Genomic DNA, 269,155 nt, shown 5'->3' with positions numbered 1-269,155 from the left:
AGAAGGAACTCGAGAGCCACTACACTGGAGCCCCTGTCCCCTCCGCCGAACGTCGTGCAGACTGGAAACATTTTTAGAGCCCCGTTATGGCTCCTGGAATTTCTGGGCCAAACTGAGGAAAAGGCCGCAGTGTGAGTCGCCCCCCCCTCAGCCATCTGGCGTCTGACCGTAGCGCTTGGACCAAACCTCAGACTTTCAGGGCCAGACCTTTCAGCACATCTGCAGTCAGCTTGTCACTGTGCACAGTGTTTAGAGGGCATCTCTAGATCTCTGCCAGTTCTCATCTGAACACCCCAAGGTTCTCAACTCAACTTTAGTTATAGTCGGGACAGGTTACCTTTGGCTACCTTTGGGTGTCTTCCAGAACCCTCCTGGTGGATAGGTGTTAATGGGAACAGCATGATCCAAAACGGACAGCTCGCTCTCTACAGGATGTCCCAAACAACACACTTACCGCTTTTAGCAGTGATGTACAAGGGCGAAAGGCTAAAACAAAAAGCACAGAAACTCTAGCTTCTGGGGTGGCATAGTATAATAGTTATGGAACTAGGCTTGTAACTCAAAGGATGTAGGATTTATTCCCAGTAGGGGTGGTGTTGTTGTACTGTTGAAAGTTGCATAACTTGGTATACCTGTAAAAATATCTAGCTGTGTAAATGGATTGTATGTAAAAAGAATGTTGGTTGTGTAAGGTGCTCTGGAAAAGTGTATTCCACTAATGCCAAAAAACCAGAATACAAACAGGAAAGAAACTTTTTCCGGAAAGAAAATCTAATCACAATCAACCAAATCATGGAAACAAAGCAATTTGTGATACATAATATTAGTCCTCATATCTATTACAGTATAGGATGCCATGTAATGTATGTGTATACCATGCCTTCACATTCTGGATCATGTTTTACTGTTTCATGTGGAGAAAAGCTAACAGACAGATGAACTTCGTATTCAGTAGATTGTATCCCTGCTTGAAGCCCACACACAGGAGCTGCTGGGTCAAAGGTCAGAGCTAGGACCCTGGCAGCCCTGCGCACAGAACACAGCGCTCGTCTCAAACTCAACATGGGCCTGGACTTCAAAGGAGTCTAAAGAAAATACACAAATCCAAAAACCATTAGCCAGCTTGTTTTCTTTAGTTAGCATTTCAAACACACTGCAGAGAGAAGGGTCATGCTCCTCTCTCCCGTGCCTGTTTTTTTTTATTTTTTTTTTAAAGGTGACAGGGCTCACTGGGAAGGTGCCAGTAAGTCAGTAACAACACCATTCAACCCCCCCCCCCCCCCCACAAAAAAAAAAAAAAAAGCCTATGCAAAGGTAGGAACACATACGTCACCTGCTAGACTGGTCAGCTGTCCGATGGCTCATGCCTATGAACTTAAACGAGCCCCCCCAGAAAAGGCACATGTAATCTGTGACTTGCTATGGCTTATTTCCTCTTCCCTGAGTCCAGCTGGGAGGGGGTGGTGACGGTGGTCCCATCGAAGCCAGGTCAAGTCGAGCGGTTGATTTGAAACCAGAGAGAGCGTGCAAAAAGATTGAAAGAAATGGTGCCTTGCAGCGATGTGTTTCCACGCCTTTGTTAGCGTGAGTGTTTAAATCCTGGCTTTAAGGCCTCCTTTACTACCATTATAAAAAAGTTTGTAAACTTAGTGCCGGCCGAGTGAACTTCAGATATAGGTCGATCCCTCCGTGTAGACAGATTACCACTTCATTAAACAAACCAAAACTTTGACAATAACAAACCTTTTAAAATCACATTTTGCTGGGAACATTACCAGGAACCTCTTGCCCACTTAAAAAGGCTGTGGACAGTCCCTTTAAAATTTATGACAATTCCAAACATTCATTGGCAGGAAATGCTTTTTTGAAAAAAAACAGAAAAACCCCTAATACTTTATATACGAGTTTAGAAATGTTTTTCAAGTTCTTATTCTGTTCTGAACAAGAACAGAAAAACATAAGAATGCATTCTGTGACTATTTGACTACTTCATTTTTAAAAATGGGCGCATCCACACAAAAAGAATTCCTAGAATTACCCTTTAAAAGGAAAAATGCATCCTTTCTGGAGTCCAAATCTGGGGCCCATTATAAAGGCACAGAAAGTTGTTAATGTGGGTGACCGCAGCTTTGAGGTTGACCAGAAGTGGTCATTGAAAACAAAATGAACTTCTGGCTTTTTGTGACATTCAAATGTGTGCGACAAGCACCGGAGAAACGAAATGCTCTGCAATTATGCTATCCCTCCAAAAAGATCAATTAAGTTAAATAAATGCATAGAAATAAAAATATATGAAAAAAAAATTTTTTCCTGAGAATTATAGCCTGGCGGGCAGCCAGAGACATGGGGCAGATGGCGGGTTTCAAATCACAAATTTTAGGGGCCGGGACAGAGCTCCTCTCCGCCAACAACAAGGCACAAGGGCCAAATCGTTCCTTTGAAAATGGGCCAAAGAAGTGTTTTACTGTCTGTTTATTGCCTCCGAAAAACAGAAGCTCCTCTGAAACTGTTCATCTTAGACCAGCAATTCCCATCTCTCAGAGAGCAGCATTCTTGGCTTCACCACTGGCGGATAACATGCTCCAGAAATCCAAGAATTATTCAAATGTACTATGCATTACATGCACATAACATAGACCTCTGAAAAATACTTAGCTAGGAAAAAACATTAATCCAGGTTTGCCTGGGTTTTCTCAGACGATTCCAAAACACACCAGTGAGGTGCATTAGCAGCCAAAAATTTCTATGAGTTTAACTTTTAAAAATTAATACCGCTGACAAATACCACAGTTTCTTTTTAAAGCAATGATGCTGTGTTTGTTTCAGAAAAGACACACAGGCAGATTAAATGAAAATTGTTCACCGACGTAGTCTCAGCGAGATGGTGAACGATGCTCAATAACTGAAACTACTGTACATTACATTATAGGCATTTAGCAGACACTCTTATCCAGAGCGACTTACACAACTTTTTACAGATACATAGCATTTACATTGCATCCATTTATACAGCTGGATATATACTGAAGCAATGCAGGTTGAGTTACCTTGCTCAAGGGTACAACGGTAGTGTCCTACCCAGGAACCGAACCTAGGACTTTTCAGTTACAAGCCCAGTTCCTTACCCACTATGCTACACTGCCGCCCACTAGGGCCCAGAAAAAGAGCTTTGCCGCTTTGCTAATTGGGGTAATTACAGAGTGGACACGAAAAAAGCTACTTTGTTGACAGCATGAGTACACGGTCCCTGCAAATGGTTTACTGCACTTCGGAAACATAAAAAAAACATCATAATGAAAAAGACGCTTGAAAGGCTCAGAAATTTTTGTCTACTGTGGTCACATTCCACCACTCTCCCATCCCCAGCAAACCACCAGGAAAAAAATACAAAGTCGTTCACAAAACGAAAAAAAAAGTTTATTTTGAAGGGTGCCTTGTTAAAAAAGAAAAGTCATTACACCAGCTGGCAGGAAAGGAGGTGTTTTGTAACGTGCTCCTCCGGCTCAGACGGTACCAGCACAAGGGCTTCTAATTAAAGAATGACAAACTGCAATTCTTAGGAAGAAAATCATAGAGGATGAGCTTTAAATAGCTGCAGTTCTCTGAGAGATGAGAGGTGAGTCCTTTCTGGACGGGGTAGCTGGGGGATAACGGCGATCAGCCTTTTGACACGTCATCCATTCGGGCTCCCCCAAACAAATGCGAATCCCCCGCTGGCCACATGGTGAAAGCTTGACGGGTGTGGGCAATCAGCTTATCTCCGTATGGTTAATATCTTCCCTTTTTCATGAGCACACACAATGTCACAAGTCTGTGCAAGTCGCATACCCTGACAAAGTTCTGTCCACGAGACATCCGCTGACATACGTCTGTGAGAAATGTTCGCTGGTGTTGTTTCCTTGTTGCTTTTTCAGTAATGAGTGACGTTGACAGGTCCCTCTGCCTCATGTATTCTTCTTTGAGAGATGTTTGTGGCCTTCACTGAAGGCCACAAACATCGCAGGCAGGACGGGGGTCCCGGGGCACAGCCGCAGGGAAAGAGGATAGGTCACGGCTCACTCTGGAGATGTGCCATTGGCTTATCCATACCGTTGGCTGTCACCTGAAAGAAGTCTTGGGGTGGGTCCATTGAAATTCCATGGCAACTAAATGCAGTGTCCATATTGCGCACCAGAGGATCCTGGTCGACAAGGGTAAAGGAGGGGTAAGACAAGAGGCAATGAAGGCCTTTGAGAGCAGGTGAGAGGTGTGATGGGTGAAGTGACCCTGGGACAGTCACAATGGGCAGTTTGAGAAAAATTCAAGTTGAGAAAGTGATGGGGTGGGAGAGAGAGTAGAGGTGAGACTAGGACAGGTAAGACATTAGGTAGGTAAGACACAGGTGAGTAAAGTTCATTGGAAGCGAATGCTGCAATCTTAGAGGACAGGACCCTGAGAGTAGATGTTAACAATTCACTGATGGGGCCACTGTGCCATGCTTTCTTTCATGGGGTTGTGTAAAATCCACAGATGAGTTAGTGCTCTCCTTCAGGTCATTACTGGTACAGCACCACAGAAGCAAAAGGCACAGCAGATGCCTTGGCAACTGTAACATATTTACAAAGAAAGGCAGAAAAATATTGTCACGTTAAAGATAAACAAAACTGAATTTCTTGATTCCAATTGAGGTATAAATTATGAGGTGGTGGTTTAGGGCATTGTTGTTGACTGGCTTGCTGAATGCTGTCAAACGTTTTGTCACTCAAAAAAAATTTGGGAGCAGGGGGCTGTCGCATCGCATTCAATCACATTTTTCATACGAATGACACAAGGCCCTGCTTCTTCTGGCCCTGCTCTCTGAAAGTAAATGCAGCTGGTAAACTGGAGTAATGAGTTCGGCTCAGAGATGTTCAGAGCTATTAAACGGTCCCTCCTGTTGAAAGCGCCCCTATCTCTGTACTGAGAGAAGCCGTACAGATTGATGTCTGAAGGGGGTGGGGAAGGGGGGAGGATGTAGGACAGCATCAATGGGGGCAAGCCTTCAAAACGATTTAAACATAAGACAACTTTGATGACAGACGTGTCCCAGATGCTGTTTGAGTCTTCCTCAAAGCAGGCAGCCATTGCCAGTTCTGCAATTTAATAAACCCCACTCCTTTGGGGGGGGGGGGGGGGGGGTTGGGTGAGTAAGTAAGTTGGCACTATCCGAGGCTGCTCTGAGCATGGCTATCTGCCCTGGAGGACTACACAGGAGTATGTAGAAATGTCTGCAGGGCATGCTTCCCATTGACTTCGCTGTCCACCAGCTGGGCTGAGTCATCATGTTGGATAGGTTGTGTGTTTGTGCGTAGCTGGCGCAGGCAGACTGCAAACCTATCATATGACCAGAGGAGGGCGCTGGCGTGTGCCGTGCCGAGGAGTAAAACCCCACTGATCGAAATCTTCCCTTCCAACATGACAACGTTTATGCGCCGTTACGCTCTCAGAGTTGGCATGGACGCAGTCTGGATTCGGTGCTGGACTGTATCTTGTTGACACTGGAACCGTGCCCCAACAGGATGAGCCCCCTAGCAGTCTACCACCTTATCCTAACTGTCAGATGTTTCCAAATACAGACACTTGTGCTCTTTCCTCAAATTCCCACAGCTCACTTGTTATTTTCTATCATTTGTGATTGCAGGCTCTCACTTTCTTTCCTCTCTCCCTCCCTCTCTCTCTCTCAATGCTGGAATGTCATCTTCCTGCTGTGTCTTACACTCACTCTAATCCCCTGTCTCTCTTTCCATCTAACTCCACATGACTCAAACTTGTGTCACTCATCAAACATATCATTTACCTCAGGGCATACCACCCCTGTGACTTCATATCAGTCATCTACAGGCACATCATCCATGTTACTTCATATCATTGCTATTCTTTGCTATTCTGAGGGCACGTTGCCCTGGTTAACTTTCACATATCACATATCTTTCGCATCCTCTTTCGCTCCTGCATTCTCTCCTGTTGTTTTTCTTTTTTTCTTTTTCGTCAGTCAGTGAGGCCATTGTTGGTGATTGTTATCCGGAACCGTAGCTGTATCGCAACCAGCAAAAGTGAAGTATTTTTGCAATCAGCACTAAAATAAGCACAAAGTTACTGCACTGCCACTGGTACCATCGAGCATTATTAGTTGCCAGGTCAGGCAGCAGCCACCAAGTTAAAATCTGAGTGTCCATTTGGTGATGGAATGGTATAAAATAACTGGTCATGGCTACTGATACTACTGACCACCACTAGCCTTTAGGTAATTCAACTGATAAGTGATCCAGTCCCAAGAATCCAGTCCATCATTGATGAAAATGGGGAGTAGATTTTTTTTTTCTTATTTTCTCTGCTGGACATCCCCTCCTTCCTGGTTGGTACCCACTGGGTGCTGAGGGACGAAGAAGTGAAAAACACAAAAGCGTTCTGCGAAAGAGAAGCGGCAGAGCTGCAAATTACAAGGTTTTGTTGTGCCATTTTGGGCTTTAAAGTGATGTTGACGTGCCAGCGTAGGAGATGCGGACCTATATTTCACTCTCACCCCAATCCCCCGATGCAGCCCGTTGAAAGTAGAGGGAGAAACGACTGTAATTACAGCTGTGGACGAAAGAAGTGTCTTACTGAGGATCTCTCATCTATGCCTGTCTCTCACAGAAGGGCATGCTTTCATGTGGCACAGCTGCCCTCATTCTGCTCACAATGGCCATTCGCATTTGAATTTTCATTTTCCCTCGTATTTGCAGTAGCAGACCCTTTGGGCAGAGCAGAACAACGTGATCATGGATGCCCTGGGATGTCCACGCGTGGTAAACACTGTTTGCAAAGCTTTCTTGTGGTGCCTTAGAAGATACCCATGACGTTTGGTTCACATGCATAGAGCAGGTCTGAATTCTTGCCAACAATAAAATGTGTGCCCACACCTGGGATCTGCTCTTGTGTGCACTGTATGAATGTCCTGCTGAACCACAAAATGATATCGCCCACACAAAGGTATGCCTGTAAATTAATTAGTCTTTTCATAGAAATGTACAGTTCATGTGGAATTTATGAGATGTACGAATGAGACAAATGAATCCTTATTTGTACTTCCTGCCAAATAATATTGCATGTTTGCTAGAATTGTGTGCATGTGTATATTTTCCTGCGTTTGTAAAAGTGTATATGCACATATGATGGTGTGGGATGCTAACCTGCAGTCTCATGTAGATATCAAAGGGCTGCACTTATAGTTATCTCTGCTGCTCAGCCAATGGAAGCAATCACAGGACAGGAACAAAAGTGACTACTGGGGACTTCAAAGGGAGGAGACCTTCAGTCCTGTGCCCAAGTTGGGATAGCTGAGCACTGTAATCACAAGAGAGGGGAGCAGGCCGGAAAAAGAAGTGTGTGTGTGTGTGTGTACGTGTGCACTGTGGTGTGTGTGACTGTTCGGTATGTGCATATCTATGTGTGTGTATGTATATATGTGTGCGCTCGTGCCTGTGTGCGTGTGTGCATGTGAGAGAGAGAGTGCTGAGGGGTGGGGCAGGGTGGTTATGGACATTGAACAGCAGAGCGGGTACCTCTGAATAATTGGAGCTGCGGACATCAAAGGGCCGGTCTCGGTTTGGTCACCATAACCACCAAGAAGGAAGAACAGAGCAGAGCTGCTGTCGTTTAATTCTGCTGCGTCGTAGCTCTTCTGGACGGCGAAAACCAAAACCATGTCAAACATCGTGGAAAATATTTGAGGGCCTCTTTTATTAACCGAGTGCGGCTTTGATGTCGCCGGCTTTATTTACTTTTTAAAAGAAGAAAGAGAAAGATGGGGGGGGGGTTGATATAGCATGCAAAACCTTCCTCTCGACAAAAGCAGGACCCAAGAATAAAAAAAACACACAAAAGAGAGGACGATTACAAAACGAAAACCAGGCCGGAGTCCCCACATTCCGTATCATCAATTAAACGTCATTATCAGATTAAGAAAATCAGGGGATCAAAGAATTATGGGAAGTGATCAAAGTGGCGACTTTCCGGAGGGCAAATGTTTGTTTGGCCCACGGATCACAACTGAATCCCCCCCCCGCCCCTTCTGCCTCACCTCCCCCCTCCCCATCAAGCTTTATTGCGTATCCTGTCTTTGAAGCTCCCTGGCACTCCCGCTCATGTACGACACACAATGCCCCCCCCCCCCCCCCCAAAGCGTGCACGCCTCTGGATGGGACTGCATTTGTGTGTCGCTCTGTGATCATGGGCACCGCAGACACCGCGGAGGCCGCATAAAAAAATATAATTAAAAAAGGGGAACTTCACTTATGTTGCTGTGTCACGCGGTGGCAGAGGACCAAACTGAAGGATGTCTGTTGAGCTTCAGTCAGCAGCTTCGACCTAATGGCGTCTGACAGCTTCAGGAGAGGTAGTATTCAGAAGACATGACTTTTAGGTTCTGTACAGAACAGCTCAGCTCATTTAAACTCTTATATCGCAGCATGATAAAAACCCATCAGGCTCCATTGCAGTTGCTCTCCGCGGGGCGAAAATGTAGCGTCCTTTTAAGTCTTCAAAAAAAAAAAGAACTGACGTGCACACAAGTTGCCGGCCTAGGCGTCAGCAAAGAGACCGTCGTCCGTCCTCGTTTCCACATCAGTCGATAGATAGGAAGTCATGCGGCGGTCTGCATGTAAATGGAGATTATGTTATGGGCAGGACGTTTTGATGTTACGGGCAGGACGTTTTTCAAACGGCTTGTTATTTCTCCGACATTAAAGACACACCCCGTGTACAAACGGCACGGATGCTTTCTGGGAAAACAAAGTTACTCTTATTCTGTGTGGATGGAGGCAAACTGGAGGGGGGGGGGGGGGGGGACTGGAAAATGAATTGGCGAGGCCCTGGTGCCCTTTGACTGAGAGTTTTTGAGTCAAAGTCCCGAGGACATTCCAGATATCAAAGGCACAAACCACAGCCCTTTTCAAGCCCTCTGTTTTTGCAACTGGACACTTCAGATGCAGGGAGGGGGGATGAAAAGGACGCTCTTCAGCTTGCTGGCACTTTTCAAACACGGCTTTCACGCCCCACCCAAATCCCCCTCCCCCCCAAAATCTTGTTTGAGTATGTGTCTATGTGTATGTGTGTGTGTTGGGGGCCACTGGGTTTACCTGCAAGTCAACCTTTCAGGGTGGTCACCGATGAGTCACCACCCCCCTCCCCCCACATCTTCCCACTCAGTATCACGTTGGTGTTGGTGTTGAGTTTGGGCCTTTTGGGGTAGGACATAGCTGTAGCTTAGCCTCCGACTCCCTGTTCCCGGGTTCCTTTAGGAAATAGCGATGAGTGGCTGGATTTTTGCTCCATGTATTCCCTTTGCAAAAGTCCGGGCGTCCTGGCTTGCTTATTTTTTGGTTATGGCCTCTGTGCAGAGCAGGTCTGAAATGTGTCTCCAGGACAAACTTCTGTAGAAAGCTCATCTCACTGGCATTTTCTCTAGGTCCTCCTTATCAGGCTGTTAGCAGTTTCCCCGAAAGCAACTGAACCTGGACCTGAGTCCAAATTTTGCAATAATTGGACGTGGTTGGGGCTGAGGGTGGGCAAGCTGAACTTATGTCAGATGCCAAAGATATGGAATAACAACAGCTTTCATCAGCAGCCACGGATACCATGGATCTTCTGTGTGTGTGTCTGTGTGCGTGTAGGGTGGCTTAGTGGTTTGATGGGGTGGTGTCTGTGGTCTTAGGCTCTTCCTGATGGCTGTGGTACTGATGGGCAGCATGTTCTGCTTCCAACTGCATAACTTCTGTGTGCTTTAATTTGCCATTCATATTATATCCAAACTACTTAAATGCTAATGTACCAACTAAAAGTACAACTTAAAAGTCTGACATGGGATGCCTACAATTGGAATCAATATATTCAGTGCTAAAAGCATGTTACATTTACCTCACCTTGTGCCTTTCTTCCTCTCACACTAAAGTTTGATCTCTGGTGAGGTTGTAGGCATAGATGTAGGTTGGCTTTAGAACAGACAATTCACTGGAAAAATCTTCCTGATGCTTTCAAGGTCAGAACCTGAATTCACCCCTATGAAATGCCCACGTGCTGGGATCAAATTTAGGGAGCCTTGGATTCCATTTGACATTTACGCAATATAAGTATCCCTATATTTAGCTAGCTCCTTTCACGTCATAATTGTTTTGTGTTCTCCAAATTCAGGACCATTAAAGACTTATTAAAGAGGAGAAAAAAAAACAATTTTGCACACACAACAAAAATTTACGAAATTCACCATTAGTGCATAGTGTAGCATAGAGTGCAGTTGCACTTGTTATTTTATGTACACTGATGAACAACCTAAAAATGATAAAATGAAATAAGAAAAAGATTAACCGAATTGATGGGAGAGAGGGAGAGAGAGGAGGTGAAAGAGATGCAAGAAAAGAGAAGGCTGGAGTGAGGATTATAAACGGATGCCGCCTGGATTCTCCACTTAATCACCACAAGAGGCCTCAGGACGCTGTGCCACATTGCACGCACTAACCTTTACGCCGCACTCCAGGAAGTGGTGTTGACAGGCAGGGATCTAAGGTCACAAGGGGGACGGGTCAAAGGTCAAGCACTTCCTGCTGACATGAAAGTGCACCCCAGAACACCTTGCTCCGAGCCTCCGCCATGCGCGCCCCCACCATCTGTACCTGAGCGATCTGGGGCGTGGACTTCGGTGTGGCTGGCCCCCGGGCCCAAACAAAACCCATGTGTTAATGGTCTTTGAAGGTGGAATACCTTCAGGGTCATGGCTGACTTTCATCTAGCACCAGACTCAGAACAGCTTGTGCTTTTGACTTATTACCACTGTCCCCTCTTGTACCTGCTTTTATTTTTGCTTCTTTTTTTTCACCGTAAGTCGTAAGTAACCCTGTGGACCGTCAACTGAAAATTTCCAGTCCATTTCATGTAATTAAATGCGCACTATTAAGGGCTCCCTGGCTGACATCGTTATCCAGAGTGACCTGCACAGCTCTTTTTATTTCTAAATGCCTGCCATCCACGTATACAACTGGATGTTTTACTTAACCACGTTTCACTCGACCAGGCTAAGTACATTCCTAGGGGGTGTACTGGCAGTCTCCCATCTGGGATTTGAACCTGAAACTTTATGTTGCTGCACCACGTTTGCATCCGTGTTTCACATGTAAAAACCTGTTCACCTGTTGACATGTACCTTTGGAGTTATAACTGTAAAATGTCAATGGGTTTAGCAGAGAATAAGTGACTTCAATGGTTAAACGGCACAATTTTCTGCAATTTCATTACTTTCCTCGATGTTTTCACCTTCCTTCGACAAAACGTAGCTTCCTCACCATAAAGCTGCAGAGCTGCTGACCTTTAAAGGGAATTCATTCATCCATATTTTTCTAAGAAAATTATGAATCTTTCTTTTTTCTTTTAATCTTTCTATTCATGTGTTTTCAAGAAGAGAGACAAGGCCACAAAAACCTCTTGATCATCTTAGCCAAGCGAGGTGCCCTGGTGATGAGAAGAGAGGGAGTGCCAGACATGGGGTCAGCGGTGATGAAGGACAGGATGCCTACCCCCAAACCGCCCCCCCTCCCCCCCCATGCCGAGTTTGTCCTGATGCTCAAGAGGAAAAGCAGTATGTTAGTGTTCAAGGGGAGGGCAAGGGAGGGACCTAAAACATTTCCACCTCAAGCAGCAATTTCCTCCATAGGCAAACATTAAGATTGTGCCTCATAATTCATCACTGTCTTCCTCGTGAGAGGTATTTCAGAGCTGGGAAACTTTATGTTGCTTGTGACGTTTTAAGCATGCGTGTGTGTACCTTTCCCCTCCTCGTGAAAACAAGACCTGGCTTTCTATTTAGGATTAAGAGCTGAGCCAGTTTTCCTACCGTTAGAACCTTCTGGATGCTCAGATCAAAAACCCCTCCGTCCTTTGACCTCCTCCCATGGGCAATCCCACAGAAGGGGCTTCCAAGGGGTTTCTGAAGCAGCAAGCAAGCTCAGTGGTGGCTCCCCCCAAACAGCGGTGCTGTCACAAGAGAGAGGAGAGTAAAAGCCAAAAAGAGAGCGGAGGGAGAGGGGCAGACATAGAAAATAGGCAGGATATTTTATCTGAAGGAAGGGAACTTACTTCCAGTGGATGTGTTAAGAGGGAATCTAGCAGGGAGATTGTGATTGTCAATCAGGGTTCGAGGGGTGGAGACAGGGATTTTAGACAGGGTGAGGGGTGGACCCCAAGTATCCTGGATGCAACACATGAATTCTAATTTCTTAAATTCTTTAATTTTCCCTTTGTTTGGTGCTACCACAGATGGATGGCGCATCAGGCGACTGCCCTTGTCACTTATACCAAGAACCGGCCCTGCCTGCAGGTCTCTAACCCAGTGGTAATCAGCCCTGTTTCTGGAGATCTACCATCCTTCTCTAGCTGTTGAGTGAGAAGTGCTTTTTTAGGGTTGGAATGAAAACCTACAGGATGGTAGATCTCCAGGAACAGGGTTCGTTACCACCTCTATAACCCAATGCACATATTTCCTGTGAACCACCGCCAATTTTACTCTGATTGTATGTGACTAGGTGGTCTTCAGATGATTGCTGCTATTTTCACTTTTTTATTTATTTATTTATTTTTTGCTGCTAGCATTGGAATTTCATTGAAAGTCCTTGATCTGCACTGCTTTCTGTTGACCAAAGCTGAGTTATTGGAAAACCTTAAAACATGTGAATAAGGAAGCTTCCTGGCCATATCCCAAAGCATTGCTTTCTCAAGCTAGCTGTTAAATCCCACACACGGGCAAACCCACTCTAAATCTCCCAAGGCAGTCAGTGAAACAAGAGACACTTGATTTCTCCGTTTAGGCAGACCCACTATGGTTAATACTACTCAGAAAAAAATGTCAAAATAAACTATGTTTGTGTTTACGGAAGCAACTCTTTCCGTTTCCTTAAGCAAGACGTAGAAACCTTTTTTTTTTTTTTTGCAAGCTACAGCTTTTCCACAGCAGAGGACATGATTACATAGCTCCCTCTGTGGAGAGAGGGGAAGGGGTGGGAGGGAAAGAGGGCGGATCCCTTTCAGATAATGACAGGTGGTCCAGGCTGATTATTGTTGTTTTTCTGTCCCCACCCCCAGAGTGGACAGTGCAACACAGAGAATTTTATGAGTGTACAGGTTTGAGGGGGGGGGGGGGGGGGGTCAGAATCAGAAGCTGATGTCTCCAAGGTTATAGGGACAGAGAGATGCCCTATTATCGATTGAAACATGTTATTACTTGAAACCAAGTTGCTCTGGGGAAAAAGCATCTGTGAAAGGAATAAACTTACTAAAACCCTATAGCATCTCATAACCTACCCACCTCCTTAACTTCACCTTCTGTGGAAAAAGGCCACCACTCTCCCATCTCTGCACTGTTTCTATGAGATGGGATGTGGTCTGCTACCCTAAAGGTCTGGACCCATGAGCCGAGAGCCTGTTCAGCAGATGTCTACCACCTCTCCTCCTGGTCTCCAGTTGGAATTTAACATTCAAGGTGGTAATTCCTGACACAACCCAGACATCATGTTCCTCCCTGGTGCATTGTGGGTACTACAGGGAACATGTGGCAAGTGCTTGCAAGGGTGCCGCGAATGCACTAAAGCAAATCCATGTTTATGATCGTTTATGTTTATCTTACTTTTGTCTTTTATTTGTAAAAAATAAAAATAAAACTGTTTCTAATTACGGGTGAATTTAAGCCCATGTTTACATTCGGTTTTCAATATGGTGGATGAGAGGGAAGAAAATCTGTTATGGATAAACTTAGTTCAGTGAGAAACAACAAAAAAAACAGATTTATGAAGATGCAAAGCCTGGATTTAAACAGATTTTTACATTTTCAGGCAGGTACTACTAACCAGCATGTTCTGTTTTGTATCTGTGGATGCTGGTGTCAGTGTTGCACTGTTACCTCTGTCATGCAGACTCAGCTTATGACAGTTAGATTCTTACCATAAAACAGCTGTCATTAAATGTGATTATGTAAGCGTTGATGGATTTATGCCAAAAAAGTTACTCCATTTAGCAGACGGTGAACTTATCCAGTAGTACTATAGAAAAAGATAACAACATTCTTAGAATCAGAGATTGATTACTCAAATGGTTAAAACATTAAATATACCAGACATGTTCAACAAATCGAAATAGCTATGTATTTCAGCCATTCAGCAGTTTCATAATTTATTACTCATAACTAGTTAAACCCTTCAACAACTTCAAGTCATTAACTCCATTAAGCAAATTAAGTTGTCAAACACAATGGCAATCAGAAACATTATCTACCTTAGCATGTCTGCTAGTGAGTTACTCCAAAACGGCACAAACTGTCTTTGCCCCGCTGTTCGATTTTATTGCATTGTCAAAATGGCACCCATTCAAATCATTGATAACAAAAAATCTGTAGTGGCGATATTTGAACTGTCATACTACCATTATTTACCTGATTTCTCCTACTGAGATAAACGTGAAGGCAAAATGTGTATATTAAATATGTTGAGGTATTTTTTGGAAGTTGCAATATTGAAGGCTCTGAATGTTTCTTTAGTTATGGGCATTTTTAAAAATTTATTTTTTTTGTTCAGATTTTCTTTTGTAAAAATTCTTTTTACCAATATTTAACCGATAACTTAGTTTTCAATGTTTCAGAGAGTTAAGTTATATTATGCCATTATGTTTATGAACCAACAGCTGCTGCTATAGAATGACATCACACTACTTGTTTGAACTATGCTTATTTATGAACCCGAGCAGATTACAAACATTTGAATTAAGGTTCCGACAATAAAGAGAAAAGTTTCTTTGATGCCACTGAAAGCGGGAAGACATTGAACCAGAACATTTGAGGAAAACCGCCTGGTCTTGATTGCAAGAAGCATGACAGCTAAACCATCAGGCACTGTGTCAAACAAAATGTGACTGTTTATGCAGCAGTCCCAAGTTCTGCCATTTAAATCATTTTTACCATTCTCAGCATTTTAAGTATAAAGCATTAGAATGTTTTCTGAGCATCTCTGGAGAGTATGGTTTTTTTCACAATATATTTCATGTATCCCACAATAATACACAATAATAATTGAGAGATGTGTGAAAAATGTACTGACAGTGAAGCTCTTCCCTTCACTGAAAAAAAGTGTTTCATTGGATAAACCTAAAAGGTTTTCTTCAATTTCTTACACCTATATTTATTTGTCATTTGAATTACCCTAAACATTTTCAATTGAGAAAATAAAAAATATATTATGTAGTTGTAACAAATTGAAGTTACACTTTAGGTTTATCCAGTAAAGCATTTTTTCAGTGCACAAACTGACAGGCAGCATGAAAGGCAGCTAATCTAATTTTATTCATTAATTACCCCAACATTACTTCCAGTGTAGCATAGGTTACCTGGTTCACACATGGAAAAAGTAAAGCTGAAATTCCCTGTGTTTCTTGCACCAGATATCTGAAAGTGCAGGTTCAGCTGGCACCATGTGGTCTGCTGTGTACGAGAATAAAAATAGAAAGATGCCACTTAAAAAAGTTTTTTTTTTTTCTTTTTGCAACCATCCTGTGAAATATAGAGGTTTTATAGATGGTGATTTTCCCTTTGTTCTCAGAGCGAGGGCCTACACCTGTTTCTGATGATGTGATTCTGAGCCTGTCCTTTTCATGAAACCGATCCCTCCTGATCTCTTTGATGTAACCTGATCTAACAGTTCCAAGATAACAGGATTTGAAGATCATGCATGGGCTTAACACAAGCACGTACAATTGGGGGGGGGGGGGGGGGGGGGGGGGGCTCTGGATGGTAGAGGTTCTGTGTGTGTATGTGCATGTGTGTGTGTGTGTGTTAGTCTAGGCATGTATGTCAGTCTGTGTTCTTAAATGCACGTTTCTGTGTATTTTTGTCTGTGACAACATGGTGGGTAGATCGTTTAGAGGCAGAACACAAAGAAAAAATGGGAAAAGAAAGAGAGATGGAGAGAGAGAGAGAGAGAGCCTTTGAGTGACAGGCAAAACTCTTGCACGCCAGGTGGGTTGCTTTACGCATCCTCACCTTGCAGCCCCGAGACAAGCAGGAGACCTGTGAGTGCATGCGCATGCTGCTGGTAACACATGGAAGGCAAACCTGAACTTCACCAGGAGGCAGAGCAGGTTCTGGGGATGGAATGTGCTGCGGGGGGGGGGGGGGTGAGTGGGTGAGTGGGTGAGTGGGTGGTGGGGGGCATGTCTGTAGGCTAAGTGGCACAGAGACTCTGAGCAGCTTAGGACAACCGGAACAACACAACACAGCCTGATGCTGCACAGAAAAGGCCTGTGTAGCACAGCACAGCATAGCACAGCACAGCCTAGTTAAACAGGGCGGCGCAGCCTAGCTAAGCACAGCATAAGCTAGAACGGCACTGGCCGCAGCATTGCTCTGCACAGTACAGCTCAAATACAGTGAACACCGTGCGTGACATAACAGCACACATCAGTGGAACACATCAAAGTGCCCTTGAAATAACCCAGTCCCAAAACAACACAAAACGCAATAGAATATAGGGTTGCCCAACAGGCAACAGCACACCTTAGACAAACACCAATGCAAGACACAACAGAAAAACTGACAATATATTTGGCAAACCTTGCTTTAAGAGCAGTGTCCATCTGTGAGTGATTTAATGGTCAGTTTTTTTGGGGGATGAATTCTGATAAAAACGTAAGGTGTACGTTTAAGAGACCGGGCCCAATCAGCGAGTCCTTTCCCCTGCGGCTTGCACGCGTCTAAATCTATACAGAGATCTGTTTGAAGTTCCCGATGAAATCCATCAGCCCCCGCCGAGATGACCTCATATCACATTTACCTGCCTGCCCTGGAAAACTCAATCACTTCAGCTCATCAATATGGGCCCTTAATTCCCTCTTTCGTACACGTCTACTGTCTTTAAAAAAATTATCGCGTCCCGGCGGTCGCTCACCCATATATAAATCTGCGCCCGTGTTGCCTGTATGCACTTTACAAAATTCCAAGACCGTTACGTCGAAGTTCCATAGTTCTCCAGTGGCCGACGCCACAGTCTTGAGTCTTTTTGCATTGTAAAGTTTTCATAGCTCATGAGTAACCAATAAAAAGGCAAACTGTAATCTTTGTTTAGAGTTTGCCTGTTTATTCAGCCATGTAAGAGATATACGAATATTGGTTTTACTCAGATAATGTGTTTGAGTACGGAGTCGAAATACAAGGATTTTTCAAATATTAATAAACTAGTCGATATTTTTATTATGTCGTCAATTATTTTGTTATATTTACAAAAACTATTCCCTAGTGCAACAACGCTTGTCTCGCGCAATTGCATTAGCTATGTCAGAAATGCCAATAGATACCTATGCCATATTTTTTTCAAATTTGTAAATCGTTCAGTAAGCGATTATTCTGAATTATTATCTTAACTGTACGGCGGCTGTATTTCGATATTATGTGAGGTAGAGTTGTAGTTTATTTGTAGAAATAAAGCGTTGATCGTAGAAAATAAGGCATAGCCTACCTGTAAGATAATCTTTATGATTTGATCCCCCCTCCAGAGATTTGATCACACTTGACGCACGTGATAAAGAAAAAGAACGGGTGGAGAGCATCACATGTCGTCATAGTCGTAGAGGTGGATATGTGACTCTCATTGTATTAAATAAAGAAGCTCGCTTAATTTTAAACACCAGATAATATTTTCTCAGGATCCAAATGACGGACGCTCCCGTATTTTGTTTTCTCTTTTTAACAGTGCAACTGAACTGAAAAATCGTTCAATAGGCTAATTTGAGTTGATTTCACAAATTACCCCTTTACCCCTTAACTAATCCAGCCCCGTGTCCTGAATGAGAGAGCATGTAGTACCCCTTTCTGTAAAATTAAAAGTCCCAGTTGCATCGCCCCTTTACAACCACGTAACGTTAATCTCACCGCTCAGGTATGATGACCTCGTGCTCGAGGGCCCTTATACGTCACCAATTCGTGATACATTTTTATGTAATGTTTTTTTTGTGCAACCGTTGACGCAATAGCGGGCCCCTCTTTCAAAGTGGTGCAATAAGCATATATGACATGAGAAAAAGTACTTGACCTTGAACAGATATTCACAGATATTTAGGTTGAATATTTGAAACGGTTGTTTTTCTGAATGTGTCATCTTGAAAATTCAGTCCTCATTCGTCAGAGGCATACATGAGCTAGAGGTGTATTTGTTTCGGGACTCCTTCTTCCAAAATTAGCACATAAAATCAACAAAAAACCTAAATCGCCAGAAAGATTTAGCCTACTTAGGTGTTAAATAAGTAATACCCGGGTGTTTATTCCCGTAAATAGGCCTAATACATGTTATTATGTTTCAGCCATGCGTTACAATTGCTATTGCTTTCAAAATGAAAGTAATCATTTTATAGTCATAAACTGAACTGACGTGCCCCTCCAGAAAATATAACAGATATACAGTATATAAATACCTACTGTACTGAAAAAAAATCAGACCGTTCCATTTCCGTTGCCCATGGCTACCTTTATTTGCTTTATCATGGTAATTCTTTTTGGACTTCTGTGCTTACTTAAAACTGTTAAAAGTGACCGTGTGTTTATCCGCCATCCTGTGAGGTCAAAATTACAGGACTGCGGCTAGAAAGACAACTACAAATTAGATATATGTTAGTGTAACCTGCCTGTCAACTCCAAACGGTTATTCTATACACTGGCATGTTCCTCAGATTGAATTGCCTGGCTCGCGCGCTTCTGGTTCAGGGAAATCTCAACATCACGATCCAAGAAACCTCAACCACGAATGACGTTCCTAAGCAAAGGTGTGTGCTTCCCTTAAGGATGCGAAAAAATACAGTGTAGCCAACAAGTTTGGAGGGTGGTGGTCCGGTGGGTTAGGAGGGGTTGGGGAGGGTGCAAAACGACTGGCAGTTGCTTTGATCGTTACTATATTAAAAAGTGTCCCCTCCTGCAGTCCAGAAATACTGCCTGCTTTACGTTCTAGAGCGCGGTCTTCATTCGCCTTGATTCAAGGACGCACAGCACAACACAAGGTAATCGTGATGAGACTGTAAATGCATTTAAAAATTATAGGCTACTCTTAAAATCAGTGTGTTGTGATAACTTTTGGTTTGTAGAATTTTTTTTATTACATTTGAATTACTTTAGCTGAAGGTGATGCTTTTAAAATCATAATATAATTTTCAATTAAGACGGATTATTAATGTATTGTTTTAATATAATTAGTATTCATTGAATCAATATTAACGGCTGATATGATTAATGAACAAGTATAAAATGTTTGTTGCACAATAACACCTTAAATATCGTATAGTCCAATAATTTAAATTTTCACAACAGCAATGATTGTGGTCACGGACATCACAATTATCACAGTTATTTTTGCTGCTTCCAAAGTCAAGAGCAGAACAATCACAGCGTTGCCGTTTAATCATCAATTGCCCCTTTAAACAGAATCGTGAGGTTAGTGTAATCGAGTGTAATCCATTTATTGACGTTAAACAAAACAAAAATGCACGAAAACAGCTATGCCCTCAGAATGCCTTTTGCGCCATTCAGCGCTGTCTGTTAAATTTATCTGTTAAACTGCTGGGCTTTCGATTTGCAGTGAAAAGCACAAAAAGACACTCATGTGCACTAGTTCGCCGTTTTTTGAGAGCTCTCTGTAAGAAAGCAAATAATGTAGCCTCAGTAAAATTACCATTGTCCGACTAAACTAACTGTGTCTTTCTCACCCGCCTTGGCTGTCAATGAGGAATTGATCTTCAAAGAGTGACCTCAAGTGATTTATAGTCGCAGCACTTGTTTAAGCTTGAGGCAAGATTTCATTACTAAACTGTGTCCAAATAAATAGATTAGCCTACGGGCAGGAATGCCGCAACCGCTAATATTTATTTTAAAATTCTATATACACATGTGAACGTATTCTGTTTAAAAATATTAAATAGTTTCAAAATATTAATGGTAAAACCATTAATAATTGCGAAAATAACTACTACTACTACCACTACAAATAATAATAATGGAAAGAAGAATATATGTAAACATGTATGTATTCTAATTCTCAATAATAATAATAGTACTATTACTACTACTGCTAATAATAATGATAATAATAATGTGTCTGATATATGCTTATCTAATAGGCCTATATTCTTTTTCTTAAAAATAGTTTTTTCTAATTAATCTACTTGGGTTACGGTAGCTAATGGATAGCTTCTGTTTTTTTCTAATGGTAATTACATTGTTCTACTGTTAATTTCGTAAATCGATTTAGATCTTGACTCTGTGATTGTGTTGCTTTCCTTCCGCTGTCCCTCTAGCAAATATGCACACAAGGGACTAATTCGCACTCCATAAATTCATGGGGAGTGGGAAATAACCATGCAAGGCAAGAAAAAAGAACACCACATGAAATAATATATCGTAGATCAAAAGAGCAGACGCGTGGGCATCTTTCTTAAAACACTGAAACGGGGAGAAGCCTGTCTCTCTAGATCACGCCCCTTTGTCCGGCCCTCTATTGCGATTGGCTCACTTGAGAGACAAGGGAACGAAGTTTGAATAAAGTTCGAGAGCCCGTGGCAGAAGTAGTTCACCCGACAGGCTGGAACCAAAACAGTGGCAGTCTTGAGAAAATCCAAATCCTTTGCTCTTGGAAACACCGGGAATACACCGAGAGAGAGATTTTCATAAAATAGCGTTACAACTATAGTAGAATACTAAAACGTGCATGCAAATTTATTTTTAAAACTATTGCGAATGACACTGTTGTAGATAAATAATAAATACCAATTCTGTGCATTACAGGCATATGACACAGGCGTTTACCTGTAGTGTTACATTTTTTGTACTGTTATTTATTAATTTAATAATTCACTTGTATCTTATCTTGTTATTCGTTTAAATCATTACAGCCCTAAATCTCAAAAATCAAAGGGAGAGGAACTAATTATACAGAGGGCAGAAAATAAAGACCAAAAGCGGAAATGAAGTTCGAGTGCTTTTCGGGGAGAAGGAGGACCGTGAGGCTGTTCCATTCAGTATTTTTGCTTACCTTGCTGCACACCGGTGCCCTTGGTGGGAGAAAATCTCGAGGCGGGCGAAACCCACAACCACGACGGACACAGTCCTCTCCCACGTACCGGGACCGGGGCGAGGCCACGGAAAGCTTTCCCTTGGATTTCACCGCAGTTGAAGAAAACATGGACAATTTTATGACCCAAGTCAAGAACCTAGCGCAGTCTCTTTACCCGTGCTCCGCCCAAAAACTTGACTATGACATGAAATTGCATTTTCTGGAGAATACATCCGTCACGTGCAACGACGGAACCCCTGCAGGGTAAGTGTACATTTAAACAGCCAAATTAAGTTGCAGGCCTACTAATACGCATGCAAGATGCTGCCATACCATGTATAAGATTTCAAACAGAAAAAGCAGCGGACATGGCACGTGTTTCCTGAACCGTGACGACTGTACATCTACCCAAATGTCGCAATTTTATCCATAACAACCCGTTCCACACTGGACACAATTAGTCACACGACTAAGTACAATATTTGAGTGTCTTGATCTATTTACGCATTAGAATAAGAAATTTATTTTGATGCAAATTGAACATGTGACTTCGCTTAAAGGTCGCAGCACAGCGCGCAAGACTAAGTAAGAGGAAGTCCTACATCTGATCATCGTGATTAATATGCCACTATGCCTTCATATCAAATGTACGTATCATAGCAATTATAGAATGTGATTGAAATTTCGTTTCACAATTAGGTTCAAGTTACATGGTAATGACCATTCCTAGATATTTTAGGGTGTGTTTATTTGGTTCGACTCACAAATTGCTTGGGTTTAAAAGAGGAAGCTTATTATCGATTATGTACGCTCTGTAGGATGTAAGGTCTAACTTTGATTGAAACCGAACTGTTTGCTTATGTGTGTTTTTTAAATTGTATTTATTTGTTTCCGTAGCCCCTACGTATTGTTTCCATAAATGATTCCCGTGAAAATGCAATAAAAAGTATTGAAGCTAAGCCAAGTACCTATTAACGACATAAAATATTTCTCCGGTTTATTAAAGCTATTTGAAAACATGTCAAACAAAATATGACAAGAGGCTAAGATAAGCAATAGGCTATTTCTTGATATAAATAGCATATCTTGATAAATACTGGACCAATTACGCAAGCGCTCAATTACAAACTGACTGACAGTGAAATAGACCCTCTTACTAATAATGGAAGCACTCATTTGGACGAGGAGACGGTATGCATACTTTTCTGATTTTGATATTGTTCAGTCTCACTGCGATTTTAAACTTCAGTTCAGCATTGAAGGGTGGCATGCGATTAGCTCTTTTGTGTATTTCAATCGCAATAGTTATATAGTTATTTTAAATCAACCTGTCAATTGTTGGAAAGGCTGTGCTCTCGTGACATTATTCCATGGACTTGCCACACATTATAGCCTTCATTAGGTTTTACATTAGACTGTAATGCAGTAGGTGAAGCCTATAGGATTGTCCCTTGTCCATAAGGCTTGTCTCTTAAACTTAATTGTTTCAAGTACATATACCGACTAATTAGTTTAGATTTTATTCAGCATTGTTGTACAGACGTTTAGAACAAACTAAAACTAGCTGATGTCATTTGCATCAAGCGTCAAGAATACGCGCCTAAATGCACGCATGACACGATAGTTCTCGGTTTTCCTTGAGACCACTGCAAACAGCCAATTTCGGTCTCTCATATGCGATTAACACTGTTGTGTTTTGCATGGCACTGGCGACTTGCTGGCAGCGCACAGCATTAGGGACCGCTTGACAGCGTCCAGTTATTTTCGCGGAAATATATTAGGCGCGCGCCTTTGAACTGCCTGGCGAATTACTCCGCGAGGCTGTGATAGATCAAAGGGATTCCTCTCCAGAGAGAGACCACGGTTTATGTGAGGCGAAATGACTCGTGCAGTGCACCTGGCTGCCGTCCAAGAAAGAAAGAAAAGAAAAAACCAAACATCCGGAGCATCCCCTTCTTCTCCATACTGCGGACAGACGCGTTACAATCCAGTAATGTCCTATCCTATTTTGGAAACTAATAGATTTTGGACGGTTATGTGGGGTTGCTGTAAAATCTAGAAAACTCTTTTTCTTAACCTACATTTTTTTGGATTTAGTCGTTTTGCTTTGGACCTCGTCGAGCTCGTAGGGACATTATCATGCATTTTGTTTGCTTCATTTACGTTTGAGGATTGGTGATTTGAAAATTCTTTTATCCCCTCAGCGATACAAACTTTTTTATGTCGGTTGATCAGACTCAACGTATGTCCAGTTAAATTTGCCGACGGACTAGCCTACAAGTTGCGGACAGCCGCGTTCTCCTTTGACTTGTGATTCCCCACATCAGCATCAAGCGAGCACTACTGTGTAGCCAGGTGCTAGGGGTTTTCATTCCCAAATAATTTAATAAAATATGACTTATAGGACCTATATACACGACTACCCCCTTACCTTAAACTAATGCCTGCCGTGTATGTCAGACCTTTACTGTGAAAATACTCTCCTCCATTGACAGACATTTTACATACATTGGAAACTCAAATCTGACGACCTTGGTGTCATACGCTGGAACCCAACACACTCCGGGTGCATTGCGTCTCTAGCATTGATCCAGGATTTGCTAACCGATTACTGTCGTGCGCCAAGAAAGCTTCGTGCCAGTCGGCCTGCTTCAGTTTCCACCGTTTCCACTTAATGAATGAAATCCAGCCGTCTTGCCTTGCGGTTCCAACTTAAATTTCAGTGGCACATTTCTCTATGGACTGCTTTTCCACTTAAATGTCGCATTAATATGGTCATAGATTAATAAAAATGAGCATAAACTGAATTTACTTAATAATTTTTTTATCACAAATGAAATCCGTTATCCAGGAGACAAACGTAAATAATACACTCATATTATAGTTTGTTTGTTTCTTGAATACATTTTTATCATAATGTAGCAGAAAATAAAAACAGTGCCAAAGAACATCAAGTCTGTATTTTCGTAATTAGTGACTTCTCTCCAGGAGAACTGAAATGCTCATACTTCTGTTTGGTCTTCTGAAAAAGAAAGTATGTATGTTTGAAAAATAATTTGCCAGTTTGATTTACCACTCATCTGTCTCATTTCGTGAAGCAACTCCTGGCAAATTTTAACATTAAATGAAAAAAGCACTTCCTTAGCAGCACATTTAAGATGTACAGTCGGAAAGCAATCTGAGGATAAAGCCTGGATTAGCCAGTGGGTGGCTGGTGGTCAGTCCAGGTATCTTTGTGCCTATCACTGAACTCCCTTTGGCTCCATGATTCTTGATGTCACAATTCTGTGTTCGTTGTCCACGCGTTACGGGCGGCATTCCATTTACCTGAACAACAACCTGTCCGTAGATTCAGATAGAGCTGTGATTCATGCTGTTGAGCACAATGCCCTTTACTGCGAACTTTAGAGACTGTTTAAGATCGATGTTTCAATAGATAACCTAGGGGAAGCAAGTTGGGGTGCATGTTCCCAGCATCTCCTCCACCGCACACTGAGAGATCCCACCTTCCTGGTTTCCACATGGATAAGGCAATCACCGTTTTTTAATGACTATACATTACGTTGCGTTAAATTACGTTACAGGCATTTAGCAGATGCTATTACCCAGAGCGACTTACACAACATTTTACATAGCATTTACATTTCATCCATGTGGATAATGTATTGATAAATTGATTATTGATTACCTTTGATTGTGCAATTAAAGAGACAGCTAGATTGTCTTAAAGACACAATTAGATTGAGGTGATTTAGTCTCTGAGATTTTAAATATTATTTCAGGCTTAGTGTGTGTTTTTGGCCCAGACAGTTTGACATGTGAAAACGTATATTTTATATATCTAGAAGTTTCTGTAAATTTGCAGAACTGTTGCACACTGTTGATGAATAAATTCAGAAGGAATTGGAAGCTGAGATTAAGTGTAAATAGTAAGGAATAAACAAAAAAATGAAAACAATGCTTATTTGTTGCACACAATGAACCACATTAATGCATTTCCTGGCACGCTGACAAACGCATGCATTAAATAACCATACGACACAAACAGAAACAGGTACAGGTGGTTGGACGGGTTACGGATGCTGATAGTATTGCCTCCACACACCCTTCCTGGTCAGCTGATGAAGCTGAGATAGGCGAAGACATTCCAGTGATTGGAGGCTCCCACTGCTAATGTTCCACATGGTGGTGGTGCAGTGTTTTGACCGTACCTGAAAACTGCAATACTGCCTGCTTCTGATGAGCGAGGCAACGGGTCAGGTAGCACAGAGAACAGTGCCAGAGCCTATTTTAACCCCCCTTCCCCCCCCCCGTCACAACCCATCACTGCCTGTCTGACATCACCAAGCTGTGGTGGTGTTCATTCAGTTATGAATAAGAGTTCAGTGGCCTCTAGTGTATTTGCGATAAAATGTCTTGCACAATCGTACCTGTGACTCCATTAAAGCAGTACGGCGGTTGGCTGAACGTCATCCCTCACTGCAGTTCTCAACACTTGGTACAGTAAGTGGCAGTAATTGCTTGCAGTTTTCATTACCTTATCCCTGTCTTTGTTTGTTAAAAAGAGCACTCTAGCTGTAAAATGAAAGCCAAATGTTTCGACGTGCGATCAAACCCTTGGGTCTGCGCACATGTTTTGCGTCAAGGTCTAATATGAAACGTGCTGTGTGGATCAGTGTGCATCGCGATCTGCATCACAGGGAGGCAGAAAGGAGTCATATGAAGGGAGACTCCTAATCCGTCTCGCTACCACTTTCTTTGGAGCGAGAGCAGGGTGTTCCTTGAAGACTGTAGCCGAGGTGTGAACTATTTTGTTCAAGGGAAATAAACTCTGCATGAGACGAAAAGCACGTCTGTGTCTGTGCAAAAAGGGGTTGCAGTTCCATTAAGGTAATAGCTGAGGTGTAAACTGTGTTATTAAATGGGAATCAGCTCAGTGTGTTTGTGTGATGAAAGGGCTCACAAAAAAGATTCTGCTGGTGTGTCCCACGAATTGTTCCTGGCCAGGTAAAATTAATTTCTCTGATGCTCTCCACTACTGTATGTCACTCTGCGTGGATGAGCCTGCCAAGTGAAGTAATGTGACTGTAATGTAATGGAATTCCTGTTGGAAAGGAACCGACCGATTAGAGCATTGATTTAAGATACGTTTTTAAAATGGGCGGTTACCTATTTTTGTGGCTTCCCCTGCGACTCACCATATATCCTACACCCGAAAAACATGCGGTGAGCGAGGTGGGGGGGTTCACTCATTTGAGAGGAAGGCACTTCCACCTGTAGGTCGAATTCGAGACCACACCCTGAGGCTCGCCCATGCACTGGAACAGCACCTCAACAGGACGAGCACTTTAGCAGCCCCTCCTACAAGAAACAACTGTTGACACTTCTGTCCAGCGGTCGCTATGGGGATCGCTATGGGCATTCGTTTTTCGGGGAGATTCTGCGCAGAATCTGACAGGATGCCCTGACACAGCTCGACCCCCGTGTGTGAACGAGTCAGGTTTTTTCATTTGCTCGATCTGTTTGACCAGCTCCAGATTTGCGTCTTTCAAGGTGGGATGCTTTTTGGAATGGTCACCGAACTGGCCTCCTCGGCAGGCATTGTGGCCACAGCTGGCTGGGCCTCTGCGGTAACGGGTGCACTTTCACTTCACCCTTTAGTGCCTCTGGGACCAGAGAGAGCCTTACTCGCATTGCAGTCACTGCAAGAATGACTAAGTCTGAGTAATTTATATGGCTTTTTTTTTTTTTTTTTTTTTTTACTGTTCTGGTACTATTAAATTACCACATCTCCTTTGTGGTTCAGAAGCACTGGGAGTTGGGTTTGATTTTTGGTGGTTTAGTTTTAGGAATGAGCTCCTCCCTGTGATAGAGGGTGAGTGCAGGATGTGCCAATTTCCATATTAATATGTCCGCATGCTGTCCTGGTTTGGGTGATGCCCCTAATATCTCTGGGAGGTTTTGCTCTCCATGACTCTGCCAGTCTGCCAGCTGTCCGCTCCTGTGACGGACTACAAGAGATAAAACGGTGACTGAAAGACCCAACATTTAAATGGGGGGAACAAACAATGTGAAATAACTCTTTAACTGTATTTTTTGTTTTGTTTGCTATGTTTCTCCCCAATTTGAATGCCCAGTGGCACATTTGAGACATATTGCTGCAATATCGACTGTCAATAGGGATGGTGTACCCAAGCTGAACATAAGAAAGCTTTCACACAAAATATAAATATGTGCTTTTGATGGACTATTAATGTGTACGTGTTACATTTGTGTACGGAGTTGTTGCTTTAATTCCTTGAACTTTGATAAACTTTACCATTTACAATGATGCCATTTTTCAGACCTTTTTTTCAAAAGTGACTTACAACATGGCGAATGAATTTACCTTTATCACAAATATATTTGCATGAATTAGCTACGCCTATTAGCTCTGGTGGTTTATGCTTTACATTGGTTCCTCTATAGGTAATTTTTGTGACATTTGTATAATATTTGCATTAATATTTATGGTCTTCATTGTTCCAACACCCACCAGTGTTTGCTAGACTAGATCTATCAGTGTAGTTTAGCTTTTCAGATGATAAAATAATAAGTCACTGGAATGAAATCCTGCTCCTCTTTCCATGTTATGCACCATCTCTTCAGCTATTTTTGTTGTCACCACTTACATCAGTGTGCTGTCAGAGGCAGATTAATTTATGTTCTGGGTGCCTGGGATGACAAACCCTGGTCCTGGAGGTCCACAAGATCAACAGCTATATGCCATTAGAAAATAGATCTGGAGTATAATCTGGAAGATTGTCTTCAGCAATAGCAGCAGACCAGTCAGAATATAAATGAGTTGAATACGATCCCCAGGCATATGGTTTGGGGGTCGCTGGTTTATGTAACTCATTCAGCTGTCCACAGGCTGAACGGCCACTTTCTCTGGGGTAGCTGAGTTTCAATTCAGTTCACTTCAGTTTTATTCGTAGGGCACTTTTAACAAAGGACTTTTTTGCACACATTTTTGGCCAAGGCTCCATGAAACCCCCACCCCCCCCCCCCACCACCCCCCCAGGAGGAAACAGGAAGAAATCTTGGGTACATCCCGAGGGTGGCGGGCATCCAATCCTGCCAGGCCCTGGGCAGACTATTAAAGTGGTGGCAGATTATGGAGAAGTTTGGGTTAAGGGAACAGGCAGTGCGTTTGCAGGGAGGGTACAGAAGGCAATGACGAAGTGCCGAAGGGTCACTAGTCAGTTCGGTCCGGGGCAGTTACCCAGCGGTGAACACCAGGGTAAAATTCTGTGCGGACAGAGCGTGGACATTGGATCATCTTTGTGTCTCTATACTAAAACGCTACGTTACTACAACAAACTCAAGGACAAAGAAATGTGCAGTACACGAGAGAAACATGCAATAATAGACAGCTATCTGTGGTAATTAAGCGTAAGCAAACATTAACCGGTATTGCCAGCATTGACCAGTGTTTCTAGGTCTCACTTGCAAAAGAGGATTTAAATACATCCATATAAATCCCTAAGTGTCTTCTGCATTTCATGTCACATATTTGGAATTGGGATTTGGCAAATGACACAGTCCAAAATGAGGACGAATCAGGGGTGGGTTGCTGCCATGCACCTGCCCAAAGTCTGCAAACAGCAGTACCCCCAGAGTGGGTGCTCCCCAAACAGTCACTTTCTCTTGGTTGTGTGATAAGTCGAACGGGAGCTTTTGAACTACCTGCTGTGGTAGACTACTTAGCCCTTCAAGATGCTAAATGTGCAGCATACACCTTATTGTGATTAAGTCTGGCTCTCAAAGATTATTTTAACGTTATTTTAACGTTTAAATTACATTGCATAAATTACATTGCAACTCTTTATAATGTGTTAATTACAGGGAAAGCGCGACTCACTATTGTAAATGCTGCGCTATGGAAACTGACGGATGAAAGTCTAAAGTTTGTGCTGTCATTGTCCCTTGCCTGTCCTTGATCACGGATTTACGCAGTCAGATGAGATTTAAAGAGGTCGGCAGAGATGAAAGCCAGCGGTTTGTTCCCTAGCTCTGGGGAATCCTGACCGTGCCAGTGGAGCGCATGCCAAGACTCTCGTGAGAGAGTACCCCGCCGGAACAATAAGGGCGCCATAGCAACAGAGAGGCGTGTGGACGTAGTCATGGCGACGACTCTCCGCGTTTGATCTCTGTTTTTAATTCCCTCATCACAGAGGACAAGGGGTCGCGCCGATTTTATCCTGCGGCACATGAAAGACTTCTATGAGGCAACTGTTAAAGAATGATGACTGAAATATCGCGTCGGAGGGGGTATGGGATAATTCTGTTCCGGCCGAATCGGTCCCCTGCGCGTTGAAAACGCTGCAGTGCATCTCAATGTAGCTGCCCGCTGCGACTGTGTCACCCGCTTGCACAACGTGGAGCCCTGATGCGCTTACACGCTGTAACTATCGCTGATCGCGCGATCGCGTGTCTCCGGGTGCCTCGCGTGTCTCACGCCAAAAATGTCACTCAGCTGCGCGTCAGTTATGAACTCATCCAGACTCTCTGCAATAGGGGCTCGCTCGTGTTTTTTGTTCCCGCAAAGGGGGTTCTGTCTGTCAGAATGGGATGAAAAACAAAACAAAGCAGACAAACACGTAGTTTGTTTTCAGGTTTTCAGTTCTTGCGCAATAATTCAGTTAAACAGCGAGGAGCCTTACATTATTACGCTCTTTAGTTTAGTCTGTCCCCCCCCCCCCCCCCCCCCCCCCCCCCCCCCCCCCACCCTCCCCTAATAGCTTTCGTAAGTTGTAATAACTTTTGTACTGCTAGAGGGCATGAAGTGTTGCTGCACAGATGGGAGTAATTAGTAATTATTTAATTCTGGAGGATCTAAGTTTAAGTAAACATAAGCAATGTTCTGTCATGCATGAAATGACAAAAACAACCATGATGTTTATTAATTCTGAATATGATTATTATTAGTAGTAGTAGTAGTTGGCGTAGTAGTCATAGCAGTAGTAATATAGCTTATGAAAGATAATGTGCCTTTATAATTATAGCCTGCAGTTGATGGGCTTTGTGTATTGAGTTCTTCTGTGTGCTCTGTGTCCTGTAGGTATTACCTGAAGGAGTCTAAAGGAAGCAGACGGTGGTTGATATTCCTGGAAGGTGAGCCCTCTGCTGGTCTTACCGCCATTTTTCAGGTCCTGCAGAACCATCCAGATCAAATGGTGGCATGTGCGCTTTTTACGTTCTACATCCAGTCGACATAAATGCAGCAGCAGCACACTGACATGTCCCACAGCATGCCATTAAATTTGAACTCATAAGCAAAAGTGCAGTTTTTAGATACTTGCAAGCCATACAAAGAGTATGACAAACTGCACTGAATTTAAAATACTGCATAATAATAAAAAAATGTGATGTTTGCTTAATTTTGGTATATTAAAGTTGAGTCCAAAGTTCTATACTGATTTCAGTGAACACTTTCTACTGTGGAAAAACCCCGTTATGCATAGACGTGATACAGTAAGACTCAAACAGGATTGTGTCTGTATTAGGTGGGAGTTGTGGGGGGGGCAATTTGGGGATAGCTGTTTTTTCCACTGCTTAACTCCTGCTAAATATTCATTGAAGAGAATTCCATCTAAATTTCTTTCTTTTTTTTTTTTTGTTGTTGTTGTCTTATTGGGGAAACGTTTTGAGAAGCTTCGCTGTGAATTGAGGTGGGCTGTTTAAAGCTTAAGGGGCACGTTTATAGCCCTTTTCCTTCATTTCTGTCTGAAAAACGCAGGCGGCTGGTACTGCTTTAACAAAGAGAACTGCGACAGCCGATACGAGACCATGAGGCGGCTCATGAGCTCCTCCCAATGGCCGCTCACAAAGACAGGTGAGGGAGACGCCGTCCACGTGCGCCGCACCTGCTGTCCACAGACACCGAGCAAACGCAAATGGGTATCCAGTTCATTGCATTACATTGCATTACATTACATTACATTACATTACAGGCGTTTAGCAGACGCTCTTATCCAGAGCGACTTACGCAACTTTTCACATAACGCTCACTTACGCAGCTGGGTATATACCGAAGAAATGCAGGTTAAGTACCTTGTTCAGGGGTACAACGGCAGGGCCCTGCCCAGGAATCGAACCTGTGACCTTTAGGTTACAAGACCAGTTCTTTGCCCGTTATACTACACTGCCGCCCTACACTGCAGTTCATGGACTGCGTCCTTAACCAGGAGGTTGCGGGTTCGATTCCCTGTTGGGTTAATGCCGTCACCGCACCATCGATGAAAGCGCGGGGCTGCCTCAGTCATGGCCTGGCTGTATGTCACTTCAGAGGAACGTGGTGTGTAAGACGAGACGCGGTCCACTCTCAAACAGACGGAGTGCTTCCCCACTGTGCGTCAGAACTGTAGCCAGCGGAAAGCCCTCAGCTCCCGCAGCATTAGTAGGTACAGCCGCTAGAACACGGGCCTCCTGGCGCTCTGTGTTTGAAAGCCGGCTGAAGCCACGTTTGGCTGTGCCCTTGATCGGCATACCGGTACCAGGGTGGCCTCTTTCTACTGGAAAGTCACTCTCTGACGCCTGAACGTATTCCCCGAGCAACCTTTGAATGGACGGATGGTGTGAGAGAGAAATGCTGACAGCTTTGTTAGACTGACAGGTTGTTATTATTTTTTGAGACGGACAGCTGAAGCTGTGGGATGAACCTGTGATACTCCTCTGCTCTAACGTGTCGAAGAGGGGTACTGAACACATCGTTACACATTGTGGAAATGCCTGTCTCTCAAACTGGGATAAAGGCTGTTTTTAGTGCTCTGATTATAACATAGAGGGAATGGGAAATAACATGCTTGTGTGCTTGTGTGTGTGTGTGTGTGTGTGCATGAGCACAAAAGCACATTTGGGTGTGCAAATATGATCTCACATTCAAGGAGAAAGGTCCACACTCTTGACTTCATTGCCTACAGCTTATTAATCTATTAAATATTGAATTAATTAAAATTATTTACCACATCTTTTTATATCAGCTAGTGTCCATTTTAGCTTTTTCCCTTATAGATCAAGAACAGGCATGTGAGAAATAGGCATTCTGCAAATGGCATCGATGCCTGTTTAAAAGAATTGCAGGGCTGCTTCACTTGAAATCGTAGAGGTTTTATTTTATTATTGACTGCTCACCCAAGGGCATGCAGTCTGCCTGCAGAACCCCCCCCGACCCCCCCTTTCTGAAGTGCAGTCCTCCAGGCCAATGAAAGTAGAGTGGACAGAGGGGCTGTGGTCACTGTGTGCCGCAGAGGTCATACAGAGGTCGTACAGGCTTGCGTTCACTCTCCTGAATTTTCTGAGGGCATTTTGGTGCTGGGAAGAACCTGAAAATATGGCTGGGCATTCCAAAAGGGTATAAAAATAAAGGAAAGGAATAAGAATAAAAATATCCACTGATTAATGTAGACCAGCTAATATGTCAATCTCATCCTCTGTGATGCACACAAAAAATGAAATGTAAAATAGAAATCTTAAGTCTGCCTATCCATCTATTGAATGGACTGTTATTATTTAGCATGTGGTGGTTGTTCTGGGGAATGAATAATTGTGATAAATAATTATATCCTGAATCCTCCTCAGGCACAGGTATACTGTCACCCCAGCCTGAGGAGAACCCTCACTGGTGGAACGCCAACATGGTGTGAGTACCACCTCCTCTGTGTATTTGTCAGTGTGTGCATGTGTGTCATTTCCTGTGTAAGGTGAATGAGTGAATGTCATTTCCTCTGTTGGTGAATAAGCGATTGTTCTGTACTGATAAATGAGTGAATGATCTCTGTTGGTGGATGAGTGAATGCTTTATACTGATAAATGAGTGAATGCTCTCTGTTGGTGAAAGAGTGGATGCTCTATACTGATAAATGTGTGTATGCTCTCTGTTGGTGTATGAGTGGATGCTCTATACTGATAAATGAGTGAATGTTCTATACTGATAAACAAGTGAATGCTTTCTGTTGGAGAATGAGTGAATGCTCTATACTGATGAATGTGTGTATGCTCTCTGTTGGTGTATGAGTGAATACTGACAAAGTGACTGACGGTGTGAATGCTGTTATTCTAGGCTCGTCCCCTACTGTTCTAGTGATGTGTGGAGTGGAGCCTCAGCCAGGACAGAGCGAAGTGAGTGCAAATGTTTCTCTGTTTTCTTTCTTATTGTTGCATGGATTGCGTACTGTATATTTTGTGACATTTATGTATTTTTTTTTCATACTTATATTACATGTGATTGTGTGTGTATTTTATATATTTCATGTATAGTGTGTTGAGTATGTTGTGTGTTTTTTGTATATTTCATGTATAGTGTGTTGAGTATGTTGTGTATATTGTGTGTATTTTATATATTTCATGTATAGTGTGTGAGTATGTTGTGCATACTGTGTGTATTTTGTATATTTCCTGTATAGTGTGTTGAGTATGTTGTGCGTGCTGTGTTGTTTATTTGTGTACTTACTCTTGTTGTGTCCTGTAGGTCATTATGCCTTTATGGGGTCTCTGATCATTAAGGAGGTGGTCAAAGATCTGCTGGTCAAGGGCCTGGACAATGCCAAGGTGCTACTGCTGGCTGGGAGCAGGTGAGTGTTCACTGTGTGTGTGAGTGTGAGTGTGAGTGTGAGTGTGTGCGTGTGCGTGTGCGTGTGCGTGTGCGTGTGCGTGTGCGTGTGCGAGTGCGAGTGCGAGTGCGAGTGCGAGTGCGAGTGCGAGTGCGAGTGTGTGTGTGTGACTGTGTGTGAGTGTGACTGTGTGTATGTGTGTGTGTGAGTGAGTGTGACTGTGTGTGTGTATATGTGTGTGTGTGTGTGTGTGTGTGCGTGGAATGGAATAAAGTTATGACCTGTGTGTTTGTGTGTTTTTGGAACAGCGCTGGTGGGACAGGGGTGCTGCTGAATGTAGACCAGGTGGCTGAGCAGCTTGCAGAGCTGGGCCACACAGGGGTGCAGGTGAGGGGCCTGTCTGATTCGGGCTGGTTCCTGGACAACAAACAGTACCGCTGCACCGACTGCGTGGACACCATCAGCTGCGCCCCAACCGAGGCTATCAAGAGGGGCATCCAGTAAGAGAGAGAGTGTGTGTGTGTGTGTGTGTGTGTGCGTGTGTATGTGTGCGTGTGTGGTATGTATGGTATGTGTGCATGCTTGGGTGCGTGCGTGCATGTGTGTTTTTGGTATATATGATATGTGTGTGCGTGGGTGCGTCCGTGTGCATGTGTGTGTGTGGTATGTATGGTTTGTGTGTGTGTGCATGGGTGCGTGCGTGTGCATGTGTGTGTGTATGTGGTATGTATGGTGTGTGTGTGTGCGTGGGTGCGCGCGTGTGCATATGTGTGTGCGTGTGTGGTATGTATGGTGTACGTGTGCATGATATGTATGGTGTGTGTGTGTGTATGTGTGTGTGGTATTTGCATGTGTTGTGCAGAGGCCAGAGAGAGAACTCTTAAGCTCTGACCTCCTGTTTCAGGTACTGGGGTGGAGTGGTCCCAGAGCGCTGCAGACAGGCCCATGAAGGGGAGGAGTGGAACTGCTTCTTTGGGTACAGAGTCTACCCCACTCTAAAGAGTAAGAGCTGGGTCTGCATGGCGCTGACTGCCACTGTTACCTCTGCCTCCAGTTCCACTTTATATTCGGGGCCTATAATAGCAGTGTAATTACATAGTTATTACTGAAGTTGGCGTGGTGTTACCACTGTGTATGTGCTTGTTGTAACATAGCACTTGTAGGAGTTCCAATTTTAAGTGCTTGCCTGCTAATCCATTCTCCTTGTTTACCACAGTTGTGACACTGAGTTCATCAAGTAAATTAAATTTGTACAGTTATAAATACTGTGTAAAAATACGTGCATACGCAGTAGTTGGACTGTTTTGTCATATATATTGAGTAAGAACACAGGTGCTAGGGGCACCGAGTGTAAAGCAGGACCAGTTATGCATATGATGTAATGGTTTATACACTGATTATAGTCAGGACTGATGATATGTGTATGTCTGTTTGCATGTGTCTTTTATCAGCGAAAATTCCTGTGTGTTTACTATTAGGTAACTGTGTGTGTGTGTATTTGTATTTTTGTATAGCAGTGCTGTAAGTGACTGTGATGTGTGTGGTGACTGCACAGTTTGACTGTGTGTGTGTGTGTGTGTATTGTGCAATATGTGACTATGATGATGCGTAGCGACCACGGTGTATATGCGTGTTTGTCTGCTCCCCAGGCCCTGTATTTGTAGTCCAGTGGCTGTTTGACGAGGCCCAGCTCACAGTGGATAACATTCACCTCACAGGCCAGCCAGTGCAGGAGGGCCAATGGCGATACATCCAGAACCTGGGCAACGAGCTGAGGAACACACTCAAAGACGTTCCGTAAGCATTGGCTCCCCCTTTCAGTCAGAGCCGGTACTGCATGACCCTAATGTCCAAGCCTGAGTTCATGCTCTCGCAACTGAGCATCAAAGAAGCATTTCTTTGTTTTTTTTTGTGTATGTCTATTTTCCTTTCATGCTGTTTTTAACCCACAGGGCCATGTTTGCTCCAGCGTGCCTATCACATGAGGTGATCACCAGAAAGTGAGTGGAAAATGGCAGTTTTCATTTATACAACATACCAGGAGATCCCTCACAAAACGGACAGAAAAAAACTTTCCCTTTAAGAATGTTTTGCTCACATTTCCATGTTTCATGAATTACCCATCACAAATATAAGTCCCTTGTACAAAAAAAGTTACGTATGCCAGTTTATAGTGGGTGTTGGATAATGCTGCCAAAAATACTTTATTACAGTGGGTGTACCCAGCCTGATGGTGTTCACTGGAGAGAACCTTGAGAAAACTTTTTGGGAAAACCTTATCAGTATTGTCTGTCTCAATTCTCTGCACTTGTCAGATGAGAAAAGGTCTGGTCTGCTCACCCATAGCGCCCTCTTGTGTTGTGTCACAGTTACTGGATTGACATCCAGGTGAAAGGCACTTCCCTGCCCAGGGCTCTGCACTGCTGGGACCGCAGTCTCCACGACAACAGCAAGAACAACAAGGCCCCGCCCAGGGGATGTCCCGTGCACCTGATTGACAGCTGCCCCTGGCCGCACTGCAACCCCACCTGCCCCACCATCCGAGACCAGTACACCGGCCAGGAGATGAACGTGATCCAGTTCCTCATGCACATGGGCTTCGACGTGCAGAAGATGGCCCAGCAGCAGGGCATGGACCCCAGCCAGCTCCTGGGCATGCTCAGTAGCGGCAGCTAAAGGGACGAGGGAGCACCATCTCCTCGCCCCGCCCACTCTCATATTCTCACACCCAGTCGAATTCCCATCACTCACTCCGTCCATTCCCCTCCATCCCATGTCCCAGCTCCCGTCACCACATCACCAGTTTGTGTCTTTGTTTTGTCCCGGTCCAGTTCCCCTCTATACCCTAACCCCAGCCTCACTCTCAGCATAACTCCCACCCATGTGAAAAAATAGTATGCTGGAGTATACTTGAAGCATACTATTTTATACCTTAGAATACTTGAAGTATTAATTAAAGTTTTTTAAATTATGCTTTAAGTATTCATGTTTTTTTTCTTCACGGGCACTTCAACCTTGCCCTCAAATTCAAGCTCCGTCCTTACTTATATATGCCCTGACCGCACACTTCACCTTACTATTTCCCTGTCCTCACTCCAACCATAACCCCACCCCCAAACTCCAGCCACGCCCACATTGCCTCCTCAAGCTCCGCCCTCTCTCCCTCTACTTCCCTTATAACAGACCTCAAGACCGCAAGATGCATCCATTGCTACTCTATTTTCTTTTAACTGATCTTTTGGTTGTAAAAGAAAAAAAAATAATAATGAAGAATATAATCCCGTTTTAAGGATACAACTTTTTTTACCTTTATTTTTGACTGTAGGGTTTTTTAGGCTTTGTTTTTGTCATATTTCATATACAAGACAAAATACAACAGGGACTGTAGAGTGTAGTGTTTATGGTAACTAAAAAAACCTCTATATAACATATAATGTTTATGTGTATGAATATGGCATATGGGCCATGTATATAAAAGCTGGCCTGAGACCTACTTTTTTTTCTGAATTGGAAACCCGGAACACTGGACACTCCTCCTTAAAGGGAAGAGAGGACATGAGGATGGCCTTTCAGCAGCCAGGAAAGAGGAGGAGGAGGAAGAGGATGCACGAGGAAGAATGGAGAGATCTTAGAGCCACTGACTTGCCCCAGCCTCTCACCCCTGAGAAACCCCCCCCCCCCTTCCAAGGCAGGTAAAGTTGGGAAATGCAGCATCTTCTGGAAAGCAGTAGATTCTGGGAGACAGGAAAACTACAGAAGCTATTAACTTGCAGCACTGCTATTTTTCTAGACAACCTTCATGATTGCAATTCACTATGACACATAAAATGAGAAGTTCAGCATTGGACTGCATGTGTTTTACAGTCTAACTCTTTACGTTTCTGGTGATCTTTGACATGACAAGGACTCATAAAAATTACATACCATCTCCTCTTGTCAGTTAGCAATAATCTGCAAAGTGGCCATACTCTTGGTTTATTCTAAGTATCTCACCAACTTTCTACATGAGCTAGCCTAACTCTTTCTTACTCTAGACATAAGAGACATTTAGGTAAAGCTGTAAGGAGTCCTACATGCCTTACTTTTATGGCCTAATGAAGTCTTCATTCCCCAGCCCTTAGTCTTTTCATTTGAAATGTCTACCTCTAAAAACTGTGATTTTGCACCCTCTGCTGGCCATGAAGAGAACAACATCAGCGAATGGGAAGCCAGTATCAGTCAAGAGGTGGGGCTGTTTGAATTAGCAGAATGGTTGCTCATTTAGCCAAATAGTAGATCATTACACGGGTGATGTATCGTGTGTACCTTGGCAGAGTTACACATGTAAGGGGTGGAAGAAGAAGGCGTCTCCTTTGCTGCTCCTTTCGTGTCTGGCTTTAGCTCAGTGTGTGGCTATATTATACTTGGGGGTCTTAGTGCCAAATTTGGTCTTTCCCCTTTTGTCCTTCCTCCCATAACGACTCCCGAAAACACAGATTCCTCATCAAAGGTCAAAGGTCGCTCTAGAACAGGCTTTCGGACTCCTGGCCCTCGGGAAGCGCGTTGTGTCCCCTGGCTTTAGTTTCGAATAAGTTCTCGTGGGTCTGGTTGCTGTCAGACACTGATCTGTGTCCTATGATACCACTTGAAATATGTTTCTCCTTTGTAAAAGAAAAGGAATTGTGGTCAAGGTGTTTTGTAAACAGGAAGACACAAAAAAATTGATTTATTCAGCTTCACTCTGCTTGATGTCCCCCCTCAAAAAACAAGCAAATTAGTAACACAAACTGATATAATGCTTAATTGAATCACACCAATTTGGCAAGCAGTTATGCAAGCGAGCAACCTATGAAGCTTTAGCTTTAGAGACAGCTGTTCCAATGTTTTTGGGGAGATGTAAATCTTAACACATATAAATCAGCACATCACTTTTGCACAGGACGTATATCAGCTGTCACGAATTTAAACACTGCCCAACGTCCAATCAGAAGCTGAACAAAAACAGCCGGAAACCGAAATCAGCACGCGCAGCCGGGAAGCGTTTCAAACGACGCGGCTCGTTCTCCTGCTGTTGCGCGGAAGCTGACGACGGTGAGTCCTGTTCACGGAACAGCAGCTGCCTGTGGCATCAGGGTTCGGTACGGTGAATGTCACACATTTGACAGCGATCAAATCTTTCCAATATCACAGGGTTCTCTTGCTTACAGAACACAGTAGAATTTTCAAAGCTATGTCTTTTTTTTAGGTTATAAGTTATAGAGTCGCTGCTTATGTGTACGTTTTCTGAATATTAACTCGGATTGCACCATTGTGGTGACAGTCAGGGAGGAGAATCATGCCATCAGTTAGCAGAATGGTCAAATGTTATTTTACACGGTTTTCAATTTTTCTTTCTTTTTTGTGAGATAAAGATAGCGTAGGCTTGTCAGAATTCCATTTTCCTAGATTTGAATGTTACATGGTCGAGCTCCAAGGAATAATATCTGACTGTGTGCAGAAAGTAAAAGCATGACTTGTATGTTCACTTTGATTTGATCTGCCGGAAATGATGAAAAACATTATGAATTGCTATTACTGAGTCCATTTGTCTGTCCTGCCTGCTCCAAATTCACATATGAATTTGTAGCTACAAATTCTACAACATCAGTGTCTCTTAGGCACCTCCGTCCATTATGAATTTTATGTAAGGATATATCTGCTCACATTTCCTACATTGTGCAGCCACAAAAAAATGTTGAAGGGCTTTGGATTTGTGAGCAGAGGTACGTAAAAATGTCAAATATGCTCCCGTGATTTAACGGCCATATCCTCCTAATATCATACCACAGAACAACCCCTGTGGGTTGGCTTGGTAATTTTCCTGCAGGGAATTTCTGACCATTTTAGTGAACGTGATATCAAAAACCAATCTGATGTCAGCTAACTGTCAACTGTCATTGGTGGACCATTTTTGCTGGTCTTTTGTGAAGTCAATGTGTATGGGCATTTAAACATAAAAATTGAATCCTGGCAAGCCAACAAATTAACTGAAGATGCTGCACAGTTAAAGTATGTTGGATAGAATATCACTTATTTTAATATAATGACAGTTAATATCAAGTTTTATAAATGGTAATTAACTTCATCTATGTAACAAGTCAGATAAAAATGTTTATTACTAATTGTATTTTGTTCTGTAACATATTTTTTAACAAACAAAAGCTCAAGCTACTTTGGTAATTTTATGTATTTATTGTATTATGTAAATCATATTTATAAGTGTTATTTTGACTGAGAAGTGATTCTTTGTAAAATGTAAATATGTCTTCGGCTTTTGTTTTGATTGCATGTATTTCAACATACCGGAAGAAAGAACATGTTATGCCATTAAACAATCTGCTGTCCTTTTTATATTCCTCATAACACACCTGTTCCTTTCTTGGCTAAGGGAAATTAACACAGACAGGGTATCATCTTATCATGGTTACACATTTACACTGGGGGGTGGCATTAGCTCAGGAGGTAGTGTGGTTGTCTGGCAACTGGAGAGTTGTCAGTTTGATCCCTGACCCCTGGGTGTGTCAAAGTGCCCTTGAGCAAGGCCCCTAAATGATTCCCTCTGATAGGCTAGCATGCCCGCCTGCATAAAAGTGATACATTGTATAATACATTCTGCTATACATAATTGTTAAAATAAAGTGTTCTACGTTGCTTTAATAGCACATGTACTGATAAATTGAGTAATAATGATTGGTGCTGTGTCTATGCTTTGCTAACTGAGCATACTGTAGAGGACAGCTTCAATTTTGAGAACTGGAACTTATTTCTTGTTAGGAGGAGAACATAAATTTTTTTCAGAAAGAATAGAACAGAAAAAACATAAAGCATTAACCCCCCTCCCCAAATTAAGATGCATTCTGAAACATCTGTCATGTGATATATTCCAAAACAATGTGTCAGGTCTTATTTCTGACTGAAGACCACATCCTGGATAAACTCTGTCTAAAAGCCCAGGTCCTTACAGCTATATGTCCAAAAGTATGTGGATGCCTGACATCCGATATCTCATCCAGAATTATGGGCATTAATATGGAGTTGTTCCACCCTTTGCTGCTGTAACAGCCTCCACTCTTCTGGGAAGACTCTGTACTAGATGTTGGAGCATTGCTGCATGTATCTACTTACATTCAGCCAGAAGAGCATTAGTGAGGTCAGGCACTGATAGGGAAATTAGGCCTGGTTCGCAGTTGGCGTTCCAATTGATCCCAAAGGTCTTGGATGGGGTTGAGGTCAGGGCTCTGTGCAGGCCAGTCAAGATCTTCCAAACCGTTCTTGAGAAAAACATTTCTATATGGACCTCACTGTGTGCCCGGGGACTTTGTCATGCTGGAACAGGAAGGGGCCTTCCCCAAACTTTTGGGGAAGCACAGAATCGTCTGGAATGCCATTGTATGCTGTAGCATTAAGATTTGCCTTCACGGGAACTAAGGGGCCTAGCTCAAACCATGAAAAACAGCCCCAGATCAAGGGGTGTCCAGATACTTTTGGTCATGTAGTGTATCTGTGCTGTGTGCCCGATTAAAATAGAATGCTCGATTAGTTAGAATAGAAGCCTCTTTTACTAAAAAGAATATTCATGAAATCTTAAAATACAGGGTGTTTTCATGTGGTTTTCATGTGGGTGAAATGTAGGTTGGGCTGCAGGCAAAACATCGACAGTTAGTCTGGGCCGCATCATTATCTGACTGCGACTGGGAGTTTGAAACAGTGGAATATGTTAATATACCGTGCAGGATATGTGCTGTCTCACATTTAACACAGTTTTCATTGTCAAATGTCAGGGTTCAAAGCAGTTCAAACATTTTGGTGATGGGGAGTGAAAGCTGAAAATATAGGAGATACAAATACAATGAAAACTAGGTCATGCTAAGCCCCACCCCCACAACATTTACAAAGGGGAAAGGCAGCCTGTGTTAACCTGTGTTAACAGTTTGAGCCAGGAACTAAAACACTTGACTGAATCAATCAAGGTCATGACCAAATACTGGTTCATGAGTTGAACTTGATCGTAGTGCTGGGCTGGAACAACAACTTGCCCCCAACACCAGCCCTTCATGTGTGAGATTGGACACCCCTTTGGTAAGTAAATAAGAATAATTCTTATTAAGCTACAACTTGTTGATTGCTCAACACTTGCTCCAGAAAGGCTTGTGCTGCCCTCTTGTTGCAGGAGGACAGAAGGTCTTGCTAAAAAAAAGTAGTCAGGAGAACAATATAGCCCTGTTCATAACTATTCAGCAAATAATAACATGTCGAGCCTCAATTATGGCAGAGTGCTCAGTGAAAATATTCGACATTCTGTAAGCATGTAAATCTTTCAGCATTGTAAAAGCAGCCCCTAGGACAGGGTGGGAGCTGAGGGTTGAAACTCCAGCTGCATATATGTGCACACTTAATAATCAGATATGTAGCAATGTAGTATATAACTATAATATTTAGGGAACCGGGCTTGTAACCCAAAGGCTTAGGTTCCAGGTAGGACAGTGCCGTTGTACCATCAAGAAAGATACATAGCCTGGATTGCTGAAGTAAATATCCAGCCGTATAAATGGATACTATGTAGAAATGTGAAAAGTTCTGTAAGTTTCTTTGGATTTCTCTGGAAAGTTCTGTAAGTTTGTCTAAACATACTCTTGAAATCTGATATGGACATATCTGATCAAAGACTGATTTGGCCCATCTGGTCTTTCCACGGCACTTCTAGAATCAGGATCAAAGAATCCAAACATGCTCTGGTGAAGTTTTAGATGTCTGTCACAGACAGACAGGCTAAGTGAAAGTACCTGCAGCAGTGACAGTTTATGCTCCCATGTGTTTCAAATACATGCAATCAGCAAAGCTGGTCTCTTTATGAATAAATGAGTCACGGTCTATTGTACTTGTGGTATTTTGAGCAGAGATGGTGGTTGGATGCCAACCAAATTTTCATTAAGTGCTATTAAACATGTCCTAATTGCAAATTACAAATGCCCAGTAGATTGTTGTAAAAACTGTTCTCTCAAATTCAGAAATACCTGTCTACCATATGATTCCCCATATATATGAGTAGCTGGACAATTTCCCCAGTTTTGTCAGTTCTCAGTTGATCTACCTGTTTAAAAAATACTGGTAATTTATTATTTATTTGGGGGGGGGGGGGGGGGGGGGGGGGGGGAATGGAACAAATGTGATACACAGAGTACCTAAATCCTGATGTGAAACAGTGCTTCCTGAGGTTCCAAACAGGTATGAACTTCCCACTCCTACCTCACTTCACCCTTTCAATCACTGCAGTATAATTACCCACGAGAACAGCATGTCATTTTTGGCCAAATTTGGCACAATTTTTTCCCCGCCTTCCCCCCCCCCCCCATCCTTCCCTGTCATTACCGTTGTGGCTAAATACATCCCTGTGAGACATGCTTGCATTGAGTCAGAGTCCCAGCCATCCAACCCCCCCCCCCGCCCGCCCGCCCCCCCCCCCCCCCCCCCCCCCCCCCCCCCCCCCCCCCCCCCCCCCCCCCCCCCCCGTCCTCCCTGAAATGTGACTCCCTGGGCTACAGCGTGGTGCTGGCATGTGGTTTCCCACCCCATTCCACTGTGGAATATAGACCCTCTATTTATAGTGCTGGCGTGGTCCTTAGCCACTGCCTCTCCAGGCTTGGAAGAGCATAGCTGCTTTAAAAAATACCTCCCCAAAGAGGCTCCACTGCTCCACCGAGAGAGGGAGGGAGGGAGAGAGAAAGGGGGGGTGGGAGAGAGAGCGGGAGAGAGAGAGAGCAAGAGAGGGAGAGAGAGAGAGAGAGAAGGGGTGTTGGAGAGGAAGAGGAGAAAAGAAGAGGAGAGCATTTGCTGAAACACCGGCCTGAGAGAGGAGGACTAAATGGACTGCAGGACCCGTGGGGGAGGGAGACGAGATTAAGGGGGCCCAGGGGTTGTCTCCCCCGCTTCTCCTCAGGAAGGTCACAGGAGCGAGCCTGGGCTGGACGTGTGGCAGAGTTCTTTTTTTGGGGACAGTGTCCGAGCAAAGCCTGAAGCTGCAGCACGGACCTGACTCCATACCTTCTGGTGACACAGCGCGAAGCCGCGATCCACCCGCGGGCAGGCAGCGAAGCAGCGTGGGGTGACACATCAGGAGGTAACGTGAAACAAAACGGGACTTCTCCTCACGAAACACACAAGTACTGTGTTCTGGCTGCCACCGAAAGCTCTGCTGGATTGACGGCAGATGTGATTTCTGTAGATCGACTCCTGCAGTCAGCTCACACGAATGCAAACGAAAACATCTGAGGAAAAAGTAACTCCGCTTGTCTGCTTGGAAGCGTTCGGGACAAGAAGAAGAAACGCAGCGCTGACTCTACAGATCTGTAAAGGGTTCCTTTTTGAGCATTTAAAAGGGCACAAGCCCTCTGGAACACAGACATATTGTTCTATTTACCGTATGCCACTGAGTCAGAGGAACAGAAATATTCTGCAGCCATCTGTAATTTGAGCTCCAGTGCTACATGGTAATTACAAAGCCTTGGAGGGAAGCAGGGGCCGTGATTCGTAATTAAACAGGTCTATAAAACGAGGGAGAGGCTGAAGACTGAGGGAGAGGCCCTGGGAAAGCCTTGAAGAGGTGCAGCAACGCCCTTGATTGTGAGGGCGACGGTATTTTAGGAGCCAGTGCTTAGGGTTTTGGGGTGAAGGAAGGGGGGGGGGTGGGGGTAGAGGCAGAGCGGAGACATGGATCCCCAGGGGGGACACTACCTGAACAAGGCCGCGCTGCTGTCTCCTCTGGGAGCTGCGCGGATGTGCCAGCTGCTGCTGGGCTGCACCACCATGAGCCTGGTGGCCCACCAGGCCGGGTACAGCGCCACCTACGGGACGTTCTGCATGTTCGTGTGGTGCTTCTGCTTCGCCGTGACCCTGGTGGTGTTCACCCTGGACGTCACCCGCCTCCACGGGTGCATGCCCATATCCTGGGACAACTTCACCGTGGCCTACGCCATGCTGGCCACCCTGATGTACGTCACCGCCTCCGTGGTCTACCCCGTCTACTTCCTGCAGCCGCAGTGCCCGGCGGGCGGCTGCGAGGTGCGCGACTACCGCATCGCCGTCACCGTCTGCTCGTCCGTCTGCTGCTTCGCCTACGGCGCCGAGGTCTTCCTCACCCGGGCCAAGCCGGGGCACGTGGTGGGCTACATGGCCACCATGTCCGGGCTGCTCAAGGTGGTCCAGGCCTTCGTGGCCTGCATCATATTCGGCGCCCTGGCCAACGACAGCGAGTACAACAGGCACGTCCCCACCCAGTACTGCGTGGTGGTGTACAGCCTGTGCTTCGCCGTGACGGTGGTGGTGATCGCGCTCACCGTCTCCGGCAGGACGGCGGCCCTGCGCTTCCCCTTCGACCGCTTCGTGGTCATCTACACCTTCCTGGCCGTGCTGCTCTACATGAGCACCGCCGTGGTCTGGCCCGTGTTCAGCTTCGACAGGAAGTACGGCACGCCCGCCCGCCCCGAAGGCTGCCCGCGGGGGAAGTGTCCCTGGGACAGCAAGCTGGTGGTGGCCGTCTTCACCCACGTCAACCTGGCGCTGTACATCACCGACCTGGTCTACTCTCAGAGGATCCGCTTCGTATCCCAGCAACCCTGAGGCCCAGCACCGTCCCCCGTCCTCCACGGAAGCCCCATGCTTCTCCTGAGTTACTGGAACACCCCTGGCCCCTCCTAAACCCTTCCGTAGGGCTAGATTTGGAAGATGCGATGGAAAACCTTACATTGTGTCTTATAGGCAATTTGCCTTTGACCTCCCTATTTTCGGAGCACCCTTCCTACCCTACTCATGGGTCTTTTAAGGTTAGTTTATGCTCCTTTATTCTGGCATCTAGGGACCCGGGCGATGTCTTCCTCTCAGTTAGATGGAGGGAGCAGGGGGGCAGGAGTGATGTGTGTGTGGCCCTTGTTCTCTGGAACTGGCATCTACCTACCCCCCCACCTCCACCCCCACCCAGGCCACCACTGCCTTCCATTCCCTAGCAGAGGTGGGGTCCAGAACCAGGATATTGTCTCCAGCACATCCCCCTCAGCTCATCCATGAGGAAGAAGTGAAGAATCTCTCCGGCAGTACCTACGCTGTCCAATCCGCATCTTCCCCCCTCCCCCTGTGCTCCTCCCCAGACCCTATGCTACCTCTCCTGGGGGGACTGTCCCAAATGTGCCTCTCCTATCTCCCCTCAAAAGAAGGAAGATCATTCTGCATGCTTGACCACAACAGAGGAAGTAACACAATGAAAATATAAGTGTTTAGTGGTATCAGTAACAAAGTATTAACCATTTTTGATGTATTTATTGTATTTATTGAAATAATTTACTCATTTTCTTTTATAAAAATAACTGGATTGGTTAAATAGTCAAAACAAAATGCAGCCTCTACACTGATATGTGCCTTACGATAGTTTTCTTAGTTGATACCTTATTATTTGCCGAATATTTGTTGGAGGGAGAATTATCTGGAAACCATGCTGTGGGCTCTGCAAAGATTCAAAGATTCCAATTAAAAGATTGCAATTGTCTTTTAACAGCAAGGGTTAACTTGATCTTATTTAAGTAAAGAAGCACATGTACATTAGTGCTGGATCATTTGAGAGACTTGTTTCTGTTTCTATTAAAGGTTAAACATTTGATTTATTGGATTGTGTATTTGGTTCTTTTTTCCCTGCATGTCTCCCAGTCACAAAGATGCAGGCAACTAGTTTTTAGGGTCGTACTAATATACGCTGTTGATATTTTTAAAACAGAACAGCAAAGCTGCCATTTTAGTAAGTAAATAGTAGTTTAAAGACCTAACAAAGATGTTAGCAGTGGCTTTGCCAACCACCCTATGAAAAGTAAAAAAAAACAAATTGCAAACAGGCTACTAGCTCCACCTTAGCCAAGGGAGATGACATCAACCATCTGTATTCCAGTTCTAACTGGGCAGGATCTACTCCAGAAGTACACAAGTAGAGCCATATCTGTTTCTAGTTTTCCAACCTTAATTACTTAACACTTACATTTACAGTATCTGATATTTTAGCTTCATTTCTTTATCGGTGAACAGCCGAAGACTGTTCTTGTGTCCCTTCATGAAACGTTTTACGGCGATCTAATCTACGAGTGAACCAGTGCTGGTGAATACAGCCAATTAGCTCATTTAGCCAGGGTTATTGGTGGAAACAAAAACCTACATACACACCAGCCCTCCAGGACTGGACTTGCCTACCCCTGGTCCAGAGTTTCCTTGGCTTGTACTTTCTCCGTATAGCTTTTGGACTGCCGTTGCAGTTCCTATGGTCCCAGGAATGCCATGTTTTTTCAAAAATGGAGAAATGGCATGGTTCAGAAACACAGCTTCCTCAGTATAAGCCCCAAATTACTTAACAGCACATGCTCCAATGAAATTTAAATTGCATTACGCATTGTTGTTGAATGCATATTTAATATTCTTATTTTATTTTTTTTATAAATGTTCACTGCAAAACCTTTAAAGATAGGTTACCTGAGATTTTAACACATACCATGTGGGTTAAATCTTAATACAAATAGAGTAAGAGCCAGGAACTGAACACAAGTTAATCGTAGTGAATTACCTGTGAAATGCATAAACATATACTCGTAATGCTACTGTATACAGTAAAATATGCAGAGTTAATTCGACTCCAACAGAGTTTATGAGTCCAACGGTACTCCGTAAGAGTTAATTTAACACAGAACGTTTTACTGCACACTGGTGGAAATATGGCTGAGCTAGCCTCAGTCATGCAGATGCGTTCTGTGCGACCTAGCAGTGGACCCTAGGGCTCCTCACCGAGATAGATATAGTGAGTGGCGGAATGAGGGGGAAAAGGGAATGGAAGGCAGCATTTGGGCTGAAATCTCACAGTCACAATTATGTGTATAATTCCCATTAAAATTTCAGCAAGGTGGAAGTGTCAGTTTTTTTGCATTGTAGGAAAAGAGAGGCGTTGAAGATACTGTAAACTACTGTCGACTTCATGTCGTGTCATGGGTGTTAACCCGCAAATTTCTCCTGTTCTCCGATATAATTTGAATTTTGGCGCAGCTCTTGCTTGCTAAAAAAACGAAAATGAGTAAAACACTAGCTCATAACTTAGAAGACTATGATTTATATTTAGCCTTTTTTATCGCAAGTTTTATCGCATAGCAAGACCATAAAGTTAATCAACAATTTAGTGGATTTCAATTCAACCACACCAAGGCGTAAAGACGCAGTTAATGTAGGCGATCCATGGCATGTGTGGTTTTTCAACCTACCTGCATTTTACCTCCTCGTGCGCCCCTTACCTGTCTTGGATCTGACGCAACGGGCTGTAAATAGTCAAATCCAGGCAAGTGTCAGAAATCATTGGCTCATATACCTGTCTTTCCTGCCTCCGACGGCATTTGTAAGGAAATGTTTTGCGTATGGTGAACGCGGAAGTCACGTTGACACAACCTTTCTATTGCACTGTACAGGGAAACACATTTTAACAGGTAAGGCGGTGAAGTCTAGTCTTCACAATACTGTTTTAACTGTTCATTCTTCGGGGTAGAATTGATTTAATCAATGTAATGTGCCAAGTAGCCTACGCAACGTTGAACAAGCTAGAACGATTAATATCTATTTAACGATGTACATTAGAACTAACCTTGTATCCGAGCAGGGCTCGCGCAGCACGAATTTAAATAACTTAATATTATATGGTGCGTATTAGAAATAGCTCAACTGTAAGTAGTTTTTCTTGACAAAAGTAATTGAATTTGTGTTGCAGGACAGAAAATGAGCGTCGGTTTCATTGGAGCAGGCCAGCTGGCTCACGCACTGGCAAAAGGGTTCACGGCAGCCGGTATGCTAACGCAGTTTGTTTGAAAATACAGTCATTACAGTGAAGTAAAAAGTCAGTTGCGTAATTTTACAGTATGGCACGAATCAAAATGGCTACATTACTGTGGGCAGTAATTTAAAATGACTGTCCACAGTAGCCTACTACTGTTGTGAGTTTAAGTCTGTTTATAGTTTTACATATGGTCCATCTTTGCGCTGCACTTGTTGCATGGTTGTTTGCATGGTGCAGGTAGAGTACTTACAACCTTGACAGTCCGTCCATATGCAGGTTTATTCCAAAATGAACATTGTCTAATTATGTCTTAGTATTTTTTATTTTCTTCTGAAGCATTCTTATCTTGAAAAGTCGTATCGTGTGTCCGCGACGTCTTGTTTTCACATATGGATTATCATTCACAGCTTCATAAATAAGTGGTAAACACTGGAATGCCGAACAAACAAACGCCTTTGTTTGGTGTGATAAATGCACTTATAATAGGCATTTATTAACCACAATTAACCATTAAGTACTTCATTGTGTGCACATATATATATATATATATATATATATATATATATATATATATATTAGTAAATGATTACTAGAGAAATTGACAGTAGTTAATTACTGTTGCTGATTATTGTACCCTTATTGGATTGTATGCCTGTCGGTTCCCAGGTGTACTAGCTGCCCACAAGATCACGGCCAGCTGTCCAGATGTAGACCGCCTGAATGTGTCAGGGCTGAGGGTGAGTGGGGGGCTTGTTGAGTAAATATTCAGCCATGTATAGTTATGTGTATAAATGGGGTGTGGAAAACATGTCACAGAAGTTGCCCTGTTTAAGGGGTGTCTGGTGAGTGAATGTAAATTGTGTTTTCTGTATTATATTAAGCCGCGTTTCCACCGCAGGAACTATACCCCGGAACTAGGAACCTTTTGAGGAACTCAGAGCGTTTCCACCGCAGGAACTAGGGTCTAAATTTAGTTCTGGGGGCTTTGTTTTACCCCCCAAAACGTTCCTGCTCAGGGGGTAGTACTTTCCGAAAGTACAGGAACCTTTTGGGTGGAGCTTGCAGCGCTGAACATTTCTGATTGGTCGAGTACTCGCAGCATTTGTGTTGTATTTATTTTCCGCCATTACCCGCCATGTTTGAAAATATGAAGCGGCAAACCAATTTATTTTCATAATAACTTCAAATCAAACTTGTACGTTATGCGGCGCAGTAGCCTAGTTTTCGTTATAGCCTGCCGACGTCTTGGAATTATAACGTGTGCTCTTCTGTTCTTTTCTTGCTTTAGTATTCGTTTTATAAAATACTAAGCATTCGTGCTGGGACAGCATATTACGTAGGCTACCAAAACATTCAAACGGATTAATTCGGTTGCTGAATATTTTCTTCCGGATTTTCTTTGTTAGCCCGTTGTAATTGACTCAAAACGTTTGATACATTTATGTGAGGTATGCGGTAGTTCTGCATAATTAACATTGGTGATACAGTACAAGCAAACTGGAAATCACCATCCGCACTTTTTATCCGGGTAAAATAACAGGTTAATTCTAGTAATCTTCCCTTTAGCTTTTTCAGACTGCCGTAATTTTACTCAATTGTACTGCCATTTTTCAATTCCACGAAAAGACCAGGAAGACTATGGACTAATTTATGGTGCATGGTTCGCATCTGGAGGGCACACTTCGCTGCTCGGCTAGCAGTAACTTCGAAGGAAAGCAAACGGTGGCTGTACCACTACTAATTTACATTTTCACGCAAGTCCGAGTTTTCGTTCTATTCTTGTCATTTTGCCATTAGCCTATATGGAATTGACGACGAGAAAGTAATCAAACAGCAAATTGTTTACAACGTGTGCATGTTTTCTGCTGTTGTTGCCAGTTATACATATAAATGTGAATGCATTCTGTCGCTTCGGATGTCAAGACATGAAAGCGAATGTTCGCATAAAAACATAATGAATGTGTTTGAGAGGATATATGAAAATCAATAAATACAAAAGTAACCATATATAGTCATTGTTGGTAAACCGTTGTATAAGTGGAATAAACCCTTCCGGGCTGTCCCGGTTATTAGAAAATAATGTAGGCTACTTCGGTGGTAGTATGGGGTTACGGAAGAAATCATATGACAGACGGACCGACGACAACGTTGCTTTTTCATACGTCAGTGGGCTAATTTGCCTAATCTTCGCGGTACTTTAGACCCCGGTGGAAACGCAGACAACCATTGGCTGAAGGAACCTTTTAGTTCCTGGTAAAGTAGTTCCTGGGACTGAAAGTTCCGGGTAATTTTGGTGGAAACGCGGCTTTAGATGGTCTTGGGGGAGGGTCACTTTTTACTCAAAGTAAGGTCCTGGGTTTGAATCCTGGCCTGGGCCTTTCTGTGTGGAGTTTGCATGTTCTCCCTGTTTTCTCTGGATACTCCGGTTTCCTCCCACAGTCCAAAGACATGCAGGTTGACTAATTGGAGACTCTAAATTACCCATAGGTGTGAGTGCCCTGTGATAGATTGGCAGCATGTCCAAGGTGTAATCCTGCCTCCTGCCCAATGCACGTTGGGATAGGCTCCAGCACCCCCACGACCCTGTCCAGGATAAGCGGGTATAGTTAATGGATGGATGGAGGAATGGAAATATCCATACATGAAAATGCATGGAATGTGAAATTACACAAACTGCACAATAGTTTTTGCTAAACAAATGAATGGTATAATATAAGGTTTATTGGGTGAGAGGGGGTCATGCCAAAAAAGGTAGTGACAATTTGTTCTGCCCCCCCTCAGAAAATGGGGGTGAACCTGACTAATAGCAACAAGGAGACGGTGAGCAGGAGTGATGTACTGTTCCTGGCTGTAAAGCCCCAAATTATCCCCTTCGTACTGGATGACATTGGGCCTGGCATCGAGGACCGGCACCTCATTGTGTCCTGTGCTGCTGGGGTCACCATCAGCTCCATCGAGAAGGTCAGTCAGGGGCATGTCCCCCACCCCACAACCTATTTTGATTTCTGACATGACGGTCTTTATATGAGTTTTTTTCCATTATTATTTTGTATGAGAAATGTTACATTATCAAATTTTTCAATGCAAATCAATAGTATGGGAATTATACCTCTGTTGCTAACCTTTCATTACTTTTTATTGTCAATAACCCCCAGACACATGTCCCAAGCTATAGTTTGCCAGTGTCTGATGATGGCAATGGGTCGCAGATTTCAGGCAGTAATCAAAGATGTGCAACCAAGTGCTGAATATGAAAACTTTAAGATTGCTAATTTGTCCAATTACATTTGGTACCCTAAAATGGGGCATATGGATGTAAATACCCACAAATTACAGCTGACAGTCTGCGCTTTAACATCATATTCATCGTTCCGTTTCAAATCGGTGCGCTGGAGTACAGAACCAAAACAACAAAAATTGTGTCACTGTCCAAATACTTACGGACAGCACCGTATTTGCGTGAATAAACATCCCATCTGTCCTTGTCATTGGCTGTTGCTGTCCCCCCTTGCAGAAGCTGGGCACTCATCGGCTTGCCCCCAAAGTGATGCGGTGCATGACCAACACCCCCGTGGTGGTGCGGGAGGGGGCCACGGTGTACGCCACCGGCACGCACGCGCAGGTGGAGGACGGCCGGCTGCTGGAGCAGCTCATGAGCAGCGTGGGCTTCTGCACGGAGGTGGAGGAGGACCTGATCGACGCCGTCACGGGCCTCAGCGGCAGCGGCCCCGCCTACGTAGGTCTACCCCTGCAATGAGGCCCGTAATGAGGCCTGTAACAAACCCGTAATGAGCCCTGTGACGACACCTGTAATGACCCTGTAACAAGCCCCTAGCAGAACTGTAGTGGGAACTGTAACAAGGCCTGTAATAAGCTCTGTTGCGAGACCTGTAACACTGACCGTAATATGAGGATCATAACAAGCAGCAGCACAGCCGTTAAGAGTGTCCAGACCAGTCTTTTAGCATAGCCGGGTTGCAGAGCGGTGAAGGGCTTTTATTTTGCCTGTGTGTTTGCAGGCTTTCACGGCTCTCGATGCGCTGGCTGACGGTGGGGTGAAGATGGGTCTGCCGAGGAGACTGGCCGTCCGACTGGGAGCTCAGGCCCTCCTAGTGAGTTCATCCCCTTCCGGTTCCTCCTCATCATCCTCATCACAGGCGCCATATTCACCTACGCAGTCTGTCATCAATTGTAGATCAATATCAAAGCCACCTAATCTTTCTCTGGCTTCTCGGGTCCATTTGCATCAGAATTGGACAGTGTGTACGTCATAGTTCAGGAATCAATACATACACTGGCTCCTCTCCCCCTCCCGCAGGGTGCAGCTAAAATGCTGCTGGAGTCAGAGCAGCACCCGGGCCAGCTGAAGGACAACGTGTGCTCGCCAGGGGGCGCCACCATCCACGCCCTGCACGTCCTGGAGAGCGGGGGGTTCCGCAGCCTGCTCATAAACGCTGTGGAGGCGTCCTGCATCAGGACCAGGTACAGGGGTGCTCTGAAGGGAGGGAGCCGGGTGGGGTGGGGCAGGGCGGGGTCAGGGTGGGGCGGGGTGGGGCAGAGCAGGCCGGGCGAGGACAGGGCGGGGCGGGGCAGGGGTAGGGTCAGGGTGGAGCAGAGCTGGGCAGGGTGGGGCAGGGCGGCGAAGGCCAGAGCGGGGCGGGGCATTCGGCCCCCTGCTTCAGGACCCAGTTCAGGGTTGCGGACTGGGATTGATGTGGGCGGGTTTTTATGGCACTCAGTGCACTGAAAATTGACATTCAAAAGCAACGAGGCACTAGCTCTGTTAGGTATCACTGGTTGAACAGCAGAGGGCGCTATTGGTCAGTATTTATACCACAGTCCCCATTATAGTGTGACATATCGTATTGCATGAGGTTTATGGCTTTTCTCACTCTCTTAAATCGGCAAGATTAAGTCGACTGCTGAAGATTTTTTATGTTCTAATTGAGCATTTAGTAGGTTTCCCTTACCCAGGCAGATTCAGTACAGGACATAATTAATACTAACATTAATAATCATGTTTTGCAAACTCTTGCTGTAGGAGAAGAAACAGGGAATTTTACAGATAATAATAAAACACCAGAATAAAATGCATTAGACTACTAGTTAGCAGCTCAACAAGATCATAGCTGTAGAATGAAGTGTGCTTTGTTAGGGCTGGAGTCAAAACCTACAGGACGGGAGATCTCCTGGAACAGGGTTGTGCATCCTGGTGCTAAGAGGTGCAGCATGTTCTTAAAACCACATGGCTGCCTGTTTGAAACTCCAGTGCCTGTCTTTTAGCCAGGAATGACCTTAGTAAATACACAGCTGTATAAATGGGTCATAACAAAATCTGGCTACCCTGCCCTAGATAAGGGCTTCTGCTACCAAAGCTTGTTACATAATGCGTGTTTTTTTTAACCTGTGTGTTTAGATAAATAGGGCTAGCCAGGATGTATGGAGAATGCTATAAGGGATTTCTTCAGCAGGTGTGTTCGGAGGAGTCTCTCTCACCCTCGTTCTCCCGTGTCTCTAAAGGGAGCTGCAGTTCCTGGCTGACCAGGAGAAGATCTCGCCGACCGCCATCAAGAAGACGACGCTGGACAAGGTCCTGCAGCAGCCGGGCGTCAGCGGGACGAGCGTGGCGCCCCGGTCCGGGCTCAACCTCCTCAACAACAACCCCCGACACAAGAACTGAGCCCCAGCGGCGGAGCAGTTCACTTCACTAAGTGGGTGGAGCCTCTCATCAGGAACAAACCTATTTGGACCAATGACTTGTATTTTCGTATTTTTATTGGTTTTAATAAGTCTGGGATTGATGGCTCATTTTAGCCCCACCCATTACTTGGGTTGTAAAACCTCGCCTGTCAATGCCATATCCTCTGATTGGATCATCCAGATTTTAGAGTAAAGCTTTGTAACCCCTAAAGACCCCATCAAACAATATCAACGACTGACTGATTTGATCCAAACAATTTTGATTGGCTCATAAAAGTCCATGATTGGCAGCGTGTGGTAAAGTACTATCTATTATGGTTTTAATACGGGTTTACCATTAATTTTTTTTTGTTATTCTTCTGGTTAGACATTGTATGGTTAAGGGATAACTAGTGTGCTCAGATGAGAGGATATGCAACTGGAACAGAAATATTGATAGGTGACAGATCTATATGAGTATTATTTTGAAATATATATTTAAAGAGGATATCTAAGAGTGTTATTTTTCTCAGCCTCCTGTCTCTATTGGTTAAGTTGGTGCATTAAACCATGAAATTGTATGATTTCATTGTTTTTTTTTTGTTCTTCGTAATGTATACTTTTACACAAACCCAAAATTTCTATTTATGCTTCATGGTTATGGTTTCTTTTTTAGACTATTTCCGCATAAAATAATATTTTTTGCAATCTTGGCTGTATGTTTTGTTTTTCCTCCCCCCAACACATTTATTCCAATCTTAAGCGATATGCGAGTTTTACATATTGGGCAGCATGCTAGCCTGCGTTGTGAACACTTTACTGTTACAGTTCTAGTGAGGTCAGAGTGGAGCACGTCTCCTTGACAACCTAATGCAGACTGAAGTGCTGTGGTTCATGTATGTTGGTTAAAGGGTATTTATAGTGCAGGATTTATGGCTTTAGTGTGCTCATTCCAGGCACACTAAATATTTTGCACCAGGGCTTTGGAAAACCAGAGGGGAGTCACTCTTTGTTTTGCATTAATAGACCGTTCGTAAGTTATACCATAACCTTTCAATGTGAAGTGTATTTGACTTAGTGGTCAAGAGCTGGACCGAGCCAGTAAACTTCTGTTCTAGATATCTTTGCAGAAAAGGTGGTGACTTACTTCAATAAGCTGTGTACTGTAAGATGTTGCTGGAATTTGGGGCATAAGAACAGGGGGTATCACTTTATTTCTTGGCAACTGGTCAAGGAAAAATGTTGCTTATTGCTCTCATATTATTCAGTTGTTCTTAAATGCTTAAATGTCAAACACTACTTCTTCGGCACATCAGGCTCAAGTACATTTTCTTGGCTTCCTCATTTTTTTTTTTTTTACATATTCTCTGTGTTGTGCAAAGCCTTTGTATGTCCAAAAAAAGCTCATTCTCAGGAACAGGAAAAAAAAATGTATTGGTCAAATGGTTTTTCTCACACGGGAGGTTTGAAACGGGTTGGTCGTTTGCTGAGTTATGGTGTGCATACTGTACATGGAGCTGGATGAGACAAAAAAGTAGGGTAAAAAATGAATGAGTAAAATAAAATATGAATAAGCAGAATTGCAAAAGGGATTTTGCAAGGTTACGACACCGATGGTGAGCTTCTCCGTGTTCGCATAAGAGAAGTTAAAAAGCCCACGCAGGTTTCCGCTGAAGTCACAGCTGAGGGCCTCTGTGCACCCAACTGTGATGGCTAAGCTAGGCTTCATTGATCCCAAAATACATGTTCCTGCAAATCATATATATATTTGCCAAAACTGTATGGCTTTGCATATACATATACAGTTCTGGCAAATTGTGATGCAGACATTTAGTACCTTGTGGGTTGTAAGAGTGTTATACTTAGGAGTAAGATGAGACATCAGTTTCATTTTTCTCTTTGTATAGATAGTGTTCTTAGATTTAAGATGAGATAGCCTTTGACATTTGGCCAAAATATATACAAAATATGACTAAATTCTTTGTGCTGTGATCTGTGGAGCTCACACCCCTTAAATTTTCCATGAGTCACAAACTTGGCTTCACCCTTACAACACACCCCCCCCCCCCCAAATATTTCCTTGAATTGGAAGAACAGCACCTGTGGTCCGATCTCTCATAGCGAGGCACGTCCCATTGGCGGTTTAAAATTCTGACTAGAACAGAACAGAAAGGACAAAGGAGAAGAGGACACCCCTCCCCAAACGGATGGTTTATCACAGCCCTGCAGCTGGGGTGTGTAGGGGAAGAATCAGCTTGAGTCTAACCACTAGTGAAAAAAACCACCCCCCCCCCAAACTTCCGCTTCCCTCTCTGTGCATCCATAACGGCTCTGTGACACGTAAAACTACTCTCCGATGAACTCTCTGATAAATAGCTTCTTTTTTTAATTCAACAGGTTTGGCTCGGTCGCAACGAAAAGCAGAAAGATATGAGGGACAAAGAGTGATACACGTCTAAATTTAAAGCAGTGCTCACTCATTACCGCCAAGCTGGCTGAATGTAGGCTGTGGTTCTCTGTAGGATTAAGTAGGGCAGCTTCACAGTGAACCACATTTCATCAGAAACTCTGTTCCCACCGACTGAGAAGGAAAAAAAGGAAAATCCTGATTGTTTGAATTTAAATGTTACTGACTGAGATATTTCCACCAGCACACTTGGCCCAGCGTAGAATGCTTTCTACAGGGCTGGCGTAAGACCTTCAGCCTGGCATGTCAAAAGACCCCTGTCTCTGGTATACAGAGCCGGCCCTCGGATTTTGATGGCCCTAAACAATTCTGTGGGATGCGTTCGGGGGGGGGGGGGGGGGGGGGCTCTCTTGGTAAAAGGTAAAATCATTCTTACATTACATTGTTATGCAATGTTCTGTTGCTATTCCGTTTTAAATTTATACCGCTAATTCCGTGATAGGGGATGAATAACATAATTACGAAAATAACGTTATTTATCTTAGATAAACATTGGATCGTGTGGCCCCCCCTAGTGGTTGTGTATCCCTACACAACCGCATAGAATGTTTATGCCACGGGCCGGCCATGCTGGTATAAGAGATTCATCAGACATTTCACACTAAAACAAGTGCAATGCAAGGACCATCCATAGAGCCATGCTATATCAATTTACCTTGCTCAGCAGAAACCGGTGTCTGGGGTGACTGTCATAGCTGTTATTAATACTGTCTGTACATGCCATTTATGCTGCCTCTGACGGGACCTGACATGCTATGAGAATCGGCAGCTTTTCCCCACCTTGGATTAGACACGTCAAGGCCTGAGAGTTCCGGTCCCTTAAATGTCTGGCCACTTTCCTTCCCTTTTGTCTGTGACTTAGGATGCAGTTGTTCTGACAGCTTTATCACAACCCACTGCTGGGTGACATGCTTTCCCTGGAACGCTTCATCTGAAGGCTGCACACTCAAGTACGAACAATGGGTCACAACAACTGATGCTTCAACTAACCATTTTACAGGCTTTTATAACTGCCATTCAGCAGAAATATACTGTGTGAGTTAATAACTATTTTAAAGAAAATAGAATGTTTATCACATTTGTAGGTACTCCCCTCTTTCCTCAAAATATTAATATACTGTCTTCATATGACATTTCTGCACACAGAATTTTGTGGTATGTCACAAATAACTTTTTAGCTAATACTCATTAAGAATAGCAAATTACAGGTGCAAGCCTGCATTCATACCTGCAAAATATAGTATTAAGTCATTTAAAATATGTATTACATCTGCATTACCTCAGGGGTGTCCAGCACTAAGATACCTGTTTTCACTTATCAAGGCCTTGATTGAATACTATGTTAAGTTAAGTAATTGAATAAGGTGCCGCAGTGCTGGGCTAAAACAAAAGTCTGCACCCACACCGACCCTTTTCCGATAAGATTGGACCCCTGTATTATAATGATCTGGCTAATCTCGGTAGCAAGGCAGGCCAATTTGCTTGAGTGATATACTGCCAAGTGTAATTACACTCATTTAAGCATTAAATTAAAATGTTTTTAAAAATGCAAAGAATACGACATACGACCTGTTCATTTTCCTTTTTATGTGCAAGAATGTGCGACTATAAATATTTTAGCCTTGTCTCTTTAAATCTTTCTGTCAGTTGCGTAGATCCTTCATGAATGAAACCACGTGACCAAACATCATATGACGTCTGGCTCCAGTACAAGAGAAAGGGATCAACAAGGAGAAAGCGAGGGAGGGAGTTAATGTTTTACTATTAAGTCAGATATATATAGATATATATATGCGCATTGCATATACATATAATTATTAAATATTGGACCTCCGCGTGCGCGGAAGAGCGTCTTCTTTGAGTTTGGTGAGTACAACGGAGGGTTGACGTCAAAAAGTGAAGGGATATTTTAAGGGTGCTGTGTTATTTTGCTGAGTGTGCACGCCTTTGCCTTCTCCCGCTACTGCCCGTGGTATGTTGCTAGTGTGCAGTTAGCTACTGGCTAATGTCGATGTGAGCGTACGTTGTTAAAACGCTAACTAACTTAACGTGCTTTTTCGTCACGAAACACGAACGGTGTCATTAACTCATAAGCTAGAAAAAGATAGGGTCTGCACAATGACTTCATTTCATTATTTTTAAATAATATAGAACGCGAGTTTACGTGGATCGGGGATTCCCTTCTTAGACCGGGCGTGAGCCGCCGTGCATGGGCAGAGAGCTAGCTGGCTAGCTGTACAACGATTTAAAGCTGTGATACTCACATCGAGGAATGTGGATTGGTGACAGCAATCTATATAACTACCCAGTGTTATTTGCCAGCGGTCTTCTGAGCTAGATTGTATTGGGAACCGTGTCGTTGCTGAACTGCGAGCGAACACGTCGCTGTTTTGCAGGGTGGCTATGTTATTTTCTGAAGAGGTAAGGTCAGGTGGCGAACGTTATCATCTTTTATGCGTGTAGAGTCGCCAGCATGCTTAAACTGTAGAACGCTTGCTGTGATCCTGTAAATGAGTTGAGTGGGATTTGGCTAGCGCTAATGTTAGCTAGTTAGCTAGTATAAGTTAGAAGTTAACGTTGGGTTGTAAGCAAGCTTAGAATAGCGTTAGCTAGACTAACGTTGCTGTTCTCAAGCTCACTAGCAGGCGAATTGGGCTAGCAGAGTCACAGTCAGTAAGGCTTATGTCTAGATAATTGTGTTTAATTTACTTAATCGAAATGATTGTTGTATTGTTTCATTTGCTCATCTAATTAGCCAATCTATCTAGGTAACTAGCAAAACAAACACTGTGATGGTGGGAAACGAGTGTCTTGTTAGCTGTCATATAGGTGCTGATTCATCACAACGTCGTTACATTTTGTCGCTTTCTTCTAGTAGCTAACCCGCTAGATTGCTAGCTCGGTACCAGGAAGCCTTGGCATGGGTAACATGCATCAATGGACAAAGGTCTTTGTTGCTGGATAATGATCGATACTGTGAAGCAATCTGCTGTAGTGTTAACCAACGTTAGCTTGTTAACAGCTACAGTAGCTAACGGCAGCGAGGTACATTAGGAGATCGCCATCCACCTGGCTACCTAGTTGTTACTACTACTAGTGTGAGAAGTGGTAGTAGTGGTAGTGACTAGTCTAACATTCAGTTGAGATCGCTAACAATGACGGAACCACATGTGTAAGATATCCAAATACGATATTCTCGTAGTTAAATATACATCAGCGAAGGAACTTATGTTCTACCTCTTTGCGGACGCTCACTGTATTAAAAAAACAAACAAAACAAAAAAACACAACTGGCTTGCTATTACGTTACCTTAAAAGTACGTCAAGAGAAAACGAAAACTGAATTTCCCAATTAGTCACTTTGCAGAATTCCTTGCTCCATGATTTAATATGTAGCGGTAAGGTGAACAAATACACACATAAATAACGATAGGAATGCAGCTATCGGTGGTTCAAGCGTTCATTTTCAGAGTGAAGGACTGTCTGTATGCTCTACTATGTAGTTAACGGTAGAAGTTTATTGTGTGGCGTCAATGTGTGTTATAGTCGCTGAAATTTGAGTCGGGGTACATTTGAGATTAAGTTGGCCTAGTAATATTGATCAGTGATCGGAACTTGGCTTGCACCCAGAATGTTGAAGGATCGGACCTCGGGTTGAACATTTAAGGGACGTGCTTATCCAAATACATTTTTATAGATATATAATATTATAGAAATGTAGGTTCTGCAATCAGCTGTAATTTGTACATGTATGTTCTGAGATGGTTGCTGTTTCTTTACGAGACTTCTCTCTCTTTCTCTATCTCTCTCTTTCATGCGTGTACAGGCATTTCTTTTGGTAAGATTTGGGGTGTTGTTGTATACTGTACTAAGTACAGTATGCAGGCATTAGGTGATTGGGGGTTTGATCCCTGAATCTAGCAGATGTACATTTGAATAAAGGAGATGTTGTGGCTGTAGTCCTATTTTGATTTATAAAACATGTGCCAGTAAAACTCAGTGCCTCAGTGCAAGACTCACTTGATTTCAGAGTAAAGCGTCTGTTATGTAAAATGTTTGCCCTCATCAGGTGCCCTGGAAAAGGACATCTGCAAGCAAGAGTAGACCTAATCAATAATACATGGTGATGTTATCCGAGTTCACTGGGTTCAGTGTATTGGTATTGCTTTGACAGTGGACTTCAGGGACGGTAAAATAGGGAAAGGGACGACATGCTGTCACTTTCCGCATAGAAACCAGAGAGGAGCTCCACCAATCACGGAGTGCGTTGATTCACCTGTTTGACTCACTCATGCTGCTTCACTCATCTGCATGTGCGGCTCACTGTTGCTCAGTTATGGTGTTGGAATGTGTGTGTGTGTGTGAGAGAGATAGAGAGACTGAGAGACAGAAGGAGGGTGAGACGTGGGAGAGAGGGAAAGAGAGAGACAGAGAGAGAGGGAGAGAGGGAAAGGGAGAGGGGGAGAGAGGGAGACAGGGAGAGCTTTTATGCTTTAACCTTTTAACCAGTTATATCCATTTGGGTATTTATGCACTTTGAAAAACAAAAAAAACACTAATAGAATCATACGGTATATCTCAACTTGAAATAACATAAACAACAAACTGTGAATAAGTGTAAAGACTAAGCTGATAAGTCCAGTGACGCCTTGAAGTAAAGTCAGACTGGAGGGAGATGAAAAATCAGTGGCAGAGGTTGACAGGTAGCCAGACTGGCGGTGAGTGTCTGACAGTCCTCTGCAAAGTAGGTTAAGAGGACAGGGCTAGCATGTGGTGTTACACACCACATGGGGAGACAATGCTGAGCTCTGCTCCGACCTTCCTGTCTGACCTGAAATGGTCGAGGTTTTGAAGCGAACCTGTTCCGGTTGCCTTAGAATCCGACCTCTTCTGGGTATGTGTTAGTGGTGGTCGGAAGGGTGGGTGTTGGTGGCGGTAGGAGGGGATGGGGGGCGGGGGCGGGGGCGAGGAGGTTAGGTGGTTGCAGCGCTCTTGATAAAACGCCAGGACAGTGAACAGAGAACACAGCGGCCCCTTTGGCCCCTGCTCTGCATGGCTAGCCAAGCTGCGAACTAAACGGCAACACGGGGGTAATTATTACCCCGGTGCCTGCATTGTCTTAAAACACCTCTGAGGAGCGCAGAGTGCTGTTCAAGCTCCTGGGGGAGACTGGAAAGCCGCGGGTGGAGGTGGGGGTGGGGGTGGGGGTGGATGTGAGAGGAAGAGGAGGAGTAGGAAAGCGGTGGCAGCGGGGGGGGGGGGGGGGGGGGGAGGCTGTAGAAAGATCAGTGGGCTTTTTCCTGTGTGTGTGTGTGCGCGTGTGTGAAGGTTGATGATGAAACGCGTTGCAAGCGGAAGCCCTGCGCGCAGACGCTGCCGCTGGATCGGCCCACTCTTCCGCGGTAAGGCCTCTGAGCGCGCTCACAGGACAGGCCAAACCACGAGAGCGGAGAGCGAGGCATCCCAGCGCTCCTCGCCGACCTGCTGTTACTCTGCCGTTTAAGAGACATCGCACGGTACCACAGTGCCACAGGCAGCGGGCAGGCCGGGGCACAGGCAGCGGGCAGGCCGGGGCGCTGGGTTCCAGCGCCTTAACCTCAACTCCAGAGCGCCACGGCCGTAGCGTGCCCGCCCACCCGTTTATCACCGGAAGGGTTGTGGAACAGAACCCGTCCAGGGGCCTGAGTGAATGCGTGGAAGTCCCTGCAGAAGCACACACACACACACACACAAACATGCGTGTGTGTGTGTGTAGCCTCACTGCGTTTCAGTCAGGGCTGCTTTAGCTCCAGCATCACTTGGTAGACACAAAGGCTGCGCTCCGAGTGTCTAGACCTCTGTTCTTCATCGGCACGTCATGCGTTTGGTGAAGGTTTGGTGAAGGTGCCCACAGAAGGCATGGGTGGCGTTACATTCGCGCATCGCGGTGCGTCGTTGTTCAACGCTCCATCTGGGCCAATTTCGAGCCTGCGTGTTGGCGGGGAGGTTGGGGGGGTGGGGCGGCGTTTCAAATTCAGATTGTTCGGAGACACGCAGCGTATATGGGCAACCGCTTAAATGTTCCCTTTGATAAGAAAAGCGCTTAATGAGTTAAAACGTTCTGGATACATTTTGAGGAGGAAAACGGGGGGTAAGTGCTGTTTTGAGCGAGATTTAGGCTAATGGGAGGACTGAACGCTCAGTACAACATTCGGCTTTTACGTTTCCTGTTCAGTATTGGCATCTCTTGGTGATGTGTGGGCTGGTATTCAGTCTGAAGGCCCTTGAGCAAAGAACTTGACCTGAATTCCTTTAGTAAATATCCAATCCAACAGTATAAATGGGTAATGCATGTAAAAAAAAAATAAAAAAAAAAAAAAAAAAAGAAAAGAAAAAAGTAAGCTATTTTAGTCACCCTGGATGAGGCTAACTGCTCGGCACATAAAAATGTAACATTTAAAAAGAATCTACAGGAGAAAAAGAAGAAAAGCTGTAATGAAGACAACTGTGTTTCCCTTTCAGAAATTTGCCTTGCATTTGTAGTCTGTCAGCGTAATATAATTAAATCGTCTCCTATTATTATTTAATTTTTTTGTTATATTGATAAAGTATATTTTTATTGTTTTGATGGGCAAACATGGACTGCTGATAACTCATTCTTACCTGCTATAGTCTACTGTTTTCATGCTAGAACCTTCCTGGGAATGAATCCATCAGCAGAGATCCAGTGCGTTGGGAATTGCACAAATGGTGTAAACAAGGTTGGACTGAAACGCCTATCTGCAAGCTACGTTATCACAGCCGCCTGTTTCCTTTGCGTAGCTACAGCAGCATGACTGCTGGCTAGTTTCTTAAATTCCAGGTATACTTTTCCACTCCCCATTTTCATAGCGGTTCCACTGTCGCACTGCACTGACCTTTGAACTCGGTCACTGTGCATTGTTGCCGACGGGTAGGGTAGCACGGAACTGCAAAACCCGTTCGTGCAGCTTCGCTTGGCAGGCCCCTGACCCCATCGGCCGTACAAGCCTGGCCGGGTTGACACTGATGAGAGAGAAAAGCGTGCCACTGCCAGAGCAATTCTACAGATGTGCTTCGCAAACAAACGAACGGTCAGGGACACTCAGAAAAAGCCTTCCCCGCATTACTTCATAGGGACTAACAACTAGGCTAATAAGGAGAGCTGGAGCACTCAAAGCTCAGAAACGCGACACCTGTAAATGAAACGTTGATGTTTTGATGTCCGGGACGTCTTCCTCAGGGTAAACAGAAAATGAAAGTCGTTTGAATGGCTGTTGACTTCTGAGGAATCGTGATCTTGTATAGGTGGCACTCCGGTTGGAGGTGATGATTCAGGCTGACCAAAATTCTGACCTGTGACATAATTCCGGTTAATACCTGGCTGAGCCAATCAGGTTGCGGAAGCCTAATCTCACATCTGCCTTTCCAGATGTTCTTGAGTGCGTCTGGTGTCGAGACTGCTGCAGTCGTGATGCTCACCAGATTGTCGTGGAAATATTTACTTTGGTTTATTGGTTTAATGTTTTTTTTTTTTAATGCCCTTCTTGAATTAAGAGGTGTCAGATTTCTTCAACTGTATGGTGGGCAGCTGATCTGTGCAACACAATACCCTTGTACTAATTTGTTTGTTAGTTTGGCAGGAGTACTATTAACTACCTGGTCATTTGTCATATTTTGCCAACATAAGCCCCAGATAAACAGGTTATCATCACTCTGGAAGTTTGCATCTTAACTTGTCAGCTAACTTCCTTTCTGTAAAACCGTTGTGAGAGCTGAATGTTATTAGAAAGCTCCCGGAGGCTTTGCTAGCGAGCTGAGCGAACTGTAATTGGCAGTAATGCAGTTTTTTTTTTGCTCTATTTTTTTTTTCTAAGAATGCGCACTTGCTCTTGCTTGCTGTTCGTCTCACGGACTCGCGTAAAGATTCCGGCAGCTTCACTACCGGGAAAATGTAGTCTTTTCAAAGCTGGCAGTTCACGTAAACATCCAATTCTCCGAACTGGGTTTGTTGGCGTCCCCACTGACGCTGACGGCTTGCGGCTGCCAGTGTGACGTGGGCGTTCTCACTCAAGTCGTATTATTGATTATCTTAAGTTGTTTATTAGGTGGAGGAAATAGAGTGTAGGGGTTTTGTAGAGTAAAAGGGCTACTTACAGAGGATAGGGTTTTATTGAGCAGAGAGGGGTACATATAGAGGGGATGGGGGTGCATATAGAGTGTAGAGGTTTCATAGAGGAGAGGGATGCTTATACAGCTGAGAGGAATGGGGAAGCCTCCTGAGATCCTTGTCTCCCGATGACCGTGTGCTCTGCAGCTTTGAAATGATCCTCTTTGTGTTTGATGGGAGCACAATTGCGATCAAATAAAGGGGACCTGATCTCTGTTGGACCAACTGCCGCTTTTACGCAAACATTAACCTTTCCTGTTTTGTCCCCACGGGAGTGATTTAGAGGTGTGGGGTTATCAATCAACTGAAAAGGTTTAAATGCAGGATAGGTGTAGTAAGGCAGAATGAAGCCAAACCTTTGCAGTAAACTGCGGGGAGCTTTGGTCTATTTGTTCTTAGTCTTCCCTCTGGACGAAGGTGATTATTCTGCTTGTGTTGGCAATCTCTGTGTTTTTGTATCTTTTTTTTTCCCATTTTCTGCTGACCTCGGAAGGGTAAGGAAAAGAATAATCCCTAAATTACATCCCTTACCTCCTGTCCTCTGTGGAAAGGAGACCAAATTAACCTACAAGGTCTTCCTCTGGACAAACGTTGCAAAAAAGAAAAAGGGAAAAAAAAAAAAAAAAAACCCATAGCACTACAACTTCCTTACATTGCAGTTTTATTTTTTGCTTACGTTAGGAAATCACACCGTCCTGGTCCCCTAAATGGGAAAATGTGTAGACAGAATTTTTTTCTTTTTACCCCTCACATCTAATACCACAATATGATTTTTTTTCCCCTTCAGAAAAGTGCTGAACTTTTTTATTTTTCTCTTTTTGCCGCTCTTTTCCCGTGCTCTGAATACCTCTGTTGTAGTTAATGGCTTTCCCGCTCGGCACCTGCCGTTCTTCGGCAGGATGAATAAATTGATGTCGGCCTTGGTCTTCAGAGGCGTTGAGCTTTTAATTTGCGGCAGACGCACCTCGTTTGATTGTCGCCTCTGCTTAGCTTGAGGGAGGGGAGATTACATCTAAGAAAAAGACCCACTTTTGAAGAACATTAAAAGTCACATATGAGACACTAGCTGTTGACTTTGGGGCAAACTTGAATGTTGACACAGGGAAGATAAAGGGAAATTGTTTAGCAAATTGTTTAAAACTTAAAATGAGTTTTTTTTCTCATTACTTAGGCTCCACCAGTCAAAGAGGACATTAGTAGAGAGAAACTGAACAACACTGACTGTGATTGGTGGGTACTTTCTGGCTGTTTGTCCAGGTGCCGTTTTTTGATGACGGGGCTGTAGCCAGAAGGTATCTACCAATTATCTCTGGCTATATTCTATTTGTTGTTACCCACATGGTCCGTGATTGGCGGAGAGAGCTCCTCTCTGGTTTCAAAGAGAAAAGTGATGACGCCAGCGTCCTGTCCCAATTTTATTATCCCTAGTGTGGGGGGGTTGGGGTGGGGGGGGTGGGGGGGTGGTGGTGCCGAGGGGTTTCTGAGGGCATGCTGGGGGCTTGTGCGGTAATTACAGTTCCGTTGTTTTGCCATTTATTCCCTCTGTGTTGCACGGCCAGCACTTCAGTTCCGAGCTGGTTTCCAGACTGCTCCAACAAAAGGAACATAAACGGAAAATATAGCTGCAAGCAGAAATGAAGGGGTCCAGGCACTCAGTCACAAATACATGCAAAAAACATACATATGCATTTTCTTAAAAAGGAGGTTAGTCAGCCTAGTGAGGTTTATATGCTTACTGAAAATGTTTTCTTTTTGTGAATTTTTCAGTTTTTAAAATTTCTTGAGCTTCATAGCGCCACCTTGTGGTTTCATTGGGCAAATTCTTTACAGCTGCCCTCTGTCTTGCAGTTGGGTACAACTGCCTGTGATTTATTAGCTTCTTGATTAAATTCACTGTGGATTACTGTAGTCACATTTTTAAGTATAGCGTTAAATCGTCTTTGTTTATATACATGATATTCAAGAGTACAAGAAATATCTCAAATTTTGAAGTTATATCACTTTATTAGTTAGAATTTTTAAAACTTTAAAGCGGTTCAGTAGCGCCCCCATTTGGCCAGTTATCTTCATATTAAGAGTATACATCATTTGGGACCAGCCTGGGCTTGTATGCAAAGTTTGATGTATCTTACTAGCAAAAACGGCCCCAACCTCTAATGAAAGAAAGGTGTTCAAGCTTCATAGATCTGCTAGGTTTCGTGCTTGTTCTCCTGGTCTACTCGTGTGTCCGTGCGTGCGTTTCCTCGGGTTCTTGCCACTTCCGAGCCTGCCTCTGTCCCCCCCCCCCCCCCCCCCAAAAAAAGGCTGAGATCGATAGCGAAAACACGACAGCTGAAGTGGCCATCTCAGCGGACTTCAATGAGGAGGCTGCGCTATTCAACTGAAGTTTTAGCTGTTATCCGAATATCACGTGACCTGTGTTCCAATAGCTGCTTGTAGAGGTGGGCCAGTGGCACACCTCTTAAGTCCGTTCCCAGAAGGAAGCGCTCACTGACAGACGACAGGGGCTCAAGGCTGGAGCGATTCTGTAGGATCAGCGTTTATCGTGCGTTTATTCAATTAACCAGCCACCCTCCCCCCGCACAACGGGGGGTCAGGCTGATGGCGGTCTCACTGCCTCCGTTCAACTTTGGAGCGATTTAATTGGAGGCTTGGTCTGGGTCTGTGCTGAGATCAGGGTTTTTCTATTTCTTTTTTCTTTCTTTTTTTTTTCTCCCTCCCCCCACTTGCAACCCCCCCTGACTACCCCCCCCCCATTCTGTTCTCAAGCTGTTCTTAAGCTTCTACAAATGTGTTGAGGATGCAGTTTCAACGCGCGGTGTCTCTCTCTCCCTCTCTAGCCATGCTCAGCGTTTTCTCCTCTGTTGTGGGTGCGATATCTCTGCTGAAGTTAATCGGCTCAGAGGTGTCAGCGTTCTTGTTGGCGATTCATAAAAATTCAGCCTGCATTTGCAAAAGCCTGCCTGCGTGCTCGTACCGCGCTCACACACTCGCGCACGCGCACACACTCACACTCGCGCGCACACACACTCGCTCACACACTCGTGCACACGCACACACTCGCGCACACACTCACACACTCGCGCACACTCACACACTCGTGCACACGCACACACTCGTGCATGCGCACACACTCGCGCACACACACACACTCGCGCACACACACACACTCGCGCACGCGCACACACTCGTGCACGCGCACACACTCGCGCTCGCGCACACACTCGCGCTCGCGCACATGCACACACTCGCGCACACGCACACACTCGCACCCACGCACAAACTCGCGCTCGCGCACACACTCACACACTCGTGCACATGCACACACTCGCGCCCACGCACACACTCGTGCACACACTCACACTTGCACACACTCACACACTCGTGCACATGCACACACTCACACACTCGTGCACACGCACACACTCGCGCACACACTCGTGCACACGCACTCACTCGCGCTCACACTCGCACACACTTGCGCACACACACACACGCACACACTCGCGCACGCACACACACTCACACACACTCGCGCACACGCACACACTCGCGCACGCACACACACACACACACACGCACGCACACACACTCGCGCTCTGCCAGATTTCACGCTGCTCTGCGCCAGGCGCTGTTCTCGGAGGAGCAGCTCGTGTTGGGCTGGGGAGGGAGGTGTGCCCCTTGGGAGATATTTAAGAGCGGTGCTAAAGTGTTGTCATGGCAAACGAAGCAGAAAAAAAGTAATAAAAAAACAACACTAGGTTTCACCTCGTTTGCCTTCGATTCGGGGCCTAATACATTCACCGCGCTGCGTGACCCCGGACGGTCCTGCATGTCGGTGGTCGGGGATGTCTGGCGGAATCTTCCTGCTGGAGTGCAGAAATGTGCGTTTTTTGGCTGAATTTTTTGAATTCCCGATATAGCCAGACAGGAGAATGCGATCGTGAGTCTCTTTTTAAATCTAGGTGGAATATTCATGTTCATACACAACAATAGTAAAACAATATGTATGTTTATGTGTATGCGCTTGTGCGCGTGTATGCGCGCGTGCTTGTGTGTGTCCACTCAGGTGTATGTCTGTTCTTGCATGTGCGTGACCGTGCTTGTGTGCGGGTGCTTGTGTGTGTGTGCGCTCATATCTATGTGTGTTCTTGCATGTGCGTGACCGTGCTTGTGTGTGTGTACGCTCGTGTGTGTGTGTTCTTGCATGTGCGTGACCATGCTTGTGTGCGGGTGCTTGTGTGTGTCTGCGCTCATATCTATGTGTGTTCTTGCATGTGCGTGACCGTGCTTGTGTGTGTGTACGCTCGTGTGTGTGTGTTCTTGCATGTGCGTGACCGTGCTTGTGTGTGCGCGTGCTTGTGTGCGTGTACGCTCATGTGTATGTGTGTTCTTGCGTGTGCGTGACCTTGCTTGTGTGTGCGCGTGCCATCGCCACCTTTACTTGATCTACTGTAGGTCGCTTGCCATGTTCTCTATTCATAGGAGGAGAGTCGGCGCACTCCTCTTTCATCCCCCCATCGTGTTGCATATTCATGCCACTGGGCACGCTCAGTGACTGGGGTGGGCGGAGCTGTGCGGTGCAGCAGTGGTGTGCCATTGCTCAGATTTCCCCATGTGACACGGGCCTTGACGTGATAGCATGATCCATTTCAGTATATGCCCCCCAACCCCCCCCAACCCCACCCCTCCGTACTGCCCCGGGGGCATCTGATTCGAGGTCTCACCACACAAGAATGACAGCTGCTCTCTTCCAGTTCCACACACTGGAGAAGTGGGGGGGGGGGGGGGGGTGAACCATTGCTTATTTTCACACTTTTATGCCGTTCACGCTATCATTTCCTGTCATTGCGCACAAGACGGTGAGAAGGAACAGCGATAAGAAAGAGTATTGCTCAACCGCATGCAGATGACGTCTGTACAGAAAACACGAATGTGACATTTGCATGCGTGCGGCGTTTGCAGTGAAGCGCTCTAGAACTGGGCCTTCGTCTTAAATGCGTTTTATTTTAGCTTTGCTCCGTTTTGCTCAGTTTGGCTTTTGTCAGACAGGCAGGCAGAGAGACCAGAGCAGTGGTTTATTGAAGGTTGCCTGCCCCTGGGTGTGGTTGGCTCTCTGGTGCTTGGCAGCTGTGATTAGGAATCTGCTGAGTCATGGTGACGGGTGATATCCTCACAGTCCCAGGGCAGTTTAGGTGAAGCCCAGAAAAGAACGTCCGCCACAGAGGTTATTTTTGTTTTGTTGTGTTAATGTATCCCTCCCCCCCAATTAATACATTGTTGATTGATCCAGGCCTGTCGTGTGAAACATCTGAGCCAATCAGTTAACAGCTTGTTGCTAGTAATCCCTGTGTATTCCTCAACAGGAGTGGAGTAGGTGCTTTTTTCACATATTTGTGTGTGTGTGTGTGTGTGTGTTCCCATGAGCTGGTAGGACAGTGTACTGTCAGTAGCACTGTCTACTGTCATGGATCTCTTTGTTTAAGAAAACAATTCCGTAGAAAAAAAATGGTTGTGGTGTTTTATTAAAGGCTGTTTTATTTTATTTTATTTTATTTATCTTAACTCCCACTTGAAGTGACTGACTGGTCACAGTATGCATTTGATTATTGTGGGAAAAATCACTCTCTTCAGTATAAATGAGATGATAGACATCTTCCGTGGCATCTTCTGTGGATACCAGTGCAGTTAACTGCTGTTGGTCTCCATGGTGTACAACTGTGGAAACTAATAATAAATAATACCCTTTTTATTCTGACTACCAAAGTAGCTGTCATTATTAAGCGAAAGACAAAATGGCATAGTCCATTGTGGAAAATGAAATAAATAAAAAAGGCGGTATTTTAGTCTTGTGTAAGTTTCGGTCTGCACTCAGTGACTCCTGTGAGCCTTCGGACCTTCGGAGAGGCGCAGGTCTGCTTTCCGAGCTCATCTCCTTTGTCTCATTACCGAGCTCTCTAGTTTCTCTCTCTCTCTCTCTGAGTCTCTTAAAAGCCCAGCCAGGGTCTTCGTCTCACTTCACTCCGAACAGACCACACACAAATATACTCTGAGAGAGCTCACCGAGCTGGCCTGCTTTTGTTTATTTTTTATTTTTTGAACGTATTAATATTTTGTAGACGGTTATTATAGAACATCTCAAGCGTGAGCTGCCAGCAAGCCATCGATCCATAAAGTTTACGGGCACGTTTTACTAGACCGTTCAGTCGGGATGGAATTGCCTTGTATTAGCGGCTGAGATGTGGGGTGGGGGTGGGGGTGGGGGTGGTCATGGTCATTACGGGTTGCGGGGGGGGGGGGCAGATTCAGCCGACAGAACGTTGGCAAGGCAGCGTAGCATTTAGAGAGATGTTGGCGAGTCTGATTTCAGACTGTTGATGTTGCATCTTCAACACCGCGTTCGGCATCGTAAGCAGACGGGAGATGATCTAATAGGCTTGACTCATCACTTCCTTCAGTAGATTACACAGAGTGTGCCGTGCTCAGACGATCTCATTACTGCTGCGGGAAGGGCACCAGGCTGTTCATCTGCAGGAGCTTCGCTGTTATGGGGGGGGGGGGGGGGGGGTGGGCAGGTTGTGATGTGGCTTTCATCCCCCCCCCCCCTCCCGCTTATTCCACGTTGGACGCCATCCCTGGTCTCTGCGCCTGTACGGGTATAATCCCTCGGTGGCACCGTCCCGTACTGGACGTTTTAACGAATGCGTTCCTTCCTCATTTGGGTTCAGGTGACCCCCCCCCCCCACACGCATTGTGCCTTGCCGTTACCTTGACGATGCCCCCCGTCGCCAGCTCGGACGCATTTTGGCAGCCGCGTTCGTCTGGGGCGGCTGCTCAAAAAAAAACTCCGCTCTCACGCAGACACACACACACACACACACACACACACCTGTGCACAGACGCATGCTTTACGCTCACACATTAACAGTCGCGTTTATGCTCGGGTGCATCTCAGCATGAGGCTGGACGTAAACGCCGTGCTCCCCCCTCTGATGGAACCGGGACACTGAGGGGATTTGGCCACTGTACGCTACGCGCTATCTTTAGCCTGCTTCATCAATAGCCAAATGTCTGGGATATTTTAAGATGCCAGCTCTCTATGCCCTTGATTTGGCTCGGTTGGCTGACTTTGTCAGATGAATAACCCGATTCACAGATTAAATTCTCACACCTGCAATCAGCTGAGAGTGGGGATTCAGTCTTTCAGACTGTTCTGCTCTCCGAATTTGAGTCCTTTGAGGTGGCGTTTTTTCCCTCCTGTCTGAGGCATTTCTGTGCTGCACTCTGAAGTTACATGTCCATCTCAAAATCAGACATTCATGCAACTTAACCCTTTGTCACATCACTTAAAGGTATTTGCGCGTTTTTTTTTAAAAAGTAAACGTGCACCTCCAATTTATCTGTGTGGTCTATTTTTCAGTGTGGATTCAAAAAGATGAAAGGGCAAAAGTGGGTTGGTCTCCACAAATTAAGCGAACTTCTGTAATGCGTCTCGTTTGAAGTTGCCTCTTGGCCAGGACTCCCACAAAAAAAAGAGGTTTTTTTTATCCGTGAGACTTCATAAAGGATGGATAAATAAATAAATAAAAAGAGTGGTCTGCTGGAGAGGAGGAGGCCGTTTTGAGGAGTGTTTGCGCAGTGGTGGTGCCTCCTGCTCAGGTTCCTGGTGTTTAAACTGAGCCCTTATCTCCTCCAGATCTGCACAGCTGGACAGAGCTCCCGTGGCATGACGACCACTAACAAGGGCAACAAAGCCTTAAAGGTAAGAGGGGCCTGCCCGCCCCCCCCCCCCAAAAAAAAATATATACTCTTTTCGTTTTTCTCATTATTTGGTTTGCTGTCTGATTTAGGTGCTTTCCTGCATTGTGTGTGAAGGTTTTTTTGCATGCGAGTGCTTTTTGCTGATGATGTATTCATATTTATGCATTAGTCAAGTGCTCTCTTTGATGACAGGTTAATTATGTCGAGCATTGTTGGTGGCCTTTTTGATTTTAGGGATAAAAGTGCCCCCTAATGTTTTGATCATGCGCTGCGGAGTTTCAAAGTGGAGGTTTATAATTTATTTAATTTTATATATAATGATATATATCAATTAGCTGTGTTATTTATTGATGAATTTCCTGGTTTTCTCATTATTGAGTTGAGTTCAGCACGGTGGGATTTGTACCTTTACGTAGGAGATGTAATGGTGGAAGAAAATGCTTTTTTATGGTTCCTTCTAAAGATCATTGGCATTCATTAGATGGCCCCTGTGGGGTTGAAGATGCAGGGTTGCCCAGATTTCCTCCCATTACTTCTAAAGCTCACTTCCAAGTCACTCCCTCACTCTCTCTCTCTCTCTTCCTTTCTTTTATTCATACTCTCGCTCTCTTTCCGTCTGTTGCTGTCTCGCTGCCTCTCGCTGTCCCTCTTGCTTTCTTTTACTTGCTCTCTCACTGGCTTTCTCTCTCACTCTCTTGCTCTCTCTCACTTGCTCTCTCTCACTCGCTCTCTCTCTCACTTGCTCTTGTACTCTCTCTCTGTCTCTCTCCCTCCTCCTCTCTGCCTCACTCTCCCTCCTCCTCCTCCTCCTCTCTCTCTGTCTGTCTGTCTGTCTGTCTCTCTCTCTCTGTCTGTCTCTCTCTCTCTCTCTCTCTGCCGCCCCCCTGCAGGTGAAGCGGGAGCCGGGCGAGAATGGGACGAGCCTGACGGACGACGAGCTGGTGAGCATGTCGGTGCGGGAGCTGAACCAGCACCTGCGCGGGCTGTCCAAGGAGGAGATCCTGCAGCTGAAGCAGCGGCGGCGCACGCTGAAGAACCGCGGCTACGCCGCCAGCTGCCGCGTCAAGCGCGTGACGCAGAAGGAGGAGCTGGAGAAGCAGAAGGCCGAGCTGCAGCAGGAGGTGGAGAAGCTGGCCACGGAGAACGCCAGCATGAAGGTGGAGCTGGACGCGCTGCGCTCCAAGTACGAGGCGCTGCAGAGCTTCGCCCGGACTGTGGCGCGCGGCCCCGTGGGCCCCGCCCGGGGCCCCATCGCCTCCGTCATCGGGCCCCTCATCCCGGGCAAGGTGGCCGCCACCAGCGTCATCACCATCGTCAAGTCCAAAACGGATGCAAGGTCTTAGTATCTCGGCAGAGAGAGAGAGAGAGAGAGAGAGTGCGAGAAAGAGAGGGATGGAGGAATGGAGCGAGGGAGGGAGGGAGGGAGGTCAAGAGGGAGAGGTTGTCAGTGCATCATTATTGAGCACAGGAGTATATCAGTTTCATTCACCCTAAAACTGCATCTCTATCCCCACCACCACAACTGCCATCTACCCTTCATACAAAAAAAAAAAGCCTGCAAAATTGCAGGTCAGGTGTTAAAGGTTAAAGGTTGCGTGTCGTAAAACCATTTGATTGGCGGGGCTCAGCCAGAGTCACGTGGTTGTGTGCGTTTTTACTGCATGTTCTGGAACGCTGTTGTTCACATGGGTCCAAGTGTGTTGCCGTTTGATGCTGGGCACTGTCTGCTTATTTTCAGAGCCACTCTGAGATGGTGGTTTGTGTGGCGTTTCTCCGTCCCGAGCTGGCGTGGGGGACTCGGTGCGGAAACGCACGGGGTCGCCAGCTCTGCCTGCGCTCACACAGGCCTTGTGTGCACAGCTGCCTGTGCTGTCGCAGGCCTTGTGTGCACAGCTTCGACGCGCTGCTTTCCATGAGCACGTTTTATAATGGGTCAAGAGCGTTTTATTTTAACAGGGCTGTTAAGTGGTTCAATCGTTTTGGTATTTCACTGCATTCAAATCGTTTGGAGAGGAAGACGGAGGTGGATATATATATATATTATTTTTTTTTTTTTTGATGACTTCCTACATCAAACTCCAAAATAGGCATTCCCATTCAAACGTGGTTCATTTTTTCATACCTGTGCCTAATATTTATGCACTGACCAAATATGTTTTTGGGAAAAGGAAAATCTGCAGGTGTCATCACAGTACTGAGTCTTTAGTTCAAAGTAAGAATGGAGCTTTTGCTTGAATGGATCAGGCTTTGTGATTGGGTAGTCCTTATATCTAGACCAGTGGTAACCAACCCTTTTCCGGGGCGATCTACCATCCTGTAGATTTTCGGTCCAGCCCTAACAAAGCACATCTCATTCAACAGTTAATCGTATGCACTGAGCTGCAAATTAGTAGTCAGGTGTGCCAAATTAGGGTTGAAATGAAAGCCTACAGCATGGTAGATCTCCAGGTACAGGGTTGGGTACCACTGATCTAGATAGAACAAAAGTCCTGTTTTGCTGTTAAGCTCATATTTAATGTCTTTTGTTTGTTTTTTGTTTTGTTTTTTTCCGTATGCGGAATGGTTAGCTGGTGTTCTTTGCAGATGTTTACAGTTGTGTTCTGCAGAATACTGTATTAACCTGGCGAGGCAATAATACATTCGAGGAAGGGCAGTGTTGGGCGTCTTACTAACCCAAAAATATATCAATGATAAGGAAAGGAATTGTTCTGCCATTGGTGTTTCCATGACTACGAGGTATTCTCCTCACCAGTAACGAATCGTTGAGTGTTCCTAAAAATGTTTCAGATATGCTAATGCATAGTACTAAAGAAAAAAAAAATGGTTTAACGAAGAAATTTCAGTTTGTGTTTCAGCCATTGACGATCGCACTTATTTAGGTTTTTCTTTAAAAAACAAAAAAAAAAAGGCAAACACTTGTGAGGACTAGTCGATCATATAAATAGACAAACGTGTATTCACACAAGCTTTACTATAAAGTTGTCTGTCTACGTATTTTAAGGATTTTTGTCCAAGTTCAAATTTTGATTTTTATATAGAGTATCTTGCATTATTTATATAAACCTTTGAAAAATATAACAAAAAAGGAAAAAAATAAAAAAGGAAGAAGAAAAAAAAAAAACTTGTTTGATATCCTTTTTGCAGTTGTACCGAAAGTGGCTTACTATTGAAGTGGATAGCTTTTTCTAGTGGATAGGCGCGTCCTGTGGACTGTACCGCGTGCTGTGGCGTGATTCGTACGTGACCAGGTGACCAGTATTGTTCACTATATGGGTGTGATGCTGTAATTTCATTTAGAGCGACTGCTGGTGATGTAAGCTGTGTCCGTGGCCACGCCCCCTCCCCTTCCCCCCCCCCTCCTTTAGTCATGGCTCTGACTCACTCTGGTCGTTAAAGGTCCCGTGGCACTGGGTGGCGAAGGACCGAGGGTTCTCGGATGCTAAATTCTCGATCTGAATTGCTCCAATTTCTCTCTAATTCCATCTCTCTCCCCTCCCTGCCAGTTTGCTAGTTGGCTAAATTTAATCCCTCCGTCTTCTACACGGCTGATGCGTTTTGTATTCCACATCCTGGTGGTTACACATTTCTGGTGGCCCAGCCAGCACTAAATGTTCTGACAGTATTACTGGAATGTTTTGTCGATGTTATAACGTCGCCACTGCATTGCAGTAACATTGTGAGAATGTTGCGTTCGTTGGGCATATGTAATACCACCCCCTCTCCCCCACACAAAAGCATGGCATGAAAGGCACTATACAAGTACAATACACTGTTCTTCCGTAGGGGACCAAGCACCAAGGGTGTGTACTGCGTAGGACCCCTATTATTTTTGCTAGGATTATTATTCTTATTTTTCTTCTGCCTCGTGATACATTTGCACCCCTCCTCATGCTCAAAAGCTCACAAAATTTTTGCAGGCATGGTCAATGGACACGTGTCTACCTCCTCATTCTGAATAAATAATAACATAGAACTCATAGTATCCGCCATATTACATTTCCTGCCTTTTAAAATTTTTTGGAAAAAAAAACCTTCATACTTCTCCGAGAATACTTGTCTGATTCTCGCTAAATTTGTGATCTTCAACAAGATGTTAAAATTGCAAGGGAAAATTTGATATGTCAAAATAACTTTCCGATATAACTTAGTTCAAATACACAGACTGTATTTTATATGTTAGTCCCCCCCCCCCCCCCCCCCCCCCCCCACATTCATACTGACTGGAGCTGCAAGCAGGACATAGAACCCCCTACTCTCCCCACCCCCATACACACAACTGCTGTGTGCAGCATATTCATTCAACACTTCCATGTAAAGATGATCACTTTTCATTAAAGACGTTAAATGATTTGCCAGCAGCTAAGTCTATGCATGTTAACTGGGAAACAGTATAATTTAAATAGAAAGCAACTATGTGCTGTAACTGCACAACTTACTGCAAAAACTGTAAGATGACTTGCTGTCACTTTCTATGCAGGTCACCTTTTGTAAACATGAAAAGATACACAATCCATAAGGGCTACATGGCAAAAATGTCTCCAGTCAGCACAGCTTTATTGGGCAGTGGTTCATATTATGGTCCTGATTCAAAATGTGTCAAAGCTTTATTGAGTAAATTATACATAGCATCATTATCACAACTTCACTTCTCCATCTTAAACCAACCTAGGGAAGGGAAGTATTCTCAATCGTCATCACCGTAAGTTGGACTAAATGCAGGCTAGCTCTACGGTGGGGACACAAGGACTGTAATGGAGTCCGTACAGGATTCTGCACTAGTGACTGTCAACTGTGCACACACTAAGTGGTGCACGTTGCATAACCGACTTTGTTTGAACCCAGGGTACATATCAGATATAATCCGCAGCCTATAATTTTCATTTTGGGGTTGGGTGCCTTACTTGAATTTCACATTACAGGAGCACTTGTGGGTGAGAACAGGGCAAGCGGAAAGACAAGGATGTGCAGAAGACAAGGGGGGGTGGGGGGGGGCGCATGACCTGGTGCCCCACCAATGTGAGGACCATGTGTGTGCATGTAGTGCAACACAACTGTGATATGAAGGCGACTAAATTATTGCAAAACTTAGTTTATATTTTTGCCGACATTTTAGAGATACAAATTGCACTCAATGCTTTACGCTTCACCCTTGGTGCTTGGCCCCTGACTTTGCTGCTTGCAGCTATATTTATTATTGTAGTCCTTATTATTTGCATAACTTTGTCTGAATAGAAGTAAATAAAATGAGAGTGAAAAAATACATTGCAGAATAAAATATGCACACTGATACACTCACACACACACACAGATCGGAGAGGGCGATGGACTTCTACGCAGATGGCGTCCCATTGTGACCGCTCTGCACAAGGGAACCCTCAGCTCGCGCTGGCTTTTGCACGGTTGTCGTGGTTACCGAAGCCAGCCCGTCTCCGTGCCCCGTGCCGGCTTACGCCCTCCTGTTCGCGAGGGCCTGGCAGCAGTGCCACATTTCTGGGGATGTGGAGGACGCTGGCTTTGCATCACCTCTCTACTGAAGTTTATTTATTTTTTTTTCCCTTTTTTGTGATGTGAGATTTCTGTAAGATTTATTTGATGTATTTAATGCAACAAAAAAAAAAACTAAACAAAAAAAACTAATTTTTTTGTCATATAATTTGAGTTTTTTTTTTTTTGAATGCCAGGGATATTTGACATCATCTGCACTGTTTTTAAGCAAATGTAGGCTAATGTTATTGTGTTTATTTACCACTCCCGTCTCACAGGGGCCTATTTGTGAATTTGTCGTTAAAGGGAGTCGTTGCCGTTACAGCTGTGCAGTGGTTGCATTTGCTTCGCTTGTGACAAGTGTAAACGCAACGCACGCAGAATCTAATAGCTAACTGTAAACTAGTGATCAAAGGAAAATTTGCAATACCACGTGATGCCTGCGTTGGCCCAGCTTTGAGGACGGCAAAGTTATCCATGTTGAAGTTGGGGCACGCTTGCAAAGGATCTTTTCTGGTATATTCTGTGAAAACAAATACAAATCTTGTGCACATTGTGCAAAATGTACGTAAATGCATTGTAATTATGTAATGTAATTGCATTACATCAGAAGCTTGTGAAGCCTGACCACAACTCTGTAGTTGAAGGCAATGTTCACGTGGTTCTTTCTGGAGTGAAGCCGTATGAAATGTGCTCCTTCCATTTTGAGTCTGCACTAAATAAGTTCCACCTTGGGGTTTATTGACATTTTTGGTTTATTGGTTTATTTACGCACTCAAAATAACTGAGGTCTAAATGTTGAGAACAGTTGTCCTGAGCTCATCTTCTGCAAGCACTGTCTTACTCAGAACCTCCCACCCCCCCCCCCCCCCCCCCCCCCCCCAAAGAAAAAAAAGAAACTTGATTTTCACCTTGTAATCCCAACTCAGTCAATGGTATTTCTGAACACCAAGAACGATGATTGGCTGTATAGCACTCCCATTTTTAACCACGGAAGAAGCTGTGGAGGAGAAGGTGCTTCTAAACGCATACTTTTAATTTCCTTGAAAAGGAAAAAGGGGGGGAAGCAAAGATTAAGAACTCACCTGAATTTCAGTCTCTTCCCGTTCCCTAACCTTTCAACTTGCCAGTGTGGCACGGCCACTGATGCGCTGATGTGTTGGTGTCAGCCAGTGGAGATGAGCTCAGGAACGTGACCGAAGTAGGGGGCTTAAGTGCCATTTGGTTAGCTTAGTGAGGAACACCGGTGGCTCCCTACATCTTATAAAATGGAAGAGTAGCCTTCTGAAGGAGAGACGGTCAGAACGTGAGCGCGTGTGGCCGAGGTTAAGGTGCGCATCTCCACTTCCAGGTTACTGCTGATCATTAAGGGCTCTGGTTCACCAGTAAAAAAAAAAAAAAAAAATGGTAATAAACCAAAATCCCAGACTGGCCATGGGAAGGTCATCTTAAAAGGCTACTGCTACCAAAAGATCTGTCTGCCCCCCTCTGTCCTTTTTCACGTTTTACCTCTGTTGTCTGCCTTAATGCAGTAACGTATCGAACTATGAAGACTGTGTCCTTGTTGCTGCATAAGTGCTAGTTTTTGCATTAGGTGAGCTTCTGAAACTAACAAGGTAGAGTGAAGCATGTGTTGTCACTTTTCTTTGAAATGCATCGCAGAGGTTTGAAGCATTTATCTCCAAAACTCCTTAACACTGGAATGCAGACCTAAGGCATTTGGACTTTTTCATAATATACTTATATAGGCTTAATGATAGGTACATTTTAGTTGTGTTCCCTTCTTAAACGATAAAGGAATTGTCTCTTTGGTTATCTGTGAAAGTTTCCTAATGTAGTTTCTCTTTGCTCTAAGCGTCCCTCTATATCTATGTTGACGTGCTCTTTTATTGCAGTGCCAGTCCTGTGACGTGAACAATGTGTACGGGTTTTTAAACGTGCTGTGTACAGACTAGCATCGTAACCGCTGTGTCACGTCTCCGCCTGGCGGACGCGCGCCGCGACCCGAGCGCACGTCGCGGCGCCCGTTGTGGAAAAAGTTAACCTTTTTTTATATATGCAACTCAGTGGATCGCTGTGAGAGGTTAGGTCTCTGCGCGAGGTGTAGTGTTGTAAAAGACATCATTAAACGGAATAGTTTAACGCGAGTGCTTGTCTGTCTGTGAGTGCAGTCCCCTTTCCCCTCAGTTTATGCAGTAAAAAGTTTATCTTGCCTTGTGTCGTTCCACCACATCTAGGCTGTTAAATTGCTCTGGTGCTCGCCGTCTTAGTAATGTATTGACACGGACCCCGAGTGGGTCTTTGTTGCCGTATCTACCGTCTACAGCTGTTTATTGTTATTATTCATTAAGGTGTACGTGCTAATCGTTTTCCCCCTCCCGGAAACCGACTTACCATGGGAAATGGCCCGGTGTCGTTAAAAGCCTGCCAGTCTGAATTTAATTCCGATTGCGTTCGCGTTGCGTGATGTTTCACTGTGCCCCCCCCCCCCCCGGGAAGAGCAGGGAGAAAGGCACGGCGAGCGTATCGCGCGATCTGAGGCGAACGGAACGAGGCGAAGCGCACCGCCGTTGCGCGACGTTCCGTTGACGAGGCGACCTCGTAACGACGGGGGGAACCGGGCTTATGGGATACGTCCGTTAAATCGTAGAAGCTTCTGCCCGTGGTTGAAAAGACCGTTCCCGTGCGACGGGATTGGTCGACTCGCGCTCTTCGGTATGTCGATTTCTACAGCGCGCCAACTCCCTCAATTCTACACCGATGGCGTTGCCCACACCGTGACGGAATGTGACTCTCCCCGAACGTTCGGGCGGCTTCTTAGCTGTTTTTTCTTCAAAGCGGTGGGAAATTCGCTTGGACGTCTCTGTTCAACTGTGCAATGCCTTATCAGTCCTTTTCCTACATTAGCTTGCTAGGCTAGACAAAGACTAAAGCTTTCTATCACAGCAAAAATAAGCTTCCATAAAGGAAGGAAATGGGCTCAAATATTACGAATTTGCATAATTATTTATTTATTATTATTATGATTGTTATTATGGTCATAATCATCCCTGGCAGCCAGGAGGAAGGACACACCTGTCTTATTCAGGTATCCCAGCCTTGGTTGTTATCATCGGAGGTTTAAAGGATTAGCTTCCTCTATTGCTGCTAGACTGAAGGTCACTCTGCTGCATTATGGATTTTTTTCATTTTATTAATGCTAAATGAATTGATAATGATCCTGAATCAGATGATTAAAAATGAAGCCCTTTCATTGCAATTTGAGTCTTGTCTTCTCAGCACTTGTGGGTTTTCTCTGCAGGGTTTATTGTACTTGTTACACCCGTTTGGTTACAAGCAATGTGACCTACAGAGGAGAACTTAAAGCAGTTAACTTTGACAAAAAAAAAACAAAACAAAACTAAGCTTTAGACCTATTCAATTTTTTAAAATCAAACCACATTGGTGTCAAATGGTGAGCATTCAACTGTTCAAGTTTTTAGATCTTGCTCTTAAATAGTTTGTGTTTTCAAAAAGTGTAAAGTGAAAAATTTAAATGAAAAGTAGAGTTTGTGAATATGATAAACGATGGAAAAAATCTTTTTTTTCTGTATGGGGTGTAATAAATTATATCTCGGTACTTTGTATGACAAATTAATTTAAAAAATCAATTTAATTGTATTTATTATCTAAATTATTGTACTTTTTGCAATGTAGATAGGTAAGTAATATGATGTATTCATATATAACAACCGTGAAAATTTACTGTTTCCTTCTCAGAGGTGTCTAAGTTATTGATGTACATACTGTATGTTTGTTGATATACAGCTTACTTTATTTTCTATATGACCAATAAAACATGTTTTGGAAAAGACCACTGGTTCCGTTTTCACTTGTTTGTTGGATGTGGACTTTTTGTGTCTTTTGTTCACCCCCATGACTGGCTTTTTTTGACCCAATTTGATCCAGGATCCGAGGAACATGGGGTGGGGGGGGGTGCATGTGGGAAAGCAAAAATAAGCCCCCCCTTGAGGGAGAAGCGCTCTCTGTCCAGGGCTATTTGTGGAGCCCGGAGCCATTTTAAGGCTTGATTTTCTCTTCGTTTCTTTTCTGTGGAATCCAAAAAAAGGCCGTCGACTGACCCAGTTGGATGTACCTGGGTCTGAGTATTTCGGGCTCGACATTAGCAAAACACGCTAGGATCTTGAGGGATGGCTAGGTGCGTCTGTCCTTAATGAGGATGGCCGAACGGCTCAATATTTTTCGTCTGCGGGGTAGGAGGGGCCCCGCGACCGACCGACCACGGCGCGGCTTGGCTTCGGGCCCGCTCGTCTCTGTTCTGATCAGGTGGCGTCGTCGGCGCTAAGAGCCCTTTCGTGCGACGTGTGCATGCATGCGTCCGTGCCTGCGCTCGGTCTGAGGAAGCAGACCTACTGCGTACGTCTGCAGGTAGAAGCTGAGCCACCCATTTGACCCAATTTTTTATAAAAGGGAAAAAAAAAAAGAAGACATTTTCATCTCTCCACCTGCATGTCTCCTGGAAACGGGGGGGTGGGGGGTGTGGGGGACACTGACCCAAATTCAGACCTCATAGATGCCAGCTGTGGCTCTTTGTGACAGTGATGGTTTCTGAGTCCCTGTGTGTGATTTCCAGGAGCAGGAGCAATCGCGCAACAGACCTTTCAGATGGCAAGCATCAATCCGTGTCAAGAGCTCTAAAAATACAGATCGCATACAAACTGAAGCCCCCCTCCCCCCGGATTCAGGCACACGCACACTTGCCTGCGTGTGCATGCGGATGCGCACTCGTACGCACACACAGCGTCATCCTGCGCTGAAAGAAGCTCGCTTTCTTTGCTTTGTTTGAATTCCTGGACCGCCCGTATGCAGTAGCCTGGAGAGGAAACCCCTCCCCCTCCCCCCCAGTCCCTGTCCCCGTCCTCTCCCTGCTCTCCCGCTATGCGCTGGCCCAAAAAACCTGACGAATTAGTGCGGCCCCCTTTTTCAGCTGATTTACCGGGCCAGTCTGGGGTGTTTGTCATTTTTACCCACTTCTGCAGCAGGTGCGTGCCCCAGTTCCTTCAGCCCCGAATCTGCAGCACAATTTATGTGACCCGGGCCTCAGTCAGCCAACACACGTTAGCACCGTTTCTGCTGGTAAATGTTTGATTGCTCTTGGTTCCTCCTGTCTCCAATCAATCAATCAACCAATCAATCAATCAATCAATAAATCAATAAATATGTCAGTCATTTATATTTATGTCCATATCATGTGCACATGCATGCATGCAGACACATGCATGCCGTTCTGTGCAAAAGTCAGAGGAGCACCCTTTTGTTCATTCAATTTCCAGTCAAATTGGCTGTTGAGTTACTTAGATCGCGAGGAGCTGAGAATGCAGCTAACTCCAAAGATTGAACTTTTGAGGCGTTCACGTGAAGCATGGAAAAATATTCCTGCGGGTTTCTTGGAAAATCACAAAGCAAGTTTCCCATTAAGAATGGATCCTGTAATGAAGGCCAAGGGACACAGTAAATACTGAAAGATTTGGTCATGCACACAGTTGTGGAAGGTACGGGTGATTTTATCTTAAATATATGTCTACTGCATTATTTTCTGACGCTGAAAAATAAATAAGTTGGGCTTAATGGCTGTTTTTACTCGAGAGAAAATATAAGAAAGGGCGGCCTCTGGCTTTTGCACAGTACTGCACATACACACACAAACACACACACACACACACACACGTACGACATGCATTATCAAAGCAACAGTCGGTGACCACACAAGTAACTCATTTCCCTGGCTTGTTACTGGTGGTGGAATTGGAGTATGAGGCTTCGCTGGCCCTGAAAAACAGACAGTGCTGTTATATGCTACAAATAATGGATTTGTCTTTTCGGCCACCGATTGTGAAATTGTCTTTTGATTGGTGCGTACCATCTGGTGACTGACTGAACAGGTTAGATCCACCTGTGAGAGGAGCAAGGGAGTCTTGCATTCCCAGCACTACTCCTCATAGGATAGTGCTGCTTAAAGTGTAGATTTGTACAGACGAATCGCGAGATAAATTTCAGTTAGTGGTACACTGACAGAGACAAAATTACACCTTCGCTGCTACTCCTTAATCATCTCCGAAGATCCTTCTGAAAAGGTCATAATGGATTAGACGTGATGATGATTCACAAGGAAACTTGCATTGCCGAGGTCAAACAATTATCCATTTGGTTTGGCTGGATCCCTGGAATAAAAAGGGGGGTTTGGGAGCAAAACCATTAGTTGATGAGAGCTGAGAATTTCAATATCTGTGCCCCTAAAGCCATGTGTGACTATTCATAATAACCTAACAACTTCTTGTGAATTCCTTCCTGTCACTGTTTCGTTTTTTCAAACCCAACCCGAAAAGTTCACAAATATACAACCAGAGTAAAAAACTTTCTGAACTTAATTTTATTTTTTTTCTGCAATATTCTTTGAGTCCAAGGATACTGTGTGGGCACCTTTTATTGCTGGAGTTGCAGATGCTGCACTGTCCTCTTGCCATTAATTATGACCTTGAACACACTGTACGCAGCCAAGGTGTGCTGTGATTAATATGTCCTGTTTTCTAATAGGTCTTTTTTTTCTGTCTCGGTTCAGCTGATTTGTAGGCCAGGTGGAATGAGCTGAGCCATCGCGAATGTGAGGGGAGTGTACGGTATACACAATTCCTTTTTGATAAGGCCGCCTCCTCGCCGTGGAGTCTCACAGTTAGAGTCGGTTGCTTTCACTAATGCTTCCCCATTTAACTTCCTCTTTCCACAATTAGAATTTGGAGAAATTGCACGATTTTCTTCAGTGCTTTTCCCTCCTATTTGGATGCCCCAAACGTATTCATCAGGACTGCAACCTCTGCTGTTGATTCTTATCATGCCACAGTTTGCAAGTCAGGTTGACAGTGCCATGGGTAAGGGGTTGGGGGGTTGGCTGCTGGGGGCTGGGGGAAAGGTGTTTCGTGTGCTGCTAAACTGACCCAAGCACAGTGTTTATTTGGACAAGATAAAAGGGCCTGGTTGAATCTGATGGGCTGATTGGTCGGTTTATTGATTGATTGAATGTTTCCACGGCTGGGTCAGGAGGTAAAGCTGACAGTCTGTTCATAGAGCCCCTGGTCAGGGAGCACTGCGGTTTAGTACAATGCAAACCATAAAAAGTGGCTTTTGTCCTCGAGTCACCGTTTAAACCAGAGACTTACCTGATATTGGGATTTTAAGGCATTGGAAATTAATGTTAAAATCTCAGTCCAATGTAGTATTTATTCTGCAGTACTGCATATGTCCACAGGAGGGTGCTCAAAGAAAAATAATTTTTGTTTCTATTTTGATAGCAGTTCTTTTATGCCGGTAATACTGCATGCCATCCAAGTTCAGCGCTCACATTGTCCGAGGCAGAATAAATCATTTTTGGCCCCCAATTAAATGATGGACTACTTAAAAAAAATAAAAAAAATAAAAAACACTTAACATTTGGAATTCACCACAAAGAAAATACGTTGAACAAGGTAGCCTGGCAGCCAACAACCTATCATGAGGAATAAGTGGTGTGAAACTAATTTATTTAAATGTAGTACTTGCCCTTCAAACACTTATCTACTTAATTTGCAATTACCAAATGTACCTCCTCAATTAATTTCGGACTTACATTGAAAATGGGCGAGGAGCACCATTGCTGGCACCCCCACCCCAAATTCCTTAATTAATCATTAAAGTTTCATCCACTGTCAGCAGTACAAGGCTGGCACCATCTCATGATGATCATGAGTGCAGTTTGAGACCAACCACAAGGTGTCAGTGTTTCACCATGGTGCTCTTTCAACACAGGTATGGAATCTATGCATGTTTCATTGACAAATCATTTTTGATATTGTTTTTTCTTTGATGTTTTAGAACTGTTACGGAAGGTCACCATTAATCTGACATTTAGTGTTTTTGTGGGACATGTGTAATTTGAATGAGAAAGCTGAAGAAACATTCAATAGATATGGGTCTCTCCATCTTGTAGCCAGCAGCGAATGACATTAAAACTTTATGCTGCCAGCATGTGCCACAAACCATTGACTTGCTAATGGAGTATGTTTTATTGATCATATTTGAGGATCCTCAAAACCCACAGCTGTTGGTCTTGAACACTGGTGCTCTGCTGGAAAGCAACTCTTTTCCGATAGTCAACTCCAACAGTCAGGCTTTGGTCACTTTTGCTGTCATGACCACTAGAGGGAGCAATATCAACATGTTATTATTTAGCCACTCCCAGTGAACATTGGAGAGTCGGTAGGAAAGCAACATTATTTGCTTTTTTGTTTTGTTTTTTCCCTGTTTACTTAGAGATTAAGAGACACAAAGAGACTATATTGTATGACAAACAACGTGCACGTGCCCTCTACCAGTAACAATTCTACTTTCTAGGGTAAATGAGTTGAACAGCAATGAATCGAGAACGGAACCCTGTGGTAAGTAAACATCTTGAATGTCCAGTACTAAATCTGTAAGGAGTCTGTCATTTTCAGTGGGGTCTCTGACCTTTTCCCCTGTGACCCCCAGGTGCATAAAGATTGCCAAGATAAATTAAGTGGAATTCCTGCATAATAATCGCATTTATTTGTAATGTGTTTACCTATGTTAATTAAATGGGTACTTTCCCTATAACTTCCAAAAAGAACGGACATTTATCCGCAATAACCATTCTCTAGGTCTACTCATTAATTTACATTTAAGGATAATATTCATTAAATGTAAATACGGTATGTAAACAGTGCTACACACCTTGCAGTTTCCAGTGAAGTGGTCACAGAGGTCCATGTTTTGGTGTTGCAGCAAAATCAGTCGGATCCCACTTGGACAGCATTCTTGCATATTGCCGGCTGCAAGGGTACATTCTAACCCACTTTGGTATTAAGAATAGTTTACCGTCCGTGTTAATTAAAGATGGCCTCCTCGCACGATTCCTTGAAAATATTTCAGTTTATTTAAGGTCATATGATGCATATGAGATGGAAAGCTCACTGTTGGAAGACAAACCTTTGATAATTTAAAATGAGCATGCTGTGTGTTCCTCTCACTGAGAAACGGTAAATGTCAGTTCATTATGTAACGCAAGTTGGTGTGCCTACTGTCCAGGACTTAGTCAGGGCCTTGTGTGGAATTACATGAGACACTGAATAATGTCCACAACAAAGGGCTGGCTCCTTTAAAAACCTTTTTATTTAATATAAAAAAAAACATCATTTATCAGAAAATGAATTTTATCTGAACCAACCTAACTGATCAGTATTTATTAGACTCAGTGTAGCCTGTTCAGTTTCGAAATACAGTTTCAATACTACCCACATGGACAGTTTGGACTGGTGTGTCCAGGTTAATTTTTGGGTTGGAGGACTCTCCGATTGGTATTTTAAATGATCGACAACACTAGGTGGCAGCGTTGGACAGGAGTGCTTCACGTATCCAAGCAGCAAGCCCTTGCCGCTCAGTCCCCCAATATCTCTAAGAACTTCTACAACAGCAGGAAATGTGTTAATGATGCACAAAAAAATGTAGCTGTTAGAGTTCAAGAGTTCTTGCTGAGAAATGTAATTCTGCAATTACTGTGAGAGTGACAATGTGAGAGAGAGAGAGAGAGAACAGGGAAAAGTATGTGTCTGTGTGTCCGTATACTTGTGCCTTTGCGTGTACACTCAGTACCGAAGTGGATGTTTGGTGGGTGGGGGCGGGGATTCTCTAGTTAAAATAATGAACTGAATGGAGTCTACACTGTGCCCTTGATCCCACTCAGGCTGGTGAGAGAGGGGTCTGAGATGTGGGTGGGTGGAGCAACACCAATTAGAGGGGATGTGTGTACAGGGAGATTCATGATGCAGAATCCCCAATTAAACCTGTATCTTCACAGCAGGGGCCATCTTGATGCAAGGAGTCCCTTTTTTAGTGCACCTAAAAATATGCGAATCAGAGCCAACTGCTGGCATATACGCTCTATGCTTCTGCCGCCCCCGCCACCCCCCTGAATTTCACAATCAGTTCCAACAACCACCCCCCCCCCCTCCCAGTTCCCCCAATGTCTTCTTCACAATTCACATGCTGAGTATGCACCCTAAAAAACATTCTTGTCTAGGGCCACCAAAATCCTAGAGCTGGTTCTGATCATAAAGCAAATGTTTATTTGTTTTTATTAGTATTTCGATTAATCATTCAGTTAAAAAAATGCTGAAATATGGTAAATGGTACATACACGTCGGCCATCTCACTTTTCTTATATTTGACCGCTACTTTTCACCAACATCCGTTGTTATGGGTACGTCCATCATTTACAAAGTCAGAAATACATTTTATTTAAAGGAGCTTTGGGGAAGGATTGAACTGCATTCCCACTCTTGATTTACAAATATTAAAAAGTAGTGGACAGGGGGGAGTGAGAGAGTGAGAGAATGAGATAGACGGAGCGCGTGATAGGTGACCAAAAACAGGGGTGGGTGTAGGGGGGAGAGGTGCTTGTCAATGCCTTATCTGCTGACCAGCAGTGGGGGTTGGGTGCCGATGTTTAACAGCTTGTCAGGACCGGATAAAAGGCAGACAGAGCCTCATCATCGAGAGTCAATAACTCCCGCTCTCCCCGAGGGTGCAACGTCGCTACGCCATGTCAGATTGCCGCTGGGGTGGGCAGCGCTGGACGCTTAGCACGCTCCGGGTTCCTCCTCTTCATCAACGGACATCTCGGCAGGTTAAATTCAAACCAGCCTCTCTTAGTTACGGCCCCCTCCCCTGAATAGGTCCCTCTCCTCAAAACTGCAGGAAGTGACATTGGATCACATCACAGGACTAGGACAGTTTAGCTGTGGGTCTTATCATTTTTTATTTTATTTATTTATTTATTTAGTTTATTTAAACAGGGACAGTGTACAAAGAACATTAACCTTATATAAAACAAGGAAAGATGTAATGTACCGGGTTATAGCAATTCGCTCATTTCCATCCGTAGTCCCTGGCAGGTATGTAAGACAGTAAAATAGAAAGTACATTGAACAGTAAAATAGAAAGGACATTAAAAAGCAAAGTACAAAATACAAAAATAGTAAAAACATACAAAACGCAGTCATCCCCACATCCCAACCCTAAAACAAAGCGCCCCCCCCCCCCCCCCCCCCAACAGTGGGTTCCAATGAATAGGTGCAATTGTTTGGTTAAAAAGAGGGGCTGCTGGGTGGCGCGTGCTGTTAAGGCACTGTCCTAGTGCAGGGGTCGTCCCAAAGGTATCTGGTATCGAGTCTGGTATCGAGCAGTGCCAACTTGCGGTTGGGTGCCTGCCAGTTTGCAGCATGAGCATTGACTTAGCCCAATGCTGCATCACTTCAGCAGTTTGGCATAAGGAAGCTGTACAACTGTTGACTTCTAGAGCTCCTCTGTTTTTTTAGAAAGTAATAAGGTTCGTACCCCCATCAGAGTGAATTCTGCCACAGTCCCTGTGGCGCGGTGGGAGGGGTTTTGGAGTGGGTTTATTTTAAAGTAAGATGACGCAGTTATTCCATTGCGGCCTGCTCTTTGAGTGAAATCCTTCTGTCGGTGCCCCTGTGGAAGATCTGTGAATGAATATTCATGTTTCAGACAAATAATCTGCCCCTTGAGTGCAGTGACACATCAGTGTCCCCAACATTGGTCTAAATACGTCTCCTGTCACTCACCTCATAACTCTCCCTGTAACCCAGTTCGAATAATCCTCCTGAGGAATATGTGCATGCATATGCACACACACATACACGCACACACACACACACACTCACACAACACACACACACACACACACACGCTCACTCATACACATACATACGCATGCACACAGGCACACGTGCAAAAACTTGAACACACACATGCACACAAACAGAAAAACATACAAATCAAGTTCACTTAGTTTTCTGGTACTATTAGCAAGTGTCGACATCTGTCACCTGGTATACAGTTAAACCGTGTTCAGAATCAATCACTTGGTGCTCTGGTAAGCGCTCATGTCCCAGCTCACCCTGATATTCAAGTAGGAAAAGTATGCCCAATCGCCCAGCCAATCTTCACGCAGACAGCCAGTCGCTAGCTCAGCGCGGCTGTCGCGAACGCTGAGGTAAATCTGCTGATAAGGAGCAGCAGTCTGCCGATAATCTAGCGCTTAGCACTGTAATGGGGAAGTGCCAAAATCCCTTCTGTGGCAGAGGTATCGACACAGGCTCAGATTTTTGTTGACGGCCGTCCGATCGTGCGGGACAGTCGAATGCCTCCGTAGGCAAACGACGTGTTCCTTTTTTTTTTTGTGGTTTGACAGCACATGTTGCAGTTTGACTTGAGCTTGTGGTTCACCTCCCCATTCGTGACGGGCCTGTAGACATTTGGACATTTCGCTAGTTTGGAGCCCCTGCGTGCTCCACCAACCAAGTGCAACATAAGTTTTTACCATCAGTCTGTCATCCAACTAAGGTTAATTTTTGCACCATAAACACAGGAGATCTTGACCTTGCATATCGTGTCGCAGAAGGGGTGGCTTTTGGAACGGGAATGTATTTTATCGTAATCGCTGTTCAGTGTCACCTCATATGCAATGCTTCGATTCACACTGACAGACTTTTGATGTTTTTGTTTATAATTTTGTTTTTACTCTGTGGCGAGGAGCAAATTCAGGAACACCTTTTCCTAGTTTCGTTGGGTAGGAGCAATTCGGAAAACCTGTTCTCTTCTTATTGGGAGAGGGTGGCAGATGGAACTCGGATGTTGTCTAAGCTTCCTATAATGTTGCCTCTGAAGGGGGGGGGGGGGGGGGGGGGTCTCACATTATCATAACATTCTGTATGATAAGTTATTTTATTCCATATGTAACCACAGTGTGTGTGTTGGGGATAATGGGTTGATGGGTTTACATGCAGTTCTGATAATTTAACATAATTCTACAGGACAGGGCAATTTTCTAGAATTTTTGACTCGCGAAGGCCATCATGTAATTTAAATAGTAATGGCTACTTGAAGATGGAAAGATTAAAAAATGCCTCATATAATTGTGAATGAAATGTGGGAATTGTGAAAATCCATGATTGCATTTCAAGGGTAAAAACAATAAAAGTGGAGAAGAAAAACAGATCAGGAGAAACCATTTACTTGCTTATTTGCTGTGACTGCTTTCCCCCGTCTTGTTTTTCTTCATAAAATCTCTTTCACCCTGATTTTCAGTTGTTTTTATCCGAATGATGGCTGACCGATTGCCACAGGCGCCTCATTGCAATTGTCTCTGCGCTCTCCTTCCTCCTGTTTTTAAACTTGGTCCGTGGCCTACATTTAGATATCAGAGGGGAAAAAACGGTTAATGCTACTAACATACAGTCAGCTGAGCAGAGAGACGTAGCTTTTTCACCTTCACGTTTAAAGATTCAGTGAAGGGCATCGTGTGTAGATATCTACGGTGAAACGTTTACGCACTGGTGTGTCTTCACGTCCCGATTCAGAATTCCCAAAGTACAGCTGTAGGACTTTTCTGTCCCTGCGACGTCCAGTGCCCGCATCTCCCCGAAGCGAGCGCGGCCCGCGCCTCCCCGAAGCGCTTGGCGGTTTTCGCGGTGTTGTGGCGGGTTGATGGCGCCCATCGCACTGCTGGAACAGGCAGAGTGCAGGTGAGCTCTGTTCTGTTCTGTCGCAGCTGAGACGGAAGTTTTTCCTAAGAGGGAACATCACCTCACAGACCACTTCATGTTCGTGTAACACCCCTGGTGAGCAGCCACCCCTCGCCCCATGGCTGCCCCAAGGACTAACATAAATCCTTTTTTTTTTTTTTGGGTAAATTATAGGCTAAAGGCATGTAATGTTCCTTTTACAGATAACTTTGCACTATTATTAATTCCTGGCATATCCAATAAACACAAAGATTTGAATACCAAATCACCCCTCCACCCAAGATGCCCTGAAAGCAGGCCACTAATCGGATCATTTAAATTAGATTAATTATATGGCTTAACACTGCCAGTATAAGACTATGCATATAAAATCCCTGTTAATAGACTTCAATTAAAAGTCATAGTAGAATTATTTGGTGTAATCAAAAGATGAAGTAACTGAGGACACAATGAATGAAAAAAGAGTCTTTTAAATACTAATCCGTTGCACCAGAATATTTATAATACAAAAATTGTATTTGTTATAAGGCTTAAGTAAATAATTTTTTTCATGTAATGAGTTTAAAAGATGCATCTGACTGGAATATTAGTTAGTCGCTGGCAATCCGGGGTAGGGCAGACAAGCATCCCCAAGCTCTCCCCCCAAAAACTTTTGCTGCTGCTGGTGTCCTCATGCTGTAGTTTACCAGCTGTGTTGTGCACTGTGAATCTTGTTTTTCACATCTTTGGCTGTGGCTCTTGGGGTGGAGAGGGGTCTAAGGTTGATCCTCACTGCTGGATACAGAGGGAGTGAAGTATGAATATCTCAGATAGAAACCTCAGCTCAGGTCAAGATCCCAATTTTGGGGGGGGGGGGGGTGGTGGGAGCTTAGGGAATCGTGAAATCATAACACCCCCACAAAACAGGAAAGGCTGTGAACTGGCAAATGAATCATGAAATATTGATCACTTCTTTTCACCTGGAGTTGTGGTCGTCAGAGTACTGCCTGCATCCTCTAATGCCCCCTCTTACCTCACCGCCCTCCCCTTCAGGATTCATGATGACACCCCCCTTCCCCCCGCACCAGCATTCTCATGGCCCACACATTTCTGTCACTCCATGTCTTCAGTCATTTTCAAACAAATCGCCATGAGGGATCACAATCTTTCTTCCAACGGCTACCCCTCCCTACACATACCATTTTGAACGTCCCTGTTTGCCTCTTAAGCAGACTTTTCATATGCATAGACTCATATGTATTATTTTTTCATTTCTTTTCAAAAGAGTCATTATGAAAATACTAGTGGGCATACTTCGTCCTCCACCCCAAATACTTTTTCCCCGGAAGGAAATTCGAACGTCAAGTGCAAATTAAGGTTCGCCTGTATAAAACTGGGGAAAGGATAAAAGAAATGCATACAGTGCACGAAATACATGCAAATAGAAATCAAATTTCAACTGGGTGCTTGAGTGGAGTGCTGTGCATCATGCAACACAGCCCACAGGCAGTTTGCATCAGGATGAAAAACAAAAAGAGGGGGAGAAAGGACAAAGACCATCACCGTGACCGCATGTTGCATCACAAGCGTATCGATTTGCAAATTGAAACCACTGTACGCACAAAAGCTTTTCTGGCCTCTCAAGTGCCTGTATAGCTACATGGGAAATATGTTTACTTACTGGCTCATCTCGAGAAGTAATTTTTTGGCACTTGAGTACCTGTTCAATCGAAAAAAAAGGGTGTATAGGTTGAATTATTGGCTCTGTGATGTGGTAATAACTATTTCAATGCTTTAAAGCTTCAAAATGCCCTTCCTGCTTGAAATCACTGTTCTGTTATTCTGTTTTGACTGTAATGGGCTTTCACTTTTACAGGGCATCTCTCATACACACACACACACACACGTACGCCTATACACACACACCTCAGACCAAAAGCTATCATCCTATCCTAATCTGTTTCTAATCATCCAGAAATCACAACCTGCGGTAAGATTTTGTAACATCACTTATCCTTTTCCCCCCCGTCTTCCTTTTCAACAATATTTGGAATGATTGCCTATGTAATATTTTGTGAGAGTGAGGAAGTGAGATACTGTAACGTTAGCTATGGCTAGCCCTTTTTGGGTTAAAGAATTAGCCCGTATCACTACAGTTTTATGCAAATAAGTTGTTGCAATAATTCTAATGGAAAACGAAGTTAATCGACATATGATGCTAGGCTACTTTACTCGTTAGAGGTGGATTAGAGCAGATCCTCAGGTAGGAGCTAATTCTCTAGTGTTGCCGATCTGCAGCCATTGATAGAGCTGTTGGTATACACCCCGTGTTGTTTAATGTCCTTGTATTGGACACACAGGGACACATGTAATGAGCATCTATACTGTAGTCGTCCTATATGAATCTGGGGAAGATAGCTAAAAAGCAAATTTCCCAAAAAGTGTTCTCTGGTTGTTGACTTTGGGAGGAATCCTCCAACTCCGATCACCTCTGGCTCAAACCTGAACAGCTGTATTGCAGTCGTCTATCAGGATCAGCAATTATGTCTTCTGCAGACACATGGGAGGCAGAGTTCTCGGAGCCACTGATAATGTCCTTTGATTCAGAATCAAATATTTCAATGCTGTCTGTTTCTGTCATCTTTTTTTCGACCAAATGCCATCAATTTCTGTTATCTTTTCAACCTAAAGGTATAATGGCAGACCTGTTTGTCTTCCATCGATTATGTCATGCGTCACAGAAGTAATTTTCTGGCATGACTTCAGGTGTTTCTGTAATGAGTGATCAATTTGTCAACTTTGTAGCCATACAGACAATAATTTCAGCTTAGTGTAATGAAAAACCTCTAGATTAAAAAGAATTGGTCCAATACCTTTGGGGATATGGTGCTTACCGTTTAAGTGTCCCGACCTTCAGGCATGGTGTCCATGTTCAGTATGAAACACTGTTTTTTGTGTTTTTTTTTACCACTTGCTGGTAAACACTGATATGAAAGGAGGGCACATTATTTTTACATTGTCTTGATAGTTGTGTATCTGTGTCAACAGGCCCTGGAGAATGCCAGAGAGCTGCATGTATTCCCCATCTCAGGGGAATATTTCCAGATATTAGGCCCAAATTAAATTTTTATAAGGGGGAATGGAACATTTCCTATTTTAGAGAGCTGGATGGGGAGTCTTGAGAAGGACTTATGCCCTACTCCACTGATCATTTTCATCTTTCACACCGTAGTAAGGTTCCTTACCTGAAAATAAGAATGCATTAAATTTCTTTTCTGAAGTGCATTGTCTTCATGAGGGAAGGAAAAAAAAAAACATTCTATGTGACTGTTCTACATCACGAGACAAAAAAAATCGGACAAGAGGGCTTGATATTCACACCTCCGCACCTCCTTCCCCCAGAACAGTGATCTATGGGAGGAAAAAAGGTTTTGTAGCTCTTCATCAGTGTGTGCTCGTTAATGTATATGTGCTCGGAGGCAAAGTGTGGCAATATTCTCACACTCCAGTGCAACCGCTGGCCTAAAAATTGACATAAAAACTGTTTAAATGACTGGGTAAAACAACTGAAGTGCAAGTAACATACTTCAATGGCCCTTTAGAGAAAGTAAGTGCTGGCGAAGGGTCTGATTGTATCAATGAAGAATTGTGAGTACTTCTGCTTCGTAAACAAAATGAATAACTGTACTTCGAATAACCCAAACACTAACTACTGACAATTATGTTTCTCAAAAATTGAACTTTAATCAAAGAGGGTCTTCCGTGCAACCACTTCACTGCTTTGCTTTTGAGTTGGAGTAATTCATTGGAGGTTTATATTTTATAACCTTTTTTATTTCGTACACTGTTTCTGGGTTCAGTTCAGTGGCCACAGAACTACAGATGACTTCCTAGAAGTGAGATGTCACGCCGATATAAGGACAGTGGCCCACAGTTATTAGCCTGGCCATGTCACAAAGACTCACAGTGGAGAGATGACAGTAAGCCACAGCATAGTCTCTATGCAAGTGAATCGATACATTCCTTCCTCTCGATCTCCCATGCCACATCTGATTGTCAGAGTGCCTCAAGGCTGCACAGTAAAATATTCAGTGTTAGATTAACTCTTACAGCGTATACATGGTCCCTGACAGACTCATGTGTACTCTGTTAGAGTTGAATTGACACTGGACATTTTACTGTGTGACTTTACTGTCCCCCAGCGAGGGAGGGAGGGGTAAAGATCAGCAGGATTGTCTCTGCTTAATTGCACAGTACCCATGACTCCTTGGTTCGATCGGCGGCGTGCAGATCTGCCTGTTTCGGCTGCGTGTGAGGTGTCATTTTTCTGATGCGATTCGCTGGCGGACTGAGGAATGAAAAGAAGCAGCAGCTGGTTGTAAGTGCATGCGGAGGAACACATGCAGTGGAGATTCTGCTCCTGCCACAATCCATATGCAGTACAAATAAATAAAAACAAACCAAATTTGTCTTTGGTTTTAGGAATGACACTGATCTGGCAGTGACATCATGGGCCTTTAAATTCTCTCCGATTGGTCAAATTACCTCACAGTGGATACAGCAGGTCACTTGGGATGTTTTTTTTTTTTTTTGAAGCGAGTCATTGATCAAAATTGATGTTTTGAGGTTTAAATAAGCTCCTTTCTCTTGTAGAAATTAGCCTCCAATCATGGGTGTCTGGCTGGGAGGTGGCAGGCAGCCATTTGGGACAGTATCCTACTGAAGCATTATCTCCTCAAAGTGGCATGCAAAGTTACAGAATCGCCTGCTCACCAGAGGCCCACATTAGCGTGACATCGTCCTGCTTGGATAATGATGTCACCCATTTGTATTGCATGGATAATGATGTCACCCATTTGTATTGTTGCAAGTGATAATCTAACTTGTTACAAGGACTCATTCTAATGACTTCTGTCACTTTTAATTAAAATGCAGTTGGAAACTGACTTATGTGGAGGGCAATATCCCAGCTGCTCTTTCTGAGCTTGAAAAAGCACACAAGGAACCTGTTTAATTGGTTTGGCTTGGACCTTTATGAGGCGATGTGCGTCATCCACCACCGTCCGCAAATTCCTGGATTTTTAAAATTCTTTTCAGAGTAGCCTGAGTATGTTTGCCATATTGGTCATGCTTCTACAGATCATTAATTGATCAACAATGCCTTTTTAAAAAATGACCAATGCTTGATGGAAATGACCCGACATGGTTAGTTAAGCAGAGTGGAATTTGTGTACTGTGATTTTAGGCTTGAGAGTTGACGCTTAATAGGACACATAAGGCTGTTTAACTGAATGGCCTCGTGGGTAATTTGCCTGGTTCAGAGCCCCTTTGAAAGGAAACCTTTGAAAAGGTTGTTGCACTTAATTGCTGGCCTGCTATTATTAGATGTGGTTAAAGCTCATTAATTAATTTTGTCCTGGAAGTTGACAGTACACGTTCAAGACTTAATTTATTTTCACCAGGAAACCAAGTTTAGAAACATAAAGTGCAATACACAGTAATACACAATCGTTTAAAAACTTACACAAAGTAATATAATCATACAAATATAATTTTTACCTGTGGTAAGAAGTGTAAAAGAGTCAAAATATATATTTGGAGACTAATAAAAAACACCCAAAGACCCGTGTCAAACAAATGGGGTTTTACCAGAATATCAAAACCAAACACAAGTAAACACTTCAATTAGATACTTGGCCCATATAAAATTAATGTTTCTGTTGTGACTGTATGACTATGAAGAATATTGATGTAGAACAGGCAGCCTTCAAATTTAATGGATTTATTGGGTCTTTTGCCTCCTTCCTCATTATTTGAATTCCCAGAAGCCTTTGCTATAGGATTGGCCCCCTTGTTCTCATTGCTTTCTCATTGTTGAGTTTTGGCCCTGAGGTGACTGGCCCCTTAGCTGCAGTGGGCAGTGAAATGATGCCTTTAAAGCCACAGAGGAAGTTAAGCTTTCCAGAGCTTATTAGTGGGGAAGGGCTGATTACTCCTCTCCTCTGATGAAAATAAATGCTTCAATCGTTACAGTATTGAATTTTGAGGGCTACGGGGTATGTCCCTGTTGTTCAATCCATAGTATGTCTCCCTGAAGCCAAGATGCCAGAGAACCACCTCGACGAGCAGCAGACTGAATTTGGACAGATTATTAATTGGATTCCCTGGATGCTTGTTGTACCCATGAGAATGCCAAACTTTATGAACCCATTACATCTGAGTTCTGTCAGATGTGTGTGTCTATCAGTGCAACGCTTGTAATTATATAACTGGAGATCACGCTGCTTTATACACGAGAACTTACAATTTTGCGTTGTAGGCCTACTTCTTCCCTGACCAAGTCAAGAGAAATTTAACTGTAAAAACTGTAAAAATGTTTCGAATGAAGATCCAGTGCATTAACCACACTTCAGTACAATGCCCCCACGTAACTGCTTTATAAAATTATAGGCTACTCTCAATACAACTGGAAGAAATGTCCGAAAGTAAAGTACTTTGCCAGTGAATAAACAGCCTCGGGTCTTTCATGTTAATGATTTCTTTTACTTTCTTTGCGAGGGGGGAGGGGGGGAGTAAGCCCTCTCCGTTTAAATCGTATGCGTGCCCAGCACCACGCGGACACGGCCCAGACGAGCCCTCTTTTTTACGAATTGCGAGATGGCGGCCGAGCAAATGCGCGATTAGATTTGAGCAAATGGGAGGCTCGGCGGAAAATTGGCCCTCGCGGGGACAGCGGGCTCGCGAGACGCGCCGGCGACACCTCCGAATGGAGCCGGTAATAAAGACGCCGGCGAGAGCGCCGGGCTCATTTCCGCACCCCGCTTGTGTGACGGCCTCAGGCGCTCGGGTATCTGGCCTGTGATTAACTTCGACGCCTGCTTGTCCGCGGCTCTGTGGCGGAATATTCAGCATCGTGCGCACGCTCTTCTGTCATCGTCGTCGTCATCATCATTATTATTATTATTATTATTGTTATTATTATTATTATTATTATTATTGTCGGCTCCCTTAATCTCCTCTGTTAAGGATATTATTCGAAGTAATTTTTGAACCAACAGACTTCAAAAGTCGGTATGGAAACCACCGTATGTCCTGTATATATACAAGCTTGGGTCTATACTCAAAGGTATATATACTTAAGGTCAAAACATAGTATATGGCTGGACCTAGCACACTTCATCCGGCCGACCAGTGGTGTAACTTCATAACTCGGCCGACCAATGGTGTAACTTCATAACTCGGCCGACCAATGGTATAACTTCATAACTCGGCCGACCAATGGTGTAACTTCATCACTCATCACCCCAAAGTCACAGACACTCGCGTTTGTGCGGCTGGCCCCGCTGTTGCGGTCCAGCCAAAAATATGTTGATTTTTGAACTGCTAACAGGCTACGGATCAGAGCACATGTGACAGGTGGTTCTGCAAGCCTGTGTATCTTTGGGAGTCATGACGTCTTCGGTCATGCTGGAATGCTATCTGGAACTGGCACACCGCCTCTTCAGTACAGCATTTTGTATACCTTAGAACGAGGTCTGGTAGGTTGTCATCTTTCTCCGCTACGTTATGAACCTGTCCTGTTTTCTGCCAGTCCCATGTGGTGGGTGGTGGATGATGGGGGGGTGGGGGATTTGGGGGGCAGGGGATTGAGGCCCCGTAAAGCTCTACCTCCTTTATTGTCTGGGGGAGTCAACATGTCCGCTTATGATGTTTTGAATGCAATGCCACAAAGATTACATTTTTATGCCGAGGGTGAGCGGAGATGCTCTATTCACTTCCTGTATATTCTCGCACTGTCTACTTTGTGAGAATCAAAATGATAAAGTAAGAATAAAATTTTTTTTTAAAAAGAATTTCTCCCCAGCAGCTTGTAGAGAAAACTTAATAATACATAGAAACGAGTCATACCTGGGGGAAGAAAAAGTTTAGTACTCTTATAAAACTTTTGTGCATGCTTTTTCTTCTGTTGTTGTTTCTCAGAGCCATTTTCCTCTGTAGAAATGTGTTCAAAACAGTTGTTTCCTTGACCACAAGTGGTAACAACATTATGTGATCATCAGTAATTTGAAAATCTCTTTGCATGAATATCATCATTTTATGTAGAAAAATCCTGGGCAAAGTAATACATGGTCATGCTGATTATAAAAATTCCAACAGTAAGATACATTAGACTGCTGAATTATGTAGGTATGAACAAATACATACAGGAAGTCGTAATGATTATTACTTATCACAAATTATTTCTCAATTTTTGTTTTATGTTGATGTTGCATTATTACATATTGCATTTAGTATACAAACAAGCACGAAACCGTGCAGACCCACAGCTAGCTAGCTATGGCACGTCCTCTCCTCTGTAACGTTATTTGTTGTCCTCCGTGTGTCCATACATCTGTATCGGTGGTACGCGCTAAGTAGGTTAACTAAAGCAGGCGAAACACTAACATGTTAGGATTAGCGAAAGTAATGTTAGGCGATAAAGCTGTGCTTAAAAATGTCATGCCGTTTGAAGTGGTGATTTTGGGAGATGCGCCTGCGCATGTGCCCTACTAAAGAAAGCACCACCTGTGCATGCGTCCAGCAGGTTGTCCGTGAGTGAGTGAGTGAGTGAGTGAGTGACCAAGTGACCACAATTTGCCATACAGAGCCCACGGCGGCAGTTCCTGCGCGCCGTGGGAAAAAGTGAAATTGTTGCAAAATATTCAAAATCTGTTTATAAATGCATTGTTTCCATGATTTGTGTCAGTACTGTACCTGTAATTGCATTGTTGTTATTCTACCTGTCTTTTTGTATGGTGATTATTTTGTAATTTTGTTCGAATTTCTTTGGAGTGTCTATTTTCTCATCAATTATACAGCACTGTAGCTGTTTATGTATCAAGCAATTTGTGATTACCTTTGGGATTACCTGTACAAAAATGGTATGACTTGTTTGATGCCAATACCCCCTGGACAGAATAGAGTTTTATCTTTTGGGTGGTGGTAAGAGCATTGGGGGGGAGGGGGTGATGGTTTATGGTGCTTAATGTCTTGCTCACTGAGAGGTAAGGGTGTGAACATGCTGTTTTTCCCGCTGATCATCCTGTTTTTCCTTCACGTAATGGGGTTGACGAGGTGTCAGAGTGCCGCTGGTGTCTGAGGAGAATGTCAAGTGACAGCAGAGATGGATGACAGAAAACGCCAGAAAGGCGTAAGTAAGGGAAGGGATGGGTCACTGGTCACGGTGTGAAACAAATATGGGAGTGCAGCGCAGTATAACTAAAGCAAAATCATGCATTATTTTTTTAAACATTTTTTAAAAATCTCTTAATTCTACAACTGGTCACACACATGTTCTCCTCAGACCCCCAGGGTGCCACAGTTTGCAGTGGATGTTTCACTGAATCTGTCCCTTCTGTATCACTCACATGCAAATTTGAGAGAATGTCATCAATATGGTATTTTTCTATTGTGCTGTATTGTTTTTCTTTTAGCTGTCTTATGAAATAGCACACTTTTTGTGGGTTTTTATGCATGCCCATTAACCTGTTGATTACTGAATAAAACTGCAAACTCTATAAAAATAAAAAAAACATGAAGATGGTGTGATGTACAGGCATAGTGTATAGACTAAACTTCCTACAACATAAAATCGTATCGTTATTTTTTTGTGTGTGAAGCAACTGAGTGCAGTGCTGCTACTTTTAATTTACAAATTTCACACAATTTTTATGTTATTTCGTAACAGAGGGTAATGTAACTTGATGTTTCCTATTAGAAAATGACTTATCTAATAATTTTAAGTCATGTAATGCTTTGTCGTGTTATGCTACGTTCTGTTATGCTGTTACGTTATGTTATCTAATAAGATGGTTTTGGTGACAGAGGGTGTTGATATATGAGAGAAAGAGGAGCAGTCATCCAGTTGGCAATTCAGTATAAGCTCTCTTTTGTGCACTATTCTTTTTCTATTATTTATTCAGAATAAAATTTAGAACTAAAAATTGCGCATTTAATGAATACTCTGTAAAAATCATATGTATGTATATTATAGTTATATGCAAATGTTTGGCACCCCGTATAAAAATGTATGTTACAGTGAATCTCAAAGTTAACTGAAGCTGACCGGACCTCTAGGTTGTACAAAGTTTAAACGTGTTTTATCTTTCAGTAGATTGTACTGAATGAGTACTTTTTATTTGCATTTATTTCTGATTCAAAATAATGAACTAAGATGAACACGTTACATGAAAGTTTTGGCACCCTTTCAGTCTGTGCTTAGATAACCCCCTATAGGCTATATTTTAACTTTTACAACGTATTTTTTCAATCCAACAGCAGGCTACATAGGCTGTTGTTGGGATTTTTTGTCTGAAATGGGTTTGTATAGACAGACAACAATCTCTTAGTTGCATCAAACAAACTATATAAATCACAATGCCAATAGGTAGGCTACCGCTTGTGTTGTAAATGAATGAATGAACACATTTGTAAAAACGTTTCTGGAAATAGGTCTGTGCATAGGAATAGGCTAATTCTGTTTTTGACACAAGATATATGATATTTGTTCCAGAAAATGTTGGAAAATCTTTTAATCAGAACCAAGACGAGTGATTGTTTTTAAGGCTCGTGGATTGAGTCCATGAAATATTTCTTTAATGTTGCACTTGAATTCATCATAGATACAAATGTACACAAAGTGAACAGTTACGTAGTTTTAATTTCAATAAAACAACCCGTTTTAAGGTGTTCAGCACAGCAACAAATAATTTATAGTTATGATATACATCTGCTGCCCATTTAAGAGCAGAAGGGCAATTATTCATGGAAGTTGGGTACTATGGTAAAACAGAACGAGCATTTCTGACACATACCGAAGGCTACTTTTATGTTGTAAAATGAGAGACATTCAGTGTCGTCGGTCCAATGCGCTCTTCTCATCGCTAGAGCTCTCTCGGGTTAGAGACGATGTGCTTTGACTGAGACGGAATAGGGACTCTGTTCAGGCGTTGAGACAGTTCTGTGAGTCCAGAGACAGGAACACGTCCGCTTTACACTGAAACACGCTCGTGCCGTCCTGGACGAGTTCGCAGCTGTGCAGGTTTGGCGAGATGTCTTTGACGCACACTGCCTGCAGAAGAACAAAAATGATCGAAAAACAATCATTAGTTATGATGTTTTTGTAACAAAAACTACAGCTCTTACATTTGAACAGGAATGAAATGGGTTGTATGTAAATCCATGGTTTATAGTAATCTCAAATTACTTCATTTGGAATACATCATGTAACCCTGCAGACGTTTCAATATGTGAAAGTGTTCTGTTTACAGGTCAATAGATAGCCTACCGTTATAGTAGGTAGGTAAACAGACTGTTGATCGTGTTCGAATAAACTGATCTCTTTTCGATCTTATGCAGTGTTAAGAATGCACATGTCTTTTACAATATAGCAAATGCTCGTCCAGTATGCGTATATTATAACTTCTATGATTGAGACCGTGAGCCCTGCACGATAAATGCATTTCTTGTTGCTGTTCTTTACGCGCGCTTCAGTTAGCAGTTGACTTCGGTCCACTGTCCTACAGTTTCAGAAAACGACATTTTATTTAATATAAACCCAATGTGTACAACTATAGGCCTACTGTCAGCTAATATTTACTGTTACTTTTAAGATGTCCAAAGCGGTAATTAATATGTTCCTTGGATGCATAACCTATACAAACTCTGATATATTTTCTACTTAAAAGAGTAATCAACCAATTGTAAGTACTTACCAGGTTTTTCAGGAATGGGTTCTTTCGGTCAACCAATTCGGAAACCGCATTGTTTTCTGAAGATTCTCCGCTTTCAAGCACGGACTCGGACTCGGACCTCCTGACGTAAGGTGATCTCCGCATTCCTGAAAGCAAACCCGAAGCTCTGCCCACTGAATAGTAGCTTGGTCCAGTGGCTTGCTTGTACCATGCTTCCGTGGGGTTACACAAAACGAACACCGAAATAGCTATGGACACTAAGGCGAATTTGACATGAACCTTCTCGATGGCGAGCATTGTTGCTTTGAGGTCGGAGTTCTCTGTGCTTTCAAAATCTTAACAGCTAACTCTACACTCAGTGTTTCAAAATGTCGCTGCTTATATAGGGACCTCATAATCGCAATCGCATTCGTCAACTTCATCAGAGTTGGTGATTCATATGCCCTAGGGAAAATTCAAACGTGATTGATCGGTTTACGCGATATGCCAGTTGGGGAGGGTAATGGCGAAAGGTGATGTGATAATGCAAATTCTAACACTCTTTTTTATTTTTATTATTGCTATTTTTATTCATAGTCTTGAACGCGCATCTCTCAAATGTCAGACAATGGTTTACTCACGTTTAAAACTGCTAGTCGGGTATAACCAGGACACATCGCCTAATCCGCAACGCAATAGAACTTCCAAAATTATTGGATCCAAACTTCAGCCAGCAATAGCATCTGGAATAAGGAGAATTTATGTCAAAAACAAATACTGTTTTTTGTTCGATTTTATTAAAAAGACCAACTTTAAACATCATTGGAATATAAACAGTGTATATTTAAATCGTCTTCCCGACTTCACATTGAAATTAAATATCACCTGAAAGACGATTATCATTTTAAAACCAACATCGCGTGGACCTCGTGTGACATGGAAACTCCACGGGGACATATTTAATTCTCATATGATAAGAATTCTCTCTCCTTTTTGTGTTTCAAAACTTGTCAATTTAATATTTGTGTATTGCCTAGAATTTCTAAACGAAAAACTAACACGGTTACCTCCTGCGGCAGAACACTTAGTGATTATTAATTTCCCTCGCGCATTTGTGTCAGTCTCAAGGTACTTTTGTGTCAAAGCTCGACGCCGTTTCAATATTGATCTACTGAATGCGTAATATATTTCACCAAGGGCAAGCTGCACATCCAAATATTACCTGTTCCTGCAGGCACATGTTACAAAAGGTCAGTCTAAACAATTAAAACGAGCCATTTAGCTGCTTGAATTATTCATGTTCTTCAGTTAATTTGTTAATACAGTGAGCTCCATAATGTTTGGATGAAGACGAATATACAAAGAATATTTTTTCTTGATTTAGTTCTGTACCCCAAAATTTTAGATTTGTAAAAAAAAAAAAATTACATATGGTTAAAGTGCACACTCTCAGCTTTTATTTAAAGGCATTTTATTCACTGGTTTTACTATATAGAAAAGGTGCTAAGTATTTACTCTGGTGATGCTCTGCCAGGCCTGTACTGTAGCCATCCTTTGCTCCTACTTGTTTCAGGTCTAGTTGCCTTAAGTTTTTTCTTCAGCATATGAAACACATGTTCAGTTGGATTCAGATTGGCTGATTGACTTGAACAGTCACAAATTTTCCCGTTTTTTGGCTTTGAAAAACACCCGTGTTGCTTTAGCGGCATGTCTAGGAGAATTGTCTTGAAGCACCATCTAATGAGTTTGGAGGCCCTTGATTGAACTTGAGCAGATAAGATGCTTCTGTACACTTCAAAATTCATTCTGATGCTGCAATGAACAGTTACATCATCAGTGACGACATGTGAGCCACTACCTGTGACAGCCATTGATGCCTAAACCATAACACCCCCGCCACTATGTTTCACAGATGAGGAGGGGGGCTGCTTTGCATCTTGGGAACTTCCTTTTGGCCTCCACACTTTACTCTTGCCATCAGCCTGATACAAGAGAATATTGGTCTCATCTATCCACAAGTCCTTTTTACAGAACTTTGAAGGTTCTTTTAGGTACTTCTTAGAAAATTGTAACCTGGCCATCCTGTTTTCATGGATAACTTGTGGTTTGCATCTTGCATAGTAGCATCTCTAATTCTGTTTGTGAAGTCTTTTGCAGACAGTTGGCAATGACATATCCATCCCAGCCTCCTGAAGAGTGTTTCTGATCTGTCAGACAGGTGTTTGGGTTTTTTTTCCTTCCCATTATGGTGAGAATCCTTTGCTCATCAACTGTAGAGGTCTTTCTTAGCCTTAGATTACTGAGCTCACCAGTGCTCTCTTTCTTCTTAATCATATTTCAAACAGTTAATTTTGGTAAGGATAAGTTTTGACCTATCTATCTATGACAGTTTTTTTTCTTATTTCTCAGCCTCATAATGGCTTCTTTGACTTTAATTGGCACAACTCTGGTCCTTGTGTTGACAAATACCAATAACAGATTCCAAAGGCAATCAAAACCCTAGAATAAAGACTAGATACTGAAAACTTTTATTTTCTTGCACTAAGGATGCAATTGAACACACCTGACTAATCAAAATCACCTGTGAAGCCATTTGTCCCAAACATGGTGCACCAAAATGGGGGCTATGCATCAAAATTGCTGTAATTTCTAAACGGTGAAACCAAAATGTATAAAAATACCCTTTAATAAAAGTTTGCTGAATTGCACATTTTAAATTTTGGAGTTGACCCAAATCAAGAAACAACTGATGTATTTATTTATTTATTGCATTTTATCAATTCAAGTAAAATAGCATATTTAATGGAAGCTTTGGGGAACAAGGTGGTCGTGGTGAAGGTTGTCATGAGAATGAATCACAGAAAATTGTATGAATTTTGTGGATGCCTTTGGTTTGTTATTGGTGTACATAGACGTATAATGAAACATATGGCATATGTAGTAGGTAAACAAAACAACAATACAAATGTGTCTAAGATAATCTCAATGCATGATGAAGCAGTTCTTGAAACTAAATGAGAAATATTGACATGTAGGCATTTGACCATCAAATGAAATTAACCAATCAGACGTGAGTTGTAGGCCTATGATTGAATGTAAAACAGGTCATCACATTTAGTAACATAATCGTAATTTTTTTTTAGCTTACCCTATATGATGTTGATTGTGATATTGTTTTTATGCTTCTTGCAGATTTATTTCCTGTTTTCCTCTGTTCCTAACTGACATACAGACTTTGCCTCATTAACTTGCGTTGATTCAAATTGACTTTTTAAAAATCAATTTCTTGGTTCTATTGCAGTGTCCTTCTTTAAGCGTTTCTTCTCTAAAGAAAAGCATTCTGAAGTGAAAAGTTTTAAAAACGCCTAGAGCAGCTCACAGGATAACTGAGGTCGTATGCCTGCGTGAAGTTAACCTTTCAACACAATGCAGATGGGATAGCCTACCTTACAATTTTCCATGAACATTTTACCATAGAGGTAAAGCACTTCACTTGGAGTGAGCTTCAAGCATCCGTCAGTGTTTCGGCACTGCACACGTAGGAATGCGGATAAGTCTAGCTGTTTGTCTGCCGTACAGCACCACCGTGTGGTGGGTATGTTTCATCACAAATGGACGGCTTGTGTACGGGAGTGCTTTCTAGCTCTTGCAACAAAACTTCAGTTGCAAGCGATAACCGAAAGTATCAGTACAGAAGGCGTCACCACACAAATAACGTGACGATGAACGTAATAATGGAAGCAATGTGGAGCGCGGGCCAGTTCAAAAAGAAATATCCACGCAGAAGGCGTTATCAAGCAAATGACGTTACAATGAATGTACACAGCCCTGTGTTTATATATATATATATTTTTTTAAAAATTTTATGTAGCCTATAAACCAATGTTCAATACACTATTTAATTTAAACTTAATGTGCTAACTTAATGTTTCTTTATTACAAGTTATTGCATCCATATACAAGGGGTGAGTGGCGTTAAATATGTGCGTGCGCGCGCGCGCGCGTATGTGGGTGTGTGCGTGTGTGTTTATTCATTTATATACTGTATGTATTTGTCAGGTTGGCGGCACTCCGGTTGCCAAACCGGTAAATACCCTTGACAACCAGTTTTTCCGGTTTATCAAAATGCTCGGTTTCCCACCAGGATGACAACCGAAAGAGACAGGTGGATTTCCAGCTGTTCTACAACCTCCAGAGCTTTCTCCGGCGAAAATAAGAATACTTTTTCATAAAGGCTTGCAAGACGATACCAAAGGCTTTGACACTGCGTAGATAAAATCAATGAGTGTCAACTTCAGCGTTTTTTTTAACTTCCAATTGACAGAACGAGCTTTTGATTTCGGATTTGGATAAAATGGTAAGCTACCATTTGTTTTTTAAAGTTTAGTCATAGATTAACTTTAGGTGTCATTTAATAGTCTATATTTTTTCAGTTTCGTTTGAGTTATATATAAATTCATATATAAGCATATAGGCTATTATTCAGAATGTAATATAATCATTTTAGCTATCATATAGCCTATGATATTTAACAATTCAGTCTGGAGGTGAATCGACTGCGTGTCATAGCCTAATGTTGGTTCTGATGTGTAGTGTATGTATACATATTTATGCACGTCATGTACGTGACCTTTAGACTTCAGTCTGCGTGAAAAACGAAAACTCCCATTCCTCGGCTTGACTTTGAATAGTTACCAGTTAAATGGGAATAGAATTGCTTACCGCTGAAGCGCTTTGAAAGAGCGAGCTTGTCCTCTTAAAACACAAAAGAAACTTCATTTCTTTATTCTCGTCCGAGTTTATCCGCCGACATTTTTCTCTTTGTCGATGAAATGCATATTACTTCCTTATATTCCATTTGCGTCTGTGGGTAGGCTAAGTCCGGCACGCGAGGCAGGATAGAGCTTCAGGTAGAGGACCCCTGGCTGGACAGGTACCAGGTAATGGAGAGCTGCTCCAATGCTAGACTCAAGGCTCGTCTGCCAGTCTTGGGGTGGCTGCCCAGGTACAGACTGACCTGGCTCCAGATGGACCTGATCGCTGGGGCAACAGTGGGTCTGACCACAGTGCCCATGGCCTTGGCGTACGCTGAAGTAGCTGGCCTACCTGTGCAGGTGAGTGTGTGACCACCCTATATGGAATTTTATGCAGCATGTTGCCTAGTGCCTGCTGGTTTTCAGTGTGTTTCTACACTAGTGATTCTTTTAAGTTGTAACAAATATGTTGATAAATGATTCACACGCTTAGTTCGTACGTCCTGAATGGCTGTTGATTTTAAAAAGAAGTAAAAAATGGCAGCGGACAGTGTGGCCCTCCAGGATCAGAGTCCGACATCCCAGCCTGAGAAGATTAAATATGATCACTTCTTTAAAATGCAGAAATGTTTTCTGCACTGAAAATATTTGTGCACTGAAGTGTTTTACAGAACTGTGTTTGAGAGGTGAACACTGCAGATTTGATTAAGTGTGGCACAGCTGATGTATGTTTAAGGCACTTACTCTTTGAAAAGCTTTAATAAAAACATACATTGTATGATAATTAAAAATGTGTGACATCCTAGGAAATGGTACATTTCTATCATTATAAATAAGAAAAAGTGACTCAAAACACAATTTGCCGACAGATTTGTATGAATGTACTGTTTGGCTGAATTTGGCCTTGACAAAACAATGATTTGCAGTTTGATACCAATCATAATACGTCCCTATCTGTATGAAGAAACACTAATGACACAGTGGTTATTTACAAACAACTAGCTTCCACCTGCACTTTCTCATTCTGTTAAAGTTTAACACTCTTTAATACCCGGACATTTTAACTTATATACAAGGATATATCGTTTGTCATGTGATTCAGTTCATTTCTCTGACAAAGGCATGGTTTACAGTTATAATTTGTTTAACAAACCGTTAAACATGTTTGTAAAGCAAACACGTGAGTTAAACAAACTTACTGGTATTAGCTGATTAAGCGAAGTTAACGGCTGATATGAAGGACAGATATGATGATGTAATATACATGCGCCAGGAAGGCAACGTGTTTTATTGCGCTGCTTTATTACGTGAAAATGTCATTAGTAACCTAAACACAGTCATCCAAAACACCTTTATTTGTAATTTGTATTGAATTTAATTTATCATATTTACCAGCCAAACTGACAAGCACAGGTATACAGAGAATCAGTTGCTCTCTAAACTCATGCTCTCTGCTTAATAATAAAATAAGCAACTTGTACACCTGTGGTCATCTGGTTCCTCTACGAATGTGGAATTTGTTTTGATTGTTCTCTCACTTCTCGATGGGGTGCATTCAGTAACAGTGTTTTAATAGGATGAGCCACCTGACAGCACCCACTTCTCTCCCCCCCCCCCCCCCCCCCCCCCCAACCCCCTCCATAGTATGGCCTGTACTCGGCGTTCATGGGGGGGTTTGTGTACTGCATCTTCGGAACGGCAAAGGATTTGGCTCTTGGCCCGACGGGCATCATGTCCCTCCTCTGTGCCTCTCACGTGCACCACGATCCCATCTACGCCGTGCTCCTGACCTTCCTGTGTGGGGTCATCCAGGTCGCTATTGCCCTTCTGAAGCTGGGTGAGTCATTTGTGACTAGGCCAGCACTTTGTGCTTTATGCTTGAAAAGTGCTATGCTAATAAATCCACCCATCCATCCATTATCTATACTCGCTTATCCTGGGCAGGGTTACACTAATAAAGTTATTATCATTATTATTACTATTATTATTGTTATATAAAGTATGGACAGTTGAAAAAAGGCAAAATGATGAAGTGTGAAAAACTTCATTTGACTGGACATGTTTTTTTTTTGGCCATGACGTTCAGAGGCAAGATGCTAGCTCACGTTAGCACGGTAACATTTTCTCCATTTGCTCTATTTTCATTTGTAGCAATGATCTTACCCTATCTTAGTCCTACAAAGTGGTGAATTATATCACTAGTGTTCCTGCTGCTGCTCCCAGGCTCTGAGCTCTGTCTCCATGCCCTTCTCTGCAGGCTTCCTGCTGGATCTCATATCCCACCCGGTGATTAGGGGCTTCACTTGCGCTGCCGCCTTCACCATCAGCGTTGGGCAACTGAAGGTGAGACCGGCGGCATTTCTCTGGGGGTCAAATGTCAAAGGCCAAGGCAGGCAGTGAGTCCTCTTTAGAAATATGAAATTTTACATCCTGAAAAGTTGCCATATAGCTAAACTTTACTATGAGGCTGCTGATGATCATGATGATACTTATGTCACTGCTAATGATGATGATGATTATTATTATTCTTAAGACCTGAAGATTTGTGCAGAATTGGAATATGTAGATATGCTGCTACAGAACTGTTTCACAGACCCATTCTGTTAAGTTTACTAATGGTGGGTCTACCAAATAAAAGCCACCCATCAGTGTCCATTTCACATTTATTAAGTGGCATTTTTCTTTTTTCTGTAGAACATTCTGGGTCTTCAGGATATTCCTCACCAGTTCGTCCTGCAGCTCTATGACAGCCTTCGCAGGATACCTGAATCCAGGTGAGCTTCATTTTGCCTTTGATATTCCCCCTTTCCTCCTTGTGTGCCTTGTATGGACACAGTACAAAGGGGGAAGAGGAGCAGCTTCAGAAAGGAAGAGCAGGGTGAACTTAACAGGCTCATTCCAGTCACTTATTTTCACTCCTCGCATTCTTTCCTCACGTCCTTTCCTCGCTTCTCGGCTCCACCCAGCAGAGGACGCAAGGAAAGGATGCGAGAATGGGGGAATCGAGGAAACGTGTATTAGGCAAATGGAATGTCCTTTGAGGCCACGTCAATTACAGATGTACCAGACGGGGAGAGGTGGAGCCACAGGTCGATCATTTATGCATCACGCGTTCCGAAAAAAGTACTTATGCAAAGGACGCACTAATGTTTCCATGATGAAGCATCCTCTGGGGGCCTCCTCACTCCTTGCTCCACCAAGGAGCATTTAGTGGATTGGAATGTCCTTAAAGATGGTGGACCTCGATCGATTTCCGGGTCAAGCGAGGACCGAGGAGGCGAGGATGGATAAAATAAGCGATTGGAGCCCATTATCTGAGGTCTGTCTCTCCCCCTCGTTCACTCTGTCAGGTTGGGGGATGTGACCTTGGGCCTGCTCTGCCTCAGCTTGCTGACGATGCTGATGAGGATGAAGAATTACGGGCAAGGTGCAGGGGACCTGACCACCCAGAGTCACGCCCGCATCTTGCTACGAGGCCTTGCCACAGGTACACAGGTTCCTCTCTCCACTCACTTGATTGGCTGTCCTTTATAAAGTTGGCTGCCAATCACACTCCATACATTCCACGTAGGAGTTTCTTGTCTAAGGAGACTTAACAGTTGGAGGTTTTATAAATAGAAACAGCAAAACAACATTTAGGGAATGTGGGGAATTTAGGGAATTTGTTTGATTACCAGCTATTAACCAATTAATTATTCGGAGTTCAAATGTATACCTGCATACCGTGTGCTTGTCTGCTTAGTAGTATGTACTGCCAAGCATACTGGAGAATATAGTGTATACCAGTATACAGTATACAAGTATGTGGTTTGGACAAAACCAGTTAGATCAGGAACACACAATTATATAATCACCTTTCTGTGAACTTTGACCTGTATGCTGACTGTAATGATTACAGTTGATAATTTAGTTATTCGGCAGTTGCCTTTAGCCAAACCAACAAATGTATTTAACATAGTAACAAAATGACTAGAGCTAGAGATAGTAAAAGATACAGTGATACACCAAGTTGCACACCTCAAGACCTCCAAAATCTCCAGAAAAAAGCATTCTTATAGCATGCTTGACTGCATTTGCGCAGGTTCTTGTAGCATGCTGCGTAAACTTGACTGCATTCGCACATGTTCTTGCAGCACGCTGTGTAACCCTAACTGCATCTGCGCATGTGTTGTTGTAGCGCGCTGTGTAACCCTGACTGCATCTGCGCATGTGTTGTTGCAGCGCGCTGTGTAACCCTGACTGCATCCGCGCATGTGTTGTTGTAGCACGCTGTGTAACCCTGACTGCATCTGCGCATGTGTTGTTGTAGCACGCTGTGTAACCCTGACTGCATCTGCGCATGTGTTGTTGTAGCGCGCTGTGTAACCCTGACTGCATTTGCGCATGTGTTGTTGTAGCGCGCTGTGTAACCCTGACTGCATCTGCGCATGTGTTGTTGTAGCGCGCTGTGTAACCCTGACTGCATCTGCGCATGTGTTGTTGTAGCGCGCTGTGTAACCCTGACTGCATCTGCGCATGTGTTGTTGTAGCGCACTGTGTAACCCTGACTGCATCTGCGCATGTGTTGTTGTAGCGCGCTGTGTAACCCTGACTGCATCTGCGCATGTGTTGTTGTAGCGCGCTGTGCCCTCGTAGTGATTGGCGCCACTGCCGTGGCATATGCGTGCGAGGAATCCGGGAATGGAATGTTCACCATTATGGGTTCGACCTCCCAGGGCCTCCCCCCGCTCAGAGCTCCGTCCTTCTCCGAGATCACATCCGACGGAGAGGTGATCACCTTCAGTGAGATCGCACAGGTGCGCACACACCACTTTTCACGCCCCTACTGTACATAACTGCTGTTCAGATAAATGTGGAGACCCTGAAGCAGCACAATGTAACGCACAATATTACATTGTAAACAGGCGCTTTCATTTCAACCAAATTTAGCTTGCCGCTGCTATACTGACATAGCTGCCTGGTTTTCTAAGCTTTGTGCTAATCTGTCTGCTCTTGTCTCTTTCTCTCCCTCTGAAAGGATCTGGGAGGAGGACTGGTTGTCATCCCTTTCATGGGATTACTGGAGAGCATCGCAATAGCCAAGGCCTTCGGTAAGCCTTATCATCAGGCCGATGAATAACAGCTAAGATTCAAAATAAATAAATAAATAAATAAATAAAAGAGATTGCTGTTTGTAATTTCCCTTGCCGAAACATCACCTCTGTAGCTCCATGAATATAGACACCCATTTTCTTTTCCTCTTTAACTATCCAGCCAGCCAGAACAACTACCAAATCGACACCAACCAGGAGGTCTTTGCAATCGGTCAGTACTAAGCAGGTACACTGTGCTGATTGGCCGTGTATCGTCTGGTTCGGCCCTTGGCCCCTCCCCTGCTGCATGAGTCCACTTCCCAGGCACGTCTCCTGTCTGTTCGGGCCCTCTGGTGGTGGAGTGAGCTTACCGCTCTGGTGGGGAGAACGGAAACCTTGCCCACCTTCCGATGCGGACTGAAGGCCCCACCTCTACAGACTGCGCCATGGCCACCCAGACCCTCTTTAGCCACCATGTTTCTTTCAGACCTCCTTTTTCGATAACAATGTTACAGGCATAGCCGCAGAACGACAGGTGAGCCAGTGAGTGATATTTACTTTGCAATGCTAATCACCACAGGCCTCACCAACATCCTGGGGTCCTTCGTCTCTGCGTATCCCGTCACTGGGAGCTTTGGAAGGTACGGAATCCTCAGGTTTCACCTGTATACTTGTGCGCTGTCATTATACGCAAAAACATATTCTTCTTCATCTTGCATGCATCTGCATGGAATGAAGATGTAAAACGGACTGTGCTCGTAATACGTTCTACTATATGATTGTTTTACAACTGCAATTGTTTATAATTAAGATGCCGGACAACAACGACAAATATGTATGACCGTGTCTTGGCAGGAGCGCCGTGAACTCGCAAACTGGGGTGTGCACACCACTAGGGGGCGTGGTGACAGGTGAGTCAGCGCTTTTCAACAGCAATTTTCAACCATTAACCCCATAATACATTTTTATGGCTTCAAAAATATGTCAGCCATGTATCTAATCTGAAGACTTGCACTGGGCACCCACACCCCCCCCCCCCCTTCTCCGCAGGCCTGATCGTGCTGCTCTCTCTGGTCTTCCTCATGCCACTCTTTTGCTACGTCCCTAAGGCCGCTCTAGCTGCGGTCATCATCTCCTCTGTGGCTCCCATGGCTGACCTCCGAGGGTACCAGGAGATCTGGGAGGTTGGAGGTGAGTGTGCCCAACAAGCCAGCTATGTGAGGTATTATATTGCATACTTGCTGTTACTATGGTATGTCAGCTCTCCCCTATGGATCTCAGGTTGTGACAGGCTGAAACCCAGCCCCAGCATTGTGCTGGCTGTGTGGTACTTGGATTTGTTGACTTGCGTCCTGTTTTGGAAATGGAACCATGCCGACTTGTGACAAAAGAGATAGAGTGATATCAAAGTAAAAGAGTGAACAAGTTAACTGATTTCTCATCTCAGTGTCACCTCTCACACTCCCCCCCCCACCCATCCCTGACTGTCCATAGGAGTGGACCTGGTGTCTTTCCTGGTGACCTTCCTGGCGAGCTTCTGGGAGATGCAGTATGGCATTGTCGGAGGTGTAGCTGTTTCCGGAGCAATCCATCTGTTCAGTTTTACAAGGAAAAAGTTCTCTGTGAACTCCAGCATACACCACTCATGACTCACCCTGGAGAAACTTGAACAATGTATCAGCAGGTCACCTCCTCACCTGGATTATTTTGCCCTCAGTAGTCCTGTCAATTTTGAACTTCCTTGATGATATTTAACCATATATTTAATAAAATGTAATGTTTCCTCAAAAACTGATGCACATGAAGTTACAGGAAGAGAAATAATGTGTCTGGGGAAGATTGCGTTGAGATGTTCTCGTAAACTTTCACCATCTCAACCAAACATGGTGCATCAGCGACCTCCGGTGGTGGATGCGAGAACCGCGCAGCTCTACTGGCGGAATATTGGGTGAAATCAAGGGTGGAGGAAGGCAGGGGAACTCCAGAGGACAAGTCGTGCTTGTCTGCACTCTCCCAAATTGAGAAAGGAAGTTGCAATGATGAGATGGACCTATGTGTGCAACTGGACATTTCAAGTTTGGAGAGGATAAAAAATTGAGAATGAAAAAAAAACTGCAAGCAGAAACACTCTAAAGTAGGCCAAGCCATAGAGTGGTTCTATATAGTGGTGACCACTCCCTTGAGTGGATGCAATTTTATATAGAACCTTTTTATCATATAATGTGAAAGTGCTTTAAAGTGAAGAAGGGAAGCTTACCTCAGCCACCAATGTGTAGCACCCACCCTAGGTGATCCATGGTAGCCAAATGCACAAGACTTCTCACTACACCTCAGCACAGGCAGAGAGGAGGGCAAGATTAGGCAATTAAATAAAGGGGCCATCTATTATTGGAAAATTGAGATAATGTGTGTGTGTGTGTGTGTGTGTGTATGTGTAAATATACACCATATGACCTAAAGTATGTGGACACCCCTTGGTCTGGGGCTGTTGTTCGTGGTTTGGAATCACATTCTACTCCAGACAACTCCATATTAATCCCCATAATTCTGGATGAGATGTTGGATGTCAGGTGTCCACATACAATACTTTTAGCCATATAGTGTATTTGTTGCTCAGGTCCCCTTTGCAAAAAAAATTTTGATCTCAATGGGGGTTTTTCCTGGTTAAATAAAGGTTAAATAAATAAAAAAATCCAAGACAGGATAGTACTTTTCACCCAGAGCTGTTATTGCTTGTCAACATATGTGCATACTGTTCCATAAACTGTTCATGGTGTTTATTCAATGGCAGTGGTCTGTCATTAAACTGGTGTTCTTGGTTCCTGTCATTCACGGAGTCTTCCTGGATGATGTTCCTCCTAACATGTGTGATGGCAAAATCCAGAAAGCTATTTAGCCTATCCATAGCGTGAATTCTCCCTATTGATAAATACTGTCTGTTCTCTAACGAGTTGTGTAACTGTCACTTCTACAACGGTTCACAACATAGGAACTGCTGAGAAGAACCTTTCTAAATACTCGATATTGAAAAGCAGTGTGGTGAGCCTGGCATCGCCGTTGGAGGATCAAATCAAATTGTGTGTGCTGAGTCACAGTGACAGTCAATATTATTGTGGGAATTTGGACATCCATTCGTCGTGACCATCGGGAAATTCCCAGGAACTTAAATCATATGCCCTAAACGTACCCCAATTTAACTTTTGCAGACCTAGTATTTCACCTGTTTCAAGGGTAGCAGGGATGGGAATCTGGACCTCCATTCGTCGTGACCATCGGGAAATTCCCAGGAACTTAAACCTTATGCCCTAAACGTACCCCAATTTAACTTTTGCAGACCTAGTATTTCACCTGTTTCAAGGGTAGCAGGGGTGTCAACTAGATTGAGTTTCTTCAGTTTTGATTTGCGCATATAGGCTACTTACTCTTTTAGGGAAATGGAAGTTTTTGAATGTAAACCAAATATAAATCAATTTTATAAATAAAAATTGAATTTAGAATGTTTTGCGTTCTTTTCCGGGTTAGAATATTCAATTTATAATAGATTTAACAGTTAAGGACAGTGTGCCGTCGGGAATCCCCTGCAAGCTGGTCGACCTTTGCTTGAAAAGTCGACCAGGGAAACTCCCGGGAGTGGGCAAATGGCGATTAGAAAGAGAAAACAACGTGATCGAATTGTTGACGCCCATTCTCTTTGGAATAGAAACTTCTGCCTCTTCTAGCTGCGACCCGTGTAAACGGAGATGACAGGCAGCCCTACAATTTTGCCACAAATATCATTTTTGTGAACGAAAAGGGAGATCTGGGTATTTTGTAAGGTACAGGCAATTTTGCCAAATGTTTATTTCACTGGGGATTTCAGACTTGCAATCGCTAACTTGTGTTTACCTGGGATGTTTAGCTAAGGATTACTGCAATAATAGCTGATTCTGTCATTGCACGACCTCTCACTGACATAGTAGCTGCTCAGTTTAGATCACCAACCCAACGCTTATCACTGGCAGCGAATCTTATTGAGACAAAGCGTAACTATAAGCTTATAGCAGCAATCATAACATCTGCCGTCGTAATGTAATGAACACTACCCTACTTCCCATCTTCATGCATGTCTTAATTTGTTTTCAATACGAGGCCTCAATGTCTGCTTGCAGTTTAGTTTTCTAACTACAGTGCGTTTGCCTGCAAATTTCTTAGAGTTTGTTAACTACTTACTTTAGCCGATGTCTGATTAATTTGCTAATTTGACATGCAAGCCGATACCATCGCGCAGTTTGGAAATATTTTAATTCAGATGATATTCAGATAACTACATACCTAGCTAGATATCTGAAGAGCATCACAGCTAGCTGAACATTAGTTTGCAATGTTGTCAAACCAGTGTCTCTGTTTAAGATCAACTAAAGCTTGTTTATCATGCCTGATGTACATTTTATGTTAGCGGTTCAAAGCAGGAAGTACTGCTCTAAAAGAACCTTTTCTTGGCGTCATGCGTTGGTGAGTGCTTTGCCGCGATTGGGTATTTTTTCAGCAGCCATTGTTCTATTGGCTATTACGTCACATCCCTGAAAGTGATCTGTAGAAGACATTGGCGCTGGCGCTTAACTCTAGAAGGGAAGTATATGGATGGACTTTGCTTACTTTCAGCTTGTCAATAGGCGTGACAGCAACTGCATGAATCGATCAACACCTGATTTTGCATTGCATGGTATTGGTTATCACTAACTACCTTGCTACAGTATTATAAAAAAAGATAGGCGACTGTTCTGTAAGTACTCCCGCTGTCTATGTTATGTCGAAGCTCACCTGCAGTTGTAGCTAGGCTACTGGCTGTACTTCACATTGCTAGTTTCAGGAGTATTCTGACGGCGTTATACATTTATACAACGCTGTAACGTGCTATAGTTGCATAAAGTATGTGTGAAATGCGCTCCTTTTTTACTTTATTTTGTCATGGGAATTCTCTCATGAAACGACATGTAATAGGTTTGGAAATTAGTTTATACTTGTATTGGCTTGCTAGTAACAATGATCTAGTGTCGCTGCTTGGTCTAGCTAGCAATTTCGTTTTTAGCTAGTTCTTGTCAGATTTCAGTCGCAACCCACCGCTTTGGCAGAAATGAAACTGAAAGTTAACTTCGTGACTCCGTACGGGCGTAGTCGCTTTCTTGGAAATCGCAGTACCTGCTTTCTTTCAGCATCAGGAACTGCTATTGGTGGTGACTCTACGAGATGAAATGTCCAGAATGTCAGCACGCTTCGGCGGAGAAAAATGCCAAATTCTGTAGCCAATGCGGCTTCAGGTTCGTCCAGCTCTCAGGTAAGTGACGTGATGGTCTTCGTGTTAACATTTACGATATGTAAAATGTGTATACAGTAGACACAAGGCTTGAATACAAGTAATCAGTAATAGAAATGAGCTAGTTTCTAAAGTGAAATTACGCTTAATTAAGCCTCGTAAGGCAAAATGAGTTTGTAGAGTTGGCAAAATTGCTCTGTGCTCCCAGTTAATAAAATTCTCTTTCCTGCACTAATTACGGTTACCAAGAATATTATTTTAAAACCATAGTTCACTTTGTTGTGGTAATATTATTTCAATTTTAGTGTTTGTTTTTAAGTGGCCCAAACCGTATTTATGTGTATTAAAGGATGTTTCATTTACAGACGCTTCTGTCTTGCAGTGGCATCATTCAGTCTAAATAAAAAAAACACACACAAAGTCACTCCACAGCTTGTACAGCGATGCCATGCCTCCACTACAACTGAAACAATATTTTTTAAAACCCAGAAAGCAAACTGTCCCTTTAAGCCACAATAAATATTACTGCAATGTTTTTGGTATGTTTTTAAAGTATGGATCATGCTATTTGGGAAAAGTGACTGCGATAAAAAAGTTAGTTGGACTCAGCAGGGAAAGGGGATAGAGATGATAAAGTGATTGACAGGTGTTGACTAGATCTACTGACTGCAGGCCAGCCTCAACAGAAACCCTCTGTTCCTGTGGAGGAGCAGAGGATGGCATCGATGGTCACCGAGACAACAAATGCATCGGCAAAGCAACCCAATGAGGAGACCAAGGGAAACCCAAAGAAAAAGGTTCTGGATTTAAATGCACAGTATATTGATTTTCAGCTTTAATTTATTATGTATCATTTAAATCATGGGTTTTTAACAGGGCGTCTGCAGACAGCTGGGTGTCCTTGGAAAGTACTGTAGGGGATCCCTAGCCAGACCTGATATGCATTGATTATATATACCAGGGGTGTCAAACTGAATCCCAAGGGGGCTGCAATTTTTGTGGTTTCCTTTCAAACAGCTGCTAATTCGGTCATGAGAAAAAGGTGTGTGAATTCCTTAGCCGATCAGTGACTTAAATGCACCACTGGTGTTGTGAACACCTGGAAAATCCACAAACACTGCGGCCCTCCAGGACTGGACGTTGACAGCTGTGATATATATGTTTGGGAAAATATTTTAAACTTTAAAATTATTTTAAAAAATGTAACCCTTTTCAGCTCATGATTGGGATCCCCTGGATGTCTTTGAGCCTGGGTCAGGGGCCCTGGATCAGAAAATGACTGTCAAATGCAACCTGATGTGTGCGACTGTTTTCATTCTCACTTGTACAATTCTTGCTTTGCAGAAAAAGAAGAAGAAAAAGAAAAAGTCAACCAAAGAGAACAAAGGCCCTGCGCCTTCCAAGTCTGATCAAATGACCTCTGACCTCTCTGACATGTCGCTGATTGACATGAAGGGAATAAAGGAGCAGGGAAGGGAGGCGTCCGACAGCGAGAGTTCGATTAGTGACATGGATGAGACGCTTGATTCACTGCAGGACCAGGGTAATACCCCGGAGGAGCCCTGTACCGGCTGCCCATTGGATGAGACTGCCGCCCGTCAGGCACACTGCCCTGCGCCAATAGGTCCTGCCACTCAGTCAGAGGGGGATCCCGCTACCCCCCCTGGAAATCTGACCTTGGGAGAAGTCCGGCAGCAGACCGTCAGTGAAGACAAAGAAGGCAAGAAGGATGCCCTGAATGTGCAACGGGCCTGTGCCGACCAGAATACCGATGTGGACCAGAACACCAGTGTGGACCAGAATGCCAACATGACCAATCAAATCAAACAGAAAACACAGCAGGCCCAGCAGAGCCGAGACACTAAGCCAAGCCCTGCGGGCGACCAGACCATGGTCTTTGGTCCGCAGATAAAGACACAGGTATTGCAGCAGCTTCTGAATCCAGAGCCGTTATTCACGTACAAGTATAATGACGGAAGTAACGATGGGTTTGCCGTTATGGCACAGTATTGTACCTTACTGAACCTGTGTTTAGCAGTTGTCTATGACCATGAAATGCACTTTTGTACGTCGCTTTGGATAAAAGCGTCTGCCAAATAAATGTAATGTAATGTCTTCATTTTTAGTTATTTACCGGGACAGCAGTCAAATAAAAAAAAAATACCATCCAACTCTAGCATCTCTGGGTTCAAAACATCTGAAAAGTGACCCAATGAGGAGACCAAGGGAAACCCAATGAAACAGGTTCTGGATTTTAATACAGGCACCATATTGCGTTCTTGATTTTGAACTTGTAATTAATTTCGTACCATTTAAATCCTTGGTTTTCCACAGAGGGTCTGTGGACCCCTGGGGGTCCTTATAAGTGCTGTAGGGGGTTCCTGGCAAGGTGTGCTATGCAGTGACCTTATATAGCCTGGCTACTAAAATCACGGCCCTCAAGATTTAAGAACTGCTGGTTTTCCAGCCTCACTCTACCTGGGAGTCAGGTGTGAATACAGTCTGGCCAATCTGTAGCACTAATTGCTCAATTAATTACCTGGGGGAAAGAAAACCTGGGGTGGATTTGGGTTTGAGGTCCGGATTAGAGTATCCATGATATATAGTTTTAGGAAAATATAATTTATTTTTATTTTTTTTTAAACGACACTTGCTTGAACTCATGATGGGGGTTCCCTGGATGTTTTTAACCCTCGTGGGGGTCCCTGGATCAGTACCATTTGAGAACCCAGGTTTTAAGGGAATGCACCGATGGAAGGGTGACATACTCCTATGCCTGTCAGAGGGAATCTGATTTGTGTGACTCTGTGTTTCATTAACACTTATACATTCTTGTTTTGCAGGAAAAAAAGAAGAAAAAGAAAAATGAGAACAAAGGCCCTAAATCTTTAGAAGTTGATCAAATGACCTCTGACCTCTCTGACGTGTCACTGATTGACAGGAAGAGAAAAAAGGAGCAGGGAGGGGAGGCGTCTGATGGTGAGAGTTCGATTAGCGACATGTGTGAGGCACCTGATTCATTGCAGGACCAGGGTAAAACCCCAGATGAACCCTGTACAGGCTGCCCATTGGACGAGACTGGTGCCTGTCAGGCACACCCCCCTGCGCCAATAGGTCCTGCCACTCAAGAGGCCTCCCCCGAGGAGAGCCAGCCTGCCTGTCAGCAGCCCACCAAACCAGAACAGCCCGTGAGCAACGAGGCTCTGGCCACCTCTCCTGCCCCCCCATCTCAGTCAGAGCGGGATCCCGCTAACCCCCCTGGAACTCAGTCCCCGGGAGGCGTCAGGCAGCGGACTGACAGCAAGAACAACAAAGGCAAGAATGATGCAGTGAACACGCGACGGGCCTGTGCCGACCAGAACACCAGTGTGGACCAGAACGCCAACATGACCAGTCAAATCAAACAGAAAACACAGCAGGCCCAGCAGAGCCGAGACACTAAGCCAGGCCCTGCGGGCGACCAGAACATGGGCTTTGGTTCACAGCAAAAGCCACAGGTAACGCAGCAGCTTCTGAATCCAGAGCTCCAATCCACATGTAGAGAATAACGACGAGGCTGTCGTTACAGCGCAGTCTACATTTTGAGTAATTTACCTGCACGACAGTCAAATGAAAAGGGCATCCAGCCCCTGCATCTCTGGGTGCTTTGATCTGAGGAATTCTCAGTTGCAAAACATTTCACTGGATCAGCATTATGTAAACCTTAGGTTCTCCGTAATACAATGTAATCATGTTTTGTATTGTTGGAAAGCTGATGTCATGTGGTACAAGTTGGTGTCTGTGGTGGTGGGTTGCTGACTAAAGGTCTTAATACCTATGGGTCAGCACCCAGCCGGGTGCGAAGGTTAACCCGGTGTGGTATGCTTGCAGAGACAGCACAAGCAGGATCAATCATGTACTGTTTTGTAATGATTTGTCATGCCTCTTATCTTTGCATATATGAAGGGAAAAGTGTAATGGTTCAGGGAGACTCATGGTCTCCTATGCATCATATGCATATAGCCATTTAACTACACGCACACTTTTGCATTGTTGTGTAGTTCTATTATTAACACACTGTACGATAAATTGCATTCACTTTAACCTGCCATTCCACTTTGACTCTTACCACTGCACACCTAGCAGTTTTAAGGTCTTAACATACGCATAGAACTCAGGATATCTGCATATTGTAGTTACTCGCCTGTACACTAGTGCCGTAGCACAATTGTATCTATTCAGGCTACACACGCCAGAGGCACGTCTGCATCTACCAAGATAGATAGCAATCCGTATAGAGAGCCACACTACAGGCGGAAAGCAGTCTCCTCCTTCTATGCAAAACTGTTAACACAGAGGAAAGGTTAAAACATTTTGGAGTCCGAAAAACATTATTTTGGAGTCTGTAAAACTATGTGCGTTCCTTCACCACTTCCGCTATTTAGTGTATATTTCACTTTCTATTTAAAATACATTCACGAGCAAAGCACCTAATCTGAGGCACTTCAATAGGTGTCTAATATTGTAAATGGATAATTTTTTTTAAATAGTATGATTAAGTTCCACAAAATTAGGATCTCTGCTAATTGATTGAATGTATAATTTGGGATGAAATCCCAGGTTTAATTCTGTGCCTTACCTCAGCAGTCCAAAGAACAGGCCTCGAGCCGGACGTCCAGCGGGACCGACCCAAAGGTGGAGCAGGAGCAGCCGCAAAAAAAGTCTTCCAGCTCCAAAGAAGACCCCTCCAAGGGAAAAGAGACTGATACTGAAATGAAGGATGCCCCACCTCCGGAAGGGTAATCCAACAGACATAACGACAAATAATATTTGTATTAATATTCATATTTATATTCACATTCATATGCATATGCATAGGGGCGACATAGCTCAGGAGGTAAGACCGATTGTCTGGCAGTCGGAGGGTTGCCAGTTCAAACCCCGCCCTGGGCATGTCGAAGTGTCCTTGAGCAAGACACCTAACCCCTAACCCCTAACTGCTCTGGCGAATGAGAGGCATCAATTGTAAAGCGCTTTGGATAAAAGCGCTATATAAATGCAGTCCATTTACCATATAAATGCAGTCCATTTACCATATTCATATCCATATTCATTTATTTTTTATTTGGAGAAATGTATTTAAGAATGATTCCTTATGTAATACAATTATTGGATTAGTTATATTATATGGAAGTGTTTTTTTTCAGCCAGAATTAGTCAGTTTCATCAGTTTCAGACATGTTTCACCTTTTAATAAAGATTTTTGTCCACCATGCTCTTTCTGTATCAAATAGTCATTTGTTTAAAGCAATAATAAAAAAAATTAAAAAAAAAGATTTTAGACTTCTAATTTTATTGTGGATTTATGTTCCAGACCTCCAGCCATGCAGCATATCCCGGCCAGTGACAGGCTCACCATCTACTTCCACGCTGTGTTGTCCAAGGACTTTAAGTTCGACCCGGACAATGACAGGATATATTTGCAGGCTGGGGACAGGATTGGCACCTGGAATAGCAATGCTGTTGAACTAACAGTGCCTCGGTAAGTTTCTTTAAAAAAATATTTGATGGAGACCGTCTGTGGACAGTATTTTTCACTTTATTCTAAATGTAACAGTGATCTTGTACAGTTGGCCTACTATCATACATCATCAGTGTTGTCATTATGGTGATTTTACATCACTTCCCATTCGAAAATATTGAGTGTCTTCAGTTAGAATCAACCTGCAGCAGCACAGCTAGTATTCAACGACATGGTGTGATGTAAATGCGACTAGAGGTACCCTGTTGTATTTTGTGCGATAGGAATCCTGTATCGATTGGTACTGTTGGTGAAATTAATTTTGTTTACTTGTGAACAGTCCTCAGGGTGACTGCAATGTGGGGAAAGTGATTTTGAATCTTGACACACAACTCAAACTATCACTCACAGCATGCAAAGCCATTTATCAGTTTATTGGATGCTATGTGATAGACCATGTCTCCTGACAGTCTCCTAAGAGGTGTGAATTATCAGTGACCATATTTAAATGGTTAGGAGTATCATGTGATTTCAAGCATAGACATAGTGTATTATCTTGACTGTTCCTTATGTGTGTATTTTCAGGGATCTGGGAGAGCATGGATTTTTTGTGGAAGGAAAGCTGGTGACGACCAGAATCAAAGCAGCTTCCGTTTCCATACCTTACAAATATGTTGTGTTTAAAGGAAAGAAATCAAAGTATGTGTTTGAATATGTCTATAAACTGGACTCAAAGGACACAACCAACAGATGTCTCTTTGTCAAGCCGCATTTGCTAAATGAGGAAGGTATAATTCTCACTTTTTTTTATTTAGATTTTTAAATTACAATTTTGTGTAAAATACAGTGTCCTCTTCACCATTAAATGAAAACCATTATACATAAATTATGCACGTACAAACACATACACACATGACCTGTTCAGTTTGAGTGAATTATATATATATATATATATATATATATGTGTTTATGTATTTATTTTATTTTATTTCAGGAGAATGGCACCAGTATGATGACATCATTTGTGTGGAGCCCTCAAAAAATATATTTTCAAGGGGTATAGCATATGTTTGGGCTGATCAAAAGAAAAACATTATTCACGGTCGTGAAATTGCAGGAAGGATCATGCTCGGAACTATTTTTGACCTTCTTAGTTCCTGGAGCGAAATTAACCTGAAGAGTTTCCTCTCTCAGCTTAACCAGTTCTACCAGGTTTATGCACACCCATATGTGTATGAGGAAACTTCAAAAAAGTGGGACTCCTTAGATTATGGTGAAGAACAGGTAAGGTAACCGCTACATAGGGCCTTTCAAGTTCAATAATAATAATAATAATAGTGGGTTACTTCAAAGCAATGGGAGATATCAATCTTATGGTAATGTTGTCACACCCACCACAACAGTGGTAAGTGGTAGCCATTTTTTACTGAGCATAAGCAGAGATTGAGTGGGCGAGAGTCATTAAGGCAGTTGAACTGGGGATGTCTATGACTCTAGTGTATGTGGTGGTGCATTATGTTACATTACATTATTTTAGCAGATGTTTATCATTTATGACTTACAGTATAACATGCTTTCACCCAATTAATAGCAATAGTGCCAGACCTATCTAACAGCTGTCCCAGACCAGTGAGTTTAGATGCAGCATGACTAAATCACGAGTGTTAACTGTGCTAGCCATAACCAAAATACAAATTCTGAGTACATGGGGCATACATCCATAACAGGTCATAAGAAGGGAATACAATTATTAAGATATAACATAAAACAATACAAAATTAGAATTAGTACAAAATATGAGGAGGGAATGCGTTTGTATGAATATTACCTGTGGGTAGGTACGTGTACAACAATGGAAACCTTGATGAAAACTGATGAGATGATGAGAATTGAAAAATAACATTTATAGTAAAATCATGTCTGCTGTTAGGATGTTTCTCTGTGGCTGTCGTAGAATGATTCCAGTTTAGAAAAGGTGCAATGTTCCTGTACGAAATGAGTATTGTACCTTATCGAACCTGTGTAGTTGTTCCAATGACCATGATATGCACTTTTGTATGTCGCTCCTGGATAAAAGCATCTGCTAAATAAATGTAATGTAAAAGGTGCAACGTGTGATCCTGCTTCTATTTCCTCCTTGAAGGTGAGCCTCCTGCTAAAGCAGGTGGTGGTGGAGCGCGTGACTCCCCAGTTGGGTAAGGACAGCAGTGGGAGGGACACCTTCATCAAGGACCCATTGTATGCCGCTGTGATCGTGCTGTACATTTGGAGCACGTACAAGATCAGGCTGGATAATGGAGAACTGTCCCGGCTCTGCATTGAACTCTGCCTGCCAGAACTGCCCAAAGATGACTTCTTCAGTTACTGGGCAGATTTTGTCGTATCGTTTTCACATATAAAGAAGTAGGTGCATTGCTGGTTTTTTGTTTTGAATAGAAGTGGGTTCGTATTATGGGTTCATGCCTTTAGATCACTGATTTTTTTGTGGCCCTGATAGTTTATTTGGAAGTTTGTCAACAGGTTATTTGAATATTTTATTTAAATATGTGATTGCCAAATTGTGTAACATTAATTTATTCGGTCATTGAGCAAAATGTGGTTGACTGGAAAAGATTTTGTCAAAACAGTAGCCAGGCTGTACATATGGGCAAGTTTACTTTGAGAAGTGAAATTTGAGCAGTGAAAAATAATGTTATGGGCTCTTCTGATGGGTAAATGCCAGTGGTTTTTTCTCTGTATTCTTGCCTGTTCTTGCATACTGTACTGTTTCTGGTGGAAGAAATCATTGTGTATGGTTGTCATGGGGGGGACCACTCTAATGTGGGGTTTTTGTTCCCAGCCTGTCTGAGATGGTGCGGTCGTTAGTTGATCAGGTAAAGACGAAGGGGATGCCGCACTGGATCCTGGCTGTTCCTCTCCTTCACTTGCTGAGGGAATTGTCCGCGCCCTTTGAACCCATCTCATGCACCAACTCCCCAACATATGACCTCTCCTGGGCAGGGCTTCGGGGGCTGAAATCCAGCAGTGGCGTATCCAGCTACAGCCAAGATAGGAGGTGCTCTCTCTCTTCCTTACATTATGTGTAGTGTTACATTGCAATACATTACATCTAGAGTGATTATCCATTTGTACAGCTGGATATGTACTGAAGTAATGCAGGTTAATTGCCTTGCTCAAGGATATAACGGCAGTGTTGTACTTGGGAATCAAACCTGCTAGTTTCTTAACCATTGTACTCCACCTGTGTTAGGGTTCATGCATAGGGTTAATCAAAAAATTATTATTAAAATGTTTCCTTGTGTGGAGGTCATAAGTAGAGGTCCTTATTCAGGCATGGATAAAATAGTCAATGTCAATCACAAAATAAAAGAAATGTGAGTTGAGGAAATTTCTACACTTGCCAACAAGGAATAAGACAAGGACCAATCAACATTTTAAATGTAGCTGGCAATTTACAAATCACTGTTCTTACAGCAACCATTGAATGAAAACTGCAGATAGGAGCATTCATCAGTAGATTAACTTATGCTTATGAAAATTAGTTAAAATATCAATATGAGCTGTGAGCCATAGCTTGCGATTGCATGTTGTGAAAATGTATGTGTTCACCAAACAACTTTCTGGTTGTGTGGTGCGCTTGACCTCACCACTCACAATTTGTCTTTTTTTTTTCTCAGGGCCATAATAAAAATGATGGAAACCCGCAAACACCTATTTCAGGTGGACGTGCTGCTGGCTCGGTCGTGTATGTGGGTGATGACTGTGGAGGAGTTGGTTGAGTGCGGCTGTATTGCACAGATAGGCTTGCTGGACCTCCTCCAGGCCTTTCATCTGAAGGCTCCGGCAGATGTGACTATGAGTTATATGGTAAGGAAAACGGTTATTTGGTTTTTTCAGTCCATGACCACAACAATTATGTCTTTGGTTTCCATGTCTAGTGTATTCACCCCCCAAGTGACCCATGAGCCTCTCTAAATTTAAGTGCCGAAATATTTTTGTTTGCCGTTCATTAGTGTTGATACCCCATTATGGCTACTCTTTTATAGTACAGTGTTAAGCAACCGTGGTCCTGAGGATGATTCTGGTTTTTGTTCCATCCAAACCTGTATACTTCCCCAAGGGTTCTGCTTAGGATATGTTTTGTTTTGTTCCCACAGCATGTGTCTGATGTGATCACATATATTCAGAAAAATCTTGTTGAACAACAGTACAGGTAACATTTTTTTATGACCATTTAGGATCATGCTGTTAAGAAATGAAATTTCAGTTTTAATATGGTTGGAAACCATATCATCAAATATTTATTTATGTCATGTGCCAGTGCTCACTGTGACATTCATCTGCCAAAGCTGTGAAAATGATATGTTATGTAATTAGAAGTGCCATTACATATGCAATCCATGATCAAAACTTTCTTAGTCTGCCTGTCTTAGTGGAATGTACACAGAGACCTTTTATTTTACATATCCAAAAAACTGTGTTTTGTTTTTGTAGAGTTGCTGGTTGCAGCAAGAATTAAACCAAAAGAAAAGTTCAATTTTACATTTTACTATTGCATTTTACAACAAAGTGTCACTGATTTCAGGAAATGGAAGCTCCATTTCCCCCTATTTTGGGACCTTTATTTATGTGTTTTTATAATTATTTGTATTTTGTCAATAACACTTGTAAGGCATCCACTTAGATTGCATTGTCTTGTAAAGGTTAACTGGTTAACTGTTTTTTACATGGTGACCACAGTTTTCAAGGTGAGGACTATGGAAGAGCTTGTCTGACAACAGCGATAAAACTATTGGAGAAAATCTGCAGAGGAGTAAAAACTTCAGGTTACAAACATGAAATCGCCAAGATCCCTGTGGCATGTATGAACATGGTTGCCTCGGTTTCAGACTTTTTCCTGTCCTGCCAGCCTCAGGTATCTATAAAGACACACACACACACACACACACAAATAAATCTACTAGTCATTAGGGTTTTAAGACCCATCTCAGCTGTTCATTTGGCTGCCTCTTCTGCACTGAGTGACAAACCGACCACTGGCTGCATGTTTTAGGAGACGGATGTCGGCGGAGCCAAGATGACAGCGAAGGACAGAGAGCTGCTGGGACAGGCCATGAACATCATGAGGAGATGGGTCAGTCAAACCTTCCGGAACAGGCTGACCACCGGTATCTTCAGTACCAGCTTTGCGTCCGAAATTGAGGTGAGGGCATGATGGGACAGGCATTGGGGATGTGTAGAATAATTGTTAGGGAATTGAATTAGGAGACAAATGGATCTGGGGACAAATGGACAGTATGTAAAAATGGAATCTACCTAAGCCACTCTGGATAAGAGCATGTACTGAATTCTGAAATATAAATGTCAAATGTAAGGCTTCTTGAACCTCGAAACAAGTGAACTCCAATTTGAACCATAATAATATGGTGCTGTGCACAACTGTTTGGCAAATTAGATTTTTTTTTTTTTTTACTTGTGATGTTTCATTTGACAACTTTTATGTTGTGAATTACTTGTATTTTGAAATAATTACCTGTATTTTTTACATATGCAAAAGACGTACAACGAGAGGCCTGTGTAAAATGCTATTTATTAATATTTTCACAATGCTTTGACAATTTTTTATGATTATTAGATGTGGAACAACATAATTTCTCTCAGTTTTAAAAATGAGGAATTCACAAAGGAATGGAGACTCTTGTTTACAACAGATCTGGAAGGGAAATTTGAAAAGGTGAGAAAATAATTTTTTTTAACTTCTGTTTTCTGCAGTTATACTGCATGTCACGTAACAAAGCGTTCTGTAAAATGTTCACTTTTTTACGATCAAAATGTTTTGTATTTCAGGAGCCTCCATTGAACCAAATCGAGATCTATGGTTCCAGTATTGAAAAAATTGATGAATCCTATCCCCATGTTGCAAATTGCATTGAGAAGTGCGCCCTCCAGGCAGTGACCTATGTTTGCCAGGTATCCTGCCCTAAATGTTTAGTGTGCTTTTTTCCTCTGCATTTCTCCCTGATTTGAAGTGGCCAAACATGTCCTCGATGCAACGCTCATTGCAAACCTGTCATCACTTCTGGTGAATGCAGACAAGCGCGCGCTCTTCTCTGAAGCACATGATATCAGCTGGTACTTCTTACCACACCATAGATTGTAAGTCGGACTCATGAGTTGGAGGAGGACACTTCCGTGTGCAGCAAAAAAAAAATTGTAATTTTTAAGTATTTTTGTATTTAAACTTCTTATTTCCATTATATTTTTTGCTAAATTGACAATGAGGTGTCTCAGTTTTACCAACGGGGTAAGACAATTTCACTTTTCAAGTAAAGGTTTAATTTTAAGTCTCATTACCAGACTAAAGCACTTCTTGAGGCAAACGTTTTTTTGGAGTGAGTATCATCCCTGGATGCTGAAATCATCCCATCTCTTGGTGGTATTGTGCAACCTCTTGAGCCTGTTGTGCAATGTCTTGCAGGGCTGGCACTGACACAATCTGGATTAAGTACCAGAGTGCAGGGGTTCTGTAGGAATAAGAATGCCAACAATTTCCTGATATAATTTTGCCTCTTATATTTTGTTCCTGGGTGGAACAATGCTGGACCATCTGTAGTTAACTTTGGCAAGTTACTGTTTGTACTTGCTGGGCTATTTAAAGAAAAAAATATAACACTCTGTGACTCAAAAGGTCAGGACAAATGTTAATAGAATCCGGATGACTGTTTTTCATGTTAGTGAACTAAAATTCCAGAGGTTTCCACACGGTCATAAGCAGGCAAAGAGTGAATAAGCAGTACCTTATTTTAAAGTTGGAACTTTTACCCCTTTTGAATCATTTTTCTATTGTGATCACGATAATCTGTGTTTCATCGCTTGCTTGCTGCTGTGGTTGATCAGGAGTTCTCCAGCATGGTAGCAGCATTAGCCTAGCTGGTTTGACAAAAAGTGGGACTTTTTCATAATTCAAATTTTGACTTCATGCGCTAGTCCTTGCCCTATCGAATATACAGTACAGGTACTGCATGTGAAAATATGCATTTTGTTGAACTATTTTAATTTATGTTTTTTATACAGACCAAGGCAGAAGCAGAGGTTTTTGAGAAAATCAAGATAAACTGGAAGTTTGGAAAGCTGGTATCTACCATCATCGAGAAGTCCTGGCCCAGGGATGCTAGGGGGCATTACCTCGAGAGAGAGGAAGTGATCCTTCAGCACATGCTCAACTGGACCGCTGCCAGGAACATCTTTGAATTGCATGGTGCTCTCCCACTGTCTTCTGCTATGTGACGTCGTGTTTATGTGCACTCCATTGTAGCAGAATCATATTTTACAATTCTTGGACCTTTCTCTGTTCCTGAGTTTGCTATCATGGTGTAGCATTTCAGAATATGTACACAGTAGTCAAAACTCTCCTTGAAAACATTGTTGAAAAATAATTTGAATGCAATGTTGTCTCGTGACCATGTGCAGTGAAGGGGGGAGCTCAGCACAGCCTAGGTGGAGAGGGAGGGATGATGAAGACTGTCACCCATACTCGTAATGATGTTCTTTCATGAATGCATGGTCCTTCTTTTTAGGTGCAGATGAGAAGCTGATGGACAAGCTCAGCAAGGAGGCCAAGGAGCTAATGGACACGGCCACCTTGACCTTCACCTCTATCTACCGCAAAGTCCTCAGTGGAGCCATAGAGATCAAGCTGCTCAATCACATCCTGGAGAACCAAAATACCTTTATTGAGCTCTTGACAATAGGTAGCTAATGGGTTTAATTATTTTTGTGGAAATACCTTTGCTCCATGCATAACAGTAACCTCACTGAAAAAAGTGAGCAGCTGTTTATTTTTATACCATTTTGTGTGGGACAAATTGTTTGGGTGAGCCAAGGCTTTTGCTTTGTGGAGCTTGCTGCTAAAACAAGGACAAGTGCTGTACTCCTGAGAGGTCAAAATAAACAGGATTCTCTCTGTAATTTTTGGAAATTAATTGGCTTTTGATGAGTTGTTAGGCCATCATTATGTGCGCCAGGCGGAGCCTGGAGGGGATCATGCGTTTGATCATGTGTGTTTGTGCGTGTGTGTTTGTGTCTCTGTCCGCAGCTAATCTCACATACTACTGGGCCGATCAGCCTAATATTTGTTGTGCATGCTTACAGCAGGCCAAGGACCCGAATTCCTGAATATTTATCAAATCGGTCAACGACAAGTATTTTATTTGAATTAATTTCCATAATTGTTGAACATTGAAATAGATTGAGTGCTAAGTCCTCACTCCTCCTAACCGGCTGGTAGGGGCCGCAAGTGATCAACAACTGCTTCCGTTTGGAATGTTTTTCACGCCTGGCGGAGATCTGCACTCTACTGAGTGTACTCTTCTTGTTTCGTGATTTGATGGTGATTTTCCTGTGAGTCGCTGAAAAGGGATGACAGTGTGGAACACATGCATTTTCCAGACTGCCTGTCGGACAATGAGAAGTGCAAGGACAGCTCTGCCATGAGGAGGCTGCTGCAGTGGAGAAGGGACGAGGTGGAGGCAGTGTATCGTGAGAGGAAGCTGGTGGAGAGTCTGATCACCATGTCCGACAAACTGCAGGAGCACATCGCAGGTGAGTGTTCGATACAGTAAGCGGGTGAGTGATAGTGACTGAGAGTGAGAAAGCCCATATACACCTCACTAGATTCTGTGTGTGTTTCTGCATCAGTAACACATCACTGGACAGTGTGTGCATGGGTATGTGCATGTATATGTGTATTAGTTAGAAGCTCAAAGAGCATGTTGTCTCTCACTGTTAACACATGTCCCCCATCTGTGTGTACCTCCTTTTCAATGCAGTCTCCATGGACAATCTAGAGGCAAAGCGGCAAATTAACATTGAGGTGATGACTCTTGACCAGTTCATGGACGTTCAGAAGTTTGACACTTTCTTGTCTGACACGGCCGGCGTGGTCACCTTCTTCAACCTCGACCAGAACACAAAAGAGATGGCGAAAGTCCTGTGCATGTTGAAGGGCAGCTTCATTTTTTGCATGTGTTGGGAGAATCAGGCAAAAGAACTCTCTAGGAGAAACCCCCACAATGATGGTGAAGATGACGATGAGGAAGATGACTACAATGAGGATTTAATTGTTGCAGAGGAAGAGCAAGAATTACAACTGGTGGCCACGCTCCCAGTGATATACAATGATATTTATCAGCCGTCGTACGCTAAATATGAGAAGATCTACTCTGACCTGAAAAGTGGGGCTCTCAAACTGGGGGAGGTGGATATCATCTTCAAGGCTTATAAAGGCAAGTACGAAGAACTGAGGAATGAGCTGGAGATCATGTGCCGGACAGACCAGTTAGGGGAACGAAACTGGATCCAGAGAAGGGTGGGACAGATCGAGCAGTACCACGAGGTCCACCTGGCTGTGGAGTCAGCCCTGGTCATCAAAAAGGTCAAAGACACGCTCTGCCTTCAGGGGGACTTCAAGGTCCTGGACATGCTGCTTGAAGTTGTAAGTGATGAAAACCTTTGGACGCTATGTCCATAGTATATTACAGTAAACAGTACAGTTCCTTTCAGGGACATTGCGACACACTGGTTGCCAAACTGTGGGCCGGGACCCACTACTGGATTGAGATGGGTCACAAAATGCATTACATGAACATTACGGATGTTTGCATATCACAATTATGATTTTAGATAATGGAAATATCTAAATCAATATCAATATCTAAGTCTATATCAAATCAAAAATGATATCTCATATTTAAGCTTGTGTTATAATTATAACACAATTCCTCCTTCAGCGGGCATTTGCAATCTTTTTTGTAAATTCAGAAATGGATCAGGTAGGAAAAGACATACGAAGAAAAAACCATTACAAAGCTTCCATTACAGGCCCCTCGATAGTTTTTAATAGGCTGTATATAATGTGTATGCTTTTAGGATTCTTTTAAATGTTTTCTGGCCTATGATTTTGCTTATGAAAATCCTATGTTATTATTGTGTAATCATGCAGTATTATCTATATCAAATAGACATCTGTTCAAGGTCTGGGTTTTGTGCTTTTTTTTAAATCTTCAGGCTGATGTGAACTTTAAAAAAGAGAGCCTGGACCGCATTGATAATAACTTGATTCAGGCCAAGAGGGACATGGTGGAAATCACTGAACAACGTCTTCTGTGCTTGCAAGAGCTCGGCGAGAGAAAAAACTTTGTCATGTGGGTCAAAGAGGCCCTGGAAGGTGAGGCGAGGGTAGATGAACAAGTCATAATTATGTATTTTTATTATGTACTTTGCTTTGCTCAGCGGACACAATTATCTACAGACACTTGTGTATTTTTCAGATGCAAATATGTATCATTGATACAGCTGGCTATATATTAAAGCAGGTTTACTGGTGAAGCTTAAGCTCCTTCACTCAGTCACCCACTACAACAGAAGAACATAACATTTCACAATGACAACAGGTTCTTAAGTCCGCCTAAGCTTATCATTTGCCTTCATGTACAGAACCTGGGTTTATTTGGAGTTGATGTAGGTGAATCTACATGGTTTTCATGTCTTAACCGCAGATATCAACGAGCTGAAGGTATTTGTGGACCTGGCGTCCATCTCGGCTGGAGAGAATGATCTGGATGTGGACCGCGTGGCCTGTTTTCATGACGCTGTTCTGGGCTACTCCCCCATGCTGTACGAGCTTAAGCCCAACTCTGGGTTTGATGTCTTCAAGGAGACACTGAAGAAGTTGTGGAAAGCACTCGACAATGATCACAACCTCCCGAAGAAGCTGGTAAGATGAGCTTTATAATTTTATCACTTCAAGAAGGAGAGAGAAAGAATGGAATGTACATATTTGTTGGAATATTCAGTGTCCATGCTCAAAGTAAAAGGTCCAGCTGAGTCCAAGGTTATCCTCTCCATTTCAGCGAGACACTGCTCGCCACCTGGAGTGGTTGAAAACCGTGAAAGAAAGCCATGGCTCGGTGGAGCTGTCCTCACTTTCCTTAGCTTCTGCCATCAACAAGAAGGGCATCTACATCATCAGCGCGCAAAACCAGAAGAAGGTTAGTCTGTCTGTCTTTACCTAAATGAAGGGGTGTAAACCCTCTGTTATGATTCCAAACAAGGCTTATTTTTTATTTGGATTTAGTTTCTTTGCTTATGCATAGATGCTCTCATTTGAAACCAAGCATTGGTTGCATGTTCTAGTTGAGTCTGGATACAGCCCTGAAGCTGAAGATTCCAGAGGAGCACGAGGACGGGCAGGAGATGCGCTGCTATTCACTGGAGGAGCTGCGGGAATTACAGAACAAGTTGATGCTGATGTCTGGGAAAGGGGAGCAGGGCCAGGGTGAGGTGGAGCACTTCGTGGAGGTAAACTACAATCAGACTGCTTCAGCTGTAGTTGCAGGTTTAAGCTTCTATGTCATAAGCTAACTGTGAAGTTTTTTGTGCTTCTCAGGTCTTTGCTGGCATCCAGAGACTCACTGTGGCCTTTGTCGACCTGTACACTGCCGGGAACCCACTGTTCCGTCACTGGGAGGCCAACATCAATTGCAGTGCAGTCAATGGAGATGGCATGGCGGGCATCATCATGGACTTCAATCTGAACACTGCGGTGGGTGAGATCATGTTGGAGGGCGACATGCTGGAACATCTGCTTGAACTGTGCAGGAAGATGGAACGGTGCTTGGAATTCTGGAAGGCCTTTGTGGACCAGCAGAGATCCCAGCACTACTACCTCAACTACTTCACTGCAGAGCAGATCGTCTACTTGTGTGACAGACTGACCCAGAAGAAAGTGGGGAAGCTGGATGGCCAGGCCCTAATGATGCTGTCCTTTATCAAGCCTAACTGTGGAGTCCACGATCTGAGGCAAACGTGGCATGAGCTTCAGTATGAGCTCCTCACCATGGCTCCAGAGCAGAACGAAGACATTGACTTTCAGACCTTTGTGGAGAAGACTAACAGCATGGAAGCGGCTCCCACATTTGAAGAGGAGGCTGCTGACCTGCCGAGTCTTGTGGAGCGGGCCAGTGGCTCACGAAAGCTGGATATTGTGTGGAACGCCTATATGAGGGACATGCAGAGCTTCCTCCCAGGCTCCTTGGATGTCAGTACCTTGGGGAGGCTGTTGGAAATACTGGCTAACCAAGAGGAAGATGATGACGATGATGAGGTTGAGTTATTCATGTTAGCTGAGAGGAAGGAGAATTGCGTCTTCCGGACCCTTCCAAATGGTCTGGTTTGTGGGCAACCAAACCTTGTCATCTGCCCACGGGCTGAAGTCTTGAAGTCGTGCATCAGCGTCTACATGAACAGCGGGCATGAGCCACTGCCCACCTACGATGAGGTGCTCCTGTGCACCGCCGCCACCCCCTATGAACAGGTGGAGCTGTTCCTCAGGCGGTGCCTGACTGCTGGCTGCAGAGACGAGAAGATCTACACCCTCCTGTATGCGGAGGACCTGGCCTACGAGGCCAGCTACAGGGTGGAGCAGCTCTTCCAGAGGCTAGAGAAGCAGTGCTCTAGGCCCTACAGGCTGGTGATCATCTGCAGCGCCGACCGGGAACACGCCTATATCCCCTCTGCCTTCAGCCAGTACCGGCTGCACATGGTCCCCCTGGAGTCCCTGGAGAAAATCCAGGGCTACCTGTCCAGGCACTATACCGTCCCTTCAGAACTGCCCAGTGCCGCTGCTGTGTTCCGAGACAGGAAGTTTGTCAGGGTTGTGACATCCAAAAGAGCAGGAGTGGGTCAGTGGCATCAAGTCTGACATTAACTGCCCAAGGGGGTGGTTGTACCCGTATATAATAGTGTTAAAATAATATACAATTGGAAATGCTACCATGTGCCATATCAAGTTTCTTTCTTTGGACAGTACAGTATAACTCATTAGCTCAATTATTAATGTGAAAATTAGGCCATATTTCAGCAGTTGGATTTTTACATCTGCACTCTATTTCCTTACATTAATACAACCAATGTTAATGGCACATAGTCATCATTCCTTTATGTATTGCTGTTGCTTTTGACACTGTCTGTTTCCTACACATCTTTTGAGAGATCAGGAGAACGCTTGTCTGTGACCTCTTGGCAGCCATCATAAATAGTTTGCATGGTCTGGAGCTTATATAAAGGCTCACAAAATTCCACTTTAACTTGATGGCTTTTGAATTACAGCAGTGGTGTGGATCATGGTGTAAAATGTGCAAATGTTGCCCTTGCTGATATCTGTCATGCTGTGCTTTTCAGGTAAATCTCTTTACATTCAGAGGCTGTACGAGGAACTAAGGAAAACCACCAAGAGACCCTCTCTGCTGAAATGCATTCGTTTGATTGAGCCAAGTGTTGATGAAAACGTTGTCCTGCAGTCCTTGATCAGTAGCCTCCAGAAGAAGGAACTCACAATCTTCCATTTTGACATCACATCCTCTGTAAGCATTATAAAATTGCCTGGTGTGATTTAGCTTTTAAGAGAAAACATGTTTTAAAATACAGCTGTCTTAAACGGGATGTGTGGTTTTTGTGGTTTATACGTGCACAATCAAGCATGTTTAGAAATTGGTTTAATTTTTTGGAAAACAAGCAAACAGAACAAATTTATCTTAGAGGCAAATTCTGTGCAATACAATACGCACATAGCTTACATATAAACTTTTTATAGTTTATATGCAACTTTATATGTATATATATATATATATATATATATATATGTATGTGCTTGTGTACATATATTTATATATACATATATATATATGTATGTCTGTATATGTGTGTGTGTATATATATATATATATATGTATATGTATATGTATTTTTATCACAAGGATTTCTCATTCACTGTAATGACATCTTTGAGTGGTATAATGCCCAACTGACATCGTCCGTGAAGTTGGGTTCACTCTTTCTTTCAGGATAATTTGCAATTCTTGAATAGGAAAATGCATAAAATACATTTAAACTTTTTTTTAACCATATAAAATTTCTAAGTTCAGTATACTGTATTCATTTTTTACTTAATGTTATAGTTAATGAGCTCTGGTTGCTTTGTGTGCTAAATATTGCAGGTGCGGAAAGGCCTGTATGAATTTCTTTTCAAATTGTTGGTGTTGCGCTACCTGATGGATTCCGAAGGTCGCATGTGGAAATGCAACAACACCCATTTGTATGTCATTGAGATCTTACAGTTCATGGGAGATGTCTCCAGAACTGACAAAAGAACTGTAAGTTTCCATGGCACTTGGCAACAGTACCTTTTTGCGCACACATAAAATTTATTTTTCCAAATTTTGCTTGAGAATTAATTTTGATTTTTATTTGTGCCTCCTTACAGCGTTCACATGCTCAGTTTGCCTTCCTAGATGTCTTTCCAAAAGTCTTTTGTCGTCCCCCGAAAGAGGTCCTGGAATTGGAAATGCAAATGCGAGATGACCCTTCCTTGAAGGATGAAGACCCACTTATGGACGACCAAGAGTTCCGAAGTGAAGCCTTCCAAAGACCCTATCAGTATTTAACAAGGTTCCACAATGGCATCAGTCTGGACGAATTCAGGTACAACGGTATCGAGGGGACTCACGTACAGTGCCTGCAGATGCTTTTTGTGTACTGTGGCATCGTGGATCCTTCATGGGCTGAGCTGAGGAATTTTGCATGGTTCCTGAACCTGCAGCTGCGAGACTGTGAGACGTCTGTTTTCTGCCAAATGGATTTTGTTGGGGACACCCTGGGTGGTTTCAAGAACTTTGTGGTGGACTTCATGATTATGATGGCTAAGGATTTTGCCACACCCTCCCTCAGCATCTCTGACCAGAGCCCAGGGAGGCAACTGGTGGACCTAGCTGGGGCCACTGAAGCTGACCTGGCCCCCTTCCGTATCAGAAAGCGGTGGGAATCTGAGCCACACCCGTACATTTTCTTCAACGATGACCATATATCCATGACTTTTATTGGCTTCCACTTGAAGGTGAATGGGCAGAACAGCGTTGATGCCATCGACCCCGTAAGGAAGACTGTGATCAAACCAAATGTCATGAGCCGGGAGCTGTATGAGGGACTCAAGTTGCAGAGGGTCCCCTTCAACATTGACTTTGATCAGCTCCAAAGAGGCGAGAAGATCGAACGCCTCTGCAATGTTCTTGGCATCCAGTGGCCTATGGATCCAGACGAAACCTATGAGCTCACCACTGACAACATCCTTAAGATGCTGGCGATCCACATGCGCTTCCGATGTGGCATCCCTGTCATCATCATGGGAGAGACAGGCTGTGGGAAGACCAGACTCGTTAAGTACCTATGCGAACTGCGGCGGAGCGGGGTCCCCACAGAAAACATGAAACTTGTTAAAGTCCATGGTGGGACCACCTCAGACATGATCTATGCCAAAGTGAGGGAGGCAGATAACATAGCCTTGTTCAACAAGCAGAACTTTAAGTTTGACTCCATCCTCTTTTTTGACGAGGCTAACACCACAGAGGCTGTCAGCAGCATCAAGGAGGTCCTCTGTGATGGCACTGTGAAAGGACAACCCCTTATTCAGAACACTGGACTGCAGATCATTGCTGCTTGCAATCCATATAGGAAGCACTCGGATGAGATGATCCAAAGGTTGGAATCTGCTGGATTGGGATACAGAGTTAGAGCCGAAGAGACCGACGAAAAGCTGGGATCTATCCCCCTTCGCCAACTGGTGTACAGAGTCCAGGCCCTGCCCCCAAGTATGATCCCGCTGGTCTGGGACTTTGGCCAGCTCAATGACTGCACAGAAAAAATGTACATCCAACAGATAGTCCAGAGGGTGGTGGACACTAATTCAATCAGCACGCAATACATTGAGATGATTACCAACGTCTTGTCTACCTCGCAGAAATACATGAGGACGAGGAAGGATGAATGTAGCTTTGTCAGTCTGAGAGATGTGGAACGCTGCATGCAAGCTTTTGTTTGGTTCTACAAAAACCATGAGATGCTGCTCACAGAGCTTAGGATGTTTCTGGATGGGATAGAAACCCCAGAAAGAAGTGGGAGACTGCAAAGATTGACTGAGAGTCGCAATCCTGTTGAGTGGTCCCTTGTGATGGCTGTGGGAGTTTGCTACCATGCCTGTTTGGAAAATAAGGACAGCTACCGGAAGAAAATCTGTAAGCTCCTCCCTGAAACGAACACGCCCCAGAAAGTTGCACAGGAAATTTCGCTCATGCAGGACCTCCTTCTGAGTGGCTTTCCCCTTGGGGAAACTATTGCTAGGAACAATGCATTGAAAGAGAATGTGTTCATGATGGTAATCTGTATTGAGTTACGGATCCCCCTTTTCTTAGTGGGGAAACCTGGGAGTTCAAAATCCCTGTCTAAGACACTTGTAGCAGATGCCATGCAGGGCCAGGCTGCACACTCGGAGCTGTACAAAAAACTGAAGCAAATTCACCTGGTCTCCTTCCAGTGCAGCCCCCACTCTACTCCAGAAGGAATCATCAACACCTTCAAACAGTGTGCCCGTTTCCAGGAGGGCAAAAATTTGAGGGAGTATATCTCTGTGGTGGTGCTGGATGAGATTGGCCTGGCAGAAGACTCCCCCAAAATGCCTCTCAAAACTCTTCACCCCTTGCTGGAGGAAGGCTGCATTGATGATGAACCACTGCCACACAAGAAAGTTGGGTTCATTGGCATCTCCAACTGGGCCTTAGACCCGGCTAAGATGAATAGGGGCATTTTTGTGTCCCGTGGTGACCCAGATGAAAAGGAGCTATTTGAAAGTGCAAAGGGCATATGTTCCTCTGACAAGATGGTCTTGGAGAAAGTTCGAAGCTACTTCCAGCCTTTTGCCAGGGCATATCTGAACGTCTGCCAGGAACAGGGTAAAGGTTTTTTTGGCTTACGGGATTACTACAGCCTGATAAAGATGGTGTTTGCCATTGCCAAAGTCTCTACCCATGAGCCCAGCCCAGAGCGCTTAGTGGAAGCAGTGCTGAGGAACTTCAGTGGCAAGGATAATGTGGATGCAGTCCACGTCTTCATCACCCAACTGGGTATTAGCCCAAACATGGAGAGCATCAGCGCCATTGAGCTTGTGAGACAGAACATCTCAGCCATCGGCCAGGATGACGAGTGCCGGTACCTGCTGGTTCTGACAAAAAACTATGCCGCTCTCCAGATTCTTCAGCAGACGTTTTTCTCTGACCAGCACCAGCCTGAGATCATCTTTGGCTCCAGCTTCCCCAAGGATCAGGAGTACACCCAGATCTGCCGCAACATCAACCGGGTTAAGATCTGCATGGAGACTGGCCAGACCATTGTGCTTCTGAACCTGCAGAACCTTTACGAAAGCCTCTATGATGCCCTCAACCAGTACTATGTCTGTCTGGGTGGCCAGAAGTATGTGGACTTAGGACTGGGAACCCATCGTGTGAAGTGCAGGGTGCACAAGGACTTCAGACTCATTGTCATCGAGGAGAAAGAAGTGGTCTACAAGCAGTTCCCCATCCCACTCATCAACCGACTGGAGAAACACTACCTAGACATCAACACTGTCCTCAAGAGTGATCAAAAAGGACTTGTCCTAGAACTAGAGAAGTGGGTGGGACTGTTTGTGACCCTTCGTGGCCAACACTCCATGGTTGCACGCTTGCCTAAGTACCTACCAGTCGATGTCTTCATTGGCTACCACTCTGACACCTGTGCTTCAGTGGTCCTGCAGGTGACTGAGAAGCTGAAGGAAGAGTCAGAGATGTCTGATTACCATAGACACATCCTGGATGAGGCTAAGCTGATCCTGTTGGGCTGCGCCACTCCAGATTCGGTGGTGCGTCTTGACTCCACTGCCCTCCCCAGCGGGGAGACTGAGCAGCTGGCTCACGTGTACTTTGAACAGCAAAAGCACAGCTCTCTGGCTGACTTCATCATCTCTCACACCCAGCAAGAGGAGTGGTGCCATGCTTCTTTCACTGAGGTAACAGAACTTCTGCCTTTGAAGAATAAAGCAGATCCATGAATCCAATTGAATTGCCATTGTGCAGGCATATCTCAGGCATACCTTTGTCACAGTTTTGAAGTCCATGTTTCAAATTATTAGCATGAATGCCAAACCGGCAGTTTTATATTATGTTGCTACTGTTTTTTTGCAAATTCATTTTGAAATCATTTTTGTTTTATTTTCTTTTTATTTTTGTTTTAATGTTTTTTTTTTTTCAGGTGACAACATTCTCAAGGCTCATGACAGCATCAGATATTGGGCTTCTCCAGGACGCCGCTTCTAACATTGAGCTACTCTCCCTGCAACAGTTTGACACCGAGCACTCCTTCCTCAAAAAGATAAGGTCTGTTACAGATCACACTGTTTCCCATGTTTGTGATGTCATTTTTGGTTCTTTTGAACCTTCTATAGACTGAAGCTAATTGATCTTCTGTGTCCTGGCGAAGATTAATGGAGATATTTGAATTTTACCCGTATTTTTAGACATTTCCTAGACTCCACATCTGGATTCAGAATACTCATTATTCAAACAGATTTCAACGAAGGCTCCCAGAGTGCAAACCTCATTGCTTCGGCAAAGTAAGTGTCGTCTTGGCTCATAACTTTTAGTATTTTGCTATATTTCAATATAAAACTGATATGAGCCATGTAGCATAATGCTTAGGGTACTCTGCGGCTGTACAATCAGTACCCAGGTGAGGCAGTGCCTTGAACAAGGTACTTAACCTGAATTGCTTCAGTGAAATATGCATCTGTTTAAAGGGATTTCATGTGAAAAGAAGGCACGGTGTATAAATCCCTCTGGATTAGAGCATCTGCTGTGTGACTGAAGTGTTAAGTAAACTTGGCTGTCTTTCATAATTCACATACATTTCAGGTACTCTGCAATGAATGAAATCAGCAAATCAAGAGATGAAGAAATGAGAGGGAAAGTGTTTGTGTACTTTATCACCAAGCTTCCAAGAATGGAGGGAGGGACTTCTTATGTTGGATTTCATGGAGGTTAGATGTGACACTCAAATTTTTCCACATTTCCTGAGGGACAAATAATTAAGCATGTATCTCTCCTTTACCTAGCAACAATGATAGTAATGATTGCTTGCATGTACATAACTTGTACTTCTTCAGCAGCTGAGAGCATTGTACCATTGGATTGTGCCTAAACTGCAGCCACCAGGAGTGTATAACACCCATTTGTGCCAGTGTTCACTGTAGATCATTTACAAGCACAGTGATTTCCTTTTGAATGTGTAGACCCTGCAATGCCATAGAAATTGGTGTTCTAAACCAAGCCTCTTCAACACGCTCCCCTTAATGAGTATAGGCCCCTGGAAGTCGGTCCACATTGATGACCTCCGAAGGTCCAAGGACATCATCTCGGACATCAAAGCCTTGAGAGGTTTAACTATAAGCCAGCTCTTTGAGGACAAGGTGGAGGAACATGATGGTAAATGTAAAAAAAAAAAATTCATACTGACTTTTTTGCACTCTTAATGACAGGTGTTATTCCATTGTTTTATGCTAACTAACAATGCCAAATGTCACTGGTTGGTGAACTGCTACCTTTACAAGACCACTTCAGTGTTGTGGTTTATAAATTTAGAATTTTGAATAGTTTATGAATATTACCACCGTCTTCTTGATGTGATGTATTGATACTAAAATAGTTTTTTAATGTATTTTTTTCACAGCAATGGAAGTGGAGGACATGTACACAGCAACAGGAGAGCAGGAAATGGAATGTTCAGAACCCACAGTGAGTCCCTGATGCATTTACCGTTTTCTCTATTACATTTCTCATGTTTTGCTTCAGTCCGAGATCCTGCATAGAAAGTCTGCATGGCATTTCTGTACTGTGAGATTTTGTGGCTCAAATAGTGATATTAATTGTGAGGTCTAATCAGCATTTAGGGGAACCCAATATCTTGATAATACTACAGTTGTTATTGACTGATTTCTTAGTTATTACTGTCAGTACGCATATTTGTATTCCTGAGAGTTACACTGATGTTCTCCATGTCTGTACGTCACTCTGGATAAGAGCGGCTGCTAAGCGATTGTAATGTAAAGTAATGTATTGCGTCATATATCAAGTTGGTTCTCCTTCTCATAGCTCCAGTTGCAAGCCATGTCAGTCTTCCTTTCTCTAGCGTGAAACATTTCTTTCCCATGCCTCGTGCTCTTCCCCTGCAGGACGGCTGGGAGGCGGTGCTGGACACCACAGCACTGGTGCGGAGCTGTGTGCAGAGCGCAGTGCGCATGCTCAAAGACCAGGGTGAGGGTGGAGCCCGCAGCACCAGGAGGGTGGAGATCCTTCTGACGCTATTGGCCGACAGCGAGGAGCTGAAAGGTACTGTACCCCCGCCCCTGTACTTAAACGATTGCTTTTATGTAGGGCAGGGCAATATGGCCAAAATATCATATCATGTGATGTTTTTTGTATTATTGATAGTATCGCGGTATTTGATGGTATTTGTTATTCCAATGCAAATTTGACAAGAAGTGAACTGAAATGAAGTATACTGAAAGGATAAATCCAAATGCAGTAATAAATTTCGCAATTTCTATTCGGACCATGAACACGGAACTGGTATGAAATATTGAATAGCGTTCAAAAATTTGGATAGTGAACATGAAAAACCATAACGTGTAACCTGCAAATGCTACTATAAAACATATTCAAGCAAAAAAAACAAAAGAAAAAAACATCCAGGCTATGTGGTGTATAGGCTTTCTGTCATCTTTTTCTTTGATCCTACCTGATGTGGTAGTAAACATCCAAACTTCCCGGTCCATGTAAAATGCGCTCTGGGAATAAAGAAAAAACTACTTCTATCTGTCGGGTGTTCATGTGACGTCCACTCAGCAGCAAGACCTTCCAGTTTTCATGTGACCGAGAAAAACACATCTCATGATCACAGAAAAAAGAAAGATGATTGTTTTTTAATTTGCCTGGGAATGTTTTGAATTGGGAATCTGAAGGCCTTTAACAAGGCTATCTCTACTTAGCTTTCATTTTGTTTCATTTGCCTGGGAATGTCTTGAGTTGGTAATCTGGAGACCTTTAATGCGACTGTCTTTTTACTTTGTTTTCAATGTGTGCAGCTGCATTTCTGACAGCTTTGAAGAGGCGCCTCCACACCCTGCTGGTGTCCTACGATGGCAAAAGCTTCTCGTCCAAGAATTGGGTGATCAACGAGGCGTCCAATGTCGACGCCCTGCAGGAGGGCGGAACCTTCAGGTGAGTCGGGGAGGTTCTTTTCGCTGCACCTGTGCTGAAATGTACAGGACTAGGCGTACCTGTCCAGTCATTTTTCTATGGCTCCTACCATTGACGCACGTAGCCAGCATCCACCAGTGGAAGGTGCTCAACCATGTCGTGTTTGTGTTCTTGCAGACACGCCCTGTGGAAGCGTGTTCAGGCCGTTGTCACTCCCCTCCTGGCTCAGCTCGTTGCCGTCGCCGACCGCGACTGCAACCTGGACCTGCTCCTGGACCACAACTCTGGGGAGCCGGTAAGGAAGCTTTGGCTGGACATCTTCAGGGACGAGAAGCTTCTGGAAGTTCCCTTTGCAGCAGTGGACCGCAAGTAAGTGTGAAGGGTGTTCAGGGGAGGGCTCTGATTGGCTGCTCTCGTAAAGGAATCTGTTCAGGCACTTGTCTGGATGTTTATATTTTTGAGTTGGGATCTACTTTGTCCCAAGGTTTCTTGTACAAAACCAAAGGAACATACATTATAAAGCCGTGCTTTTTTTTCCCCAAAATGTTATTTTATTGACATGCATCAAGGGCAACTCTTTGTTTAAAACGAAACCTTCACTTTCTTGTTTTTCTCGAGTGCGTTTCTGTCTGAGGGGCATTTAGGTGGGATTAAAAAAAAAAATTTTTAGTTGTAAAAATAGAAAGACTCCCTCACACGGAGTGGTAAAATGTTCCACACAGCTCCGAGTCGAAGACCATCCTGGTGCAGAGCTACATCACGCCGCAGCTGGGAGCCGGCTGCAGCCTGCCTTTCAGCTGGAGGGTGCGAGACTACCTGGAGGAGCTCCGGGTTCACGCTCAGCACCATGAAGGTGACGGGAATTTGGTCATTTTATACAATTCCTTTGGGCTAAAGTATAATTTCATTGAAAAATAATTTGATCATTATCATATGTGTTATATAGTATATATGATATAATAAAATAATAACGTATTATTATATGTATTATATAGCATACAGTAATACATTCATATATGATAATATATCGTTACATATTATATATAAAGTGCCCTCCAGTATGGAGATGTTAGAGTGAAATTTGTTCTTTTTTGCTATACAATATGCTGTACAGTTTTGTATTTGAGATCAAAAGATGAATATGAGACAAACTTACAATCATCTTTTTTAATCGTGGTATTCACGTGTGCGTGTGTTCTACCATTTAACAGAAACAGCTGTTTTTGTGTTGAGTCATTTTCAGCTGTGTAAAATTATTGTTTCCATACTCTTAGAGGGCACTGTAGCTGTTGCTCGTGTGCTGCTTTCCCTGTCCATTCTTATTATTTGAAAGAGGAAAAAGCCAAAGACCAGTAAAGACTTGTGCTTGAATAAATGGAGAAAAGGAAAATTGTCATTGTAGCCTAGCCTAGCCTAGCGTAGCGCAGTGTTTGGGCGTGAGTTTTTAACACTGCTGCTCTCTCACGGAAGGCCACACAGTGAGGCAGTTTGAGGACTTCTTCCGGAACACTCCGCTGGGCCGGTACATTGCAGAGGCAGCAGAGGAGACGCAGAGAGAGTTCTTCCAGCGCTACCTTCAGGATTTCGTGTGCATGACGATGAAAGTCACCTCAGAGGAGGAACTCCAGGTACAGGCTTGCTGTTTTTGAAATTAAACGCTATCTATTCACTGATATTATGTGATAAAAATGTAGGATAGGGATTGTAACCAGAACAACAGTTTTGATGAAATACATTAGATTGTTTTCTATTAAATCAACTCCCACCTGTGTTTATTATGTATTCTTAAAAAATAAAACTAATAGTAGTGATGTGCTGTTTGCCCCCATCAGCTTCTGTGTACTGCCTTGACCTGCTGCGTCAATGAATTGAGGATCCGTGAGGATGTGGAGGAGGATGAGGTCATCTCATTGCCCTGGGTCCATGCCGCACACCAGGAGTTTAAGAACCGTCTGCAGAACCTGTCCAGGATGGTTGCCATGGAGCCCAAGGTGGCTCTGCACCTCCAGCGTATTGAGGGCTCCAGGGAAGGTCCTGAAATGGTGAGCAGGGTTGGAATTGCTTCTCAATGAGGCGGGTAGCTTTTGCTTTAAACAGGTAAAATATGCATCCCCAAGTGCAAATGTGCTGGCTCCTCCCAGGTGCAGTTGTAACAGAGTACTGTCTCCAGGTGCAGTTGTAACAAGAGTACTGGCTCCAGGTGCAGTTTTTACAGAGTACTGTCTCCAGGTGCAGTTTTCACAGAGTACTGGCTCCAGGTGCAGTTGTAACAGAGTACTGGTCCCCAGGTGCAGGTGTAACACAGTACTGTCTCCAGGTGCAGTTTTCACGGAGTACTGGCTCCAGGTGCAGGTGTAACAGAGTACTGGTCTCCAGGTGCAGGTATAACAGAGTACTGGCTCCAGGTGCAGTTTTCACAGAGTACTGTCTCCAGGTGCAGTTTTCACAGAGTACTGTCTCCAGGTGCAGTTTTTACAGAGTACTGTCTCCAGGTGCAGTTTTTACAGAGTACTGGTCCCCAGGTGCGGTTGTAACAGAGTACTGTCTCCAGGTGCTGGACGTGTTTGCGGCTCTGGCCTGCGTGGAGCTGTTGGAGCCCAGGGGGCTGGACTCAGACAGGGAGCGGCTGGCCTGGCTGCGGCAGGTGAAGAGGCTGCAGGGGCCCGTCGAGCTGGCCTGCTCAGAGGAGATCTGCAGCCGCTACGGGGAGAGGAGCCGAGAACGGGCGCGCACCGTCCGGTGAGGAACAGCACCTCCTGCGGCTTGCCCCAGTCAAACTCCATTTCACCATTCTGTAGTCAGATTCTGTTCATTAAATGCTGAAAGTTTTCAGGATCGATTCTTAGGTTGGACACTGCAGTTGTATCCTTGAGCAAGGTACATAAACTGCTTCAGTACGTGTCCATCTGTGCAAATGAAAAAATCATGCAGGTCACTCTGGATAAGAGCTTCTGTTAAATGCCTGTAATGTAGTGTAAAAACAGACACTGGTGACTTCTGAAAACATAAGAGCATAAAGAGAACAGGTCTCACTCCATATGGCTTTGTCATTTGTGATGTTTCCCCTTATTGCCCCCGAATTTAGGATGCCGAATTGTAACTATCAGCACGCATTACTGCTACCTCTGCTATCGATTCAAGACATGACTTGAGATGGCGGATAAACGTATGTTCTCAGCGGCTGATTTGACATCAGCAGGCGACGTCAGCCGCCACTTCTTATCTCTCCGGGTTCAGCTCCCACAGATATGAGTCACTGGAAGATGCTTGCATTTGTATTGTAGCCACATTTTAGGCACTCTTATCCTGAGCAACTTGCACAGCTAACATTCTTTACATACGGTCCATTTATACTGCTGTATGTATGTGGGAATGATGAGGTGACCTCTCTCTCGCTTTCTCTCTCTCTCTCTCTCTCTCTGATTGTTCATGGTTCTCCTACAGACGGGGGTGGAGCAGAATCTTCTCCCTGTCCCTGTTTGTGGAGCACATGCTGGTGGGCATCGAGGGCGTGGAGGAGAAGCTCCGCCCACTGCTGCTGGAGCGCACTCGGGTATTGGGGCAGGTGAGCTCACCTGTTCACGCAGGGAAGCGGACCCTGAAGGAATGATACGTGCTAAAGGACTTTGACACACTAAATGTTACATTATTCTTAGTTTTTATTTTATCCCAACGTCCTTGCGGTCCATTCTTGCAGTCGAATTCTCGTCTGAAGTCAAAGTGGATTTTTCGAGGCCGTTTGAATCCGTGATCCATCGTATTCAGCCCTCTCCTCTTAACTGAGATGCACAGTTTCCTTCACGGGGACCGCTGGAGTAGTGGTTTTTTTTTCCGCTTGAAAAACTGAACGGAGAAAATGTCTTCTTCCTCTGAATGTTCCTAAGGTTCTGGGGACGAACTCGGACCTGAAAATGGAGCCGCCCTTCCTGGCAGTCATCGGGATTATCAAGGCCTGCATGGATGGAGCAAACGACAGGATATTCAAGTAAGGAGCTTTGGTGTCTTCATAGCCGCGGGTGGATGAAATACACTACTTACTTTGTCTACACGTGTGCACATGTCCATGTGTGTGTTCATACACATTCAGGATTTGCTTAGCATCCTCGCTGGTCCGGAAGTATTTCTAGCCAGGACTGGCTCCTTTACTTGTATAAATCCAGTGAATGGATTTATGTTTTTCAACATTGTAATTCTGTCCAGATAAGAGCGTCTGCTGAATGAATGTAGGTACGTATGTGACCCTGAACATTTGTGCATGCGTGTGTTAATCCAGGTTTGGACGTCAGCCCTGTCCCGTGTGCATGGGGGACCCCCATGAGCCCCTCAGCCTTCCCTGTCACCACATATACTGCCTGGCCTGCATCAGACAGTGGTTGATCCCGGGTCAGATGTACTGCCCTCTCTGCAAACAGGAGGTCCCCGATGACTTCAACCTGGCCACGTCTGAGGACATACGGTAGGCCTCAGCTGCGCCCTCCAGTGGACGTCACTGTACACGACAGCCCCAGCGTTACGACTGAATATTCACACTTGGGGGAGGAGAAAAGAACCTTCAGGGAATTAAAAAGTGTGAATTGTAATAAAGTACAATCTACTAATGCGATGTCATTGTTTAAGTGAATGCCTTCACCATGACAGGCTGAGGTCAGAAACCTGTGAATCGGCTCTGGGGTTTTGTGGAAGTCCCATTGATGAATGCGCCATGGCTTTCTCTCGCACGCTTTACAGCGTCTCTCTTTACCGCGTCTCTCTCTTTAACGCGTCTCTCCCGCTCTTTCTCTCCACGCTCCGACAGGCTCCGCATCGTCATGTACTCCCAGTTCAGGAAACGGTGCAACGCCTTCTTCATCGACATGGTCTCCACCGTGTGCTTCAAGGACAACGCCCCGCCCTCCAGTGAGGTCATCCAGCACCTGCTGTCCTACCTCATGGTGGCCGTGGAGGCCGTACACACCATCAGAGGTGACCCTCTCCCAAATCTCTTCCCCTCCCATCCACCCAGGCCCTTTGCTGCTTATGCTTTCTTGGGTTTTATCTGCGTTCTTATTTGGGTAAACAGCTCATCCTTTTTTACGGAATATAAATGCGTAAGTTGCAGGTGAGTGCTGAAACCTGCCAGTAAACGAGATTCCGATAACTGCCTGATAAAATAGAAAAGATTAAATTAAGTTGTTTTTTTTTTTTTTTTTTTTTTAAACCTGCTTATTTTTTTTTACTTGTTTTAGTCCCGGATTCTAGTTCCTAAGCCACTATTGCAGGCTGCCTCTCTTTATTCTCACTTAGAAAACGGTATGAAACACATATTTGTGTGTATGCGCGTGCGTGCATGCATGTGTGCAGGTACGTGCAGGCATGTGTGCGTGTTGCATGTGTGCATGCCTGTGTATGTTTGTCGGTGTTTTAGCTCATGCGTGTGCCGTTCCGGGTGTGTTTGCTCACTCTGGTTTTCTCCTGCTCTAGCTCGCACTCCGGTGTTCACCAAAGCTCTGTCTCCGTTTGACGACTCGGTGGACAAAAATCCCGTGGTCCGCTCGGTCATTCTGAAACTCCTACTGAAGTACAGGTGAGCGTCTTCCCTTTTTCAGAAAGAAGGCAGGAAGAAGTTTAAGGTTGTGGTCAGGTCTTTAATGCTTCTGAAAGTGCACAAACTGAATGTTTACATAGCTAATTGAGAGTGTGGTTTTTTTTTTAGGCTTTTGGTCTCATGTTTTCTCCTATACTGGCTGTTTCTCTGAAAGAAATCTGGTTTCTTCTTGTGTCTTCAAGCTTTGCTGAGGTCAAAGACTACCTGCAGCAGCACCTGTCTGATGTTGAACGGAGCAATATCCTGGATGAAGGGGACAAAAGTGAACTTTACTCCCTGTACATAAACTGTCTGCAGGTAGGCCACGTTCTGCGCTGTTTGAACACTTCTGTTTGTGGAATCGCGTAAACGTGACTTAGCAGCGGCTGCGCAGCTGCATCCGCACATGCGAGCGTCACAGGGCGAACGTACTCGGTGCTGCAGAGTGAATGCGGTCGCGCGCTGACCGCGCAGCAGACGCAGGCCTGCACAGCGTTGTCAGGGCGACCGCAGAGTGAGCGCTCTCCCATCCCCCCCCCCGTGCTCAGGACTCCATGTTGGAGAGGACGCAGTGCCGCACGGCCACAGAGAGGACGGCCTGCCTGCAGGACGAGAGGACCTTCCTGAAGCACTTCCTGAAGCACTTCCTGCGCCCGCGCGGCGTCAGGGCGCGCGCGACCACCATAGAGCACCTGCAGGAGGTAGCCCGGGTTCGGCTGTGCCTGGACATGGCCGCGCACCTGATGGCGGACCAGCAGACAAACCCAGGTGACCATGGCAACCTCTCCGTTACGGTATGGCCAGGGGTGGGTGATGCAGGCGTAATGCCAAATCGCACCCGTGTCCGACAAATACAAAGGATTCATAAAACAACTCAGGGAAATGATATGTGTATTTGTAAACGGCTGTACAAAGGCTGCTACCTCCAGTGTGTTTTAAACGCTGAGGCTTGATTTCAAAGCTCTTTAATGATACTTACCATAGAGTGCGACAGAGTCGCACTTGTTAATAGCTATGTTCATTTTTCTTTATCTTATTTTTGGGAGAGGTTTCTGTACAAGTTCCTCCTCCTCCTCCCCCGTTTATGTGCTTTACGTGACCAGTGTGTGTGCGTGTGCGTGTGCGTGTGTGTGGCGTGTGGTGTTCAGGGCCGTGCGAGGGCGCTCTGAACGCGGTCTCGGCGTTCCTGGGCTGCGTGGCGGACCTGTGCGTGCGGAGCGGGAACGGCTGGTACCGGGTCTACCTGATCCGCAAGGTGTGCAGCCAGCAGGGCATGGAGTTTGTCCAGAAGCTCCAGGCGACGGCCGAGCTCAGATGGCTGTTTCCCGAGGAGCTCCTGCAGGTGAGCACGGTCTCCGCCCCTACCCCAGATCCACATCACGTGGAATCAAGTGGCGGGCTGGAGGTCATGGGGGGGGGGCTGTTCTATTCGCCCCTTTGAAAGCTGTCCATTCAGTAGGCAGCACTGTAGGTTGTGCCGTTCTTGTGCGAGCTACCAGTGAACTACATCTCCCATCAGCACTTCTGTGAACAGGCAGTAACGCTTGGCTCACACTTGAAAGTGTATGGCAGTTAAACATGGCAGGAATGCTAAGGGCTCCTTCAGAGCTCTCTGAAGTATGAGATAAAGGTTCCCTCTCCTCGCCCTGTGTCAGAATCAGGAAGGGGGGCAGATGGACCACTTCCTTGTGTGGGGGGAGGACTATCGGACCATACGCGAAGCTGTCGCCAAGGCAATGATGAAAGGCGGAACGGAAGGGATAGAGGAGGCGTGTGAGGTACCTGTGCCCTCCTTCTCAGCTCTCTCACCTCACACCCCCTGCGGGAGACTGCTTGTGAATCCCAGCAGCTTTATCGTAGCGTTGTAAAATTCGCTGTGCTTTTGTGTGTGTGTAGAGGTGCGGAGGTACGCCGGCTAAGAAGACGGTACTCCTGCTCCTGGCCCTCTTCAGGGAAGTTACCACGCTCTACAGAACAGCCAACCACAGCCTCCACCCAAAACAGGAGGTACTGCTGTCTCCACGGCAACCCTGCATGCTGCAAAGTGGTTCCTTTGAAGTCTCCTTGTGCCCTACTACATTGCATTACAGTACATTTTGCCATTTACGAGATGATCTTATCCTGAGCTACTTAAACTGGCTACATTAAAAAAAATACTACCAAATTTATAACTATTTTACTGAAGCATTTCAGGTTAAGTCCGTTGCTCAAGGGTACAATTGGCAGCATTACAGCTGGGAATCAAACCCGCAACCTTTGGGTTACTAGCCCAGTTCCCTGACCACTACGCTGCACTGCCACCCTTCTGTCTCTGGCCAGGCTTATTTGTGAAAGAAGCTGAGTCACTTCCTGTTCCTCCTCCCCACAGTTGCTCCATGCCCTGAAGGGTTTCATCCAGGGCTCCCGGGTGCTGGTGAGGCCGGAGGCACAGGCCTTCGCCCTGGCCCTGGTGCACAACCAGCTGGGCGCGCTGACGGTCGGGGCCGACCGGCCGGGGGTGGTGCACGGCCTGGTCGAGCTGACCGTCCACCTGGCGGCTGTGCTGATGACTGTGAACCACGGGTGCCTGGCCCCCCTCAGGCTGCTGGCCCTGTCCCCCGCCCGCATGCAGGTAGGCCTTCACCTGACCCCCTGTCCCCAAACTTACAGGCCCCCGCACAGTACATCACTACTCTCCTTCTCTCCCTCTCCCCCTGACCCACAGACCCCTACACGATAAATCACCATTCCCCTTCTCACCCTGTCCACCTGACCCACAGACCCCTACACGATAAATCACTAGAGCTTGACTGATGCCAGATTGTTGGGTCTGATGCTGATCCCGATTTTGGAGAGTCCTAGCCCACCGATTACCGATGTTTTGACCGATATTTTGTCAAAAAGTGCAACATTTTCAAATCAATTTGAAAAACTTATATTTTATCAAAGTTTCTATATTTGAGAACATTTAACTTATAAGCAAACAAATAAATAAAAATAAACACACAAAGAACTTTTTGATAGATAAAAAATGTAAAAGATGACATTAAATTAAGTATATATTAACACCATCTCCAAGTGGTGTGAATTCAAAATAACTCCACACGTTGCTTTTACTCCTTTCTTTTCCAGCCATCTATTAAAAAATTAATTTAAAAAAATCAGTTTTCCAGTTTCAAACTTATTTTTATGAATATTATTATTGTCGTTGTTGTTATTAATGTGTTATTATTATTTCTTAGTATCTATTCTCAGTAAATGAATTATATTTTCTTATTTTATTCCTACTACATGATCTCAAAGAGTAAGATTTTATCTAGTGGAGCTAATGAGTGAATCAAGTGTAGCCTAACATTAGATGAAACTAAATTGACTGGATGAAATACGTAACGTGAGGCTTGTCTATAAGAATTCGGTGGTGAAAAAAACTACAATGCGCTTTCGTGCAAGTTACCCGCGCTAACTGTTGGTTGATTCACTTCTCCAACAGCAATCCTTCTCTCATGTTATCGCCACAAAGCTAGATAACATGGCTTAACATTATCCACGTTAGAAGTGTTTTATCGGCGTTTTTACTGTCTGGTTAGCTTGCTACGATGACGCGTGACTAGATGACACAGCATCATATAGTAGCTAATATCATTATCTCAGATTTAAAAAAACAAATGTGCGATGCATTCAGTCACCATTTTATTTTGGCTGGTTATTTATTTGAGAATACAGCTATGTCCTCTGGAAATGTAGATCCTACGCTGCTTATGTGCTCACTGCCACTCCATAAAGGCTTGCTAGCCAGCTAGCTTGCTAAAGTGAACCAAATATGTTAGCTAGCTCGCTCGCTTGATAATGAGGACTGATAAACATAGTGGTCGTATAAACGCATTTAATTAAAAACTTTCACTAAATATACATACCTTTATTGCGCCAATCGAATCTGTGCAGACAAGTCTTGCAGTGGAGAATATTGGATGAGGCACGAGTGACAAACGTCTTACGGTGAAGCCACACTATACGCGGCGACGGCCGCCTGTCGCCGCGCCGCGTCCCCACAGTCGGCTGTTTGTGGGCGTGTCACCTATTTTTGACAGACAGTTGTGTTCGTTAAATGTTGACCTGGCTTAATATCGTGTTTCATATTCATTGTCCTGTCTGAATAAAAATAATTTTGCAGTAACCTAGATCTGAAAGATGTTAGTCAGCTCCCTAGATAGGCTGTTTAATGTCTAGCTAGTGAGTAACAACCAACAACAAAAACATTGTCTGACCAATTAGCCAGATAATTCCTTCAAAGTTGTATCTGATTAGCTAGCTAGGTGGCTGGTAGAAACGAACAACCAGCAGCTAATACATTAGGAAGATTTTGTTTGTTTGTTATTGTTTGTTGTTACTCACTATAGCTACACATTAGTTAGCCTAGCTAGGCAGCTTATTAACATTTTTCAGCGCTACGTTACTGCAAAAAATGTTTATTCAGACTGGACAGTGATAGTAGCTAACGGCGATAACTAGGCTACATTGCAGAGCCACCAACAATTTCAGAGACTTTTCTCCACGCTGCGTTCCTCTAATCAATGTCTCTGTAGGAGATTTTATTAAGTTGGGAAACCCGATACGGAAATTATGAGTTAGGTCCTCCATTGTGGAACGATAGAATGTGGAACTAAATTTAGAAAAAAATAGGGACAATTTACTTGACGGATCATTAGATCAAATCAGATTGGTTACCGCGACGCGGTGAGGGGGTCAAAGTTGAATTTTTGCCATCTCCACTGCGGCCCCGCCCGCCGCGCCGCCGGCTATCCCAAAATGCCTTGCGGGGTCTGGCCGCCACCTCTCATTCAAAATGAATGGAGGCGGCGCCGCCGCGCGGCGTGGAGAAAAGTCTCTGAAATTGTTGGTGGCTCTGCAATGTAGCCTAGTTATCGCCGTTAGCTACTATCACTGTCCAGTCTAAATAGCAATTACAACGTTCGAACAGACAAGTACAGATAAATAATCAATGTTTTTTTTTGTTTATTATACTTATTTAAAAATCGGGACACATCCGCTGCATAACTGCCGATCCCGATGTTGTCAAAAAAGTCAAACAATGGCCGATATATCGGCCAAACCGATATATTGTTCGGGCTCTATAAATCCAGTCCCCTTCTCTCCCTCTCCCCCTGACCCGCAGACCCCTACACGATAAATCACCATTCCCCTTCTCACCCTCTCCCCCTGACCCACAGGCATGAACCTTAGCCTTGCCCCCCATCAGCATGCAGGTACATGAGCCTGGTGTCATGTCAGCATGCAGGTTCCCCTTTGAACCCCTCCAGCCCTGTACAGGTTTTTTGTTTGCTACTCCCATAAACCTGCGAGTTTCCTGTTGTGGGTCACAGTGTACGTGCACTTTGCCCTGCAGGCGGCCTTCCTACCCACAATGCCCGAGGACATGCTTGCTGTGGCTCGCGCGGCCTTGGGACCCCTCATGTGGTACTGTAAGTGCTGTTCAGTCTGCTCGTGGGAGGGCTGCATTCTTACGACAGGGTCATTTCAATCATGACTTTGGTGGAAAATCTGCATAGTAATGCAGTGATTTGTTGTTCATGTGATGACAGTGGCCGGGCCTGTGTTCTCATTGGTTCGTGTGCGTTCTTTTCTCTGCAGATTGTCCGAACGGTCACCCCTGCACTGTTGGAGAGGTGAGTGGTTTCATTTGTGATGATGATGATTTTCGTATCCCTACTTTCTGCATGAGACTAATCCCTGGCCCTTTCTTCCATATCTTACCTGTCTCCGCCGTGTTTTACTCTCCCTGTCAAGTTCAAGTTATAAGCTATAAAAATATAAAATAAAATCAGAAAATGAAAGCATATGGAAATAAAGGCAACAAAGAACATGGGGCAGGGACAAAGAAAAAAGACTTAACATGCAGTTAAGTCTTAACAAGTTACTTGTACATCATTCTTATTCTATCCCTCTCTATATGTTACCCCCTCTATCCCCTTCTAACCCCCCGCCCCCCTCTCCCTCCCTCACTCTCTCCCTCTCCCTCCCTCCGCAGTGTGGCCGGCCTATGGAGGTCAGACGGTGCCTGGACTGTAATTTGCCAGTAGGGGGAAGTAACCATCAGCCTCTTCAGGGTTTTAATCCGGTTAATGTCCAGTAAGTCCGCTTTCTCAAGGGTGCTACAGTAAATCTACACCAGGGCATTGAATATAAGAAGTAAGGGCTCCAAACCACATTCTTTATGTGGCTAAAGAACCGTATACATTGGGGAACCCCATTTTAAAGAACCGTATATCATGGGGAAGGGGAACCCCATTTTTGTTTGATTTAACCCTGAACAGCAGCTTGTGAAGTATGTCATTGCTGCCGTTTGTTCCGAGCACCTGTCTGTCCCCGGCTGGTGTGACGATGTGGGCGCGTGTCTCTCGAAAACAGGGTGGACCGCACCCAGAGCGGTCACGTCTTGGGGGACCCGGGCAGGAGAGACATGCCAGACATGCTGGACACCAAGGGCATGTCCCCCGCCCCCTTCACGCTGGTCAGGCTGCTCACGCACTTGAGCATGCTTATCGGAGCTTCTGAGCACCCTCAGGTACACGCCCTCCCTACCCGGGCCCCGCCCACAACCCTCACTCTTAATCATTTCTTTCTGTGAAGCACTTCTGTGTTTAATGAAAAGTGCTATATAAATAAAGGAATTTATTATTGTGGTGTTGGCTATAGTGGCTACAGTAGCCTTGTCCATGCAGTAGTTTCTGTGCGTCTGACCTCAATCCTTTTATCTTCTCTCTTTCTTTCCCTCTCTCTCCCTCTCTCTCTTTCTCAGGTTATAGCCCAGATAATCAAGCCCCCGGTGGCTGATCCAGGCTCCTTCCTGATTGGTCACCTGCTGAAGGACATGGAGCAGCTGGGCCGTGTGCTGGGGAAGGGCTCTGACGACACGGTCAGCATGGCCCACCTGACGGTCCTCAGCCTGCTGGACGCTAACCCACCCACACAGTGTAAGAGACAGGCGGGACTCCGTTTCCCACAATGCATTAAGCAGGGCTGCACAAACCCTGTTCCTGGAGTCCTCCTGTCCTGTAGGTTTTCACTCCAGGCCTCTAACAAAGGATTTTGTAATGGTTAGATTAGCAGTCAGGCATAAAGTCTTTCTGGAAACTGAATGTATAGAACATGCTAAATGGTAAATGAATGCTGAATGTATAGAACATGCTAAATGGTAAATGAATGCTGAATGTATAGAACATGCTAAATGGTAAATGAATGCTTCCCAGGGCCTGTTTCCCACAACGACGTTCTCTCCACCAAAGAGGCGAGGAACGCCTGGGAGACAGGCGTTGCGTCTGACATCATCGTCCCTCAGCTTAAGGTGAGGGCGGGGCGGGGCGGGGCGGGGCGGGGCGGGGCCGCCGCTGCGCCTTCACGACTGGCAGTCGTACAGCGGAAGCATTCTCCTTCGTCCCCGAGTCCGTTTCTCATGGCTCTTGAGTCTTGGCACTGGTTCAGCACACCGGCAACATTAGCGACTTTAAACCAGATGTCAGGCTCCTGAACATACACTTACACCCCCCAGGGGCTGCTTTTCTTAACATTGGGCAAATTTCTGACCCACCCCCTATCTCTCTTGCCATTTTCCTCCCTGTGCCCCACCCCTCCCTCTTTCCCTCTCTCCTTGCCCCTCCCCCTGACCCCTCTCTTTCTCCCCCCCTGCCCCCACCCCTCTCTTTCTTCCCCCGCCGCCCCCACCCCCTCCCGGGGCGCCCCGCAGACCCTGGAGCGGCAGCTGAAGGAGGCGAACGACCTGATCAGGACGGACTCGCGCGTGTCCTCCAGCCCCGTGATGAGGCTGGTGTTCGGGGACCCGCGGCTCACCCTGGCCACCCTGCCCCGGGACAGCCCGATCCACAGCGGGGCGGTGTGGAGCTGCAGGGAGAGGGTGTCCCTGCGGGCGCTGGCACACGTGGTGGAGCAGAACGACGGGCGGGACGCCCTCCCGGTGCTCTGGAGGTTCCTGCACAAGGTGAGCCCCCGAGACGAGGCCCGCTTTCTGTTCCAGCCCGCCGCACGCGCTCTGACCTCTGACCTCTGACCTCTGTCGCCGGCCGCAGGAGCCAGAGCTGCGTCTGGTCCGGTTCCTCCCGGAGATTCTGGCACTGCAGAGGGAACTGGTGAAGAAGTTCCAGAACGCCCCGGACGTCACCTGCAGCACCATACATGAATTCATCCAGGGCCTGACAGCAGGTAGATGTCACTGTTCACACAGATCCCTTTAAAAAATACACATGTGCATTCCTTTATGTATTTATCAAGATGGCCAAGATTGGTGGACTAAGGGTAGATGGCTTAAATGTGACATTATGCGTGAAAACTTGACATAGATAAGTTAATGGATACTTCATGAATTTCAGAAGACAGAAAGACAAATACACTTTGTTATTGCAGACTGGGATAAATAAAAAATCAGCTGTACAAATAGGATAAAATAAGATATTTTGCAAGTTTGGGAAGGTGACTCAAAGGTTGACCGTCCGCTGTCTGTCCACGAGCAGCCTCTCTCAAAACCTGGTACGAGACGCGGATCAAAATATTCCTGAAGACCTGGAATCAGCTCAGACAGTCGCTGGCCACCAAAGGTAAGAACACCGAAGCACGCAGGAAGCGGTCGCTTTCCCCCCTGTGTACCCACAATGCCCTGGTACAGAGATGCTCACCCAGCCACGTCAGCAGGGTAGAACTACAAGTCCAGGCCACACCATTGCTGTAGTCATAGACCTTGTACCTCCGCTTGCACCTCCATCCAGCGCTTATATTGCACTTGTATCGTTACCTTGATGTTGTAGCTCTTTGTCATGCCTCCTGGTTTGACTTACCATAACTTTCTGACCTAGCCCTATGCTTGCTGTGTGAACTGGACTCAATGCGTTCATGGTTATGAATAACCGTTGAATACTATACCTTATTGGACCTGTGTTTTGTAGTTGTTCCGATGGCCTCCGGTATGCACTTATTGTACGTTGCTTCGGATAAAATTGTCTACCAAATAAATGTAGTGTAACCTATGAAGTAGACCTTTCCTTATTGCTACAGTTGTGATAAACACGTACAGTATGCTGTATAAAGGGTACGTGTGCGCGTGTGCCTGCAGGAGAGCTGAAGATCCCTGCCGAGCTCTGCCAGACGGATTTGGGTCACAGCAGCGACCTCCAGGTGCTGTTGCCGCGGCGCCAGGGGCAGGGCCTGTGCGCCACCGCCCTGGTCAGCTACCTCATCGCCCTGCACAACGAGCAGGTGCACGCGGTGGACAAGCACACCGGGGAGGAGACCAGGTGGGGGCGCCACTGAGGTTACTGACAGAAAAAGATGGACGGGGTTCACAAACAAACAAAAAAATCATATAAAGTCCTCACACTTATAAGAGAACATGTTTCAATGAACTTTGTGTTCAAATAACAAAGATATTCAAGAGGTGCTTCAAAGTGCTTGTTGAGAGGTGTTTGGCAATCAACTTGAGAAGCTGTCTTTTAAAATTTTTTTATAAACGATTCCCGTAGAAACTGATCTTAGATCGGCATCAACACTAAGAAAAATGTTTTTAGTTTGTATTGCGGTTGAAAGAGCTGATCCTGGAACAGCATTCAGTTTTAGGGATACTGAGGCTGTTTTTGGTGGTATTATCCTAAGATGTCCCGCTCTGCTTTTCCTATGAGTTTTTGATTGTAGGGAGGATTTGACTGAAATTTTTATTGAACTGGTACCGCAGGTAAATGGAAGGTACAGGGTCTCACTGGCCCTGCGTAGCTTGCGTGCTGAGAGGGAAAGGGGGGGTTGTGGGGAGGGCGTGGTCTCACTGTGGGATCCTCCCGTAGCTACACGGTGAGCCCCGCGGACCTGAGCGACCTGCACGTGATCCGCTACGAGCTGGAGCGCGACCTGCTCCCCCTGGTGCTGTCCCACTGCCAGTACAGTGTGGAGCGCGGCCAGGAGACCATCTCCGAATACGACCTCCCCAAAATCCAGCAGCAGGTGGTCACCCGCTTCCTGCAGGGCAAGCCTCTCATTAGCCTGGTGGTGAGTAGCGGGACGGGACGGGGGGAGGCGGGGAGGCGGGGGCACTGGGGGTCGGCCTGCAGCCCAGAGCTGGAGCTCACGCAACACGCCGTCTGGTGCATGTTAGCCTAACCACACTAGTCCTGTCGCTAAACCCTAAACCGGGGATACTCAGATCTGGCCATCAAGGCCATCAAGGCCATCAAGGCCATCTTGGAAAATCTTGAACTGAATTTGAATATCCCTGCCCTAAACCCTAAACCATCTCCCAAAACCTGACTTTAGCCCAAACTCCCCACAGCCTAATCCTAACTCCTCACATAGCCATAACCTCTGACCCAAAATCCAACCCCAAACTCCCTAACCATAGCTCCTCACTCAGGAATAAATCTAAACCGCATCCCAACCCTAAATTAACCAGACCTTAACCTTAATCATAATTCCCGTTCGCCTTTGCCCTATTGCCTTCATAACCCGTGAATAACCCAGACAGGAACTGTGCGGTATGTGTCCAAATGGTTAACTACTGAAATGCAGTTTCTCATTGTCTCATTCCTCCCAGGGAATTCCAACACTGGTGAACAGACACGACCGGAACTATGTAAACATTTTCAAGGATGTGAAAGACAAGGTTGGACAAGTAAGTCACACCTGCAAATGGCAGCTGATAATTGTGTTTGATCCCAATCCTGAAGTTTTAATTTCTCAATTGTTGTAGGGAGGAAGTTGCATTATTGAACTTGGAAGTTTTCACGGCAAATGTTTTATTGGCTTACATACATATAGTTTATGTTTCAGCACGTATAATGGAAGCACCTTGCATGGGATTTGAACCTACAAACTTCTGGTTAAATGTCCACTCCCCTGTTGAATGAATCCATATTTGGCAGAAAGTTCATTGATTGACTGCCTGTATTGGTTGGTTAGTTGATTGATTGATCGATCGATCAGTTGATTGGCTTGCTGTGGTTGATAATCTCATTGATTGATGAACACACTGATTCCTTGATTGATTGGCTGTGCCCACAGGAAGCCCTGCCCGCTCTGACCCTGGCAGCATTGGCAGGGGAGCTGGCAGCGTACAGTGATGTGTGTGAGGCTCTGGAGGTGGTGGAGGTAGCTCTGGGTTTCCTTGCGATGACGGGTGAAAACCCTGACATGCAGCTCGTCTGCTACCTCAGAGACGTTCTACAGATGGGGGACCGGACAGCCCCCCACATCCTAAAGGTGAGCCCCCACCCACTGCACCCCCGTAGGTCCCACACTATTCACTCTACATCTCCCATGAGCTCCCACACCTACACTTCATGTCTTCTGTTAGCTCTCACAAAGTGTTCACACTACATCTCCCATCACCCCCCACTCTTACACCCCTTATTTCCTGTTAGCTCCCACACATTGTGCACACTACATCTCCCATCAGACCCAACACACTGCACTCGGATGTAGTTTCCACATTTATATTTGGCACTTCACACGCACTCAACATCTGCACTTACCGAGAGATATTTGCTGCTCACTGACTGTGCCATGTGCTCTGTTTCCTGACTGTGCCGTACGCTCTGATCGCTGACTGTGCCGTACGCTCTGATCCCTGACTGTGCCGTACGCTCTGATCCCTGACTGTGCCATGTGCTCTGTTTCCTGACTGTGCCATGTGCTCTGTTTCCTGACTGTGCCATGTGCTCTGTTTCCTGACTGTGCCGTACGCTCTGATCCCTGACTGTGCCATGTGCTCTGTTTCCTGACTGTGCTGTACGCTCTGATCGCTGACTATGCTATACGCTCTGATCCCTGGCTGTGCCATGTGCTCTGATCCCTGACTGTGTTGTGCATGCTGTTCCCTGACTGTGCTCTGCAGGCCCTGAGCAGGTGCAGTCTGAAGCACTGTGCAGCCGTGTGGCAGCTCCTGGCGTCCCTTAAATCAGAGAACATGCTGCGTCTCAAGAGGGTAAGAGTAGCTGCACTCACCTTAATTGTGTGGATTTAGATGTGTGTGTGTGTGTGTGTGCGTGCGTGGATGCGTGTGTGTTCGGAGTAAAAGTTAGTATTGCATTTTTATGTGCATGACAAAAGGCTGAACACAAACTCATCTCTTATCTCTCTCTCTCTCGCTCTTGTTTTTCACTCCCTCTCTCCGCCCGCTCCTGCTTCCTTGTCGTCGTGTGTTTCCTACCTCCTCCCGCCTCCTCACAGGACCCTTTTGTGGGCGTCTTGGGGGAGTATAAGAAGCCTCTGAGTGAGGAGGAGAGGGGCTTGCTGATGGCGTTCCTCTCTAAGGGCAGTGTGGACACCTGTCTGCTGGAGATGCACGAGTTCCTGCTGCTGCACCTGAAGGATGCCCAAGCCCTGGAAATGTACAGGGCCTCCTGGGGGTGAGATCACATGACCGCAAGGGTCACAGGTTCAAATCCACCATGACAATGCTGCTGCCTGAAGAAAAGAAACAAAAAAAGGCTCTTCCTTGAAATTGTGTCTGTAGTTTACCTTCCAGCTATCACAAAATGCATATATTCATAGAGCGACAGTGTCATTGATGTGAAGCACCACTCTTAAGCTAATAGCTCCCATTTGTGGAGAATCCTCAGCCTGTTAAATGTGAGAGTGAGAGAGTGAGAGAATGAAAGAGGGTCAGATAGACGCAGGCAGATAGAAGCCAGGTCCATGAGGTGTTTCGCATCTAAAAAATGAGTATTGACATTAAAGCCAGTTACCTCTTACATGCATCACACTACAGTGTATGCATATGTTGTTTTTGAAAGATGTTAAAACCATATAATTCATTATTTAAAATGAATTTTATCCAATCATTTCTCTGGGGATGGTTGCTCTCATAGGTGGACCCACAGTAGAATTTAGAGGAGTTAAGGAAAACCCTCTGTTTTCTTGTTTTCAGACTGAAAGAAACGCTGGTGCCGTACATTGAGCGCAAGGATGTCGACGTCCCCCCGGACGTGGAGCTCCTCCCTGACGAGATCTGCCTGTCGAAATTTGTGGAGGCGTGGAAGCTGATCGCCGCGTTTCGACAGAACCGCGGACGGCGATGACGTGGCCCACGGCCACGCCCCCCCCCCCACTCCCTGCCATTGTTAAAGCTTTTCTTAACCACTTTTACTGCGTCTGTACTTTTTACTGTAGTATCGCAATCTGTCTTCTGTTTCACATCTCATACAGCGAACACATGTATATCCTTACATATGTAATTCTCATGAGCGTGAACTGTGATACACACGGCTGTGTACCTTAACCTGCGGGTTTTATACAAATCGTGCTTGGATGTGCTGCGAGACGGGTACATAATGAAGTGCAATATTTCTGTTAATTATGGCTTTCTAAAAGTGAACTTTTACCGAATGTATTTCGCCTCCTGATTTCTGGCCTGTCACGAAAGCGGGATGCAATAATTTTTTGAACGCAGAGACAATCTTCTTATCACAGTCAGTTTTTTTTGCCATCATTTATTGTGAACATTATATCCCTTCAATGCTATAGGCTTTTGTTTGCACTTAAAAGTATTTGTCTGGAATACTTGGAAACTAATAATTTGGAAAGTGTTATTGTGAGAATGCTATTCTACTCAGGGAGTCCCATTTTCACTGGGGCAGAGACGAAAGAAAAATTGTGACATGCTCATCAAATGTTACTTTGCTTGGTACTGCCTTGCATGTCCTGAAGGTAACTGGTTCATCTACTCCAAACTGAAACGCTTTTGTTTCGTTTAAGTTTATCCCTGATATTTGTTCTCTTCTTTGTCTCTGTCTTTTAATTTTGTTCATCTGTTATTTGAGCAATTGACCTTTTGCCTTAAAGGGACATTCATTCCAAGGTTTCTGTAAAAAAACCTTCCCAACTGTCCTTCCCAACCATTTTCACTTTAAACTCATACATAGGACCAATCAGTAGTCTTAATCATGCCATATATGCACTCCAGAAATATGATTTACTATGTTTAATAAAATATGAAGAGGCACTCAAACATCTCTGCTCCTTGGTGTTTTTCCTTTCTGAAGTCATTTGTGTGATGTGTTCGGTCTTCAGTGGAATCCAGATGATATTTTGGGGATTAGCAATGTGCTATAAATTGACTAATGATAAAGCATACTGCTTCTTCAGTTCAGATGGCAACCATTAACAGCGTGGAGACAACAGAAGTTTGAGCCAGGCTGAGACTGAACTTTGGCCCCCAGTGGACATGAGTGGTACTGCTGTGAATTCAATTACGTTGGTGAAGGCAAGTACCACACCATGAAAAACAAGAACATCAATGAACATTCAGCGGGCATTAACGCTACTTGCACACATTACTGAATTTAGAAATATATTATAAATATCTTTGCTAAATACAGTACAGTAAACTCTTGCCTCATAGATCCATACTCACAGAATATTGACTTATTAAGAACTGTTTGCCATCTGCTGCTGCTCATTTAGATGAGTGGTTTTTTTTTTTAACAGAACTGAAAATGTGCACCAAAAAAAGGTTGACAAAGCCTATGTGCCTTTACTTGACCAGGCCTGGTTATGAGAGAAACTCCTCCTGTGTGTTGCCATGACATCATCAGAGCCCTGAAGAGGTAGTAAGTCATGAATAAGCAAACAGAAAATACCAGGAATTCCTTAGGGTTACTTTGTATTGTGGGTCTGGCGCTGTTTGGATCACAATGTGTTTTGAATCTCCCATAGATGGAGTCGATAAGGATATAGCCGGGGCATTACTGTAATTCAATTTCCTCCTGCCTGCGGTTTTATTTAACATAACAGCATCGAATAAGTGCAGGGTCCCTTCCAAACGTAAACTAGGCTGGAGGCTGGTCTCTGGGTGGACTGCCAGTGGTTAACTGGGCCTTGAGCGTGGGCTCTTGACCAGTATGAATGCCCCATAACCCTCCAGGAATTTCTGACCCATCACAAGTGGCGGTGTGTGCTTCCAGAATAACGTTGGTTCGTTGGAGAACTCCGATTGGCTACGAGGTCTGACCTCGGTAATTGTGTGTGTTTCAGCCACAGGGGTCTGCGTCTGTCTCGCGCCGAAGCCGCTACGTGTTTGCCTCGGCTCTCTGACTGCGCATGACCTCGCCTTTATAGAACGATAGCTACGATAGCGCATGATCCCAAGCTGGCGCCATGCGTGGAGATCAGATCAGATCAGATCAGCGCGGGACCCAGGCCTGCTGGTCCTGAGGGAGATTACATCACTGGCAGCTCAGCCCATCAGAACGACAGTGGGGGATTTTCACTCTCTGAGGCTCCAGAGAATCCCGTTTTGTTTTTTTTTTTCTGGTCGCCTTCTGGAGATAAAATGAAAAGTGTTGTCTCAAGAGATGGAACGTAATCTTGTAGCTCAGGTTTAGCTTACTCCTGTGCTGGCCATTCACACAGTAACCCAAAATTCTAACCTTGGATTGGCATTCTACTTTGATATTATCGTCTGACCAGGATTGAGGATCATTTGAATATTATTGCTGAGTCTCAGCAGACCTAGATATGACAGTTCCCATCTTTCATGTGAGGGACTCTTCCTCCATAAAAAGCAATACCTTTGTGTTGCAACTAGATGGCAAAAAGGAATTCTCCAAAGTAAGTCACAGCCTCTCAGGGTCTGTGAAGCATTTTTCACTGTAAAAAAAAAAAAAAAAAAAAAAAAAATGCTTTTTTGAATTTTTTATAAAGCTTCATAATTTCTATATACTTCTCTGCTGCTGATGGAAAATAACTATAGCAATAGCAACAACAGGTATGCTACACTCACGTTTAACGTTAAATCCTGTGAGCAGTTTTCAGAAATTCGTAGTTTTTGGACTTTCTTAGTGAGTTGTAGCTGCAGCTCTGTTGAGCATCCAGCAGATGGCGGGATTCCCTAACACCAGTGCAGAAGATGTGTGCTAAGAGGACTCAAGAGGTGCGTATATGTCGTCAATAGCTTTGTGTGTGAAATAATGGTGAAGAATAACAGACAGCTAGTACATTAACAGTGGATGGGCTAAATGAACATAGCAAATGCATGTTTTGGATGGTTTCAAAACTAAGATGATTTAAAAACTAGCAGCTTTCTATTCTTTGCCAACTGTATTTGAAATGAATAGAATAGAATATGTTTTATCTTATTTTGAAACCCTTCATGGGTGATAAAGTCAGGTCTGTTTATATTTCTCTGGATGTTTTTTTTTCTTTAATCTTTCTCTTCAGCCTTTTCAAAGTGACTGAATTAAAATGGAAACAACTAGTTTCCCAATGTCATGGCTATGCCATTCCCTGTCATCTGTGCTGGTTGAAAACCAAATGTGATGACACTGCAGTGGGGTTAGAGGTCAAGCCTTGGTCCACCCCTCAACACAACAAATAGAAGGTCGACATATATATATATGTAAGAAAATTATGATGTATAATATTGCCTATTCATGAATATAGAGTGGCACATCACTACGTACATGTCATCAAAGCTGCAGCTTTCAAAGGTTCGTGAAGCAAGATGCCGTCCAGTTTATTATGTTGTCTTCCTTCTCATGCTTCACTTGTGAACCCTGTGTCATGGGTGTCCCCCACCCCGGGCCCACGATTGCAGTCTCCACCTGGTCCCCCCACAAAGTTCTCTGCTAAACACATGATTGGAACTCTAGCACCGCTACTGTTTGTAAACATCACTCGAGAAAATGTTGCACTCCACGAATCGAACGCAAGTATACACTCGCATACTCGTGTTTAATTGGTGTAGGGTCAAGGGTTGCAGAAAGAAGTTCACACGTGAAGTTTTTGGGGGCAGAACATTCAGCAGGTAGGACCAAAGCCACCGACTGTAGACTGTAGAACTCGCTTTTCTACACCTGGTCTGTAGAGCTTGGATAGCTGAAAGCAAAATGGAGGAAACCTAACCTTGTTAGTCAGCCGTCGCTTCAGATCAGTGAAATAGCGATGGGTGGACGAAAGGGAAGATGCCATTTCAGAAAAGGCCTATTCCAGCGAGGCATAATCGAGGCGCGTCTTTTTACGTTCCCTCTGACCTTGGCTTTTGCATGAAAAACAAACTAAACAAACGCCTTTGGTGCTAAATCCCACCGCCTTAAGGGTAACAAACAGCAGAGGCCTCCCTCCCTCCCTCCCTCCCCCCCCCCCCCCCCCTTTTGGACCACGAGAGGGTTAGGTTTCGATGGCCGCGGGGTGCGGCGCTGTCCCAGCTCTCGCCGAGTACGAGTTAAGATGTTGCCGATTACGGGGGTTTGAAGTGGGTACACCTACAGCGGTGATATCTGTGGAGAGGTAACACCGCCCAACCAGGCTCCTGTGCCTCCCGGGAGAGCGCACAGCCCACAAACCGCTCGGGATATTTTTATAAAATGAATCCACCGGGGTGTCGTCGCTATTGCTTTATTATCGAATCAGCGCGTTTTTAATTAGGGAGCGGCGCGGCGTCGGCGGGCGTCTCCAGCCCCCCCTGGCCCCCCCCCTCCCCCCCCCCCCCCTCAACGCCTGGGGTCGCCCGTCGGACACCTGGGAGAGATTAAAAGCAGAGGCTCCCGTGCTGCAGTTCTGTTAGACGCGCCGGGAGGAAGCACAATCACGGCCCAGAGTGGAACCGCACCAGAGGCCATCCTCCTGCGCCTGATTCTTCTCTCTCTTCTCCCTTAAAGTGATTGCATTTTTTTTCCACCCCCCTGCGTGAATCTCGGAAAAGTGGTGAAGGGGGAAAAGGCCAGATCTCTTTGATTGCTGTAATGTAAATTGGATTTCCTTTCAGAATGCTTGTAGGTCTTTACGGCTTTATCTTTCATTTCTGTTTTTGTATGATTTTACGTAATAAAATGTTCTATATTGCCTTGTATTAAAGGCCTGAGTTAGTGCCCTTTCGCCGTCCGTTTGACCGTTTAAACTCATCCTAAGAGCGAGTTCACGAAGAAGACATGGGTGGGATTATATAACACGGTTTCAAATCGCAGCCCCTGCCTTTCACTAAACCAAGCTGGAGTCGTTATTAACTCCGTTTAGCAAAGACCAAGATCCACGGTTTATCTGGGGGACTAAAACAAATTGCCCTTGACGAAGTTTGGACCATGGCATAAAGATTTAAGAATTTACTAGTGTGTGAAGAGCTTCTAGAAACGAATGAATTGGCTGGCATCAGTAGCAGCGTTGTAGGGTTTAGTGGTAATATGTCACCTTAATCCTAATATTTACGCACACGCGCACCTCCTTACCATCTTTTTCAGGTTCCTTCGGCTGAAGAAACAGATATCCACCCCAGGCGCTGAAGAGCCTCTACTCAGGACAGAGGACCCAGAAGGAGATGGAGATGAGGAGGAGGTAAGATCTCACTGCGCATAATATGGCAAAGATTAAAAACTGCAAAGATGTAGAATGAATCAAACACAGCACTGACATTATTGAAAACTACGCCATGGTAAGCAAAGGTCAGGCTATACAGGTGCATTATCAGTCTAGATTTTTAAAATTGCGATTATTTCTTCCTACCTGACATTGGGGGGGGGGGGGGGCGGGGGGATTTTCCACGAGGTGGGGGCCTGTTGGATTGTCGAATGTTTCCAAAATTAGATTAGCGCTTCTGGGCCTTCCAAACCGGGCGCAAAGAACAAAGTCGGAGATAAAAAAAAATTACTTCTAATAAAAAATTAAAAGAGTGCTTGTTCAGCACAGCCTCAACCCCTGAAGATATCCCCTGTTCAAGGATTTGACTGCGCGGGGGCGTCACCCGTTCCACGCACGTCGGTGTCGCCCGGGGAACGCCGTGCGGCCGACCCCAGACCGGGCGCTAGGGAGATGGCGGCCGATCCGCCGGACTTCATTGGGAGCGATTGGGTTGCAGTGCCGCGGCTGTCTGCAGCCGGACAGAACGGCCTCTCTCCCCGCCACTCCAGCATAACAACAATAAAGCATATTGGATTGGCTTGTTATGGTAAGACGATAGGCTGTTTGAAAAGCCCCAAACTATGTCTAGCATTTCCCAAATAACAACGAGAGGAGGGTGCCACAGGGCTCTGGTGTCGGGTGGCGGGTCTTACGTTTGTGGAATGAGAAGCGCTTTCGCTGCGGGTCCACTCTGGGATGAGACAGCCGCTGGGTCCAGCGCTGCTTTCCAGATTATTTTTAAATATTCCGCCTGTTGCACATTAATCTTTTTATTATATTCTGTTTGGGGCGGCGGGGCTATTACATTCTGGCTTGAGGGAAGGAATGGGATGGTGCACTGTAGTGAGAGAGAGAGAGAGAGAGAGAGAAAGGAAAGAGAGAGAGACAGAGAGGAAAAAGGAGACGATGCGTGTGGTACAAGTCGGAGTTGTTTTTCATTTTTTATTATTATATTTTTCTTATTGTGCTGGAAAAAAATGTTTTGCACTCCCAGAACGGATGACTGAGAGAGATACTTAACAGGTCATCCATCAGAGTAAGAAAAGGGAAGTGAATTAACCAATTAAATGTTGAGGAATGTGTGTTTGCATCCGCAGTTTAAAATGATACCGTACTGGTGCATCTTCTTTGAGTTTTCTTACATTGCTTTCTCTCTTTTGTGTTGTGTTGCTTCCTATTGCAATAGCTTATGTTGCAGCGTAAAAACTATGTGCGTATGTTGATCTGATCTGGGAATTGACTTATTTTTTTCATTTTTTGGAGGTGCATAGTTTGCGACTACAGGCAAGGACCTCGCCTGGCAGATGTCACTGTATGGGGTTTGTTTGCAGAAAAACCGAGAAAGCCTTTGCCAGTGTGTGCAGTGTGTGGTGCTTTTTTCCCGAGAGAAAAATCTGAAAAGCCAGAGCTAGAGCCAATCAGGGTAAAAACTGGAAAAGCAGGTTGAGAAACACTTTTCTAATTGTGGCAAATGCAAAAACGTAGTGTAGGATGAAGGCATTTTAAGGGCGTTTAGTACTGGCATATATGATAAGTTCACATGTTGTGGTATGTGTAATGCCATGTATATGTAGTAGCGCATATCCGTTAGTCCTGTACATAAATCCAGATTCTACACCAATTTCCAATCTTTCATTCTCCCTGCCCACCGGCGCCCTCCCCACCTGAGTTCCGTCTTCTGTCCCCCACCCCCTGTGCTGCACCCAAACATTCCAGCCCCCAGCACCACACACTGCACCCCTCTCCCCCACACATCGCATCCCTATCCCCCACACGCTGCAGCCCCCTGCCCCACACACTGCACCCCCTGCCCCACACACTGCACCCCTCTCCCCCACACACTGCACCCCTATCCCCCACACGCTGCACCCCTCTGCTTCACACACTGCACCCCTCTCCCCCACACACTGCACCCCTTTGCGCTCTGTCTGCTGGTCCGTATCAGTCCACAGCTGCTCCTAATTCCCTGCCTCCCGTCCCCCAGCAGCCCCTCTGTGAGGGATTAGCTCTTTGGTTCTGGTGGATTTCGGGTCTTAAAGGAATGCGGGCTGCAGGAATGCGGGCCACACGCGGGGCTCCGGGACCCCCTAGAAGAGCGCAGTCTGGACACCATCAGGGCTCGCCCCGCCGTGGCGGTCTTGCGGTCCGAAGCGGCAGGTTCCGGTGGCCTGGCGGTATTTTTTAAGCCCACCATCATTTGTCGTCCCAGTATTTCATTTGCTCACATTCTTGAAAACCCACCGCGGTGCATTCAGAACAGAACCACTTTAGCCCGAGATCTTGCCCACTTTAGCCCGAGATCTTGCCCACTTTAGCCCGAGATCTTGCCCACTTTAGCCCGAGATCTTGCCCACTTTAGCCGGAGATCTTGCCCACTTTAGCCGGAGATCTTGCCCACTTTAGCCGGAGATCTTGCCCACTTTAGCCCGAGATCTTGCCCACTTTAGCCCGAGATCTTGCCCACTTTAGCCCGAGATCTTGCCCACTTTAGCCCGAGATCTTGCCCACTTCAGCCCGAGATCTTGCCCACTTCAGCCCGAGATCTTGCCCACTTTAGCCCGAGATCTTGCCCACTTTAGCCCGAGATCTTGCCCACTTTAGCCAGAGATCTTACCCACTTTAGCTTGAGATCTTGCCCACTTTAGCCCGAGATCTTGCCCACTTTAGCTAGAGATCTTTCCCACTTTAGCTTGAGATCTTACCCACTTTAGCCCAAGATCTTTCCCACTTTAACCCGAGATCTTGCCCACTTTAGCTCGAGATCTTTCCCACTTTAGCTCGAGATCTTGCCCACTTTAGCCCGAGATCTTGCCCACTTCAGCCTGAGATCTTGCCCACTTCAGCCCGAGATCTTGCCCACTTTAGCCCGAGATCTTGCCCACTTTAGCCCGAGATCTTTCCCACAGATACTGAACTAAACTATGGAATATGAACGCTCCAGGACAGGGCTCATCCTTTGCTGACAGCCAGATTCACTGCAGATTACTGCAGCTTCTTCTGTCACTCCTTCAAACAGCTCCTCACTGCTTCAGACTTTGAGCTGATAAACTCTGCACAGTGAACCTACACTGCAATCACATCTGGCTGTCATATTCGCTGTTTAGTTGTACTGATATCCAATATACAGTTATGATCATAAGTCACACTGTGTACTAATTATTGAAATACTCAAATATTCATATATATCTTTTTGTTTTAAATGTATTATATTGCTACTGAGTTGTCCACAAAGGCATACTTTTAGAAATACACATCTGTCTATCTATCATGTATTATGTGGATCCAGTCAAAATTCTTGCTTTGGTGTTTTTACATCATTAGGTAAAAATTTCTATTTTTAACTGAATCATTTCCCTTCAGATTGAAATGGAGGAAACCATCATTGCATCCCGTTCTCCTGGGAAATGAATCTGACCATGAAGTCCGAATGGATATATTTTTCCATTGAGGTTTCGTGATGGATTTTTTAAACAGATCGGTGCCTGTGAAAAATAAGACTATCCAATTTCGCTTTCGTTAAAGGTTCAGCGCCAGGCACGATGCTACTGTTCATTTTGCAAGCGGAGCCTCGAAAGAAAGAGAAGAGCAGACGCTTCCCTGGCAGACGGGTACGTGTAAGGGCTGATATAATACAATTAAGAGTCAGTATGCCCTTCTCCATCTCTCCATTGTCTCTCTGTCACATTCTCTTTCTCTCTCTAACTCTGTTCAGCTCAATTCTGTGTGCTGCAGATATAAAATATTGATGAAGTATGTACACACAGTGAATTTGAACCATTTTTAAGCCCAGAACTACTGTAATGATAAAATTTAAATTATTATAAATTGGTACGATATAATTGTAATAACTAAAGGCTATTATTATTTTTTTAAATAATAAAACTAAAAGTGAGGGACTTTACTCATATCTGTAGCTCTAATTTGAATTTTTTGAGACAGTCACGCGCACACACACACACACACACACACACGCACAGAGGTGAAGACATTGGAAGTGCAACGCCTTGTCATGTGTGGCTGGTAATGGTAGACAAATGGACAGACAGGAGCTTTGATTGACGCAGGCTGACTGCTCCAATGGGACCGTTGGACTGAAACCCGCACCGTTTCATCCACCGGACGGCCAGTCATTTCCAAGCGGATACGACCAGTGGCGTTTCTCAGAACCAGCGTTATGAATGATGTTTTTCTTGCCTCCCAGATGATAGAGATTAACCGCAGAAGGGGAAGGGTTTCAGTGTGACACGTAGCCGGGCGTGGTTTTTAACTCCGAAACAGAGGGGGCAGTAAGCGTGCGGTAATGACATCACATCCTATGGACCTACGGAGCTGCCGCGCTCCTCGGAGACAGAGCCGCTATTGAAAGGGCGAGGAGAGACATCCGAGACGGTTTCCCGCTCCGCACCGAGAGGGGACTCTCTTGACCCGTGGTGTCGGAGAGACGGGCCGGTCCGCTCCGCGCGGTACCGAAGGGGGGGGGGGGGGGCGCGGGGGGTTCCAGAGGCGGACCTCTCGCAACGCTGCTTGGTGCTTTATTTTATTTATTTTTTTTGATGAACCATGGTGCTTTTGTTCTACTGGGCACCGAGTCGATTGTGCTGGACAGTAGGTTCCATTTTGTCTTTTCCGTGGGCCATACATATATACACATACTGGAGAGAAGGGCACAGATCAGTTTTTTTACTTTAACTATGTGACGCTTTGGCTTATTGATGGGCTGCTTTAAATGGAAATAAATCCATAATACTGAGGTCATGTAATGACAAAATGCACTTTTCTCTCAAAAAATATATTATGTGTGTGCAGGTGTGTGTGTTTGTGTTTAAATTGTTAGATACGACTTGCATACCTTCATATTTTATGTACTGTTCACTCCATCTTTGTATTAATGACTGTATTAATTACACCCATTAAAATGCCCTAAATAATACTGAAAAGGTTTCCTGTTGGCCTCCAGGGTATGATCAATATCATGAAGTGCATAAGGGCTGTTCCATCCTTAAATGTTATACATTTTATAAGTGGTTTCATGAGCACATACAGTACTTGTATAAATTTTGCTCTGACAGACAAGCTGTTTAGGGAAGCCATAGAAATTAAATTCAATATGGGGGTGGGGCTGGGGATAAACAGCCCAGCATTTGTCCTTGAGCAGATTTTGACACTGAGAATGAGAGCACAATTCTTCTATAGGGGCCCTTTCAGCTCAACACTGCTGTTGTAACATAACAATAACATGACAATAACATAACATAATAACATAACAAAATTTATGCCAAAATGCCAAGATCATAGAGACCTCTGCACTTACTTGGCTTTCATCACAATCATGACGTCTTCGGTCATGCTGGAATGCTATCTGGAACTGGCACACTGCCTCTTCAGTACAGCATTTTGTATACCTTAGAACGAGGTCTGGCAGGTTGTCATCTTTCTCCGCTATGTTATGAATCTATCCTGTTTTCTGCCAGTCCCTTGTGGTGGGTGGTGGGTGATGGGGGGTGGGGGATTTGGGGGGCAGGGGATTGAGGCCCCGTAAAACTCTACCTCCTTTATTGTCTGGGGGAGTCAACATGTTCGCTTATGATGTTTTGAATGCAATGCCACAAAGATTACGTTTTAATGCCGAGGGTGAGCGGAGATGCTCTATTCACTTCCTGTATATTCTCGCACTGTCTACTTTGAAAGAATCAAAATGAAAAAGTAAGAATTAAATAAAATTTTAAAAAAGAATTTCTCCCCAGCAGCTTGTAGAGAAAACTTAATAATACAAAGAAACGAGTCATACCTGGGGGAAGAAAAAGTTTAGTACTCTTATAAAAGTTTTGTGCATGCTTTTTCTTCTGTTGTTGTTTCTCAGAGCCATTTTCCTCTCTAAAAATGTGCTCAAAACAGTTGTTTTCTTGACCACAAGTGGTAACGACATTATGTGATCATCAGTAATTTGAAATAAGGTATACAAATAAAGAAGGTTCTCTTTGCATGAATATCATCATTTTATGTAGAAAAATCCTGGACAAAGTAATACATGGTCATGCTGATTATAAAAATTCCAACAGTAAGATACATTAGACTGCTGAATTATGTAGGTATGAACAAATACATACAGGAAGTAGTAATGATTATTACTTATCACAAATTATTTCTCAATTTTTGCTTTATGTTGATGTTGCATTATTACATATTACATTTAGTATACAAACAAGCACGAAACCGTGCAGACCCACAGCTAGCTAGCTATGGCACGTCCTCTCCTCTGTAACGTTATTTGTTATCCTCCATGTGTCCATACATCTGTATCGGTGGTACGCGCTAAGTAGGTTAACTAAAGTAGGCGAAACGCTAACATGTTAGGATTAGCGAAAGTAACGTTAGGCGATAAAGCTGTGCTTAAAAATGTCATGCCGTTCGAAGTGGTGATTTTGGGAGATGCGCCTGCGCATGTGCCCTACTAAAGAAAGCACCACCTGTGCATGCGTCCAACAGGTTGTCCATGAGTGAGTGAGTGATCACCATTTGCCATGCATAGCCCACAGCGGCAGTTCCTGCGCACCATGGGATAAAGTGAAATTGTTGCAAAATATTGCGCTAACATTCAAAATCTGTTTATAAATGCAGTGTTTCCATGATTTGTGTCAGTACTGTACCTGTAATTGCATTGTTGTTATTCTACCTGTCTTTTTGTATGGTGATTATTGTGTAATTTTGTTAGAATTTCTTTGGAGTGTCTATTTTCTCATCAATTATACAGCACTGTAGCTGTTTATGTATCAAGCAATTCGTGATTACCTTTGGGATTACCTGTCAAAAATGGTATGACTTGTTTGATGCCAATACCCCCTGGACAGAATAGAGTTTTATCTTTGGGGTGGTGGTAAGAGCATTGGTGGGGAGGGGGTGATGGTTTATGGAACTTAATATTTTGCTCACTGAGAGGTAAGGGTGTGAACATGCTGTTTTTCCCGCTGATCATCCTGTTTTTCCTTCACATAATGGGGTGGACGAGGTGTCAGAGTGCCGCTGGTGTCTGAGGAGAACGTCAAGTGACAGCAGAGATGGATGACAGAAAACGCCAGAAAGGCGTAAGTAAGGGAAGGGATGGGTCACTGGTCACGGTGTGAAACAGATATGGGAGTGCAGCGCAGTATAACTAAAGCAAAATCATGCATTATTTTTTAAAACATTTTTTAAAAATCTCTAATTCCACAACTGGTCACACACATGTTCTCCTCAGACCCCCAGGGTGCCACAGTTTGCATGTTTCACTTAATCTGTCCCTTCTGTATCACTCACATGCAAATTTGAGAGAATGTCATCAATATGATACTTTTCTATTGAGCTGTATTGCTTTTCTTTTACCTGTCTTATGAAATAGCACACTTTTTGGGGGGTTCTGAAAATACTGTATAAAAATTAAAAAACATTAAGATGGTGTAAAGTACAGGCATAGTGTACAGACTAAACTTCCTACAACTTGAATTTTATCGTTCTTTTTGTGTGTGTGAAGCAACTAAGTGTAGTGTTGCTACTTTTAATTTACAAATTTCCCAAAATTTTTATGTTATTTTGTAACAGAGGATAATGTAACTTGATGTTTCCTATTAGAAAATGACTTCTCTAATAATTTTATGTAATGCTTTGTCATGTTATGCTACGTTCTGTTATGCTGTTACGTTATGTTATCTAATAAGATGGTTTTGGTGACAGAGTGTGTTGATATATGAGAGAAAGAGGAGCAGTCATCTAGTTGGCAATTCAGTGTAAGCTCTCTTTTGTTTTTTTAAAAATTGTTTTTTATTGTTTATTAGTTATTCAGAATAAAATTTAGAACTACAAATTGCACATTTAATGAATACTCTGTAAAAATCATATGTATGTATATTATAGTTATATGCAAATGTTTGGCACCCCGTATAACAATGTATGTTGCAGTGAATCTCAAAGTTAACTGAAGCTGACCGGACCTCTAGGTTGTACAAAGTGTTTTATTTTATCTTTCATATTGGGATGGCAGACATTAAATTCTGTACATTCTCACCCCATTTCAACAGACAGAATTCATAAACAACTTCACATGTCCACACAATAAAGCCCTAAACTAAGGGGATTTTGCGTTTTCTCCATCTTCTTCTTCTTCTCATTCTTATTTTTCCTGCCGCCTATCCCACAAACAAAATGTCTCCCCATTGGACATTTTACCTACACCAGCCAAATCTTCACCTACACGACCCAATCAAAAACTTGCATACACACGCAAAATACCCATACCTTTTTACTCTCAAACATTTCTAGTTTAAACAGCTAGTCTGCCTATGGCCTAGTGGGCAAGGTTACAGTCTTGAGAACACGGGGTGCTAGGTACAAGCCCAGCTAGGAACATGTTTCTTTAACCTGCTTTTACCCTCACTAATAATTGTCTACTACTTCTCAATTATTGCTTTTGCACCAAATCTACCCGCCGTTCACCGAACGTATACACTGCATTATGACGTACCGTCTGCACGTTCAGTTATTAACCGGCTACAATATTGCAAAGCCGTATGGATTCAACGGGAGCTCTTCTGTGCTTACTGGCCTGTGTTCTTCTTTAAAACCACGGACAGGTTTGCTAATGATATTTCACGCATTGCATAGCTATGTCATGGTGCTGCACTAACAAAGTTACAGACTGGTAAACTTCCGGTTGAAGGATTGAATCCCGCCTCGCCCTCAGGCAGATAATTTCCTCTTTTACACTAACGTTTTCTTATGCTTATATTTGCTTTACCAAAACTCACTCATGGCCACCCATATGCATTTCATGACGGCAAATGTATTGCTTTTATTAAAAAGTTACACCAGTTCACCACTGTGCCATTTCGACTAACTATATTTCTTCACTTGGCTACCGTATAAAACCTTCTTATCAGCAAACGCCACGTTTCTACATTCATGTTACCTCGCCCTGTTCTCTATCTAGCCACATACAAACAATTACTACGTATGAACGTTCTGCAACTCCCCATTAAAACATTACATTTAAAATCATGACTCACTCATAATTATAACTACTAATACTGAACGCGACAAAAGCCCATCACTGTAATAGATTTCACATGTTACTTAACTCTGCACTTCAACAACTAATATTTTATACAGACTGTTATATATACCATTCGATAACGAAACTAAGCTCGCTCATGGTCACTTCATTTAATTCGCACTACAGTCTGTGATCATGTCAACCTTCACCTACATGCCCATTCTGCTAAAAACATACTGTTTCAACTATGCAATTTCATCATTTCATCCTAATTTCTCTCACACTGTTGTTGATTTCTCATATGCAAAGCCTGCTGGGACATATGCGTCTGCTCCTATTCTCCACTATCAAGTTTCCTGGTTCTAGCTTAGCAAAACAGCAAAGAGGATTCCTACCTGCAGATAAGCCTATCAAAATGCCTTATAAACCTTACAAACACTAAAAGTGCATCTCCACGAAATAACAGACAACGGAGCAAGACAGAAGGGTACACAAGTTGCAACCTAGGGAGCTCTAATTCTACGGGCTTGCTGATTCTTTTGTCAATCAAGGCTCGTTGGATGGCTGTCAAATCCGTGAGCACAGGCACTGGCCATATTTCACCTGCGTTTCTGATGCGTTTACACTTATGCCACCACACCCTTTGTCACAGCCACTGTTTTACATATAACAACGGTTTTACATAGCACAACGGTACACGCTCATCAGACTGTACAAATTCACACAAGGATAGCCATAATCCACAACCGTTTCTTACAGGGTCACTTCGCATTTCTCATTCTCATAATAAAACGCTTTGCAAAAAGAAATGATATTTCATAAAAAAACATGTTTTCAATGTACAAAAATGCCAAGTTACTCACACATACAAGACATACACCGTCTATAACTCATTCATTCAGACTGCCAAAATCCAGGCCTGCCATTAAAAGTATTGATATCAAAATGACGCCAAGTTACGGTACTACAAACAATATAGGCTATCTTGCCTCACCGAAATTAAATAAGATGTATTCCAAAGCAATGCTACCCAATATTTCCTCAATTCTTTCAAGTCACCGGGAGCTTTGGAAGGTATGGAATCCTCAGGGTTCACCTGTATACTTGTGCGCTGTTGTTATACACAAAAACATATTCTTTTTCATCTTGCATGGAATGAAGATGTAAAACGGACTGCGCTTGTAATATGTTCTACTATATGATTGTTTTAAAACTGCAATTGTTTATAATTAAGATGCCGGACAACAACAACAAATATGTATGTGTCTTGGCAGGAGCGCCGTGAACTCGCAAACTGGAGTGTGCACACCACTAGGGGGCGTGGTGACAGGTGAGTCAGCGCTTTTCATCAGCAATTGTCAACCATTAACCCGATAATACATTTTTATGGCTTCAAAAATTTGTCAGGCATGTATCTAATCTGAAGGCTTGCACTGGGCACCCACCCTCCCTCCCCCGCAGGCCTGATCGTGCTGCTCTCTCTGGTCTTCCTCATGCCACTCTTTTGCTACGTCCCTAAGGCCGCTCTAGCTGCGGTCATCATCTCCTCTGTGGCTCCCATGGCTGACCTCCGAGGGTACCAGGAGATCTGGGAGGTTGGAGGTGAGTGTGCCCAACAAGCCAGCTATGTGAGGTATTATATTGCATACTTGCTGTTACTATGGTATGTCAGCTCTCCCCTATGGATCTCAGGTTGTGACAGGCTGAAACCCAGCCCCAGCATTGTGCTGGCTGTGTGGTACTTGGATTTGTTGACTGTTTTGGAAATGGAACCATGCCGACTTGTGACAAAAGAGATAGAGTAATATTAAAGTAAAAGAGTGAACAAGTTTATTGATTTTTCATCTCAGTGTCACCTCTCACACTCCCCCCCCCCCCCCCCACCCCTCCATGACTGTCCATAGGAGTGGACCTGGTGTCTTTCCTGGTGACCTTCCTGGTGAGCTTCTGGGAGATGCAGTATGGCATTGTCGGAGGTGTAGCTTTTTCCGGAGCAATCCATCTGTTCAGTTTTACTAGAAAAAAGCTCTCTGTGAACTCCAGCATACATCACTCATGACTCACCCTGGAGAAACTTGAACAATGTATCAGCAGGTCACCTCCTCACCTGGATTATTTTGCCCTCAGTAATCCTATCAATTTTGAACTTCCTTGATGATATTTAACCATATATTTCATAAAAATGTAATGTTTCCTCAAAAACTGATGCACATGAAGTTACAGGAAGAGAAATAATGTGTCTGGGGAAGATTGCGTTGAGATGTTCTTGTAAACCTTCGCCATCTCAACCAAACATGGTGCATCAGTGACCTCCGGTGGTGGATGCGAGAACCGCGCAGCTCTACTGGTGGACTATTGGGTGAAATCAAGGGCAGAGGAAAGCAGGGGAACTCCAGAGGACAAGTCGTGCTTGTCTGCACTCTCCCAAATTGAGAAAGGAAGTTGCAGTGATGAGATGGACCTATGTGTGCAACTGGACATTTCAAGTTGGATAAAAAATTGAGGATGAACGAAAAAAAAAACTGCAAGCAGAAACACTCTAAACTAGGCCAAGCCATAGAGTAGTTCTGTATAGTGGTGACCACTCCCTTGAGTGGATGCAATTTTATATAGAACCTTTTTATCATATAATGTGAAAGTGCTTTAAAGTGAAGAAGGGAAGCTTACCTCAGCCACCAATGTGTAGCACCCACCTAGGTGATCCATGGTAGCCAAATGCACAAGACTTCTCACTACACATCAGCACAGGCAGAGAGGAGGGAAAGATTAGGCAATTAAATAAAGGGGTCATATATTATTGGAAAATTGAGGTAATGTGTGTGTGTGTGTGTGTGTGTGTGTGTGTGTGTAAATATACACCATATGACCTAAAGCAGGGGTCCTCAATCTTATCCAGAAAGGGCCGGTGTGGGTGCAGGCTTTTGTTCCAACCAAGCAGTTACACACCTGACTCTGCTAGTCAAGATCCTTTGCAAAGACTCCAGTGGTTGATTAGTAGAATCAGGTGTGTAACTGCTTGGTTGGAACAAAAGCCTGCACCCACACCGGCCCTTTCTGGATAAGATTGAGGACCCTTGACCTAAAGTATGTGGACGCCCCTTGGTCTGGGGCTGTTGTTCATGGTTTGGAATCACATTCTACTCCAAACAACTCCATATTAATGCCCATACTTCTGGATGAGATGTTGGATGTCAGGTGTCCGCATATAGTACTTTTAGCCATATAGTGTGGTTCTTGCTCAGGTCCCCTTTGCAAAAGACATTTTGATCTCAATTGGGGTTAAATTAAGGTTAAATAAATAAAAAATCCAAGACACAATAGTACTTTTCACCCAGAGCTTTTATTACTTGTCAACATATGTGCATAATGTTCCATAAACTGTTCATGTTCATGGTTCTTCAATGGCAGTAGTCTGTCATTAAACTGGTGTTCCTGGTTCCTGTCATTCACTGAGTCTTCCTGGATGATGTTCCTCCTAACATGTATGATGGCAAAATCCAGAAAGCTATTTAGCCCATCCATAGCGTGAATTCTCCCTATTGATAAATACTGTCTGTTCTCTAACGAGTTGTGTAGCTGTCACTTCTACAACGGTTCATAACATAGCTACTGCTGAGAAGAACCTTTCTAAATACTCGATATTGAAAAGCAGTGTAATGTGAGCCTGGCATCGCCGTAGGAGGATCAATCAAATTGTGTGTGCTGAGTCACAGTGACAGTCATTATTATTGTGGGAATCTGGACATACATTTGTCGTGGCCATCAGGAAATTCCCAGGAACTTAAACCATATGCCTAAATATACCCCAATTTAACTTTTGCAGACTTTCACCTGTTTCAAGGGTAGCAGGGGTGTCAACCAGATTGAGTTTCTTCAGTTTTGATTCGTGTATATAGCCTACTTACTCTTTTACGGAAATCGAAGTTTTTATATGTAAACCAAATATAAATCAATTTTATAAATAAAAACTGAATTTAGAATGTTTTGCGTTCTTTTCCGGGTTAGAATATTCAATTTATAATAGATTTAACAGTTAAGGACAGTGTGCCGTCGGGAATCCCCTGCAAGACCAGGGAAACTCCCGGGAGTGGGCAAACGGCGATTAGAAAGAGAAAGAAACGTGATCGAATTGTTGACGCCCATTTTCTTTGAATAGAAACTTATGCCTCTTCTAGCTGCGACCCGTGTAAACGGAGATGACAGGCAGCGCTACGATTTCGCCACAAATATCATTTTTGTGAACGAAAAGGGAGATATCTGGATATTTTATGAGGTACAGGCAATTTTGCCAAATGTTTATTTCACAGGGATGGGATTTCAGACTTGCAATCGCTAACTTGTGTTTACCTGGGATGTATAGCTATGGATTACTGCAATAATAGCTGATTCTGTCATTGCACGACCTCTCATTGGCATAGTAGCTGCTCAGTTTAGATCACCAAACCAACCGAACGCGTATCACTGGCAGCGAATCTTATCGACGCAAAGCGTAACTATAAGCTTATAGCAGCAATCATAACATCTGCCGTCGTAATGTAGTGAACACTACTTCCCATCTCCACGCGGGGGCCAGCCGTGTATAGGTGTAACGCCGTCCCACGGAAACGAGGGTTCGAATCCGCCCGTGGGCAAATAAATAATCGTTCATAATTGTTCATAATTGATTTGTTCTTCACAGAAGTGTCTCAGATAACGCTTCTTCTTTTTTTAGGTTTGATATTAACATGATATTTGTTCTCCACCTCCATTTTATTATGGAGAGGATCAGTAAATCTTTTGTGCCAAATCAATACATATAAAGTTATCAAAGTATTTACATCAGATCAATTATTGCAACAGTACAAATAGGATTACAACATACTGGAGCAGGTGGATTTACCAAGGCTGCAAGGTGACAACTGGTGACAACTCCTCGGAGCTTGGGTGTTAAGAGAAGCACTGGCATTGGTCTGCTTTTGCCAAGTACTGCATGGGCCACTTCTGAAGCAGAATTTATATTTTTATATACAGTGAGCTCCATAACGTTAGGGACAAAGCCGTATTTTCTTTACTTGGTTCTGTACTTCATAATTTTATATAATCATTAGAACATCATAATTGGAACATCATTAAGAACAAGAGCACTGGTGAGCTCAGTAATCACAAAGGGCCTGGTAGGCCAAGGTGGACCTATACAGTTGATGACCAAAGAATTCTCGCTATAATGAAATAACATTAACTCTAAAACAGAGACCTGGACAGTAAAATTTGGGGAGGGTTTATATTTTCATGGGAACCGTACATCATGATGCTGTATAAATGGTAGGTTCTTTATGCCCTTGACCTTATGTTTTGTCATTTTGATACACAACCTTGTGTAGCTCTATCACCCAGTATTATCAAATTCCCAACATGAAAATTATTATTGTTATTATAATGATTTTCCACTGATCTCCCTTTTTTGTGTGCTGTCAATCCAGGGGATAGGGTGGGAGGGGTAGTTAATATGAATTGCATTACACAAATTCTGTATTGTCTGAAGGTGGAGGCAGCAATATCGAATAGTTAAACTGACTAATAATAATAATAATAATGGTAAGTATAGAAACATATAGATAGGAAAGAGTTTGTTAAGATGGCTGAATGACAGTACTGACAATGAACAATTAGAGATGGCATTACTTATTGCCTTGACAGCAATAGTGTAATAAGTAATAATAATTTTGAAAAATGTATGTCTAGACCGTGACGTGTTACACAAGGCACATGTAAAGGGGGCAATACCAATAATGATGATGATACCAGCAATAATATAGTGAGGGGGAAATTAAACATATCGTAAACTAAACCCTAATATGATTGCAGGGCCATGTTAATAATAGCTGATGTATTGAGACACAAACGTACACATACACACATGAAACATATTGTAAACTAAACCCTTAAATGATTGCAGGGCCATGGTAATAATAGCTGATATATTGAGACACAAACGTACACATACACACATGAAACATATTGTAAACTAAACCCTTAAATGATTGCAGGGCCATGGTAATAATAGCTGATATATTGAGACACAAACGTACACATACACACATGTCCAATTTACCTGCGATATTCTCACTTAAAAGTGTTATTATGTACGGACAAGCCAACAAACGGGACGTGAAAACCAATAATGAAGTCAAATAGGAAAAATGAAACTACTGGTCTTTTAGCTGAAATAATGACAGAATACCTCGATGACATCAATATAAAACAGGAACCTGTTCGTAATAAAATTATTAAGACTTACCGAAGCGTAGGTACCACAAAATAACCGCAAAACGTCTTATTTAATATTCGAATTTATTTGTTTATACGCTGTCATTCATTCATTCGGGACGGAACAGCGCCCGCGCGGGCTGTCTTAATTTGTTTTCAATACGAGGCCTCAATGTCTGCTTGCAGTTTAGTTTTCTAACTACAGTGCGTTCGCGTGCAAATTTCTTAGAGTTTGTTAACTACTTACTTTAGCCGATGTCTGATTAATTTGCTAATTTGACATGCAAGCCGATACCATCGCGCAGTTTGGAAATATTTTAATTCAGATGATATTCAGATAACTACACACCTAGTTAGATATCTGAAGAGCATCACAGCTAACATTAGTTTGCAATGTTGTCAAACCAGTATCTCTGTTTAAGATCAACTAAAGCTTGTTTATCATGCCTGATGTACATTTTATGTTAGCAGTTCAAAGCAGGAAGTACTGTTCTAAAGTAACTTTTCTTGGCGTCATGCGTTGCTGAGTGCTTTGCCGCGATTGGGTATTTTTTTTGGGTATTTAAGCGCCAGCTTACTTTGCTTACTTTCAGCTTGTCAGTAGGCTTGACAACAACTGCATGAATCGATCAACACCTAATTTTGCATTGCATCGTATTTTTTGTCACTAACTACCTTGCTACAGTATTACAAAAAAGATAGGCGACTGTTCTGTAAGTACTCCCGCTGCCTGTGTTATGTCGAAGCTCACCTGCAGTTGTAGCTAGACTACTGGCTGTACTTCACATTGCTAGTTTCAGGAGCATTCTGACGGCGTTATAAATTTATACAACGCTGTAACGAGCTATAGTTGCATAAAGTATGTGTGAAATGCGCTCCTTTCTTACTCTGTTTTGTCATGGGAATGATCACATGAAACGACTTGTAATAGGTTTGGAAATTAGTTTATACGTGTATTGGCTTGCTAGTAACAATGATCTAGTGTCGCTGCTTGGTCTAGCTAGCAATTTCGTTTTTAGCTAGTTCTTGTCAGATATCAGTCGCAACCCACCACTTTGGCAGAAATGAAACTGAAAGTTAACTGCGTGAGTCTGCGGGCGTAGTCGCTTTATTGGAAATCGCAGTAGCTGCTTTCTTTCAGCATCAGAAACTGCTATTGGTGGTGACCCTACGAGATGAAATGTCCAGAATGTCAGCACGCTTCGGCGGAGAAAAATGCCAAATCCTGTAGCCAATGCGGCTTCAGGTTTGCCCAGCTCTCAGGTAAGTGACGTGATGGTCTTCGTGTTAACATTTACGATATGTAAAATGTATATACATTAGACACAGGGATTGGATATAAGTAATCAATAACAGAAATTAGTTAGTTTCTAAAGTGAAATTACGCTTAATTAAGCCTCGTAAGGCAAAATCAGTTTGTAGAGTTGGCAAAATTGCTCTGTGCTCCCAGTTAATATTTTTCTAATTACAATTCCCAAGAATATTATTTTAAAACCATAGTTCACTTTGTTGTGGTAATATTATTTCAATTTTAGTGTTTGTTTTTAAGTGGCCCAAAAGTTTCATTTACAGACGCTTCTGTCTTGCAGTGGCATCATTCAGTCTAAATCAAGAAAACACACAAAGTCACTCCACAGCTTGTACAGCGATGCCATGCCTCCACTACAACTGAAACAATATTTTTTTAAACCCAGAAAGCAAACTATCCATTTAAGCCACAATAAATATTACCGGAACATTTTTGGTATGTTTTTAAGTATGGATCATGCTATTTGGGAAAAGTGACTGCGATAAAAAGTTAGTTGGACTCAGCAGGGAAAGGGGATAGAGATGATAGAGTGATTGACGGGTGTTGACTAGATCTACTGACTGCAGGCCAGCCTCAACAGAAACCCTCTGTTCCTGTGGAGGAGGAGAGGATGGCATCGATGGTCACCGAGACAACAAATGCATCGGCAAAGCGACCCAATGAGGAGACCAAGGGAAACCCAAAGAAAAAGGTTCTGGATTTAAATGCACAGTATATTGATTTTCAGCTTTAATTTATTATGTATCATTTAAATCATGGGTTTTTTAACAGGGCATCTGCAGACAACTGGGGGTCCTTGGAAAGTACTGTAGGGGATCCCTAGTCAGACCTGATATGCATTGATTATATATATATATATATCTATGTATGTATGTATGTATGTGTGTGTATATATATATATATATATATATATATATATATATATATATATATATATATATATATATATATATATATATATATATATATATATATATATATATATATTTGTCGTTACAGTGCAGTCTACGTTTTGAGTAATTTACCTGTACGGCAGTCAAATGAAAAGGCATCCAGCCCCTGCATCTCTGGGTGCTTTGATCTGAGGAATTCTCAGTTGCAAAACATTTTACTGGATCAGCATTATGTAAACCTTAGGTTCTCCGTAATACATTGTAATCATGTTTTGTATTGTTGGAAAGCTGATGTCATGTGGTACAAGTTGGTGTCTGTGGTGGTGGGGTGCTGGCTGTAGGTCTTAATACCTATGGGTCAGCACCCAGCCGGGTGCGAAGGTTAACCCTGTGTGGTATGCTTACAGAGACAGCACAAGCAGGATCAATCATGTACTGTTTTTGCCTTATCTTTGCATATATAAAGGGAAAAGTGTAATGGTTCAGGAAGACTCACGGTCTCCTATGCATCATATGCATATAGCCATTTAACTACACACACACACTTTGGCATTGTTATATTTTGCCATTATTAACATATGTACAGTAAATTGTGTTCACTTTAATTATGTTTTTTTGGGGGTTTTTCCTTTATTGGATAGAACAGTGTAGAGAGACAGGAAGAATTAGGAGGAGAGAGGGAGAGACGTGCGACCAAGGTCGGCTTGCAATGAGCATGTGGTTAGCGCTCTATGGGCTGTGCCACTAGAGGTCCCCAAATTGTGTTCACTTTAACCTGCCATTCCTCTTTGACTCTTACCACTGCACACCTAGCAGTTTTAAGGTCTTAACATACACTTAGAACTCAGGATATCTGCATATTGTAGGTACTCGCCTGTACACTAGTGTCGTAGCAAGATACACAATTGTATTTATGCAGGCTACACACACCAGAGGCATGTCTGCATCTACCAAGATAGATAGCGATCCGTATAGAGAGCCACACTACAGGCGGAAAGCAGTCTCCTCCTTCTATGCATAACTGTTGGCACAGAGGAAAGGTTAAAACGTTATTTTGGAGTCCGTGAAACTGTGCGTTCCTTCGCCACTGCCACTATTTGGAGTGTCTGAGGGGTTTCTTACAATTTCTATTTAAAATATTGTATTGTAAATGGATAATTTCATTTAAAAAAATAGTGTGATTATGTTACCTAAAATTAGGATCTCTGCTAATTGATTGAATGTATAATTTGGGATGAAATCCCAGGTTTAATTCTGTGCCTTACCTCAGCAGTCCAAAGGACAGGCCTCGAGCCGGACGTCCAGCGGGACCGACCCAAAGGTGGAGCAGGAGCAGCTGCAAAAAAAGTCTTCCAGCTCCAAAGAAGACCCCTCCCAGGGAAAAGAGACTGATACTGACATGAAGGATGCCCCACCTCCCAAAAGGTAGTCCCCAACTTTTTACAAACATAACTACAAATAACATAATAATAATAATGATGAAGTGATGTATTTTTATTTTTCAGCCAACATTTGTTTCAGACATTTTTAGGGTCGGAGCTTCTTCCTTAAGCCTGAGGACCTTTTCATAGTGATTTTTGTCCCCCTTGCTCTCTCTGTATCAGGTAGTTTTTTTAAATGGTGACCGATTTTATTGTGGATTTATGTTCCAGAATACCTCCAACCAATCAACAGATCCCGGCCAGTGACAGGCTCACCATCTACTTCCACGCTGTGTTGTCCAAGGACTTTAAGTTCAAACCGGACAATGACAGGATTTTTTTGCGGGCTGGAAACAGGATCGGCAAATGGGAAAAAAACGCTGTTGAACTAACAGTGTCTCGGTACGTTTTCTCTTTATATATAAAAGAATAGTGGCCATGACTTTCTTTCCCTGCACCATGTGTGTCTGTGTGTCTCTATGTACTATGTCACTAAATGTACTGTGTTGGTTTGTTCTTGATGCCACGAAGACGAGTATCACCAAGAGAAATTTCTGTGCATTTTCAAACTTGGCAAATAAAGTGATTCTGATTCTGATTAATATTGAACGTGAAATCAGAACAAAGGTAAAGGTGATATTGTACAATGGGCCCACTGTGATACAAAATCAGGGTTATTATTATGGTAATTTTTGCATCACTTTCTAGTCAACACTCTTTACTGTCTTTAGTTGGGACATGGCCTGTGTTCAACAGGAAGTTATGTAAATGTGACCAGAGGTGCCCTAATTAATTTTTTTGTGGCAATCATGTATTAATTGATGTTGCTGAATAACCTTGTTCGCTGGTGATCAGTCCTCATTGTAACCGCAGTGCAGCGAATGGGATTTTGAATCTTGACACACAACTCACACTATGCTGGCAGTATGTAAATCCATTTATCAGTTTATTTGGTGTCTCCTGATGGCAGTCTCTTAACAAGCAGTGTGACTTATCAGTGGCCTTACCTAAAAGATTAGGAGTGCCATGTGGTTCAATGTAGACATGGGGTATTATTAACTGACTGTTCCATATGTGTGTATTTCCAGGGATCTGGGAGACCATGGATTTTTTGTAGAAGGAAAACTGATGACAACCAAAAAAGAAGCAGTTTCTGTTTCCATACCATACAAATATGTTGTGTATAAACACAATAAAAAAAAGTATGAGTATGAATACATCTATAAAGTGGACACAAAGCAAACGACCAACAGATGTCTCTGTGTCAAGCCGCATTTGCTCAATGAGGAAGGTATAATTCTCATTTGGTTTTTTGACATTTTTATATGATAATTTTATCTCCTCTTCAACATTAAATGAAAACAATCATGCATAAAATATGCACTGATAAACACGTACACACGTGGCTTGTTGAGTTGTAGAATGAATTCATACCATTTTCTGTCCTGTAAATTAAAATATTTATTTTCTTATTTATCTATTTATTTTTCAGGAGAATGGCACCAATATGATGACATCATTTGTGTGGAGCCCTCCAGACATTTTATTTCAAGGGGTTTAGCATATGTTTGGCCTGATCAAAAGAAAAACATTATTCAAGGTCGTGAAATCGCAGGAAGAATCATGCTCGGAACTATTTTTGACCTTCTTAGTACCTGGAGTGAAATTAACCTGAAGAGTTTCCTCACTCAGCTTAAGCAGTTCCACCAGATTTACGCAAACCCATTTGTGTATGAGGAAACCCACAAAAAGTGGTACTCCTTAGATTATGGTGAAAAAGAGGTAAGTAAACTAAGTGCTTTTCAAGTTCAAGAATTGAACTACTAGTTATGAGTAATCATACTACTACTAATGCAACTAATAATAATAATATAATGGTAGACTCCATTTATATGTTGGCTTTCAATGCCTCAAAATTAATTACAATAATTGGTCTCGTAGAAATGTGGTCACACCCCCCACAACAGTAGTAAGTGGTAGCCATTTTGTTTCACGTATCAACAGAGATAGAGCCAGCGAGAATCATTAAGGTAGTTGAATTGGGGATGTATAGCAGTAGTATATGTTGGAGTGCAATACATTGCATTACATTTGTTTAGCAGATTATTATCCTGTATGACGTAAGGGTATAACATGCTTTCACCTGATTAATGTGAGCAACAGTGCCAGACCTGTTTAACAGCTTTCCCAGCCCAGTGAGTATCGATGCAGCATGACAGTTAACCAAAATGCAAGTTCGGAATACTTACAGAGTACATCCATTACAAGCCCTAAGAATGGAAGCATAAAATCATTAAAATATAATTAAAAAAACCCATAAAAATACCGTAATTGAGTTGTGGAATGTGGGAGGGCAATGGGGTGGTGTTGCATTTGTATGAATAAGGCACATGGGGAAGTATGTGTACGACAGTGGAATGTATTCCCACACTTTGATGAAAATTGTAGACCTAGCAATGTTTTGTATAGGCTGAGAATTGAAAAATAACTTTAGAAACAATAGCAATGTCTGTAGTTGCTAAGATTCTGTGTGACCATCGCAGAATGATTCCGTACAGCAGTTTAGAAAAGGTGCAACGTGAGATCCCGTTTCTATTTCCTCCTTGAAGGTGAACCTCCTGCTAAAGCAGGTGGTGCTGGAGAGCGTGACTCCCCAGTTGGGTAAGGACAGCAGCGGGAGGAACACCTTCATCAAGGACCCATTGTATGCCGCCGTGATCGTGCTGTACATTTGGAGCACGTACAAGATCAGGCTGGATAACAGCGAACTGTCCCGGCTCTGCGTTGAACTCTGCCTGCCAGAACTGCCCAAAGATGACTTCATCAGATACTGGGCAGATTTTGTCGTATCGTTTTCACATATAAAGAAGTAGGTGCATTGCTTCTGGTTTTTTGTTTTGCATAGAAGTAGGTATAATGGGTTAATTCCTTTTTGATGTTTTTTTTTTTTTTTTTTTTTGCTGCAACCTGATGGTTGATTGGCAGATTTAGTTCAATATTTTATTTTAAAAAGTGTTTGCCGAATTCTGTAATGTTGATTGATTTGGTCATTGAGCGAAGCTAATTTAAATGTTGTTCACAGGAAAATATTCCCCAGTTTAAATGTGTAAAGGTGTGGTACAATAATAGCTACATTGTGCATGTGTGCAAGTTTACTTTGAGAAGTGAAATAAACTCTTCTGATGGAATGTACCAATGTTTTTATAGTCTTCCCTATTATTGCATACTGTACTATTTCTGGTGGAAGAAACGGGGTGTTGTCATGGGGGGGACCACTCACTAATGTGGGGGGCTTTGTCACCAGACTGCCTGAGATGGTGCTGGCGCTTGTTGGTCAGGTAAATACGGAGGGCATGCCACACTGGATCCTGGCCGTTCCTCTGCTTCACTTTCTGAGGGGGTCGTCTGCGCCCTTTGAACCTGTCTTGCGCACCATCAGCACAAGATATGAACTCCCCTGGGCAGGGCTTGAGGGATTGAAATTCGGCAGTACTGCATCCAAGTCCAGCCAAGATAGGAGGTACGCTCTCTTTCTTACATTATCATACATTATGCATAGTGTCCTGGTTCAGGCTTTGACAGGTAAAGAATGATTGTTTTACATGCATGTCAAGAGTTTGTCTTTTTCTTCTCAGGGCCATAATAAATATGATTAGAAAGCACAAGCACCTGCTTGAGGCGGACGTGCTGCTGGCTCGATCGTGGATGTTGGTGATGACTGTGGAGGAATTGGTTGATTTCTGCAGTATTGCCCAGATTGACTTGCTGGACATCCTCCAAGCCTTTTGTCTGAAGGCCCCAGAAGAGGTGTCTCACTCCAGTTGCACAGTAAGGACCACCATTCTCTACTCATTGGTTTACTTGTCTGGTGCATTGACCCTGAAAAATTAGAGCCTCCCTAAATTAAAGTGTGCCAGAGTATTCTTGTTTGGTATCCATTAGTCTGAGGTGCTATCTCATTACGGCTACTCTTTTTTTTTTTTTGTAGTGTTATGCAACTCTGGTCCTGGAGATGATTTGGGCTTTTGTTCCATCCAAACCCCTGAATACTGAATTTGACAGAATCCTTACGCTTAATGCAGGGGACCATGTGTTTCAGATTCTTAGTGTTTCACGAGATGAATATCCACACAAAGAATATTCTGACCCAAAGACTTGCGCTTATGATACAACATGTCGTATTTGACAGTAATCTGTGTTTTATTTTGGTCCCACAGCATGTGTCTGATGTACTTGCACATATTCTGAAATCCCTTGTAGAACAACAGTACAGGTAACTTTTTAATGAACTCCATAAAACATTTTTCTGTTACAAAACAAATGTACCAGTAAATGCATCAGTTTAAAAAAAAAAAAAAAAAAAAAAAAAAACATAAATAAAATCAAATGATCATAACTGCTTATCAACTACAGTGTCACTGGTTTCAGGAAATGGAAGCTACATTTCCCCCCTGTTTTGGGGCCTTTATGTATATTTACAGTTCCATACTGTTTTTGTCAGTGACACCTGAAAGACATTCTCTTGTAAAGGTCAACTGTTTAACTGTATTTACAATGGCCTTAACTGCAGTTTGCAAAGTGAGGACTATGGAAGAGCTTGCCTGACGACAGCAATAGAACTATTGGACAAAATCTGCAAAGGAGTCAAATCTTCAGGTTACACGCAGAACTTTACCGAGATCCCCGTGGCATGTGTGAACATGGTTGCCTTGGTTTTAGAATTTTTTCTGTCCTGCCAACCTCAGGTATGTAAAAAAAGAAGCGCGCACATACGCACAAACACACAGTCCCAAATAAATGTACAAATACGACTACAAAGCAAAACTTGTGAAAAAGGGTAAAAATAAAAAATGAACAAATAATAAATTGCTTTATAGGCAAAAACCCATTTTTTTAAAAACACATTCCGATTGTTCATGTAGCTGCTGTTTCTGCTCCGAGTGACATCACTAACCAGCCTGTGGCTGCACATTTCAGGAGTCGACGGATGTCGGCGGAGCCAAGATGAAAGCGAAGGACAGAGAGCTGCTCGGAGGGGCCATGAACATCATGAGGAGATGGGTCAGTCAAACCTTCCGGAACAAGCTGACCACCGGTTACGTGCAGATCAGCCTCACGTCCGAAATCGAGGTGAGGGCAAACAGGGAGGGCACCTTTCAAACTGCCGATTCTTTGACTAATGATGGGGCCGCAGATGTGGCAGTGTGGAATCGTGGTTTAGGAACTGGGGTGTTGCCATTCTACCCTTGAGCAAGGTTCTTTAGCTATACTGCTTCAGTGGAAAATATCCAGCTCTATAAATGGATAGTATGGTATGTAAAAAATGTAATCTATGTTTGTCGCTCTGGATGAGATCAGAACAGACTCTAATTTGAACCTTAATTGTGTGTTGCTGTCAAGAGCACAAACTTTTACCTGATTTGAATTTTTATTACTTGTGATGTTTCCTTTGAGAATATTAATATAAGGATTACACATGTTTTTAAATGATTTCAAATGACATGTGACCAGAGCCCTGTGTAATGTCTAAGTTATTAATATTTTTAACCATGCTTTGACACTGACACTTTTGTGATTATTAGATGTGGAACAACGTCATTTCTCTCAGTTTTAAAAATGAGGAATTCACAAAGGAATGGAGACAATTGTTTACAACAGATTTTGAAGGAAAATTTGAAAAGGTGAGAGGAGAAGTTTTAAATTTAACTTTCCTTTCCTGCAACTATACTGTATAACAGGGCTGCCCAACACTGTTTCTGGAGATCTACCATCCTGTAGGTTTTCACTCGGATTCTAACAAAGCACTCCTCATTCAACAGCTAGAGATCTCCTTGTGCTGCTAATTAGTAGAATCTGGTGTGCCGAAATAGGATTGAAATGAAAACCAAGGAAGGTAGATCTCCAGGAACAGGGTTCGGCAGCCCTGCTGTATCACAAGTCACATAGTGTGCTATGTTCAATTTCTTACAACCAAAATTGTTTCATTTCAGGAGTCTCCATTGGACCAAGTTGTGATCTACTGTTCCAGTATTGAACAGATTGGTGACTCGTATCCCCATGTTGCAAAGAGCATTGAGAAGTGTGCCCTCCAGGCAGTCAATTCCATTTGCCAGGTATCCTGCAATCTGAATTTTTAGTGTTCTTTTGCTTGCTGTTCTCCATGATTTGTGAATGGCCACTCAGGCTCAAGCTGCAATTCTCTTCGCAAACCTTTGTCATCGATTCTGTAAAACACAGACAAGCACATGCTCCCGCAATGTCAGCCAGCTTCTTATCACACCAAGTCGGGGTCACGCAGACATGAGTTGGAAGTGGATGCTTCTATGTGGGGCTTGACAGGCGAACATAAACCTTTTCACTGAAGTAGTTTAGGCTAACCCCTTCAAGCAAGCCTCCTAGTGGTCAGCATGCCTGTATCCTGAGATAGAAAGTCAGATAGATATTCAGTGCTCCTGCAACCAAATTATGAGTGGAAACAGCCAATACTGTGTTCTAGCTTTGTTAGTAGACAATACGTGAAACCTGTGCCAAATACAGACTTTTCAAGTGCCGCCATTTCTTTGGATAGGTTTTTGGACCCCTAGATATCCATCCCCCTATACTGATGAAAAGATAATTCCCTCTTGAAAAGCATGCAAAAGTGAGTTCCATGAGTCAAAACGGTTAATTTGTAGTGAAATATATGATTATCTTATGATTTTCATCAATGTACAATTTAGACATTTTGAATAGATTTGGAGACACAAAGGGACACCAGGATACACTGCTGACATGTTGCTTCCTAGATCTCTAGTAGTTTTGCATATCACACTTGTAGTCAAGGAGTTTATGATCCTGGAAATATATAGTTTTACCTGTTTTACGTTTACCTGTGACTCTCAGTATTTATTTGCAAACTTAAGGAGAACAGCTTCACTTTGTGGTTTCTGGCTACAGACATTTGCCACTAATATGGTCTGTATTAAGTACCAGACCGCAGGGGCCCCCATGTTCTTGAGGAACAAAAACAGCAAGCAAGCTATTTTCTTTCCTTCCTGTGTGAGGATGGAAGAAGAATACTCTTTTTATGACTGATTAATGGACATTTAGCTGTATCTCAGCTCCCATCCTTGAGTACTAGTTTCACTATTCTACCAGGTATCTAACTAAAAACAGATACAAGATCTGCCAACACATTCTTTCAACATATCATTGTGTTTCATATATGTCTGCTTTTTCCTTGTAAATAATAAGCCGTTAATTGTAAGTGAAATTAGACTATTTCTGCCTGTTTGTGAATATTCACAAAATGGTTGCTTTCCAAAACGGCCACTGGTGGCATAGTGTACAGTTCTTAATTAGTGAACAACCAAACCATAAGTGAAAAATATATCTGATTTGCCCAATGGTGAATTTCTGACATATGAGGTGACCCACTCTATGTAGAATAAAATAGCTCCTTCTAAACCTGTGAAATAATTTGTCTTTGTCTCACGTGAGTATCCATGATTCAAAATATATTTAATGAATATATATTAATATTCATTTTTTAATGCACTGACTTATTTGGTCAAAAAGATTTTGTAGTGCACTTTTAAGTACCAAAGGGGTGTAGGCAGCTTCAATGGAGGTGGGAGTGGGAGAGGCGGGGTATTTGCCTATCACAGTTTTTTCAAGTGCCAACATTGTGATATAATTTTTTGACAGATCGCCCAGCCCTAGCTGGCTTGAATAGACTTTTTCACACATATCATGACTTCATTTGCCAGTCCTTGCCCAATGGAATGTATAGCACATGTCCTGGACATGAAAATATGCTCTTTGTTTAACTATTTTCATTTATGTTTTTTGTACAGGCCAAGGCAGAGGCAAAGCTTTTTGAGAAAATCAAGATAAACTGGAAGTTTGGAAAGCTGGTATCTGCCATCATCGAGAAGTCCTGGCCCAGGGATGCTAGGGGGCATTACCTCGAGGGAGAGGAAGTGATCCTTCAGCACATGCTCAACTGGACCGCTGCCAGGGACATCTTTAAACTGCATGGTACTCTCCCGCTTTCTCCTGCCATGTGACTGAGAGTTTGCATGTAATTTTAATTATCAATGTATTAGATGTGTTGCAGAATCTTATTTTAACATTCTTGGAATTAATTTTTTGGTTTCGGAATTTGATATTTCAGAATACATGCCCAGTAGTTGAAAGTCTTATTGAAAAGATTTGTTGAAAAATAATTTGAAATCATTGCTGTCTGTCGACTAGTGATGTACAACGAAGGGGTGAAACTCAGTTGAGGTGGAGAAAGAGGGATGATCAAGACTGTGGTCCATGCTTGTCATGATGTTCCTTCATGAATTGGTTCTCGTTTTTTCTTGTTTTTGTCGCTTGGTTCTCTTGCTAGGTGTGGATGAAAAGCTGACGAACAAGCTCAGTGATGAGGCCAGTGAGCGAATGGCTGTGGCCAGCTCAGGATTCACCTCCATCTCCCACAAAGTGTTCACGGGAGCCATAGAGATCAAGCTGCTGAATCAAATCCTAAAAAACCAAACAACCTTCATTGAGCTGCTGAAGATAGGTAGCTACTGGGTTGAATTCCTGTTGTGGAAGTACCTTTGCTCCATGCATAACTGTAATCTCTGTAAACTGCTAAAACAAGGACAAACGCTGTACTCCTTAGAGGTTAAAATAAACAGGATTCTCTCTGTAGTTGTTGGAAATTAATTGGTTTTTGATTAGGTCATTGTTTTGTGATTTGATGATGACTTGCCTATGTGTTGGTGAAAATGGATGAGAATGTGGAACATGCATTTTCCAGACTGCCTGTCGGACAATGAGAAGTGCAAGGACAGCTCTGCCATGAGGATGCTGCTGCAGTGGAGAAGGGACGAGGTGGAGGCAGTGTATCATGAGAGGAAGCTGGTGGAGAGTCTGATCACCATGTCCCACAAACTGCAGGAGCACGTCGCAGGTGAGTGAGTGATACAGTAAGCGGGTGAGTGATAGTGACTGAGTGAGTGATAGAGTGACTGAGAGTGAGAAAGCCCATATACACCTCACTAGTTTCTGTGTGTGTTTCTGCGTCAGTAACACATCACTGGACAGTGTATGCATGGTTTTTTGCATGTGTATGTGTATTGGTTAGAAGCTCAAAGAGCATGTTGTCTCTCACTGTTAACACATGTCCCCCATCTGTGTGTACCTCCTTTTCAATGCAGTCTCCATGGATAATCTAGAGGAAAAGCTGCAAATTAACATTGAGGTGATGACTCTTGACCAGTTCATGGATGTTCAGAAGTTTGACACTCTCTTGTCTGACCCGACCAGCGTGGTCACCTTCTTCAACCTCGACCAGAACACAAAAGAGATGGCGAAAGTCCTGTGCATGTTGAAGGACAGCTTTATTTTTTGCATGTGTTGGGAGAATCAGGCAAAAGAACTCTCTAGGAGACACCCCCACAACGATGGTGAAGATGACAATCAAGAACTGGTGGCCACGCTCCCAGTGATATACAGTGATATTTATCAGCTGTCGTACGATAAATATCTGAAGATCTACTCTGACCTGAAAAGTGGGGCTCTCAAACTGGGGGAGGTGGATGTCATCTTCAAGGCTTATAAAGGCAAGTACAAAGAACTGAGGGATGAGCTGGCGATCATGTGCTGGACAGACCAGTCGGAGGAACGAAACTGGATCCAGAGAAGGGTGGGACAGATCGAGCAGTACCACGGGGTCCACCTGGCTGTGGAGTCAGCCCTGGTCATCAAAAAGGTCAAAGACACGCTCTGCCTTCAGGGGGACTTCAAGGTCCTGGACATGCTGCTTGAAGTTGTAAGTGATGAAAACCTTTGGACGCTATGTCCATAGTACATTACAGTAAACAGTACAGTTCCTTTCAGGGACATTGCGACACACTGGTTGCCAAACTCCGGGCCAGGACCCACTACTGGGTTGAGATGGGTCACAAAATGCATTACATGAACATTACGGATGTTTGCTTATCACAATTATGATTTTAGATAAATGATATCATGTCTATATCAAATCAAAAATGATATCTCATATTTAAGCTTGTGTTATAATTATGGCTTTGTCACAGAAAATGTGTTCCTCCTTTGGGGAGCATTTGCTATCTTTTTTGTAAATTCAGTAATGCATCAGGTTGGAAAAGATATATGAATTACAAAGCTTCCATTACAGACCCCTTTATAGTTTTTAATAGGCTGTATATAATGTGTATGCTTTTAGGATTCTTTTAAATGTTTTCTTGCCTGTGATCTTGCTTATGAATATCCTATTATTGGTATTATTGTGAAATCATGCAGAATTATATCAAATAGACATCTGTTCAAGGTCAGGGTTTGTGCTTTTTTTAAATCTTCAGGCTGATGTGAACTTTAAAAATGAGAGCCTGGACCGCTTTGATGATAACTTGATTCAGGCCAAGAGGGACATGGTGGAAATCACTGAACAACGTCTCCTGTGCTTGCAAGAGCTCGGCGAGAGAAAAAACTTTGTCATGTGGGTCAAAGAGGCCCTGGAAGGTGAGGCGAGGGTAGATGAACATGTCATAATTATGTATTTTTATTATGTAGCCTACTTTGCTTTGCTCAGCGGACACCATTATCTACAGACACTTGTGTTTTTTTCAGATGCAAGTACGAATCATTGATACAGCTGGCTATATATTAAAGCAGGTTTACTGGTGAAGCTTAAGCTCCTTCACTCAGTCACCCACTACAACAGAAGAATATAACATTTCACAATGACAACAGGTTCTTAAGTCCGTCTAAGCTTATCATTTGCCTTCATGTACAGAACCTGGGTTTATTTGGAGTTGATGTAGGTGAATCTACATGGTTTTCATGTCTTAACCGCAGATATCAATGAGCTGAAGGTATTTGTGGACCTGGCATCCATCTCGGCTGGAGAGAATGATCTGGATGTGGACCGCGTGGCCTGTTTTCATGACGCTGTTCTGGGCTACTCCCCCATGCTGTACGAGCTTAAGCCCAACTCTGGGTTTGATGTCTTCAAGGAGACACTGGAGAAGTTGTGGAAAGCACTCGACAATGATCACAACCTCCCGAAGAAGCTGGTAAGATGAGCTTTATCATTTTATCACTTCAAGAAGGAGAGAGAAAGAATGGAATATACATATTTGTTGGAATATTCAGTGTCCATGCTCAAAGTAAAAGGTCCAGCTGAGTCCAAGGTTATCCTCTCCATTTCAGCGAGACACTGCTCGCCACCTGGAGTGGTTGAAAACAGTGAAAGAAAGCCATGGCTCGGTGGAGCTGTCCTCACTTTCCTTAGCTTCTGCCATCAACAAGAAGGGCATCTACATCATCAGCGCGCAAAACCAGAAGAAGGTTAGTCTGTCTGTCTTTACCTAAATGAAGGGGTGTAAACCCTCTGTTATGATTCCAAACAAGGCTTATTTTTTATTTGGATTTAGTTTATTTGCTTATGCATAGATGCTCTTATTTGAAACCAAGCATTGGTTGCATGTTCTAGTTGAGTCTGGAAACAGCCTTGAAGCTGAAGATCCCAGAGGAGCACGAGGAGGGGCAGGAGATGCGCTGCTATTCGCTGGAGGAGCTGCGGGAGTTACAGAACAAGTTGATGCTGATGTCTGGGAAAGGGGAGCAGGGCCAGGGTGAGGTGGAGCACTTCGTGGAGGTAAACTACAATCAGACTGCTTCAGCTGTAGTTGCAGGTTTAAGCTTCTATGTCATAAGCCAACTGTGAAGTTTTTTGTGCTTCTCAGGTCTTTGCCGGCATCCAGAGACTCACTGTGGCCTTTATCGACCTGTACACTGCCGGGAACCCACTGTTTCGTCACTGGGAGGCCAACATCAATTGCAGTGCAGTCAATGGAGATGGCATGGCGGGCATCATCATGGACTTCAATCTGAACACTGCGGTGGGTGAGATCATGCTGGAGGGCGACATGCTGGAACATCTGCTTGAACTGTGCAGGAAGATGGAACGGTGCTTGGAATTCTGGAAGGCCTTTGTGGACCAGCAGAGATCCCAGCACTACTACCTCAACTACTTCTCTGCAGAGCAGATCGTCTACCTGTGTGACAGACTGACCCAGACGAAAGTGGGGAAGCTGGATGGCCAGGCCCTAATGATGCTGTCCTTCATCAGGCCCAACTGTGGAGTCCATGATCTGAGGCAAACGTGGCATGAGCTCCTCACCATGGCTCCAGAGCAGAACAAAGACATAGACTTTCAGACCTTTGTGGAGAAGACTAACAACATGGAAGCAGGTCCCACATTTGAAGAGGAGGCTGCTGACCTGCCGAGTCTTGTGGAGCGGGCCAGTGGCTCACGAAAGCTGGATGTTGTGTGGAACGCCTATATGAGGGACATGACGAACTTCCTCCCAGACTCCCTGGATGTCAGTACCTTGGGGAGGCTGTTGGAAATACTGGGTAACCAAGAGGAAGGTGATGACGATGATGAGGATGAGGTATTAATGTTAGCTGTGAGGAAGGAGAATTGCGTCTTCCGGACCCTTCCAAATGGTCTGGTTTGTGGGCACCCAAACCTTGTCATTTGCCCACGGGCTGAAGTCTTGAAGTCGTGCATCAGCGTCTACATGAACAGCGGGCATGAGCCACTGCCCACCTACGATGAGGTGCTCCTGTGCACCGCCGCCACCCCCTACGAACAGGTGGAGCTGTTCCTCAGGCGGTGCCTGACTGCTGGCTGCAGAGACGAGAAGATCTACACCCTCCTGTATGCGGAGGACCTGGCCTACGAGGCCAGCTACAGGGTGGAGCAGCTCTTCCAGAGGCTAGAGAAGCAGTGCTCTAGGCCCTACATGCTGGTGATCATCTGCAGCGCCGACCGGGAACACGCCTATATCCCCTCTGCCTTCAGCCAGTACCGGGTGCACATGGTCCCCCTGGAGTCCCTGGAGAAAATCCAGGGCTACCTGTCCAAGCACTATACCGTCCCTTCAGAACTGCCCAGTGCCGCTGCTGTGTTCCGAGACAGGAAGTTTGTCAGGGTTGTGACATCCAAAAGAGCAGGAGTGGGTCAGTGGCATCCAGTCTGACATTAACTGCCCAAGGGGGTGGTTGTACCCGAATATAGTAGTGTTAAAATAATATAAAATTGGAAATGCTATCATGTGCCATATCAAGTTTCTTTCTTTGGACAGTACAGTGTAACTCATTAGCTCAGTTATTAATGTGAAAATTAGGCCATATTTCAGTAGTTGGTTTTTTACATCTGCACTCTATTTCCTTACGTTAATACAACCAATGTTAATGGCACATAGTCATCATTTCTTTATGTATTGCTGTTGCTTTTGACGCTGTCTGTTTCCTACACATCTTTTGAGAGATCAGGAGAACGCTTGTCCCTGACCTCTTGGCGGCCATCATAAATTGTTTGCATGGTCTGGAGCTTATATAAAGGCTCACAAAATTCCACTTTAACTTGATGGCTTTTGAATTACAGCAGTGGTGTGGATCATGGTGTAAAATGTGCAAATGAAGCCCTTGCTGATATCTGTCGTGCTGTGCTTTTCAGGTAAATCTCTTTACATTCAGAGGCTGTACGAGGAACTTAGGAAAACCACCAAGAGACCCTCTCTGCTGAAATGCATTCGTTTGATTGATCCAAGTGTTGATGAAAACGTTGTCCTGCAGTCCTTGATCAGTAGCCTCCAGAAGAAGGAACTCACAATCTTCCATTTTGACATCACATCCTCTGTAAGCATTATAAAATTGCCTGGTGTGATTTAGCTTTTAAGAGAAAACATGTTTTAAAATACAGCTGTCTTAAACGGGATGTGTGGTTTTTGTGGTTTATACGTGCACAATCAAGCATGCTTGGAAATTGGTTTAATTTTTTGGAAAACAAGCAAACATAACAAATTTATCTTAGAGGCAAATTCTATGCAATACAATACGCACATAGCTTACATATAAACTTTTTATAGTTTATATGTAACTTTATATGTATATATATATATATATGTATATATGTATGTGCTTGTGTACATATATTTATATATACATATATATGTATGTATGTCTGTATAGTGTGTGTATATATATATATATATATATATATATAATGTATATGTATATGTATTTTTATCACAAGGATTTCTCTTACTTCATTCACTGTAATGACATCTTTGAGTGGTATAATGCCCAACTGACATCGTCCGTGAAGTTGGGTTCACTCTTTCTTTCAGGATAATTTGCAATTCTTGAATAGCAAAATGCATAAAATACATTTGACCTTTTTTTTAACCATATAAAATTTCTAAGTTCAGTATACTGTATTTATTTTTTACTTAATGTTATAGTTAATGAGCTCTGATTGCTTTGTGTGCTAAATATTGCAGGTGCGGAAAGGCCTGTATGAATTTCTATTCAAATTGTTGGTGTTGCGCTACCTGATGGATTCCGAAGGTCGCATGTGGAAATGCAGCAACACCCATTTGTATGTCATTGAGATCTTGCAGTTCATGGGAGATGTCTCCAGAACTGGCAAAAGTACTGTAAGTTTCCATGACACTTGGCAACAGTATCTTTTTGCGCACACACAAAATTTATTTTTCCAAATTTTGCTTGAGAATTAATTTTGATTTTTATTTGTGCCTCCTTACAGCGTTCACATGCTCAGTTTGCCTTCTTAGATGTCTTTCCAAAAGTCTTTTGTCGTCCCCCGAAAGAGGTCCTGGAATTGGAAATGCAGATGCGAGATGACCCTTCCATGAAGGATGAAGACCCACTTATGGACGACCAAGAGTTCCAAAGTGAAGCCTTCCAAAGACCCTATCAGTATTTAACAAGGTTCCACAATGGCATCAGTCTGGACGAATTCAGGTACAACAATGTCGAGGGGACTCACGTACAGTGCCTGCAGATGCTTTTTGTGTACTGTGGCATCGTGGATCCTTCATGGGCTGAGCTGAGGAATTTTGCATGGTTCCTGAACCTGCAGCTGCGAGACTGTGAGACGTCTGTTTTCTGCCAAATGGATTTTGTTGGGGACACCCTGGGTGGTTTCAAGAACTTTGTGGTGGACTTCATGATTCTGATGGCTAAGGATTTTGCCACACCCTCCCTCAGCATCTCTGACCAGAGCCCAGGGAGGCAACTGGTGGACCTATCTGGGGCCACTGAAGCTGACCTGGCCCCCTTCCGTATCAGAAAGCGGTGGGAATCTGAGCCACACCCGTACATTTTCTTCAACGATGACCATATATCCATGACTTTTATTGGCTTCCACTTGAAGGTGAATGGGCAGAACAGCGTTGATGCCATCGACCCCGTAAGGAAGACTGTGATCAAACCAAATGTCATGAGCCGGGAGCTGTATGAGGGACTCAAGTTGCAGAGGGTCCCCTTCAACATTGACTTTGATCAGCTCCAAAGAGGCGAGAAGATCGAACGCCTCTGCAATGTTCTTGGCATCCAGAGACGTATGGATCCAGACAAAACCTATGAGCTCACCACTGACAACATCCTTAAGATGCTGGCGATCCACATGCGCTTCCGATGTGGCATCCCTGTCATCATCATGGGAGAGACAGGCTGTGGGAAGACCAGACTTGTTAAGTACCTATGCGAACTGCAGAGGAGCGCGGTCCCCACAGACAACATGAAACTTGTCAAAGTCCATGGTGGGACCACCTCAGACATGATCTATGCCAAAGTGAGGGAGGCAGATGACATAGCCTTGTTCAACAAGCAGAAATATAAGTTGGACTCCATCCTATTTTTTGACGAGGCTAACACCACAGAGGCTGTCAGCAGCATCAAGGAAGTCCTCTGTGATGGCACTGTGAAAGGACAACCCCTTACTCAGAACACTGGACTGCAGATCATTGCTGCTTGCAATCCATATAGGAAGCACTCGGATGAGATGATCCAAAGGTTGGAATCTGCTGGATTGGGATACAGAGTTAGAGCCGAAGAGACTGACGACAAGCTGGGATCTATCCCCCTTCGCCAACTGGTGTACAGAGTCCAGGCCCTGCCCCCAAGTATGATCCCGCTGGTGTGGGACTTTGGCCAGCTCAATGACTGCACAGAAAAAATGTACATCCAACAGATAGTCCAGAGGGTGGTGGACACTAATTCAATCAGAACGCAGTACATTGAGATGATTACCAACGTCTTGTCTACCTCGCAGAAATACATGAGGACGAGGAAGGATGAATGTAGCTTTGTCAGTCTGAGAGATGTGGAACGCTGCATGCAAGCTTTTGTTTGGTTCTACAAAAACCATAGAATGTTTCTGGATGAGATAGAAAACCCAGAAAGAAGTGGGAGACTGCAAAGATTGACTGAGAGTCGCAATCCTGTTGAGTGGTCCCTTGTGATGGCTGTGGGAGTTTGCTACCATGCCTGTTTGGAAAATAAGGACAGCTACCGGGAGACAATCTGTAAGCTCCTCCCTGAAATGAACACGCCCCAGAAAGTTGCACAGGAAATTTCGCTCATGCAGGACCTCCTTCTGAGTGGCTTTCCCCTTGGGGAAACTATTGCTAGGAACAATGCATTGAAAGAGAATGTGTTCATGATGGTAATCTGTATTGAGTTACGAATCCCCCTTTTCTTAGTGGGGAAACCTGGGAGTTCAAAATCCCTGTCTAAGACACTTGTAGCAGATGCCATGCAGGGCCAGGCTGCACACTCGGAGCTGTACAAAAAACTGAAGCAAATTCACCTGGTCTCCTTCCAGTGCAGCCCCCACTCTACTCCAGAAGGAATCATCAACACCTTCAAACAGTGTGCCCGTTTCCAGGAGGGCAAAAATTTGAGGGAGTATATCTCTGTGGTGGTGCTGGATGAGATTGGCCTGGCAGAAGACTCCCCCAAAATGCCTCTCAAAACTCTTCACCCCTTGCTGGAAGAAGGCTGCATTGATGATGAACCACTGCCACACAAGAAAGTTGGTTTCGTTGGCATCTCCAACTGGGCCTTGGACCCGGCTAAGATGAATAGAGGCATTTTTGTGTCCCGTGGTGACCCAGATGAAAAGGAGCTAATTGAAAGTGCAAAGGGCATATGTTCCTCTGACAAGATGGTCTTGGAGAAAGTTCGAAGCTACTTCCAGCCTTTTGCCAGGGCATATCTGAATGTCTGCCAGGAACAGGGTAAAGGTTTTTTTGGCTTACGGGATTACTACAGCCTGATAAAGATGGTGTTTGCCATTGCCAAAGTCTCTACCCATGAGCCCAGCCCAGAGCGCTTAGTGGAAGCAGTGCTGAGGAACTTCAGTGGCAAGGATAATGTGGATGCAGTCCGCGTCTTCATCACCGGACTGCGTATTAGCCCAAACATGGAGAGCATCAGCGCCATTGAGCTTGTGAGACAGAACATCTCAGCCATCGGCCAGGATGACGAGTGCCGGTACCTGCTGGTTCTGACAAAAAACTATGCCGCTCTCCAGATTCTTCAGCAGACGTTTTTCTCTGACCAGCACCAGCCTGAGATCATCTTTGGCTCCAGCTTCCCCAAGGATCAGGAGTACACCCAGATCTGCCGCAATATCAACCGGGTTAAGATCTGCATGGAGACTGGCCAGACCATTGTGCTTCTGAACCTGCAGAACCTTTACGAAAGCCTCTATGATGCCCTCAACCAGTACTATGTCTGTCTGGGTGGCCAGAAGTATGTGGACTTAGGACTGGGAACCCATCGTGTGAAGTGCAGGGTGCACAAGGACTTCAGACTCATTGTCATCGAGGAGAAAGAAGTGGTCTACAAGCAGTTCCCCATCCCACTCATCAACCGACTGGAGAAACACTACCTAGACATCAACACTGTCCTCAAGAGTGATCAAAAAGGACTTGTCCTAGAACTAGAGAAGTGGGTGGGACTGTTTGTGACCCTTCGTGGCCAACACTCCATTGGTGCACGCTTGCCTAAGTACCTACCAGTCGATGTCTTCATTGGCTACCACTCTGACACCTGTGCTTCAGTGGTCCTGCAGGTGACTGAGAAGCTGAAGGAAGAGTCAGAGATGTCTGATTACCATAGACACATCCTGGATGAGGCCAAGTTGATCCTGCTGGCCTGCGCCACCCCAGATTCGGTGGTGCGTCTAGACTCCACTGCCCTCCCCAGCGGGGAGACTGAGCAGCTGGCTCACGTGTACTTTGAACAGCAAAAGCACAGCTCTCTGGCTGACTTCATCATCTCTCACACCCAGCAAGAGGAGTGGTGCCATGCGTCTTTCACTGAGGTAACAGAACTTCTGCCTATGAAGAACAAAGCAGACCCATTAATCCAACTGAATTGCCATTGTTCAGGCATATCTCAGGCATACCTTTGTCACAGTTTTGAAGTCCATGTTTCAAATTATTAGCATGAATGCCAAACCGGCAGTTTTATATTATGTTGCTACTGTTTTTTTGCAAGTTCATTTTGAAATTTTTGTTTTATTTTCTTTTTATTTTTGTTTTAATGTTTTTTTTTCAGGTGACAACATTCTCAAGGCTCTTGACAGCATCAGATACTGGGCTTCTCCAGGACGCCGCTTCTAACATCGAGCTACTCTCCCTGCAACAGTTTGACACCGAGCACTCCTTCCTCAAAAAGATAAGGTCTGTTACAGATCACACTGTTTCCCATGTTTGTGATGTCATTTTTGGTTCTTTTGAACCTTCTATAGACTGAAGCTAATTGATCTTCTGTGTCCTGGCGAAGATTAATGGAGATATTTGAATTTTACCCGTATTTTTAGACATTTCCTAGACTCTACATCTGGATTCAGAATACTCATTATTCAAACAGATTTCAACGAAGGCTCCCAGAGTGCAAACCTCATTGCTTCGGCAAAGTAAGTGTCGTCTTGGCTCATAACTTTTAGTATTTTGCTATATTTCAATATAAAACTGATATGAGCCGTGTAGCATAATGCTTAGGGTACTCTGCGGCTGTACAATCAGTACCCAGGTGAGGCAGTGCCTTGAACAAGGTACTTAACCTGAATTGCTTCAGTGAAATATGCATCTGTTTAAAGGGATTTCATGTGAAAAGAAGGCAAGGTGTATAAATCCCTGTGGATTAGAGCATCTGCTGTGTGACTGAAGTGTTAAGTAAACTTGGCTGTCTTTCATAATTCACATGCATTTCAGGTACTCTGCAATGAATGAAATCAGCAAATCAAGAGATGAAGAAATGAGAGGGAAAGTGTTTGTGTACTTTATCACCAAGCTTCCAAGAATGGAGGGAGGGACTTCTTATGTTGGATTTCATGGAGGTTAGATGTGACACTCAAATTTTTCCACATTTCCTGAGGGACAAATAATTAAGCATGTATCTCTCCTTTACCTAGCAACAATGATACTAATGATTGCTTGCATGTACATAACTTGTACTTCTTCAGCAGCTGAGAGCATTGTACCATTGGATTGTGCCTAAACTGCAGCCACCAGGAGTGTATAACACCCATTTGGGTGATATAGGACTGCCATTTTGTGCCAGTGTTCACTGTAGATCATTTACAAGCACAGTGATTTCCTTTTGAATGTGTAGACCCTGCAATGCCATAGAAATTGGTGTTCTAAACCAAGCCTCTTCAACACGCTCCCCTTAATGAGTATAGGCCCCTGGAAGTCGGTCCACATTGATGACCTCCGAAGGTCCAAGGACATCATCTCGGACATCAAAGCCTTGAGAGGTTTAACTATAAGCCAGCTCTTTGAGGACAAGGTGGAGGAACATGATGGTAAATGTTAAAAAAAAAATTCATACTGACTTTTTTGCACTCTTAATGACAGGTGTTATTCCATTGTTTTATGCTAACTAACAATGCCAAATGTCACTGGTTGGTGAACTGCTACCTTTACAAGACCACTTCAGTGTTGTGGTTTATAAATTTAGAATTTTGAATAGTTTATGAATATTACCACCGTCTTCTTGATGTGATGTATTGATACTAAAATAATTTTTTAATGTATTTTTTTCACAGCAATGGAAGTGGAGGACATGTACACAGCAACAGGAGAGCAGGAAATGGAATGTTCAGAACCCACAGTGAGTCCCTGATGCATTTACTGTTTTCTCTATTACATTTCTCATGTTTTGCTTCAGTCCGAGATCCTGCATAGAAAGTCTGCATGGCATTTCTGTACTGTGAGATTTTGTGGCTCAAATAGTGATATTAATTGTGAGGTCTAATCAGCATTTAGGGGAACCCAATATCTTGATAATACTACAGTTGTTATTGACTGATTTCTTAGTTATTACTGTCAGTACGCATATTTGTATTCCTGAGAGTTACACTGATGTTCTCCATGTCTGTACGTCACTCTGGATAAGAGCGGCTGCTAAGCGATTGTAATGTAAAGTAATGTATTGCATCATATATCAAGTTGGTTCTCCTTCTCATAGCTCCAGTTGCAAGCCATGTCAGTCTTCCTTTCTCTAGCGTGAAACATTTCTTTCCCATGCCTCGTGCTCTTCCCCTGCAGGACGGCTGGGAGGCGGTGCTGGACACCACAGCACTGGTGCGGAGCTGTGTGCAGAGCGCAGTGGGCATGCTCAGAGACCAGGGTGAGGGTGGAGCCCGCAGCACCAGGAGGGTGGAGATCCTTCTGACGCTATTGGCCGACAGCGAGGAGCTGAAAGGTACTGTACCCCCGCCCCTGTACTTAAACGATTGCTTTTATGTAGGGCAGGGCAATATGGCCAAAATATCATATCATGTGATGTTTTTTGTATTATTGATAGTATCACGGTATTTGATGGTATTTGTTATTCCAATGCAAATTTGACAAGAAGTGAACTGAAATGAAGTATACTGAAAGGATAAATCCAAATGCAGTAATAAATTTCGCAATTTCTATTCGGACCATGAACACGGAACTGGTATGAAATATTGAATAGCGTTCAAAAATTTGGATAGTGAACATGAAAAACCATAACGTGTAACCTGCAAATGCTACTATAAAACATATTCAAGCAAAAAAAACAAAAGAAAAAAACATCCAGGCTATGTGGTGTATAGGCTTTCTGTCATCTTTTTCTTTGATCCTACCTGATGTGGTAGTAAACATCCAAACTTCCCGGTCCATGTAAAATGCGCTCTGGGAATAAAGAAAAAACTACTTCTATCTGTCGGGTGTTCATGTGACGTCCACTCAGCAGCAAGACCTTCCAGTTTTCATGTGATTGAGAAAAACACATCTCATGATCACAGAAAAAAGAAAGATGATTGTTTTTTAATTTGCCTGGGAATGTTTTGAATTGGGAATCTGAAGGCCTTTAATAAGACTATCTCTACTTAGCTTTCATTTTGTTTAATTTCCCTGGGAATGTCTTGAGTTGGTAATCTGGAGACCTTTAATTCGACTGTCTCTTTACTTTGTTTTCAATGTGTGCAGCTGCATTTCTGACAGCTTTGAAGAGGCGCCTCCACACCCTGCTGGTGTCCTACGATGGCAAAAGCTTCTCGTCCAAGAACTGGGTGATCAACGAGGCGTCCAATGTCGACGCCCTGCAGGAGGGCGGAACCTTCAGGTGAGTCGGGGAGGTTCTTTTCGCTGCACCTGTGCTGAAATGTACAGGACTAGGCGTACCTGTCCAGTCATTTCTATGGCTCCTACCATTGACGCACGTAGCCAGCATCCACCAGTGGAAGGTGCTCAACCATGTCGTGTTTGTGTTCTTGCAGACACGCCCTGTGGAAGCGTGTTCAGGCCGTTGTCACTCCCCTCCTGGCTCAGCTCGTTGCCGTCGCCGACCGCGACTGCAACCTGGACCTGCTCCTGGACCACAACTCTGGGGAGCCGGTAAGGAAGCTTTGGCTGGACATCTTCAGGGACGAGAAGCTTCTGGAAGTTCCCTTTGCAGCAGTGGACCGCAAGTAAGTGTGAAGGGGGTTCAGGGGAGGGCTCTGATTGGCTGCTCTCGTAAAGGAAGCTGTTCAGGCACTTGTCTGGATGTTTATATTTTTGGGTTGGGATCTACTTTGTCCAAAGGTTTCTTGTACAAAACCAAAGGAACATACATTATAAAGCCTTGCTTTTTTCCCCCCAAAATGTTATTTTATTGACATGCATCAAGGGCAATTCTTTGTTTAAAACTAAACCTTCACTTTCTTGTTTTTCTCGAGTGCATTTCTGTCTGAGGGGCATTTTGGTGGGATTTAAAAAAAAAAATTTTTTAGTTGTAAAAATAGAAAGACTCCCTCACACGGAGTGGTAAAATGTTCCGCACAGCTCCGAGTCGAAGACCATCCTGGTGCAGAGCTACATCACGCCGCAGCTGGGAGCCGGCTGCAGCCTGCCTTTCAGCTGGAGGGTGCGAGACTACCTGGAGGAGCTCCGGGTTCACGCTCAGCATCATGAAGGTAAGGGGAATTTGGTCATTTTATTTTATAAATTCCTTTGGGCTAAAGTATAATTTCATTGAAAAATAATTATCATTATCAAATGTGATATACAGTATATATGATATAATAAGATAATAACGTATTATTATATGTATTATATAGCATGGAGTAATACATTCATATATGATAATATATCGTTACATATTATATATACAGTGCCCTCCAGTATGGAGATGTTAGAGTGAAATTTGTTAATTTTTGCTGTACTATATGCTGTACAGTTTTGTATTTGAGATCAAAAGATGAATATGAGACAAACTTACAATCATCTTTTTTTAATCGTGGTATTCACGTGTGTGTGTTCTACCATTTAACAGAAACCGCTGTTTTTGTGTTGAGTCCCCCCCATTTTCAGCTGTGTAAAATTATTGTTTCCATACTGTTAGAGGGCACTGTAGCTGTTGCTCGCGTGCTGCTTTCCCCATCCATTCTTATTCTTTGAAAGAGGAAACAGACAAAGACCAGGCAAGACTTGTGCTCGAATAAATGGAGAAAAGGAAAATTGTCATTGTAGCCTAGCCTAGCCTAGCCTAGCGTAGCGCAGTGTTTGGGCGTGAGTTTTTAACACTGCTGCTCTCTCACGGAAGGCCACACAGTGAGGCAGTTTGAGGACGTCTTCCGGAACACTCCGCTTGGCCGGTACATTGCAGAGGCAGCAAAGGAGACGCAGAGAGAGTTCTTCCAGCGCTACCTTCAGGATTTTGTGTGCATGATGATGAAAGTCACCTCAGAGGAGGAACTCCAGGTACAGGCTTGCTGTTTTTGAAATAAAACGCTATCTATTCACTGATGTTGTTTGATAAAAATGTAGGATAGGGATTGTAACCAGAACAACAGTTTTGATGAAATACATTAGATTGTTTTCTATTAAATCAACCCCCACCTGTGTTTATTATGTATTCATAAAAAATAAAACTAATAATAGTGATGTGCTGTTTGCCCCCATCAGCTTCTGTGTACTGCCTTGACCTGCTGCGTCAATGAATTGAGGATCCGTGAGGATGTGGAGGAGGATGAGGTCATCTCTTTGCCCTGGGTCCATGCCGCACACCAGGAGTTTAAGAACCGTCTGCAGAACCTGTCCAGGATGGTTGCCATGGAGCCCAAGGTGGCTCCGAACCTTCAGCGTATTGAGGGCTCCAGGGAAGGTCCTGAAATGGTGAGCAGGGTTGGAATTGCTTCTCAATGAGGCGGGTAGCTTTTGCTTAAAGGAGTACCATGGTGGTTGAACGTGACACTTCCCAGTTGTCTTCAGGCAACAACAAAACAAATGTGCATAATTTTTTTATTCTTCAGTCATTTCAATGTACTTTAAAACGTATTTTTCTAAGCCTAAATTTCCCACTATAAAAATTCACCCGAACCGTCTGGGCGTGGTAATGAGAACTGTCAGTTAGCTATGATTGACAGACCGTGCCCGGTTACCATAGCTACCCCCATGATACGCGCTCTCTTTGAGAGACTGAATTTTCACAAGCTAGCTAGCTTAGTAGTATATCAAGTATCGATAGATAGCTAAGGTAAGAACGTTGACTTATATCCAGTTATAATTTTTGCTATCTAGCTAGCCAAGTTAAGATGAAAGCACAACTATAACGTCCTCATAAAAGCAAACTAGCAAGCTAACGTTATCGATAGCATTGCCTTATGAAAGCAAACCTCCTAGCTAGCTAACGTTAGCTAGCTAGCTAAATGAATATAACCAGAAATAATCTAAAGGCACTCTAATTTAAGTGAACCTAACGTTAGTCAAATATTTGCATTGTCTGAACAGCAGGACGGTGTGTCTTGTCAGATTTCTTTACGGGGCGTGGAAATAGGAGTGGTTACTGTATTCGTGACGTAGAAAAATGACAATTTTCTCAACCGGTTGAAAATAGGATGATGAATTTAAAACGCATATTTCTCCAAAAATACAGAACGGACATATTTAATACTTTGCTCATTGTGTTTCTTCAATGCCTCTTGTGCAAATAGCACATAAAACCGAGAAAGTGTGAAAATCACCATGGTACTCCTTTAAAACAGGTAAAATATGCATCCCCAAGTGCAAATGTGCTGGCTCCTCCCAGGTGCAGTTTTCACAGAGTACTAGTCCCCAGGTGCAGTTGTAACACAGTACTGTCTCCAGGTGCAGTTGTAACAGAGTACTGGTCCCCAGGTGCAGGTGTAACAGAGTACTGGCTCCAGGTGCAGGTGTAACAGAGTACTGTCTCCAGGTGCAGTTGTAACAGAGTACTGGTCCCCAGGTGCAGGTGTAACACAGTACTGTCTCCAGGTGTAGTTTTCACAGAGTACTGTCACCAGGTGCAGTTTTCACAGAGTACTGGCTCCAGGTGCAGGTGTAACACAGTACTGGTCTCCAGGTGCAGTTTTCAGAGTACTGGTCCCCAGGTGCAGGTGTAACACAGTACTGGTCCCCAGGTGCAGGTGTAACACAGTACTGTCTCCAGGTGCAGTTTTCACGGAGTACTGGCTCCCAGTGCAGTTGTAACAGAGTACTGGTCCCCAGGTGCAGGTGTAACAGAGTACTGGTCTCCAGGTGCAGTTGTAACACATTATTGTCTCCAGGTGCAGGTGTAACAGAGTACTGGTCCCCAGGTGCGGTTGTAACTGAGTACTGTCTCCAGGTGCTGGATGTGTTTGCGGCTCTGGCCTGCGTGGAGCTGTTGGAGCCCAGGGGGCTGGACTCAGACAGGGAGCGGCTGGCCTGGCTGCGGCAGGTGAAGAGGCTGCAGGGGCCCGTCGAGCTGGCCTGCTCAGAGGAGATCTGCAGCCGCTACGGGGAGAGGAGCCGAGAACGGGCGCGCACCGTCCGGTGAGGAACAGCACCTCCTGCGGTTTGCCCCAGTCAAACTCCATTTCACATAAACGTGTGTTCTCAGCGGCTGATTTGACATCAGCAGGCAACGTCAGCCGCCACTTCTTATCTGTCCGGGTTCTGCTCCCACAGATATGAGTCACTGGAAGATGCTTGCATTTGTATTGTAGCCACATTTTAGGCACTCTTATCCTGAGCAACTTGCACAGCTAACATTCTTTACATACGGTCCATTTATACTGCTGTATGTATGTGGGAATGATGAGGTGACCTCTCTCTCGCTTTCTCTCTCTCTCTGATTGTTCATGGTTCTCCTACAGACGGGGGTGGAGCAGAATCTTCTCCCTGTCCCTGTTTGTGGAGCACATGCTGGTGGGCATCGAGGGCGTGGAGGAGAAGCTCCGCCCACTGCTGCTGGAGCGCACTCGGGTATTGGGGCAGGTGAGCTCACCTGTTCACGCAGGGAAGCGGACCCTGAAGGAATGATACGTGCTAAAGGACTTTTACACACTAAATGTTACATTATTCTTAGTTTTTATTTTATCCCAACGTCCTTGCGGTCCATTCTTGCAGTCGAATTCTCGTCTGAAGTCAAAGTGGATTTTTCGAGGCCGTTTGAATCCGTGATCCATCGTATTCAGCCCTCTCCTCTTAACTGAGATGCACAGTTTCCTTCACGGGGACCGCTGGAGTAGTGGTTTTTTTTTCCGCTTGAAAAACTGAACGGAGAAAATGTCTTCTTCCTCTGAATGTTCCTAAGGTTCTGGGGACGAACTCGGACCTGAAAATGGAGCCGCCCTTCCTGGCAGTCATCGGGATCCTCAAGGCCTGCATGGATGGAGCAAACGACAGGATATTCAAGTAAGGAGCTTTGGTGTCTTCATAGCCGCGGGTGGATGAAATACACTACTTACTTTGTCTACACGTGTGCACATGTCCATGTGTGTGTTCATACACATTCAGGATTTGCTTAGCATCCTCGCTGGTCCGGAAGTATTTCTAGCCAGGACTGGCTCCTTTACTCGTATAAATCCAGTGAATGGATTTATGTTTTTCAACATTGTAATTCTGTCCAGATAAGAGCGTCTGCTGAATGAATGTAGGTACGTATGTGACCCTGAACATTTGTGCGTGCGTTAATCCAGGTTTGGACGTCAGCCCTGTCCCGTGTGCATGGGGGACCCCCATGAGCCCCTCAGCCTTCCCTGTCACCACATATACTGCCTGGCCTGCATCAGACAGTGGCTGATCCCGGGTCAGATGTACTGCCCTCTCTGCAAACAGGAGGTCCCCGATGACTTCAACCTGGCCACGTCTGAGGACATACGGTAGGCCTCAGCTGCGCCCTCCAGTGGACGTCACTGTACACGACAGCCCCAGCGTTACGACTGAATATTCACACTTGGGGGAGGAGAAAAGAACCTTCAGGGAATTAAAAAGTGTGAATTGTAATAAAGTACAATCTACTAATGCGATGTCATTGTTTAAGTGAATGCCTTCACCATGACAGGCTGAGGTCAGAAACGCGTGAATCGGCTCTGGGGTTTTGTGGAAGTCCCGTTGATGAATGCGCCATGGCTTTCTCTCGCACGCTTTACAGCGTCTCTCTCTTTACCGCGTCTCTCCTGCTCTTTCTCTCCGCGCTCCGACAGGCTCCGCATCGTCATGTACTCCCAGTTCAGGAAACGGTGCAACGCCTTCTTCATCGACATGGTCTCCACCGTGTGCTTCAAGGACAACGCCCCGCCCTCCAGTGAGGTCATCCAGCACCTGCTGTCCTACCTCATGGTGGCCGTGGAGGCCGTACGCACCATCAGAGGTGACCCTCTCCCAAATCTCTTCCCCTCCCATCCACCCAGGCCCTTTGCTGCTTATGCTTTCTTGGGTTTTATCTGCGTTCTTATTTGGGTAAACAGCTCATCCTTTTTTACGGAATATAAATGCCTAAGTTGCAGGTGAGTGCTGAAACCTGCCAGTAAACGAGATTCCGATAACTGCCTGATAAAATAAAGATTAAATTAAGTTGTCTTTTTTTTTTTTTTTTTTTAAACCTGCTTATTTTTTTTAACTTGTTTTAGTCCCGGAGTCTAGTTCCTAAGCCACTATTGCAGGCTGCCTCTCTTTATTCTCACTTAGAAAACGGTATGAATTTTGTGTGTATGTGCGTGCGTGCATGCATGTGTGCAGGTACGTGCAGGCATGTGTGCGTGTTGCGTGCGTGCATGCCTGTGTATGTTTGCCGGTGTTTCAGCTCATGCGTGTGCCGTTCCGGGTGTGTTTGCTCACTCTGGTTTTCTCCTGCTCTAGCTCGCACTCCGGTGTTCACCAAAGCTCTGTCTCCGTTTGACGACTCGGTGGACAAAAATCCCGTGGTCCGCTCGGTCATTCTGAAACTCCTTCTGAAGTACAGGTGAGCATCTTCCCTTTTTCAGAAAGAAGGCAGGAAGAAGGTTAAAGTTGTGGTCAGGTCTTTAATGCTTCTGAAAGTGCACAAACTGAATGTTTACATAGCTAATTGAGAGTGTGGTTTTTTTAGGCTTTTGGTCTCATGTTTTCTCCTATACTGGCTGTTTCTCTGAAAGAAATCTGGTTTCTTCTTGTGTCTTCAAGCTTTGCTGAGGTCAAAGACTACCTGCAGCAGCACCTGTCTGATGTTGAACAGAGCAATATCCTGGATGAAGGGGACAAAAGTGAACTTTACTCCCTGTACATAAACTGTCTGCAGGTAGGCCACGTTCTGCGCTGTTTGAACACTTTTGTTTGTGGAATCGCATAAACGTGACTTAGCAGCGGCTGCGCAGCTGCATCCGCGCAGGCGAGCGTTGCGGGGCGAATGCGCTCAGTGCTGCAGAGCAAACGCGGTCACGCATTGACTGCGCAGCAGATGCAGGCCTGCGCAGCGTTGTCAGCGCAACCGCAGAGTGAGCGCGCTCCCGTCTCGCCCCCCCATGCTCAGGACTCCATGTTGGAGAGGACGCAGTGCCGCACGGCCGCAGAGAGGACGGCCTGCCTGCAGGACGAGAGGAACTTCCTGAAGCACTTCCTGAAGCACTTCCTGCGCCCGCGCGGCGTCAGGGCGCGCGCGACCACCATAGAGCACCTGCAGGAGGTAGCCCGGGTTCGGCTGTGCCTGGACATGGCCGCGCACCTGATGGCGGACCAGCAGACAAACCCAGGTGACCATGGCAACCTCTCCGTTACGGTATGGCCAGGGGTGGGTGATGCAGGCGTAATGCCAAATCGCACCCGTGTCCGACAAATACAAAGGATTCATAAAACAACTCAGGGAAATGATATGTGTATTTGTAAACGGCTGTACAAAGGCTGCTACCTCCAGTGTGTTTTAAATGCTGAGGCTTGATTTCAAAGCTCTTTAATGATACTTACCATAGAGTGCGACAGAGTCGCACTTGTTAATAGCTATGTTCATTTTTCTTTATCTTATTTTTGGGAGAGGTTTCTGTACAAGTTCCTCCTCCTCCTCCCCCGTTTACGTGCTTTACGTGACTTGTGTGTGTGTGTGTGCGTGTGCGTGTGTGTGGCGTGTGGTGTTCAGGGCCGTGCGAGGGCGCTCTGAACGCGGTCTCGGCGTTCCTGGGCTGCGTGGCGGACCTGTGCATGCGGAGCGGGAACGGCTGGTACCGGGTCTACCTGATCCGCAAGGTGTGCAGCCAGCAGGGCATGGAGTTCGTCCAGAAGCTCCAGGCGACGGCCGAGCTCAGATGGCTGTTTCCCGAGGAGCTCCTGCAGGTGAGCACGGTCTCCGCCCCTACCCCAGATCCACATCACGTGGAATCAAGTGGCGGGCTGGAGGTCATGGGGGGGGGGGGGGGGGGGGCTGTTCTATTCGCCCCTTTGAAAGCTGTCCATTCAGTAGGCAGCACTGTAGGTTGTGCCGTTCTTGTGCGAGCTACCAGTGAACTACATCTCCCATCAGCACTTCTGTGAACAGGCAGTAACGCTTGGCTCACACTTGAAAGTGTATGGCAGTTAAACATGGCAGGAATGCTAAGGGCTCCTTCAGAGCTCTCTGAAGTATGAGATAAAGGTTCCTTCTCCTCGCCCTGTGTCAGAATCAGGAAGGGGGGCAGATGGACCACTTCCTTGTTTGGGGGGAGGACTATCGGACCATACGCGAAGCTGTCGCCAAGGCAACGATGAAAGGCGGAACGGAAGGGATAGAGGAGGCGTGTGAGGTACCTGTGCCCTCCTTCTCAGCTCTCTCACCTCACACCCCCTGCGGGAGACTGCTTGTGAATCCGAGCAGCTTTATCGTAGCGTTGTAAAATTCGCTGTGCTTTTGTGTGTGTGTAGAGGTGCGGAGGTACGCCGGCTAAGAAGACGGTACTCCTGCTCCTGGCCCTCTTCAGGGAAGTTACCACGCTCTACAGAACGGCCAACCACAGCCTCCACCCAAAACAGGAGGTACTGCTGTCTCCACGGCAACCCTGCATGCTGCAAAGACTTCCTTTGAAGTCTCCTTGTGCCCTACTACATTGCATTACAGTACATTTTGCCATTTACGAGATGATCTTATCCTGAGCTACTTAAACTGGCTAAATTAAAAAAAATACTACCAAATTTATAACTATTTTACTGAAGCATTTCAGGTTAAGTCTGTTGCTCAAGGGTACAATTGGCAGCATTCCAGCTGGGAATCAAACCCGCAACCTTTGGGTTACTAGCCCAGTTCCCTGACCACTACGCTGCACTGCCACCCTTCTGTCTCTGACCAGGCTTATTCGTGAAAGAAGCTGAGTCACTTCCTGTTCCTCCTCCCCACAGTTGCTCCATGCCTTGGAGGGTTTCATCCAGGGCTCCCGGGTGCTGGTGAGGCCGGAGGCACAGGCCTTCGCCCTGGCCCTGGTGCACAACCAGCTGGGCGCGCTGAGGGTCGGGGCCGACCGGCCGGGGGTGGAGCACGGCCTGGTCGAGCTGACCGTCCACCTGGCGGCTGTGCTGATGACTGTGAACCACGGGTGCCTGGCCCCCCTCAGGCTGCTGGCCCTGTCCCCCGCCCGCATGCAGGTAGGCCTTCATCCGTCCCCCCCTCCCCAAACTTACAGGCCCCCGCACAGTACATCACTACTCCCCTTCTCTCCCTCTCCCCCTGACCCACAGACCCCTACACGATAAATCACCATTCCCCTTCTCACCCTGTCCACCTGACCCACAGACCCCTACACGATAAATCACTAGAGCTTGACTGATGCCAGATTGTTGGGTCTGATGCTGATCCCGATTTTGGAGAGTCCTAGCCCACCGATTACCGATGTTTTGACCGATATTTTGTCAAAAAGTGCAACATTTTCAAATCAATTTGAAAAACTTATATTTTATCAAAGTTTCTATATTTGAGAACATTTAACTTATAAGCAAACAAATAAATAAAAATAAACACACAAAGAACTTTTTGATAGATAAAAAATGTAAAAGATGATATTAAATTAAATATATATTAACACCATCTCCAAGTGGTGTGAATTCAAAATAACTCCACACGTTGCTTTTACTCCTTTCTTTTCCAGCCATCTATTAAAAAATTAATTTAAAAAAATCAGTTTTCCAGTTTCAAACTTATTTTTATGAATATTATTATTGTCGTTGTTGTTATTAATGTGTTATTATTATTTCTTAGTATCTATTCTCAGTAAATGAATTATATTTTCTTATTTTATTCCTACTACATGATCTCAAAGAGTAAGATTTTATCTAGTGGAGCTAATGAGTGAATCAAGTGTAGCCTAACATTAGATGAAACTAAATTGACTGGATGAAATACGTAACGTGAGGTTGTCTATAAGAATTCGGTGGTGAAAAAAACTACAATGCGCTTTCGTGCAAGTTACCCGCGCTAACTGTTGGTTGATTCACTTCTCCAACAGCAATCCTTCTCTCATGTTATCGCCACGAAGCTAGATAACATGGCTTAACATTATCCACGTTAGAAGTGTTTTATCGGCGTTTTTACTGTCTGGTTAGCTTGCTACGATGACGCGTGACTAGATGACACAGCATCATATAGTAGCTAATATCATTATCTCAGATAAAAAAACAAATGTGCGATGCATTCAGTCACCATTTTATTTTGGCTGGTTATTTATTTGAGAATACAGCTATGTCCTCTGGAAATGTAGATCCTACGGTGCTTATGTGCTCACTGCCACTCCATAAAGGCTTGCTAGCCAGCTAGCCTGCTAAAGTGAACCAAATATGTTAGCTAGCTCGCTCGCTTGATAATGAGGATTGATAAACATAGTGGTCGTATAAACGCATTTAATTAAAAACTTTCACTAAATATACATACCTTTATTGCGCCAGTCGAATCTGTGCAGACAAGTCTTGCAGTGGAGAATATTGGATGAGGCACGAGTGACAAACGTCTTACGGTGAAGCCACACTATACGCGGCGACGGCCGCCTGTCGCCGCGCCTCGTCCCCACAGTCGGCTGTTTGTGGGCGTGTCACCTATTTTTGACAGACAGTTGTGTTCGTTAAATGTTGACCTGGCTTAATATCGTGTTTCATATTCATTGTCCTGTCTGAATAAAAATAATTTTGCAGTAACCTAGATCTGAAAGATGTTAGTCAGCTCCCTAGATAGGCTGTTTAATGTCTAGCTAGTGAGTAACAACCAACAACAAAAACATTGTCTGACGAATTAGCCAGATAATTCCTTCAAAGTTGTATCTGATTAGCTAGCTAGGTGGCTGGTAGAAACGAACAACCAGCAACTAATACATTAGGAAGATTTTGTTTGTTTGTTATTGTTTGTTGTTACTCACTATAGCTACACATTAGTTAGCCTAGCTAGGCAGCTTATTAACATTTTTCAGCGCTAGGTTACTGCAAAAAATGTTTATTCAGACTGGACAGTGATAGTAGCTAACGGCGATAACTAGGCTACATTGCAGAGCCACCAACAATTTCAGAGACTTTTCTCCACGCTGCGTTCCTCTAATCAATGTCTCTGTAGGAGATTTTATTAAGTTTGGAAACCCGATACGGAAATTATGAGTTAGGTCCTCCATTGTGGAACGATAGAATGTGGAACTAAATTTAGAAAAAAATAGGGACAATTTACTTGACGGATCATTAGATCAAATCAGATTGGTTACCGCGACGCGGTGAGGGGGTCAAAGTTGAATTTTTGCCATCTCCACTGCGGCCTCGCCGCCTCCCGCCGCGCCGCCGGCAATCCCAAAATGCCTTGCGGGGTCTGGCCGCCACCTCTCATTCAAAATGAATGGAGGCGGCGCCGCCGCGCGGCGTGGAGAAAAGTCTCTGAAATTGTTGGTGGCTCTGCAATGTAGCCTAGTTATCGCCGTTAGCTACTATCACTGTCCAGTCTAAATAGCAATTACAACGTTCGAACAGACAAGTACAGATAAATAATCAATGTTTTTTTTTGTTTATTATACTTATTTAAAAATCGGGACACATCCGCTGCATAACTGCCGATCCCGATGTTGTCAAAAAAGTCAAACAATGGCCGATATATCGGCCAAACCGATATATTGTTCGGGCTCTATAAATCCAGTCCCCTTCTCTCCCTCTCCCCTGACCCACAGACCCCATACACGATAAATCACCATTCCCCTTCTCACCCTCTCCCCCTGACCCACAGGCGTGAACCTTAGCCTTGCCCCCCATCAGCATGCAGGTACATGAGCCTGGTATCATGTCAGCATGCAGGTTCCCCTTTAAACCCCTCCAGGCCTGTACAGGTTTTTTGTTTGCTACTCCCATAAACCTGCAAGTTTCCTGTTGTGGGTCACAGTGTACGTGCACTTTGCCCTGCAGGCGGCCTTCCTACCCACAATGCCCGAGGACATGCTTGCTGTGGCTCGCGCGGCCTTGGGACCCCTCATGTGGTACTGTAAGTGCTGTTCAGTCTGCTCGTGGGAGGGCTGCATTCTTACGACAGGGTCATTTCAATCATGACATCGGTGGAAAATCTGCATAGTCATGCAGTGATTTGTTGTTCATGTGATGACAGTGGCCGGGCCTGTGTTCTCATTGGTTCGTGTGCGTTCTTTTCTCTGCAGATTGTCCGAACGGTCACCCCTGCACTGTTGGAGAGGTGAGTGGTTTCATTTGTGATGATGATGATTTTCGTATCCCTACTTTCTGCATGAGTCTAATCCCCGGCCTTTTCTTCCATATCTTACCTGTCTCCGCCGTGTTTTACTCTCCCTGTCTCTCAAGTTCAAGTTATAAGCTATAAAAATATAAAATAAAATCAGAAAATGAAAGCATATGGAAATAAAGGCAACAAAGAACATGGGGCAGGGACAAAGAAAAAAGACTTAACATGCAGTTAAATCTTAACAAGTTACTTGTACATCATTCTTATTCTATCCCTCTCTATATGTTACCCTCTCTATCCCCCTCTGACCCCCCCCTCCCTCTCTCCCTCTAACTCTCTCCCTCCCTCCCTCCCTCCACAGTGTGGCAGGCCTATGGAGATCAGACGGTGCCTGGACTGTAATTTGCCAGTAGGGGGAAGTGGCCATCAGCCTCTTCCGGGTTTTAATCCGGTTAATGTCCAGTAAGTCCGCTTTCTCAAGGGTGCTACAGTAAATCTACACCAGGGCATTGAATATAAGAAGTAAGGGCTCCAAACCACGTTCTCTATGCGGCTAAAGAACCGTATACAGTGGGGAACCCCATTTTAAAGAACCGTATATCATGGGGAAGGGGAACCCCATTTTTGTTTGATTTAACCCTGAACAGCAGCTTGTGAAGTATGTCATTGCTGCCGTTTGTTCCGAGCACCTGTCTGTCCCCGGCTGGTGTGACGATGTGGTCGCGTGTCTCTCGAAAACAGCGGGGACCGCACCCAGAGCGGTCACATCTTGGGGGACCCGGGTAGGAGAGACATGCCGGACATGCTGGACACCAAGAGCATGTCCCCCGCCCCCTTCACGCTGGTCAGGCTGCTCACGCACTTGAGCATGCTTATTGGAGCTTCTGAGCACCCTCAGGTACACGCCCTCCCTACCCAGGCCCCACCCACAACCCTTATTCATAATAATTTCTTTCTGTGAAGCACTTCTGTGTTTAATGAAAAGTGCTATATAAATAAAGGAATTTATTATTGTAGTGGCTGTAGTGGCTACAGTAGCCTTGTCCATGCAGTAGTTTCTGTGCGTCTGATCTCAATCCTTTTATCTTCTCTCTTTCTTTCCCTCTCTCTCCCTCTCTCTCTTTCTCAGGTTATAGCCCAGATAATCAAGCCCCCGGTGGCTGATCCAGGCTCGTTCCTGATTGGTCACCTGCTGAAGGACATGGAGCAGCTGGGCCGTGTGCTGGGGAAGGGCTCTGACGACACGGTCAGCATGGCCCACCTGACGGTCCTCAGCCTGCTGGACGCTAACCCACCCACACAGTGTAAGAGACAGGCGGGACTCCGTTTCCCACAATGCATTAAGCAGGGCTGCGATGCATTAAGGAAACCCTGTTCCTGGAGACCTCCCGTCCTGTAGGTTTTCACTCCAGGCCTCTAACAAAGCGCGCCTCTTTCAACAGCTAGAGATCTAATTGAGTTGAGTCTGGTGTGCCAAATTAGGATTGAAATGAAAACCTGCATCGGATGGTGGATCAGCAGGAACAGGGTTGGGCAGCCCTGCACTGAGGCAATGGGGCTTTAAAGTGGGCTGTCTAGGGCAGGTTGTGTAGTGTAATGGGTTGGGAACTGGGCTTGTAACCTGCGATTATACACTTGAGCAAGGTACTTAACCTGAGTTGATTCAGTGTATATCCAGCTGTATAAATGTAAATGTATAAATGTTAAAATGCTAAATGTTGTGTGTATTGCTCTGGATAAGAGTTCCTGCTAAATGCTAGCAATGCAATGTAAAATAGTGAGTTTGAAACTTCGTGTTCAATCAAGTGGATTGCAAGCAGTAGTGTTTTAAACAGGATTTTGTAATGGTTGGATCAGCAGTCAGGCATAAAGTCTTTCTGGAGACTGGATGTATAAAACATGCTAAATGCTAAATGAATGCTGTGTTTCACTCTGCTTCCCAGGGCCTGTTTCCCACAACAACGTTCTCTCCACCAAAGAGGCGAGGAACGCCTGGGAGACGGGCGTTGCGTCTGACATCATCGTCCCTCAGCTTAAGGTGAGGGCGGGGCAGGGCGGGGTGGGGCGGGGCCACCGCTGCGCCTTCACGACTGGCAGTCGTACAGCGGAAGCATTCTCCTTCGTCCCCGAGTCCGTTTCTCATGGCTCTTGAGTCTTGGCACTGGTTCAGCACACCGGCAACATTAGCGACTTTAAACCAGACGTCAGGCTCCTGAACATACACTTACACCCCCCAGGGGCTGCTTTATTAAAATTGGGCAAATTTCTGATCCACCCCCTATCTCCCTTGCCATTTTCCTCCCTGTGCCCCACCTCTGCCTCTTTCCCTCTCTCCTTGCCCCTCCCCCTGACCCCTCTCTTTCTCCCCCCCTGCCCCCACCCCTCTCTTTCTTCCCCCGCCCCCCCCCACCCCCTCCCGGGGCGCCCCGCAGACCCTGGAGCGGCAGCTGAAGGAGGCGAACGACCTGATCAGGACGGACTCGCGCGTGTCCTCCAGCCCCGTGATGAAGCTGGTGTTCGGGGACCCGCGGCTCACCCTGACCACCCTGCCCCGGGACAGCCCGATCCACAGCGGGGCGGTGTGGAGCTGCAGGGAGAGGGTGTCCCTGCGGGCGCTGGCACACGTGGTGGAGCAGAACGACGGGCGGGACGCCCTCCCGGTGCTCTGGAGGTTCCTGCACAAGGTGAGCCCCCGAGACGAGGCCCGCTTTCTGTTCCAGCCTGCCGCACGCGCTCTGACCTCTGACCTCTGACCTCTGTCGCCGGCCGCAGGAGCCAGAGCTGCGTCTGGTCCGGTTCCTCCCGGAGATTCTGGCACTGCAGAGGGAACTGGTGAAGAAGTTCCAGAACGCCCCGGACGTCACCTGCAGCACCATACATGAATTCATCCAGGGCCTGACAGCAGGTAGATGTCACTGTTCACACAGATCCCTTTAAAAAATACACATGTGCATTCCTTTATGTATTTATCAAGATGGCCAAGATTGGTGGACTAAGGGTAGATGGCTTAAATGTGACATTATGCGTGAAAACTTGACATAGATAAGTTAATGGATACTTCATGAATTTCAGAAGACAGAAAGACAAATACACTTTGTTATTGCAGACTGGGATAAATAAAAAATCAGCTGTACAAATAGGATAAAATAAGATATTTTGCAAGTTTGGGAAGGTGACTCAAAGGTTGACCGTCCGCTGTCTGTCCACGAGCAGCCTCTCTCAAAACCTGGTACGAGACGCGGATCAAAATATTCCTGAAGACCTGGAATCAGCTCAGACAGTCGCTGGCCACCAAAGGTAAGAACACCGAAGCACGCAGGAAGCGGTCGCTTTCCCCCCTGTGTACCCACAATGCCCTGGTACAGAGATGCTCACCCAGCCACGTCAGCAGGGTAGAACTACAAGTCCAGGCCACACCATTGCTGTAGTCATAGACCTTGTACCTCCGCTTGCACCTCCATCCAGCGCTTATATTGCACTTGTATCGTTACCTTGATGTTGTAGCTCTTTGTCATGCCTCCTGGTTTGACTTACCATAACTTTCTGACCTAGCCCTATGCTTGCTGTGTGAACTGGACTCAATGCGTTCATGGTTATGAATAACTGTTGAATACTATACCTTATTGGACCTGTGTTTTGTTCCGATGGCCTCCGGTATGCACTTATTGTACGTTGCTTCGGATAAAATTGTCTACCAAATAAATGTAGTGTAACCTATGAAGTAGACCTTTCCTTATTGCTACAGTTGTGATAAACACGTACAGTATGCTGTATAAAGGGTACGTGTGCGCGTGTGCCTGCAGGAGAGCTGAAGATCCCTGCCGAGCTCTGCCAGACGGATTTGGGTCACAGCAGCGACCTCCAGGTGCTGTTGCCGCGGCGCCAGGGGCAGGGCCTGTGCGCCACCGCCCTGGTCAGCTACCTCATCGCCCTGCACAACGAGCAGGTGCACGCGGTGGACAAGCACACCGGGGAGGAGACCAGGTGGGGGCGCCACTGAGGTTACTGACAGAAAAAGATGGACGGGGTTCACAAACAAACAAAAAAATCATATAAAGTCCTCACACTTATAAGAGAACATGTTTAAATGAACTTTGTGTTCAAATAACAAAGATATTCAAGAGGTGCTTCAAAGTGCTTGTTGAGAGGTGTTTGGAAATCAACTTGAGAAGCTGTCTTTTTAAATTTTTTTATAAACGATTCCCGTAGAAACTGATCTTAGATCGGCATCAACACTAAGAAAAATGTTTTTAGTTTGTATTGCGGTTGAAAGAGCTGATCCTGGAACAGCATTCAGTTTTAGGGATACTGAGGCTGTTTTTGGTGGTATTATCCTAAGATGTCCCACTCTGCTTTTCCTATGAGTTTTTGATTGTAGGGAGGATTTGACTGAAATTTTTATTGAACTGGTACCGCAGGTAAATGGAAGGTACGGGGTCTCACTGGCCCTGCGTAGCTTGCGTGCTGAGAGGGAAAGGGGGGGGTTGTGGGGAGGGCGTGGTCTCACTGTGGGATCCTCCCGTAGCTACACGGTGAGCCCCGCGGACCTGAGCGACCTGCACGTGATCCGCTACGAGCCGGAGCGCGACCTGCTCCCCCTGGTGCTGTCCCACTGCCAGTACAGCGTGGAGCGCGGCCAGGAGACCATCTCCGAATACGACCTCCCCAAAATCCAGCAGCAGGTGGTCACCCGCTTCCTGCAGGGCAAGCCTCTCATTAGCCTGGTGGTGAGTAGCGGGACGGGACGGGACGGGACGGGGGGAGGCGGGGAGGCGGGGAGGCGGGGGGGCGGGGGGGCGGGGGCACTGGGGGTCCAGCCCAGAGCTGGAGCTCATGCAACACGCCGTCTGGTGCATGTTAGCCTAACCACACTAGTCCTGTCGCTAAACCCTAAACCAGGGATACTCAGATCTGGCCATCAAGGCCAGTAGAGCTGCTGGTCTTCATTCTTCCCCTCCAATCAGGGACTGATTTAGACCTGGGACACCAAGTGGGTGGGATCTCTTGGAAAATCTTGAACTGAATTTGAATATCCCTGCCCTAAACCCTAAACCATCTCCCAAAACCTGACTTTAGCCCAAACTCCCCACAGCTTAATCCTAACTCCTCACATAGCCATAACCTCTGACCCAAAATCCAACCCCAAACTCCCTAACCATAGCTCCTCACTCAGGAATAAATCTAAACCGCATCCCAACCCTAAATTAACCAGACCTTAACCTTAATCATAATTCCCGTTCGTCTTTGCCCTATTGCCTTCATAACCCGTGAATAACCCAGACAGGAACTGTGCGATATGTGTCCAAATGGTTAACTACTGAAATGCAGTTTCTCATTGTCTCATTCCTCCCAGGGAATTCCAACACTGGTGAACAGACACGACCGGAACTATGTAAACATTTTCAAGGATGTGAAAGACAAGGTTGGACAAGTAAGTCACACCTGCAAATGGCAGCTGATAATTGTGTTTGATCCCAATCCTGAAGTTTTAATTTCTCAATTGTTGTAGGGAAGAAGTTGCATTATTGAACTTGGAAGTTTTCACGGCAAATGTTTTATTGGCTTACATACATATAGTTTATGTTTCAGCATGTATAATGGAAGCACCTTGCATGGGATTTGAACCTACAAACTTCTGGTTACATGTCCACTCTCCTGTTGAATGAATCCATATTTGGCAGAAAGTTAATTGATTGACTGCCTGTATTGGTTGGTTAGTTGATTGATTGATCGATCGATCAATTGATTGGCTTGCTGTGGTTGATAATCTCATTGATTGATGAACACACTGATTCCTTGATTGATTGGCCAGCTCTGATTGGTTAGTTGATTGGCTGTGCCCACAGGAAGCCCTGCCCGCTCTGACCCTGGCAGCATTGGCAGGGGAGCTGGCAGCGTACAGTGATGTGTGTGAGGCTCTGGAGGTGGTGGAGGTAGCTCTGGGTTTCCTTGCGATGACGGGTGAAAACCCTGACATGCAGCTCGTCTGCTACCTCAGAGACGTTCTACAGATGGGGGACCGGACAGCCCCCCACATCCTAAAGGTGATCCCCCACCCACTGCACCCCCGTAGGTCCCACACTATTCACTCTACATCTCCCATGAGCTCCCACACCTACACTTCATGTCTTCTGTTAGCTCTCACAAAGTGTTCACACTACATCTCCCATCACCCCCCACTCTTACACCCCTTATTTCCTGTTAGCTCCCACACATTGTGCACACTACATCTCCCATCAGACCCAACACACTGCACTCGGATGTAGTTTCCACATTTATATTTGGCACTTCACACGCACTCAACAGCTGCTCTTACCCAGAGATATTTGCTGCTCACTGACTGTGCCATGTGCTCTGTTTCCTGACTGTGCTGTACGCTCTGATCCCTGACTGTGTTGTGCATGCTGTTCCCTGACTGTGCTCTGCAGGCCCTGAGCCGGTGCAGTCTGAAGCACTGTGCAGCCGTGTGGCAGCTCCTGGCGTCCCTTAAATCAGAGAACATGCTGCGTCTCAAGAGGGTAAGAGAAGCTGCACTCACCTTAATTGTGTGGATTTAGATTTAGTGTGTGTGTGTGTGTGTGTGTGTGCGCGTGCGTGGATGCGTGTGTGTTCGGAGTAAAAGTTAGTATTGCATTTTTATGTGCATGACAAAAGGCTGAACACAAACTCATCTCTTATCTCTCTCTCTCTCGCTCTTGTTTTTCACTCCCTCTCTCCGCCCGCTCCTGCTTCCTTGTCGTCGTGTGTTTCCTGCCTCCTCCCGCCTCCTCACAGGACCCTTTTGTGGGCGTCTTGGGGGAGTATAAGAAGCCTCTGAGTGAGGAGGAGAGGGGCTTGCTGATGGCGTTCCTCTCTAAGGGCAGTGTGGACACCTGTCTGCTGGAGATGCACGAGTTCCTGCTGCTGCACCTGAAGGATGCCCAAGCCCTGGAAATGTACAGGGCCTCCTGGGGGTGAGATCACATGACTGCAAGGGTCACAGGTTCAAATTCACCATGACAATGCTGCTGCCTGAAGAACAAAAAAAAGGCTCTTCCTTGAAATTGTGTCTGTAGTTTACCTTCCAGCTATCACAAAATGCATATATTCATAGAGCGACAGTGTCATTGATGTGAAGCACCGCTCTTAAGCTAATAGCTCCCATTTGTGGAGAATCCTCAGCCTGTTAAATGTGAGAGTGAGAGAGTGAAAGAGGGTCAGATAGACGCAGGCAGATAGAAGCCAGGTCCATGAGGTGTTTTGCATCTAAAAAATGAGTATTGACATTAAAGCCAGTTACCTCTTACATGCATCACACTACAGTGTATGCATATGTTGTTTTTGAAAGATGTTAAAACCATATAATTCATTATTTAAAATTAATTTTATCCAGTCACTTCTCTGGGGATGGTTGCTCTCATAGGTGGACCCACAGTAGTATTTTGAGGAGTTAAGGAAAACCCTCTGTTTTCTTGTTTTCAGACTGAAAGAAACGCTGGTGTCGTACATTGAGCGCAAGGATGTCGACGTCCCCCCAGACGTGGAGCTCCTCCCTGACGAGATCTTCCTGTCGAAATTTGTGGAGGCGTGGAAGCTCATCGCCACGTTTCGACAGAACCGCGGACGGCGATGACGTGGCCCACGGCCACGCCCGCCCCCACTCCCTGCCATTGTTAAAGCTTTTCTTAACCACTTTTACTGCGTCTGTACTTTTTACTGTAGTATCGCAATCTGTCTTCTGTTTCACATCTCATACAGCGAACACATGTATATCCTTACATATGTAATTCTCATGAGCGTGAACTGTGATACTCACGGCTGTGTACCTTAGCCTGCGGGTTTTATACAAATCGTGCTTGGATGTGCTGCGAGACGGGTACATAATGAAGTGCAATATTTCTGTTAATTATGGCTTTCTAAAAGTGAACTTTTACCGAATGTATTTCGCCTCCTGATTTCTGGCCTGTCACGAAAGCGGGATGCAATAATTTTTTGAACGCAGAGACAATCTTCTTATCACAGTCAGTTTTTTTTTTCCATCATTTATTGTGAACATTATATCCCTTCAGTGCTATAGGCTTTTGTTTGCACTTAAAAGTATTTGTCTGGAATACTTTGAAACTAATAATTTGGAAAGTGTTATTGTGGGAATGCTATTCTACTCAGGGAGTCCCATTTTCACTGGGGCAGAGACGGAAGAAAAATTGTGACATGCTCATCAAATGTTACTTTGCTTGGTACTGCCTTGAAACGCTTTTGTTTCGTTTAAGTTTATCCCTGATATTTGTTCTCTTCTTTGTCTCTGTCTTTTAATTTTGTTCATCTGTTATTTGAGCAATTGACCTTTTGCCTTAAAGGGACATTCATTCCAAGGTTTCCGTAAAAAAAACTTTTCCAACTCTCCTTCCCAACCATTTTCACTTTAAACTCATACATAGGACCAATCAGTAGTCTTAATCATGCCATATATGCACTCCAGAAATATGATTTACTATGTTTAATAAAATATGAAGAGGCACTCAAACATCTCTGCTCCTTGGTGTTTTTCCTTTCTGAAGTAATTTGTGTGATGTGTTCGGTCTTCTGTGGAATCCAGATGATATTTTGGGGATTAGCAATGTGCTATAAATTGACTAATGATAAAGCATACTGCTTCTTCAGTTCAGATGGTAACCATTAACAGCGTGGAGGCAACAGAAGTTTGAGCCAGGCTGAGACTGAACTTTGGCCCCCAGTGGACATGAGTGGTACTGCTGTGAATTCAATTACGTTGGTGAAGGCAAGTACCACACAATGGAAAAACAAGAACATCAATGAACATTCAGCGGGCATTAACGCTACTTGCACACATTACTGAATTTAGCAATGACAGAAAAATATATTATAAATATCTTTGCTAAATACAGTACAGTAAACTCTTGCCTCATAGATCCATACTCACAGAATATTGACTTATTAAGAACTGTTTGCCATCTGCTGCTGCTCATTTAGATGAGTGTTTTTTTTTTTTTTAACAGAACTGATAATGTGCACCAAAAAAAGGTTGACAAAGCCTATGTGCCTTTACTTGGCCAGGCCCGGTTATGAGAGAAACTCCTCCTGTGTGTTGCCATGACATCATCAGAGCCCTGAAGAGGTAGTAAGTCATGAATAAGCAAACAGAAAATACCAGGAATTCCTTAGGGTTACTTTGTATTGTGGGTCTGGCGCTGTTTGGATCACAATGTGTTTTGAATCTCCCATAGATGGAGTCGATAAGGATATAGCCGGGGCATTACTGTAATTCAATTTCCTCCTGCCTGCGGTTTTATTTAACATAACAGCATCGAATAAGTGCAGGGTCCCTTCCAAACGTAAACTAGGCTGGAGGCTGGTCTCTGGGTGGACTGCCAGCGGTTAACTGGGCCTTGAGCGTGGGCTCTTGACCAGTATGAATGCCCCATAACCCTCCAGGAATTTCTGACCCATCACAAGTGGCGGTGTGTGCTTCCAGAGTAACGTTGGTTCATTGGAGTACTCCGATTGGCTACGAGGTCTGACCTCGGTAGTTGTGTGTGTTTCAGCCACAGGGGTCTGCGTCTGTCTCGCGCCGAAGCCGCTACGTGTTTGACTCGGCTCTCTGACTGCGCTCGACCTCGCCTTTATAGAACGATAGCTACGATAGCGCATGATCCCAAGCTGGCGCCATGCGTGGAGATCAGATCAGATCAGATCAGCGCGGGACCCAGGCCTGCTGGTCCTGAGGGAGATTACATCACTGGCAGCTCAGCCCATCAGAACGACAGTGGGAGATTTTCACTCTCTGAGGCTCCAGAGAATCCCGTTTTGGTTTTTTTTTTCTGGTCGCCTTCTGGAGATAAAATGAAAAGTGTTGTCTCAAGAGATGGAACGTAATCTTGTAGCTCAGGTTTAGCTTACTCCTGTGCTGGCCATTCACACAGTAACCCAAAATTCTAACCTTGGATTGGCATTCTACTTTGATATTATCGTCTGACCAGGATTGAGGATCATTTGAATATTATTGCTGAGTCTCAGCAGACCTAGATATGACAGTTCCCATCTTTCATGTGAGGGGCTCTTCCTCCATAAAAAGCAATACCTTTGTGTTGCAACTAGATGGCAAAAAGGAATTCTCCAAAGTAAGTCACAGCCTCTCAGGGTCTGTGAAGCATTTTTCACTGTAAAAAAAAAAAAAAAAAAAAAAAAAAATGCTTTTTTGAATTTTTTATAAAGCTTCATAATTTCTATATACTTCTCTGCTGCTGATGGAAAATAACTATAGCAATAGCAACAACAGGTATGCTACACTCACGTTTAACGTTAAATCCTGTGAGCAGTTTTCAGAAATTCGTAGTTTTTGGACTTTCTTAGTGAGTTGTAGCTGCAGCTCTGTTGAGCATCCAGCAGATGGCGGGATTCCCTAACACCAGTGCAGAAGATGTGTGCTAAGAGGACTCAAGAGGTGCGTATATGTCGTCAATAGCTTTGTGTGTGAAATAATGGTGAAGAATAACAGACAGCTAGTACATTAACAGTGGATGAGCTAAATGAACATAGCAAATACATGTTTTGGATGGTTTCATAACTAAGATGATTTAAAAACTAGCAGCTTTCTATTCTTTGCCAGCTGTATTTGAAATGAATAGAATAGAATATGTTTTATCTTATTCTGAAACCCTTCATGGGTGATAAATTCAGGTCTGTTTATATTTCTCTGGATGTTTTTTTTTCTTTAATCTTTCTCTTCAGACTTTTAAAAGTGACTGAATTAAAATGGAAACAACTAGTTTCCCAATGTCATGGCTATGCCATTCCCTGTCATCTGTGCTGGTTGAAAACCAAATGTGATGACACTGCAGTGGGGTCAGAGGTCAAGCCTTGGTCCACCCCTCAACACAACAAATAGAAGGTCGACATATATATATATGTAAGAAAATGATGATGTATAATATTGCTTATTCATGAATATGAAGTGGCACATCACTACGTATATGTCATCAAAGCTGCAGCTTTCAAAGGTTCGTGAAGCAAGATGCCGTCCAGTTTATTATGTTGTCTTCCTTCTCATGCTTCACTTGTGAACCCTGTGTCATGGGTGTCCCCCACCCCGGGCCCACGATTGCAGTCTCCACCTGGTCCACGCACAAAGTTCTCTGCTGAACACATGATTGGAGCTCTAGAACCGCTACTGTTTGTAAAACATCACTCGAGAAAATGTGGCACTCCACGAATCGAACGCAAGTATACACTCGCATACTCGTGTTTAATTGGTGTAGGGTCAAGGGGTTGCAGAAAGAAGTTCACACGTGAAGTTTTTGGGGGCAGAACATTCAGCAGGTAGGACCAAAGCCACCGACTGTGGACTGTAGAACTCACTGTTCTACACCTGGTCTGTAGAGCTTGGATAGCAGAAAGCAAAATGGAGGAAACCTAACCTTGTTAGTCAGCCGTCGCTTCAGATCAGTGAAATAGCGATGGGGGGACGAAAGGGAAGATGCCATTTCAGAAAAGGCCTATTCCAGCGAGGCATAATCGAGGCGCGTCTTTTTACGTTCCCTCTGACCTTGGCTTTTGCATGAAAAACAAACTAAACAAACGCCTTTGGTGCTAAATCCCACCTCCTTAAGGGTAACAAACAGCAGAGGCCTGCCTCCCTCCCTCCCTCCCTCCCTCCCTCCCCTTTTGGACCACGAGAGGGTTAGGTTTCGGTGGCCGCGGGGTGCGGAGCTGTCCCGGCTCTCGCCGAGTACGAGTTAAGATGTTGCCGATTACGGGGGTTTGAAGTGGGTACACCTACAGCAGTGATATCTGTGGAGAGGTAACACCGCCCAACCAGGCTCCTGTGCCTCCTGGGAGAGCGCACAGCCCACAAACCGCTCGGGATATTTTTATAAAACAAATCCACCGCGGTGTCGTCGCTATTGCTTTATTATCGATTCAGTGCGTTTTTAATTAGGGAGCGGCGCGGCGTCGGCGGGGGGCTGCGGCGGCGCGACCCGGCGGGGGGCCGTAGGCGAGCGCTGGCCCGTCCGCTGGCGGAGAAACGGAACGCCTGGGCCGCCCTCGTGGACCGGATCCACGGACCGCACAGCGCGGGTTCGGCGTCCCCAGCCCCCCCTGCCCCCCCCCCCCGCCCGCTCTCAACGCCTGGGGTCGCCCGTCGGACACCTGGGAGGGATTAAAAGCAGAGGATCCCGCGCTGCAGTCCTGTTAGACGTGCCGGGAGGAAGCACAATCACGGCCCAAAGTGGACCCACGCCAGAGGCCATCCTTCTGCGCCTGATTTTTCTCTCTTTTCTCCCTTAAAGTGATTGCATTTCCCCCCCCCCCCCCCCCCCGCGTGAATCTCGGAAAAGTGGTGAGGGAGGAAAAGGCCAGATCTCTTTGATTGCTGTAATGTAAATTGGATTTCCTTTCAGAATGCTTGTAGGTCTTTATGGCTTTATCTTTCATTTCTGTTTTTGTATGATTTTATGTAATAAAATGTTCTATATTACCTTGAATTAAAGGCCTGAGTTAGTGCCCTTTCACTGTCCGTTTCACCGTTTAAACTCATCCTAAGAGCGAGTTCACGAAGAAGACATGGGTGGGATTATATAACACGGTTTCAAATCGCAGCCCCTGCCTTTCACTGAACCAAGCTAGAGTTGTGATTAACTCTGTTTAGCAAAGACCAAGATCAACGGTTTATCTGGGGGACTAAAACAAATTGCCCTTGACGAAGTTTGGACCGTGGCATAAAGATTTAAGAATTTACTAGTGTGTGAAGAGCTTCTAGAAACTAATGAATTTGCTGGCATCGGTAGCAGCGTTGTAGGGTTTAGTGGTAATATGTCACCTTAATCCTAATATTTACGCACATGCGCACCTCCTTACCATCTTTTTCAGGTTCCTTCGGCTGAAGAAACAGATATCCACCCCAGGCGCTGAAGAGCCTCTACTCAGGACAGAGGACCCAGAAGGAGATGGAGATGAGGAGGAGGTAAGATCTCACTGCACATAATATGGCAAAGATTAAAAACTGCAAAGATGTAGAATGAATCAAACACAGCACTGACATTATTGAAAACTACGCCATGGTAAGCAAAGGTCAGGCTCTACAGGTGCATTATCAGTCTAGATCTAAAAAAATGGGATTATTTCTTCCTACCTGACATTGGGGGGGGGGACTTTTCCATGAGGTGGGGGCCTGTTGGATTATCGGATGTTTCCGAGATTAGATTAGCGCTTCTGGGCCTTCCAAATTCCAAGTCGGAGATAAAAAATAATTTCTAATAAAAAATTAAAAGAGTGCTTGTTCAGCACAGTCTCAACCCCTGAAGATATCCCCTGTTCAAGGATTTGACTGCGCGGGGGCGTCACCCATGCCACGCACGTCGGCGTCGCCCGGGGAACGCCGTGCGGCCGACCCCAGACCGGGCGCGAGGGAGATGGCGGCCGATCCGCCGGACTTCATTGGGAGCGATTGGGTTTCGGTGCCGCGGCTGTCTGCGGCCGGACAGAACGGCCTCTCTCCCCGCCACTCCAGCATAATAACAATAAAGCATATTGGATTGGCTTGTTATGGTAAGACGATAGGCTGTTTGAAAAGCCCCAAACTATGTCTAGCATTTCCCAAATAACAACGAGAGGAGGGTGCCACAGGGCTCTGGTGTCGGGTGGCGGGTCTTACGTTTGTGGAATGAGAAGCGCTTTCGCTGCGGGTCCACTCTGGGATGAGACAGCCGCTGGGTCCAGCGCTGCTTTCCAGATTATTTTTAAATATTCCGCCTGTTGCACATTAATCTTTTTATTATATTCTGTTTGGGGCGGCGGGGCTATTACATTCTGGCTTGAGGGAAGGAATGGGATGGTGCACTGTAGTGAGAGAGAGAGAGAAAGGAAAGAGACAGAGACAGAGAGGAAAAAGGAGACGATGCGTGTGGTACAAGGCAGAGTTGTTTTTCATTTTTTATTATTATATTTTTCTTATTGTGCTGGAAAAAAATGTTTTGCACTCCCAGAACGGATGACTGAGAAGAGATTCTTAACAGGTCATCCATCAGAGTAAGAAAAGGGAAGTGAATGAACCAATTAAATGTTGAGGAATGTGTGTTTGCATCCGCATTTTAAAATGATACTGTACTGGTGCATCTTCTTTGAGTTTTCTTACATTGCTTTCTCTCTTTTGTGTTGTGTTGCTTCCTATTGCAATAGCTTATGTTGCAGCGTAAAAACTATGTGCGTATGTTGATCTGATCTGGGAATTGACTTATTTTTTTCATTTTTTGGAGGGGCATAGTTTGCTACTACAGACAAGGACCTCGCCTGGCAGATGTCACTGTATGGGGTTTGTTTGCAGAAAAACCGAGAAAGCCTTTGCCAGTGTGTGCAGTGTGTGGTGCTTTTTTCCCGAGAGAAAAATCTGAAAAGCCAGAGCCAGAGCCAATCAGGGTAAAAACTGGAAAAGCGGGTTGAGAAACACTTTTCTAATTGTGGCAAATGCAAAAACGCAGTGTAGGATGAAGGCATTTTAAGGGCGTTTAGTACTGCCATATATGATAAGTTCACATGTTGTGGTATGGACGTTCACATGTTTTGGTATGTGTAATGCCATGTATATGTAGTAGCGCATATCCGTTATTCCTGTACATAAATCAGATTCTACGCCAATTTCCAATATTTCATTCTCCCTGCCCACCCGCGCCCTCCCCACCTGAGTTCCGTCTTCTGTCCCCCACCCCCTGTGCTGCACCCAAACATTCCAGCCCCTAGCACCACACACTGCACCCCTCTCCCCCACACACCGCATCCCTATCCCCCACACGTTGCAGCCCCCTGCCCCACACACTGCACCCCTCCCCCCCACACACTGCACCCCTATCCCCCACACGCTGCACCCCTCTGCTTCACACACTGCACCCCTCTCCCCCACACGCTGCACCCCTTTGCGCTCTGTCTGCTGGTCCGTATCAGTCCACAGCTGCTCCTAATTCCCTGCCTCCCGTCCCCCAGCAGCCCCTCTGTGAGGGATTAGCTCTTTGGTTCTGGTGGATTTCGGGTCTTAAAGGAATGCGGGCTGCAGGAATGCGGGCCACACGCGGGGCGCCGAGACCCCCTAGAGGAGCGCAGTCTGGACACCATCAGGGCTCGCCTCGCCGTGGCGGTCTTGCGGTCCGAAGCGGCAGGTTCCGGTGGCCTGGCGCTATTTTTTAAGCCCACCATCATTTGTCGTCCAAGCATTTCATTTGCTCACATTCTTGAAAACCCACCGCGGTGCATTCAGACCAGAACCACTTTAGCCCGAGATCTTGCCCACTTTAGCCCGAGATCTTGTCCACTTTAGCCCGAGATCTTGCCCACTTTAGCCCGAGATCTTGCCCACTTTAGCTCGAGATCTTTCCCACTTTAGCTCGAGATCTTGCCCACTTTAGCCCGAGATCTTGCCCACTTTAGCCCGAGATCTTGCCCACTTTAGCCCGAGATCTTGTCCACTTTAGCCCGAGATCTTGCCCACTTTAGCCCGAGATCTTGCCCACTTTAGCTCGAGATCTTTCCCACTTTAGCTCGAGATCTTGCCCACTTTAGCCCGAGATCTTGCCCACTTTAGCTCGAGATCTTGCCCACTTTAGCTCGAGATCTTTCCCACTTTAGCTCGAGATCTTGCCCACTTTAGCCCGAGATCTTGCCCACTTTAGCCCGAGATCTTGCCCACTTTAGCCCGAGATCTTGCCCACTTTAGCTCGAGATCTTTCCCACTTTAGCTCGAGATCTTGCCCACTTTAGCCCGAGATCTTGCCCACTTTAGCCCGAGATCTTGCCCACTTTAGCCCGAGATCTTGCCCACTTTAGCCCGAGATCTTGCCCACTTTAGCTCAAGATCTTTCCCACTTTAGCTCGAGATCTTGCCCACTTTAGCCCGAGATCTTGCCCACTTTAGCCCGAGATCTTGCCCACTTTAGCTAGAGATCTTGCCCACTTTAGCTCGAGATCTTGCCCACTTTAGCCAGAGATCTTGCCCACTTTAGCCCGAGATCTTGCCCACTTTAGATACTGAACTAAACTATGGAATGTGAACGCTCCAGGACAGGGCTCATCCTTTGCTGACACCCAGATTCAGTTACTGCAGCTTCTTCTGTCACTCCTTCAGACAGCTCCTCACTGCTTCAGACTTTGAGCTGATAAACTCTGCACAGTGAACCTACACTGCAATCACATCTGGCTGTCATATTCGCTGTTTAGTTGTACTGATATCCAATATACAGTTATGATCATAAGTCACACTGTGTACTAATTATTGAAATACTCAAATATTCATATATATCTTTTTGTTTTAAATGTATTATATTGCTACTGAGTTGTCCACAAAGGCATACTTTTAGAAATACACATCTGTCTATCTATCATGTATTATGTGGATCCAGTAAAAATTCTTGCTTTGGTGTTTTTACATCATTAGGTAAAAATTTCTATTTTTAACTGAATCATTTCCCTTCAGATTGAAATGGAGGAAAGCATCATTGCATCCCGTTCTCCTGGGAAATGAATCTGACCATGAAGTCCGAATGGATATATTTTTCCATTGAGGTTTTTTGATGGATTTTTTAAACAGATCGGTGCCTGTGAAAAATAAGACTATCCAATTTCGCTTTCGTTAAAGGTTCAGCGCCAGGCACGACGCTACTGTTCATTTTGCAAGCGGAGCCTCGAAAGAAAGAGAAGAGCAGACGCTTCCCTGGCAGACGGGTACGTGTAAGGGCTTATATAATACAATTAAGAGTCAGTCTGCCCTTCTCCATCTCTCCATTGTCTCTCTGTCACATTCTCTTTCTCTCTCTAACTCTGTTCAGCTCAATTCTGTGTGCTGCAGATATAAAATATTGATGAAGTATGCACACATAGCGAATTTGAACCATTTTTAAGCCCAGAACTACTGTAATGATAAAATTTAAATTATTATAAATTGGTACGAGATAATTGTAATAACTAAAGACTATTATTCTTTTTTAAAATAATAAAACAAAAAGTGAGGGACTTTATTCATATCTGTAGCTCTAATTAGAATTTTTTGAGACAGTCACGCACACACACACACACACACACACTCAGAGGTGAAGACATTGGAAGTGCAACGCCTTGTCATGTGTGGCTGGGAATGGTAGACAAATGGACGGACAGGAGCTTTGATTGACGCAGGCTGACTGCGCCAATGGGACCGTAAGACTGAAACCCGCACCGTTTCATCCACCGGACAGCCAGTCATTTCCAAACGGATACGACCAGTGGCGTTTCTCAGAACCAGCGTTATGAATGATGTTTTTCTTGCCTCCCAGATGATAGAGATTAATCGCAGAAGGGGAAGGGGTTTTAGTGTGACACGTAGCCGGGTGTGGTTTTTTAACTGCGAAACAGCGGGGGCAGTAAGCGTGCGGTAACGACATCACATCCTATGGACCTACGGAGCTGCCGCGCTCCTCGGAGACAGAGCCGCTATTGAAAGGGCGAGGAGAGACACCCGAGACGGTTTCCCGCTCCGCGCCGAGAGGGGAAGGCGCGACTCTCTTGACCCGTGGTGTCGAAGAGACGGGCCGGTCCACTCCGCGCGCTCCCGAAGGGGGGGGGTGGTGGGTGGCGTGGGGGGTTTCAGAGGGGGACCTCTCGCAACGCCGCTTGGTGCCGTGGCGGTGGGCGGTGCTGCGCTCCGTGACCCTTGACCCCTCCGAGTTTCCCATGGATGTCCGCGGAGATGGCCGCTGCCGGGAGCCCGGAATCGCGCTCGGGTTCCGGGCCCCGTCCCCTCGGCCCCCTCGGCCCCCTCGCCCCCAGCCCAAACACCTCGACACCCTCTCAGATTGCACTGAATAATATTTATCCTCAAACTTTAATTCCGTAGATATGGATTCTGGTGCTCAAGTACAGTAGCGGGGTGGAGAAGGAGAACAGGGCTCCTGTTCCCCGTAGAATTCCCAGCATGCACTGGGGTCCTGGAGGAAAATAAGCAACACATCCATTAAGCCCCCTGCTCGATGTAGCGACTCTTCTGTGCATATTTTTTCCTCCGATTGAGTGTCCGCGTTAAGAATGTGAAACAAAAACTTGACAGTTATAAATGTTAATCAGTGAATTTGAAACTCCCAGCTGAAACAAGGCCAGCCCTGGGCAAACCTGGGCCAAGTGCTTATATTTCCCTGCAAATTCAATTAACTTGTAGTTTTAAGCAGAGGGGGGTAAATGTTTTAATGTCTTAAGGGAGAATATGGTGCAAAGCCATACAAATGTAGGCTCTCTACTCAGCAGCATACAGTGAAACGTTACAGCATCAATCCTAAGGACATAATTCATTTTTGTAACGCAGTCTCAATCCACAATTCAAATCTGATCGTTGCTGGGGTTTGGTGATCTGCCTTTAAGTCTGTCTATGCCTGTTTGAATGGAAATCTCTATTTGATGGTTGACTATTTTAGCAGTGTTTTCTTTTTTTTTTTTGGGCATTTAATTTTTTATTTGAGTTGAGACAAGGGGAAATATTGACCTGACCCCCATCCCCCTCTTCTGGAGCCTTGGGGTTCTGCCTTTGGGTGTGAAAATAACCAAGAGACGCTAAGACCAGAGAGCCAAAATAAGATGATCGCACAAGGTCAAGGTGTAGTCCGGGTGTGGAAATCCTGACAGAAGTCTAGCCGTTAGAGGGGGTTATCCTGATTTGTTTCAGCCCCACTGTTTAGTAGGATAGCATATAAACGGTAGGTTGGGTAAGTCTCGCAGGGAATGGGTGTCTGCTTGGCAAATAAATAATGGTGTAGTAACACAGAAAAGAGTCGACTGAGCCCAACTCCAAAGAAAATAAACTTTCAACACGTTTCATTCTTCTCACAACCGTCAAAACACTTGTGGTGATTTGTGCAGACGGGAATCATTTCGAATCTCTGACGTAGGATTTGGTGGAGAACAAAATGTCTTTTTTTTTTTCTTTTTTCTCCCTCCTGAAGTTGCCGCTTCACCTTTGCACCATTTGGGAAGGCCAGACGCTACTTCATATTTTCGCACGGCTGAACGATACTTTCGTCTCACCCCCCCCCCCCACCCCCCAAAAAATAAAATTGGGATAAAGTGGCAGTTCCTTTCAATACGGGTGAGAGTTATTACATTTTTCCTGCGGCTAATTACACTGGTAATTACCGCGGGGAGAGCCGGGGCCGAGTTCTGCCAGATGGAGCGGCGCGGACGGCCCGGGCGGGTGCCAGCGGCAGGGTGACGGGCCCTGGCTGTGGGCGCGAGGGGGCGGGGCTCCGCCCATCGCACGCAGTACTGGCGCCCGCGCCTCCTTGCCAGGCCGGCCTCTGCGCCCGGGACGCGGTTCCCGCGGTGTCGTTTACGCCGGACCGCTCTGACGAACCCGGGGGGAGCCTGTCGATCGCGGCGTCCGTCTCTCTGCCGAGCGCTCGAAGGAACGGCCGTCGATCTGTTTTTCTTTACGCTGGCTTATCAGTGCAGGTTGAAGTTATTTCGGTTGTTATGATTGTTACCGCGTTTTGGTCTGAGCTCATTGCCTCAGACTGAAGGCTGACTTTCTGTTTTCCAGCTGACCGTCAGTCAGCCGTGCATATCTGCCCGCTAACCGTAAAACCGCTCACGCAGTTTCGAATGTCAGTGCTTCAACAACAGGCTGATGCCAGTTTCCAGAAAGTACTTTTTTTTTTTAAATAAATGAACTTGTCTGGAATTTGAAGCTTTGCTGGACTGGGTTTGTCTTTCTTTCTCTCTCCTTCACTCTCCCTTCTCTCTCTTCTGCTCTATTCCCCAAATACATACAGTATTACAGGGCAGGGTGGTCCCCCTCTGCAGAGACAAACAGTGTCCACTTCCTGCTCCTCTTCCTTCCCCTGCCCTATGGCATCAGCTGCCCTCGGCCAATGGCAGCCCGCTTCCAAACACCTAACAAGCAGAACACATCTAAGGGTGCCACTCACGCCTGAGGGCTAAGCTCATGGCTTCTCCATCTGGGAGATGAATAAATAAAACCCAATTTTTATTGATTTATTTTATTTTTTATTTTTTATGTTTTTTGATGCACCATGGTGCTTTTGTTCTACTGGGCACCGAGTCGATTGTGCTGGACAGTAGGTTCCATTTTGTCTTTTCCGTGGGCCAAACATATATACACATACTGGAGAGAAGGGCACAGACCAGTTTCTTTACTTTAACTATGTGACGCATTGGCTTATTGTCGCTGGCTAAGTTTGTCATGGGCCTGTCGACCCAGGCGTAGTGATACTCAAGTCAATGGTGACCGTTTGAAGGCTTGAGTTTACACTTTCCCTCGGGCCTAATCATTCCGCTATTACTGTTCTTAGCTGGCAGCACATCCATGTTCCGACCCCAATTTTTTAAATTAAACGTAAAGTTAAACATGTATGTTTTTCTTTTCGAAAGGACCCAGTACTTTCCTGGCAAATCATAATCTCAGTACAGAACAGTCTTTTGGATCTAGCTTTACTGTGGTGTGTTAGGAAAAAAATAAAATAAAATAGGTCCATTTATAAATAAGCTGAAGAAAAAGCCATGTTTTCAAAAAGCAGTCCATTCGTCTGTCACTGCTAGTAACTCCCCTTATGAGAGGTTAATATAGTGCACGCTGACGAGCTGTTCTCATTGGTGGAGTAATGGGCTGCTTTAAGTGGAATTAAATCCATAATACTGAGGTCACGTAATGACAAAATGCACTTTTCTCTCAAAATATATATTATGTGTGTGCAGGTGTGTGTGTTTGTGTTTAAATTGTTAGCTACGACTTGCATACCTTCATATTTTATGTACTGTTAGGCAGTGTTCACTCCATCTTTGCATCAATTACTGTATTAATTACCCCCATTGAAATGCCCTAAATAATACTGAAAAGGTTTCCTGTTGGTCTCCAGGGTATGATCAATATCCTGAAGTGCATAAGGGCTGTTCCATCCTTAAATGTTATACATTTTATAAGTGGCTTCATGAGCACATACAGTACTTGTTTAAATTTTGCTTTGACAGACAAGCTGTTTAGGGAAATTAAATTCCATTGGCGGAGGGGGGCGGGCGGGGGTGGCGGGTTGGGGACAAACACCCCAGCATTGGTCCTTGCGCAGATTTTGACACTGAGAATGAGAGCACAATTCTTCTGTAGGGGCCCTTTCTGCTCATGCTTACACTGCTGTTGCAACATAACAATAACATGACAATAACATAACATAATAACATAACAAAATATATTGGTATCGGTGTTGCTTTTTGGTCTCACATCTTTGTTGTCAAGAGAATGAATGTGCATATATTTCATTTTAAGCAATAATATATGTTTTTGTTGAAAGGGTATGTGCAATTATGTTTCTTTTTTTTCCCCCACAAGTTATTCGTCACATACTTGCTTGGAGCAGATCTTTGAATAACAATTAGAAGTACTATTAACAATTAATAATATTAAATGTCAAGATCATAGAGACCTCTGCACTAACTATGTGGCTTTCATCACAAAACAAATGACCAGTCCTGTCAACCTACAAAATAGCACTGTTGACTCTGTTAGTGAAAAGTTCTCTCGCAGAGTTCTCAACATCTGACACGGTGAAACAGAACAGCATTTGATTACCCCCTCAAAGAAGGACCTTGAAAAGACTTCTTCTAAAACATTTCTGGGCACAAGTCCTGAATGGGCCACAGTCGATTGCCAAACTTGTTCATTACCCATGACACCCCTCTCCCAGACTTGTTTTCAGAAAGAAGAAAAAAAAAAAAGATACAAAACAGAAACAAATAAAGGACGGGAGGGTGGGGGGCGGGGGGGGGGGGGGGGGGGGGTTGGGGTGGCGGGAGAGCAGCACAGCTGAGCATCGGCATTCTGGAGCTGTCGGATTGCTGGCTTGGCTATCACCGCAGCCGGTCGCCCGGGCAACCTGCCCAACGGCCTGTAATGGCGGCATTATGAACGTTGGACGGCTGGGTCCGTCAGCTCGCTGTGCAGATTATTTGTGTGTGTGCGTGTGTGTGTGTTCTTTAAGGAATCACAGGAAGTGCAGATGGGGGGGGTGCAGCTTCTGAGCTCTGGCTGGGCCTCGGGGGTGTCCCACAGTACTCGCTGAGGGACAGGGGAGGATCACTTTTTTATCATCCTAAACCCTCACCCCATATCCTCAATGCCTCGCACCCATATATACTAGTGCATGCTCAGGGCCACAGATAACACTAAGGTGACCCACTCCCAAGCCTTTACTCCCTTTCACACATGAAGGGCACATGCTTGTTGGGGGGAGGGGGGGGGGGGGTAGAGATAATGTATTCTCTGGATACAGCCCACTGAAAGCACATGAAGGCAGTACCCTTACATAAGAACTAAAAATATTCCAGCTGGTGAAGTATGTTGTGTAGTGAATTGATTTGATTGTACATTTTTTTTAAATCCTGTTGAGAAACGTCTGTTTGCCTCCACCAGACATGTGTCCATGGGGGCCCCCCTTGTACTGACAGCTTCCTTGATGTGCGCCTATGCCTGGTTCAGCATGACCCTGTCTCTCGGTGAAGAGAGCCTTATGTCAACCAGATAACCGTGCCTCACCGTATGTAAGTTTTCCTACTTCTGTGTCTCTTAAACTGTGACTGCTGACTTTTTGCTGATTTGTCCACCCTACTGTGACCCCTGTGTGCAACAGTATGTTTATTATTAACAGCCGTGACAAAGCTGGCCACTAGTTTGCTATGTGGAATAATGCAAAATCATCTGAGATGTGAAGTGTTTGTACCAACGGGCAGTTATTTTACTAAATTACAAAACGGAACTTTCATGTTTTTCCTAGAAGAGTCTTCAGCCCCTTCTTACAAAATGGCCTCCCTCCTGCTCCTCACACACCTGCTTCAGACATGTTAATTGTAATCACCAGCAGGTGTGCAACTAGCCTAAATCAGTCACAAATTTAGACCATCAGCGGGTTAAGGTAGAGTGAAGTAATGTGTTATCTTCCCATATCGCATTAAAACATTTCAAACACAGTGACCACACAAAGTTACTATTCCAGTGTCGGGGAAGTGAGGACAGTGCTCATATAGCCTTGTTGTGTGACCCATTCTGCATGTCTGTCTATATAAGAGCATCTGGTAAATCAGGAAGTGTAAAATATTATTCCCTGCAGGACGGAGTGCTTGCTTGCTTCTCTTCGTATCCTTGTATCCCATGGCTAATTCACCCCACCTGATTGGGGGCCCCGGGCCCCTCACCTTCAGACTTAGTGTAGTGCCGGCCCCCGTGCAGTCAGAAGCCGATAAGATGCAGGTGCTTCAGTGCTATCAGCAAGGCCACGCTGCTGCCTGGGCAGTCCCCACCTTCCCTTCGTATTATCTACGGCAGCTTCTGGTGTTACGGGAAGCACACGCTTTTCTCGGACTAATTCTGAACCACGCAATTATTTCCTACATTCACACTGGGCGACATGAAGGAGAAAAAAAAAAGTCCACATGATTATGGGCAGAGGAAAAATGAAAGAAGTTGAACAAAGAAATGGTTTCAGAATAAGTGCCAGTGTGAAAGTAGACGGGGGTGAAATTCATCTGTATGCTAAAATAACGATTAAAAAAATTTAAAACGAGTTAAAAAAAAGGCTGAAAGCATCAAAGAGGAAGTGCAGAGTCACAGGCCTTCTGAAAGCGATGAAAAGTGGTAGGGATCCGGAGATGTCAGTGCCTCACCGCTGACGTTTATTTCCCAAACCCCCCCTGCCCCCCCCCCCCCCCAACTCCCCATTCGGCCCCCCCATGCGGGAGAGAGGTCTGGCTCCTTTCTCTGTCCCGCCGAATTTGGCTCCTGAAATAACAAACTTGCGCTCGGAAGGCTGGGGAAAGCGCTGATGGATTAGGGGCCGCGGCGGGGAGCCGGAATCGACTCGCACCTGTCACCAGGCCTGTCTCTGAGCCCCTTCAAATAAATATGCGCACCGTCCCGGGGAAGGAGGCCTCTGGCCGGGCCAGGGGGAGAGGTCACCCTGCCGCCTGTCTGGGTGCCCCCCCCCCCCCCCCCCCCCCCCCCCCCCGTCAATCAGGTGAGGGGAGTAGGCTCCACGCAATCCCGTAATGCTCAGTTGAGACTAGGGTACCTGTAGCACTACGTGCTTTTTTAAAAATACATAAAATGCGTTGAATGGATCTCATACACACACACACACACGCATGCACTCACGCATGCACATGTACACACACACACACACAACACACATATATTGTTCGAAAATGCAACATGTACATACAGTGGGGACAATGACTTTTTCTCGTTGGTGATATGGGTGTTTGGTAACTTTTTTATGAAATAAATGATACAATAATTTAGTGTTTTGTGTTTACTCAGTTTCTCTTTGTCTAATATTACATTTTGTCTAAAGATCTCAAACCATTCAAATGGACTGCATTTATATAGCGCTTTTATCCAAAGCGCTTTACAATTGATGCCTCTCATTTGCCAGAGCAGTTAGGGGTTAGGTGTCTTGCTCAAGGACAATTTGACACGCCCAGGGTGGGGTTTTGAACCGGCAACCCTCCGACTGCCAGACAATCGGTCTTACCTTCTGAGCTATGCCGCCCCATTCAGTGTGACAAATATGCCATAATAGAGGGAATCAGGAAGGGGACAAATATTTTTTTCACGGCACAGTGCAGTAAAAAAGCATACACACATATTCAAACCAAAACATCAATCATGGCCAGAAATATCCGACAGAACACAGAGTAACTGACATGCCTTGTCTGAGAGGCTCCTTGGCAATTTTTTTTTTTTTGCTGTTTATAATTTATGATCACGCGTGTGTTATTACAGTCAGCGGTCAGCTCCAGGGGAGAAGAAAACCATGTGACGCTCATGCTCAGCCTTGCTGCACGGTGTCCCAACCAGCACCCGTCAAGGTACGCGCCAAGACGACAACCCAGAAAGCAGGGAAAGAGACAGAAAGAAAAAAATGCAGGAAAGAGAGTCCACGAGAAAGAAATGCTGTGAGGGGGTGCGACTGATGGATGGGGGCGGTATCTCTGCCGGTCCCTCTTAGGCCTCCCTTCTGGGGAATTGCTGCGCTTCAGTCCCTGATCTTTGCACTTGTGCTCTCACGCTTTGTCTCTCTGAATTAGCCTCTGCTAAATGCCAGTAATCTAAAGTAAAGTCGGACCCCACGGGCCCACCGGCACCCCCGAATTCCATAAATCAAATTCTATATGGACCTTAAAAAATTTTTTAAAAACCACGGGCATAAATCAGGAGTGAAACGGAATGAAAACGAAATCTAATCTAATTCCCCTTTGAGCTCGGGGATGGTCCTACGCACTGCTGACTCGTCTCTCGCCGTGATGGCTTTAGCAAACGGTTCTATCCCCCCCTGACACGGCCGTCCGTTTCAGTCGGTCAGGTGCAAATCGCAGGTAAGCAGACAGAGAGGAAAGGCAGAACCTGCGGAGGAGGAGGCGTGTAACACGCTTCGGGCCGGAGTAGATCCATCCGCCATCTGCCACTCAGAGGAGGCCCTGGCTCTGAGGAAACCAGAGGGTGATGCAGGTGGGTGGAGAGCACTCTGGGAAATGAAGTCTTAGCCCTGCCGGCTATGAAATAGCATGCCTATGCCCAACCAACCCCCCCTCCTCCCCCCAAAAAAACACACACACAGCCCATTTGGCTTATCATGAGACTGCCATAAGAATGATTTGCGTACACGGCCCATGAAATGCCAAACATAAAGCCTTCAGAACGCACAGATATCGTATATCACACGCCCACTCATGCCTGAGCCGAAACTGGCTTTCGCCGAGGACAGAATAAGTCAGCGCGTGTCACGGGAGTCTGCTCTGCGTCTCCCCCTCCGACGGCGAGGAGCGGCCCCCTCTCGTAATCCCCCGCGGCTGAGACGGCCGTTTCTCTCCCGCCGTCGATGCTGAAGGCCAAATTCCCCTAGTCCTCCCCAGAGGACTCGGGCAGATAAAATGAACACAACTCTGCCGACGTTGCGTTGCGTCCGTCACGAGGCCCTAACCTCGCTCACAACGCCTCCGGCTTAGGCGCACTCTAAACGCCGCGTGCCCCCAGCCGCTCCGCCGCCCCGCCGCCCCGCCGCCCCACCTTCGGAAGGGCGTCTGGTGGCTTGAGCACGAGAGAATGCCAGTGTCATCACGTCGAAACGGTTGAGAATGAATTCTCAGGCGTTTGTGTTTGTGTGTATTTGCGTGCATGTGTGTCTCGTTGACGTGATTTCTGAGAGTTGGTTGGTGCGCTCTAAAATTCGAAGACGGCAGCGCAAGGTTTTTGGCCTGTAGTACAGCAGCTCAAACTGTACCGTAGCAGCAGAAATCTACTGTTTAGGACATTAATGTTACCATAACAGTGAAGAAAACAGATGGGTTTTTATGCGATTATGTACTTCGCATTCACTGGACGTAGTAGATAAACGCAGAGGGATTCTCTCCAGTGACATGAGACCTTGACTGCAGTTTTTCACTCCATCGTGTCCTGTGGGAACCCCATGGACGTGGCCATTAGGGAAGCTCCCTCACCGGTGGACTGGAGTCATTAGAACAACAAGCCCGGGCTGCACTGGGGAGTCAAGGCTGGCGTGCGGTGTGGAGGCAGGACGCAGACGACCGTATCTTCCGACGCGGCGCTGATAGCGCTCCCGCTAGCTCCTCCGTTAGCAGACGTCCTTGCACGGGGGAGAGAGGGGGAGCGTGTCTACACCTGGCGCTCCGGCGTGTCATTTAAAGCGGGCCTCTGCTTCTGTAAGAGTGGCTGCTGCGCTGCTCAGGCATATCTGCTGGCCCCTGTCCCAGAACGGCGGATGGATGAGTGTGTTTGTGTGTGTTTATGTGTGTGTGTGTGTATGCGTGTGTGTGTGTGTGTGTTTGTAGGTATATGTGCATTTGTTTTTAGGGATATGTGTACGTGAGTGGATGTATGCATGTATATGTGTTGTGTGTATGTGTGTCTGATCCTCTCCTTGGAAATGATTATCTCATTCCTTAGCATAAACTTGTACTGTAATAGCAGTAGCAGCAACACCTTTATAAGCACTACATTGACAGTCCAGACATAGCCTGAACCCACCCCCTCCCCCCCCCCCCCCCATTATCTCACTAACGACCTGAGAGAGAGGCAGGAATCTTACCTAATGTTGCCCCACCAGGTTCCCTGTCCAAGCACTTTGTCCCAAAGGTGTGCTTGGCGATACACCGATGCGCCCCACTACAGCACAGCCTCACGCTGCACCTCCGCCATGCTCCACGGGCGCTGCTCCTGTCACTGGGTGTAATCTACCGTGCCCCGCTTTCAACACTGGCTCCAGTACGGTCCCCCTGTGACCTTCGACCTCATGACAACGACTGCCCCCATAAACCACGATGCAGGTGGGAATCATTAAAAGAGCGCTCGGTTGGAAGAGGAGAGACAGAGCGTAACACTGTCAATAAAAAGAGAGAGAAGCGAAAAGAAAAAGGAGAAATGGCTGACTGTGGCTGCCTGGTCACAGGGGTGACCTGGGGAACACCTCCGGCCGCTCTCCTCCTGCTCTGTTTAGTGAACATGCGGACTCCCAGACCCCTCAGATAATGGGGAATGTGTGGATGCATGAGTGAACTGTCACCAGTAGAAAACACAAAGAGTTTAATTGAAACCATTCTTCTTCGTAAAATCCTCATCTGGGGGACACACAGTTTCCACCAAATGGGGTACATTTGACTGGTTTTCTGTCCTTTTTATATGATATACTTACAGCCTTCCGAAATTTGGAGTGAGATGTTATCATTCCTCTGCTGCAAATCTCCAACCACAGAACAACACCTCTAGTCAAACGTTTTACAGGGCCATGTGTGTACTGATCACAAATGCTTTATAGCATATCAACTCCATAGTATATCGAGTTGGTATGTTCTTAAGACTGTGCGTGTACGCTATACTCATGATATTTTGTGCCTTTTTAAAAAATGCTCGGGATATAAATTTACTGTTTATTGTAAATGCTCGGGTATAAATTTATATAGTAAAAAATAAAAAAAACTTTGGTGGAACTAGCTGGAGCGGCCCTGCTGGAATTAGACCTCTGCTATTTATAACAAATACACAATTCATGTGCTCCTTAATGGAATAACCAAATGCTCGACCCGCACAAAAGTGGCAAGAGCGTCATTTACATATTCCACTGGACTTAAGGTTTTTGCTGCGTAACTAATACCCAGTTAACCCCACTCCAGTGCTTCACTTCCTGCGAGATCACGTCTCTTCTCCCCATGGAGCGCACGTGGGGGCACCCACAAAACACCAGCGGGCGGTTTTTTGGAGGGTGGGAAGAAGTTCCCTTTGCAGTGGCTTTATGGGATGCCTAGGCCCCTGAGATGGATGGAGAGTGCCTGGTCATAAATAGTTAAAAACGCTGTAAACGTAAGTAAGGCGTGACGGTGGCTGTGTCAGTGCCGTGTACTGGGACGTCTGCGTTTCCTCTGTGGGGGAGTGGGGGGGGGGGGGGCGGGTGTCTGAGGGGGTCAGCCATTACGCGCAATGTTTCCAGGCTGTTTTCTCGGCTTCTGAAACAGACATGTTTGTTTTAAACGGCCTTAAAGCACGGCAATGAACACAAAACATTTGCGGAACTTTAGGGAACTAACCCTTTTATTTTTACAACTCAAGTCCTCTTCATACACGCAGCACACGTCTTGAAAGGCTTGAATATGGAGTCATGGGATGCATGCAGCAGTAAACGATAGGACTGTCTTTGAATTCTTTCTGTATTCGAATGTGTGCCACTGATATGAAAAAAAAAAAACTGTATGTTGCAATATTGTTATTGTAGCCAGTCATCGCAGTCAACAGTCATTATCCGAAACATTGGCAGGAGCAAACTCCGTGACTAAAATGGAAAAGCAATCTCCAGATCTTGCCAAAATCCAAAATGTGTGTGCATAAAACTGGAAGAAAAGCTTGTCATAGCTGAGAGCCTTGCATGGTCAGTGGCTTAATGGTACACTTTGTTTTTTTTGTTGTATTTTTTATTTTTTGTATTTTTTTGTTGCTTTTTTCTGTTAATTTTGTCATTTTGGCCTAGTGCTTACTTGAACTTAAGACCTTCTGCAATAAAAAGTCCCAGGGAATCTTGGGTATGGTGCCAAATAATAGCCTAACAATGAAACCTGAAATTGAAACTGTCAATGTGATCAGAATTATTAAAACAAACAACATTAATTATTAAACTGATGTGCCGCATATTGACAGTGTTTTAATTTTTTCATATGTCGGCATATGACTAATGGGGGTTTGTCCCCTGACAAAGACGAATGATATCACCGGAGGACAGAGTTGGGTTTTTGTCCCCCCACCTCTCCCTGTTTGCTTCTCAGGCCAATCCTGAGAGGGAACCCTCCTTCATACCATAAAACCGGACAATACAGGAAGTTTTTCTGCCAAAAGTGCAGTTATTGAATGACCTGGAGGTAGAGTATCTTGGTTTTCTAAATGAGAGAGATTTTGCCTGAAGCGTAATTTAAAATGCTTTATGCTTTTGATTGGCATGCTGTAGGTGTTTCAAGATTTTGAGGGATTGATTTTGGACTATATAAATACTTTGAGTGTTGAGGGAATTTGTTTTTCTGTTTGACCCACTCTAAGTCAGGCTTGTTAATCTTAGCCAAAGGATAATTTTGTTCGCACTCCGGGTGTATGAGCTAACATTCATTAATCATTAAAATCAGTCACCCTTTGTAATTATTAGGTAGTTTAGCAAGCATAATTGCAGTGCAATAACTAAATGAGTCAGTGCTGTTTTAGAAAAGAAGAAAAGTGTCTAAATTTTGTCCTGTTTTCATTTCAGAGTTCAGGCCAAAACTGGCTGAGGCCTTCGCATTGCCTGTATCCAAGACCTGCAGCGCCTGACATCAGACTCACTTGGAAACGGCTGATTTTCTCCACCGCTGAGGGGCGACTCCAGCTTGGTGCACTTATCAGTTTGACGGTAAGATCCTGGGCCGCCCCGTTTCTCGCTCTCCAGTTGCTCTTGCTGCCAACGCCTGCTGTTTGACCTTCAGGCCGAGCTCAGGGTCACAGTGAGGCTGGCTGGCGAATGTGCGGCGAGGTCGTTGTTTAAAAACCCTGTGCCTGACCCCAGTGGAGTTACTGCCGACACTACTGCAAAGGAGATTTCAGTTCATCAGATTCAACGATTCAAATAAAACCACCCTTCTGAGCATTAAACTGTATCAAGCGAACAGCAGAAAAGAACCACACGTCCTGAAAAAAAGAAGTTGCGCCTAGGTTTAGGTTTTAAGGGTAGGAGCACAAGAGTAACACCGTCTGGGTGTAGCGCTGACTCCTGAGGCCCAGAAGCGGCGGTGTGGATCCCCTCTGTCTGAGTCCCATGCCCCCCTGCCACGGTCCCCCACTTCCTGAACCTGCAGACATCTCTCAGCGCCCCCCCCCCCCCCCCCCCCCCCCCCGCCCCCCGCCCCCCGCCCCCGTCGCGTCACTCAACTTTCGGGGGCAATCGGTTCTGTCCTGTGCGCCAGGTGTATGAATTCATTATTATCGTTATGTGAAATCCGAAAATGAACCCTACAGAAAGTGACAGTGAGACAGTGGAAAATGTAATCGTGCTTTGTGTGCGTTTAATGGTAAATGGTAAATGGACTGCATTTATATAGCGCTTTTGTCCAAAGCGCTTTACAATTGATGCCTCTCATTCGCCAGAGCAGTTAGGGGTTAGGTGTCTTGCTCAAGGACACTTCGACATGCCCAGGGCGGGGTTTGAACCGGCAACCCTCCGACTGCCAGACAATCGGTCTTACCTCCTGAGCTATGTCGCCCCTTAAAGAACATTTTCTCGACATTAAACCGCCTTTAATGCACTGTATGAAGGTTTCAGGATCACCAAGAGCACAAATGAGTCAGTTTGTGGCCAGTTACTTGCAAAATAGCCACAAAACCAAAAATGTCTACAGCGCAGCACATTATAACATTAGCTTCCTAATCGTCATTCCAAAAATACATAATCCATGACCAAAGATTTTATCTGCAGAGTGAAAACAAAGTAAATTGTGTATTTTTCCAGATGTATTTTTTGCTGATGTCATTACTCATATGGTGGTGAGTTCCCACTCATTACTGTAAAGCACTTTGAGCGTTCGGAGAAGTGCTATATAAATGCAATGATTCATAAATTCATTCATTGATATCACTGTGAACATTTGGTCATTAACATTTTTTCTGAGGAGCAGAAGCCTGTTTAGTTGCAAGTTTACTTTCGGTGCAAGCTTGCTTACGAAAACACTTATTAAAAAAACTTATTACAACTTTATGAATACATTTTTTAAAAGTCTGAAAATCTACTTGTTGGTTTCAACAAAGTGTTCTGTTTAGACTAACACCTGTTGGTTTTGCGAGCAAAGTAATGGCAGATCGAGTTTATCGAAAGACCCATTTTAGTGGCCAGGTCCCAAGAGATGTAATTCCCCCCTGAACCTAATGGTGGCACTGTAGCTCCACTGTAGTGGTCCAGCTGGCAGCCCTGGTCTTTCCACAGTGATGAGAACGCAGTGAAGGGAAGCCTGTCTTAGCACGTCCAGCTCAGGAAAGCAGGAATTATAACAGGTAATTAAAATGGATTGACGCCAGATGTGCTCCGCCTCTCTACTCGTGTTTGAGCGAAAGGTGTTTCACCCTAATTACCAAACTGACTGCCTCCAGGCATGGATTATAAGCACACACACACACACACACACACCTACACTCACACACACACACACACACACACACACCTACACTCACACACACACACACACACACACACACATACACATGCACACAGGCACACACACACAACACATGCATGCATGCCTGCACACACACACACACACACACACACACACACACACACACACACACACACAGGCACACACGCACAAGACACGCATGCATGCCTGCACACATACACACACACACACACACACACACACCTACACTCACACACACACACACACGCACACAGGCACACACACACAACACATGCATGCATGCCTGCACACACACACACACACACACCTACACTCACACACACACACACACGCACACAGGCACACACACACAACACATGCATGCATGCCTGCACACACACACACACACACACACACACACACACGCTAGTACGTAGCAAGGGATGACATCTGAGTTAAAGCAGATGGGGACTTTTCTGTTGGTAGCACATTACTCCTTCTTACTTCTGTAAGTACACCTGCAACTATCTGAATCACCCTGTGTCAAGCTACATCAGTCTGCACCAGTCTGCATCAGAGTTCAGGCATATTGTAGGCTTTGCAAGGTTAGATCTGTCTATCAGTATGTAACAGTCAGAATCAGTCTGTCCGTTTACATCAGTGTGCATCAGTCTGTTTCGCTCTGATGAGTGTGTTTCTTGGTTTCTGAATGGATTGCTCAGTGACGTCTGTCCTACAAGTGTAGACATGAACTCAGAACAGAATCTTACCTGCAAACCTTTCCTAAAGATGCTTTAGCTGCACGATTCTGTGGATTCAAACTGGCAGTGCGGTTTGGTTTGAGATCTGCACGGTACAGAAATCAAACAGAATCACACAGAGAAGCGCCAGGATGTGAAGGATCTGGATGTGTAAGAGAGGTGGCGTCGGAGAAAGCTGGTCAGACAGTCATCACTGCGACTTAGTCATAGTTTGACTGTCTTCCAGTCCTGTACACTGCTGTGCTGTTGTACTAGTCATCATACACAGACTGCAGAGTCCTCAATTTGTCACCACTGTGCTGGGTGAGAGGGATCCCACTGGCCAATAGGAGTGCCTCAGTTCAAATATATATATATATATATATATATATATATATATATATTTTGGACTGTGCCCCATCTTGCTTCAGAAGTCTATGTGGAAAAGACTATTGCTCCATGCAAAGCTGTGAATAACTGACTTGAGTGGCATTTTGCACTGAACACTGAGTACTGAACACTGAACACTGGATCTGGGAATAATCATTGGATTTTTCCCCAATTGTTTGTTGTTGAAATAAGCGAACTTGTATAATTTATAATTTTGGATAATTTCTCTGGTTTTATTTGCTTTTAATAGTTGTTGCTGTGTGACAGAACGTTTGGCTTTTTGTCTATGTTTCAAATATTGCTGTAACTCTGATTTACACTGCCTTCTTGTCCAGGTCTCTCTTGAAAAAGATGTTTTAATTTCAATGAGACTTACCTGGTTAAATAAAGGTTAATAATAAAAAACTAAAAGTATGTACTTCGTAAGGGTCTACTAATATGCTTTTGCGTGAATGAGCTTACTCATTGGGTCGAGACAAAGCACACGGAGGTTATATCGAATAGCCCCGTGCTTTAATGGTCAAGATAAAAAGTTCTGCCTTCCAGATGTTTGTGGCTCGAAGCGTTACACGGCGCTGCCTAAACAGGGAAAGGAACCTGCGCACAGACCTGCTGAGAACAGCATTCTGGGAAAACCTGCTTTCACATTATTTCCACTACAGGCGGACAGCTGCTGCTGTGGTAAAAAAAAAAAAAAAAAAAAAAGTTTCATGAATCCATCTGCCAACTGTGCCCTGACAGCTAAACTGTGCGTATGAACAGCCCTGTGGGGGGGGCGGGGAGGGGGGGAGATGAGGCGCGTGTTTTGAAGCGAGCGCCAAGTTCCGAGCGGCTGCAGTGAAAAGCTGTTAAGGAGGAAAACGGTGACATATGTTAGCAATATTGTGGCGGGGATAAGGTAGCGTATGTTTTGGGCTAAAACTTTGCTGAAACAAATCAAAAACCGAGAGGGCTACTTGCAAAAAATATGATGATTTTGTGAGCGGAAATTTCACGCACGGTAAAATATAAATTTGAGGAGAATTTCTGCTTATAAAAACTGCAATAAACAGATGAGTAATTCCCTCCCCCTCTCTCTCTTTCTCACTCACACCCACTCAGATTCTTTAAATGATCCATCTTTCCCTTTCTCAGACTTATCAGTCACTACCAGCCAGAGATAAACCAGGGTTCAAACACTCCACTGCTATAAGCTGGCTCTCTACCAGTCTGGAAGACATGATTTGATCTCAGCTGTGATTGACAGCTGTAAGGGGTCAAAGGTTATCAGGACACAGGGCTGGCCATGTGTAATGATGTCAGTTGGGAGTGTGAGGTCAGCCTGTGGGTTGCCAGGGGTGATAAAAACCCTTCAAGATAAACAGGAATATCCTGTATAAACCCAAATCTACACAGAGAGAGACGATAAAAAAATAGCTTGGGAGGCCTGCCGATTGACTCTGAAGAGACCCAAGGGAATTTGGAGGGGCCAGCGAACGAAGTAACTTTTTTTATTTATTCTCTGTTATGTTTTATTGATCGGAATGGATGCAAATGCACATTGATGTCCTTAATTCAGAATTTTTAATTTTGTTTTTCTAGCTCGCGCCGGTTGTCCACACCCATCCGTTCCTTTAAACCGCAGACACCGTAAGTAAAGGTTATGTTACACAAATACATTCTCCTGGAAAATCAATCCGAGGCCCGTGCTGTGGTCTAGACTTCTTCTTACTGGGCATTTCCCACAGAAATAGGTTTGACGATTGCATTTTTCCTGCAGTAATAAAAGGCATTTAAAGTAATTGGCGTGCCACCAGGCGCACAGGACCCTGGGTAAATGTGAAACAGCGCTGGGCTGGTGGCTCGGGAACGCATGACATCATCGGCCTTTGTTATTGCACCTGGAGAGCAGAGTTCGCACACGCCCCTCGCCCAAAGCACCCTCGAGTGCAGGAGAACCTCAGCCTGATGCGTTTAACACCGGTCAGGGCTGGGGAGCGGGAATGTGGGCTGGGGGGGGTGTGTCTTATGGCCTCACTCACCTGATGTGCGTGTGCCCCTGCCAGGTCATCAATCCCCCCAACCCCTCCACCGCCAGCTGGGGTTAATGATCAAGTCCTTGCTACCTCAATTTATTATTTTTTTTGAGGGGGGGGGTTGGGGGGAGGCAGGACCTCTTGATGTCATTTGCAGGTGATAGTACTCGTTCTCACTCTTGTCCACGCCCTCTGCAGAGTGGTAGCCGGTTCAAAGCATCTGCTTTCTTTTTTTTCGGGGCTTCTGTGCCAGTGAGGGGGGAGGAGCCCTGGGTGGGGGGGGGGGGGGGGGGGCAGCTGACGGTGGCTGGCTCTGGAGTGCCGGGCCGCGCCGCGCTCGCACGCTCGTCTCCGCGGGAGCGGAGCGGGCCCCTTTAATTAGCGGGATTAGCCGCGGCCCTCTGTCATCGCTCTGCCCTCCGATTCCGCGCGCAGCTGCGCCGTGCTGACTAATGAAAGCAGCAGGTGTGCTCCCCGCCGCAGGTGCGCAAACGCCCCCCCCCCCCCCCCCCCCCCCCCCTCGTGGAGTTCCCCTCAGCTCGAACCCGGGGAACGGGCCTTCTCATTTTAACCCTGAGTCACGCTTTCTCCCTTCTGTTTCACACGCTCCACTCCTTCAGTCTGCTAAAAAAAAACCTTACCTGCTAGCGAAAGCAAGTAAACAAAAAAAACAATGTCACAAAAAAGTTAAAAAGTCACAAACGGCTGTTTAGTGATGTCTAACCTAATGGTGGATGTGAGCACAGCGGCTAATCTGGGGCTACCTGTTTTCTGTTCAGATAAATGATGAGGTTGCTCCTTACGTTTTGACCTCCAGCCTGTGGAGAACTATAGAGGGGGAGGGGGCAGAGGCAGAAATAGAGGGAAGTGAAAGTGGTATCCCTGTATAAAGCCTGGAGATGCACCTTCCACTCAAATCCATCAATCTCATCTCCATTAAATACAGAAAGGTAGGAACAAACACTGCCCAAAAATAGATTCAGTAGATTCCAAAACACCACCTATGGTGAAAAAATGTATGCCACTATATGATGTATCATAGCAATAGATTTGTGATAAAGCATTAATAACTACATTTTAAATCTTTCTATAAATGTTAGGCATGAACTAGCTTCATTCCAAAAAGTAAAGCTCAAAAAATATGCTTGGTTGAATCGATCATTTATTTAACATGTAGCAGTGTATGTATTATTAAACAATTAAATTAAAATTAAAATTAAATTAAACAATCAATAAATATTCTTAACTGTCCAGGGTGTATTCCTGCCTCTCTCCCAATGCATGCTGGGATAGGCTCCGGCACCTCCCGCGACCTGACCAGAAATAAGCGGGTGTAGATAAAGGATGGATGCATGAATATTCGTGCTCCTTTGAATAATAAATGATCTGCTCAGTGTGCGAGTCACACATTTGAGTACCTGGGCAAAGCTAATGTGGGTAGTAATACGAAGAGGTAGAAGTTACTTTCCGACTATTTCTGAAGCCCTCAGGAAGGAGTCAGCCGCGTGGAGGCGGGGTAGTAGTCAAGAGATTTGGAGGGGGGGGGGGGTGCGGGGGGGAGCCATCAGAAGTCTAGCCAATTTATGGATTATAGTTGAGGAGTTAGGGGCTCAAACTGAGTCCATACATGTGGCAGATGATGTGGTTTTAAAATACGTAGTTCAGCTATGTTGTGACAACAATCCCAGCTATTTATTTCTCTTGGCAAAATTGTTTCAGTGCTACATAGTTTAAATAGGAATTAAGCGACCGCAGAAGAAAGCCGATGTAAGTGGTCCTGGATCATACCGGAGCAATAAAAACAATTCAGTGACAATCACAGAAATGCTAACTCTTCTTATCGCCGGCTAATAGCAACGTGATCCAGATGACCCGATTTTACCTTGAACAAACTTAGGTGTGGTCGCACCGTACCACAGCCTGTTTTATCGTTCAGTTTCCCAGCATGCTCTGCTCGGGTTTGGCTCAAACCTGCCCTTTCTAGTTGCGGCAATCCCGAATTGGGGGGGGGGGGGCTCCGATCTAAATTGCCCAACCAGAAAGAGCTTCTCATGCTTCATGCGCTAATTACAGGATATATCCTGAGGAATTCGTAGCCCCTATCCCTGGCGTGAAGGCGCATGCAGAGGTTGTTGATTCTACAGGGACTTTCCCAGAATAGTGCATTAGAGGACCGTGCCGCCTCATCCCTCAGGAATTCAGCACGGCGGCAGCACCCCGCCTCCTCGCCGGTCCGCACCGAAAGCCTTTCCCGAATCATTCGACCCCCGCGGCTACGGGCCCGTTCCATCCTCCGGAGTCCCCACTGCAAAAGGGAGGGAATCATCCTCGTGGGTCACCTGACCCATTGAACTACTGTAACACTGCAAGTTTTTTTTTTTAATGCTGCAGAAACAGCTGACAGCGAACAGGGAGCCACCCTATTGCAGGCAATGAGGTTTTATGAATAATGTTCTGCAATTAGTATTCTAGTATTCTGCATTGTGCAGAGCTACTGTCTACACAGTCTAAACAGTGTAATTGTGAAGAAACAAGGTGTGTTTTGTGACGTGGAAAGACTTGAAGAATTGTAAAATTTCATACAGCTCTGTATGGGGGAAAACTGAATCCTAATTCCGATTATGAATAGCATACACCTTTCTTTCCTTCTGAATGTTCCCAATGCTATCCAGAACATTAAATAGGTAGAAAAAGTGAGCTGTGGTAATTTGTTGCATGCAACAAACACATTTCAAGGCATTTCCTGAAATTTCTTAAATAGCAGTGCAAGATGAACAGATCCCCTCTCCCCCCCACCAGTTTGACAGTCTGTTGGCACCAACACTGCCCAGCCCTGCCTTCCGTATAGCTTTGGTCAGACGTACAGATAGTGTCTCTGCACATCGTTAGTACTGCATTTAATGCGGCTGCTGATGCAAACATGCACATTTCTCTGCTAAAATATAACTGCAACACGACCTTCAGCCGTGCAGTATAATTGTTAGGAAATTGGACTCTAAGGTTGCAGGTTTGATTCCCAGGTGGCCATGTTGTTCTACCCTTGAGTAAGGTACTCAAACTGAATTGCTTCAGTAAAACATCCAGCTAAACATCAGCTACATTGATTGTGTGAAAAAAAACCAAAAAAAAAAAACCCAAAATGAGTCATCTGAGTTGGTCTCTCTGGCTAAGCGTCTGCTAAATGCAGTAATGTATATGTAATGACAGGCTTCTCTTTGCTGTTTCTAGTCTGTGTCACAGCGAAATTGGGGTTGGAGTTCTATTCCTAAAGAGAGGGGCCAGCTCTCACAGGCCTGCAAAAAAAAATGGATGGCATTGATACAGTCCAGTTTCCCCCATCAAGATCTGAGCTTATTTACACTTATGGACTCAAGAAAGAATTTACAACCCTGCAGCATCAAGAGAAAATAAACTTTTAAGTTTTAAATCTTGGAAGGGTGTTTTAACTGTAGGTCAGGCTCTGGTCCTCAGAGATACCGTGTACTGTTGGTTTAAAAAGAAAAGAAGGATGAGACCACACAGACCTCTAGGTCAAAGGGAAGAAATAGTTTCGGGGTCAGGGAAACGCTCCAATCACATGCCATTTTCTATAAACCTCAGAGTATCAGACCAATCACACGGCAGTATCTAAAACCTCAGACCTTCAGACCAATTACACAACATTCCCTTGGAAACTTCATAACATCAGTCCAGTCTCACTGCATTCTCTAAAAACCTAGGAGATCACATCTCCATGTACACATTCTCACTCTGAGCATCACACTAAAGACATTTAATTTCAGTTTATATAATTATGAGGACAACTAAAAACATATTGTAACCCTCTATGGTAAGTAATACCGAGCCGACAGCACACCTTGCTGGTTAAGAAACGGAGGTTGTGAAAGAACGATAGCAGGCTTGATTCCCCAATAAGGCACTTCTGTCGTCCTGTACCCTAGATTCCTAGAAATAGGTTTCCCATCCCCGGTCACTTATGCAAATAGCTCAGCCATATGAATGGGCAATATTTAACATGTTACCAGCGTGTGTTGCCCAGGATACCGGCATTCGTGCTAACCAAACAAATAACAATAATTATGACTTTTACAAGATGTTGATTAAGTCATGCCTACTGGGACTGGTTAGTGTCAGCGGTGTCCCAGCGTTTCACAGCCTCCCTGTGTCCGAGCTCATGGCCTGGGGGGGGGGCCACCCCCCCCACCCCCACCCCGCGGACCCCCCGAGCATAACTTACAGGAAGAGTGTGACGGGGGTTGACAGAGGCTCATGGTTCCAGTCCCCCACATGTTAACGTCTCTGTATATTTAACGTGTGTGGTGTTCCTGCAGAATTCCAGCGATTCAATATTTTTCCTGACTGACTTGCTGTCAGCGGCTCCGTTTAACATGCGTTGGATTTGTTGTTTTTTTTTTTTTGCTGGCTTGACTGAAAAGTCTCTCTTATTTGCACACTTGAGGAAGCTTCAGGGCTTTTAAATCCGATTTTCATTGCGAGTCTAACATTGTCCGAACTATGTGGAACGCATTAGAAGAGACATTTCAATTGTAGTTTTTACTTTTCAGTGCAGTATCATTAGTAATTAATGCAATGGGGTCAGTGACGGTGGTGCTGAGGGTAGTGATGATTGATTTGCAGCATGTTTCCGTTGAATTTAGGCCTCAGTGCTTGCTTGCTGATAGGTTCTTTCAAAATCTTAGACATGATGGAAGACACAGCAAAGAGATATCTGTAATGCAACAGCTCTCCTAGTGTCTAAGGAAGCCAGAGGGGCCCAAGTTTATGTCTCACTGCCAGTAGTAAGAATATTTGGGTTACCTGCAAGGCTCAGTGAATTAAAATGAAATAAATGAGCAAGAAAATGCCGGCATGATGGGAAATGGAGTCCAACTGAACTTAAATGCTACCCTACCTACCTATTTGCTGGTTTGTTGGGGACCTAATTTCATGGCCAGAGGGTAGTAGCATTCAATCCTAAATGAAGGACATTGCTGGTGCAGGGATAATCACAGTTATGCTTACAGGTCTAGCTCATAAACCATGCGTGCAAAAGGGTTATGCAATGTTCAGGGGAAAGTTCAAACAGGAATGTGAAAGGTTACACCGGCAATTGTAAATAATGCTGGCATGTTGAATTTAAAAACATAAATGGCATTTTTGGCCAATGGAATCTCTGATATCTGTTGGTAGGGCAACTTGAGTGAAGAATGATCCGGTTGAGTTGAAAATCCTGATGAATGAAAAATCCCGTATGTTTGGGCAATAAAGATGACAGCCATGCAGGGCAGCTTTTTTTGATGGCGTGGAGCGCAATAGGCAAGGTGGGTAATGCACTTCCTTTTCATTTCCTCCACAGTGGCACGTACCTTAGCCTGGGCTTGAAGAAGGATGTTTTCACACGGTTTAGATCTCTCAGACTAATTCTGTATGAGATAAAGGATGGGGAGAAAACGGCCAAAGAAATACGAGCTGCCAAAATAACAAAAAAAAAACATGTTTTTCCGTTGAAGTTGCAGCTGTGGCTGATTTATGGGGAAATGAAGCTCTCCCACTCTCGCTGGCTGTCACCTTTCCAATTCATCTCACAGCATCCGCTGTTTCACTCTTTTTTTTTTCTTTTTTTTTTTTTACAACCCTAGGCAGGAGAAATTTCTGTCTTTTAGGCTGGCTGAAACTTGGCTGCAGTTTCGCCCGTGGTTCAGAGCCACTCTGAAGATGGCATTGGATCTTTGTGACGATGTCACGCAGTCCACAGTTCTGGAATATCAAAATGAGCAAAATTCTTAAAATCACTTCAGCGCTATATCTTTTGGGAAAACAACCAATGAGGTGAAGTGTGGGATTGCTCCTAAGCCACTAGAGGTGGGCAGGGAGGAGGTGGAAGGAGAGCAGGAGCAGGGAAATGAGGAGAAAGAGGAGTAGAAATATTTGTTATTGTGGGAATGAGTCCAGAGTGAACCGTTGTCTTGCTACATAATGACAGTGAACACAGACTCTGACATGCATACACATGCACACACAGTATACACACAAATGCACATTCATTCACAATTCGCATACAAGACACACGCACATACACACACACACATTCCACCAAAAAAAGAAAACACAAACATGCAAGTACAAGCTGTATTTCACTGTAGTTTCTTAATTAAATGAGACTGATTTAATGCAGTAATTATGCTTGCTTTAAATAGCTATCAAGGAGGACACTTATATTTTTCTCTCCCACAGGAATCCCCTGAAAAGCCTTTGAGAACACAAGTGAGATCAGGACACTCAATAATGAGTGCTTCCTCTCTCATTTTTCTCTCTGTTGAAGTTTCTGTGAAAGCCCTTCATCACAGTGGAGTGACCATTACGCTGCACAATATTAAATTACATTTTTGTAATGCCCTCAAGGACGTCTTAATAATTGCGCAAGCCTTATTATAATCTTGTGGAAACTTTGCATGGATACACTGCCTAGGACTATAACCATGAGAGAGAGAGAGAGAGAGAGAGAGAGAGAGAGAAAGAGAGAGAGAAAGAGAAAGAGAGAAAATCATAGACTCTAGAAACATCTGGTTCAGTTGAATTTTATTTGTATAATGATTTTACGGAGGCACAGTGACAAAGATGCTTTACTTACAAACATCTACCGTACATTGTGAATCTAGGGTGTGTGTTGCTCCCCAGTAAAGATCATCAGGCTTGAGCCACAGCCTTTGCCCTCAGAAAACATGTCTGTTTTCATCCAACAATGCCCTTAAACCCCCAACGTTGGGAGCACGGAAACTCAATAAAACGGTCCCTTCTAATTGGACGACAGAAAACATAACCGACGGTTGCTTGGTTGCAGGCCATAAATTGTACTTCTTAAATACAACAGAGCCCTAATTATGGGGCACAGAAAAAAAGAAACCTGGAAATGTGACCTCATGAACAGACTCCAAACAAGCACAAAGGTTGCATTTGCATCCATACCCAACGCACAGCGCTTTATGGGCAATAGTTTTACAATCCGTGAATGGATGCTGACAGCAGTTTAAGGTTATTTGCCATTAGCCTGAACAGAACATGTAACAATTAGCACCCCGTAGAGCAACACTATCAGTTTTACAGGGTGTGTGACAAGTGATGGAATGCAGACAAGCAGGTAGAATATGAGGTCACAAGAAAACTACTGGATTCAGTAGCGATACACGCCGAGATTGTTTAGGGGTAGGTGCGTTCTCCCTTAGACAGCTGCCATGCCGAACAGAATGGCCATCCTTAGCTTGCTACGTGTCCCTGAACCTACCTCACTCCGATCTGAATAAAGTTTTTTAAGCTTTAAAGAATTTAAAAAAGAAAGTACTTGAACCACCGAACCTAATGTGATTTTAAGCATGACTCACGAGGTGAAAGGCATCTCCTTTTTTTGAATTATGACCTCGCACAACATATCATGGCTTACAGAACATAACCTTATTTTCAGGTGCTTTATTATATTTGGAAAAGACAAACAGAGGCATTGTGTTCAGATATGATTGGTTATTGATTACAATATCTGAAGTATTGCATTCCTTTGTTAGTTTATGTAATGCTATTGCCTGGCTTTTTAAATTCACAGACTATGATTTCATGTTTTGGTGGGGTATGTGCTGAGGCTAGATCCGCTGGTAAAGTATGAATCGTCATAAATGCAAAAGTGTGTGTGTGTGTGTGTGTGTGTGTTTGCACACATACATATGCATACTTACACTTTTCCACTGGTAATAAAAACCTGCCGACACGCATGGATTATTCATGAAAAAAAAACATCTTGCAAAATTTCAGTTTCCACATGCACTTTAGATGCAGCCGTGCATTTGGAAAGCAGTAAAAAAAAGAAAGAGGGAGAAAGTTTGACAGGGACAGAATGTGTGTGTGTCTGTGCGAGTGCGTGTGTGCGTGCCTGCGTGCGTGTGTGTGTGTGTGTGTGTGCATGCGTGCGTGCGTGCGTATGCGTGCGTGTGTGTGTGTGTGTGTGTGCGCGCGTGTGTGCGTGCGTGTGTGCGTGTGTGTGTGTGTGCGTGCGTGTGTGTGTGTGTGTGTGTGTGTGTACTTCCGTTGGTGGGAGAAAAGGATTATACAGCGTCTCATTCGCATGCTGTGGTCGACCTTGTGTTCCATGAAGTGTAAACTTGTCTTCTGTATTTCTGTACTTGTACTTCTGTAAAACCTGTTTGTCTATTTCTGTATTTCCACTGCTGTCTTCCACCCATTCTTGCTTACATCTAAATGAAATTATTGCAGTTTGCAGTCATATGTGCTAGCTAGATAATTAATTATCCATTTGCTGCATAGTCACTTAACTTCTTTTACAGTTGAATGTACAATGTAACAAAGTGTATATGCATTATGTATATATTTATATACACGTCATTCATATGCACACACGTTGAATGAGCCTAGAGGAAAATTCATTGGGACACCCAACTGTGCGACACGCGCATGTCTGGACAAAACGACCACAAACCATAGCATTTTAAAAACCGCAAACCCTTTCCTGCATACATACATGAGAATAGGGGGAACCCCCCCCCCCGTGCCCATATTCAGTTTAAATGAATTAAGAAGAGCTCTCTTTGTCAGAGACACGACGCAAAAATTGAATATTTAAGCAGCGGGGGTGTTGACCGTGCCCTTGTAAGCATTAATCAAGCGCCGGTGAAACTGAGTGACAGACTGAGGGGGGATCAACATTCGCCCCCGCTCTCAAAGCAGGCCCGAATGGGGCGCCCCGTCGCGCCGGTTCCTCGCCCCGATCGCCCCGATCGCCCCCTCTCGCCCCGTCAGCCCCGTTCCGACTTCGGCGCGGCGACGAAAACAAACACGTCCGCGTCGCCGAGGCGACGGCGGCAGCCTCGCGGGGGCTGGCGCTTTCCCAGAGACACGGCCGATTAATCAGCCAGCCCACGAAGCTCTTTCTACGGGTAACGGGCGGAACGATAGCTTTGACGCAGATGGGAATCATTTCGCCCAATTAAGAGCAGAAATAAACACGGCTGCGCGACTCCGCTCCGCGCGCCGGAGGCCCGCACCGACCCGCAGGCCGCGCTCGCTATCGCCGGCTAACCACGCCAAACGCCAAAATGATACTTTATCCACCCTTCGGGCAAAATCCATAATTCGACATGCTGTGTAAAATGTGTGGGATATTATCTGGATGACCGAGAGCGGTGCCTCCAAACATCTGAAATTTCCTCCGGACTGCCAATGGCTTAACGGGACAAAAATGTGAAAAATGATACAAATTAGTTAAGGTGCTCAGCAGTGGGGCCCAGGATGAATGAAAGTAGAGCTGCAGTGCTCAAAAGCTGTGTCATACAGTATACCGATATCGTTGCAAATGGGCAATGTTTTCATCCTTTGGGGATTTTGTCAGCTTTATTTGAATTTAACTGGACCTAAAGCAGCATATCTGATCTGTTGTTGCAAATATGACCTTAGCCAAAATACACATTTAGGAAACTCTGAGTTGTTAACCATGTGCAAAGCACACATCTATACACTCTGATAAAGTATATCTGTGATGTAGGCTATGTATATCAGCTTGTTTGTCTCATTGAGCAACCAGAGATCCCTGATAGGAAGAATTCACAAAATGAAGAGATTTACAAAATGCTTCTTTTGTCAAACTTTCAGCAACAACTCAGAGCTGCCTTAGATGGGTGCAGAACTCCGGTCCTGGAGGGCCGATCTACTGGCAGGTTTTTGTTCCAATCAATTACCTTGGTTTTAGTTTTCTGACGGCTCTATAAACTACACTGGTTCACTGCTGTTCTTGAGCACAGTAAAATCTTTAGGATACACTTGTAGTCTGTGGCCATAGCTGGTGCTTATACAAATGTGAGATCAAGATATGATTGAGCTAATTAAATAAGAGCAGAGCAGAAGTTGGCACAAAAGAGCAGAAGTTGGCACACAATCCTGAAATGGATCAGCCCTTGAAATCAGTGATGACATCAGCAGCTGAGAGGAGAGTTTGGAAGCAGTGTTCACTTTTCACTTCTCAAAGTACTGGTTCATGCATCATCTTGCACGGCAACATATTGGCTTATAAGGATATTTCCATCTCATTTTTGTGATTTGCTAAAATGCTAAAATGGAAGCCTTGTTTCCAGTTCCCACAGAGTGAAGTGCACTCTAAGGCGTGAGAAAGCTTGGTAGAGGAAAGAGAAAATCGCTTATTTTATTGCCAATAACTGAGGCTTACCCACATTCAAATTTTGCATTTTTGCATGGAAAAAAGGGATATTCAGTTAACCAAGCACACCTCAAAACATCTCTTTGTATGTATGCAATGGGTGCCAGTGTAGTAGAATAGTTATGGAACTGGGCTTGTAACTCAAAGGTTGTGGTTTAATTTCCCAGACAAGCTACCTGACCTTGAGCCAGATATGTAACCTGTACTGCGTCAGTAAATATCTAGCTGTATAAATGGATTGTACTTCATGTAAAAATGCAATCTGTCACTTTGGATAAGTTCTTCTGAAAATAGTCATACCCCTGATAGCGTAGGCAGTGAATTTTGAAAAACAGATTTTAAATGATCACTCCGTTTAAATGAGCACAATACATATATGTTTCTATAAAACAAAATACCACACAATTCGAACAAATTTCTGCCCATTTAATATGGATGTATTCACCACATAGCAACATCACACACTGTTTTATAGATATGTGCAGGATTATAGCACCCCTTGCCTCCACTTTGCTCTATAGTGTTTTCTTAACAACTGTAGTGATGCCCTGTTATTAGGTTACTGAACAGCTGTACCCTGACCAAAAGTGTTGCCAAAAGCACAAATGGGGAACCTAATGAGCGATTCTGATATTGATGAGCGTTGGAACCAATTTCGTTTCATGCACGGTGCAGTAATATTTTTCTAAGTAATTGCGCACGTGTGATTGGGCGTGAATGGCTTGAGTGAGCAGCGTTAGAACAGCGGGCCTTGTGTGTGGCTTGTCTGGCCACACACAAGGATATCTGTTTATTAATGGAATGACCGCGGCGGCCATTTTACTGACACGGGCCCGCGTCCACGCTCTGAATATGCATGCGCATGTGCGTCCGCCGCGCCACAGGAACCTGTGGCTGTGCCGCCCGTCCACAGACAACCCAGTCAGGCCCGGAGGCCATTACGTACCCCCTCAACCCACCCAGAGAAGAGGTGGGAAAGCAGTTCCGCAGCACAGTGTCCAGCTCCACTGGAGGTCGAACCGCAGCTCGACAACCCCAACCTCCTGTCTGCTTCGACATGAGCATGTGACTGTGCCGGTGAGGCTAGTGCTCTCTTTATTTTTATCTTTGTTTCTCTCTCCTTAGTCTTTCTCTCTCTTTCTTTTAGTCTTTCTCTCTCATCTCTTTTTCTCTACCTTTCTGTCACTCACAACTTTGTTGTACGACAACCACTTGGTATTACATGGCCAAATTCATAACAAAATTCATAACTAATGATAACAATACTAGCAATACCAGTAGAAATATCAACATTGGAGGAAAAGTAGAGGACCTAATTTCAGGAATAACTGTTGTTGCCAGACGTGCACACATCAATGTACCACAACTCTCTGTGCGTAATTCATCCATGCAGTCTTGGACCGAGGTCAGTGGATTGATTTGCGATGTTTTGGGAAGCATGTCTTACTTCTCTGTACTTTTCAGATTTTTATTAAGCACAGCCTCAGTCTAAACCTTTTTTTTTTTTTTGTCTGTCATGTGAGCATATTCTGTCCTCTCTGGATTGCCAGGTTTACTGACATCATCTGGTCTTTATCGTAAGGTTGGGCTCACTAAGCTTAAACTACTGTATGTCAAAACATGTCTTAGCTTATTATCTTTCACCATAAATAGATTGACCACCACAGTGTATTGTGTATTGCCTGTAAATATCTCTCTCTCTCTCTCTGTTTTCCTCTTCATCACCAATTCTTTCTCTCTTCCTCAGGAGAGAAAGAGATAGATTGTCACCGCAACCACGGAGCAAGGAAGCGAATAACCCTACAGCCAAAGACCGTTAGGTTGATTGATTGAAAATTGATGTTTTTCAATCTGAAAACGATTTGCCTGTCCAGAAGTTACAACAGTCTGGCTGTTTGTCCTATTGGCCCCTCTGCTTTTCCCCCAATCCTTATTCCCCTTAATGGAATCAGTGCTTATTTAGATAAAGAAAGAATATGTAACATGACAGTTGCAACTGTAAGTCAGTAAAAATATTTTTATTTCTTTGCGTTTTATCGCCTTCAAAAGACTGCAAATATAAACGGAACTTAAAATATTGCCTTGACAGCAAGCTTCAGGAAGACGCTGGTATATTTTATTAAAATTCACAATGAATAAAACCCTAGTGTCTGATCTATTAGTTATATTTAACAGGTCTAATAGCAGTGATTTTTGCCTTAAATCCCTGTAACTCTTAAAAGTTGAAATTTTCCTTGGTGTGATGTGGCTTGTTCCCACAGCTTCTGCAAGCGTCAGAGGTTGAAAAGTCTACATGATCAGACTGGATAATGAACACACACACACACACACACACACACACATATTGTATGTATGTATATATTAGTTACATAATAATGGCTTCATATTGCTTTATAATTTTCTGCAGACATTGTTTCCAAAAGGAAAAAGGCTCTGTAAGGCTAAGATGTACAGCAGTGCAGGTGACAGTGTAGTATGATGGGTAAGGAACTGTTCTTGTAACCTAAAGGTCACAGGGTTGATCCCTGATTTACTGCCATTGTACTCTTAATCAAGGTACTTAACCTGCATTGTGTCAGTATATTCATCCAGCTGTAAAAAGGATTACAGTGTAAATGCTATGTAATAGTTGTGTAAGTTGCTCTGGATAAGACGTCTGCTTAATGCCTGTAATGTAAAATGTAAAGTGAGCAGTGGGCTATTCCTGAAGATGGGCGTTGGTGCTGTTTCACATTTAACGTCAAAGAG

The 269,155-nt window shown here is 44.4% G+C and overlaps 9 protein-coding genes across 20 annotated transcripts; 8 read left to right on the top strand and 1 right to left on the bottom strand.

Annotated features, from left to right (window-relative positions):
* Nucleotides 1–20,755: 20,755 nt before the first annotated feature.
* Nucleotides 20,756–40,056, top strand: LOC118216205 (palmitoleoyl-protein carboxylesterase notum1a). Its single transcript, XM_035397280.1, has 11 exons — nt 20,756–21,377; nt 30,217–30,269; nt 30,895–30,990; nt 32,736–32,796; nt 33,217–33,275; nt 33,625–33,727; nt 34,015–34,206; nt 34,611–34,708; nt 35,356–35,503; nt 35,659–35,706; nt 36,076–40,056. The coding sequence occupies exons 1-11, from the start codon at nt 21,025–21,027 to the stop codon at nt 36,380–36,382; spliced, it is 1,518 nt and encodes a 505-aa protein (XP_035253171.1). The 5' UTR covers nt 20,756–21,024; the 3' UTR covers nt 36,383–40,056.
* A 3,426-nt stretch (nt 40,057–43,482) lies between these two features.
* LOC118216050 (myeloid-associated differentiation marker-like protein 2) lies at nt 43,483–46,374 on the top strand. The gene has a single exon (XM_035397058.1). The coding sequence runs from the start codon at nt 44,432–44,434 to the stop codon at nt 45,338–45,340; it is 909 nt and encodes a 302-aa protein (XP_035252949.1). The 5' UTR covers nt 43,483–44,431; the 3' UTR covers nt 45,341–46,374.
* A 1,737-nt stretch (nt 46,375–48,111) lies between these two features.
* Nucleotides 48,112–54,826, top strand: LOC118216048 (pyrroline-5-carboxylate reductase 1, mitochondrial-like). Its single transcript, XM_035397057.1, has 8 exons — nt 48,112–48,219; nt 48,498–48,572; nt 49,230–49,300; nt 51,345–51,524; nt 52,078–52,299; nt 52,583–52,675; nt 52,882–53,045; nt 54,084–54,826. Exons 2-8 carry the CDS (start codon nt 48,506–48,508, stop codon nt 54,241–54,243), a joined length of 957 nt encoding a protein of 318 aa, XP_035252948.1. The 5' UTR covers nt 48,112–48,219; nt 48,498–48,505; the 3' UTR covers nt 54,244–54,826.
* Nucleotides 54,827–58,417: 3,591 nt separating this feature from the next.
* Nucleotides 58,418–74,045, top strand: LOC118216670 (transcription factor MafG). 2 transcript variants are annotated; one of them, XM_035398058.1, is made up of 3 exons: nt 58,418–58,575; nt 72,573–72,638; nt 73,528–74,045. In XM_035398058.1, exons 2-3 carry the CDS (start codon nt 72,603–72,605, stop codon nt 73,978–73,980), a joined length of 489 nt encoding a protein of 162 aa, XP_035253949.1. In that variant the 5' UTR covers nt 58,418–58,575; nt 72,573–72,602; the 3' UTR covers nt 73,981–74,045. The 2 variants fall into 2 exon arrangements, with proteins under 2 accessions (XP_035253949.1, XP_035253948.1); XM_035398057.1 differs by lacking the exon at nt 58,418–58,575 and adding an exon at nt 58,656–59,130.
* Nucleotides 74,046–100,435: 26,390 nt separating this feature from the next.
* LOC118216534 (sodium-independent sulfate anion transporter-like) lies at nt 100,436–115,401 on the top strand. Its single transcript, XM_035397795.1, has 14 exons — nt 100,436–100,942; nt 107,608–107,820; nt 108,338–108,577; nt 109,862–110,054; nt 110,475–110,560; nt 110,912–110,991; nt 111,568–111,704; nt 112,835–113,013; nt 113,235–113,307; nt 113,471–113,521; nt 113,870–113,930; nt 114,145–114,200; nt 114,340–114,480; nt 114,784–115,401. The coding sequence occupies exons 2-14, from the start codon at nt 107,818–107,820 to the stop codon at nt 114,936–114,938; spliced, it is 1,455 nt and encodes a 484-aa protein (XP_035253686.1). The 5' UTR covers nt 100,436–100,942; nt 107,608–107,817; the 3' UTR covers nt 114,939–115,401.
* LOC118216536 (neuropeptide B-like) lies at nt 102,346–104,590 on the bottom strand. Its single transcript, XM_035397797.1, has 2 exons — nt 103,506–104,590; nt 102,346–102,862 (listed from the first exon to the last, which is right to left on the bottom strand). The coding sequence occupies exons 1-2, from the start codon at nt 103,779–103,781 to the stop codon at nt 102,734–102,736; spliced, it is 405 nt and encodes a 134-aa protein (XP_035253688.1). The 5' UTR covers nt 103,782–104,590; the 3' UTR covers nt 102,346–102,733.
* Nucleotides 115,402–116,966: 1,565 nt separating the features above from the next.
* Nucleotides 116,967–164,814, top strand: LOC118216532 (E3 ubiquitin-protein ligase rnf213-alpha-like). Of its 8 annotated transcripts, none has more exons than XM_035397783.1 (68): nt 116,967–117,104; nt 118,482–118,603; nt 119,255–119,379; nt 119,927–120,502; nt 121,426–122,079; nt 123,206–123,360; nt 123,936–124,103; nt 124,668–124,870; nt 125,077–125,366; nt 126,226–126,485; nt 126,922–127,137; nt 127,760–127,949; nt 128,240–128,295; nt 128,823–128,997; nt 129,136–129,285; nt 129,718–129,816; nt 129,930–130,052; nt 131,157–131,340; nt 131,660–131,833; nt 132,531–132,683; nt 132,911–133,575; nt 134,148–134,307; nt 134,639–134,856; nt 134,993–135,130; nt 135,276–135,440; nt 135,529–136,822; nt 137,322–137,503; nt 138,137–138,292; nt 138,403–142,011; nt 142,254–142,378; nt 142,519–142,614; nt 142,913–143,037; nt 143,360–143,482; nt 143,727–143,791; nt 144,229–144,385; nt 145,141–145,276; nt 145,433–145,624; nt 145,978–146,108; nt 146,726–146,883; nt 147,088–147,297; nt 147,807–147,994; nt 148,700–148,820; nt 149,140–149,240; nt 149,529–149,711; nt 150,051–150,217; nt 150,716–150,818; nt 151,022–151,136; nt 151,367–151,586; nt 151,967–152,160; nt 152,474–152,596; nt 152,715–152,825; nt 153,187–153,429; nt 156,202–156,277; nt 156,447–156,481; nt 156,844–156,944; nt 157,224–157,380; nt 157,615–157,789; nt 158,066–158,160; nt 158,560–158,811; nt 158,900–159,032; nt 159,341–159,424; nt 159,937–160,117; nt 160,658–160,859; nt 161,401–161,478; nt 161,868–162,065; nt 162,700–162,789; nt 163,035–163,213; nt 163,735–164,814. In XM_035397783.1, the coding sequence occupies exons 2-68, from the start codon at nt 118,516–118,518 to the stop codon at nt 163,883–163,885; spliced, it is 16,200 nt and encodes a 5,399-aa protein (XP_035253674.1). In that variant the 5' UTR covers nt 116,967–117,104; nt 118,482–118,515; the 3' UTR covers nt 163,886–164,814. The 8 variants fall into 8 exon arrangements, with proteins under 8 accessions (XP_035253674.1, XP_035253677.1, XP_035253676.1 ...); XM_035397786.1 differs by lacking the exon at nt 116,967–117,104 and adding an exon at nt 117,828–118,051 and having other exon boundaries at nt 119,927–120,403; nt 121,981–122,079; XM_035397785.1 differs by lacking the exon at nt 116,967–117,104 and adding an exon at nt 117,828–118,051 and having other exon boundaries at nt 123,209–123,360.
* A 10,952-nt stretch (nt 164,815–175,766) lies between these two features.
* LOC118216535 (sodium-independent sulfate anion transporter-like) lies at nt 175,767–181,061 on the top strand. The gene is made up of 4 exons (XM_035397796.1): nt 175,767–176,278; nt 179,493–179,548; nt 179,680–179,820; nt 180,123–181,061. The coding sequence occupies exons 1-4, from the start codon at nt 176,256–176,258 to the stop codon at nt 180,275–180,277; spliced, it is 375 nt and encodes a 124-aa protein (XP_035253687.1). The 5' UTR covers nt 175,767–176,255; the 3' UTR covers nt 180,278–181,061.
* Nucleotides 181,062–182,381: 1,320 nt separating this feature from the next.
* On the top strand, nt 182,382–229,859 carry LOC118216533 (E3 ubiquitin-protein ligase rnf213-alpha-like). 4 transcript variants are annotated; one of them, XM_035397792.1, is made up of 66 exons: nt 182,382–182,491; nt 185,606–185,727; nt 186,340–186,464; nt 187,937–188,091; nt 188,319–188,489; nt 189,176–189,378; nt 189,580–189,869; nt 190,697–190,956; nt 191,392–191,607; nt 191,723–191,915; nt 192,305–192,360; nt 192,658–192,832; nt 193,065–193,217; nt 193,670–193,768; nt 194,078–194,200; nt 195,923–196,106; nt 196,462–196,635; nt 196,876–197,028; nt 197,276–197,889; nt 198,443–198,602; nt 198,939–199,156; nt 199,293–199,430; nt 199,576–199,740; nt 199,829–201,110; nt 201,610–201,791; nt 202,436–202,591; nt 202,702–206,289; nt 206,526–206,650; nt 206,791–206,886; nt 207,185–207,309; nt 207,655–207,777; nt 208,021–208,085; nt 208,523–208,679; nt 209,435–209,570; nt 209,725–209,916; nt 210,272–210,402; nt 211,032–211,189; nt 211,394–211,603; nt 213,075–213,262; nt 213,586–213,706; nt 214,026–214,126; nt 214,411–214,593; nt 214,918–215,084; nt 215,573–215,675; nt 215,876–215,990; nt 216,222–216,441; nt 216,822–217,015; nt 217,339–217,461; nt 217,580–217,690; nt 218,051–218,293; nt 221,069–221,144; nt 221,314–221,348; nt 221,716–221,816; nt 222,096–222,252; nt 222,484–222,658; nt 223,298–223,392; nt 223,787–224,038; nt 224,127–224,259; nt 224,568–224,651; nt 225,158–225,338; nt 225,880–226,081; nt 226,708–226,785; nt 227,201–227,398; nt 227,783–227,872; nt 228,129–228,307; nt 228,816–229,859. In XM_035397792.1, the coding sequence occupies exons 2-66, from the start codon at nt 185,640–185,642 to the stop codon at nt 228,964–228,966; spliced, it is 14,895 nt and encodes a 4,964-aa protein (XP_035253683.1). In that variant the 5' UTR covers nt 182,382–182,491; nt 185,606–185,639; the 3' UTR covers nt 228,967–229,859. The 4 variants fall into 4 exon arrangements, with proteins under 4 accessions (XP_035253683.1, XP_035253684.1, XP_035253682.1 ...); XM_035397793.1 differs by lacking the exon at nt 182,382–182,491 and adding an exon at nt 185,041–185,177 and having other exon boundaries at nt 187,940–188,091; XM_035397791.1 differs by lacking the exon at nt 182,382–182,491 and adding an exon at nt 185,041–185,177.
* Nucleotides 229,860–269,155: the final 39,296 nt, after the last annotated feature.

Source organism: Anguilla anguilla, chromosome 17 (assembly GCF_013347855.1).
Source record: "Anguilla anguilla isolate fAngAng1 chromosome 17, fAngAng1.pri, whole genome shotgun sequence".
NCBI classification, from domain to species: Eukaryota; Metazoa; Chordata; class Actinopteri; order Anguilliformes; family Anguillidae; genus Anguilla; species Anguilla anguilla.
The sequence above is the reverse complement of the archived record's forward strand: the minus strand, read 5'-3'. Positions and strand labels throughout refer to the sequence as shown.

Excerpts from the sequence above, each read along its gene's own strand:
- LOC118216532 (XM_035397783.1), top strand. The coding sequence starts at position 118,516 with ATGAAATGTCCAGAATGTCAGCACGCTTCGGCGGAGAAAAATGCCAAA. Across the intron at positions 118,604-119,254 it reads CAGGTTCGTCCAGCTCTCAG|GCCAGCCTCAACAGAAACCC; the intron begins GTAAGTGACGTG and ends TACTGACTGCAG. Across the intron at positions 146,109-146,725 it reads TCACGCTCAGCACCATGAAG|GCCACACAGTGAGGCAGTTT; the intron begins GTGACGGGAATT and ends CTCTCACGGAAG.
- LOC118216533 (XM_035397792.1), top strand. The coding sequence starts at position 185,640 with ATGAAATGTCCAGAATGTCAGCACGCTTCGGCGGAGAAAAATGCCAAA. Across the intron at positions 191,916-192,304 it reads TGTCTCACTCCAGTTGCACA|CATGTGTCTGATGTACTTGC; the intron begins GTAAGGACCACC and ends TTGGTCCCACAG. Across the intron at positions 192,361-192,657 it reads CTTGTAGAACAACAGTACAG|TTTGCAAAGTGAGGACTATG; the intron begins GTAACTTTTTAA and ends CCTTAACTGCAG.
- LOC118216535 (XM_035397796.1), top strand. The coding sequence starts at position 176,256 with ATGACAGAAAACGCCAGAAAGGC. Across the intron at positions 176,279-179,492 it reads ACAGAAAACGCCAGAAAGGC|GAGCGCCGTGAACTCGCAAA; the intron begins GTAAGTAAGGGA and ends GTGTCTTGGCAG. Across the intron at positions 179,549-179,679 it reads ACTAGGGGGCGTGGTGACAG|GCCTGATCGTGCTGCTCTCT; the intron begins GTGAGTCAGCGC and ends CCTCCCCCGCAG.
- LOC118216205 (XM_035397280.1), top strand. The coding sequence starts at position 21,025 with ATGAAGTTCGAGTGCTTTTCGGGGAGAAGGAGGACCGTGAGGCTGTTC. Across the intron at positions 30,270-30,894 it reads GTGGTTGATATTCCTGGAAG|GCGGCTGGTACTGCTTTAAC; the intron begins GTGAGCCCTCTG and ends TGAAAAACGCAG. Across the intron at positions 30,991-32,735 it reads ATGGCCGCTCACAAAGACAG|GCACAGGTATACTGTCACCC; the intron begins GTGAGGGAGACG and ends AATCCTCCTCAG.
- LOC118216050 (XM_035397058.1), top strand. The coding sequence starts at position 44,432 with ATGGATCCCCAGGGGGGACACTACCTGAACAAGGCCGCGCTGCTGTCT.
- LOC118216048 (XM_035397057.1), top strand. The coding sequence starts at position 48,506 with ATGAGCGTCGGTTTCATTGGAGCAGGCCAGCTGGCTCACGCACTGGCA. Across the intron at positions 49,301-51,344 it reads TGAATGTGTCAGGGCTGAGG|AAAATGGGGGTGAACCTGAC; the intron begins GTGAGTGGGGGG and ends GCCCCCCCTCAG. Across the intron at positions 53,046-54,083 it reads GCGTCCTGCATCAGGACCAG|GGAGCTGCAGTTCCTGGCTG; the intron begins GTACAGGGGTGC and ends GTGTCTCTAAAG.
- LOC118216670 (XM_035398057.1), top strand. Across the intron at positions 72,639-73,527 it reads AGGGCAACAAAGCCTTAAAG|GTGAAGCGGGAGCCGGGCGA; the intron begins GTAAGAGGGGCC and ends GCCCCCCTGCAG.
- LOC118216534 (XM_035397795.1), top strand. Across the intron at positions 110,992-111,567 it reads CGCAGGATACCTGAATCCAG|GTTGGGGGATGTGACCTTGG; the intron begins GTGAGCTTCATT and ends TCACTCTGTCAG. Across the intron at positions 113,522-113,869 it reads CCAGGAGGTCTTTGCAATCG|GCCTCACCAACATCCTGGGG; the intron begins GTCAGTACTAAG and ends TAATCACCACAG.
- LOC118216536 (XM_035397797.1), bottom strand. The coding sequence starts at position 103,781 with ATGCTCGCCATCGAGAAGGTTCATGTCAAATTCGCCTTAGTGTCCATA. Across the intron at positions 102,863-103,505 it reads ACCCATTCCTGAAAAACCTG|GCAGTGTGCGTCAAAGACAT; the intron begins GTAAGTACTTAC and ends GTTCTTCTGCAG.